Source organism: Syngnathus typhle, linkage group LG16, assembly GCF_033458585.1.
Source record: "Syngnathus typhle isolate RoL2023-S1 ecotype Sweden linkage group LG16, RoL_Styp_1.0, whole genome shotgun sequence".
NCBI classification, from domain to species: Eukaryota; Metazoa; Chordata; class Actinopteri; order Syngnathiformes; family Syngnathidae; genus Syngnathus; species Syngnathus typhle.
This window is the reverse complement of record NC_083753.1, coordinates 6,106,058-6,326,953: the sequence shown is the minus strand read 5'-3', so window position 1 is coordinate 6,326,953 and position 220,896 is coordinate 6,106,058. Positions and strand designations below refer to the sequence as shown.

General features: G+C 43.3%; 11 protein-coding genes across 24 annotated transcripts; 5 read left to right on the top strand and 6 right to left on the bottom strand.

The window, feature by feature from the left end:
• Positions 1-26,435: 26,435 nt before the first annotated feature.
• Positions 26,436-89,496, top strand: myt1lb (myelin transcription factor 1-like, b). The gene is made up of 22 exons (XM_061302110.1): positions 26,436-26,593; positions 45,513-45,622; positions 48,977-49,022; positions 50,313-50,346; positions 65,824-66,242; positions 68,117-69,298; positions 71,543-71,677; positions 73,847-73,937; positions 75,600-75,707; positions 76,402-76,628; positions 77,332-77,609; positions 80,225-80,470; positions 81,716-81,834; positions 82,631-82,699; positions 82,917-82,979; positions 83,066-83,149; positions 84,216-84,437; positions 84,725-84,819; positions 85,204-85,307; positions 85,408-85,551; positions 86,354-86,416; positions 87,052-89,496. The coding sequence occupies exons 3-22, from the start codon at positions 48,977-48,979 to the stop codon at positions 87,187-87,189; spliced, it is 3,867 nt and encodes a 1,288-aa protein (XP_061158094.1). The 5' UTR covers positions 26,436-26,593; positions 45,513-45,622; the 3' UTR covers positions 87,190-89,496.
• A 757-nt stretch (positions 89,497-90,253) lies between these two features.
• Positions 90,254-112,265, top strand: LOC133169227 (peroxidasin). Its single transcript, XM_061301224.1, has 23 exons — positions 90,254-90,496; positions 95,579-95,650; positions 95,730-95,801; positions 97,389-97,460; positions 98,855-98,926; positions 99,690-99,761; positions 100,204-100,373; positions 101,089-101,206; positions 101,307-101,476; positions 101,777-102,049; positions 102,133-102,408; positions 103,675-103,787; positions 104,066-104,222; positions 104,648-104,756; positions 105,826-105,983; positions 106,513-107,519; positions 107,592-108,088; positions 108,162-108,296; positions 108,391-108,599; positions 108,686-108,797; positions 108,883-109,015; positions 109,397-109,510; positions 110,400-112,265. The coding sequence occupies exons 1-23, from the start codon at positions 90,309-90,311 to the stop codon at positions 110,532-110,534; spliced, it is 4,434 nt and encodes a 1,477-aa protein (XP_061157208.1). The 5' UTR covers positions 90,254-90,308; the 3' UTR covers positions 110,535-112,265.
• Positions 112,266-115,790: 3,525 nt separating this feature from the next.
• On the bottom strand, positions 115,791-118,936 carry ccr6b (chemokine (C-C motif) receptor 6b). Its single transcript, XM_061300681.1, has 2 exons — positions 118,361-118,936; positions 115,791-117,224 (listed from the first exon to the last, which is right to left on the bottom strand). The coding sequence occupies exon 2, from the start codon at positions 117,213-117,215 to the stop codon at positions 116,136-116,138; it is 1,080 nt and encodes a 359-aa protein (XP_061156665.1). The 5' UTR covers positions 117,216-117,224; positions 118,361-118,936; the 3' UTR covers positions 115,791-116,135.
• Positions 118,937-119,026: 90 nt separating this feature from the next.
• crybg1a (crystallin beta-gamma domain containing 1a) lies at positions 119,027-138,194 on the top strand. Of its 3 annotated transcripts, none has more exons than XM_061300677.1 (23): positions 119,027-119,409; positions 124,439-124,580; positions 126,615-127,894; positions 128,604-129,541; positions 129,651-132,559; positions 132,715-132,753; positions 132,820-132,938; positions 133,098-133,275; positions 133,371-133,510; positions 133,642-133,768; positions 133,848-133,883; positions 133,978-134,141; positions 134,266-134,392; positions 134,472-134,617; positions 134,975-135,101; positions 135,186-135,212; positions 135,650-135,762; positions 136,045-136,177; positions 136,263-136,402; positions 136,514-136,637; positions 136,738-136,896; positions 137,084-137,246; positions 137,557-138,194. In XM_061300677.1, exons 1-23 carry the CDS (start codon positions 119,027-119,029, stop codon positions 137,643-137,645), a joined length of 7,803 nt encoding a protein of 2,600 aa, XP_061156661.1. In that variant the 3' UTR covers positions 137,646-138,194. The 3 variants fall into 3 exon arrangements, with proteins under 3 accessions (XP_061156661.1, XP_061156660.1, XP_061156662.1); XM_061300676.1 differs by having other exon boundaries at positions 128,601-129,541; XM_061300678.1 differs by lacking the exons at positions 119,027-119,409; positions 124,439-124,580 and adding an exon at positions 125,747-125,931 and having other exon boundaries at positions 128,601-129,541.
• A 186-nt stretch (positions 138,195-138,380) lies between these two features.
• On the bottom strand, positions 138,381-140,651 carry rtn4ip1 (reticulon 4 interacting protein 1). Its single transcript, XM_061300680.1, has 9 exons — positions 140,172-140,651; positions 139,864-140,015; positions 139,730-139,798; positions 139,547-139,671; positions 139,429-139,477; positions 139,217-139,353; positions 138,912-139,095; positions 138,698-138,790; positions 138,381-138,602 (listed from the first exon to the last, which is right to left on the bottom strand). The coding sequence occupies exons 1-9, from the start codon at positions 140,425-140,427 to the stop codon at positions 138,477-138,479; spliced, it is 1,191 nt and encodes a 396-aa protein (XP_061156664.1). The 5' UTR covers positions 140,428-140,651; the 3' UTR covers positions 138,381-138,476.
• A 31-nt stretch (positions 140,652-140,682) lies between these two features.
• On the top strand, positions 140,683-144,029 carry qrsl1 (glutaminyl-tRNA amidotransferase subunit QRSL1). The gene is made up of 11 exons (XM_061300679.1): positions 140,683-140,828; positions 141,106-141,265; positions 141,349-141,447; positions 141,531-141,627; positions 141,804-141,965; positions 142,039-142,214; positions 142,281-142,396; positions 142,559-142,751; positions 142,923-143,040; positions 143,110-143,315; positions 143,564-144,029. The coding sequence occupies exons 1-11, from the start codon at positions 140,805-140,807 to the stop codon at positions 143,809-143,811; spliced, it is 1,599 nt and encodes a 532-aa protein (XP_061156663.1). The 5' UTR covers positions 140,683-140,804; the 3' UTR covers positions 143,812-144,029.
• Positions 144,030-147,557: 3,528 nt separating this feature from the next.
• On the top strand, positions 147,558-153,892 carry iars2 (isoleucyl-tRNA synthetase 2, mitochondrial). 2 transcript variants are annotated; one of them, XM_061301070.1, is made up of 24 exons: positions 147,558-147,925; positions 148,000-148,122; positions 148,198-148,351; positions 148,415-148,563; positions 148,652-148,701; positions 148,834-148,943; positions 149,012-149,099; positions 149,163-149,278; positions 149,343-149,512; positions 149,603-149,693; positions 149,795-149,946; positions 150,014-150,174; positions 150,237-150,339; positions 150,410-150,503; positions 150,677-150,757; positions 151,079-151,187; positions 151,308-151,410; positions 151,499-151,621; positions 151,705-151,836; positions 152,121-152,227; positions 152,727-152,872; positions 152,936-153,126; positions 153,255-153,399; positions 153,466-153,892. In XM_061301070.1, the coding sequence occupies exons 1-24, from the start codon at positions 147,659-147,661 to the stop codon at positions 153,606-153,608; spliced, it is 3,108 nt and encodes a 1,035-aa protein (XP_061157054.1). In that variant the 5' UTR covers positions 147,558-147,658; the 3' UTR covers positions 153,609-153,892. The 2 variants fall into 2 exon arrangements, with proteins under 2 accessions (XP_061157054.1, XP_061157056.1); XM_061301072.1 differs by lacking the exon at positions 150,677-150,757.
• Positions 153,893-155,583: 1,691 nt separating this feature from the next.
• rab3gap2 (RAB3 GTPase activating protein subunit 2 (non-catalytic)) lies at positions 155,584-164,750 on the bottom strand. Its single transcript, XM_061301069.1, has 35 exons — positions 164,373-164,750; positions 164,144-164,235; positions 163,789-163,903; positions 163,478-163,559; positions 163,311-163,358; positions 163,164-163,239; positions 162,965-163,066; positions 162,662-162,761; positions 162,349-162,447; positions 162,121-162,269; positions 161,971-162,050; positions 161,706-161,804; positions 161,497-161,636; positions 161,213-161,408; positions 160,980-161,123; positions 160,714-160,796; positions 160,288-160,352; positions 160,069-160,159; positions 159,872-159,993; positions 159,591-159,804; positions 159,409-159,506; positions 159,227-159,335; positions 159,002-159,162; positions 158,759-158,933; positions 158,543-158,686; positions 158,362-158,468; positions 158,225-158,291; positions 158,063-158,133; positions 157,958-157,993; positions 157,802-157,876; positions 157,033-157,248; positions 156,878-156,967; positions 156,479-156,706; positions 156,233-156,397; positions 155,584-156,061 (listed from the first exon to the last, which is right to left on the bottom strand). The coding sequence occupies exons 1-35, from the start codon at positions 164,473-164,475 to the stop codon at positions 155,909-155,911; spliced, it is 4,095 nt and encodes a 1,364-aa protein (XP_061157053.1). The 5' UTR covers positions 164,476-164,750; the 3' UTR covers positions 155,584-155,908.
• A 1,909-nt stretch (positions 164,751-166,659) lies between these two features.
• kcnk5a (potassium channel, subfamily K, member 5a) lies at positions 166,660-174,682 on the bottom strand. Its single transcript, XM_061301844.1, has 5 exons — positions 174,202-174,682; positions 170,123-170,234; positions 169,849-170,015; positions 169,599-169,767; positions 166,660-169,209 (listed from the first exon to the last, which is right to left on the bottom strand). Exons 1-5 carry the CDS (start codon positions 174,385-174,387, stop codon positions 168,251-168,253), a joined length of 1,593 nt encoding a protein of 530 aa, XP_061157828.1. The 5' UTR covers positions 174,388-174,682; the 3' UTR covers positions 166,660-168,250.
• Positions 174,683-183,674: 8,992 nt separating this feature from the next.
• Positions 183,675-189,273, bottom strand: LOC133169066 (potassium channel subfamily K member 16-like). Of its 2 annotated transcripts, XM_061300933.1 has the most exons (10): positions 189,126-189,273; positions 188,865-189,035; positions 188,481-188,706; positions 187,851-187,965; positions 187,607-187,773; positions 187,352-187,520; positions 185,320-186,658; positions 183,955-184,072; positions 183,806-183,888; positions 183,675-183,735 (listed from the first exon to the last, which is right to left on the bottom strand). In XM_061300933.1, exons 2-7 carry the CDS (start codon positions 188,921-188,923, stop codon positions 186,450-186,452), a joined length of 945 nt encoding a protein of 314 aa, XP_061156917.1. In that variant the 5' UTR covers positions 188,924-189,035; positions 189,126-189,273; the 3' UTR covers positions 183,675-183,735; positions 183,806-183,888; positions 183,955-184,072; positions 185,320-186,449. The 2 variants fall into 2 exon arrangements, with proteins under 2 accessions (XP_061156917.1, XP_061156916.1); XM_061300932.1 differs by lacking the exons at positions 183,675-183,735; positions 183,806-183,888; positions 183,955-184,072 and having other exon boundaries at positions 185,220-186,658; positions 188,481-189,273.
• Positions 189,274-189,970: 697 nt separating this feature from the next.
• kif6 (kinesin family member 6) lies at positions 189,971-218,614 on the bottom strand. 10 transcript variants are annotated; one of them, XM_061300920.1, is made up of 24 exons: positions 218,390-218,614; positions 215,327-215,400; positions 214,756-214,823; positions 212,471-212,580; positions 211,613-211,687; positions 209,942-210,170; positions 209,453-209,562; positions 208,300-208,429; positions 206,705-206,911; positions 206,486-206,629; positions 206,299-206,385; positions 204,244-204,347; positions 203,696-203,801; positions 203,102-203,264; positions 201,693-201,851; positions 197,635-197,737; positions 197,443-197,498; positions 194,151-194,201; positions 193,972-194,059; positions 193,762-193,897; positions 193,165-193,247; positions 191,783-191,863; positions 190,888-190,999; positions 189,971-190,291 (listed from the first exon to the last, which is right to left on the bottom strand). In XM_061300920.1, exons 1-24 carry the CDS (start codon positions 218,422-218,424, stop codon positions 190,049-190,051), a joined length of 2,754 nt encoding a protein of 917 aa, XP_061156904.1. In that variant the 5' UTR covers positions 218,425-218,614; the 3' UTR covers positions 189,971-190,048. The 10 variants fall into 10 exon arrangements, with proteins under 10 accessions (XP_061156904.1, XP_061156903.1, XP_061156905.1 ...); XM_061300919.1 differs by lacking the exon at positions 218,390-218,614 and adding an exon at positions 216,002-216,118; XM_061300921.1 differs by lacking the exon at positions 218,390-218,614 and adding an exon at positions 216,002-216,118 and having other exon boundaries at positions 209,942-210,089.
• Between the last annotated feature and the right edge of the window lie 2,282 nt (positions 218,615-220,896).

The window sequence follows — 220,896 nt, the reverse complement described above, 5'->3', positions numbered from 1 at the left end:
AATCATCTTTTCTGCGGAATCACTTTAAAGTGTCGCTCGTTAACGGGACCAAACCGCAAAAAACATACTGTAATTCGGGTCACCATTTTTTTTCCTTGTAAACCGTCTCCAGTACATTCGAGCTGCACATTCTTTTGATACGAAATATTCCTTGCTGCCGCCACAATCATTTCGATGGAGCTATTCATTCTATCCATATCTCAGCAGTGACCTTGATATTGTCCATACTGTCAGGGTGTATAAGTAAAGACAAGAAGAAGCCATCATTGACTCTAAGGATAATTGGGTACAGTCGGGAAAACATTTCCAAAAGGGTTCTGGAGGTGGCGTCCTCACCGTGCAGCTTTTGCCATCATATGCAGCAACTCAAACGGATTAACCTTTCTTTCTCAGTGACAGCGAATCATTCTGGTTGCGTCTTTTCTTTGTCTCGCTCCATCGACTGTGTTGACTGTTTTTGTGCTCTGCCGCTTTTTTTTTCCTCCCTTGTGGAAATGTAAATCCTGCAGGCTTATTATTCCATATGGGAATGATACAACTGCCAATGTTCAGCTTCCCAGCTGTTGTCTATACAGGAAAGCAATGGGTTAACGCAGACGGCCACTGAACCCTATTGGATGCAGCCGCCATCTGCGCCAAGCATCCTAGATAGACACACAGCCTTTCCCTGAATATAAATGAGCATATCCGTCGAGAGCATCACGTCACGTCCACGAGTCACGACTTATAATGAGACGGATGCTAATGCCGACGACCAGCGTGCGTACGGGCCGGAGCTTGCCTGTAGGAGACAGTGTTGCACGTACGTAGGAATATGCCGCAATCGCTGTCGCAGTCACTGCGGGAAACTGCGGCAGGGTGAAGTAAGGTACGAACGGGATTTAATTGTTATACGCCAGCATGACAGACTGGCAGGCATGGAGAAATGTGGCCTTGACACACACATGCACAGAAAGGAGTGCACGCCACCTCCCTTGAGTCCCTCCAGCTATGACAGTGACTGTGGAACTGAGAAACTGAGAGAGTCTATTACCAAGACTGCAAACGGCCCTGAGGTACACATATGGGAGGAAGATAACACATTGAGGTGCCAGAGGAGTGTCGCGCACATTTTACGCCATGTGTATGATAACCGCTGTAACTCACAATGTGTGTATGCAAGTGTGTCAGCATACAGTAAAAAAGTAAAAATAGGATCCCCGCCTGCCTTCCTACTCCTATAGCTGCACATACTTTGCAAGGGAAGAACATCAAATTAAATTGGTGTTTGATTACTAGGAGAAGCTTGGTGCTTGCGGTATTGTAGCGTTAAGACATGATGCATTTTTTTTTGTCCGGGTCAATTTGTCTTATGAAATATTCTACTGGTTATGGTCATCCCTAATAATAATAAAATCAAATAAATAAAAAATTGGCAATAATTCACCTCAAACAAGCTTTTTGCAAGGAATCAAATCAAATAAAAGGTAAAAATATACCGTAATTTTCGGACTATAAGTCGCACCAGCCATAAAATGCCCAAAAAAGTGAAAAAAAAAACATATATATGTATATAAGTCGCTCCTGAGTATAAGTCGCCCCCCCACCCAAACTATGAGAAAAAAACGCGACTTATAGTCCGAAAATTACGGTACACAGTTTATGTAATCAGCAGGTTTTGTGTAACCCCTCTGACAGATGGGCACTCCTAGAGGCATATCTGATCCATCTAACAGATGTTTGAAGGAACACAAGAACAATCTGTAAACAAACATTGTCATCAATGCAAATCCCTTTTGGTCTTCATGTTGTCTAGTGCAATATTTCTTGGCCTAAAAATAATATAAATCCTAAAAGCACATATTGTCTTGCAACTCAATTCAATTGATCAGCTCACCTGCAAGCTTTTTGGTCTGCAAAACACATCTGTGCGTGTGTGTGATGCTATACAACAATATGACTCAGACGTACTACACACATAGGAAGTCGCTCCTTCTTTTTTGTACAGTGTGTCCTTGTGAATGCGGGAGTGGAAGAGTTGGCCATTTTCCATGGTGCACTTGAACACAGCGATGCACCCAAAGAGCGTGATTTTTTCAAATTACAAAATGCAAGTGGACTTTTATTCACACAGAAAAAAAAACATAACGTTATAAAACGATGAAAGTTTCCCAAGGTTCAATTTTGTAGGGCACGTTCAGCGTGTTTATGACGCATTTCGAATGTGACACTGGCTTGACAGAAAAGAAAAATATCTATTCGTGGATGATTGCTAGGGAGCCAAACAATACACAAAAACGTTTTTTCTAAGACATTAAAAGAAAATATTAAATTATTTTAACCAGAATACATAAGAGTGACAACAAAGCAAGCGGGATTGAAATATTTTGTCGTGTGCTTCTGGAATCCAAACCCAGTCCACGTTCAGAGGTTTGTTTTGAAAGCGTATAGCAGGTCGTAAAAAACACATGCACTGTGATTGATTAGCACATGAGAATGGCCATAATGTGCCTTAATCAACATTCTCTTTGCGTCCTTGGCCACTAATGTATCCAGCCAGCCCCACCCACTGTGGCTTCCACTTGATCATTTACACAGCCATTACACTTGATGACTTGCACGGCTCCCGGTAGCTCTAAACATGCTATGCATTCCACTTTCTGGCCTCCATGGCAGCCGCAGCAAATGAACTTAGCCAACAATTTGAGGATCAATCTCATCACTTAGCCAATTAGACAATAGGGAGACAGATGCCCATTAGCGTAAGAACCAATCGATAGCCGGAGCCATGGGTTGAGGCGGGCTGTCTGCTTCCACCGAGGTCGCCTAGGTTTTTCGGTGTACATCGCAAGACGGGAGAGCGGGCGGCGCTAGCGGGGCTTTTTGATAGACGCGCCCGACAGGAGGTCATGATGACAGCTTGGGAAATGTTGTAAACATGACAAAAAGAGCACAGGACATTGCGATCAATGGCAGAGAATGAAAGCGAGTCACCAGTTGAGTTGACTCTGACAGGCCTCCTTTTACACTTTGGACACTTTAAGTGCCGGATTAAGTTTGGGTTGTCAAATTAACTTGTTTGAAATGGCGTAATGATATGCCCTCAGCACACTCCATTGTCATTATCGTAATGTAACTAAAAATGGCGTGCAACCAGATTAGAGCGTTGACTTAACTGTCAAGTCTTTGGTGGAGATGTCCGATCGTTTTTTTTTGAAAGCTAGGATATTACGCTCGACGTGTCATTTCGAAGTACGATTGATAATGAATGACAGCTCATCCATCCAGAAAAGTATCAATGAATGTCATTTCTTCCTCTAATCTCCCCATTTTTACAGTGAAGTAAATGTGGCGAAAGTGACATCATGTAATTTTCAAGAATCATTGTGACCTTGCGACCGGGGGTTGTCCTGAAACAGCTCGACGCTGACAAGTCAAAAAAAAAAAAACATATCTAATGTGTTGAATACAAATGCCTTCCCAGACGGCAACAAGTACTTTGGTGCCAACCGGTCTCATCTCACGTCCAAGTTACCTGAGACAGGTTTCCAGTGTGCAGAGAAATGGAGACATGGATTTTGCATTGTATTTAGTAGGTCAATGTGACTGATTCTCCTCTTAAGGCAACAGACAGCGTTGTAAGGACTCAAGTCCAGTATTGATTGACCTGTTTAGGGATGCCAGCTCCGTGACGACAACAGTTAACAGCACTTGAAGCTGGAATTTCTGTCTAAAAGAGTGAGGCTCCTCCCCCATTTCAGCTGCAGAAGGGGAGACGCAGCCAAAGGAGGAAACTGTCTACATATCAGAGGCAGGCCGAGTCGGGACACGGCCCATAAGGAGCAACGTAAAGGCCCTCTAGTTATTACCCCTGCTCCCCGGGCCCATTTTATCTTCATCAATTCTTAAACTCATAAGACTCCCCGCCTCTCTCCTTTTCCAAATTGTCCCATCGATCAAGCAAGTCACCTCCTGCCTTTCTCCCGCTTTCCTTGACTCTTGTTCTGTGCTTTGTCTTTGCTTACTACAAAACAAGGCAGGCGGACAAGTGGGGAAAATTCTGCCAGGAATGTGAACGGGAATACCGAGCCGTGCCGTGCCGTGCCGCTCTACATCCGGTCGGGTCGGGTCGGTCCAATAGCGTTTTTGCTGAATTCCCCTTCACACTCTTCATCATTTTGGCTCCCTGCAATCCCCCGCCTCTTAGCCCCTCAACCTCTCTGTCTCTGTCTTGTCTTTCTTTTATGTCTCTGGGCTGCTCTTCTCTCTTTCTCCTTCCTTCCTTCCTTCCTTCCCTTTCCCTCCATCTCTGTAATTATGTGCAGAGACAAAGGCGTCTCGTTCTCCCTCCTCCCACTCAGAGCTGTCAGGCCTGGTGTAGGAGAGAGTTAATTTCACACCCGCTGCATGCTTTAATTAAAAAAGGGTGAGGCAGGGGAGGGGATGGGGGGGGGGGGGGGGCACGGGAAAACAAGGAGGATACATGCAGACATCATACAGAAAAGAAGAGTTAGTGGCAAAGTGCAGCGGTTGTGAAGATGTGCCTACAGGTATGTGCGTGGAGTTGTGTGCCAGGTGTGCGCTTTGCAATTTAAGCAGTGCGGGGGCGTCGGCGGCAACACGCGCAGAGTTGCCATCTCCGCTCTTCAGGTGGATGACGCACACACACGCGCCGCGCCGTCCCTCAACGGCAACACGAGGCTGGATTTACAGCCAGGGGATCTAATGAGGAATCAATGAGATCAAAATGCTTGTTCGGGGTACTCTTGCTCAAACATCGCCTTGGATATCATCTCCGTTGGCAGCTGGAGTGTGATTCACACGTATCTTTGTAAATAAACGCCATTGATTGCGCAACAGTCAGGCACGCACGCGACCACCTTCTCTCCTCGTACTTCGGCAGCACAACATCTGCATTAAGCTTTGATGATGCGGTTAATGCGAGACACCGTAAATTCAGGTCATTTATCATCCTGGTCACTCCATCTCAATGAGACATTCTCTATAACTCTGCAAGGTCAAACTTGGAGCCACTCTGATGGTCTGTCAACTAGGATGTTGGAGGTCTGAGTCTTTAGTTACTTCATAGTATTACTTGGAAAGGTATTAGTTGGTCATCACCAGTAGTTGCAGAAATCGATTATAGGTGTCAAATGCAAGGCCCGGGGGCCAGGTACGAGCCTCCACATCATTTGAAATGGCCCGCAAAGACAAATTTTGAATCGACTTTGCGTCATTACAAATCGTCTTCACTTCTAGATATTGTTTGCCGTTTTTATTCCCATTTGTCTTTTTAAAATATTTCACCACTTTTTACTGGTCTCCGATTCCAAAACTAGTTATTCGTCAGTTTGTTTTGTCGACGTTGACAATCATAATGGCCCTTCGAGGGAAACGACCATGTGGCCCGCGACGAAAAACAACTTTGACACCCCCGGTGTCGATATTTATCCCTGGTTGGATCCAAATCTCCATCCAACGTGCTGTGTCAAACGGTCAAGCCGATGCGCAGGCTATAAATAACCCAGCATCGGCTCACTCCCCTTTGGACCCGCTACCGAGTGAGTTATTTATGAGAACAGAATCAGAGGTGACGCACGGACTAGATTTGGGCTCCCCTTATTATTTCAACCAGGGATCCGACATCATCCCTCATTAATAAATGTGCCACTGCGGAAATGTGCGTGGCACACCAAAAACAGCTGCGCACGCCCACACCTTACCCATAATAGCACAAAGCAGACAGCCAGAGGATGTTAGAATAAGCTAAGGGAGAGCCGTGCTGATTCCAATTAGCAGTCTGTTGTTTCACACTGTGGGCGACGGAGCTTGTTATTCCAAGCATGGAGAGAGTCTGGAGTGCTCTGCTTCGCAGCTCCCCATCGTGCAATCAGCCTCTATGACTCTTTGCTAGTCACCAAGCACTGATTGCCATATTCATCCAGCGCTATCCTCCCTCTGTGTGGCGCTGCCGCGGTGCATTTGTCAAGAATGGAGAAACCTGTGGAACAAGGTGGAAAATGGCCCGCTGTTGTCATGCCATCGCTGGCATCTATAAGTAGCTCTGATGAAGCCAGCAGCGAGAGGTAAGATCAAGGCAAATAATCATCATTTGCCTGTGCAATCATAATTTCTACTAATGTAGAGTTATAAGCAGCAATTATATGCCTTGATTAAAACCTAGCAAATTACAATGGAGGATTCAATTACATGCCCGAGACAAAGACACTGTGTTTGGTACTCTTACTGTGCTGTGGACCAAGAGATTTACAGAAAGCTGCCTGATTGTGTGCTTGTCAGATAATTGTATTTGGGCGCCTCTGATTGTTTTTCCAGACGCAATCTTATTTAGTTTTTACAAAACCTGCAGCTGACTCAAAAGGCATTTCATCTTGTTTCCTTAATTCATAAGTGTGATATTTGTGAGTAAGGGATATGCCACTGAGCTTTCAAGTCATAATGACATCAGTCACAGTCAAATGATGAGCATGGCCATGGCCAGTACAGTTTACGTTTCGCCAAGATACCTAAAGGGTGCGCCAACTGTACGATTTAAAGTTTTTATGACATAAGCCACTCGCAAATGGAAATGCGTCCATCCAGTCTTCCATTTTCTACTATTTATTGGTTCGGTTGAACTACCGTAATTTTCAGACTATAAGTCGCACCGGAGTATAAGTCGCCCCCCCCCCACCCAAACTATGAAAAAAAAACGTGACTTATAGTCCGAAAATTACGGTAACTTTGAGACAAGCGTCCACCCATCCATCCAAATTCACAGCTGCTATTTTTCCTTTTTCAACATTAATTTATTTGTAGTCATGAAATGGAACTTGAATAGATTTGAGAATAACAGGATTGAATCAATCCTCGATTCTTCATATACAACAGCATTAACGCTAACTCATCAGAGAAACCAGATTGGAATTTCACAATGGATTCAAATGGCGTCATCTCTGCCTTGTCGAATCCCAAATGAGCCCGAGATCTCAACAAGAGCAATGAATGAGCGAGCAGGATGAAGAATGGCGGGAGGAAGCATAGACGGATAGAGGAGGTAAATCTACCCAGGGAAAATAGGAAAGACTCGGGGCAAAGACTGAAGAACAAATGGATTGACGCATGACGCCAGACAAGCGGACGGATGGACGATATGTTGATAGGACGGACAGGTGGTCGAGTGACCGCTAAGCAACAATGTAGTCATGGAAGAATACGCAAGGGGACAATTCAAGGTCCCCTGGGGCTATTTTCAGCTCTTTCACATGTACTTGGTTCCAACCACTATTGATTAGTTGACAAAAAAAATTGATTTGATCTATATTGAAAGGAAGCAAGTGTCTTTATGAGCAAATAAAACAGCGCTATGATTTCCCCCCTTTTCTAAACACATTACTGAGATACAATCACGGCACCGTTGTCTTGTCAACAAACCTTATTGCCAATGCTTCCTCCAATTTGAGATTTTATAAATTGAATTAGAAGTGATTGGAAGTAACCCCCGTGTAAGCATAATATCTCTCCGTTTTCATTGATGCATTTGGAGTTATGCTAAATTGATTTAAACTTTGCAGCGTTTCCTCTTGGTTGCCGCAATGCAAATCAATGCCTTAGATTGTCACAACAACTTTTAATTCATCTGCTTTTTGCTCTCCTCACTCCTTCACCGCCGTTGACGAGAATAGACGTCAAACATCATTTTGCCGTTGACGAGAACTGACGTCACTCTGTACTGAGCTGGCAGCGAATGAGTTAAGCGTCACTGTTGCGAAAGGAAGAGAATAAATGTACGCAGGAAAAAGATGATGCCTCAAGGCAAAGGGGAAAAGAGAGAGCAGTGGAGATGGAGGGGATGTCCACAGGCTTAATGCACCCGGAAGACTCTGGGACATTACTGATGCCGGTGGGTTAGTCCAAATCGCTCCCCTCTGGACCGCAGGGGCGTTGCACCCCCTGGAAGACCTAATGGCTCATTGAAAGGGGTCAAAGGCCAGGCGCTTTGCTTCATTTAGCAGCCGACTCATGATGGATGAATGGAGGGAGCAAGGGATGGCGAGGAGAATGGCGTCCTGCTGTGCGCGTAGGGAACAGGGTGCCACCAGGGGACCTCCTCTTGGTGATGTCAACGCTAGTGGCTGGTAATGGGAACAGACGCGGGTGGAGTCAAAAGCGAATAATGTGTTAAGTCCAAATTCCCCCGTGAATTCCGGCTTCACATAAGGCTCCATGTCGACGTCAATTACGGGATCAACTACTATTTGTCCATTTGTATTAGAAGGTGGATGGACATGACAGAAAAAACCTCGAATAATCAAGTTGTTCCTGCAACTGTGACTTAAGCTCAGGATCTTTATGGAGAAAGGTTGCTCTGTTAGCTTTGCCGTGCTGAATAAATGCGACGAAAAAATGCTCGTAAAGGAACTCCGAATAATAGCAAGGTGTACCTGATAAACTATCCAGTGGCCCGGACCACCCTGTACGAGAATTTGAGACTGAATTGCAAACCCAAATAATGAGGATGTTACTTTGCCAAGAAAAAGTCATTTGTGCATTTTTCAGATTTTGGGCTGAAAGAATGAAGAGAATTGTGCAGACACGGGTTAGTGAGAAAGTTCTCAGAGATGGAGAGAGATTCCGAGGCTGTGTGGGAGGAGGCAGCTATGCGAGCTCCTAGGAGAGACTTGGCGGGTGAAAGGTCATTATTGACTGAATGAATTTTTAAAGAGGGCCCTCGTCTGAGGGTGGAGGCGAGCAACTGTGTGTGTGTGTGTGTGTGTGTGCAAAGTCGTACGAGATTCTACCACATCTTTTTTGTCCTCATTCAGTTTGGTGCATGCATTGAAGAAAATGTTTCACAGGCTGCTTCATCCAAGTATGTTTTGACTCTACAACATTGTCAAAAGCTAAGGTTATCATAATTGTGTAACAGAAAAGAGCTTTTCTGACAAAAACCTTTTCGAAATTTTATCGACCTACACAAATGTTTTTAAGTTTGCACGCAAATGGCAGTAAAACCGAACCACCACTGATATTTTTGGAAATATCTCGGATGGAAATGGAATGAAAAGTTCTGTATTGCATAAGTTGACTCAACTTCAAATTTTGAAATTCTACGGACCCGGTTTTTCTACCCAGCATGTGTCGTACTATACTGAACTTGAAGAAATGGTCTCGATACAATATGAAATGTTTTTTTTTCCCCTTTCACCAGATCTTCTTTGTATTTTTTAATACCTCAAATGCACAAAATGACACAAATCAACACAATAACCACAAGGTTGTGTAATCAGGAATGGATTTAATTGTATGAATGTCTATTCATGGCGTATGTAATAGCTCAAGTCCAATAACATATTTCGAGCCTCCATGACCACTCCGCCTCTATAACTTCCATTTGCCCAAGAAACACTATATTGATTGCCCTTTTACAATCAATGGTGAGCTTGATTCCAGAAGAGCCTCTGAGAGGGGAAAGCCGGCAGAGGAAAAACAATACTCGGTCCTTCTCGTCTTTGCAGGCACTAGTAGTAAAAGAACTTAAATCCACCAACATGTTGGTCCTTGGATGTGGGGGTGCAAGACCGACCGAGAGTGTGGAGAACCCAGAAGCAAAGATATGTTTTTTTTATTTTTTCTGGGGGCGAAAGATGACGGGAACTTGGCAGTGTGTGGCTGCTGCGGTGTGATTGGAAATGTACTGTGTGGTCAGTGGCCGTGGCAAATAGCAGATGAAAGAGGGAGGAGGGTATTCAATCATACTAATGAGGGAGTTGAGGGAGGGGATAAAAGAGGATGCAGCTTTGGCAGTGGTGGGCAAACACCCATCTTTTCCAGACACCTCCTTCCAACCCCAATTTTTGTCTCTCTGCTCACGAGAGCAGCCACACTCATTAGCGCCAAAGACCGGGACAGAGCTGAAACAGCAGCTAAAAGCCCCCCTCCCCTCCTCCTCCCTCTCTTTGTTTCATTCTTTACTGGTATGCCCCCCCCCTCCCTCCTCTGTCGCTCTTTATCTCTCCTCCTTTGTCTGTCTCTAATGCTATCATTGGCAGCCAATTTAACCCTCTGCATTTTGCATTTACTCTCCCATTTGCTTATCTTTTATCTGTATCATCTTGTGTATTTATTTCCTTTCTTCAACTTCCATTCTCATCTTTTGAGCCCCCCCCCTTTCCTCTTCTCGTCACCTTGCATCCAGTCTTATTTCCTTGCATGCACAATCCTCCCCTGGATCCGTGCTGGTGTGGCAGAGGGATGATTTGGGGGATTAGGCCAGTGGCAGGGTTGTTGCTGTGTCAGTCTAACAGGCGGGGGATCTGGACCAGTGCTCAGTGCAAATCCCTTCTTCCATGCTTGTCTGCCTGGCCAACGCAGAAGGAGCTCCTTCTTTCTTCCATCTTGCATCTCGCTAAACCTTTTCCCCCCTTCTTCATGTTGTTACCTTCCTCTCTTTGCCACCTTGTGGCGTCATCACGTAGTATCTCAATATAATGGTGAAACAAATTCAAATAAATACAAATTGCAAATGAATCAAATTTAGCTTTGAAAAAAAATCACCAACAATAACAACTAATGCTAGAAAAATGAAAAAAAGAACAGAAAGTATTTATTTTTATTTATTTATTATTGTCCAAACTGCTGTCAAGAGTGTGAAGCTCTATGAAAATACTGTTAACACCATTTCTTTGAATATTAATAAAGGAATCAACCTTTTAAATGACTCCTTTCCTTTTTTTTCACGCACACTTTTGCCAGGAGTCACCCACTGACTTTTTATGAATAGTCGCCCATTGAAGATTTAGTCGAAAGCTATTTCCAAGAAAATCCGTTTCTACCTAGAACCTCAAATATAAACAACTTCTTGTATTACAGCCACTCGAATAACACATGGGCCTCGATGTTTGAAGACATCTGAGAGGTGTAAGTACGGCAGAGTCTGATTTTCATGCGGGCGCAAGGCTCGCTGAGAAGGTTTGCCAATTTGGAAGACACCAATCTGGCTCTTCTAATGCAGCGTTGGGAATGTCCTTGAAGGTAGCCTGCCGGCGTGGCCGTGTGATGGTCGAAATGTACACCTGCTCAGACCACGTCGAAATACAGGTGCAAGGTGGAGTGCTGGTCTAACGTGATTTGGGAGAATTTGCTCGGGGCACAGGCGGACCGATACCGAAGACATATTTCCATCTCCAGCGGTTGTTATCAAATCATTCTGTATACGCTCACATTGTCAGTCAAGCACAGATGGCTTTACAATGACAAGAAAAAAATCCAGAGAGGCATTTTAAAATAGGACACGGTAGCTATGGATACCCAGGCGCTCCCCCAACCCCTCTACAGGTGGATTTCCCCGGGTGTCCCAAGACTTTTGTCCATATATCGTATCTGTCCACAGCTCTGACTAAGGTCAAAGTAAAAACAATATGAGCTTGACATTTACTTTCCAAGCAGACGTGCAGCAAGAGTTCAAAGATTGCAGAGTGGTGTCAAACAGCCTTGAAAGATGATGTTGACTTTTCTCACACCAAACAGTGCAGACACACACACACGTGCACACACACACACATGAAATTAAGCTCTCTATTATATATTGATTCTATTTTATGTTTTGATTCATTTGTCTTTGCGGGCCACGTAAAATGATACGATGGGCCGGATCTGGCCCCCGGGCCTTGCGTTTGACACCAGTGGTCCAAGTGAAGACACCTGTGAAGTGGGCGTGTTTAAAAAGAGCCCTTAGATGCAGTGAGTGGTGTGTCAACAGAGCAGATGGCCCATTTTGTCTTTTGTTCTTTTTATTGTTATCCGCCAAGTTTGGTCCAATTGCAAAGGTTGCACACTAGAACCTGCTGTTGTATGAAACATGAAATCCATGTAGGGATATTAGAGCTCACATGCATGACAAAAAACATACACAATTGTTTGATCAGAGCAAATCCTGTGCTGCTCTGGCTTGGTGGCAACAGAAAGTGCTCGCCCTGCATAAATGTGCTCCGACGGAACACGGAAATGTTTAAAAGCCTACAGGCGGGAAGAAAAAGAGTGCTGACAGAACGAGAAAAACACCCTGATGGTTGCTTCACATTACCTTGGGCTCAAATGGATGCATGAGATCTGGAGGAAGCCTCAGGGAACGTGAGTATGATGTCACCACAGCCGATAATTAGCTCTGCTCAAGTGAATGTGTTTTTTTTTCCGTCTCTGTATTCTTGTAAAAGTGTGGACCCGACATATACGACATACTTATTGGCTAATCACGGAGGAAGTTGGAATCTACGGGTACATTCAGGAGGCAGAATGTGCTCTGCTTCATTTCGGCTAGCAATGGCGCTCTTTGTCCTGCATCGGCACCCCTATTTTTACTGAGTAGAACTGAATCGAGACACTTTCAGTTTTTGGACTTATACCGAAGGAGAAATTGTGATTACCGTATTTTCCGGACTATAAGGCGCACCGGACTATAAGGCACACCATTAATGCATCATGTCAGATTTTTAATCCAAATCAAATCATTCTCCATTTTATCTTTTTTATTTCAACTTCAGACGCAACAAATTACTTTATAATCATAAAATAATGATCCATAGTCTTTATGATTCATAGTCTTCAGCGGGCCACTTATGATTGATTTCATGACACAATGCTTTGGGCCAGTTTAGATTTAGGAATTTGGTCCATATATAAGGCGCACCGGACTATAAGGCGCACCGTCGGCTTTTGAGAAAATTTTAAGTTTTTAGGTACGCCTTATAGTCCGGAAAATACGCTACATATGTGTATTTATTTTCCATGATGATTATTAAGGGATGTACATAAAAGTTAGCTTTACCGTAACCCACTTTATTGGCCGTTGCATAACATTTTACCATTGAACAGCCACAGACGAGCTTTTACACACATGCAAATAAAAAGAAAAAAAAAAAAAAGTGCAAGGGAGCTGCACTCGGCGACGGTGCCGTCAAACAACCTATCTGTCAGTCGTTTAAAAAAAGGATCAGCCCTGTGGCTCTTTTCCCTTTTTTTCCATCGAATATTTTCACATCATGTAAATCTAATGTTCACTTGCATGCTTGAACATAAGCCTACACATATACATAATGTAAGAGGCCTGTTTACACGCTGCTACATACTGATGCGCTAGCACTTGATTATACAGTACGCTTTGGGCCAGAGCAAGGCTGTCGTTCCTGCCCATTGATCTTTAAAGGACCTTGTGCTCTCTGCATTCAAATAGCACCACGTGTTCATAGTGAATGCTAGTAAAGGTAAATGCCTAGATGTTTTGAAGAGGTTGTTTTGTCACATCTGATGATGTTTACCCATCCAAATAATTTTGTTCTTTCAAAGTTATTTTTATTTTGAGATGTTTTTATGCTCACATCATTTGAATATTTTCTGCTTGTTGACATTCGCAACTCCACCGCCTTCTAATTTCAGGCCCTATTTAAATTGTATCTTGCATGAATGAAAAAAATGATTGACAGGTCGTGTAGTCTGAAGATACTTATTTGAGAAATGGAATTGGGCTTTTGTAGGGTTGGAGCGTTACCTTAAAATATATGCATTATTATAAATTTCTAATGTTGCAAATGTATATAGAGACTGTAAATTGATTGCTCAAATGTGTGTATCACACATGTGTGTCTCTGGTAGGACCTGAATCCTCTTTCGCATTCTATTTGATGTTCTTTGTGTAGCATCCTGCAGGCTGTGTCAGATCACATGTGCAGGACTGGTGTGCGAGCACCACTTTTTCATACGTTTGGAGGGAATTGCTTGTGTAGAACTTCCACACATCAACCATCGGTGTGTGTGGTGTAACGGAAAATACAAAAAAGACAAATTAATCACAATGCCCACAATGATTACAACAGGAAAATAGTTCTGAGTTGAAAATATCTTTTTTTCTCATCATGTCATTGCCTGATGCAGACAGCCCTCCTGCAATGTGAACAGTTCACCGAGTATAAATTCATGCTACCGTCAATGACCATGTCCAGGTGTGAAGAGAGAATACACAATGAGTATAATTTCAATCATGAATGATTCATTTGTTCCGGAAATTAGGACTTCATTTTTGTGTGTGTGAAGATTAGGTTTAATTGGAATGCAAATACTATAGAGAAAAAATATCTTTGTGAGGTCAGATTAGTTTGAAGAAATCTGCAAATAATTCCACAAGTACAGTAGGTGAGACTAAGGTTACTGAACTAATAATCATTTTAAAAAATGACCGTTGTCTGTTAAAATGAACATTGTCCGTTTTCACTTTACTGTACTTTTAATAGGCTTTTATGTGCATGTTTGAATTGGCATCATTTTGTATACCAACCTCAAACCTTTTCATAGTCCTGTCAATTTTTTTTTCAGCACATATTTGAAATCAGTAATTGGTAAGTTTTGGCTCAGTGCTAGCTATGGCTAGAAGCATGGTACACTGCAGGCTGAAAAGCTTTGCCAAATGATGGCTCTGAGGACGCAATGACTGTGACCTTGGCTGAACTTGCGAGCGCTTGACTCCAGCTGGGCAACCATTAAAGAGCTCCGCAACAGACGCCGCCCACTGAGGAGAGCCAGGGGTCACAATCTATACATGCAGACGCACACATGCCTGTTGCCACACAGTAAGACAAACGGGTGGGCAGTATTTGCATTGCATTTTCAATCGTTTATATTTCGGAACTGATGCACTGCTCGCATATTAGGGAATTGAATATCCTCTCGTGCTTTTCGTTCTTCCATCGTGAGTTTTCATTTCTGCACTGGGTCCCTGAAATGCAAATTTGGTCAATTCACAATGACATTTTGTCAAACTACAGCCTTAGAATTTTACTGTACATGTCTCGCCACTCATTTGAGAACATTGGGGAAGACTTGAGGCTTATGGTGTTAATTGGTCGATAAAACGAGAGGCTGGCAAAAAGTCTCAAAACGGCGTTGCACTATCACATGGAAACAGCGGTTATCAACGTTGCTGCAGATAGCGACTGTGGTGGGCGGCTGGCTGGCTGGCTCGCTTGCTCCTTGTCCTGACAGGAAAAGAGGGAGGCTCATTTTGTCTGTCTGCAGCCGACCCACTGGGGCTCAACGCCGGCATGATGCAGACACCATCTCACAGCATGCCACCTCTCCCCCTCTCTGTCGAAGCTGCACATCTCCGACACCGCAACCATCATTAAAGTGTTCTGGCTGATCACACGCTTTAATTGGACCATACCACTGACCTGGGCAAAAAGTCTCCCCTCTTAGCTCAGCTGCAGAACAAAGTGAACGCACAAATAAACAAGAAATTGGAATAAAAAAAAAAAAATACTTACAATAAGGCACAGCTTAAGCATGCTCTGAAACAGCGTAAAATATATAGACATTCTAGTATCCCTTCTAAAAGCTCCAGTTGGTCCAGGCTATTAAATGAGTCCATCTTTTAAAGCGTATACAACCATTGTTTGGCATCCACATGTTCTCCAAAGTGGAATGTAATTTCTAGGCGGAGGTTGTGCGCATTTCAACATTCTCTACGTAGCACCAAGGGACCTCGGTGGGTCGTTTCACTTTCACGCTTTGCTGAAGAAAAAAAATGAAGACCATCTGACAACAGTTGCTGCAAGTCACCTTGGTGCTGCTTTTATCTAGAGTAGCATAAGCAGATGATTCAAGGTTGTTGCCACCACCAAAAGAAGCTCTTATGGGACAATCGGCTTCCTCTCATCCACTATGCTGATTTTTATTCCAAACATCAAGAAGCTGCTCGCTGATAATGAAACCTTCAGCATTTGGGCCGGCTGAAAAAGATGAATGGTAACAGAAATTGCTAGCAATGTCTCTTTTTTACATACAATTTCTAATTTTACTAATGACAAAGTTGATGGAAAATTTGTCACATATGTTATAATGTGTGCTTGCCAGGCAGGAATGAGGTATTTGGTGACCTGAGGAAAAAAAAAATCTTCACTTTGGACTCATCCACTACAACGTGAATTGAATCGTGTACTGCCAGAATACACAGCTAAGAGTATTTATATATACCGTATTTCCCGCCCTATAAGGCGCACCTAAAAACCTAAAATTTTCTCAAAAACCAACAGTGCGCCCTATAGTCCGGTGCGCCTTATATATAGACCAAATTCCTAAATTTAAACTGGCCCAAAGCATTGTGTCATGAAATCAATCATAAGTGGCCTGCTGAAGACTATGAATCATGACTCAAAAAGACTATGGATCATTATTTCATGATTATAAAGTAATTTGTTCCGTCTAAAGTTGAAATAAAAAAGATAAAAAGGAGAATGATTTGATTTGGATTAAAAATCTGACATGATGCATTAATGGTGCGCCTTATAGTCCGGTGCGCCTTACATAAGGATAAAGTTTTAAAATGGGCCATTCATTGAAGGTGCGCCTTATAGTCCGGTGCGCCTTATAGGCCGGAAAATACGGCATTAGTATATATTTTCCCTCCTGATAGGAAGAAAAGTTAGACTATACAAACGTCATAATGTAGATCTAAAAAAATGACTTCATGATGCAAGAAGTTATAGTGGAGCAAAAATTAAACAAATTCACCTGCTGGTTCGCTAACACCATGGGCCCTATTTCCGCAGACGGCCGACCGTGTGCTCGGCATAAAAAACGTTTCATTTAGGTGCTGAGGCAAGTCGACTTCACCGGTCTTTTTAACTGCTCATTATGTGGACCAGGTCAGAAATAGGAGCTGCTTCTGCTTCCTGATAAACTGTCTTTCCTTGCCCTTGGCTACAATGGTCCAAAAGCTTCACGCCACATATATACAGTCCAGTAGTATATCATCGCTCCCCCTGAATAAAAAAAATAAAAGACAAGCCCAATACGCTGAACTCTGACCTCAGCGAGCAGAATATGTGCCAACTGTTTGTGCCCATAGACATGCTTGCCTGTTTTTTTTTTGTGTGTGTCCCTGCAGCCGTCTGGCACGCCTACTAATGACCTGACCTCGCCTGTTGCCAAGAAACCCACTCAACTATGTTGTATATTCAGCACATATAATGGAGGCTTTGCGTTTTTGGCACAAACTCCATCGACATGGAGGCGAGTAAATCTCTTACTATTGCCGTATATTCATTATGAGCATGTATTTAAATCAAATAGTGCAGTGGTATTGGTCATCGTCCAGAAAAAGAAATATATATATATATCAAAGACTTTATATTCAATGCATAACTTGGTGTCTGAACCAGATTAGAAAATAAATCATTTTCTCAAGTCAAAATTCCAAATGGATCATATGTGCACAGTATTAGTATGGAAGTTTGTTGGGAAAATAATTTTGGTAAAAAAATCCATCAGAGAAAATCCAGTGGGGTTAAAAATGACACAATGTCCCAACTTTTTTGAAAGTGGGATTTGTAAAAATGTATTTCTAATAGGTTTCTATTTGTTACATCAACAAGTTGTTAGTAAAAGTGTTTCTGCTACCTTATTCGAGTTAGTCCCACTGAAAAGGTGTTTTGTCACGCCAGTATAACATGCAGCGGTGTTTTCTGAGGCTTACCTAAAGTTCACAGCTTGAAACTAAGTCTCAACAAGTTCCCTTTGATTTTTATCGAAGTAATGGATTGCCAAATGGATTGTGATTGCTTGTGTGTGTGTGATTTTTATTCCCTTCCCAACCAGCCAATCAGCGTGGTTCTTTCTTAGTTCTCCGTTTTTTTCTTTTGTAGTCAAGTGAATGAAGACAAACACTTCCAATAAACGTGCTCAGCCATGCATTCAGAGAGAGTTGTAGCCAAGTGTGAAATCTTACTGTAACCTTGAATAACCCAACATAGTTAATGCTCCCAACACTATGAAAAAAGAAAATGAGCCAAAATGTGGGGCTGTGTGACCTGGCTTCTGTCGGGCATTCTCATTACCCAAGATCACATTGGGTCAGACCATTTTAAAGCAAAAAAACTGAAAAGCCAAAATTCTCATTTAAGGAAAAAAAAAAAGGTGACTCTGCTCCGCTCCAAAAAAACAAGAACAGCTGACAACCTCCCTCATGATTCTATTCAATAAGCTCATTAAGAGCCTCCAGTGAATTTGTTTGTTTGGAACGCTGAGAGCTGCATACTGGGCTGTAGGTCCCCAGATTCGTCCTCCGTGCTGCCGGCCGGATATGTCCGACGTCATGCAGAGACGTAACCTCTACTGCAGCTGCAAAGACAAAAACTTGCCCTTCACTTTCTCCAAACTTTGCAGCAGCAAACACAGCGGTGGTGCCAACGCCCACCTCCCGACAACCTTCTGTCGCACAATATCACGGCGTCTTCAACAATTTCATTTACAGTCAAGGTTTGCAAATTTCAAATCGTGCAGATTCATTACCGCTTACACGTCGGTTGTGGTTCAGTGCTGGTATTTTAGCTTTTGCGATGGCTGGGATGAAGTTGGAGAGATTGAAGCACAGCCCCGAGGATCTGTTGAAGGTCTCTGTGAAGCCTGGCGCAAATTGGTCAGTGCAGATTTTTAGGCAAAAAGGGAGACACTCTATCTTGGCATATTAAACACACCGTCCTTCGCCTTCCGGGCCGCCTCCGTGAATCCATTGAGTGTTGCCACTTCTCCGATTAGCATCTCTGAAAAGCTCTGATTTGTTAAGTGATGAAAAAAAAAAAGATCTAAACTCCCTAGTGCTTAGCAAGTCTTGTGTACGGTGATGTTCGCGTTTATGAGACCTCTGGATTTAAATATGAATATAGTATGAATCCCACATAGTAGTATTTGTATTAAGGGCCCACACATTTTTATTTGCCGTACCCTCAGAGGTCAGTCTTGGTACTCCAACAAACGTCATTCCATAATTAATGTGCTGTTTTGGTCCCTTTATTTACATCATGCCCTATAACAGAAGTAAACCCTTTTTTTTTTCCTTTTCTTGCGTGTTAAGTCCTTCACATTCTAAAAATCGGTTACGAGGTTAATAATCGTGGCCCATTATAGCAGTTGGATTAGAAACGATTGCGGCGTAGTATCGCTTTCACAATTTTCTGAAGTGAGAAGCCCAATAGCTACTCATGTATATCTATCTACCTTGATAGCTGCACAGTGGGCAAAATCTACACCTCATCTTCACATGGCGACTCGGACCCCCTGCGAGTGCGACAGTGGAAGAAACGGCGGAACTCTGCAGGAGTTGAAAATAGGGCGGGGGGGAGCACAAGTGAGGAGAAAAAGAGGCTATGATTGCCAGCCAGCATGGAGCCTGTAATTAGCCTACTGCTTGCTGTACGTTGTCTTCACTCTCCCAGCCATTCACACCTTTCCGTCTTGCAAACCTGTGAAGGTTGATGGAAATTTGGAATCAACCGTTGGAATAATAACTTGTATTAAAATGATTTCAATAAATAAATAAAGGAGGTGTTGTCCTCCTCAATAGTTATGTTTTTAAAGTGGTGTCATAATTTTAACCACAAACTGATATATAACAAAGGATAACTTAATTGAATTCTCATAGGGAAACATTATCTGGATTAATAAACCTTTCAGGTTGCAAACTGGCTGACAAAATCAATTAGGCTCATAACTTGAGTTCCCACTTTAAATTGCTTTGGACAAATTAAAACAATAATAGAAATGCCTGACCCCCCCCCCCCCCCCCCCCCCATCCTAGCCCCACATTAACGTTAATGAGTTAACATTATTTTGCTGTAGGCTTCCAAGTGCGATGATCCTCCATAGCCCCTTTTTTAACATCTCAACAGATATTTCAGATTTGAGAAATCCTACAAGGTACACTTAAATATAATGTACGTGTTGTTTAATTCCTCCTGGACTTTGCGGCGTTCTAGAGATGACCAACACAGCACACCGCATAAATAAATAATAATGATATTTTGCTGATTTTGTTGAAAGAGGAGAATCAGGCTTACATTTTGTAGGTGATATGATTTTTATATATTTTTTAATCTTACAGTATGGCTCCCATGGCTTACCCACAATGTTTTGCAGCGGAGTGGAGTGTATGTGCCTATGTGTGTGTGTGTGTGTGGTCTCTCCTATCAAGCCATCCATTATTTACAAGTGGTTAAAATAGGACAGCCTGGGCTTCAAAGAGATCTGACTGAGAAACGCTGATATCTTCCTGGGTCTCCCACCTACTTTGGCTCCATCATCTCAACAGCCCATTCCTAATGTTCCCCAGCTCACTCCATTGTCCCAATTTTGATTCGTCCCTGTTAATTTTTTATTTTATTTTTTTTATCAGTACCACTGAATTTCCTGTTTCCTTCAATCTCAGCTACATATTGATCTGGTCAGTAAAACAATCCTGAATGTATTTTTTTTTTACCCCCTAAAATTTAATAACACATCATATGGAGACTAGATATAAACAGAATGACTTCATGGAAAAAATACCTTCTTATGTAGAACTTGTGTACACTGAGTCAAACGTTACCTAATCAAATAAATGTTAGCTTTACTATTTTCCTTTATTATTACCACCACCTAAGCGTATGCTTGTGATGCAAAAAAAAAAAAAAAGGGGATGACCCGGAACGTCCGCCCAGTGTGCATAGAAAATGAAGAATACGTAAGGGTTAACAGTCAGCCTTCCCCAATTTCTCCTTGCTCTTGTCATCCTTCCAGACTCACTCACTCACTCACTCACTCACTCTTTAAACTGCTCTACAGAGGAGTGTGTCCTCTCCTGCCGCCTTCTCTCCTCCCACTTGTTCACCACCCATTTCTATCTCTCTCTGGCCCCTCACTCATTTTTATGACTGTCACTGGAGCCTTCCTCGCACTCTCTTGCTACCTCTTCCTCTCCGTCTGTGTGTTTATGAGCAGTGCTATATTGAGAGCGTCTGGCAGGCAGACACGGAGGAAGAGAGAGAGAGAGTGGGGGGGGGCGAGTGCAGAGCGTGCAAGAGTGATGGAGAAACAATGACGGACTTGCCAAAGATACAGAGAAGGTGACATGATATCACATTTATTATACAACAATACACTATCTACTTGATCTTAAAATAGTAGCTTCTTAATGAAGTGAATAGTGGAGTGGATTGGACCAAGCAACATGGGCAGTACTTTGCCAGGCTGGAGTTGTTGCTAACAGAGTTATGTGCAGTGCCTGGACGACGTGTGACAAACACAAAGAGTTACCGTCTTCTCCGTCTGCACTTCCAGAGAGATAATACACACGCGTGCACACATATATCACTCCTGTCTGGCCCCATTTTTTTTTTATCCACCCGAGAAAGAACGCCAGAAGGCGTGACTGACGAGGTGCGCGGTGGCCCTTTGCTGCAACTATGGTGGAATATCCACTTCCGGAAATACATAGATGAAGAAAATGGTTGCCAATGGCTGTGCCTAAGACCGGATGAAAACATTGTGTGTGCCAATCCAGACTTTTCATGTAGCATTTATTTTTTTTCTTCTCCCTGCTATCACACATGGCTGGTATTTGTTTGACACAATTCCTTCTATTGAGCGTCTGGAGTACTTTTTAGTTTTTTGTTTGGTATTTCTATTTGAGTTTGTTTAGTCAGCTTTTCACGTATTGACCTTTTTTTTTTTTTTTTCTTGGATTACTACTTTACTATCGCTGTCATGACAGAAAAAGCAGACCCGAGACAAATAGTCATTCTGACTTGCACCTTGCGTTGCCGCTACACTTGTGCGCAAGTCAGCAACTCTGATGTTGAAATATTTGAAGTGCCCAACACTTGCCCAAAATGCCACAAGCTCTCGTGAAGAGTCAAGTGAACTTTGAGCGGTGACGCCACCCCACTTGGCCCGTCCCGTCCCGTCACGGAAGGGTTCGATTCACAGGACTGACAACCTTATTATGCGGCACACTTATTATTGATATTACGCCGCAGAGGCGCGGTTGCCATGGTCACAGAGCGAGAGACATTTAATTTTCTCTCCTCCATCATCATTATCTATGGGGCCATCTGTTGTGGAAAATGAATTCAGCCTCATTTGCATGACTGATAAGCACATTCTCATTCTTTATCTGTCCCACAGAAGGTCATATGCCATGGATTTCGGGGAGAGAGTGGAGGGGGCCCTGTGAAATGATGCAAGGTTTTACTTTTAGGAAGAAGGTGTACAGGATCGTCGGGGTGTTAATGCGCGTGTGCTTGCATAATCCATCGGCACGTCGGATGTTTATGCATGCCCTCTTGTTTATACTCATGCCATGCCTTTGTTCTCATTTGGATGCTTCTGAATTTGCATAAGCACCTTTGTGTGTGGGTGCCACTTTTGCATGCCGACCAATTTCATTTGGGGGGAGGCTGTGCATGTTTTTGTCATTATATCAAAATCGATTTTTTGGAAATATACACTTGATGTGGCTAATGCTATATAGAAATAGAATCCATTCAATATAAATGCAGCAAGCGAGAGTGAATGTTTGCCGCCTCTACTGATGCCCTTTGATTGACTGCCAAGCAGTCCGGGGTGCAATCTGCCTTTTGCCTGTCAGCCGGAGTTAGCTCCAGGTCTCTGCGACCCTGAGCAGGACAAGAACAATAGCATAATGAGAGCTGGATGAATATTTATATAGTCTTTACATAAAAGTGATCTAATCCACTGAATAACAATTGATAGAATGTTCTTAGAAATGACATGGGCCAATTCACTTGATCATCTTGGGGTAACAATATGGAGATCAATTTATTCTAATATTTATTGGCACTTTCTATTTGCAAAATATTTGCCACAACAATGTACATACCAGAAGATAAGAAGTATCCTCGCTACTTGTACTTGTTCTTCTTCTTCCCTGTGGCACCACGCTGCCCATCACGGGTCAGTCCGTGGACCGTTGCAGACTTGTGGCTTTGGGGTCGAAACTGGTGATTGTCGATAGAAACATCGTTAAGTGGGTGGTGTGCTGCGATATTTTCCGCTGGATTTTTGCTTCAGCCCACGCAGTGAGTCTATTGTTCACACTTATCTAAAGTTACTAGAGGCTAGTTGCTAACTTTGTTTGACATTTTGGAGTTGGTTGACACCATGCAGTTGCTCTCTAATTGCATTATTCTACATTCTGTCAGAATGTTTCAGAAATGGAGTTCAGACTTCCACCAACTTCTATCTACATCTTATACAGTGACTTGATGGCTAAAGATTAAGTGTGCAAGTTTTGGTGCAAGAAAAGTTTGTTTTGAAATAGTTTACAAGGTATACCAACTTTTTAAACGTGTTAGTAATCACCAAATTACTATAATGCTAAATAAAGTATTTGGAAGCAATTTAACCCACATATTTTTAATGCTAACACTGTATTTGTTATTGTTATTCATCAATTTTAGATTGGCAGTTTTATTAAAATACAATTCTTTTAAATCCTGAACAAGAAAAAAAACAGGTTACTCGAATCCAGTTCTTTAATTAAAATAGTTTAAAAGCTCAGTAAGCCGTCTCATTGCAGGTCCAGAATGCTAATTCCTCAATCCTGTCAATTCCTGATAAAACTTTGAGAGCGCACAGAAACGGAAGAGTTCGCATTGCAGCAACTGGTGAGACTGCATGCTCATTGAGATAAATAGCTTGTGGTGTTCTAATAAGGCTGACCTGCCATTGTACAATGGGTCACAGTGACCTATAATTCACAAATGAGGTTTTGGAATAATCAAAAAGAGCATGATCTCATCTTTCCACTGATATATCAACCGTTACGCTTTGCTATCGTGGAGTTAGCCGGGCTTCTGCAGCGCCCATTTGTAATCATTATGAACAGCAATCGACCAATCAGAGGGCAGTATTTACAAAACAATTGTTCCTATGCTAGTTTATGGTGATTATATTTATGCAGATCATTTTTTACAACGCTTCACAGTGTTTGTTTCACGACACTTTCGAGGAAATGAAATTGCTTTGAAGCTTGACCTACCCGAGCGATATTGCCCGGCATCTGGAAAGCTACCTGACTCATTTTGCTTGGGCGCCTCACAAATTTGTTAAGCGCTGTAATTGCAAGTTGTCTCTTCTTGACACTTGATGTCAAAAGGTTAAACGGTGATTACGTGTGCCATAAAGAGCTTTTTCTCGGTGGTGTTTAGATCACAGCACAGGTGAGTGCTTCTTTCCTGCCCGAGGTCCTCGCAACGGCACTATTCAATTGCGAGGGCGCTAATGTATTCATCCGATGAATGCGTACGTATGTGTGTGTTTGTCAATTTGCGTGCCGTTCTTTCCTGTCATATTTGTCATTCCACACTCGACCAAGTACACACACACATTGTATACACCCCCCCCCACACACACATGGAAGCAAATGATGATATGAGGTTAAAGCTTGTTATTCCTCCTCTGTCTTCCTCCCAACGCAGCAGCAATGCAGTTTCTCTTCCCTGAAGATTCAACTCTTCCCGCGCTCCCTTTTCTCCCAGCAGCTCGTCTCCCTCAATCCCAGTGAACAACAAGTCTTCACCTTCTCCCACGCTATTATCTCGAGTCCCACACTGCACTTTTTCCTCCTCCTTCCCTTCCCTGCCCTCTGCTGCAACTCGCTTTTTACTCTGCAACATCCACATCTCCAAACTCGGTAACATTTCTTTCCCTCCGTCCGTCCCCCCGCAACCATCTCGTCCTTCATTTTCTGTAGACTCTCGAAACAACATCGAGCGGTAGACGTACATGAACATTACAGTAAAAAGCCTTGACAAAATCGAATTCAAGCCAAAAATATTAAGGACTATTTTGATTGACGGAGCACTTGTGCCTTGACACAAATGACGGTGAACCCTGAGTTGGATGAAAGAATGAGATTCAGTAAACAAAAGAAAGTACCGTGTACTCAGATGGTGTCCCTAATGAAGAGTCCAAGGAGTATACGATAATGAATGAAATTGTGTCATGAGTGGACATTGCTCCACTTTTGTTTCTTGGTTTAACAATGAATGAATCATGCTGATTTGGCATTAACATAGCCAAATAAGAAGTGGAATTTACTAATACAGTATCGGATGCCCTAAGGGTGTCTGTGTGTCCCAACCCACCAGAGTAGTTATCATGTCTTCCTCAATAGCCTGGCAGCATTGTTGCAAATAGCTGTTTGTTTTCGAAAGAAAGGGAAAAAAACAGTGGTATGCCATTTTATTCATGTTGTCATGAGGAGGATTGAAATCATTTCCCCTTTCTTCTTATTGGCCATCTTACCCCGTTTTCTTGTGACTGATCAGTTTTAAAATCAAAACAGGTCAGCGATGTGACGTCATGCAAGGCGTCAATTTCAACTTGGACGCTTTTGCACACAACTGTATTTTTTTCCAGAAAATTCCAAATTCTATGAGCCTTGAGGTTGCGTATTTGTAAACGGCGCATCCCCAGACGACGACTGCATCTTTTACCTCCTATTTCACCTTGCCTATTCTTTATTCAACCCCTAAGAAGGATAAAGAAAGCTTGACGCCTGCATCTCTTTTATATACGGCATAAAAATAAGACCAGTATGCTTTAAGGACACACCGAAACGCGTCTCGGGATTAAATGCACTGCACATATTTCGCGTGAGGCCGCCTGCCCGCCCCCCCATCATCTCTCGTCTGCCGCTCTCGCCTTCCCTCGCTCCCTCCCTCCATCGCATCCCAGGGCCCGTGGGAAGAGCAGACTCTGGGAGCAGACAGTCTGCAGCCCTAAATATATGTATAAGAGGGAGAAGGGGAAGGGAGGGCACATTAGCAGGCAGAGGAGCAAGGGAGAGCGAATGAAGGGATGGAAGGAAGGAGGGAGGGAGGGAGCACATACTGAGTGGTGGAGGACATACATTGCACAGTGTACAGAGAGAGCTACAGAACAAGGAGGAGAGAGGAAAGCAAAGCAAAGAGGGAGCATTTGGGGTTTCAACTCACATCCCTCCTCCTCCTCCTCCGAGAAAACACATGCTCACACACACTCTCTCTCTCTGACACACACACATATGCATAGACACACACACACACACAGGCAGAATTGCTTTAGGGTATACCAGTCGGCTTTGGCAATCCTCCCCTTTGTTGTTTCAGCTATTGGTTAGTCTCGGCGGCAGCGTGGCGTGCGCCTCTATCGTTGGGGAGGGTGTTTTGTGTTTGTGGAGTCTAGCGGGCAGTGTATGGAAAGGATGCAGCTAACGGGAGCCGGCCGGGTAAGTCCGTTCCTTCCTTGCCTGTCTTTCTTCATGCTTGCTACTCTCCATCGCCTGTGAGCTGCACCAAGCTCTCATCTCTTGCTTCCTCAGCCTCTTTCTCAGTCTGCTTGACACCGTCTCCTCCCAACTGTGCTCTCTCCATCCCCGCTTCCTTGACTCTCTCTCTCTGGCTCCCCCCCCCCCCCCCCCCCCGCTCCCCCTCTCCAGGCTGTGCCTCATTGGTGTGTCCTGATTCCCTTTTTCCATTCGGCTCCGGGCCCATTGGTCGCCCGCCTCCCGACCATTATCTCCACTCGTCCAGCCCTCTGTCATCCTGTCTCCCTCCGCTCTGCCTTCTCCCATTCCCAGTCATCTCCAAAGTCGTAAAATAAAATGAGTTTGCGTGCAATGCGGGAGCAGAAGTTTGCACTGAGCGCATTAAATGAATCGGGGGAGAAGTAAAGGGAAGGCTGTCAGAAAGAAAGAAAGACAAGGAAGCACATTTTGGAGAAAAGTTGAACCAGAAGACTGCAGCTGGTAGGTAACTTGCACTTCTCATCAAGATAAGCAATATTTACATTTTGGACAGAAAAGCAACACATGCTCGGCCAATCGTTGTGTGTGGATAGTTGATCTTTCTCGCATGTTGACTTGAAAATGATCTGAATAATGCAATGCACATTTCAAAGTTTGTTTTCAAAGTTTTTTTTTTCCTTAAGTGAATAACTCCATGCAAATGCTCTGCGTTTGGGATCTTCTTTACAAATGACATTTTGCAGAATTAGTGTTGTTTTGGCGCTTTGATATTTTGCTTTAGTTGTCATCTGAGAGGATGCAAGGGTATGGTTGGATTTGTTTTGGACGCCTGCAAATATAACTCAAGACATATAGAAAAAAAGATCAACAAAGAGAGCTGCTTATATTTTCCCTACCTCACCCTGCAAATTGTTCCAATGCATGAACTATGATGAAGAGTTCATAGAAATGATATGTAAACCTATCAATATTAGCACAATAGTGCGCAATAATTAGTCAACAAATTAATTGGATGCCAAACAATATGTTTCATCCTCTTTCAAACAAAGAGGATGCTGTGAAATGATGTCCATTTTTCTTTGCACAGTCACCATGTGGGGACAGCTGACTTAGCATAAAGTGAAAGCATAGTCTTTGGGGTCTTTCTCCTCTGCTAATATCTTTGCTTGTTAAGGAGAGACTGGTGTTGTCGTGCGGCGGCCGGCGAATGTGTCGCACCACGACGGTGCCTGATGTGCTTTGCGGCGGGCGGGCGGGCGGACAGGAAGACAGGCCCCGCTGATTCAATTAGAGAGGGAAATCACGCTACCCTGCTTGTACTGAGAGCAACATTACACGGGGACCCCCAGCCAACCACTGCCCCTCAGCCCTTTCTCTCTCTTGCTCTCTTCTGCTCCCTTTCTCGCTGTCTCTCTTTCTCACTCACTCAACTGTCTGCTCAGAGCTGCAATATATATATATATCACTTCCCTTAAAGTTCCACTTTGGCTGTTGATATTTGAATCAAACATTTGTATCCAAACACTGTTTGGTGATGAGAGACAAGTTGAGTAGAAGAGTGACATTTTTTTTACTCCAGTCTCTGGATGGCGGAAAAAGTGAGTCCACTCCCTTCTACTGCAGCCTAATGAATTGCAAAAAGCCCTCGGGGATCTCCTGCACGCAAATAGCAGTGAATGCTAGTGGTTGGTAGTGGAGATATCTTAAAAAAAAAAAAAAAGGGTTTCAGTCTGTAGATTAACTTTTGTGTTTGAGACATTGAAAACGGACCATTTTGTTCAATACGTCAACTGGACTTTGTTCCGTTTGATTTTTAATGCTATCGTGGTATACTTGTAGACCTCCCGTGAATATTTGGCGTCCGTTTGGCCTCGAGCTTCTTGAGAAAGTTTGAGAAGATACCTGGGGAATCAACTTGCTCTTCCAGTCTTCTCAATGACGTGGTTAGGCAAGGGCAAAGCGGGGATTGATCCATCTGAGCAGACACAATGTCAATAGTGATGTCTGCTCAGTGTGAGATGTGGTCGCTCTCGTGTCCTTCACTGAAATCTCCCTGCAACGTTTGATATATAGCCGCCATCAATTAAGCCGCCTTCATCGTTGAACTCTATCTACTCTCATTCTTACCCCAAAAACAATATTAATTACCAATTGGAATGGATCAAATTTGAACATCAAACAATTACAAAAAAAAATTCAAATGTCACACAGCGAGAATTTTCCTTTCAAATATTCTCTCTGACGAAAGCCAAACAGTTCTACTTTCTTGACGTGGATTTGACATCACTGAAATGACAAAATCAAACATGCTGCCATCTACAAATTCCAAACTAGCTTGGCCTTTTTTGTGGTACGGTATTTGCTGTCTCAAAACCATTTCCCATTCATTGGAGAAAGAAAAAACGCCAATTGGGAATAAACTAAACTTGTGACATCGTCACTGGGAGTTGTGTGTGACTAATTTGCTTCGACCCCATTCACGATGGCGAGTGTTCACCAACAACGTTGACCAAAGTACCGAACACGTAACATCCAAACACACGTGTCATTACAATCAAAAAAAGAAATGATGAACACGTTTCCAGAGGAAGCGGACTGTCTTGTCGTCTTCGTGTTTAAGCGTCACCCATTTTGTCGCTTTACCTTGAATTGCAAAACCGCCTCGCTTCTGGTGAATGCGCATTTCTACAGGGAAGAGACAAAAGGGCTGGTATCGGGACGGATCCTAAATATTTAATGCGGGGATTATCATGGCATCTGCCTGTTATTTGCATCTAACGTCCGTCGCCAGACAGGAATTTTGATGTGGGTATCCCTCTTGAGATAGCACGGGAGTCCACCATGCACACACGCACGCACGGCCGTGACTCTCCTCGGGGAAAACATGATCTATCTCCTGGCGGGCAGGCCAATTAAAAACCAATCAGGCTGCATGAAGTGCGCTGGTAATGGGAAAGCCACAGTGGTGGAAGTGGGCCTGATAAATGGACACTTTCACCTTGTGGCATAACAGCCTCCCACCAGCATCCATCACCCTCAGGGACAAGGCTCTCCTACATGCCACTCGCTGCCACTGTGCAATATACTGTACGTACACTCGCTGACCACAACATCAGGGACAACAGCGAGATCCGATGCAAAAAAAAAAGAAAATTCATTCGGCAATATGTATGTTGTAGTGGTTTGACATCATACTGATTGTTTGACTTTTTAATAAGAGCCGCGGACAATGTTATTCAGTACAGCTGTACGTTAAGTGTACTGAAAAAAATGCACAAGGAAGAAAAGTGGAAAAAATATATATTGTGATGGTTATCTGCGCTTAGTATCGTGGCAAGTAACAGTTTCGATTAGCGGCTCAGTAGATGGCAGTGAACTTCCAGCGAAACGTAAGAGCTTGTCATTACAATGGAGAAGTCAAATATTTATAGAAGAATGATTTTTTTTAGTAACGAAAAGGAACCTCAAACTGCAGAAAACAATTTCTGAGATTATTGCAAAGTGTTGTCAACTGAACTGTACCATTTGCATTCTGGGGTGGGGGGGAACAAATCACTAAAATAGCAAAACCATAGACTCAATCCCTTGATATGCTTTCTGGATGTGTCGGGTTGTTTGTCGCAAACTTGTCACGTATACTATTTAAATACAAATGATACAAAAATACAAAACAGTGGTTGTATCTTTGCCCTCCAGTTGTAAAGGAAGGCCACAAACGATGTGTGTGAGGGGATTCATTCCATTTCAGAAGCTGCTGTGACCTACTTCACACAGCCAGGCAGCTGTAAATAAGGATTTTCATAACCTGCTTTAGCCTTTTCCCATCACAAACACAAACGGCATCTTGAAGATTGTTGTAAAGAGCACCCGAGTCGCCGTTTCGAGTGTCGCTATGATATCTTCAAAGCGCTGACCTCGGTCGGGACTGCGCGAGTTGTTTTCGGGCCATTCCATTTTGCTTTTTATTTATTCATTTATTTATTTATTTTATTCCAGAATGAAAAGAAGCATCGCGATTCAAGTCGTGTGTTCGTAAAAGAAGTTGCTCAATCAGGTGGTTCCATTTTTCTGGCACTGTTGTTCTCCTAAGATATTCTAGCAAGCCCAACCTGAATGTAAACAAATAAAAGATGAATAGCATCATACTATTATCTCCAAACGGACCCTTATGTCTGCCTATATCTCAGCTCAGCTAGTCAAGGGAACATGGACTGATAATGGCAAATGATGACTAAACAGGCATCCATTATTCACGAGAGGTCACAATCTCCTTATTTATGCTTGCTCCATCAATCGGATTTGTCACTTTTGATCTCTCGCTCCGTCATGTCTGCAATATTGGGTGAATATTACGATGTTTGATGGGTAATTGACGATGGCGTGCGACAGCGGTCAAGATGAATGTACGCTCGATGGGAGCAGTCGGGATGTTGTGCCGAAGGTGAGTCGGGCGAGACGAGAGATAAGTGGGGATCCAGTCGCCGGTTAGAGAAGGAAAATACAAATGATTATGAGCGCCCATGACCAACATCAATGTTCTCCATCCGAGTGGACATTCTCAGCCGTTGGATTTAGAATTATTTATAGAACTTTGGGATGGCCATAAAGTGTGTAGGTATCTATTTAGCCTCATTCAGTGCCATTTATAGACGTCAAAGATATGAACTGGGCAGGCAGTGAATAAGTTCATGTGATATCATCATGTTTGCATATAAATTGGAGTGGGGACAGCGAGGCATGGGAAGGAATAGAATCCCAAAACGTGTATCGACTAAAGAGGACATTGGAGTGTGCTGTATTTATTTCAGTCAGCACTCCGAGTGCTTATTGTGATAGACAATGGAATAAATGATTCTTATGATCACATTGTTATTGTCGCAGACGATTTGAATTACCGTATTATCCTCTCGGTCTTTCTGGGCTGTCGTGACATTTTCTGTGCAAAAATAGAGCTTGTGTGAATAAATGAAAATTGAAATAAAAGTAGTGGTTTGGTCAAGCATGTAAGGGTGTGTGTGTGTGTGTGTGTGACAGCGCTGGGAGGAGGCAGCCAGGCAGACATGATGTGCTCTGAGCCGCAGCGTCTCTGTGAGGGTGGCCTGACCTCTGCCTTCAGCTCCGCTTCACAGGACAGCAGCAAATGAGAGGTGTCATTGCATGACAGCAGCACAGTCCCTCTTAAGGACTGACGGCTCTTGCAACACACACACTCACACGCATGCGCCAGCGTGGAATCCAACGTGCAAATGGGTCGCCACGTATGGACACAAGCATGCAAGACGAGGGGAACGCTCGCCGCGATTGGCGCCGAGTCAGGGATACGATGGATGCGGAAATATTGACAGATATACTTTGGTTGAAGCTACTCTAGATGTGTATTTTGTCATCAAGTTTTGCTTGTCGGACATGGGTTGAAGGTAGAGGGCATCCATCTTGCGTTGCCATTGTTACTGAGAACTTCTGCTTTTTTTTTTTTTGCTGAAAAAATGTGATCCAAGTGCGAATTTCCAGTGAAAATGAGCATTATTATCCTTTTTGTTTTTTTTATAAATCTTATTCATCTGTACATAATGTCATGGCGAGTACGTCTCTGCTGTGACTCAAAGTAGAGCACAGCCACCTGCCACCTGGAGACCTCCTCCGACAAAACTACTGACAAGGCAACTTTGAGCCTTCATGTTCAGTCCCCTCCAAGACACAAACACTTCAACACAGGCCCATGCACGCATGCACGATTATCCTCATGTACCCTCTCCTTGCTTATCCTCCCTTTGCTCCCTCTGTCAAGCTCCTTTATCTCAGCCTGACTGTCTCCCAGAATCCTGTGCATCTCTTTATTTATTTTTTCTCTCCACCTCCCGACCCCCCCTTAGCCATTTTGCTCTTCTGCTGCCGCCATGCATCTTTATCGTTATATTATTTTCCCTAGCAGGATTTCCTCTGTCCTGCTCGATGATTAGCTCAAATGTCTGTTAGCGGTGGGTGGCGGTGGAAGTGTTCCCGTCGTTTCTCGCAGTTAACGAGTGGGGCCGGATGGCATATTTACCGATATCAGGACGGCTTGCTATTGCTCCTCATATCCTCGCCAATCCGGGATCATCAATTGCACCCCTCTTTCCCATGCATAATGAATCAGACCCACCAGACAAGCATGTGGTGAAGAAGGAATTGAAGGAGTGCTCAGAAGAGGATTCTCACCCCCTTTTTTATTGCCGAAATGTATTCAGGTCATTGCCAGGGCCTCGTTGAACACAACTTGTGCTGAGCTCCGGTGTTAGAACCCGTGTACTTAAGTCCTGAATTAAAGGCACTCCACATTTGAGCTCTTTAGTCTCAGCCCCGGCCGCCCCTCGCTTCCCCGACCAAGGTACTGGCCTGCTCGTGTAAGTGACCTAATTTTCCTGCTCGGCCCAGCATTTTCTGCTATGAGCTGTTCCAAAATAGAACGGCTACAGCAAAGCATGGCTTTTCTCATTTCCATCTTGCATAACAGGAACCAAACACCCCCTCCTCTCTCTCTCTCTCTCTCTCTCTCTCTCTCTCTCTCTCTCTCTCTCTCTCTCTCTCTCTCTCTCTCTCTCTCTCCCCCCTCTACCCATAGCCCAACCTTAGCTCAGAAGCAAAATGGCACATCCTCTCACAGGCTTAATATCTACCCCTTCCCTCACTGAGGAAGTTGTTGAATTTAATAAATTCATTTTCTTTCCACATCTCATCTTTATAGTAGCTCTTTTACAATGTATGCAGCGCTAGTTTAGTAAAATACTAAATCGGCCTTTCTCACAAGCATTACATTTTACAAATCTTGTAAGCCATTCCCAGTAAGATGATGAAAAAAAAAGACTTCTAAATGCCCTGTCACAATGTTTACTTAGCTGACACAACCATTTCTATCCCAGTACACCAACTTTACTGTTCCAAATCATGCATGAGTTAAGTCAACTTGACGTGACATCACAAGAACTGGACCAGATCCATTAGCCAGGACACAAGGACCAGATCCAGATGAATATTTTTCTTAACACAACTTTTGCTGTAACAGACATAGACGCTAACAATAAAACCAAAATAAGAGTTCAAGTCCGTACTCTACGAATTTCCCGTTGTTGCCTTGGCTGGAGATGGAGATAATAAGAAGTTGAGAGCATAATCATTATTTTATCCATGGCAGCAGTGCTTCTTAACGTGGACTGTAGGGCATCTCAACAAAGCTAATGTCGAGAAATGGAAACAGATGGAAGGCTTGATTATTTGATCTGCAAAGACCTCTTGGTGGGCTTTGTAGTAGCTGGACTAGACTGCTTAGAGGCAAGCAAGAGAGTGGCTTGGATTTATGCGCGTGTGTGTTAATGTGCAATGGTGTGGGTGGCTGTTGTGTGCCTGCCTGCCTGCCTGCCTGCCTGCCTGCATGCATGCGAGATCTCGCTGGCCCATCTGTTCGCATCTTTGAATGCATCGCACGTGCCTGCATGCTCACCTAATAATAATAATAATAAAATGATTGGTCACACACTTTTTAATACACACTAAGTGTACATACTACAGCATTGTTTGTATTTATTGCCTCAGCTCACACAAACCACCTTGCCCATAATAAGGATTCTTCCATTGATGATAAATCATATGCTTGAGTGTGCATCCCACATACATGACAGAACATTTGTTTGATGATCTCTCGTTATATACTAGCGGCAGTGTTTGTCGCTCCGCTGTATGCAAGGCCCGACAACAGACGTAAAACAAGGATTCACGTGTGCACTTTGACCAAACATGCAGCCTCTCAAATAATCCCTGTTTGCCAAACACAAACATACACGGTCATCCAATGGCGGTACATGCGATCCCCCCCTGTCATGCGTTAGGTTGGAGGACATGGCCGGCTGGTGTGTGCGTGACTGGTGGGCCACACCTGTCAAGAGTATTCCACAGGCTGGGTTCTGATTCTATCTGACATCCTGGCTGCTATGGGAGAACGCGCGTGTGCGTGTGCGTGTTCGTGACCATTTGAATGAGTCACTGTTATGCCTCCGCTGTTCTGCTCCCCCAGAGGACCCTGTCTGACTGGTAGTTTCATTTGTCGATGCGTCTTTGTCACGTGTGTTCGGCCTCTGTTAACAGCTGGCTTCATAGTTGCAGGAGGAAAAAAAAAAAAAAGTGTTTGTACCATGCCTGTGCAACCCAACCCAATCCATGATGCCCTCAAACTCTTTTTGCATTGTGCATTTTTTGGTTTTTCCACACGGCAACCTTCAGAGAAATACCCTGAGCCCAAATGATTCATTGTAGTGTTGAATTTTCTGCTTTAACCCCCCGCACATCACGTAGCCAATAGATCTAGCTCCCCGCTTGCTCTCAGACGTCATTCTTCAATTATGGCTGCCATCGTCCAAGTATTGTGAAGCAGTTGTACCCTCCAGTGATTTTCAGCAGCACATGCGCTTGGCTGAAATATTCAGCCGAGCTCCCAACATTACCTTGCATGTATAATTACCGGATATGCTGCCTGCTGCTGATAACTCTCCCAAACAATGTTTGAAGGGAGGAGGGGGCAATGAATCCCCAATGAAGTGTGAAGAAGACTGATTAAAATTGCCATGGTCAAAAGCCAGCACACCAATGTGTTCTGCTCTTGTGGGCCAGGGGAGATGTGAAGACGGGCTCTGCTGTGCTCTCTATGCTTTGGAAATGTTTATGTATTATTATTTTAGGCTGGTTTCTTTTTTTTATTACCTTCATTTATTATTCCATTCAGAGTCTGGCCGTGTCTGGCATTTTCAAACGCATTAGCAATGATCAAGAAAAGTAGTTTTCAGCGTTCGGTTTTGCAACTCACAGTTCAAAGTGCAGTCTAAGTGTGTGCATGGGAGCAGTTTGGATTCTTTTGGTATCTTTTGAGACAGGCGCAGCTAGAAAAGGGTGTTTGCGCCGTTGTGGGAGTGAGCATTTCCTTTCTGGTGACTGGTTAGCAAGGTTACAGACTCACTATAGATGTACGTCTGTATTTCTGTGTGTGTTTTTTGCAATACCTATAATAACATAATTTACCTTTTTTTTCAGTTCTTTCGTTCAGCATGCATCTACCGTAATTTTCGGACTATAAGTCGCACCAGAGTATAAGTCGCACCAGCCATAAAATGCCCCAAAAAAGTGGAAAAAAAACATATATATGTATATAAGTCGCCCCACCACCCAAACTATGAAAAGAAACGCGACTTATAGTCCGAAAATTACGGTAAATCTGGTCATTCCAGGTCATTTTCTTTAAAGGACATATCCCCTTACTTTCCCCACTATGGCCTTTCTGATCCAAATGTCTGCGCGTGTGTTTGTGTGTACGAAAGCCCAGGCGCCTGGGAGCCTATTTGCAGGCGGGACTGGATGGCGTGTGGGCGTCAAGCGCAGGGCACCTAATTACAGCAACGTCTCCCACAGCCTGCCTGCGTCTCCCTCAGCTCCCCCCATGTTTGGGCGCCTTTTTCCCCGGCAGAGTCGCATGATACGCACCCCTTATCTCTGAAGCTTTGGTCTCGGGAGGACCCCACCTTAGCACAAAGGAGCTCCACAACTGATTAGCCAGCTTAAATGAGATCCCCAGCTAGTCGGCGAGATGTTCATTCTCTTTGTTGACAGTTGTCGTTTAGCTTCTTAGCCTAATCCGTTGATTTCTATATGATATCTTCAAAAACATCTTTAGGGACCTCGTTTGGGCTCTGTGGGCAAGTACTTCACGGGCAATCTGGCCAATTGTGCATCCCTGGCCAAATAGCTTTTTCTATCATCTATTGATATACTGTGGATGTACAGTTCAATAATTGCTGGTTATTAGGGAGCTTTCTGGAAGAGGCTGTTTTCCTGCCCAAAAGGACAGCAGCAGCAGCAGCTTGCTTTCATCTCATTTCAGAGGATGAAAATGCAGAGAGACAATGTGGGGGGAATAAAATGGCTGCCTATAATGGAAATGAGTTCTTCATTTACTTGAGCATTTTCCAATAGTAGAATAGATACAGTGGTTACAATTGAGGACACTGCCTGATGCTTTTGCGCTGTCTACCCAATTAATGGCTGAGAAGTTGCAAAGCAAGAGACGGACTTTGTTGGAAGGAGAGGGGAAGAAACAAAGGCTGACACAGATAACATCCATCAGTGTGGCAGCAACATGGCCAGGTTTATCATTCTAAAAAGAGGGATACCCACACGCCCCTCCCATCTCCTCTTTCGCTTTTAGCATTCTCTTCCAAAAGCTGGGAACCAATAAGTGGGCCAACCCACATCAGGGATTTAGCTATCTGGCTGCAGAGGACTTTGAATGAATGTGCGCATAGCAAGACGCGTGCTTCATGTGGGAATGACTGTAAACACACGCAGAGGTGTCAGAGAGAAGAAAGATACCAAACCAGATAGATGGGCTTCCCTCTGAGCGCCACACCGTTTCATGGGAAATGTTTTAATACGATGTTACAAAGGGAACGCTATTTCGGCATTGCACGGAGAATAGAAATGCTGGAGATCTCATGCACCGTAGAAAAATCGACCAAACAATTGAGGTTAACGAACATCGTATTTCATTCGGCCTGGCCTGACTGTCTTGGATTGGAAAGGCCGGGAAAGAAAATTGTGCCTGAATTGTGTCACTTGAAAAATAAATGAAATAAATCCAGCGCGAAATATACTTCACTTTGAGCCCTCGTAATTATCACTTCTCTGTACGTGCTAAATGAACAGTGGCAAGTTGCTCTTTTCTTTATGGAGTTGTGTGACATGCTTTTTTTTCTCCCCTCCTTCACCTGCGGACAACAATACGAGGCAAAAGCCAAATCACACTAGCAACCAACGGCACACGATTTCAAAAACCTATGCGTAATTTCCATGACCAGTGCACCATGCATTCTTGTTCCTCCTCCATCTGTCTCTCGTTCCCTCTCTGCCTCTCCCCTATTCTTTTGTTCTAGGTCCATTAAAGTTGTCCTTGACGAGCAAGCGAGTGTATTGCAGCCTTTAGTTGAGAGGAGCCATTCAAAGCCTCCTTTGCGCGCCTGTTGGGGCAAGAATAGGGGCGGGCGGGCGGCCGGGCGGAGAGACGTCCAAATGGGATAGTGTCAAAATAGAAGAGAAAGCCTTTTTCAATTGAGCAAACACCTTCCACAAACCACATTGAGCTGTGAATGAGACGGGATTATAGTTAGAGGAGGATAATGTGGAAGTTCTGGGGCTCTGAGAATCTTGTTTGGACAGACAGTAAATAAAATACACCGTTTAACTAGGGGCTCGTTAGGTTAGTTGGTCAAATGTGAAAATGCCTATTGAACTTGGTTGAGGACCGACCGATCTAAACAGACCTTCAGGTGTGTTTCTTAGACCTTGGGTGTCAAGATCTGGCCAAATTTGGACCGCAGTGTCATTATAATTGGCCCGCAAAGACAAATTGTGCAATGTTTTCTTTTTGAAAATAGGGAGAGGAGTTCATGTTTGGACTTTTTTATAAAGCACCTTGACACAAAGCAAAAAAAACAAACAGATGGCACGCTAGCAGGTAAAGAGGCAGATATATAGGTGGGAAAGCAAACAGATGATGAATAGACAAGCGGCCAGTCGGGCAGATTGGCCGAGCGCCGGACAGCCTGGCTGCTTTCCGCCCGAGAAGCATGGGCCAGAAATTGTCGCTGGCAGGCGGACGTGCAGATGGACAGAGACGGAGACACGAAAGCAGAGGGATAATGGAGGAAGAGAGATAGACAGGCTGGCTGGACCAAAGACAGGAAAGCAGAGCTGCAGACATGCACCATTGCTAGCAGGACAGGCAGTTGGAGGAAGGAGACGCAGGGACAGCAAATGCCTTTGGCAGAGCGGGCGAGCCAGCTAGCCTGAAATAGAGATGCAGAGAGGGAGAGAGAGGATGAGGTCAGAGCACGCTTGGCTGGCTGATTGTTGATCTGTGTGGCATTGGGCTGGCAGAAGATTCTCCTCAGGGACAGAGCAGCTCCCTCTTTTGCTCCTCCTACAGCTGGACTGAAAGCTAAGCCTCGGAGGAGACTTTTCGTCCACATGCATGTAGCCATTGCTATCGAGTGATGGCCGGGGGTTTTGAAACGGGAACGTTTTTCCACTACCTTCAGTTATCACTGCAGTAAAATATGTCCATCACCCAATTTGGGGATCAAGCGGGCTCCGCTTGGAAACACAGAGCATTTTCATATCCTGAAACTTTCTTGCTTTCATTTAAAAAAAAAAAATCCTTTATCCAGTACCAATCATCTTATAATTGTGAAAATAAAACATATATGTGTGAAAGAAGAGAGAAAGAGAGCGAGAGAGACGGGTTGGGGGAGTTTTGCGTTTTGCTGCAGGCGGCAAAGCTGCTCCAAATGTCCATCTGCCGGCTTCACAATCCACCTGAGCCTGCTCACACATGTGCAGATTCATTCACTGAGACACACAAAACAACATGCACACATGCAGCTGCGCTCATGTTAACGTATATGCACCCACGTACACAACCAGGTCATGGCAAAAAAAAAAATTCTGTATAAATCGGTTTGGAGTCAAAATTTGTTTTTCATCATTTCATATACGATCAGTGTGTAAGAAGTAGCTTAATTGCAGAAACTCCTCGTATAAACCCCGCAACATATAGGCTTTCTAATTTGAGCTCCATTGAAGCTTTGGCATCCATTTGCATAAAAACATCCCACCTTTCCAGGAGCTGTCACCTCGCCGTGGCTGCAATATGCAGGGTGATCGCAACCTAACAAGTTTCTTGACAACCTTCCAAAAATGCACACATCCATATTTCACAACAGGTGTTAGGGACCGTACACTATGTGGGCTAGGCGAAGGAAACTCTACGCACAAACCAGACATTTGTATGAGCACACAATTGATTATCTTTGTCCAATGGAAAACCTCAAAGAAGCAATAACGATGTCTTTGGTGCAACAATATGAGGATGACAAAATGTCTTCAAGTGATTTTTATTTGTACTGCTTTGGTGTAGGGAAACACTTGCCCGAAATATAATAATGATACAATTTGTGATTGTTCGGCCTATAATCATGCACAAAAGCATGTCTGGCTTTTATGAGAATGATCATACGACTTGAAATGAATGACACAATTAGGTGTTCACTGGAATGTTGAGCAATAAAATCCTGCTGAAGACCACAGAACAGATGTACTCGACGTGTTTCCTGAACACTCAGCGAATACGTCAGCTGTAACCGATAATTCCTCAAAGCGTCGTGCTTGATGATGTGCAGAACAACGCTGAGGACAATTCAAATGTTTCAACATTTGTCATCGGGAGATATCTGATCATTTGTTGCCTATTCGTATGTCATCTATAACCGAGTATTGTATTTTTTAAATTCTTTTCTTAATCAGGACAACCGAGAATCTGCTCATTTGAAATCATCTCAAAAGGATAATGTGAATGACGGGGCGATTTCCTTCAATTGAAACGCACTCGTGACGCCCGATTCTTCCCACTCTTGAAATTTAGCAGTGAGTGAGGGGGCATTCTCTCACAATTCTATTATGCTGTTATTTTTGGTGCCACAGGAGACACTGACTGTGTAGAGACTCCTCAGTGACTAATGTGTTTGTGTGATCAACAGGGGTAGGCTGCCTCCACACACTTAGACACGCGTGTGTGTGTGGGTGTGTGGGGCTGGATTTGAGATGCAATTTGGAGGGTGTGCAATGTTTTCCTACCTTACCTTTAAATCGTGTGTGTGTGTCAGAGAAAAGAGAGATGGCATGTGTGTACAGTAGCTGGGTGTTCTCTCTCTCTCTCTCTCTCTCATCCTTTCTGGCTCTCCCCCCCTGCAGTGATCAGTGAGTGTTTTTCTGTGTGTGTGCCTGCATTTGTGTGTGCAACTCTGAATGTTAATGACTATGATGCTGAGCGTTTGCATGCCTCTGTGTTTCACTGCCTATCCAGCATTGAAAGTCGTGTGTGTGTGTTTGCTTGGCTCTGTTGTCATCCCTGGGTGAAGCCTCGGGACAAATGGGGTCATGTGACAGGCAAGCCTCCCTATCTATCTGCAGCCTGCATCATTGGTATTCTAGGTCGACGACACCGGCAGCAATGTGGGTGGGGGGGACAAGGAAGGGAAATATACGGCTGCCGCAAAACCAGCAGGCCTATAGTGTCGATTTATCCGGAAGATGTGATGATGTGCCTTTACCAAAACACATAAAAACATAAATTCATGGATTCAACCTTCTGCTCTATGATGCCGCACAATTCGGAATGGGAACAAATACCGCTTCTACCGGCCACATGGAGGATGTCGATATAGACAGCTGTAGATTTATAGCGTCATCTTGTCGTTAGCCGTAGCAACGTGAACGTTTCCATCATTGAAGACATTTTCTGAACGCGTATTCAGCTTCCTCGGGAGCGCGACTTTATTATTCGCAACCTCCCGCCGCCGCTTGTGAAGTCAACGAGAATGAGCGAGTAGAAAGAGATGAGAGGAAAAAGTCGAGTTTTGGGATGGGAGAAATCCAAGCAGAGGAGAACAATAGATCTCGGTGCATTTAGACGTGGGTGCTGTTACACCACACACACACTCAGACATGAATATCTACACAGTACGACATCAGTGAGGATATTCTTGGTCGACTGAGTCAGTGGCACCATGCGTGCTCCGGGTAGATATAGTGGGCTCCCTCGCTTATATACATTCTATCCGTCCGTCACACTGGGCAAAAAATGAGTCTGTGCTCCTATAGTCTCAATGCTCCGGTCCATGCATGAGAATCACAGGGTGTCTTTGAACATGCAGCTTCTGACAGGCTGCCAGCTGGCTAGTCAGTTTTACTCGTGACTGACTGGTCCTCTGCAAGCCTCAGGTAAAAAGATTCCAATGGTTTCTCACATTTTCATGTATTTCATAGATAGAATGAAAGGTAATATTCTGTTATTTAGTTCCATGGTTATGCTTGGAGTCATATTCAATTCCGTTTGACCAGGAGCCAGTGCAGGTTTCTCAGGAAAGGGGTGAAGGAGGTTCTGGTAATGATGTGGGCAGCTGAACTTTATTTATCAAATGTGGAGTGGACCAGAAAGGGGGATTAATATAATCGAGGTTGTTGATGAATGGGCTAAGATGGCCATGGAGTGCTCAACTGTTTTTTTTTTTTCAACCATGTCTGTACTCCTTTTTCGTTTATTTGGTCTTGATTAAAACGAGTGTTGGCCAACCCGAGTCCCCAAGAGCTTGCTTGAAGAAAGAAAAATAAATATGTGTGATCTTTAATACCAAATGATGTCCTGTGGCTTTTCCGAGTACAGGCTCTGTCAACTCACTGTACTGTTGCTGCTTGCTCTGATTCCTAAACACACTCACACACACACAGACACACATGCTTACTATGTTCGCTTTAGTCCGCTATCTTGGTTGGTGAAGCGAACGAAGGCTTCCCACTCTGATAATCAGCCCCTCATACACAAGCTGGTACATACTTTCACACAGCAGTGGGAAAGAGAATTGGGATGAGAGAGTGAGGGACAGACAGAGAGAGAGAGTAATTAAGAGCCTGGCTCTCCCTTGGAAATCAAAAAGAGTGGTCCTCTCTATCTCACTCCGTTTCTCCTCACACTGGTCTGATTGCCGTCTGGCTCTCTCTGCTCACCTGAGTATTCCGCCAGCCGCCGACTAACAATGCACGGCGCTGTCGATGACCCCGCTGTGCGTCATTTCTACCCCAAAATGTTAGGAGGCAAGACGAAGGGTCGGGCTTTCACTCCATTTATACTCAGCTGTGCATGTGTTTTTTTTTTAAAAGCCATTTTGCCACCACGCTTGAGTTTGCCCCTGTTGGCATTACAGATGAGTTTAAGCGTGTCAAGTGGCAGACAAGGACGTCATGTTTACGTGTCACGGCGGTTCAGTCCAGCAGGTCACTTGCTTTTGAATAAAAGAGCAGGTCAACATGTGGCTTTTACCTCGGTTCACTCTTTCTGATTGATAGGAGCAGCGAGGTCATAAAGCAGCAGTCCTTTTCAGCACCTGACGGCAAATTTCACCTTTGTCACGCAGCAGATACATTCGCTGGATTGGATGATTGAAAATATGCTTGTAGATCTCTTTGTCAGTTCATCGGAGGGCTGGCTTGAATTGAAGCTGGTAAAATGGAGACTTTGGAGAGGAATAAGAAAAAAAAGAAATGCTCGGCTATCCTCTCAATGAACCCGAGCTGGGCTATCTTTCCACCGCTTGAGCTCATTATTATAAAAATGTGTGGCCCAGAAAAAGAAAATCAAAGGAGTGAGAGGTGACATGAAACATTGTGAAGATATTCAAAGAAACAAGTTAAATGTCCTCACTTTGTCTTGGAAACGGTTCAATATCAATTCTCTTGGGGGTTTGTGGTGCATTTCCCATTTCAGGATTCTGATGTGCATTTGAACTCTGACTCATAGTCTGGTGCGACTTATCTATGATTTTTTCTTAATTTCTATGACATCTGTGCATATTCTCTTCTATATAAAAAACTTAGACCTAAGTTGATGTTAAGAAAATATTTTGAGGAAGTATTTGGAGAATTGATGCAGATTTATATAATTATAGGAGGCCAATTAGTGAAGATTTTGATTGAATAGATGAGTGCAAAAAAAAAAAAAAAGATTGATTGTTTTTCCTGTTGCATTATATGCTGTATCAGTATTTGTAGAGAAGGAAACACTTTTCATTTTGATATCGTCCCTGTAGTGGCAATTAACACTCAGAGAGGAGAGATCTCCCCAACAAAGGTAATTCATGAATCATAGTCATTGACCTTTCCTCTGGCCATCTCTTTTTTTTCTCGCTATTAGGAGAACACGTTTCATTCAGGTTTTATTGAATGCTTTGTCTTGAATCTCATTTGATGCTAGCAGTACAGTTATTAATTGAAACAGAGCAGTGCGAGGACAAAAAAATGCAAAGGTGCCTATCAAGAGAATTAGATGAACCTACCCAAATGATGTTGTTGGATTTGTACACGTTCCAAACACCAAAAGACATTTTTATCTGTCCTCTTCGATCCTTGTCCTGCACAACACTCAGCAGATCTTTGATATGCAACACAGAGATATGCCAGTCTGACCCAGTCTGACCCAGTCTGACCCTCAACTTGGCCAGAAATCCATCAAACACACGGAAGGGCTCTGAAAATTGTCAGTTTCATGTGGAACATGATGACATTCGGGCGAAGAAATCATTTCAAGTGCGTGTGTGTGTCTCTGTGTGAGAACACAGGATATAGAACACAGAGTGAGATTTCATCTCTCTGCCTGTATACATATCTTCTAGAATGTAGGTCAGGCAGCGACAGTCCCTATCAGAGCCTGGGAGACGAGCTTCGATTGTGCGTGTGCGCATGAATTAAGCATTCCTGTGTACCTCATTGTCCTCAAGTGTCGTATGTGCGTTTTATTTCAATAATGGGTAGGATTTCTGCGAGTTGGTGTGTCGGCGGTGTTTTAAACTCCTGTCATGTACAATATGTGTCACGGGAAATGTGACAGCAGTCATCACATCTCCCGACACGGAGCGCGGAAAACGTAGCCATTGTTGCGTTGCTTTGTGGATGACAGAGCAGCCAGTCTTCCCCGGCCGGCTATTTGTGGTGTGTTTCCTGGCTTTGATAGATAGAGGAGGCTAGAGAAGGTCAGACATGGTACTCCTTATTCTTCCAGGAACACTCATTGAGTTGCAAACGCTCACACTCTTGTACAATCCTGCTTTTTTTTTTTTTTTTGCAACAAAAGAAGAAGATGTGAATAGCTTTGAACATATGTGTTTGCAGCTGTCTGTACATCTGTGTGTTTGAAGGATTGTGTGTCTGTGTGTCTGTGTGTGTGTCTTCTCGGTGGGTGTGCCCCCATTGCAGTTGGAGGTCTATTATTCCCTTCTCCGTGCTGCACACATCGCTGTCCTTGGTGCTGAAACTCGCACACAGGAGCCACGAGGAGAATGCCTTGCGTCGATTCCACTAAGGGTGCAGCAGGTTGTGTTGCATTGTATCCATTCCTATTGTCTTTCTTTCAATCGCTCTGCTAGTGTCGAAAGCCCCCCCACGCATTTTTTATTTCACACATGCAGACCAAAACAACAGGGGAATGTGGGATGTGTCCTGATGAAGAGTCACAGAGCTGTGATTTGTCATCAGCCCCCACATGAAGACCTTCATCAGAGGACAGAGCCAACACTTACACCCTGATTATAATGACCAAGAGGCCAGGATGCCTGTGCCTTGTGAGGGAGGGAGGGAGAGCGACAGAGGGGAGGAGACGGCCACAGATGGAACAATTTGGACAAAAGTATCGGGACAGCAGCCTACAGAAATGTAGAATTTAGAGCTTGTTTGTGTTTTGTAATTAGAGCAGCTACTTTCAGCACCAAGGACAGCGATATGGGCAGTACTTTGTAATCATAACTGTTTCAAATCTTCTCTGGTGACTTTCTGCGTCAGAAAGAAAGATCTCGTGTATTGAAAGAGTGAATACTTGTACTGGTATCAGTTTGGAAAAAAAAAAAGGGGATGGAACATATCCGCTAACAATGTGATGCTTTTATCGAATGCTTGTCACAGGTGTTGCTTGCCCAAAATGGCAACAACAAATGTTTCTGCTTGTGCTTTTTGTGTGACAAAAAGCAAAAATGCGAGTCCCGCTTGTCCAAAGTAGAAGCCCACTTAACTGCCAACACTTTTTACATACTACACAATCGGCACTCTGCCCACTCACAGCTTGCCCACAGTTGTGTTTGTCCCACGGGAGCAATGATTGTTTTTCTTTGGAGCCGCTTTGAGATGTGTTGTGAATGACCGTGCGGGCGGGCGGGCGGCTGTGTGTGCGTGTGTGTGTTAAACGACCAGTCTGCAGCTTCCCAATGTGGCTGTAATTTGTTTGTTTGCGCAACATCTGCTTTCCCTCAATACATTCTTTCAATTAGCAGCGTCTGAGTCCACGAAACAGACATGCAGGCAGTGTTTGAACGACACCTCTATAGTTTTTTGTTTTTATCTACTACGTCTTCATTCCTGGTCGAATATTTGACCTTTTTAACAGAGAGCGACCTCTTTTCCTTTCCCTCTCTTCCCATTTGCTCTCCTTGTGTAACTCTGCGAAGGCTGCAGAGGAATCATGGAGGCAGGCACGGATCATTAGCTATATTTGTCCCCCACTTCCTGCGGAAGATGATAGATCTAGCTAATTACCCCACGTTGCCAAAGCCGATCGCACATGACAAGCGTTTGTCTCAGTGGTAAAAATCTGCATTGGCTCCGCCATGCGCCGCATAGCTGATGCTATATGATTATTCATGAGCTGAGTGAAAGGAGAGGAAGACGTTATCAGACGCCTCATGTGAATGTGATTGTTGTGAAAATGATTTTAATGATGGATCTTCTCCCTCTTTTTCCTTCAATGTAGAAAATGAGTCTGGAGGAGATGTGGTGAGCGCTTCCTCTCCGAGTGAACGCCAGTAGGTTACAGTGGAAGCAGAGGTCGGGAAGAAGTGTCACAACGCCAAACCATTGCAGGTAGAGTGCAAGCCCTCGGGTTCTCTAAAAGAAAAATCTATTGTCAAATTTCGTCCAAATATAACAAGGTTACATGCATTATGACGATCGGATCAAATTAAAGAATTTTAAAGAAGAGCTGAACTCATCGACTATCATACTAATGATATATGATCTGATTACTCGATTAAATAATCGATTCTAGAAATATTTAATAGTGACAGCCCGAAAGAAAATATCATTACAAATGATGACAAATTTTTATTATTTCTAATTAAAAAATGGTATGAATTATTTTTATTATAGTTATTTTGATATCATTTTCTTTTTTTAATCAGCAACTTATTCTCGCTAAGTACCCAGGAAATAGGTGCCATGTACCTTGTTCCTACGTCAAAACAAGGTCAATACCCAGGGCACTTTGTTGAACATTCGACACAATGGACGTCACACTCAAATTGTTTTTGTGCAACATCAGCGGTGGTCCACGTTCAAGGTTCCACAAGCAGTATTTTCCAGCTCGGATTGCGTCGTAAATTGGCACAAAAACAGATTTTCTATCATTACCAGCAAAGAGGTTGTTGCGCTGGTGTTCTGATCAGAGCGCTTCATGCTCAAAGCACATCAGTGGTACCCAGAAGGGCATATTTCTACACTGGTTATAAAGTCCACACCAAATTTGCGTCTCCATCTTTCTTGGTCGTTCACTCGCTCTGTCTCGTTCTCACTCGGTGCCCACTCAGACGTGGAAAGCTCGGCAGCCTTTCACGCTAATTCAGATGCACTTAGCATCGGGTTGGCACACGTTTGCTGTCACTAGATGATGCATGGCGCAGCTATTTGCAGAGAAATTTGATCATGCCGATGGAGGTTTGGTGGCTCTCTCGTGCTGCTTGGATGGAATACCAATATGTGTATTTTTTAATTTTTTTGCATGGATGTGCGCGTGTGTTTGTGAGAGGGCGGGATTGGTTGCCATGTGTGAAACATTCTCCCGAAACTTGAAGGTTAAACAAAGACAAAGTGATGATTGCGTGACATGTTTTGACAGATTTCTTTTCATCCGTCCCTGTTAACAAAATTCTAAGCACACACGGTCCTATCTTAAAGCCTGCGTAGCTTACCATGTTTCATTTACGGTGAGGTTATTAATCGTGTCCATCAGAAGTTTTTTTTATATTATGCTCACTTTCCCCCTTTTTAAAATTCCACATTCATTTTAGCCTGAATAGCTCACATATTTTTTTCTGTTTAAAATGCAGCCAACTTAATAAACGGTTGACAAATAGAAGGTTCTAATGTGAAGTGCTTTTGCAACTTTATAACTGCCTTTTATTCCGGGTGTAATTGGCACTTGAAATGATGGAAGGTGCTTCCTCCTTATTGTGAGTATGCGGATTGCGGACCAGCCTTTTTTTTTTTTCTTTCTTTAAATGATTTTTTCTAATTTAGTTCAGCGATTTATACTGCAGATGTTTTTGTGCGGCACAATGTCGTGAGGCGAAAAAGAAAATCATCCAGTGCATGCCTGCACTGTTTTGGCCACTTCACAGTTGGCCATAATTCCACCAACAACCTGCTGAATTTCAACCGAGGCAAAGGAGGGGAAAATTGTCCCAGCCCGCCCGTGGCTCATGTGTGTGCATTGCTCAGGCATCGCACAAATGCAGCCGCTGGGGCGTGGAACAGGCACGCATTTGATTGACAGGTGAAGGTCAGATTCGCCCACACAGTCCTGCAGGTGGAAGGCATGCTTTGTTTTTCTTGATTTTTCTTTTATATATTTGATTTACCGTCATTTTCGGACTATAAGTCGCACCGGAGTATAAGTCGCACCAGCCATAAAATGCCCAAAAAAGTGAAGTCGCTCCTGAGTATAAATCGCCCCCCCCCCACCCAAACGCGACTTATAATCCGAAAATTACGGTAATTGGTTTATTCCGGATAGAAACATAAAATAAACAAATGTCTCGTAATTCAACAGCACTTCTCGAAATGTTAAAAATGAAGGTGTATATAACTTCAATCAGTTTTGACTCATCCCCACCACATTTAATTAAAACAGATTCCTGGAGTTGGTCTTATCATGGTGTTAAATTCAATTAACACATTTTGTGAATTTATTAGGCTACACTGACTGCGCAATATGTATCTTCTAAATTTACCTTTCCTGTACACACTACTAGCTACACCTGCAAACTCTGAACGTATCCAAAAGAAACAGAAATAATAACATCTTTGGCTATTTCTTGTACCACTCCCATCACAGCAAAGTTTATTTAGAAAATGGACTGGCGGCCTTGCACGTAACCCATTTATTGTTTTGAAGTCAATTGAAAGTTATAATAGTGTATATAAACTTCTGCAAGGCCATAGAGCAGCAGCTCACCTGCTCTAAAGTGGAGCCAAGGACGCCTCTCGTCATTTTCAGACATGTAGCCTGCAAAATACGGAATAATTTGCTCGCTGGGCAGTTGCTCATCATTGTCCGTCATTTGTTCATCGACATATTTATGTTCTCATCCTCCCTCACAAAGACTTAAGGTCATTTCATCCCAGCGTAGCTGCTAATATTTACAAGATATCTCTGCCTTTCATCATTTTATTTCCCTCCCGTTGAAACATTTATGGGCATTCATAAAGAAACACGCCATTAAGACTGAAGGGCTCGACGGTGGCCTAAGTGTAGTATCAATAAATCAGCTTGAATAAAAAAAACAGACATCCAAACAGGATCACGGCCCCCTTATTGTCCAAACCCAGGCTGGAGGAATATTTAGGGGCATCTAAAAACGAAGAGGTCAAAGGTCATCAGGAACAAGTGATGTGGAGAGTCGTTCACACTGACGCCAATCTAATTTAAATATGGAATTGTAAGCTATACATTATAATGCTATGGATGGAATGAATGTAACAAATGAGTGATTGATAGATGTGCGGATAGATTGATGGATACAAGAAGCCCGATGCCGTAACAGAGGCAGGCGGACGGCGTGAAGCCGCCATCAAAGTGCCAAGCTTAACACCCAACCTTCACATCCCACGGCTCTTTGTGTGGAAAGCACTTGGCGCCGCTGCAGACGTTGGCGCTGATGTCACCGCGCATCTCATTATCTCAGCACGTTCAGCCGCGTGCGCACTACGAACACCTCCGTGAGTTCAGTCTTAACGTCACGTTGCGTAAATGCCGATGCCCGCTTTCCGCATTGTGATGCTGATTTTAAAATCATCGAAAAAAAAAAAACAAACCCAGAGAAAAGTGGACGTCATATGTTTGACAAGTATGAAATGGCGTTGTATCTAAATGATGGATAATTTAGTGATGCTGTCTGCAGCCAGCGCTTAACAGCTTGTTTGTGCCTTCCTTCTCCGCAGATGGAGGTGGATGCAGACGATAAGCGCCACCGCACACGCTCCAAAGGTATCCGCACTAATACACACAGCCATTCAGGGTGACCTTCACTCCCCCGACAGCCAAACACACTCGCACATATATATATCGTACACACCACTGCACATCTCACACAGTCACACTTCAGTTCCCCACGTCACCGCGTACCCTGTCTAGAACTTTTTGGTGTGTGTGTGCGTTTCTATGACAAATGAAATAGTGTATGGCACAATGTTATAATGACAGGACTAATTTGGTTTAGAATTTCTGCCCTTTGACTGTATGAGCGATCAAACATTCTCGACAGAACAAGAAATAAAGGACTGACCCTTGTCCTAACACTAAATGAATCAATCACTCAGTTGGTGGTGTGGTGGGCACATCCTAATCTCCGTTTGATGAAGCCATGGGTCGCCTCATCTTGTCAGTCAAAGATGGGAGAAATCGAAGAGAACATCAGCACGTCCAAAATGACGTTGTCCTAACAAGTCAAAAGTCAAAGTCAGCTTTATTGTCAATCTCTTCACATGTCAAGACACACAAAGAAACCCAAATGACGTTTTCTCTATCCCACGCTGACGAGACATATTACACGATAGACATACAAATAAACGACACAATATAAAAACAGGAAGGCACAAACAATAAATAATAAGAATGATGAATAAATAATAAATAAACAGATAAATAAACGATACGTTGCCCCATTAGATGATTACAATAAATGGGTTCTGTCGTACTACAAGGCCATGAAATGGCTGGCATACCTTGACAAACATGGATATTTTTCTGACTTTTTCTAATTGCGAGCACAGATTTGTAAAAATGGGCATTTTGACAAACAACAATTTGTGGTGAAAACAAATGAATCCGGTTTCTTTTTTTAAACAGTTTGATAACTGTTTCCATTTAAGTTGACAGATGTTATGGTCTGAGTTTTTAGAATTGAGTGCTCATAGAAGGCGCAGCTGCCCTCAAGCATAAAAAGGGGCTCATCATGATTCGCGAGACTTGTTTTGACTCTTTGGCAATTTGGCACTGCGCTCACTGCTGTGGTGGGCATTTCCTATTATTAGTCATATTATTATACTGTATATTTTTAAGATCAACCAAAAGCCATGTTCAAACTGCATTTAAAGGGACAACCTTTTTTTTTTTAGTTCACGCTACACCTGTTTGATGATTTATGTCATTGTTAAGTTACTGCGATAAAAAGTCCCATTGATAAAATATACAGCGGGTTTCTTTTTATGTTTGACACTAGAAGGCTATCCGACGTTTTCTTGTTTCTTCACTGACTTTTCTCTTTCACCCTCGCAGTGCCTGTGGATCCGGCATTAACACAGCTTTTCAGGTCAGTTGAATTTTAAAAGTATTCTCTTCTCCAAGACGACACACACACACACACACACACACACACACACACACACACACACACGCAGATAAAGCAAGCACAGACCTGCTCCAACAACATCAAACACAAAGCCAGTGTCAGTTTGTGAAACACTTGAAGGCATTTATGTACTTCATTGTTTCTCATCAATTATTTTAGCAGTAAACAATGCGTCTGTTTTGTATATCCTTCTGCCATGTCATTGCTACTTTGTCTTGCACCTTGGGCGTCACAAAAGGGACCAAAGCAAACTAACAAATATATACCATATGCAATATTTGGCTCTGGCTTTTCTCTGCTTTTAATCTTCTAAACTAGGCAACCTAAATTATTCCCTTTCGTCTCACGCGCTTGATAATGTTAAAAGTGATATCCAATTATCAGTTCATTATCCATGCGGTGTAACTCTTTTGAAGTGGGTGAGTTGAGTGAGTGAAATGTTGAATGTTTTGGCTTTATGTGGATCTTCAAGGTTTTCTTTGTCACCATAACTTACTTGAATTGTTACTTTCAAAAAGCGTCAAGGAGATACTGATTTTACCATGGCAACAGCTACCCATGGTTGATAACGCCAGCGCGCAACATGCGCTAACATTTCCTTTTTTTTTTCCTCTCTCACATTTTACCATACTTATTTTTTAGAAAATACTGCACTTATCCAGTCTAAGATAGAAATTAGATAATACATTTATTATTGTCTGGAATCACGAAGCGATTCTCCACAATTAGACTCCTACTCAGTCCTCGGTCTATTCAATTGAAATGTACATATCTAACCCTTAAAGGGCTTAGCTGAAGTCTTGTCACAGTTTATTTGCTCATGTTCCATAAAGTGTGGCATGTTCTCTCGGGAGAATGAGGCATGTAGCCCAAAGGATGCGTATGCTTCATTAATGGTCGTCACTCAGCCTGCAAATCCACACGAGTCTGGCTTGCCGCAGTTAGTCAAAGAGGGCCGAATTAGAATGCAGTATGTCTCGATGTGGCATGTATTCTCCGTCGTTACAAAGACTATTCTGCTAGCCAGCTCCAAAGCGTCTGCTTGGGTGTCCTCTACTTGTCTTTGGGAGTTACTATTTCCACCCCTACAATGTGTGAATTTCATTTGTCCTTGACTGTGTGTTAGGATGCTGCAGCAAAGATAAGGGCTTCCACCTATTTATATCAATAAATAATATTGCACCTGGATGATTACTGCTTTGTTGCCTTTAGCTGATATCTGTAGATAGCAGAGGTGTAGCCTCTCTGCTCTCTCCCCCAATCCTTCATTCCCTATATTTTCCAGCCTATGCCCAATTTAAGGCAGTGGCTTGTACCTCGCTCACGCTCCCGCTGCCTGCAGATAGTAATTAATCACGGGATCGATGCGAGGCCTATCTCCACGCCGGGGCGTCTATAATGTCGATAATGTGGCTCGATGGGCCCTCGCTCCAAACAGCTGATCGTTGCCAGGATGAATATGTTTGACTTTCCATAGAACATCCCGGGTTGGGTCACAGAGACTGCTTCTCCGAGACGGTGTTCATATTTTGCATAGGCAAACACAGACGAGGGAGTAAATTTGAACTGACTGCAGTGGTTTTCTTCTCGTAAGCAGACGAGATCTTGTGCGCGATCCTTGAAATGAAAATCATTGGTAAGATTTGCTAACAAAAGTTGTGTTATCAGAGGAAGTAGAACAGTAGATGAAAAGAAATAAACGAATGGCGTACATCATCACCTCGAATGTTATTATAGCTAATTATAATTGTTTTACGTCGTATGACAAATGCACATTCCTCATCACTCATTTGAACAACATTGTGTCTGTATTGCAGGATAGCCACTGCCAAAATACAAATAAATGAATAGATAAAAGTGTGAAAATGAAACAAATATATTTTGAAAAAATGAATCATTAATTAAGAAATAAACGTTTTTAATAATATTTTTTTATTAATGATTATTATTATTTCTTTTTAATTCATAAAAAATAAATTATTAATCAATAAAATTATACATATAAATAGAATGTTGCTCATTGAACATAAGCAGAATATGTTGTATGTGTACGCATGTAATATGTATGTCTATTGTATACATACATATGTAAGTTGTTTATAAGACTGCCCGTGGTAGTTGACAACAGGCAGCAGAGACTAGATGTGAAAGCATCAATTCTATTCAGAGCTCCAATTACATGCTTGAATCTCTTTTATGAAAGAAGCCAAAAAAAGAGATGGTTTCAGCAGAGACCCCATCTGAATAAACTCCATCGTGCCTTTTCAGCGTGCGTGCACAGAGAAGAAGGGGAGTGTGCCACCGATACGGCAGCGTGCAATCCCACCCACTTCTTGTGCATTTGCATATTTCCACTCTGCCATGCTAATCACATTTATTGCGGGATATGTGCATGAGCTCGGTCGAGAAAGACGCTCTTTATAACGGCTCTCGGAAGCTAATTCCACACGACCGCTGCTCCCCTAGCCACAAACCCTTCTTTGAAATTGTTTTTGCTTTGCCAATGCAATTCAAAAAAGAACCGTCTTACGTAACTAGAACAGCTTCTGCTAATTCTAGTGTTAATGCACGGGGAAGAAATCCCCTGATTTGGAACAGAGACTAAGATTTTGGAAGATATTTTTGTGTTGTCGGTCGTTGACTCTCTAAAAAGCACCGGGTCTATCGTCGTCTGCTTTGAAACAATATTTTGTTCATGCCAAAAAAAATCAACTAAACTACACTGTATATAACAAACAACCAAAACATGACCACTTGTGATTTCCAAGATATTTCATCTCCGAACTCATGAACGTTAGTTCTTCTTTTGAATTGGATGTCTGCAAGCCAGCATCTGTGTAGTGCCCATGGCATGGGTAACTTGCTCATGAGTGGTCCTGACTCCCTTTGTCGCTCAGTCCTGTTACGAGAGCAGCTTAGCTAAGCACGGAAGATACCAGCTCTTATTTTTCCTCTGTCAGATTTGTGCACGGCAAAGACACACACACTTGTCCTCAACCGCAAAGCATCCAGGGGAGGGGATGGGACACTCATGTAGACCTCAGTCGAGCTTTAATTGCCGGTGTCAGGGCTGAAACACGGTCGAACAGGAAATAATCAAGTTAATGAAACATTTTAATTATTCAACATCATTGTGGAATGTGATGAACGTGTCAGCGAAACCCAGATCTGCAAGGTGTCCCCACTAATACACACACGCTTACACACGCACGTTCCGGATAGCCTCTCTCTCTTTTTCTCCTTTGTTTGCCCATTGAGAACAGCTGCTTTGGCTCATCTGTATTACGCACAGGAGAGCGAGAGAGATCAGTCTGAGCTATAATTACTTGTACCGGTCCGCTCTGGTTGGCCGCTCAATGCCAGCCACCTCTGCCTTCATGCCCACTGCCCCCGAGCCCCTACGGCCACTCGCCGTGTCACTGGCGTATCGATCCGAGCAGGTGCAGCAGAAAACAAAAAGCCGAGGTCTTTCTTTGTATTCTCCCTTACCGCTTCGTCCAATGTGTATCATGATCAAACACGGACATGGCCGCTGATGCTGCACACCAGATAATTAAAGGAATGTCAAACAAATGCAATAATCGGCTCATTATACGCCCCCCAGTCCCCTTCAGTATTTGGCCTTCCTTCCTTCCTTCCTTCCTTGGTTGCTTCCTTGCTTGCTTGCTGCCTTCCCATTTCTGTCGGTTGAACTCTTAATTCCCCCTTCAGATGGCACAGTTGCCATTTGCATACTTATCAATGTGTTTGGACGTGCCGACAGAAACCGTAAGAAGGTGGGGGTCGTTAATATGTTAATTAGCCTCCTCCATTTTCTCCTGCTCAGTTTTAGTCGTGGGTGCATCAAGCCATATCCTCCACCAGCTTGCTCACTTTCCTTTATGCACTATAGAGACTAAAACCTTTTTTGGTATCGGAATGTTTTGTTCTTAAGGTTTTATTCTGTTCATGCAGTGTCCATGTGATTGATTTTCACATACCGTAATTTTCGGACTATAAGTCGCGGTTTTTTTTTCATAGTTTGGGTGGGGGGGCGACTTATACTCAGGAGCAACTTATATACATATATATGTTTTTTTTCACTTTTTTGGGCATTTTATGGCTGGTGCGATTTATACTCCGGTGCGACTTATAGTCCGGAAATTACGGTACGTATGGAATGATTGCAAATCATATGCCACTGGAGGGAAAATGACACTTTATCTCTGACTTATCTACTCATGGAACACAGTATAGCAGGTCATTCATGGTATCTGCCTGTTCTCACAGGGCTGACTTGGCATTACATTGCAGATGAGTGCCATCGATTGAACGGGCTCCTTTCAGCAAGCGGCCGTTGCTGACGTTAATTAGAAATGGCAAGAGATGTTAGAAGCAAAAATGTTGCTGCGCAACATCCAGGGAATTACTGTCCTTGACCAAAACTATATTTAGTTCTTCAAACTGCACTGAGGTACCTTGAAGTAAGTCAGGAAATTTCTTCTTCCCTCTCTGGTGTTGTCCTAGACTCCTTTGCACAGTATTTGAGGAGGATTCAAGTGATAAGGAAAATGATAAATACAAGAGATTAAATGTAGGTCAGACAAGGTGAGTAATCACCTGGTTCTTTGCAATAAGAAAAACCTCCCCAAATCCAACTAGCCCTTGCCACTGTATTTCCATTTTCATCCCAGCCCAACAAAGTGGGCGTTTAGCGCAGACTTAATAGTTACGCTTCCTTTGAAATGATTGACAGATTGTACCCAGGTGTCAAGGGGACATCCCCCTCCTGACTAAGGCGAAAATTAGAGAACAGCAGGCGCTAAATTACACATTTGCAAAGACCTCTGCCAAGAGGACAGGAAGCATGATGAATGAGAAAATGATGAGAACAGAGAGGCAGAGGGTGAGTCACATCAGAGCACGGAGACGATCGGAGGGACGGATCCGTAATACATCTGCTGACACACACGCACATGCACACGCCTGCAAAAATATAGATATTGACAAACACACCGAGAAAATTGCTCTGCGGTACAATTGGAGTGCAATGGAAAAGCTTCTTAAATGCCATTTCTGCAGTTGGGCTGCTACTTACACCACCGCCCTCACACACACACACACACTCATCTCAACTCACTCATGCTCTCAAAGCACTCAGACTGATATGAGAGCAACAAGCAACCAGTAGAGTGGTAGAGGTTTCCTGATCTCAGGCTATGTACGGCATAAGAGCTCAACAGCAGAGGGAGGAAGGCAAGATGAGTGACAGATGGCTTCTGTGTACCTAGAGTGAGACAAAATAGCTTAAGGACACCATCTTATGTGGATGGTAAAAAACAACAACATTTGGCTTTATATTGGATGCTCAAGGAAGCTTCAAATGAAAAGAGAACATTGACGCTACATAACGAATCTTTAAATGTAACCTTGATTATTTATCTGTATTAGGAGTTGCTTTTGTTTTCCTTGTTTATCTTTAAATTTATGCACTATATGTTGTGAATTGGCGGACAAAATCACTCGTGGCTACTTTCTAATGGTCCGCAGAGTGTTTGCCACTAAGCACGATGCACTGTAGGTACACTGCTATCTGGCTAAAGTGCTGCCGTCCTGGCTTGAAGAGCCCTTGACTGGAGCAGGGCCTTCAGAACAGGCTCTCCACCTGGAGGCAGAGAGGGTAAGAGAGACAGAGGGCAACACACACACACACGCACACACCTCCGAAGCTTTTGCACGCACACAGCCTGCTTCACATGTAGAACAGCATTCCCAGTTGAGTGCTTCTCTCCAAGCTGGCAATTTCAGAAGAGAGAGACTCAAGTATTCAGGGCATCAGGTGCTTTCGCCACGGGTGGTTGAGGGTCGAATGGCCAAATGGCTTCAGCGTAGGCTCCTGCAAGATCCCAAAACAGGAATAATGGCGAGGGGTTAAGGCAATAGTTGTTGTTATTGCGCGTGCATGTAAATGTGTTGTTTTGCCCGGTACAAGTTGCATTGTAGATTCCACAAGATGCTGCCATAAATGAATCATGAGTAAATCTGTGTGGCGTGAATAATAAATACAAGAGGAGGTTTTCAAAAGAACAAAAAAGCGTTGTTATTACTTGTTAATAAGACGCACGTGAGAATTGCTAACCAGAGCTCATTACCACAACACTTGCTGGAATGCATGTGAAACATATGCAGGTGTTGCTTTATCCGACATGACTATTTTTACCTGTGAAGGCTGTGGTTGCCTAGCAACATGTAATTACATCCCACACTCCACCCGTGAATGATTAGACGCAATGATGTATGGGTTAACACGGTCACCGTAGGATGCCTCAGCGCATGGCTAATTACTCCAGCATACATGTGTCATAGACCTGATACATGTGATGGCCCTGGCACGATGGCGCCCCGTAGCTGTGGGACAAGCGCGATAAAGGTGGACGCCGTGTGAGCACCGCGCTGTTCATCAACAGATAAGAGATGATGAAGTGAGTCAACTTTTGATTCATCGAGCCGCAGACGCCTTCAAGCTGTCTTGAGTACAATCCAAGCGACAGTTGGCTTGACTGAATTTTAAAGTCCCAATGATCGTCACACACACATCTGGGTGCGGTGAAATTTCTCCTCTGGATTTAATCCATCCCCGAGGGGAGCAGCAATGGCGCGCTCGGGAATCATTCGGTGATCTAACCAACGCTGAGTGGGGAGGAAATGGGTCCCATTTTTATAGTCTTTGATATGACCCGGTCGAGGTTTGAACCCACAACCTGCCAGTCTCAGGGCGGACACTCTACCACTAGGCCACTGGTATTTATTTATTCAATTTAAAGCGGTATGTTGTATATTTTGTTGGAAATGCAGCAGCAATTGTATTTTCTAGTTTGCTGTCAATTGGTTGAAAATGGTAAGAAAATAGTCGAGATTTAAAAAGATCACCCGCCGTGTCTTTGAATTTGAAACTGAGATGATCAGCATTCAAGGTGATTTCTTCAAATTCTTCATGATTTTTTTTCCCCCCCAATCTTTCTCAGTCCATTCATTCAGCCCTCAACACCTTGAAGTGGTTGTCTGCCATTTGAAAATATAATAGACAGCCATTCATCCTCACATTGATACCTAAGGACAATTTTGAGTCTTCAATTAACCTAATGTGCAGCTTTTTAGAATGTGGAAGGAATTTCTTTTTAGTCTAGAAATGTTGGCCTTCTAAAAGCATCATTCACATGCAGTGCAATATTTGTTTGGAGCCCATTTTGCATAAATGACTGAATAATCGCAGTGTGAATGCTGAGAGGTTGTTGAAGAAAGACCAGGCTACTTTGATAGCAGCCATAGATTCTCCACAGAGTCCAGGCATGCGGTTTCTTGGCCATTCAAGCACACTCTCCATTTAGCTTGTCAAAAGTGTTCCAATATTTTCCTGGTTCTGATAAAAAGCTGCGCTGGCCTTGGACTTTACAAACCTCCCGCAGATGACGTGGTACCCAAGCCATCATTGTAAATTTCAACTTGACTTTAAGCAACTTGAATTGTGTTTCCCTGGAAGTCGTTATTTTTTTTTTTTTTTACATGCCTGGACTTGTGCACTTTTATTTTGGTGTCTTCCCTCATCCAGACTTTTAAACGAAAGCTGGGCATGAACATGCAGACATCAAAGAGGTGTGATTCACCGACAGCTCGGGCTGGCTTCGAATCGTGGAAACTCGGATCTTTCATTAAACTTGGGTCGCTGGAATCCATGACGTCAATCTAACACGAGTTAAATTTGAAAATATTTGACGGCATTGGATGCTGAGTGTAGTCTGAAGCAGATCGAGTGAGCATCGTAAAAATGTCAGCTCGTGGTTGGCTAACAGCGCCTTTGATCAACTCATTCAAATGTTTTTTGTTCAATCACTCTATGTAAGTCTATTTTACTCCAACACATTCGTGTGACTGTGGCATATCTGTACTCAAATTAAAGGTGCTCCACGATCTTCTTAGTGTTTGATATTTTTTTTCCTGACGTCCAATTACCCCAAATTCTTGTGCATCTTTTTACGTAACACATTTTCCTTCCACTCAACAAATGCACGATTTTTAATCAGCAGTTGTGTTGTGTATTCAGGCATGTACATGTGTGTGTGCGCTGGTGCATGTAGTCAGGTGTTTTATGGTCACCACATCTTCAGCTGAGTAATTGCCTGTCTTCATGGGGACAGCGCAGACGCGAGCTAAAAGTCAAGTGTTCCCTTCCTGCCGTGGGCCTCATTTGGATTCCACATAGCTAGCTAGCCAGCCAGCCTTGGGCTTGTATTATTCATGGCTTGACAGATAGCTCTCACTAAAAGCATTGGAAGTGGGCCAAGTGGTGACGATGGGAGCGAGGGAGGGCCAGGCGTCGTTATACCTCACTTTCTGGCTCGGAGGAGAAGGATGGCTCGTTGCCATAGGAAGGATTATTTGAAAATAAAATGATAATAACATTAACATTTGGAACAAAAACAAGTACAGTCGATTCTGCGGTGGGAGCGAAGTATAAAAAGATGAAAAGTGGGCCGGGGTGGAAAAGAAAGTGAGTCTGAAAAGAATTTGAATCTTTTGGCTTATCTGCGGTTACAGGGGCTCCATTTAAAAAGCCTGCAAAATTTGGGCGAAGTCACGATTGCCGAATGACAAATTTGCAGCGTGTCGATTGCATCTTTTTTTTTATTTGTTCGTTGTGATCATAATGTGGCCAGTCTGTATTTGTCCAAGCAGCGATGTGGCTAAAATGGAGAAAAGTCACCAAGGCAGAGCAGAAAGCAGTGAATCCATTCCAAACAGAAGAGTGAAATGAGGGCAAGCATCCGCCCCCATCAAGCTCCCCTCTGTCTCCATGTGCACAACCAGATAAGGTCGCATTAATCAAAATGTGCCACTTCCTCTGCCAAAAACGCACGTCAATGCCATCAAGCTCCCTCTGTGTGGTATCTGTCACCCAAATGCAAATTTGCATATTTAATGAGAATGCTGCATCTGTGAAAAAATTGGATCTGTCACTTGTGTCATTACCTTGAGGTCCATCCGTCTTGTTTTCGATACTATTGTTGCAATGTCAACAATATGACCAAGCTGAGAAGTGACTGCATGTAATAAATATCATCGTTCATCAAAAAGGAGAACAGTGGCTGTATTTTCAATACCATGCTGTATTTTTGCATATAGGCCATAATATCATTTGGAAGCCATTCAAAATGAAAGCCACCTCATTATGCGTATTTTGACATGATTACCTTTCTGACACTATCTGGCGTGAGACAAACAGGTGGTGTTTGTGCTTACCCCCCATCCCATTCTATTTTTTTTTTCCAAACACCTCCCCGAGGAGATACATCAGAGGGAATAACAGATCATGTGCTGTGAGTGTGGAGCGTGCCAGGGGGATCCGGGCACATGAGTGTGGGAGGGAGGGAGGGGGCGGGCGGCTGCTTAGGGCATGCTCAAGGCTTCCCACATCCTGACCTGTGACCCCATGGACCTCCCAAAACCCTCAGCCCCAGACCTGTCCTCATGCTGCTGCCAACTAAATCGCATCAATGTCAAAGATCCTCTTTCGGGGAGTCGGAGCACATAATAAGTGGAGGACCGCAGAACGCACTCAAAATGCAATCTAGCCGAAAGTTAAATAGTCATTCTATAAGCCTACGTTAAATAATACAGGTCTTTTGGGAAAAGTGAAAGATACTGTAATAATCCTAAGAATAGAGGAAAAACACATTTTTTTTGCCCAGTCTCTTGATTCCATATTACATTATCTTAATTTATTCCGATATACGCTTCTCTCTCAGCTTGTACAAGTGACATTTGTTTAGATAAATGGATGAGGTGGAAGTCTTTCAAAAATGGCTTTTTCGGCTAGTCGCTAACTTGCTGCCTTGTGCCCGTGCGTGCTTGTGTGTGTGTGTGTGCATGTGTGTGTGTTTGAGTTGCATGATTGATTGAAGTCATTACAGTGGTAGAGAGACTCCTTACCTGGCTAATCCAGGAGTGAAGCTGCAGGATGACAGATAGCTGAATTACACGCCACACCAGTCGGCTGCCCGATGAGCTTTACTCATGCTCAAGAACTCTGAATCGACTCCCAAATGATGCCAAAGGACGCTGGGTGACTGATACGCACAAGTACTATACAAATATTTCACTGCGGTTCCATAGCTGCGCACTGTATTACTCTCCTTGAGCGTTGTTTATATTTGCTTACCGTTTTTTTTCATAGTTTGGGTGGGGGGCGACTTATACTCAGGAGCGACTTATATACATATATATGTTTTTTTTTCACTTTTCTGGGCATTTTATGGCTGGTGCGACTTATACTCCGGTGCGATTTATAGTCCAAAAATTACGGTAGTTCTTCTACTTAATAAAGAATCAGGTGGTCTTAATAAAATAGCTCTGACATTAAAAAAATATTTTTTTTTCAAAGCAGGACTCGCAATTGTGTGATCATTGTTAGTTTTCTTATTTGTCTGCCATATATCGGCAAATGTCAACAAGAAGGTCAATTCACGTTTTTATTCGTCCAGTTTTGTTAATTGGATTGCATTGGCTTGACATTAAACCGTTTCCCCGTCCTCCATATTATGTCATGCAATCTTTCGTCCTCCTGCAAAAATAAAACAATGCACCATTCCAGCAGCCCCCAAATCTATCTCATCCCCTCTTTAATGGCTTCTGCTTCATCCCCAGAAGGTTCTCCAGTTCGCCCATCCACTAAACTGCAGCGCCTTGATGGGAATAGTATCAGCAAGGTGCTCTAACAGCCTGTGTGGAGGCGTTTACCACCAAGTGTGATGTAGAAAAAGAAAGAAATAAATCGAACCGCCTGAGCTTTCTGGATGGTGCAGGGAAGGAAAAAAAAAATAAAATGAATGAAAGGTAGGAAGCTTGCCTGGATGAATTGAACGACTTCTGGAGTTGTTGCTTACTGCTGTACCTTCGCTCATGTTATGACTTAGAAGCTCAAAGTGGGCAGCCAGTAGGACTCTTACAGTGACATGGATAAAAAGACGTGTTTTCCTAAAGCGGCGACAGGGCTCATTAGCTGCAGGCTACAAATGTTGGAGATGTGCTATTGAATGAGAACAACAGGCTTATCGAGCCACTGAGCTGAGCAGCCCGCTGCCGCTGCTGCTGCTGCTGCTGGCTTTGGATTCTTCTCAGCTACGTGACGTTGTGTTGAACAAAAACATTGTAGTCAAGACATCTGAGTTGGTTTTCCAAACACAAGGAGACTGTCATTAAACATTACTGCTATTTTAAAGACCCGAGTGGGCATGTTGGGAGAGCTCTTCATTTATTGTGATGAGGGATTATTTGGAGAGCACACCTTCATATTTGACTACTTTTAGTAGGAGGTGCCGCTGTGTGCAGAAGAATGAGCGGCGGTGGCTGAGATGTGAGCTTGAGCCTGAGCCGCCAGAAAACGCCCCAAATTGCCGTCGTCTGCCATGCGCTGAGCCTCCTGCACCAAGACTCTCTTTTGTTCTCCGCTGCTTGCGGGAGAAGCCTGACAGCTCTGAAATGATCCGCTCGGCTCTCTCTCTCTCTCTAAGACACACATACAGTCGCACACTTGTGTTTGCAAAGCTTCCGATTTTTTATTTTTATTTTACACGTCATTTACCCTAAATATAAAATGGGCAACACATGACAGAAACATATGTGACTTCTAATGTGAAGGGAATGAGTCGGTGAAGTGACACACGTGCATAAACACATTTAGCAAATAAGTCCGATAAATATGGTCCTGTGTGTCAGGGCTTTTCTCATGTCTCCATATTGCAATTTCCTCGTTTCTCTGTTTACATGCGAATTAGCTTGACGTCGCTAGAGGATGCGGCATCAGCTAGAACATGGTCCATCCGCGGATCTACAGTGGCTGTCCTTGAGCAAGACACCGACACTTCTAAATAGCCCCTTGAGACTCAGACAGAAGTTGAAAGTATCCATGTCTTGCTCAAGGGCACTCCAGCCGTGGGTCTGGTAAGTTCTGCGGATGGACTGCCCGATCTAGGGCTGCCGTAAGGGTAAACAAAGACATGTTTGTCAAAATACGGCATGGAATAGCCAAAGTAATATAAATATGATATCCGTAATAGCTAATATTTATAAATGTACAGTATTGACATGAAAATGCTATGTAATTTATACTACAGCGTGAATTTGGGTGTGCGTGTGCTAATTGCAGAAAAGGACCATCTTTTGTCCCTTTATGCACCCAAATAGGACAAAAAAAAAAAAAAAGATTCTCTCGATCTATACTTGCTTGTTTGACTACATTTTTTGTAAGGGACTGGCTACCCTCACAGTCAGCCAGTAAGGATAGCCAATCCCTCATGGATTTCTGGAGGCTATCACCATGGAGACGGTGCTCCGCCACACGTGTCTATAGATCCTGCTGCTGGATGGAAGCCACAAGCAGAGGTGCTGCATCTCTGGTCGACGGAGAAACAACAATGAGCAGGGAGTGTGGAGCGGATAAGATTTGCCTGATATGTAGTGCACTGTGTATATATTCTTAAATGCGTATCTACAGGCTGTGCAGGGAAGGGAAGGGAGCAGCTGAGGTGATGCAGGGAGGAGAGAAATATGTTGGGTGACAGGAGAGGAGGATTATTGAGGAAAAATCTGCAGTGAGAAGGGGGAAGAGGCAGCCTCCTCCTTATGTCATGGAGACAAATAACATGCAACGCTAATGACTGGCTAAAGCTTTTGCCCCTGCTGAGAAGAGCGGCTAATATGACTGCTAATAAAGGTGGCGCGCAACGCTGTCGCATTCCGCCAGTCGCTCAGCTGTCACCTAAAATTAGCCAAACGGGAGCCCTCCGTCTCTTGCTTCTCCCCTCTCCTGTCTCACGTTAAGGCTCCACAAATGGGCTTTCCTCGCATCAAGTGTTATTTCTGCATGTAAGGGCCACTTTCTCAAAGTGTAATAGAATTTGTTCCATCCCAGAATGCTGAGGGTAGCCACTCCATAAAATATGGAGTGGCCTTTTTCACAATGGGAAGCCCGTTTCCTCTTTGATTGCTACCTCTCCTGCCTTTTGAGGATTTCCCAGGGGACGCCATTTTAAGGGAGAGAGGGACGTTTGCGATGAGTAATCAACAAGTGTTTTCATTCGACCAATCAAACTTTCCTAACGACATCTTGGAGCAGTAGAGAGCAAAATTATAATGCAGTAATTGGGCTCCCCAACCTGGATAAATAAATTGAATAAAACCAAATAGAATTTTCCTGGCAATTTGATCTTGCTTATGGATCGAAATGAAACGAACCCATTTTAACACCAAGTGGAGCGAGTGGGCTGATACGATGAGGAATGTCGCATCCAAGGTCACTCAGTGACAGTATCAGGGAACGTGCGATGGAGCTGTGGAGGCTTCCTGGTGTTTAGTCATCAATGAGATTCGGGAGCATTCGGGCAAATACTGGAGTCCTCTCCCGCTTCCAGAACAAGCTGACAGCTCAGGGACATAAGGACACCTGAGACCTAAGAGGCAACGCAGCGGGATTAAAAATCATTTACATACCGTTTTCCTCTGGTAGCTTCAAACACAACTGGATCATTTGAACTTTTGGAGTCCAATATGATGTTGTAGGTTGAATATTAAGGCGGTTTTTACTGCTTGTTCGGTTTTGATTGTGACCCCAAAGAGTGAAGAGCACTTGAATCATTTTAGATACAATAAAGAGCTGAGCAACATAATCTATTAGATGTGCAAATTGCAGCAGTACCGTCTTTTTTATTTATTTATTTTTTTATAGTAATTCAAGAGCAAAAATACACAAAGCTATGTGCCAATAAGGGTTGATGTTTTGATGCATGATCTTTTTATTTTTTTGATTATTATTTGTTTTTTGGGGGGGTGAAACATGTACGGGACATTCATCTTCCCCTTTCACCTTTTCTCCTCTCCTGACTTGGCAGCAGCTAACTTACTGGGACCTGCCCTTGATTTATCTGGTGGGTCCTGGAACGGAGGACTGGCATTTTAATGTGATTTTCAGGTGTTTGGCTGAAAACACTATTGATCACAGCACTCACAGTGCTGCAGCTTGCTCCTCACACACATGCACACTCACGCACACAAACACACTGGCCCACAGACCTTCATGCAGCCCTGGGGCAGAGGCCTGCCTGTCAGGCAGGGAATGAGTTTCCATGCGGGTTTGGATTAATGAAATAGGGCCCCTGGTTGCAGAAGGGGCCAGGGGGTCAGACCATTAAGGAATCCCTGGGCCGAGTGAGATTGAGCCTGCCAGGCAGTGTGGACGCTGACTGACTGATGGACATCCAAAAAAAAAGGATGGAACATGGCTGACAGGCAGATCCTTAAAAAGTTGAATCCATCAATTTAAACACAAGGCCTTAATGGGGCATTAAAATGTCTGACCGAAAAAAAGTTTTCAATGTGAACTCATGATAAGTGAGCTTTTATGGCTGTAAATATTGAATTTTGAAAACAAAGCCAGCTCTCCTAAGCCAAAGAAGCAACAGACACAAACTCCTCAAAATCTATTTATATAATCGCTATAATTCTCAAATTCAGTACACAAGCTTGTACCATTCACTCAGTTAAAGCATTTTTTTTTTTTTTTCCGTGTGTGTGTAAAAGTAGAGCCGGGCCAAGGGAAATATCCAGAGGTTGTGTGAGCGTTTGTAAAATAGCAGCCCAGGGATATTTCACAGCCGAGTGAACGTGCCCAAAACGTGTTTAGCTCCAAGCTTGGAAAGGGCTTTTATTTGATGGCCAAAACACTCAGGGCTCATCATAATTCTGACTGTGTGGGTTGCTTTTGTTCAAATGTGCTAGATTTGTGCACACAGCCACACACGTGCACACACACGCTCTTAGCCAAATGGGAAAACACACATGGTCAGGTATTTGTGTGAAGAAAGTTTCCCTGTGAGGTCGATAGCCTCAACAAATACAAAGGTGATTTCATTTGGATTTATATTCCTCCTCCACATAAAAAGGAGAACCGAGAGTAATGCGTTAAAATTGTTCACACTTTGGCAAGATTCGTTTAATCAGACTTGTTGTACTTTTTAATCGCATTTCCAGACAGTCACTTAGTGGTCTTTTGATGTGCTGAGTTCATGTCTGAGAGTGATTTTTTTTTTTTCCCCGCCTTTTGATTACCCCAATTTGGTTTGACCTGCAAAAAAGTGTTCAGTTCAAAACAAAAATACTAGATTTCAATTTGAATGCAATCATTGTTAATACATCATTCAACTACTGTAATATTTAATCATATTATCATAAAATAATTCATATAAACGAATTCATATTATTATGAAATAATAATTTCTTTTGCTGTCATAACTGCATGTGCACATCTTTGCGGAGACACAAAGCAACTCCCGACAGAGAAAGTGAACATTTCTGTCCAGGTGAGGCTAAGCGCTAATGGCGTCTCTCTCTCTTATCTCTCCCGTGCAGTGTGTACGGATGCCCCGTGGCCAAGAAGAGAAAGAGTCTAGACAGGCAAACCTTGGAGACCTCCCCCAAAAGAAGCACCTACCTAGACGACATGGACAACTCCACAATGGAGGAGTGCTACGAGACGGATGGAACAGAGGAGATGGACGACAGGGAGGAGGAAGAGGATGGTGCGCTAGAGGAAGAGGAGGAGGAGGGGGAGGTGGAGGAGGTTGAAGGCTATATGGACTACAATGAAGAGCAAATGGAGCATGAGGAAGGCGAGGTGGGGAGAGGAGAGGCTGAGGAAGAGGTAGATGTGGAGGAAGAGGAAGAGAGAGTGGAGGAGGAGGAGGAGGAGGAAGAGGAGGAGACAGTGGCGGTGGAGGAGTATGAAGAGGGGGAGGAGGAAGAGGAGGAGGAAGGGGAGCAAGGGCAAGGTGAGTAAATTGCAATTCACATCAGAAAACGGTGCTGGAATTTCATTATCATGATTTAAAAAAAAAGAAAAAAAAAAGTGGCTGTGTGCATCATCTGCATATTCATGCTCGTATTTCCATATTTGATGGGCTGTGTGAAGTATTTGGGGCTGGTCGACATGATGTTCAAACATTGTGTTTTGCATCCGAATGAGGAATGAGATCAGTAGCAACATTCTGGAAGAACAACTTGTCTGTGATCCAATATTCCTTTGAGATGTTTGTTTATATGATTCATCCATTCATTCACTGCCTGACTCTTTTTACTTACCGTTGATATATAAAAAAGCTTTTATGACACTCTATTGATGCAATAGCGACATTTTTAAAACCTTAACTTGTTTCCGCCCAAGATGAAGATGTTGAGTATTTCCGAAATCAGTTTAGGAAGTGACGACATGATTTGCGGGCCACATAAAATGATGCGGCGTGCCCGATCAAGCCCCCGGGCCTAATAAAACATGCGTTGGGAGGACACCATGAGTGTCTGGAAACTCCACGTGGAGACTCAAAGCCAGACTTCCTAACTGTGAAGCAAACATGCTAACCACAGCTCGCTTCGCTTTTGTAAGAACCGGACTCTAAAAGTAGATCGTTTTGTGACTGGTATTCTTCTAGCCCATATGTGGCCCCCTACCGACCCCCTAACTTCTTTGACGTGCCTACCACCAGATTTGGCAGGTTTCTCTCCAGCAGACTCTGCTTTGCACCCCCGCATGGCGATTGGACCTGACAGTGCCTTCAAGTCCAATTAAGAGTGAGGCTCTGAGGGGGAAGTGTGTTAACCCCGTTTGACGCTCCCTTCTACCCGCCCAAAGTGTTGACGTGGCGCCTGAGCAGCCGTGCTCTTATTTTCTTGCAGACATGTGAAAGCACCATCCCGGACCCATTCATTACGTCCCGCAGCCGAGCCAAGCCAAACCGGCTCCTCACCTTCCCACGTATTTTACCGGCAAATACTGAATCCGAGTCATTCGAGGCACTAAGCTCTGTAATCATAATATCATTTGCCTGATTAGAATTTAATGCCTTACAGCATTTTATTGGCAGTTCCTCCCCCCATAGAAGTGCAAAAGAAATCGCTCCATATGCATCAAGTATTATGCTCCACATGACAGCGGTTCCGGATTGTAGATTCCAATCACATAAAGGTAATAGAGGTGACATCCTGGAGCTTCTGCTGTGTTCCTCTGCGGCTTGTACATCTCTGTAGCTAATCCAAAGCCAATTCACGGCAGGCTAGCGTCCCGTTTCCTCCCTTAATCTGTTTCACTTGCACATTCCTTTTGTGTACTGTGATTGCTCCTCTAATTGCTTCCCTGTGCCACGTGTCATAGCATCGGAAATTCAACCGTACCAGTGCAGGAGGCTTCTGCTGCTAGACTAGGACTGTCAAAATACCAGCCTGGACATTTGTGACATTCCTTAGCAGTGAAGTAGCAGTAGTGGCCTTCTTCGAATGTTGTAGCTCTGTCTATAGAAGAACATTTGGTGCAAAACAAAATATTTGCAATTTTGCCCTCTAACAGAATTCTGACTTAAACTACATTTGTATCGTAATTGAACAGTAATGTCCAAATGTGACGTGGATTCAGTCAAAGCACTTATGATTGCGATTCAAAATTGAAGGCCAACCTAGCAGCTTGGCCGCATTTCCGAGGAACGTCTCTTCTCGGAATCTCATTTTCTGTACTGATTCGAAACTCAGAATACAAGCTGCCGGCAAGACTCTCAAAGTACATTATGAATGCAAGCAGATATCCAATTGAGAAAGCTGCTCCAACAAGATGATGTCTATGGAATTAATAAAATGTTTGTTCTTTGTTTCTAAACAGAGGAGGAGCCGATGAGAGGCGGTGAGGTCAACAGTGGAGGAGGAGGTGAAGGTGGCGGTGGCGGGAACGCCAAGTCGGGTCCCGCAATGGAGAAGGATGACAACAACAACGACGAGTACGAGAACTACGACGAGCTTGTGGCCAAATCGCTGCTCAACCTGGGCAAGATTGCGGAAGACGCCGCCAACCGGGCCATGACGGAGTCTGAGATGAACAGCAACTCCTCTCACAGTGCGGAAGAGGAAGAGGAGGAGGAGGAGGAAGAGGAGGAAGATGAAGAAGAGGAAGAGGAGGAGGAAGAAGAGGAGGAGGAGGAGGAAGAGGAGGAGGAAGAAGAAGAAGAAGAAGAGGAGGAGAACGAGGAAACCCCAACAGGCAATCACAACGATCTGAGTTTGGACGTTCATAGCGACGTGGTTCGAGAGACCGTGGACTCGCTCAAACTTCTGGCACAGGGACACGGTGCCGTGTTGTCGGACAATTTAGAAGGACAGGACTATGAGGGAGGCGTTGCTGGACACGGAGACTGTTCCCACAACGGCGTCGGTGTGCACGGCGGGGGGAACGGACTAAATAAGAGTACTGGGAACGGACCTTTTGAAAACAGCGACGAGGAAGTGTGTCTAAGCAGTCTGGAGTGCCTACGGAATCAATGCTTCGATCTCGCTCGCAAACTGAGCGAAACGAAACCCGCCGACCGCAACGGCTCGTTCCAGCAGAATCATTACCTATGCGGGGACATGAACCAGCAGCCCCAGCATCACGGCTACGGGGACTTCCAGCACAGCCAGGACGACAGACGAACGCTGGACAGAAACTATTCCGACATGGACAATCTGATGAAGCTGGAGGAGCAACTGAGCCCGCGATCCAAGGCCTTCGCCAGTTGCGCGCAGGGGGAACGTTTTCACCACCGGGACTTTGACGAAGACACGGCCTCCGTCACGTCGGACAGGTCCGAGGAAGTGTTTGACATGACCAAAGGGAACCTGTCGTTGTTGGAAAAGGCCATTGCGCTGGAGTCCCAACGTGCCAAGGCGCTGCGGGATAAGATGGAGGCGGAAGCAGCCAGGAGAGACGGCGTGAGGTACGGCCACGATGACCACGGCTCACGGCATGCCTATGCCATTGAGCGGAAAGGGCGACTCCCTGATGGAATGAAGAAGCTTTTCTACCATAAAGGTGAGTGCTGAACACAACCCTGCGCAAAATTATCCATCAAAATGTACAATAAGCAATTTCATATGGTGAGATACTATATGTCAAGAAAATAATAAGAATATCAAAATACAAAATACTTGTTGGTGTGATCAAATCTGTACAAAAAATAAATAATAACAATAATATGGACAGAACCTTCTGACTGTATCGTAGATGTGCTAATTAAAACAATACTGGGGAAATAAAAGCACATTTTGATACATCGCATCTTATTGAAGGCAGCTGTAGTCCTTACAACGTCTGGGTGACTTTCTTTCTTCATTGCAAGACTCAAATACAGTATCGTCTAGCTAGCGCCCACTGTTCTCTAGTGTCCATCCTTTTCTGCAGATAACCCAGATACATCCTGGCTTCCTCAGTATCACCTCAGGACAAGCCAATTTGAAAATTTGAATCTTGGTAGCAGCAGCAGCAGCAGCAGCAGGAGCAGCAGCAGCAACATCTTATGTTGTTAAAATAGGCCAGCATGGAAACATCAGAGGGTAGGCTTGTCAGGCATAAGTAATGGCAATCTGCACGGCCTGTTAGGGTCGTACATTCATCCCTGGGATGCAGCTTGGGGTAAAGCCTCCTATTTTTAAACCGACTTTTAAGGACTCGGGGAAGAGGACGTCTTTGCAGAGAATTAATTTCGACATTCCTTTACTATGCTTACACCCTACTGTTAGATTTTCAGCGGAGCCCACGGAAGGACAAACGGAACATGAGTTGCCGTTACGCTGGCTGTCTGCAGGCTGTTGCGAGAAAGTGCAAAACTCATCGCGGCTTGTTTGAATGCACTTCACTCCAAAGGATTTTCTCTCATCATATCTTTTTACTGCAGTAATATTCCGCCTTAATTAGGCGAAATGATTTCTCCCCACACAGGATATTTAGACAAGAGACGCAAATAAGAGCATGCTAATTCACAGCAGGCTGATATTAAACCTCAAATGCCACACAATTCTCAGCAGGTATATCTTGCAACCTAAATGCCACACAAATGTTAATTTGGAGACTCTTCCGCACATGACGGCGAAATAAAGAGCCTGATCATAATCTCCATAGCGGCCAGACGATAGTAGCAGACACTCGCTCGGCGGGGTTCCTCTGGGTGATTTATAAAACGCAACGTGCTGAAGAGATGGAGGCGGGGAGGAGGGGGGTCAGGGATGAAGGCGGTCCGGCAAAAAGATGCACCAGGTTACCCGGGGCTCCCCGAATGACCGATAAGGAACAACAGGCCCACTGACTGCACATTAATTATCCAGCCATTGTATGGTAATGGGGGCCATTTTCTATGCAAATCAATATCCCTTCCTCCGAAAAAGGGCTGGCAACCAAAAGTGGCATGCAGTTAACATTTTTATTTCTATTTTATTACAGCCAGGGCCTCAAAAGAAGCCGTTCCTAACGAGTCAAATGATCAAAATACTGTTTTATATCAAAGCCAGACAGAAGAGGAGGGAGGGGGAAAAAAAAAATGAATGACAACACGCAGCCGCCTCGACGCCGACATTTGATTTGGGTGAAAGTGTGGGTGTGCTCCATGTCACCTCTTCTTAACCCTACTCCTCACTTGATTCTCTTCTTCTTTGTTCTTATTTCGTAGCCTCTGGGGGTTTTGTGGGGTTGTCACTTAGTGCCTTGGGAGTTACAGAGTTGGAAACCTTTAATCAGCCGCGCCTGTAGCGCCTAATGAACATTGCAGTCTGTCATAGTGCTGCATTTTGGTAACACGAGCTCTGCAAAACAAGAAGTAAGAAAAGGAATCATGGATTTTTCGGTGCCATTTCTCATACACTCGCTTGTTGAATGCAAGACAATTGGAAGACTTGTTGCAGGTCACTGACCTTTCTGTTGTACATATGCAGTCCCCGTTTGGAATTGTGTTTTTGTCTTCATAGACGGCAAAGTAATAAATAGATCATTCAAATGATGGAATGGTGACATTTAATAATATATTCTTTCATTCAACTTCACTTATATATATTTATATGGATATTTGAAATGAAATGAATTATTGTAATACAAAGTGTTGACCCAAAAATGTTTTCTCCAATCACTGGCAAGGGTTGAATTTTTCATTATTTCAATGAATGTCCAAGGTTCATGCAAAATGAGAATTGAGCAAAGTTTGAAAATCAAATGTATTCATTTGACCTTTGGTTCTCTGCAACTTGAGCCACCTCCAATTGTTCTTCATGTGATCTTTCCTCGGCACAGATGCTTCGCGCGCCGACAAGAAAGAAAGTCGGTGCCCAACGCCGGGCTGCGACGGCACGGGTCACGTGACCGGCTTGTACCCTCACCATCGGAGCCTGTCGGGCTGTCCGCACAAAGACAGAGTGCCGCCAGAAAGTAAGCCATCTGCTCTCGTAGCGGCAGCGGCCAACCCGTGGCCTTGGATCTTCCATGTCACTCCGCATGCCTCCCTGTGATGACTGCTGAGTCGGACTCGCTGCGTGCGTGTTTGTGGATCTGTTTGATAGTGAAGGCCTGCAGCGCCACTTCTCCGGTGACCTTTTGCATGCAGCCATAGTTCTGTTCGCTGATTGCCTGCTTAGTGTGCCGTGGTGATGAGGTATGAAATGGGAAGTTGATCTGTTAAATGCAGAAATTGATGAGTGTTTTTGCACGAGGCTCACTTTCTACACACTGCTAATGTCCACTTGTGCGCTCACATTCATTGTTTGTCACAGCATGTATGATTGGCTGAAAGGTTTCATTACCTCCACCAAGATGTTGATGTTTGCGCAACCTAATAACCATAGGAGTGATTTGCGTGAAAAAAAAATCCGAGATAGCCGATCACAATGGAGATTTCAGCAGCAGAACTTCTGCATTGCATTATTGGTTCGTAGGCTCTTTTTAAAGGGTTATGAGACTGGACTCTCAATCAAATGAAATCGGCATATAGCCTGTATCGATAGTGGACAAATATGAATTAATATTCTTTTTTTTTTTAATCAATATTATTATTATTGCCTGCCCTGACCGCACGTCCCTGCTTACTTTTGTCTAAAATGTTTTGTTAACTTGGCTGATAGAGTTTTGTGAATAGATCAGATAAATGGTTTTAAAACAGTGCGGCCAAAACCTTTCTCACTATTTCACTCCACGAACGACAACACGGCTAAATGATTGATCAAATAATATACTCGCTAATATCGCGGTGGACGTGCCCTTGCCTTTGGTGCTCAAGGATGACACCCAGAGCGTGCAGTGCAAAAGGTGACCTGCTTCATCGGGCTGGTCTCTGCCTCGTCAGCCAATCGCTAACGTCCTGCCAATACGTGTTCAATAGTCTCACACAGACAGAGTCTTTGCTTGACTCGTTTAAAGGTGAAGACGACAACATGCCGCGCAAGTGACTACCTGCGGGGCAGACTCGGCGACAGGCTCTTCTTTTTTGCTGTTAATGCATTTGCTGTGCTGGATAGATTATGTTTTATTAATGCAGTGGTTTCATTTAATTGGGAAATCACACAGTGCAGCCAGACAGCTCCTTGGGAAATGTGAAAAATGACAATTAAATTATATCTCAAATTCATTCATTCCCTTCGCCATTTGCTCGTTTTTAGCTTTCTTTCTTCCTCTCCGGTATTGATTGTTACTTTCAAATGCGATTTGCACATGTAAGGCACAATCCGCAAACAGTTGGCATCCTTGTACGTATTCCTTCCCCCTTTTTTTCCCCGCCATCTCGCAATTTGATTAAGACTATTTTGCGCTGCTTCAATTTCCTGCCTCTTTGCAGAGGGCAGGACAAATGCGGCCTATGCATAATGTATTGGCTCGTGGCAAGTTGCGGCGGCAGGCTTCTTCCAATTACCTGCGCCCAACACCAATTAGTATGGAAGGCAAAGAGGATGATGAGGGGTGAAAGTTTAAGGGGGCCATAATGATGAAGCTGATGCCGATGGGGTTTGGCCCGGCACGCCACGGTGTCGCCGCGACCCTTCCCGCCGCCCCCGCCTGCAGTGCTCCGACAGCTCCTCTCCGACATCCATAGATCATTAATCTAATTGGCTGCTTGCCACGGGGCGTGAGACAGTTATGGACTGTTTTAATGGTAAACGGTATCGAGGACCGGGCTACCGACGCTAACGACGTGCCGGCGATCGCAAAGCGCGAATAACAGAGGGAAGGGATCGTCTATTGATTTCAAGACATGTGTTTTGCATGATTGTCGGTTGAATCTGCTTTCGGCATGGCCCCGATTCCCCCCCTCCTTCCATTTCTGCGTCTTGCTGAACCTAAATGGCTCCTTTTTATTCATGACTGTGCCCATTGCATGAATATTAATTGGAAAGGCTCGGATAAGTGGAAGCAATATGGTGGGAAACCTTGCCTGCCCTTTCAAACTTGCGTTCATTAAAATGAAGAAGAGGTCATTTGGGTTCACGCAGGCTCATTCCTTAATGATGTTTATAATGCCAAGCTCACACGCTAATCGAAGTCATGCGTGGTTTTCGAGGGGCTCCTAACCTTGCGTGTTTCTCACTCCTGTCTCCTGTCGCTATGAAGTTGTGGCTATGTATGAGAACGTTCTTAAGTGTCCTACGCCTGGCTGCACTGGACGCGGCCATGTCAATAGCAACAGAAACTCCCATAGGAGGTAAGTGACGGACGGCCTGCCCGGAAGAAACAGGCTCGATCCATCTCCCCTTTTTTTCTGTGGGATCTTATTTCAGTTGGTATGGACGTGCGTGAGATCTTCATTTGACTTTTTCCCCCTTCCATCCAATCATTATTTGGTGTGTTATTACGAACCTATTGTTGCCTTGATGGGGATCATTACCTCCATCGGCGATGTTTTGTTGTTTTCATTGTCTGCTGGTTTCTTCTTTCTCCAAATGTTTGTTTTTGTTTGCAACGTCATTTTCGATGCATCCACCTGGAATGTGATACACACAATGTTAAAGCACCCACGCAAAATGAACAATACCTGGAAGGAAAATTATTCAGATAAATATTAGAAAATAAATACATATATCATAAATATTATCAAATAAATAAATATTCACAGTATTCTCAAACATAAGAACAACAGAATGAAATATGGTGTGAATTTTATATCAATGCAACTGCAGAGTACACACACAAAAATACTGGATATTGCTCACATGTAAAAGATTAAAAAAAAAAAAATCTGATTTAGAGCCTGAGACTTGCAGCGTGAATCAAAGCTTAAGACTCAACTGAGCAGTACGGAAGGGTAGGAAGGCAGACGAGTGACTAAGACCCCAAAGTGTCAGGTCAAGCCAACCAGAGCCAGTGGAGCTAACAATCATACAGAATATGGCTAACGCGACATGGAGGCCGGGGTATACTTGCTAAATGCAGAGGGACAAAAACAAGCTCATCAGAACTATCAAAGCATCTTTCATCTGAACCAGCATTTTGAAATTGAACATAGCCACTGATTTGATTTTTTAACTGACTGCCATAAAAGCCTTCACTCTCTGAGGGCTTTAACTTCTTCCCCTCGATCATGATGCCATATTTCACATGAGACTGATTACAATGCATTGGCTCATACACGCTAAAGCATAAATCATTCAACAGTCCCCGGTAGGAAAAAGAAAAAAAAATCTATCAGGTGCAAGTTTGGAGGGGGAAACAAAAATAGCCGTGCCGTCAGATGGGTGGGTGGGGGGAGTCACCTACAGCAGATGCTCAGGGAGTCGGAGTATAGCAGCAGCTATTAGCACCTTTCTGCCACTCAGACGGGGTGACAGCAAAGGTGTAGACCTGGGAAGACCACAGTGCCCCCATACCGTGCTCACTGACACGGCGCGGGCGCCAAATAGGCACGTGCATCCGCACGAGCCCTAAACTTTCACTTTGGCTCCGAAGCCGTACACATTGGATGCGCAGACACGCATTTGTGACAGGTGCTCATGAGCACAGCTCCACATTGGCTTCGGGCCACTGTCAAAGTGCATTTGGTGAGGCCTGAAAATGGAGGTTAAGGATGGCAGCGGGTTTTTTGACACATTTGGTCAGTTAGTTGTCAGGACATTTGCATTCTATAGCAGCTACTATGTGAATATAAAAATGTGCTTGCAGTGGCAAAATGTATGAAGACAAATATCCCCAACAAGAAAGATACAAGCACCTCTAATTAATATTATTTCAGAGACTCAGCCACGCGAGAATGAGTTTGTCACACAAGCACATCAACAATTATCACCTTTTATATAACACACACACACATGTTGAGCTCAGAATTGAAAATTGTATGGTGCCAATGTGGACACAGTTTTTTGTATTTCAGTCTGTCTGGATGCCCCATCGCTGCAGCTGAGAAGCTGGCCAAGGCCCAGGAGAAACACCAGAGCTGTGACGGCTCCAAGCCCAACCAGGCTTCTGACAGAGTCTTAAGGTAGGACCGGACGACTCTCTTCTCTTATTTCTCATCAGGTGGTCTTCAAAGAGAGAAGCTGTCAGAACTTTTCACAGATAAAAAGATAACATGTTCTACCATTTGATGAATTGGCATGGATTGTTTGATACCTTCTGACTATGTTATTGAGGGAGCTCCATGTTTGTTCCATCATTTCTGTCACACGGAAATGTTTTGTTCCTTTTCCCCTTTGTGTTGCTTTTGTTTGTATGTTCTATCCTTTTGCAAATACTTTCAAAAGACTTACCATTGAAGACAAATCTCGTTCCCGTCGGTTGAATTTCTAATGGCGTTGCACAGGTCAGGACAGGACCAAGTCCTACAGATATTAAATGTCACAAATTATTTCACCTTCTATATTTAGATACGACTGAATAGATAAGAAGTTGCACTTCATGGATTGCGGCCACTCGTGTCCAATTCTGAAACCATTAACAACAATAGCAAATGTGATAAAAAGAAAGTTATTTTTTATTGGCAGTGCAGGTTAAGAAAGAGAATCTCCTTTCTCTTAAACAGCATCAGCCTCCATCTTCCAATCCTGGAGCATTGCCAAGAGTCTGCCCATGCTTTCCTTTGAGTCTGCCCACTCAAAGCCAAATTTCCTTCCCCTCCCTTGGGCCATTTTCAGCGGCTCGGTCCAATTTCCACCCCCTCGTCATTTATTTTCCAGGCCTATGTGCTTAGTCAAACAACTGGACTATCCTCAGTATGGTGACGAGAACAATGTTTCCACCAGTACACCTCGATCCAACCTGGCCAAGGAGCTGGAGAAGTACTCCAAGACCAGCTTTGACTACAGCGCCTTCGAGGGCACCAACAACCACCAAATGTACGGCAAACGGGCCATTGCACCCAAGGTTCACGGGCACAGGGATACCTCGCCCAAAGGATTTGACGGTAATCTTTCATAACAAAATGACCTCATCAGAGAAGGCCATCTCATGTGGTAGCCATTCAAAGCAGGCATTACAAGTCCATAGATAGCTGAAATTCATTTTTCTTGATTTGTTTTAACGGGTTAAAAAACTGTAAATCTGATTAAAAAAAAAAAAAAGCTAAACTGTTCCATGGAAAATGAAAATAAACGTGGATTGAAATGTATCCACTTTCCATCTTTTTAAAGACAAGAACTTTGAAGTCAGAGACATTTGGAAATGTGTGGTATTTCCACAGAGAACAGAAGTCTTTCTATCAAAGCCAGAAGAAAGCCAGGCGATAACCAGAATGCGTTGGGCTTCTTGTCATCCAAGGCCATATTAGCATTGTCGTGTGCAGATATCACATTTGTCTGCTTGATTTCGGTGACAACCTGGCAAAGCGGCTGTTTTCAATTTCGGGCTGTGAGCAAACAAAACTTGCTTGCTCTTGAGCATGAAATGTGCATAATCCAAACAAAAAGGAGGGAGGGAGGTTAAAATTATTTTGCAATAAACGTTTTCTTTTTAATGGTGTTAATCTGGTTGATAAATTAAAGTCATTTAAGTGCATTTACATTATTTGGTCAATACTCTCGCATTGTTTGACTCGTTGGTCCATTCGCAATATTCCTGTGCATTAGCATGACCAACACATTTTCTGGTTCCTACCATGTGTCCTGCAGCTAAGCGCTACTGCAAGAACTCCAGCTCAGCCAGCAGCACCACCAGCACTTACGCTCCAAGCAGCAGCAGCAGCAGTCTGAGCTGTGGAGGTGGAGGAGGGGGCGTCGGAGGCGGCGGCGGCAGCAGCGCCAGCAGCACCTGCAGCAAGAGCAGCTTCGACTACAGCCACGACATGGAGGCCGCGCACATGGCCGCCACGGCCATCCTCAACCTGTCCACGCGCTGCCGAGAGATGCCTCACGGAATGGGAGGAAAGCCGCAGGATCTGTGCTCGCAGGTAGGAGACCACAACATGACAGCAACGAAAAAATACATACATTCTTGGGAGGTTCTCAAGGTTGAAAATGTCCCCTCATATGATCCTGCAGCCTCATGCTCCATCTCCTGTAGCAGTCATAGATTATCTCCATGCTTTCTTCATTAGATAAATGCTGGCTGAGAAAGCCCACAAAGATAGGGAGGAGCATCCCCCCCCCCCCCCCGTGTTGGGGATCAGATAGGAGCAGGACCAAGCGTGGTTTGACATGGCATAAACCCAATGTGTCATTTCTGAGAAGATAAGGTGACGCTGTTTCCGTATTATCTGCGCCGAGATGCTGAGCGGGAAAATGGTGGCGGGCGGGAGAACGGAAGAGAGAGTGAGATTGAGAAAGAGAGAGAGAGAGAGAGAGCTAATACTCGCTCAATGGAGGTATCTTGTTTGGTTCTTATTTGGTTCTTTTGTGGCATTTTTCGAACTACCGCAGTGCAGAAGGGGAAAAAGTTCTACGGTGAAGTGTCACAGTCAAAACAAGGAAGGGAAGTGGAGGAGAAGCCAAAAGCCACATCTTTTCAAAGCAAAGTTGGCGGAAACAAACGCCTGAAGCAGTCAGGACTTCCTGTGGTCCTAAATCATTTCATTGTCTGTCCTATGTTGGGGGTGGGGGGGGGAGACAGGCAGGATGCTCCTGGGGCAGGATGGGAAGACAGGAGACTTCACACGGCCCTTTTTTCCCCCCCCCCTCCCCTCTTTCCTCATCCTCTTTCATCTCAGCACCTCGGGTCGTGCCCGACACTCGCTCTCTCTGACTATCTGTGCTCCTCACAAACGCTAATCTAGCCCTCATTATTATTTACAGCTCAGTCCATTTGACTTATAACTTGAAATGAATTGCCTTCATTTCAATGGATGCAGTGTTTGAATGTCATGAGAGAATTGATTTCACTTGTGGAGCTTGAGGGAAACCTTGTTGCTTTTTATTATTCTCCTTCAAAATACTGCTGCTGACCCGTCACATTTGCATCTATCAAGTATTGTAGTATTTCAAATGAGTTAGGTTGGAGTTAGTTTTGCTATTTAAAAAAGCATATTTATTGATTTTATTCAGATGTTAGGTGTCCTTCAATATATTTCGGATTTTAAAAAACATCTTTGCTTCTCTGTATACGTGTCGACAAGGTGATTGCTGCTGCACAAAATCGTGTGCGGACGAATTGGCTAAAGAGTTGAGATTATTACAAAAATACATTTAATTCTATCACAACTCGAGAAGAGCAGAGCGGTGCATGACTCATGGGACTGTTTGTAGACGCTCGGGGCGAGTGCTAACCATTGTTTGTACAGTACTTTTAAAAGTGCTGGGAAGTATTTGTGACAGTTGGCCAACATGCAGAAAGTTTCAAGCCCACGGCTTTAGAGAATCTTTATTTGTGTAACGAGAACTGCTACGGATCGCAAAGAGTTGAAATGAGCTTATTGGTCAAGCTTTTGCAGTCAAGCAGCAGCGCCATTGAATGCAGAGGGAGGAACCACGGCAAGGGTTCAATGAAAGAGAGATCCTCTCATGTTATCATGATTAGATTAGGCGGGGTTGAGTCATGTCATTGGATCTGTCGTACGTGATGCATTCACTGACTATGCCACTCAATCGGACATTCGAGATTTAATGTTGCATCAAGGATCGGGGTTCACAAACTAAAGGGGTGAGGTCGAGGCTCTCGGGTTCTTCCGCACCAAACTCCATTATTTGGACCTTGCGTGTTCGCTGAACAATAATATGTACCACGGAAAGTGTGAAGTAAATATTCTCACCCAATGCAATCAAGTGAGTGCGTCACAGAGGTTTGGACTTGTGACACCAGGAGACCTCGCCCCCCTTGGGACAGTGTCTGCTAGAATCAGCGTTATTATTTGTGAGAGGGAGGGGGTAAAGGGAAGTGGTGGAGGAGAAATGTGAATCAAGAGTCATGCAGATTAGATAGGACGCAACCGCAAGATTTTCTTATCTGCACAAGTGGAGCAAAATATTTCAAATATAGCTTGTTTTGGAAAAGATCATATAAAATATCTCTATTTTGGGGTTTGCAGCGCTCTAGTTGCAGCCTTTGCTGCTCATCACAGCTCTGGAAGCCCCTCACCCCCTCCACCACCTCCATCCCATGACGTCCACTCACATTAGAGTCACACGCGTGCAACACGCAGTCGTGCAAAGCGCCCCCCACTTGTGACTGAGCAGAACATGGGATGGATATTCCACTACATATACAGCAGGCTGGAAGGAAGGAAGGAAAGAAAGAGAGAGAAAAGAGATGCTGGCAGAGGGATGCGCTCGTCCTTGAGCGCTGATGACCTCGTCCACTTTTGGCTCATTGCAATATTTGTTATTTAGGACATTGAGATTGCTGATTTCAAAACGTATTTCTCGTTAAATCCGCTCATTGTTTTTCGGCACGGCATGTTTGACTGTTATTTAATCCCAAACTCTCTCTCTCTCTCTCTTTTCTCTTTCTATTTTCCCCTCCTGATGTCTCATTTTTCCCTTCAACCACTATCATTGGACTGAAAACATACGCACACACACATGCATCCGAAAACCCCATTCTCATTTGACCCCCTCCAACCACCGCATCCAGAGTCCCAGCCTGGATGTTGACGAGAACGGTACTTTGGACCTGAGTATGAGCAAGCGTCTATGCGGCGGCGGCGGCGGAGGCGGCGGCGGCGGCGACTCTGTGCTCACCCCGCTAGAACCCATGTCCCCCCAGAGGCAAGCTGCCCTTCTGGGCTCCCGCTGCTACGGCATGGGCGACGCTGCCGACTGTTGGGACCTGCCTGTAGACTACACCAAGATCAAACACATAGATGAGGACGAGAAAGAGGTAACATTTGGAAATATTTGAGTTTGCTGTGAAAGAATGACACAACCCTGATCCGCATACAAAGATTGGAATAGCGACAATGAAGACTAATGACACATACAGTCAATTCTAGCAGTGGGATTTAGACAGCACAGATTGATGACGCCGATGCTTCATTTCAAACACAGATTCCACATTGTCAAACATTTGCATTGCTCTTTGAAAATCGGCCCGATCTCATATTTGGTACGGCTCGGAAACATTTCCGAGGCAGTCCGAACAAATCTACAAGCGGATTGACACGAGTAGTAAAAATGCATTGACGTATCTCGTGTTTGTGTCATGTTCTCCGCATCATGCTACATTTTTTTTTCTCTTCGCATTTTTGCTCTTCTCTGAGATGAATTATGCAAAGTAGCACCTTGGGAGGGAGGCGGAATAGCTCATCTCATCAAAGAACTGCTGGAAATCAATGCACCACTGCTGGGTGCATCTGTCGATGTGCACAGGCGCCCCCATGTGCAGTCTCTCTCTCTCTCTCGCTCTCTCCCTCCCTCCCTATATGCTTTTGTTTTCCATGCGTCTGAGTCTATGTTTGAGCTAGCCTACTTTTTGGGCGTCATGTCTTCCTTTAAATTGGCGAGGCCTGCATGAGCCAGCCTCACCCGCTCGCAGTTTAGATATACCCGAATCCTTTGGGGCCATTTCTGCTTCTGTCTGTTCATAAGCCATACTGTACTTACACTGCGGGCATGGAACAGAGAAGAAAAAAAAAAAGATAGGAGAGGGAATCGTATCAACTGTCGTGGCCTGGTTGGTTGCACAGTGCATACACTGCAGACAAAGCCCGGCCCTTTTACGGGTGTAGGCAACGACACGGCAGTCCCATCTAGCGGCTGAATTATGCATTGCAAGAAGAAGCCTAGCCAACTCCCTCAATTGTTCTTAAGAATGGAAAAAAAAAATCAATACTGTATATCTGCAGTGAAGCTCACAAAGAAGATCCTATTTTGATAGCAAGGTTAGGCTCGACAGCCACATAGATCAACATCCACGTCGAGCTGCCGTCCGTCCATTTTCTAAACGGCGTGTCATCAATTAAGTCACGGTTGAGATGGAGCAGCGGACTTATCAGCCATCAATTGCAAGGCGCATCATGACCAACAACCACTCGCATCCAACGGAGCATTCAGTTGAACGCACTTTTTGGAATACCCAGATAACCTTTTGCTTGACATGATCTTTTGCTACTTTTGTGTCCAGCAGGATGACCTGGACCCCTTTCAGGATCTACTGGAGGACCGCTCCTACAGCACCGACGTAAACATGGCCAGTCCCAAGCCCAAGTATGCCCAGTGCAAGGAGAGTAAGAAGGACCTGCTAACGTAAGAGTCAGCCTACAATGACTTCTCCATTTTATGTAGGCACCTGGACACACCTGCATCCTCCATCAAAGATCCATTCAGTCATTATTTCCATTTCCATCCTCTTCTGTGTGTTTGCTATTTTATTTCAATGAGCATCATTTTATCCATGAGTCCCCCAATGAGTCCAAATATTTTTTAACTCAAGGGAATTACTAGCCTGGGTGAGCAAAGAGGCTTGGTTGTAGTTTTCTCTTTTTGAATCTTTCCATCTTACACAACATCTAAAATAGAAATAGAATCTATTAGAGGTGTGCAAAAATCAGCAACCTCCTTTCTGCAATTTTCCTCTCCTTCCCTTTGGCCTTATAAAACTATCTATTTTTTCGGTGACAGATGTCCAACACCGGGCTGTGACGGAAGTGGTCACTTGACGAGCAATTTCGCCTCACATGGAAGGTGTGACTTCCTTTTCTCCTGGTGGTCTCCTACTATTTGGTGTTTTCAGCTTACTGTCAATGGACATCAGGCCAATTAACAGCCTCAAATAATTTGTCTAATATTTACATTGAGTTAAGAAGGAAGAATACCAATAAACCCTCAAATAAAAGTACTTTTTTTACTCATTTTTTGGATCAAGTCGGTCGTTATTTTGAAAATATGCACACCAATATGAGAAACATTCCGAGCAGGTGTTCAGACCCCAACACGGCAACTCACAACACGTCCCCAACATACCATGACTGTTTTGCATTCTCAACTATTTGTTCACGTGACTACATTTGTTTTGTTGCTAACGTCAGGGTGTATTTCTCAGTCTCTCAGGTTGTCCACTGGCTGATAAAAGTATTCGGAGTATGCTGGCCAACAACGCGCAAGAGCTCAAGTAAGGCGTGAGATGACTTGTCTGATTTGCAAGGGACTAGATGAAAAGTAATGATAGGACGTACATTATCGTTATTAAATGGCTCATTAAAACCTTTTACGTGACTTTTTTTTTCAAAATGGTTTTAAATGGATTAACAAGAAATGAAAAGGGGTACGTTATTTTGAATAGTGTGACGATGCTCGACCCTGAGCCCTTTTTGTGTTTTCTGCCCCAGGTGCCCGACACCAGGGTGCGATGGTTCGGGACATATCACTGGCAACTACGCCTCTCACAGAAGGTACACAACATTTTTTTTTCTGCCAACTGACTGTATTCCAGTGTCAAATTTGTACTCGAGTACCATTTGCAACCTTTGACCTGCAGCCTCTCAGGGTGTCCACGGGCCAGGAAAAGTGGAATAAAGATCATCCACAGCAAAGAAAACAAAGAAGACCAAGAGCCAATCAGGTAGACACAACCCTTGAGAAATTGCTACTATATACATTTGGAGATGGTTGGCATTCAGCAAAGGTGAGCTTTCTGCAGTGTATGGTGTGCTCCTGCCTGCAGAAGCACCAGGAGAGAGGGGAGTGATGGGCAAGCAGGAAAAGATTGATTGGACGTTACCTAAATCCCTGGGTGCGCTTCTGCGGGCCTGGCTCCTGCAGCCAAATTGATTTCTCTTGTGGTGCAGAACACAAACAACACACTTGGGCTATTCTCAAGCTAAATGTTTGTTGCTGGCTTTTGTACCATATGTTTGACTGCTAGAATGATTGGCTGACTTTTAGGTTGGATATGTACTATATGGGTGGCATAGTATCAAAAAGGTGGCGGGATTGGTGCCCTAGTGGTTTAAGCATCTGCTTCACAGCTCCGAGGTTTGAATTGCAGCTTTTTGTTTTTGAGCTGTAGAAAACAAACTCTGGTTGGAATAAGCAGTGCAATAAAGGTACATGCAAATGAGATGACAATTATCCATGCAAAAAAAAAATCACCTTGTTTTTGTAGTCTTTTATTTTTGCATATCAAACATCAGCTGCAATGTGTGAGGCAATAAGCACAGTTTATAATTAGTCTCTGACTATCTTTGCACAAAAAGCTTCTCTGGAGACAAATATTTCAGATTGTAACAGACCTTTCAAGATATTAAAGTGTCGCATTAGAGTGTTAATCACCAAAATGCACATTAACGTCCTTGTTCAAAAGGTGATCCTTGTACCATTCAAATGAAAGTCTGAATGTTGTCTTGGGAGAGGCCCCCTGAGAAAAGAGGAAAAAAAACATCTAACAAAAAGGATCAAAAAGAATAGGACTACCATTACAGTCTGTATTCTTCCATTAAAATGACATGTGTAAAGACTTCATCATAATTAAGAATGATTTCATTTCAAGACATATGGTACTTGTAGTAGATCAATGTATTTGGAAAAAATGCAATCATTCTAAGGCAGTGATTCCCAACTATTGTGCAATACATTCATGAGAAATTAAAAAAATGTTTGTTGACAGTTTTGTTTGTCCGGCCCTCCAGGTGCCCTGTTCCTGGATGTGACGGTCAGGGTCATGTGACGGGAAAGTATGCATCCCACAGAAGTGCGTCAGGATGCCCCATAGCTGCCAAGAGACAAAAAGATGGCTACCTAAACGGCATCCAGTTCACGTGGAAGTCCGGCAAGACGGAGGGAATGTCCTGTCCCACGCCGGGCTGCGACGGCTCGGGACACGTCAGCGGTAGTTTCCTCACACACCGAAGGTATTTATTTTATTTTATTTTATTTTATTTTATTTTATTTTATTTTATTTTATTTTATTTTATTTTATTTTATTTTATTTTATTTTATTTTATTTTATTTTATTTTATTTTATTTTATTTTATTTTATTTTATTTTATTTTATTTTATTTTATTTTATTTTATTTTATTTTATTTTATTTTATTTACAAGCCAATAAAAACCGAGGCCCATTTTTTTGCATTTTAAATTTGGGTCAGCTTGCAATCTTTTCCGTGCGTTGCAGAATTTTTATTTCCTCTGTCCCCAGTTTGTCAGGCTGTCCGCGTGCCACCTCGGCGATGAGGAAAGCCCGGCTCTCTGGAGTGGACATGCTCACAATTAAGCAGCAGCGCAGCAACAACGGTACCGACAACTTCCATTCCCAAAATGTGTTGACTCGGCTTGCTTAAGAGCAGCTTATAAATATAGCCAGAAATCCTGCACGTAAATCTAACATTGATTAACTCGTGCTGACACTCAACTTTAGCCTTCACACATATTTAGATGCTCGTAAATGATAAGAGAAGATCATAATCCAAAATTGTCTGAGATTCTTTCTTCCCTTAATTGACTAAAATGCTCCACGTCAAATATTTCATAGCAGCGAAGACGCTGTGTCATAATGTCCTTCGTAATTCATCGGCGCCGACTTTTAATGTGTCATTTTAATGATCCCTATCAAATATGAAGCCTGCTGTAATATTTGAAACCTTTGCGGGGCCGTCCGTGCGTCCGGCTGTTCTGCAGGCTTGGATCACGACGAGGAGCTCAAACAACTGGATGAAGAGATCAAAGACATTAGTGACTCCAATTCACAAGTGGAAGCGGACATGATCAAACTCAGAACTCAGGTAACGCATTGAAGCGTTGGCATTTTTTTTTTTCCCACCTGACCGACTGGGATATGCAAGAAGTCATCTCCATAAGCCTTGTGGGCTTTTCCCTCCGCAGATCACCACTATGGAGTCCAACTTGAAGTCCATGGAAGAGGAAAACAAGGTGATTGAACAGCAAAATGACTCTCTGCTGCATGAGCTGGCCAACCTCAGCCAGTCACTGGTTAACACTTTAGCTAATGCCCAGCTCCCCCATATGGTAAGGGCCACAAGGAGCAGCAAGCCAGACAGTTGCGCTTATTAGTGCTTGCAGAGAGGCTTGACTTGATTGTGTGAATGTTTACAATGATCTATTTGTGTTGTTAATGTGTGCACTGAAAGAAAGGCTGTTGAAGCGACATAAAAAAAAAAAATCAAGTTTCACGAAATTAAAAATAAAATCAGATCAACAATTCATTTTATGTTTATTTTGCTGTACGATTTCCTTGTTTTTATTTCAAATGAAATCTATATTAGTGCTACGATGTCATCTGAAAAGTAGAATTCCTCTATTGCAAGACACAGAACATAAGTGAAGACTTTTTTTTTTATGAACATATTTTCAGCTCTAAAAATATACCTGAGGGAGATGGCTGAAAGCTCACAGCTTCAACGTGGGGTCATTTTGCAATTCAACTATGATGAAATGAATATTTACTCAAGTTAATTCCTCGCTTTGGTGTATTGACTCGGCGCCACGAGCTTTCGGCACGAGCTTTCGGCACTCACGTGCGACCGAATAGCATTCTGGAGTTTCTTTTCAGAGAAGGCACTCATGAAACATTCAACGCAGCTCCATGAGATGATCAGAAAGTCCACACTGAGATGTTAAGATGATAAACACTGTGACACCTCTTCAAAAAAGTCACTCTGCTACCAAAACAAATGTTTCAAACTAATTTGGAAAGAAGTTACCGTAGCTACACAAAAGAACTTTGATGCATTTTTATTACTAATGCATTAAATGTTGAGGGAACTGTTTGTTTTTACATAAAACCATGTAATGTTTCTTATTCCCACAGAAACCGCTGGCACACAAAGAACCTCTTCTTCGGACTAATAGCTGCTTACAGCTCCACCAGCAAGTGAGTCTTTATGATTCAATATGACATTTACAAGACATCCAATCCATTTGCAATATGTCGTGGGGTGAAACGTTTCATGATTTCATTCTTCTAGATATTTGCACTTCTTGTAGTTGCCCTTTTGCTCACATGTCCCTGGAATACTTTCACGATGGGGGCCTTCAGCCCAAACACCTTGGAGATAAACCAGAGTCCCTCGGACTGACGGAATAGGCCTCTCCTTGTGTGTTGGAATGTCACATTTGGAAACCTGCTGATAATTGCTACATGATTCAGCAATTTTATCCTGAGTATAAAAGAAGAAATTTAGAAATTAAATAAATAAATAAATTAATTAATAAATTAATAAATTTAGACAACTTAGAACATGGGTGTTGAACTCGAGGCCTGGGGGCCAGATACGGCCCACCACATCATTTTATGTTGTCCGCAAAGAGAGATTTAATTTGTCAAGACTAAAATTACAAATTGTCTTCACTTTTAAAAAATTAGAGAAATTGCTCCCAGTTTTTATGACGATTCTTTTTTTTTTTTTTGCTAGTTTTTACTTGTGATTTCAAAACTTCAGTCCACATTTATATTTGCATGTCAGGATGATTTTTTTTCTAACTGTTGTGTTGTCTTTGGACCTCCAGGAGCCCATTGAACAAAACTTTGACGCCTATGTCACTTCCTTAACGGACATGTACACAACCCAAGAGCAGTACCACAGTCCGGAAAACAAAGCCTTGTTGGACAACATCAAGCAGGCGGTCCAAGGGATCCAAGTGTAATCGTATACAAAAGGCGACCTCATGTTCACCCCCCTGCAAGATGTGGGCCAGCTCTCTCAATCCTCAAGAGGGCTGAAGGCTCCGTCTATTTGGTGCAGAGCATTTACATATAATGTACAGTGTTAAATATTGGGAATACTTCAAAAAGAAAAAACACACAGAGATGTATCATGCTTAGCAAGGGACAATTTCTTTTTTTTTTGTCTTGCTTCGAGGAAGAACACACAAGCAAAATAGTTTTTGAGGACATTTTGTACGTTTTCATATGAGCTGACGGTGTCATGTCGTGTTTCTAGCTGCTCACATATGCACATTTTTGTGTATACCATTGAACAGTAAGCTAACGGAAGCACGAGTTCTTTTTATTGCTTGACCGCAGAGCATTTTAGACGACAAAATAAAAGCGGAGCTGGACACTGATCGAAAAGGACGACAAAACACGTGAAGATGAAAACATTTGTTTTGCCTCAACGGGTGGTTTTAGAATTTTCTTTTTTTTTCTATGTCTTGCTTGTGGAGTGTTGAAGGGCAAGAGCTGGCTTGCAAATGACTTTATTTTTGACAATGCTTGACAAATGTGTTTTCTTTTTCTCAACAAAAAAAAAGGAATTCGTGTAGCTGAATTGGTGCTGTACATGAACCTGGATGGGGAAAACTGACCGGACGTATGTATGAATGTATGTATGAGCAGTTATATTGTAAACATCATTACACGGAAACCCGATGGTGGAAATCCCGTTATTTAGGAGACCAAATTAATTCCTAGGGGAACAGAATTGTGCAGTGCACGTGCATCTCATTCTAGAATCTCAATTGCAACTATAGAGACAGAGCTAGAGCTATCATTCACATCCTCCTATGGATCCAAATTTTGTTGCTAGAATCAAATAATACTTCAGCAATACAAAACGTAAATCATTTGTGTATCGTAGTGATGAGGTACAATCTACAAAGGGACAAAATATAGGCTATATGCAATTTCTTCTTTATAAACCAAGTGGCTCAACACTAATCTTTTTCATATATCTATGTAAAATAGTGATTTTTTTATATAAATCTTTTAATACAAAAAGTTTTTTAAAAGAACAAAGGAGGAATGGGATGGTTGCGTTCTCCGAGTTTGTTCCACTGTTTTCTGTCACATTTTGCACAGGGACACCTTCGTTTCCATGTTCTGATGTTCCTACAGAACTAAAAGCAGTACCCGAGAGACGAAAAGGAGGCTTTTGTAAAGAGTATTTATAGACAGCAGGACTTACAGGGTCACTGTCCCCACGTATGTGCCAGTAGACTATTTGCACTTGTCCTTGAAGATATTATCCTTAGATATGGCGACGTGCAATTTTCCAGGTGACCTCTTTGGCACACGATTGGAGCAACTAACAGCTTGGAGCCACTGTGTGGAATAAGTACCACGGAGAGAAAAAAAAAGGAAGAACAGGGAAGAGGATGACTATAACCATAGCAGCTGTACTGTAGGCTATTGTAAAAACATGTTCATTTTTGCGAAGTTTTAGGAAGATGACCACGTTATCCCCCAGCAGCACTTTATATCTAATCACTGTACAAAGGAATTAAGTAATCAATCAATTTTAAGGTTTAAAAAAAAAAAAAAAAAAAAAAGCAGACGATAACAAAGGCCCGGTGGAACGAGACCTTTCCATTCTGTCGTCATCAAAATTTGCCTTGTCCGGCCGGAGCCAATGGAGCTGATTGTCATCCAATGAACTTTGCCCTTCCACTTCCAAGACTCTCTCCTGCACATCATCCATGACTGCATTGGCCTTTTTCCACGGCATTGTGTCTGCAGCTTTTTGGACAATATAGTGATGCTTCAGTAGAGTAATTGTTAGTTCAACTTTTTGGGATGAATTGTCATTATCAGTCCAAATGGAACAAGGGATTATTAAAGCACAAACGGCTCATCAAGAACAAATCTGAAGAGTTATCTGTGACTATCTAAGGAAGGTTGCCACATGTTTAGAATGATGACTTTTCATTAAAAAGAATAATCATTGAGAAAAAAAAAAAAAAGATTGTGAGATCATCAGATTTTCTTACTTTATTTGCACCATTAAATTTTGAGATGGGTTTCAGTGACCATGAACAAAGACTGGATTTTGTATAAACTATCGTGCTCTCTGTGGAACTGAAGTTTGATTTATTTTTGTACGACACAGCATGGATTTGTTGACATTTTAATTTTGCTATAAATGTGTGAGATCACAAGTTGCTGTGATATTTCATTTATAAATGGTGAACTTTGTACAATCTTTGTCATGCTGGATGTGGACACATCTTACTCGAATAAAGAAAATGTGTTGCCAGAGGCCTGTAAATTGCCTCATGTTCTTTTTGGTTTCCTTCAAATCGAATTGAGGGAATACTGATAGTTCATTTTTTCTACTCTTTGATTCTCATTATTTCTTGAAGAAATTAAACGCGCGTGTTTGCGCTCGCGTGCGCGCGTCAGTACCTCAATTCGCCAGCAGGTGTCAGACAATGCAAAGGTTACAACGTGCCAATTGTTTGCAAATACTGAATCGCTGCAGAATATTTGAACCTCAGTTTGTCTGAATCAGTGCCCGTGACTCCAAGAAAGTGTAACAAAGGGCTATAAACATGTTTATTGAATATGTGGTGCAGTAAACACAATGGGAAGAGTAGCTACACAGATGTTTCCTGTGCTCCATTGAAATCAGAGCACTGTTGTGCATTTAAAAACATCCATCAAAACAGAAAATGCAAATGTGATTAGATTCTTGATCCTTAAATATGAACTCATAAGCATTCTGAGAACTACTTTTTTTATTAAAAAAAAAAAAATGTAGGTCTATATGGAATTTTGAAAGTTTCCGGAACAGCACAATGTTCAAACTACATGATCCTATTAAATATGCTTTTAAGAATGCAATTGTTTTTTGATAAATACACTTCATGCTGGAAGTATTTTTTTCAAGGGTGTGCAAAGTTAGAGAACTGAGCTAGAGATTGCAAAGAAACTGCAAAAGTGCTTGGCTGTCTCGTCCGGCGCGTGCACGCGTTTGCGCGTGCTCGGCTGCAACTTCTTGCGTGTGCATGCAGTGCAGTTGTCGGTGGTGTTGGGCTCACAGCTAGCAATGGCGCTGCAGGCTGCCCAGCTCCTCTGTGCGCGTCTCCTGCTCGCCACGGCTTGGCTTTTGCTCGCCAGCGGACCGCAGTCGGTTGTGTCTTGTCCGAGTCGCTGTTTATGTTTCCGAACCACTGTGCGATGTATGCATCTGAATCTGGAAACAGTACCAGCTGTCTCTCCGCAGACCACCATTCTGTAAGTAGCGCCCCGATCACTCCAGCAGAGATTGTGCATGCTAACGGAACCATTGGCCGGCCTGCCAAAGTTTGCAGGCTCGGTGGAAAGCTTTATTGTCTTTTTCCTGAGTGTGCAAAGGAACTTTGACTAAGCCATGATCTTCAAAGTGGTGCACTCGGAAGTTTTCAACACCTGCTTGAAAACCTTTGGCTGGAGGGGTTAATGGTCAGTTTTGGGGGTCAAGCAGCTGGTGAAGGGGCGCAATGTGGAGTGTGAAAGTCACTCAGTGGGGGTTCCGCTGTTTGAGCCTCAAAAGGCATGCTTCTGCAGGCTGCATGAATTTGAAAGCTGTGAAGACCCTTGTTTGAAGACCACTATGTCATGGAGATGTTATGGAGCAATTGTTTTTTGTTGTTGCATACTTTATGCTTGACAGAAGGAATACTGGACGCATTCATCGTGAATCATTTGTCAATCTCTCCCGCTTCCAAACTAAAGTACAAGGTTTAAATGGGAGATTGGTAACCAAGACACAAGAAGCATAAAGTCCAGCCACACAAGCCTGCACCTAAACTGAAAACCTTCAATATCATGAAACTACCCCTATGGGGTCCGTTAGTATAGATAACATCAGTTGAGGAATGTACCTGAAGCCTTTAGGCTGTGGAAAAGTCAAGTACTTCTCAGAGGTGATGTGACTGAGAGAAAGGCCTCAAACAGAACTGCTATCTTCTGCTAATGGCACATAATTGTAATTAGAATGCAAATCACTAAATGATCCCTTGTGTAATTTGAACTTCGATATTATCTGACATTGGTGCCGATTATTCTTTGCAAGGCAGAAATTACCGTATTTTCCGGACTATAAGGCGCACCTAAAAACCTAAAGTTTTCTCAAAAGCGGACAGTGCGCCTTATAGTCCGGTGCGCCTTATATTTGGACCAAATTCCTCAATTTAAACTGGCCCAAAGCATTGTGTCATGAAATCAATCATAAGTGGCCCGCTGAACACTATGAATCATGACTCAAAAAGACTATGGATCATTATTTTGTGATTATTAAGTAAACGGTTGCGTCTGAAGTTGAAGTAAAAAAAGATAAAATGGAGAATGATTTCATTTGGATTAAAAATCTGACATGATGCATTAATGGTGCGCCTTATAGTCCGGTGCGCCTTATATAAGGACAAAGTTTTAAAATGGGCCATTCATTGTAGGTGCGCCTTATAGTCCGGAAAATACGGTAACTCCTGCTGACCTCCTTTCTGACTGTGTACTTTTTGCCCAGCTGAATAGGTTCCCTTTTCACACTGGGGGCAAAAAAAAAAAGCCACCAATCAGGCCAACTCCTCAAAGACATTGCCGTCTTTGTGTGGAATTGGCACTGTGATCTAGTTGTCAATACACTGACCAACCTATTAATAGTAACACTCTGCCAGTAGGACAAAGAGCCATCTTAGTCGCATTGAACCAAAGCAGCCCACCGGGCAGAAAATGGCCTTGTGCTTTCAAATCTAGGCTGGCCACATGACTTGCCGTGCAGTCAATTCATGGTCCAGTCCTGACCTGACCTGACACACCCCGCACCTCCACCCACCCATCCACTTTACCACAGCAATGAGAGTATTGTTTAGGGGTTGGAGCAGGATGTCTAAATTTGTTGCAGGCTTGATAGAACACAAGCGCACGCTGTCATTTCCTGCATGCTTGCGAACTTTGAAGTCGCAGCCGCTCGTCAGCTCTCCTCCCGTCTGTCGTCAGGTCAGGACATGAATACCTGGCTGCAGGGGAAATAACAACCATGTACCATGGATTAAAAGATAGAGATCAAATATATAACTGTAAATAATTTACATCTTTAAACTTAATTTGATGTATTGTGCAGTGGTCTAAACTTAAAATCAAAACGCAGGACTATTGTCATGTCAGACTTGTGGAGCACACTTTCTGAGAACAACCCATACTGGTTGAATGCTGGGATTGTATTTGTATTTATTAATTAGGGGGGGGAAATAATTAATGGCATGATTAAGTAGTTGACATTTTAATCTTGTATTTAAATGCTCTTGCAAAAGAAAAAAAGAAAATCTTGGCACTATCGCATTCCGGCTTTGTTCCAAACACTTTGCTACAAGACATTTGGGGATGCTGATGTTTTTCCCCCAGAATTTCTTTCTGTCAGCCATGTGTTTTTCAGCTGTTTTCTCTTGGGACGGACTGGAGGCATGATGGTAAATTATATTTTTTTACAATAAGGACACAGCTGTATAGTTTCTCAAGGATTTAGAGAAGTAATATCTTCTGAGATTTCAATTGGATGTTTTACTGTTTGTACCCCTGCTGGACTGCTGGTAAGATTGCCTTCCAATTCAGTTTTTCAATATATATATATATATATATATTTTTTTTGCCTCATTAGTTGCATGTTAACCGAATTCGTATTGGATTTGCATTGGCTTGATGGTATCACATGGTATTGAAACTGCAAACGTCTGGTGACCTTCTCTGAACTTGATGTGAACGTGCATTCACACGGGTAATCATTTCATCCGGTCGTCTAGTGCTTTTCTGCTCCCTCTGCACTTTGTGACTGCGGTTAAAAGTTGCCATCTTTTTACACTGCTTTGGCCTGTCTCCTCCTCTTCCTGCCCGCTCTCCTTATCTCCTTATCCACGGGTGCATTCGAAAATCCACTCCAAGCACGTTCTGCTCCACTCCCAACGGCAACCTGTGTTGACGCGTCGCGAGACCTGTGACAATACGGAAAAGTCAAAGCTCTTGCTTGATGATGTAACCCAGTTCCGAAGCCATCAGAATAAGCTTGGCAAGAAAAATGAACAGTCACGACAATAGTTATCCTTTGCAGCCTAACCAACGGCCATGCATTTTTGAGATATGCTTATCAGTTCCATTCCATGAATTGCAATGGGAAATGTTGTCCAATGTTTCCAGAAGGGTGGATTGTCTCAAATTGACTGTTAAATGTCCCCTCTTTGGCCCCAAACAGTGGACTGCTCTGACATTGACACAGAGTCAGGGAGAGAAAGTGAAGGTCCATTGTTGGGGATTTGCTGCAGTCGGACCTTGTGAGGCACTCACTCATTCACTCACTCACTCACTCAGTCTCTGCAGTATTATGGAATGCAAAGCCAGAAATCCCCCAAGCTTTACTAATTTGCACAGTGAGATTGACCCCAAGATAGTTGTTGAAGGAACTCAACTGGCCCTTCCAGCAGCTAAGGGAATTAGACTGTTCGGGGGAATTGGATTCTGAAAATAATGCCAACGACCAATTTTAAAATGAATTTCACGTCATAATGAAGTAAGGAAATCGACATTATTTGTGAAACCAAAGCACTGTGAAAAATTGTAGTTCTCAATAAAATAGCTAAGATTAAAAAACTGCAGGAAACACTTTTGAATTTTATGACATTTCTATGGCGCATTGGATTTGGAAGGTCCAACGATCAAACGTTGCTTGTTGTGCTGTATGAACAAAATCTTTTGGTCTGCTTTCAATGAGAAGTCTGTGTTCTTGGTCTGTCTCTTCTTCTTCTTTTTTTTTTTATCCAGATGGATTCATTTTCTAACTCATTCGGGTTCAGTAGTTTTCTTCCATTCTCTTATGTTTAAGTATTAATGAGTCACAAAGTCTCCGACCCACACAGTCTGTGGCAAAGCGGACTTGGGCATGTGTGACAGAACTAAACTACTTTCTTGACCACAAACAGAAAAGCAGGAGAAGTTCACACATGGTGTTCAGATGAAGGATTGGGTACCATCCAGGTTTTTTCATTGTTTGGGTCTAGGCAAGTGCTTAAAAAAAAGCTTTTATAATGCTGCATATAGAGAAGCGCCATATAATATATGGTTGACATGTAACATTTAATTCAGTGACTTTAACTAAACATTAACTCGGGCAGTGGAACAGTGACGCCTTTATTTTTCCTGTTGGCTGGAAATTAACCCGTGCTTGTGTTTTTTAGTGCTGTCAAACGATGAAAGTATTTAATCACGATTAATCACATTTTTTACTCTTTAATTAAGCCAAAATGAGCCTTAATTACGCAATTAAAAAAATTAATGGCATTAAAATTGCATTTTTCCTTCATTATATTGTAATACTTTAATTGCTTCAGTTCCCTGTGATTATCCCAAAAAATGAAGAAAACAAATATTTCAAGCCTTCTATTCATCCAAAAAAAACGGTCACTCTTAAAACATGTCACGGACTCTTTTTTTGAGGAAGGAAGTTATGCATAAAACAGTGGGGGCGATGAACTTGATGGAACCACAAGGTATTTCAGGTATTTTAGATTTAACATATCTTGAACCACTGCTTCGAAATAAGCACGTATGTTAAATGTTGTTATGATTTGCTGCAACGTTTTTCTCAGCAGAATTGCCAGCTTCTAGTCTTCAAGACGTACGTTTAAATCAGCGCAGCTTGAAGCTGCATTGAGTTCCAGCATGCCTTTATGTATCCCTCCCTCAGAGCTGAAGACAGCTGTCTCAGCATGCCCGCAAAGTGCACTCTGCATCTTGGGGCCTGTCACCGTGTTTTCCTGATTCGCTTCACCCTGCAAGTGATCCCTGCTTTTTTCCACAGAGGACCATTGGCACCGCTTAAAACACCTTGGACAGACTGACATTTATAATATTCTCAAATCCGGCAGGAACAACGTGGTGGTTGTGGCTTTGCTTTAAAAAAAAAAGTGTTCTTAGCACAGGAAGTGGCAACCTTAGAAATTCCACTATAGTCAATTTAGGGGAGGGTCCAAAGGAAATAGGACACCCGCACCGGATACACATGCTCTGAATGAAAAAGTGAATGCGTGAAAAAAAGTCGGTCAATTCTGATTGAATCCTTATGTGGAGGAGCTGAGCTTGTACAAAGAGAGTGACCTACAAACTTAGCACTTCATTTTCTTATTGGGCCCATATTTATTATTTTTATTATTATAAATATCATACAGGCTAGTGCAAGTTTTTTTTTTTTTATATATATTCAAAAGAAGAATGAAAAAGACACAATTACAGTCACTTTTTTCTTGCAAATTTTGCCTAATCATTTCATTTATGTTTTCTTTTGCTCCGCAGGGACCTAAGATTCAACAAAATCAAGGATTTACAACCGGGATCGTTTAGTCGATTAAAGAATCTCAACACACTGTAAGTTTTGGTGTCTTTTAGTGTCCTTATTTAATATCACCAGAACTATGATGTCATGTCAAAATCCTTTTCTTTGCAGGCTCCTCAACAACAATCATATACGAAGAATACCCAGAGGAGCATTTGAAGATCTTGAAAACCTCAAATATCTGTAAGTTGTCTTAATGTCATTCTTTCATTTTTTTTTTGTTTTTGTTTGTTTTTGCATTTTTGCAAACAAAACTCTCCCTTAGCACTTTTCTTGCTGGCTTAAGGTAAAAATGAATTTTAGTGATAGGAATATTTTGCCAGTTGCTTTGGGTTTTGCACCACATTCAAGGACTTGAATTAATTGTGCTAGCTAAAGGAGGGACAAGGATGTGCTGTATTTATTTGTCCAATAATAATGATATACAAAGCCCAATTCCAATGAAGATAGGATGTCGAGTAAAATGTAAATAAAAACCAAATGACCTGCAAATCCCTTTCGAAAATGTAAATCAAATACACTCCAAGGAATGTTCATAAACCTGCCTGGTGTACAATTTGTGGGGTCTCCTTCTACTAGTCACACTCGTACCGCAAAGCCACAACGTTGTGGAATGTGGCTTGGCATTGTCGTACTGAAATAAGTAGGGACATCCTACATTGCTTGGACGGACGGACGGCGACATATGTTCCTCCTAGGCGTGTCCCCATCTGATATCGAATATCAACCAGAAAAAATGAAATACTCCACCTAATAAGATGGATCAGTAGATTTAAGTGGGTTGGGAGTTTCAAGGAAGTTTTCCGCAGCTCAATGACCTTCCAAACGTGTAAGTGCTTGTTTACATCCCTCACTTTTCTTACTTTTAATTAAATGCTGTGGTCTGATTTAATGACAGAGGTGGGTTCCTTTTAAAAGCAGACTTGCACCATTGTTCTGACCCTTGTGATTAGCCTCTAATGTTTCCTCAGAGTCGGTGTCCAGTTCATGCAACATTATCCTCGGTCCCGAACCGAAAGCTGATACGGCCGCCACGGACACGCTTTAGCTATGATGCAAGAATGCAGTGTTTATTTTTCCATGCACCACATCGCATGTGCCACAAAGGAGCCCCTTCCGTATCTAGCTGCGGGTGCGATGATGGAGAGTGCAAAATAGACGGGACATGAAAGACAGCTGCAAGCCGTCGCTTTACTCGTATCGCATTTCTTTTGGCGCGTAAAATAGAGGGAACGTTTACACGTTGAGAAGGAGGGGCGGGCGGGGGGCGTCTGTCTCAGAGCTGAAATAAAGCCAGAGGAATTTATGACGTTGAGAACAACTTTGTCAATTTTTTAAAGGGTGTTTTCTGAGTTTAAATAAATAATTGTGGAGCTAGACAATTCATCTTTTTTTTTCTCCCTTTTTTTTAATGTATCCAAATGTGGTTCCTTGTAATGTTTGTTGCGTGTACTTTTTTTTTTTTTTGCTGCATAAACACTATATAGTAGTGATTATTCATTGGAGTGTGTACACTATGTAATTGCGTTGCGGTCTACTGCTAAAGAGAGAACAAAGGGAGCAAGAAGTCGATAAGCAGCTGTTTGCTTGGTTTGCCCCGCAACGCACTTCCAAGTCCGTGAGCCGATTGAAAAGAGCCACCCTGGCTGAAGAATTCCAACCTAAACAAGTCTTTATTTTGTCTACCTCCTCTCTTAACCACCAGGCGGTATTTGGATGATGCGGATGTCTGAGTGTGATACTAATGTTACTGGTTGTCTTTCCTTCCAGCTATTTGTACAAGAATGAAATCCAATCAATTGACAGACAAGCATTTAAGGGCCTTGTCTCTCTTGAGCAACTGTAAGTGACCATCTTTTTCCGTCAGCTTTCGTTGTCCGTCGCATCTGCCGCCTACTTTCTCACCGTTGCCCTGGAAACAGCCGCTACCGACAAGTCATGAGGGATAGAAAGTTCCACATGGTTCTAACATGAGTTCTTTCGTGTCATGACTGCGTAGGCCTTTTGCAAGTGTCATGATAGCATTGCACATTTGCGCGCCACTATTCACCTTCCCTCCTCCACCGTGCATGCCGTGTGTGCACCCACCCTTGTGTGCCGCGCTGACCCCCTTTGACCCCCCCCCCTTTTTTGCATGACTCGCATGTCGTTTAGTCTGGACGCAGTTACAGCGCCCCAACCCCCCCACCCGTGCTTGCGGCGCCATGTTTGTGCTGCTCTTAGTGTCATCATAGCGGCGAGCTGGAGTGTTTCTTTTGCTACGCTTGCTTTCGCTGTTGTTTGCTGTCCACATGTCGGAAAATGCGAGACACAAAACACGTAGGCGTTGTTTTTAACTGCGCAAATAAAAAAAAAAAGGCTCATCAGTGGTTTGGTCATTTTAATCGACCCATTGTTTGTATTGTGATAAACAAATCGAAGCATCGTCTAGAATCAACGGGGATGATTCCCGCAATTTCCGAGCGAGACCGACTATACGTGACTTGGCTTAGCTGCATTAATGCAGACCAAATGGCTAATTGACTAAATCCCATTCCAACAGCAGGCTCGCCTCGCCGCCCAACAGATGCTTTGAATTGCGCAAGAATATGGAGTTTTATTAGCAACATAAATATGCCAATACCTAATCTCACATGATTCTTTTGGAAGAATGACTTGATTCAAAGGCACATTCCAACGTGACTCGCCAACATTGATTTCATTTGAGCGAAGCATCCCAAATGTGGGTCGAAATATTGACGAGAAATCGGAATGAAAAGGAGATCATGGCATTCACCATTGCAAATGTTACACTGCCTGTTCTAATAGTGGGATTGAATTGATCCATCCGGCTCCATTCTAAAAATGTGCCATTTAATGAAATCATTTGTATTATCGTTGTTTGTTGACGTCAAGGCCTGCTGTTGCTTGCTTTCTTGTTTAAGTTTGCATATTAATCTCCTGCTTTTTGTTTTGTTTTTACATCAGTTCGATTTGATCTTTTTTGTCGTTATTGTTAAGTACAGTTGAAGTATTTGTTTGGCTTTTAATGTCTTCACAGCACTTGATGTATTTGTCTATTTGCCACTTCTATAGCCATCCTCCATCATGTAAAGTGTTTATTACTGATAAAATATGCAAAGCCATCCAGTATTCCTTGCAGTATGAATTTATTATGAATTGTCAGCGATGAAAGAAATGACAGGAGAGCTCTTAACTTGGCAATAATGTACAATGCGTCATTTGTTCTTCTTCAGGTACCTCCACTTCAACCACATTGACTCACTGGAACCAGAATCATTCAGTCACCTACCAAAGCTTGAACGACTGTAAGTCCACTTTCGGCCGTTGACGTGGAACCTATTAATCATAACCTCTTATTATCTTTTTAGTCAGCAGATCAATAGTACAACTGCTGAATTCTGCAGGGTCCCAAAAGCCGGAAAACAATGTCTGATGAAAAGAAAAAAAGAATGCATATGACTGACTGTCAGAGAGGAGTCATGTCCATATTTAGTCAGCGCCAGTTTCATTTGTCTTGTCAGAGTAGTGAGATGATGCAAGTGTTCTTTCACTCTGCTGTATATTTGTTCAACAGCTGTCAGGAAATATTGCTCGGCCAATTATTTATCTGCTTCCAGAAATATTCTCTTTGGTACAATCAGCCTGGGAAAAACGAGAGTAGCGGAAGAGGAAGAGATTACGACATGCGATTTAAACTCCTGGATTGGATCGATGACTGGGAACACATCCTGGCTCCGTTATTGAAATGAACAAAACATAACTTGAAGCAGCACAATGTCCCATTTCTATGAAGGTGTATTGTCAGATGGAGACATTTGCTTAAATAGCGTTGAGCCCTTTTATGGGCTGCTTGCTGCCAGCTATATTCAAACTTTAGAACAGCGGTACCGTACAAAATGCGATGAAGTAATGAGGCGAGTAAAAAAAATTCCAAGTCAAGTAAATTGCGATGGAAAATCTCATAAATATCTTCAAAGATTATGAGTAATGTTTGGGGTATGCCGTGAGTGATCCCTCAGTCTCGAGCATTTATTTAGACTCATAAATTTGCTTGTGCCTCTCCCTCAGGTTTCTGCACAATAACAGAATCACACAGCTGGTCCCGGGAACCTTCTCAAATCTGCAGGCCATGAAACGACTGTAAGCGGAAAAGCTCCATGTCAACTTCTAAAACAGCTGTGTGGGAATGCATGTCCACCTTCCAAAGCGTGTCGCCCAGTGAGAAGCTGGCCGTGTTAATCAGTTACTCAGTTACAGTTACACGCCACCACTGTGGTCTTGCTGGGTTTTGTTTTTTTTTTGGGAGGGGCAAGATGATTTTCATCTAAAGGATCACAGCACGTTCTTGGCTATGTTTGGCTGACTTATTTGCAGAAGAGGAAAAAAAATGCAAAAAAAAGAACACCTTTGCCTTATCTGGGCTTTTCGCCATCTTGTCTCTGTATTGTAAAATTCAGAATTTTAAAAATGGCTATGAATCAATACGTCAGCATCATTTAGCTTGAAATGTTTTGGCTATTTATATTCAATTCTAGCCGGCTTTCCTGCAATGACTGCTAATTGAATGACGTTGTGTGTTAAGGCGACTGGATTCCAATTCGTTGAACTGCGACTGCGAGTTGCTGTGGCTGGCCGACCTTCTAAAACAGTACGCAGAGTCAGGAAATGCCCAAGCCGCCGCCACGTGCGACTACCCGAGCCGCCTGCAGGGAAGATCGGTGGCCACGCTCACGGCAGAGGAGCTCAGCTGCGGTATGGAGCAGGAGGAGGAAAATTACAATTTCGAGAATGCCATTGAAAAGCTGCAGGCAGCATTCACAATGAAAACAGGTCCAGATGAGAGATTGAAACCGAGATCTGCTTCTTGGCTTCCAGTTTTACTTTGGGGGGGGGGCAACAAATTAATAAGACATATAGAAATGAATAAGGATGGTGCAGCATTGAGTGGAATGTTGACATCAGGATTACAGCGCTCAAGCTAGACAGCCATACAAACAATAAACAGACTACAGTATATGGAGTGAATCCCCTCCGGGCTTCCTTCCTGCAGATGGCGGGCGGTTAATGCCCGCCGTCACTTGGTCTTACTCATGACCGCATGGAGTTAGACGCAGGTGCATCCCTTCTTTGTGTCTGGGTGAGTCAAGCAGCCAGCTGCTTTACGTTCAATTCTACCGAGAGTACCATTGGATTGCAATTCAGTTATCAATTGAGATTTAAAAAGTTGTTGAATATGTTTTTTTTTTTTTTTTTTTACTCCACCAGGCTCCTACAGTCTTGATTTCCAGGCTATAGTGATTTACGGAGTTGAGTTTGAATTCTGGCAAGACGACAAAATTACCCCCCACAAAAGAATGGCGTGCTCGCTCTAGAATCAAGCTGATTGATGATAGCTGTTGCGTCATGGAACATACAGTACATCTGTACAGACATGCCATAATACCGTCCATTGTAAAACTTTCTCCAGAAATACCCCGAATTACCTCAGAGCCTCAAGACGTAGATGTTACATCGGGGAACACGGTCTACTTCACCTGCCGGGCTGAGGGAAACCCCAAACCGCAGATCATCTGGCTCCGCAACAAGTAAGCTTTTCGAATGTGTGACACTAAATAGTGTGCAAGGCTGCTTCAATGAAAGTCCAGCCATGATTCGTGTTGTTCATCTCTTGTGTTCTGACAACAGCAATGCTCTTAACATGCGAGACGACAGTCGTCTGAACCTGCTGGAGGATGGGACACTCATGATCCAGGATACAAGAGAGACCGACCAGGGAGTCTACCAGTGCATGGCTAAAAATGTAGCCGGGGAGGTCAAGACCTCAGAGGTCACCTTGCGATATTTCGGAGCGCCTTGTAAGTGAAGTTCCATAATCCCTGGCTATGTTTTATCATGCATAGGATTTTTTTTAAGGAACTTTGGCTGCATTTTGCAAACCAGCAGGTCATTCCTCGGTTAATAGGTGGCCCTCTTATCATGTTATGCATTTCATCTCTTTGGGTTTGTAAACACCAGGGCCCTCCTCGCTGTCTACATTTTTTAATGGCTCACTACTATAATCACTGGCCAAGTATGGAGCCGTGATACAGATGTGTTCTCTATCAGCACCTGACGATGATCATTCCGATCAACTATTGGTTCCTTTCTGCCTGCAGCACGGCCAAGTTTCGTCATCCAGCCCCAAAACACTGAAGTGCTGGTGGGTGAGAGCGTGACTTTGGAATGCAGCGCCACGGGCCAGCCCCAGCCCCGAATCTCCTGGACCAAAGGAGATCAGACACCGCTGCCCAGTGACGCTCGCATCGACATCACCCCCTCCGGAGGGCTTTACATTCAGAATGTGGTCCAGGCCGACGGAGGGCAGTACACTTGTTTTGCCTCCAATAATGTTGATACCATTCACGCCACAGCTTATATTATTGTTCAAGGTAGGTTAACGATATTCCCCCACTGCTTCATGATTGGATATACGATGACATATTCATTCTTTGTCTTTCTCTTGGGCCTCCAGCAATCCCCCAGTTCACAGTCACGCCACAGGATCAGTCCGTCCTTGACGGCCACACCGTGGACTTCCCGTGCGAGGCTACGGGTTACCCCCAGCCCGTTATCGCCTGGACTCGCGGAGGCAGCCCGTTACCTCTGGACCGCCGACACTCGGTCCTGTCTTCCGGCACCCTTCGGATCACTCGGGTGGCGGCCCACGACGAGGGCCAGTACGAGTGCCAGGCGGTCAACCCAGTAGGGACTGTGCGCACCGCCGTGCAGCTCAACATCCAACAGAGAGGTGAGTTGACAGGGTTAGTGGAAAGTCCACGTAAGGCTCGGTCATAAATAAATGGCTTTAGTGTCAACACAGTGAAGCTGGCGCACTCTTCTGAGCTCATTCATGTTTCGTTTGTACGTGTAGGTTGGAAATGGTCACAAAGTATTTACACGCTGAAAGAAATGTTGCTGCTGTTTATCACGTGTAGCCTATGTTGCCATGTGTTGGTGGGATGTACCGACCGACCGACCGACCGGTGTTGAAATGGCAGCCTTGTTATTAAATAGGGAAGCATGTCAGACCATAACTCTTGAGATGACTCCATGTTTTTCCCTCTAGTAATGGCTGCTAACACGCCTCAAAGTATACGTTGTTGCGTAATGCTTCCACTCTTAAAATGACGCACAGGCCACAATCATGATGAATGTGATATGTAGACTGACAGGCCTCGTGCATTGTATTCTGGCGCTTAAGACGTGCCCGAGACTCTTTTAGGGGCATTTTGGAAATTGTTTACTATATTGATGATGGGACTTGGAGTGGACTGCTGTGAACAATGGGTTTTTCGAAAGTTCATCTCTGATTTATAGTAGACCGTTTAGGCGAGACCACAAAGTATTTGTGAGAGGTTAGCAGGATTTTCCCATGCCGTGTGTGTGTGTGTGTGTCAGATGTCTTAACACCTTGGCTTTCCAAGTGTCATCTCAGCTCCCAGACAATGAAAGCTAGTGACTCACTGTGTAGCAATGCTCAGCGGTTCATTTGTGTGCATGATAAAGACGTAGTTCAGGGACACCCAGTGTTTGATGATGGACTCCGAATGGAAAGCAGCTGCTTTCACCAACACGTCATATTCAAATTCACACTTGCTTTGCAACCATATGTGTCCATTTTTGTTACACTTTCAGTACACAACAATTTCAACCTCAATGTTTTGGCAGGGAAATAAAAAAAACACTTATGTTTGGCAAGCACAAAGGCAACAATGGGAGGGTTTTTTTTTTTTCAAGGAAGATTTTGTGCAAATTTCTGGAATTTTTGCATTATTATTGTGAAAACAATCACATTTTTGTCTATGATGTGTACTTATAAATACACACTTGGAAAACAAAGCATAATTCTTTTTCATGCTTTTTTCTTTTTTTGAAGTGTTACTGTTAAACAAGACAGTAGACTTTCTTGTCTGCAATGATTGTTCTCACTTTACCTGTCCTGTACTGTCACATAATCATTAACACGTGCGCATATGTGTGTGTGTGTGTGTGTGTGTATGTTCAACTCATTCAGTAACGCCTGTTTTCACAAATGCTCCAAGGGACGCAACGGTGGAGTCTGGCGAGGACGTCCAGATTCCCTGCAGTGCTCAGGGCCAGCCACAACCTGTCCTTACCTGGAACAAGGTTAGATGCTAAGACGACGTTTTTAGGAGTAGCCTTGACCTCCTTGAGCCTCAGGAGATGGAAAACCACCTTGAAGGATTTCTAGATTGGTTTGAATGCTGCATCAGTCGGCATTGGTCTTTTTTTTTTACATGATAGGTCACTTAGTTATTCCGTGATCAATAATCGTCAGCATTGTTTTGTTTTTTTACACAATAGTTCATTTTGCATCTTATGTAAATGACTGATGCAAGCTCCCAAGATCACGACCTCCCCAACTGCATCATCTTCTCTCTCAGGATGGTGTGCAGGTGACAGAGAGTGGTAAATTCCATATCAGCCCCGATGGCTATTTGGAGGTAAAAGACGTGGGCACCGCCGATGCTGGCCGCTACGAGTGCATAGCCCGCAATCCCATTGGCTATGAGGTCGCAAGCATGGTGCTAACTGTCACGGGTGAGAAGACACAGGTTCTATTCCCACTTTTACTATAACTTTAAAATATTGACTGTAGTGAATTCGTGAAGTTCATCCCCGCAATTCACATTGAAGCAGGATTTTTCTCCTGTCCGGCAGTGCTTGTCATGTTATTGTAGAGTCCACAGAGTGAAACGCCCAAGTTTGAGTCAGTGATATCAGATTGCTGTCAGCTCTTCTCATTCTGCTCCAATATCCATCCCTGCACTCTGTTTCTGTTTTTGTTGGCCACATCCACATTGCATCCTCGAGTTAATGATTTGGTTCATGTTGGCATCCGCTTACTGGAGAGCTGGAGAAGGTTGTAATATTCAAATAAAGTCATAATACTGAGGAACTTTTTTTTTCCCCCCTCCCCAGAGTTACTCTTAAAGCACTTCTTCTCACGTCTTGTTGTCTTGCAGTTCCGGAAGTAAGCAGGGAAGGCGACACCTTTGTGAGCACGTCCATTGAGCAGGCAATCCGAAATGTGGACAGTGCCATTGAGTCGACGAGGAGACGGCTGTTTGATGGGTAAGCTGTGAACGACTCGTGCAATATGTACCTTAGTGGCCATGCCGTTAGGTACACCAGCACATTTCATAAGAACAATTACATCACCAAGGGTTCCTGAAATGAATCTAGCGACATCTTTCAAATTTGTACCGGAATATTTTGGCTGGCCGTACCTTCCCGCAGACTTTTTTTAAGTGAATCATAATCAAGGTTACCAATGTTCTCATCCGGCCAGTTATTCGTTGCGGAGAAGATAAAGAAGAAGTGATCTTAGTCACTGTTGGCAGGTTCTGTGCACATTCTAAGTGTTTCCATCCTGTTTAAAAAATGCGGTAAGCAGTTGTGTTGATCTTGGCGTGCACAAACGGCACCGCACTCGGCTTAGCCGCGCATGCATGATGCAGTGAACATCAACAAACACATAAACAAAGAACAGAAATACACACAAGTCAAACCGCTAAGCCAAAAATCAGACGAGGGGATTTCCAGCCTCCGTTTTAAATGGCAATCAGAGGCTGCTGGTTGAACTAAAAAAGGCCTTTAAAACTGACTCACAAAGCTCTGTTGTAAAAAAAATATATATATAAAGATGAATTCATTCTAATCAAGGTAACTCAATAGCGCATTTTTGTTGAAGGCGTTACTCCGAGAAACTTCTCATACGCCCTTCATTTCAATCCGGTTTATTACGGTAGTTGTGAAGTATATGGTGTATATTTATTCCTGCATGACCAGGCATGAAGAAAAAAAATATCTATATACACTGAGGTGTGACTGACAAATGTGTGTTTGAGGACTCAGCACGCCAAATGAGGCATTCATGTTGGATTTGGATTCAGTCCATAATATGACATCACTGTGCTTACAGAGGCAAAGGCATTTTGTTTGCAAGGTTGAACAGGTACACGGACTCTGTTCACTCTGTCAAAGAGCTCGTGCAGATATTTAGTCACCTGAGTCAATCGACAATAAAGTGTTGCCCTTTTCTGCTTCCTCCTCTGTCTAAAGTCTGAACTTAATTATCCGAAAGACTCGCTTGCTTACTAAATTGTTTTTTTGTCCTTCCACCATCTCCCTATCCCTCTAGTCAGCCTCGTACCCCAGGGGAGCTACTTGCACTTTTCCGTTATCCACGTGACCCTTACACAGTGGAGCAGGCTCGCGCTGGCGAGATCTTCGAGCAGACTCTGCTTCTCATCCAGAACCACGTCAACCAGGGTCTCACGGTGGACACCAACGGCACCGGTGAGGCTGATTCAGTGGATAAATAAACGCTGGTGATTCTAAATCGATGCTACATATTTGATTCCTTCCTTCTATTTGACTGCTTATTCTGGTTCGGGTTACTTGGAAACAGCGGCTTAGCCCAGCTGACTTAAATTGACAGGCGGGTTACACCCTAATTTGCTCCTCTGCCAATGTCAGGACTGACACATATGGATTGACCATCATCAATACCCAAAGACAATCTGGAGTCTTCAGTTGGAATAAAATAGAAGGGAATAAAAAAACCATGGACTCAAATCAGGATTTAGAAAGCTCCCAAATATTTAGTGAAAAACGCAGCTCTTTCCTGAATCATTGCCCAGCACCACAAGGGTCACAACTTCAATATTGGCAGTTCCTCTTTCTAGAAGGTCCAACTGCAAGTTCATACACTCTTAAAAGCGCTTATCATGATACATGTCAGAATTTGAGTGGGTTACTTTTCTATAAATGCTAAGTACATAGATAAATAACACTATTTGCATTCCCTCTGTGTCCCGCCCGGCAGACTTTCGCTACAACGACCTGGTGTCCCCGCACTTTCTGGACGTGATCGCCAACCTTTCGGGCTGCACCGCCCACCGCCGCATCAACAACTGTTCCGACATCTGCTTCCACCAGAAGTACCGCACTCACGACGGCACTTGCAACAACCTGCAGCACTCCATGTGGGGGGCCTCGCTCACCCCGTTCCAACGCCTCCTCAAATCCGTCTACGACAACGGTTTTAATCTCCCGAGGGGAGCTACGGAGCAGGCGGGCAATAGCTACAGGTTGCCTCTGCCCAGATTTGTATCCACCGCTTTGATGGGGACCGAGACCATCACTCCGGACGATCGCTACACCCACATGCTGATGCAGTGGGGTCAGTTCCTGGATCACGACTTGGACTCCACCGTGGCGGCCCTCAGCCAGTCGCGCTTCTCTGACGGACAGCTGTGCACTCAGGTTTGCACCAACGACCCGCCCTGCTTCCCCATCCAATTCCCTCCCAACGATCCCCGGCAGCTGAGGAGCGGCGCCCGCTGCATGTTCTTTGTGCGCTCCAGCCCCGTGTGCGGCAGCGGGATGACGTCGCTGCTCATGAACAGCGTGTACCCGAGAGAGCAAATCAACCAGCTCACGGCGTACATCGACGCCTCAAACGTCTACGGTAGTTCGCGGCACGAGTCCGAGGAGATCCGCGACTTGGCCAGCCAACGGGGTTTGCTCCGGCAGGGGATCATCCAGCGTACCGGGAAGCCGCTGTTGCCTTTCGCCACGGGACCGCCCACCGAGTGCATGAGGAACGAGAATGAAAGTCCCATCCCCTGCTTTTTGGCCGGAGACCACCGTGCCAACGAACAGCTGGGCCTCACGGCCATGCACACGGTGTGGTTCAGGGAGCACAACCGCGTAGCCACAGAGTTACTCAGGCTAAACCCCCACTGGGATGGGGACACCATCTACCATGAAGCCAGGAAGATAGTGGGAGCCCAGATGCAACACATCACCTACAGTCACTGGTTGCCAAAGGTAACCATTCCTTCCTTCCGCCCAACGGGGGTAGCGGCGTTCCGGGCAAGCCTAACTCTTTGTGTTTTCTAGATCCTAGGCGAGGCAGGCATGAAGATGATGGGGCCGTACACAGGTTATGACCCCAATATTAACGCGGGCATCCTCAATGCTTTCGCCACTGCGGCATTCCGCTTCGGGCACACCCTCATTAACCCGATACTCTACAGGTTAGATGAGGACTTCCAGCCCATCCCCCAGGGTCACATCTCCCTGCATCGGGCCTTCTTCTCGCCCTTTCGCATCGTGAACGAGGGTGGCATTGACCCGCTGCTCCGCGGGCTCTATGGCGTGGCGGGTAAAATGCGGGTCCCCTCGCAGCTAGTCAATACAGAGCTGACCGAGAGATTGTTTTCCATGGCCCACGCTGTGGCCTTGGACCTGGCCGCCATGAACATACAGCGAGGAAGAGATCACGGCATACCGCCGTACAATGATTACAGGACCTATTGTAACCTGACCTCGGCTCAGACCTTTGACGACTTGAGGAACGAGATTAAGAACCCCGACGTCAGAGAGAAGCTGCAGAGGTGATTTGAGAGCCGTAAAACCCAAGATACTCTTTGGATTCATGTCACCCAAACCATATCTCTTGCGTGATAGGCTTTACGGTACGCCTCTGAACGTTGACCTGTTCCCCGCCCTGATGGCTGAAGATGTGGTTCCTGGCAGTAGGCTCGGACCCACCCTCATGTGTCTGCTGGCTTCTCAGTTCAAACGTCTGCGGGATGGAGACAGGTAACCACTTCATCCTGAACCGAGCCCTTCCGCTCGCTGGAAACGGGCCGTACGTTTAATATCCCTGAACCTGGCAAATATTCGTAATGTGCAGGTTCTGGTACGAAAACCCTGGAACCTTCACGCCTGCCCAACTGACTCAGCTGAAGCAGGCCTCCCTTTCCCGGGTGCTATGCGATAACGGCGATAACATCACGCGGGCGCAGTCGGACGTCTTCAGGGTGGCAGAGGTGCCGCACGGCTACGGCAGCTGCGACAACATCCCGCACATTGACTTGCGCATGTGGCAAGACTGCTGCGAAGGTAACGTTGCTTTTATTTGCAACGCAGAAAACCCATATCTGTCATTGTTGACACCAATTGAGCTTTGTTGTATTTCGCTTTGCCAGACTGCAGGACCAAAGGTCAGTTCAACGCGCTGTCCTACCACTTTAGAGGGCGCAGGTCGGCCGATCACAGTTACAAAGACGGCAGAGCTGCCGACGGCATCCAGGAAAACAGGTGACACACCGGCCATCGGAGAAAAGCAACCGTTTAGTTTCCGTGAGTGTCATTTGACCCTATTGTTTGCATTGATGATTTGCAGTCCCTTGGAAGAAGCCAGAACAGAACATGTCAATGTTACGGCGACCTCCAAAAAAAGCACTGATCCCCCAGCGAGTGAATTCCAAGACTTTGTCGCCGACATGCAGAAGACAATCACAAGCTTACGCAAACAGGTAAATTCCCAAGATTTGGACATTGGCAGGTTTTTTTTTTCTTCCGTACAGCGTTCTAGTCAGATTCAATCACCGAGTCTTTTGCCTTTTTGTCAGGCAAATGTGTTTTTCATCAGTTTTTCCGTAGGTGCGTTCCTTCCCTTTTCTTCCTTGCATTTTCTTTTAATTCAAGTCAGGTTTTTTTTTTTTGCGTTTCAAGCATCGCTGCCCCTGAACTATGCTGAAGGAATCCTGCTCCCTACGCATTTAAAAAGCACTCGGACAGGAAGTAACTCATAAATCAGGAACAACAGCATGAGACCAACTCAATAGAAAGTCCATTCTTTATGGTGCCGTTCGTCTCTGCCCATAGAAACGACAGCCTTTGATTTGTCTTTTCAGATTAGACGACTGGAAGCCCGCCTGAGCGAGACCGACTGCGTCGACGGTAACGGGCGTGAGCGGACAGATGGAGAGCGGTGGAAACAGGATTCGTGCACTCAATGCGAATGCAAAGTAGGTTCAACATATGGACAGGAAAGCACCAAATAATTTGCCTGCGCACGTATTTGCACCGAGATAGAAAGTGCATTCAAACAATTGTGTTGTTAATATTATTATCTTATATTATTATCATGATAATTATTGTATTTGGAAACACACGTTCATTACCGTATTTTCCGGCCTATAAGGCGCACCGGACTATAAGTCGCACCTTCAATGAATGGCCCATTTTAAAACTTTATCCTTATATAAGGCGCACCATTAATGCATCATGTCAGATTTTTAATCCAAATCAAATCATTCTCCATTTTATCTTTTTTATTTCAACTTCAGATGCAACTTGTTACTTTATAATCATAAAATAATGATCCATAGTCTTTTTGAGTCATGATTCATAGTCTTCAGCGGGCCACTTATGATTGATTTCATGACACAAGGCTTTGGGCCAGTTTAAATTTAGGAATTTGGTCCATATATAAGGCGCACCGGACTATAAGGCGCACTGTTGGTTTTTGAGAAAATTTTAGGTTTTTAGGTGCGCCTTATAGTCCGGAAAATACGGTACTAGCTTTTCTACAGTATGCTTTTAAATGCCGTAGTTTACATTTATGGTATTAGGCTTTTTTTTTTAAGATGTTCCCAGCAGCGTGTCGAAAACGGCTGACGCATTCACGACTTGTCGTTGCCCACTTCAACGACTCAACGGGGTCCTGAAATAATGTTCAATCACTGAATAAGGGTGGTAAAAAAAAAAAAAAAGGGCTGCGTCATAGTTGTTTGCTCGGTCTCCCTTTTGTTCTGCTGTCGGCTGGAAGTCCCAGTTGTAACCACGGGAAACTTTTCAATCCTCCCTAATCTAATAAAGTAAGCAGGCCCGTTGTTTCTGTGCTCCCTCCCGCAGGACACCAGAATCACCTGCTTTGTGGAGTCCTGTCCGCCGGCCCCGTGCAAACAGCCTGTCAAACTAAAAGGCGCCTGCTGCCCCATGTGCTTGGATGGAGCCAAGTGGCAAAAAGCAGACGGCAGCCACGAGTAATCCTCAGGACGTCCCTCCCGCTAATCACACTCGAGTGTCTGAAACACTCAGACTTCCACTGAGAGGAGGAGACTCTTGAAGGTGTCGGCGCCCGCCAGTGGCCTCGATACACCCCATAGCCTCATTGTTTTTTATTTTGTATTCTTTTTTTTTTTCTTCGTGTTTTGTTATTTTTGGATCGCTGCCTCCTCTGGGATGAAATGGATTCATGTCTGCTCCCGGAGGCCTCCGCTGTGCAACAATTTAGTTTGCCAAATCACAGGGCCTGCCGCCGCCGCCGCCACCAGCAGGAAAGGGAAGTAGGTTGAGGAGGCCGGCCAGTGTTTTCTCAGGTTAGAGATGCCGAAAACTGGTGCTATTGTATCCCTTATGAATGAATTAATCACTAAATACCTTTTGAAGTATTGCCATTTGTATGCAAAGCAGCCTACTATATCCACTTATCTGCCTATTTTCTATGCTAAAATCACAATTGAGATCAGTTTATGCAAGGTAAAAGAGGTTTTCTTTTCATGGAAGGTGCTTTCACGCCATGTTGTAACAATGGATGTTTCTTCTTTCTTTTTTTTTTTTAATCCAAACGAACATAATGTGAAGCCCTATGAAAATTGAACGGACAAAAAGAAAGCGAGAGAGATGTCTACTGATTTCTGCTCCTAAATGTCTCTGCCGGCCAACTGTTTCGTGGTGACGTCGCGACCGTCCCGTTAAACGTTAACATCTAGAATGTATGTAACTGTGAAACCACGTCGGAGTAGAGGTTTCATCTGTGGTGCTGTTTTATCTACTGCCACACTATTTGTCATCATCATTCACACAATTTGAAGGACTGCGATGATTACTGTTGACTTTTTTTTTTTTGCCCGCCTGCCATGGACCTGCAGCACTGGATTGCATGCGTTCTGTTGTCAAACGTGTCACAAATCTGCTTTTACTTACCCCCCCTTTGCGGGTCCTCTTTAGTACTGATACATTTGGAGAGATTTTCTGCACGTGTTTCATCGGCAAACTTTGCGTTACGTCATTTAGCCAAGCACGCTGCAGAGAGCGCCGGTTTCTTTAACCCGCTCACCCTCATTCCGTTGTAATGGAAGCCATATGAGAGGTAGGAAATAATGTGCTGAAACACACAATCAAAGCACATAGAATGTACATAAAAAAACAAATGCCATTCAATGCAGCGGCCGCTCACTTCATGTTTTCTTTCTTTGTCTTCCTGTTTTGCCGCCATGTTCCCCTCCATTGTTTTCTTTATGCCGTCACGTCCTGAGCAAGCATCTGTCACTAAACCGAAATAATACTGTCTGGAATGTTCCATTCAGGACGGGTTTTTACATTAAACTACGTGTTTACAGTTCTTCTCTTTCCCGCGTTAGCCTCTAGTCCAGTTTAATATGTTGCTCCAATGATTCCATCTCACTGGATTCATCTTGAATGCCCATGTCCTTAGCTCATTAATAGCAAAATGCAATTTGGCCCCACTTCCAATGTTGTGTCCCATAACATTGCGAGGTTACCTGGTAGGGGAGGGGGGGGGTCTTTACAGTAACCTGCCCCTTTTTCACCGCTTAAAATCATGCCCAAGTGTCAATGGAATGCACTGCTTTGCAAGACTGAACACGCCTTACCAACACTGTCCCATCCAAGTGGTCAATGTGGCTTTTAATGCCAAAGAATGGTTTGCACTGTAATGTATGCCTCTCAACAGTAATAAAAAAATTAAAAAAATCAGCCACATTTGTTTTAGATACGCATTGTTTGTTCTTTTGAGAACATGCAAGGCTGAAGATCATGTCATCGCGTTGATTCATCGAGTCTAAATCGTTAAGTCGTCGAGGTGTGGATTCAGAATGACACCCATGGAAAATGAGATCACAGGCTTGCTAGGGTGCGTGACCTTGTTCTACCCGTATGCCCTCCGCGTGTCTGATGAGATGATGAGATGATGGATGGTCTTTGTGGGGATTGTCCCCCCAGATGTGGATCTGGCATCAATTTTGAGCTCTCTGCAACAACACTCTTGTTGCTTCTTGCACAGAGGAGCAGTTAGTCGTCCTGCCGCTCCACCTCTCATTGCGTATTGGCCTGGCTCCCAAAACCCATACTAGTGAGATTACTAACCAGCCAGTACCGGATCCAAAAAGGAGTGTTGGGTGATCTAGATCAGGATGGTTTAAAATAGTGAATATTTTAGGAAGTTTCCTGTAAGCATTCACGTGATAGTTTTGGCACAGATTTCCCACCAAATGCTTTTCTTGAGCCCTTGGGTCAAAGGTCAGCGGTATTACCCTCTCAGCTTCTCCAGCTGCCACGAATGTTTTCGAAGAACGTTACATTCAATTGACTTCAACTTCAGCGCTCCCCAAAAATGGTCAACAGCTTCAATGCTGCAAGCTGACAGGACCATTTTGGCCCACGAGCGGTCAGAGATCCTGGAATGAAAACGAGCAGGAAATTAAGTTTCCAGTTAGTGCATAGATAAAAACCTCCATCTCTTTACTAAACAGGAAAAGACATTATCACCCCCGCAGTAAGGGACGTCACTTGCTCAGTATTATGTCTATTCTAAATGTGTATTGCTTTTCCTCTCGGTCCGTCCCTGAAGCAATCCGTCACAGTTGCAGGTGGTGTTTACAATAAAATCTCTCATTTGTTCATTGAACCGGAAGATGGACAGACTATTGGAGCAAAAAAAAATGTAGCAATTGGAGAAATGATCTTCTGGAGCCAAATCGGCCCACTATCACATTTGGGAATTTCATTTCAGCAACTTTTTTGTAATGACCTTAAGGAATGTCTTTCACCTTTGCAAGTGGAAAGTCATCCTGGTTTCCAGAGCAAAGAGGAGAATCTGTGTCCCTCAGAGGCAAAATGGCTTTTTTTTTTTCCTCCTGGGAAGTACAGCAGAGTGTGGGAGAGAAATGTGATGAAGGAAAGCTTCCAGTCCCTTGACAAACAAGCCCACACACTTTAGCATGTGATTACACAATTGCAGATGGAAAAGCATGCAGGATGTTGACTTAGCATCCCTGTTTAGGCGATTTGCTCTATTTGATTCAATTCTGTTTTTATTGATTTATTTTTTATTTCAACACAGGTACAACACAAGGCTTGGAGTCACAAGGGTTTTCTAGTCATCCATTAGCCAGCCTTCTAACACAATTAGCAAACACAATGGGTCATTAGAGCACTGGAGGGATGCTTGCTTGGAATGAGCCTTCCTCCACCTAGATTGCATTAGAAAGCAGATCATTGCAGCTAGAAGAGTCATTTAGTGTATTCCTAATGAGTTTATCTTATCCACATTGAAAAGAAAGAGTGATTTTATTTTTCAAAATGTCATCTTTACATTTGTGTGTTATCTGCTGTTGTCGTCGATTGCTTGTTTGTTTCACTGACTCAAATGATTTTTCAACAGATATCCGATTTTGACCGCGTCCTCTCTTGGCCTCTCACTCTGTATCAAAATACCAAACTTGTTTCCCAGCTCCATGAAATGCCATTGCCAAAACGGAGCGTAGCCTCCCAAGACGACAGATGAGAAGAGAAGAGGTTAGTATTTTCTTTTTACGTACATAAAGACAATCCTGGAAGGGAGCTGAGTAAAAATACACATTTACGCTACTGTACTGTTCTCCCAAATAAATGTTGCTGATAAGATGATGGACTGTGAAGGTTGGCTGAGAGCCTCACTTGCACTTTGGGTGAGTGGCAGATGGGAAGGCTCGTGCGTGACCTACCTACTTGTTACTTTGCTTGCATTCCTTGGTGCAGAGCAGCAGGGTACAGTCTGACCCAGCACGATAATCCTGAAACTGCCAGGAACCCTTATCAGTTCTGCTTTGGGCCTAAAATGAGCCAACTAATAGGAGGAGTGGAGTGGAGTGGAGGGCTGGGGGCGAGGAATGTGTTGCCATGCACAAGTAGAACCACTTTGACATGAAAAAGGATTACAAGGGAGCCACATGAGTTGCCTGAAAGGCCAGAATTCTTGCCAGCCAAGCAAAATTGCCTGGTGCTTTGAATACACGCCTAAATCGAAACATGTGTTTGTTAAATGAAATGACATTGGGGCTGCAACCATTTTTTTTTTTTTAACAAAAGTGGGGATATAGGTAAATCCAGCGGTGAGTTGTTCATTTGCATTCTGGCTATACGGGGTGTAATAACATCACCAAATCAAATTGTTGTGATTCATTTTTCGGGGAAAAAATAGTCAAAGAGGAAGATAGCAAAGACGTGCTGGATGCACTGGTCGTAATAGTAAGAAAACTCTTCTGGGCTTTTGCATGACACTCAACTGCCCCACCAAGAAGTATCAAGTTTGCTACCATTCTTTATCCTTTGTGTGTTTTGAGCAGTGCCGTATCAAATTAGGATGAAAAACAAAAATCCCATTTATTATTAAAAATCCTATTCGCCAAGGAACTGGCTGCATGAGATAAGGGCATCTCCTTAAAAAAGACTTAAGTGGCATTCTTTTGTAATTTCTTCCTTGAATCAAATCTGTTCTTTCATATCATCCAGTGAGAGCATGTTGAGGCCAAACTCTTGAGCATTGCTGACAAGGCAAAATGAATCAGACGGTACATAAGAGCGAGAAATATGACTTCATTAGAAGACACCAGATGTTGAGGTGAACACATCTGGCTAAAAAATGAGTGCATGTCCCCTCAAAGCAGAAGGTTCCAACAAGATCCCGTAGCTACCATCAAGAGTTACTTCATGTTACCGTAACAAAAGAGTTTTCTGGAATGAGGCCAAGGTTTAAACCTCCCAAAATCACTGCAGTGAACTATGCAAAAAGACGTCTAGTGGTGTAATTCCTCACCAGAGAGTGCAAAGACCTACCAACAGAGACCTTCAAACATTTGAAGACACACCCTGTGTCCTCCAGTTCATTCTTTGTTATTGGAATACTACTGTGCAATAAATGTCAACACATTCTAGACAGAGAGACAATACATTATGGGAGACTGTGAGCGGACACACAGCTGAATATATGCATACGTCGAAGAGCAGATAGATGGACAATGAAGACTGAATGGATAGAGGAGATAAATGTAATTTCATCTTTACCCTCTAATCATAAGGGAGTGGTATGTTAATCAAATTGACCCCAAAAGTCCAAAAGCTCACTGCCGCTATCTAGTGGAAATAAAATGTATTACTAATGCAGCTCAATTACTGATGATTCGTGAGTCTGTGGAGAATTTATGCATTTCAATAGGCAAATAAAATAAACTAAGATGCAAAAACATTTTCCCCCACCTTCTGCTCTTTAATCAGGTCTGATTTGAATTCGAATAAGGCAACAAATCAAAGCGATACATTTAGAAGTTATCCTCTCTTCATATCAACAATGGAGTCCAACAGCAGGAGTTTGAAAAGCATTTTAGCACTTAGAAAAATATATACTTCACTCATGCCCAAAACTACTGCGACATTCATTTAAAAAAAAAAAAACAGATTTCATTTGAGAACACACAATACAATACATTTAAAAGACAATATTCTCTTTTCTACTATGTCTGCGTAAGCTACTTGAACCGGATTTTCCCGAGCGAGCAATCCCAAGGAATAAATAAAGTTGAGTCAAAGTCAAACACTAAACGAGGAGAAGTTGTTTGAGCCATCCGAAGACTTGAAGCCCGAGGTGCAGACGTCAGACGTGCGGGCCGAGGACATGTACCTCTTACCAAAGCACCACAGGTCCATCAGTATTTGCTTAAAGTGGCTCCTAAATTTGGAGCCGATGAAGGCATAGAGGATGGGATTGACGCAGCAGTGGAGATAGGCCACACTTTTCGTAACAGCCAGAACCTGAAGACTGAGCCTTTCTCCCCGACAACTTCTCTGCTCAAACAGATCAAGCGTGTGGTTGAGCAGAGCCACGTTGTAGGGGAGGTGGCACACGATGAAGAACACAACCACGGCCAAGACCACGCGGATGGCTTTGTGCCTCTGGCTGCTTCGCGCTCGTATCAACGTGCACGTGATGCTGGAGTAGCACAGCACCATCACCACTAGGGGCAGCAGGAACCCAATGGCCATTTGAAGGCAGGGGATCAGCATTTTGATCAACTTGGCCGTCTCGTCGTTGCTGAAAGACAGTTCGCAGGTCACGTGCACGCTCTCGGCCCCCGGAGCGCTCTCCTCAAAGCGCTCGGTGTAGAGAAGGGTGGGCAGCGTTAAGGCGGCCGCGCAAAGCCACACGACGGTGCATATGATGCGGCTGTGGATGAGAGAACTCGAGCGGGCCCCGAAAGAGCGTCTGGCTTGGACGATGGCGATGTAACGGTCGCCGCTGATGCACGCCAGCAGCAGCATCCCGCCGTAAAGGTTAATGCAGTAGGCCGACCTCAGCACCTTGCAGACCGCCGTGCCCATCGCCCAGCTGTGCCGCTCGTTGTAAATGATAAAAGGCAGGGCCAGCACAAAGGTCAGGTCGGCCACCGCCACATTGGCCAGGTAGATGTCTGTCATTGTCTTGGTCCTCTTGTAGAATAAGTAAGTGGCCACCACGAGGACGTTCCCAACTAGGCCAAAGACACAGATGAGGGAGTGCATGGAGGTTTGGGTGATGACTTCAGCGGGATTTGGATCCAGGTTGCACGGCTCCGCATCTGTATAGTCATCAGTGCCGGGATAATAGTAATAGTCTGGAGCCACTGAAGACATGTTTTGGTTCTGGGGAAGAAAAACAAGTGGTGAGTGACATTTCAGCCAATGTCAGCAAAAGTTAAATATCACACGTACTCTGTGTGAAGGATAAAAGGCAGTGTTCTAGTTTGTCTCTTCCTCTGGTTGTGCATGACCCAATTTAAGCTTTTTTTTTGTCAGGTTAGGGTTTCATTTGATCTTTAAAGGTGATCTGATCCTTATCAGTGATGATCTTAGACAACAATCGAAGCTTATGCGTGTAAGTCACGCATCTAAAGATGAAACGAAACCAGGTCACCCAAAAACATCTATCCATCTATTTTCAAGATACCGTAATTTTCGGACTATAAGTCGCGGTTTTTTTTCATAGTTTGGGTGGGGGGGGGGGCGACTTATACTCAGGAGCGACTTATATACATATATGTTTTTTTTTCACTTTTTTGGGCATTTTATGGCTGGTGCGACTTATACTCCGGTGCTTTTTCTGTCAATCACCCAAAGAATCTTTTGCGCAGCATCAAACATCCATACATATAATAATGATGTATGTTTTTAAAGCAATCTAGCTTCTGAGAAACTTCTTTTTCATGTTTACTGTCTGACAGATGTTGAATAACATTTTGCAGAATTTAGCACCTTCTGTCAATAAGTGCTAGCTAGATTCCATATGAAAAAAACGAATTGAGAGCTTAAAAGAGGAATCTGCATTTTATTAGATGCCCTTTTGAAGAAGTGTTTCAAATACGACTGTGTATTGTCTCTGAGGATACTTTAATAACAGGAATTGCAACATTAGTTACTTATTCATTCATGCTCATTTAACCTTTTGAAAAGCCAATTTAACTAACATGCACACTGAATGGTTACAGCCAATATTATTAAAGATGTGTGGAAATCGACTTTTGCAAATTATTGCTGTTTATCGCTTGATCAAATGAAAATAATGCAAAATATTTAATCCCTAAGTATGTTTCACTGTATTCATTTTTATAAACGACAAGCACAATTAATAATTAGAATCAATGATGATTATTATTAATAATTAATAATAATAATAATAATGTCTCTAGACATTATAATACTTTTAAATTAAGTTTTCATTTATGAGCCTTCTATTTTTATGCAAACCAATACAAAATACTGACACGAAAGTCAAAACATACCCTCAGAAGAATGGTTCTCAGAGTCAAGGTTTCTGTGTCAAATGCTGGCGAAAAGTTCCACAATGTCTTGGCTGCTTATGAAAAAAGCTTTGAGCAGGGGGAGGTTATAGTCACAGATGTAAGCAGCAAAGTTTCAAAAAGAAAAAAGGAAGGAGACCAAAGGGGGGGCCTCCACTCAGGTTAACCGTTGATTTTATCTTCCTGCTTCCTGCTCATTTTCTGCAGATTTTTTTTCGGCACCTGCCTACAGAGATCCTCCTCCCCCCCCAAAAAGCAACATTCATTTGTGAAGAAAAGTTTGCAACAAATCACATTTCATGCGACTTTGGTTTCTCATTTTCCAAAAGGTGACCCTAATGTACTCCCTAATATGACCAGCAGATGGCGCTATCATTCCAACGAACTGAAAATAAGAGTTAATGATTTATTTCTGTGGCATGTTCTATTCTAGTTTTCCTCAATATTGAGGACAATAAACACGTATTCTGTCTTCTTCGCGAGTTTGATGCTTAAGCAACACCAGTCGTTTATTTTGATAATAAACCGGAATTGATCAAGCCAGCACGTGACTGATTACCTGGCAGGCAGGTAACCCGCCCCGCAGGTTCTCCCAGTCGTTCACGCCTCCAACTGACTCAAGTTGGTGCACTCACCTCCAAGTTTTGAATGCATTTGTGTTCTTTGACGTTTTTTTTCCAATTCAGCATGAGTAAGTCGAGCTCTTTAAAAGTGAAGAATTTGTTCAAAGTAAAGTCACCGGATAAAGAAGGCAAGGCTTCCAAGCAGTCGGGCTCCATCACAGATGGAGACACGTCGCAGACTTCACCGGCGAGCCCCGGAGACGCCGCCGCCGCCGCTGCAGCCGCCGCTGCAGCCGCCGCTGCAGCCGCACTGCCCGCTGATGGCGTTTTCATTTCCCCCAAGGAAAAAAAAGGAAAGCGGTCGTTGTCGTTGAGGTTTAAACGAAAGAAATCGAAGCAGAAAGAAGAGCGAGTTGTTGGCGACGATGACTTGTTCCCCAATGAACTGGACAGCTTCACCAGACACATGTAAGAATGAAAACCATGCAACTCAATGATGCACCTTCACATTTGATCAATGTTGACTTGTTGTGGAGGTAACCATAATTTATCTCACATGCTCTTGTGCAATTATGGAACTTTGGCTATTTTGCTGTAGAAATGACATAATGCAAAAACTCCAAGGTGAGTAGGTCCATGCAATGGCTGACATCACCTTATTGACCTACTTTCTGAACCATAAGCATGAATGCTGAAAAGGTAGAAAATGAATCTTGGGTAACGAGTTTTTTCTTTCCATATATAAGTCAAATATAAAGAAAGAAATTAAAGCCAGCCCACTGATTCTTCTTACGTCAACATGTAAAAGCAGCCTCGTGACAAACTGACATGCAAATATAAGCACCACCACTTGATGAAATGACATTAGGTAAATATATTTTTCCAGGGCAGGGCTCTCTTTCTTCCTGTTCTTTTGGGGTTCCTGCAGGTTTCTGGCTTCCTCCTACCTTTTCAAAGCATGCATGAAAAGTTCATTGTCCATCAGTGTCAATTCAAGTGTGCTTTGCCTCCACTTCTGTTGTCAATTAGGTTGACCTACAATAACACTTTGTAGAAGGCAGCAGCAGCATTAAAGAAACCCGTCATGCGGGTATGACGCCTCAATCATTAAATGCGGCACTTCAGCAAAATGTCAGACACAAAAGACAGTTGAGAACATCGCAAATTCATCACCACGTGACACACATGATTAGCTCTGCCGCTTGTTAACAACAGTCATTCCAGACGAAACAGTCAGACAAGATTTTAATTGCGTGACAAATATTAAGCTTTGTTGTTTTTAATCTTACTTTGTCTTGCATCTCTTAGTTTCAAAATATATCCCTCTGAGCCTGTACATTAATATATTGCATATATTATATAATAATATATTGAATATCTGCTTTCATTTATTCTTTTTGCATCATTATGTTGTCTTCCATTTTCAAATTTTTTTTTTTTTTTGCAAGATTTGATTTCATGGGATTCTTCTCAATCGTTATTGAAAACCATTAGATGTAAATATATAATCTTGCATTATGAGCACACCACAGAGATTTGACTGTGCTGGATCCAGGTCTCCACATTGCTCTTCTGTCTCGAATGTCATTTTGTCCTACAGGAGTGAGCATTTATTTGTGTGCCCACACCTGGCCCATTGAACTCTGTATTTAGCCAACCTTTGTTAACACCCATTTGCCTTTCAATAAGAAAGAACCAGCGTGATCTCATTATTATGCTGCTCGGCAAATGTGTGTTTGGTTCGCTTAAATTGAACTGTTGTTTTTCTAGCGCACTGGCACAGCTTGTTCTGGAAGGCGTGCGCGCAAGCATGTACACAGGAGCAAACCAAAACTGAAAGTCTTGTTTCTGATAAAGATGACCCCACAGTATCTAACCCAGATATTCCCTGCCAGATTGCGCAAAACGGATCACGCATTCAGTTTTGCATGCAATGGTGATGTGCAAAAAAATTCAGTAACTAACTCCCCTGCTTACGAATACAATGAAAAGCAAAGTTGAGAGCCATTTAAAGACAATTTTCCAAATCACCCCATTCTCCCGATTGTGTTTCTCAGGCATTTGTTTTTGGCGAACGCAAAGAAATGCATCAGCTGCTTGTCGCTGTTTTGATCACCGAATGTATTTTTTCAAAGTGACACGTGCGTGATGCAGTACAGAGTCCACTCACCAGATTGATTAAGCAATATTTGCCCGACTGCACACGTTTCTAGTCGTCACTCTATCACATAGGTGTCAAACCCGAGGCCCGGGGGCCAGATACGGCCCGCCACATCATTTTATGTGGCCCGCCAAGACAAATTGTGCAACAAACTTGTGTGTCAATACTAGAATTGCAAATTGTCTTCACTTTGAATAATATCTTTTGTTTTAAATATTTGACCAGCTTTTACTCGTCTGATTTGAAAACAAGTTATTTGTCAGTTTGTTTTGTAGCTTTTACTGTATATAATATGAGATGCTCATACATTTTTTTGGGTTGACAGTCATAATGGCCCTCCGAAAGAAGCTATGACTAAAAGGCGGCCCGCGAAAAAAATGAGTTTGACACCCTTGCTCTATCATATCAGTGTTAAAAATACAACAGTATAACCTTGGTGACAATTGTCCAGATTAAGCCTCTATAATGCAGCCTTATTGAAGAGCAAATGCTCTTCCTGAAGGTGTGCACAACATAGAGAACAGCAAAGCTCTTAGCCAAACATACCTCTGGGCTTGGAGTGCTTTTTGCACAGTCCAATTGGGATTAGGCCAGCACATTTTTAGTAGCAGAAGAAAGGTCTTCTTGTTCAAGAAATGTCCGAATATCAAAACAAATAATATCCCAACTGAGTTTGAATGTTATTCTTGCAGTTGGGGTTGTTTTTTTTTGCCTTCATAAGTACAATACAATAGAATCCACATCTTTATTTATACGGCGTTTCACTACAAGCTGTTGCCGTAACAAAGTTTAAAATAACATTATATGGTAGAATGCTTTTGGTTCACCTTCCACTCTCCTGTTGGTTATTAGTTCCAAGGGAAGTGGTTGCAGTCTGCAGAGCATTCGGGACACACCCAACATCTGGCAAACTGTCATTTTCCAAACACACGTTCTCATTCAAAACAAACATTGAGGCCTTGTGTTATCAGACATACGACTTGCTGCTGCATGGTTTTCTCTTATCAGAAGCAATTCAGGAAGTCGTAGAGAATAGTTTGCAATTAAACAGGTTTGCTCATGGTTTTATTCATGTGCTTTGTTTCTTCTCCATTGCTTCAATATATGGAGAGGACCTCTATTAAGTGGTAGACCTGTGTGTTTGTTCAGATTACTGCCTGTTTAGAATGGCAAGATGAGGAGCTGTTGACAGCTGTTTAGTGCTAACTTGTGTGCGTGCATGTACCTGTATGACCTATGCGCTGAGCAATTATATTTTAATTCTGATTTGAATTTTGGCTTATTATGATCTTAAAAACATTCCAATCAAAGAAAAGAGATTACCGTATTTTCCGGACTATAAGGCGCACCTAAAAACCTAAGATCTTCTCAAAAGCCGACAGTGCGCCTTATAGTCCAGTCCGCCTTATATATGGACTAAATTCCTAAATTCGAACTGGCCCGAAGCATTGTGTCATGAAATCAAGCATAAGTGGCCTGCTGAAGACTATGAATCATGAATCAAAAAGACTATGGATCATTATTTTGTGATTATAGCCATTTGTTGCATCTGAAGTTGAAATAAAAAAGATAAAATGGAGAATGATTTTATTTGGATTAAAAATATGACATGATGCATTAATGGTGCGCCTTATAGTCCGGTGCGCCTTGTATAAGGATTAAGTTTTGAAATGGGCCATTCATTGAAGGTGCGCCTTATAGTCCGGTGCGCCTTATAGTCCGGAAAATACGGTACTTTCTAAAAGGATCCCACAGTTATATTGTTGAATCCACAATTGTCTTATAATCTACAATAAAAAGAAAATATGGAGAGAAGAGATAGCAGCAGTAAAGAACTGCTACATTTATTTTGCCCTTCCATGCGTGCAATGTTTGCAGCATGAGGTCACACAGTACTTAGTGGGGGCCTAGAATACTTGCAGCTTTTCAACACTGACCTGGCCCCTATTTCTTTTGTTGTTGTTCAATTTGACCCTTTGTCCGATGGATTTTCCTGAAGTATTTACTTTGAAGTATTTTTGTGTGGCATTCTTTATCAGTTTTAGTTTTCATGTGAAGTGAAGTAACAAGCAGAGCCTTTGTCTGCTGTGCACTGACAAAGTTCCGACAAGTTGGGGCTGGTTTGTGCCAGAGAGCGAAATTTCACCTGAATTCATTGCTTTTAAATCAGTCAATCAATTCGACTCTAGTTCTAGTTATTGACTGACCAAACGTTTGATCACACAAGTCACACTTGGAAACTTGAGTGAATCCATCAGTGTCAAAGGTTATGTCATCGATGACCACTCCCCCTCAATTGATTCAAGACGTGCATCTCACTGACCCCACTGTGATCTTAATATAATAACGATAAATAACATTTGAGATCAGTCCGCTTCTTCAATGGTTGACCATCGTTGAGGTTAAATCATCTCAGGTTCTAGTTGACCTCCAAAAATGTTTTCTTTATGCACCTTGCTTTGTGCACTTGGTGCTCATGCTGAAACAAAAAGAGCCCACAATTAAGCAAAATATGCCATGACGTGAGGTGTGGTGTGCGGAGGTAAGTTCAGCCCTGGAGAAGAATGTAAATATGATACCGTATATCTCCACTTCTGCTATGGTGTGCAAAACAAGGCAGAAACCTGATTGACAAGTTTTTTTTTTGTCTTTTCATATTAAATGCTTGGTGATAGGAAACTCATCTTCAAGTCAGCTTTCAGTCCTGGCATTCTAAATGTTGGAGAGTCATAAAAGCCATATTTAATGGCTAATGTTCAGTGAAAAACAAACTGCTTGCGCCCTCTTGTGGAGGCAACAGATCATTGCTGACCCATCTAGTCTAAAAACTTCCAAGCTGACTATACTTAAAATGAATGTAAATTTAACAAATGATTATTTATCATTTTCATCTCGTACCACAATATTATTTTTGGATTAGGGTGTAATAGTTGTGTCCCTATATTGTGTTATCTCTAGCTGCAGATAAATGCTCCTCATGCCTCACACATGAGCCAGAATTTGCAAAGGCCCTCTAATTGCTCTCCCACGGTGGTCTTCTACTTTGAACTTGTGTGGCCTGTCATGTCTCATATTATATTTCTCCTCTGTCTTCTTTTGTACATTTCAACTTAGGCCAAATATTTTGATGCAACTTTAAATGTTCATGCACCTTGTCCTTGGAACACTCCTTTTGGACAGCGCCAAATATAGGAGCAAAGCCTGAGTGAAATCTTTTGTAAAGACCCACTGAACAGTGAGGGGGGAAAAAAAACCCCGAATGACCTCATATCCTCTTGACCCCCCTCCTTTGTCTCTCCCACCCCTCCTTTTCTGCTTCCCGCCTGACTTTACCAGGAGTTACGACCAGATGAGTGTTTCGACAGCGTGCTCATTCCAAACCGAATCCGAGTGGGACCTTCATTCTGACACCAAGTCCATGATCTACTTCAACATGACTCAGCAAGGAAATCCCTCTACACCACCCAAGTACTTCAAGGTCAGTGTTTAATTCATTCACACCAACTATGAACGGTGGTCTTGAATTGAAAAAAAATGTGCACATCCTATGCTCTCGGTTTGGTTTCTGAATTTGATATGAATGCATATTTCTAACTGCAGTCATCTGCATTTGAAGGGAATTTTCTGACTTCCTTTTCTGATAAAGCACTTGATAAGACGCGCTGCTCTTGTTGTCATTTGAAAGGCCGCCAATGTCGTAAAACCGGCAATAATCTGGAGACATCTTGATAAGTTCAACTGGAATTTTTCTTTGAGGTTAGAGTTCCTGGTTCAGAGTCATATCTGTCAGATTGATTGCAATTATTTGACACAATGTATTTTTGGGGTTATTTTGATTGTCATAGTTGAAGAGTCGTCACCCATTTCAGCCGGCAGAGAGCGCAAAATAACATGTCAGATCACCAAACTAGTACTGATGAGCATTATCCTTTGGGATGTCAGTGTCCCCCGGGCTCTTTTACTACCTGAACTTGACAAACCTGCTTGCCTACCATTTTCCCCATCTTTGCATTATGGTTATTTCTGTAGAACGCTCATTTTTCAAATTTCAAGGTGAACTTTGAGTTACAGTACTTTCACTCAGGCAGTGTTTGTGTTCTGTTTGTCTGTGTGAGACTTTAAGTGTGTGTTATAACGTGAGTGTGAGCATGCACATGTTTATGAATTAACTGTTAAAAGTTTTTTTTTTTATATATATACAAAGGGGACACCGCTGTGTTATTAAGACTCAAATACTGAACAGTGTTGAAGTTCATGTGTTACTCCACGGACTCAAGCTCGAACCGAGACTTCATACATAGGTGTCTGTCTTCCTTTATTCTGTTTAAACATGAACTGGAAATCCCAGCCAAGAGAAGAGTGGCTGTTTGTTTGTTCAAATAGTGGTAACATTTACACTATGGTTTTTATTGACCGTTTTTTTATTCCCAAAAGATTTGTGATACACACTTGCGCAAATGGTGCTTGAATTCACTGCATCAACTTTTATGTTATGGAACTAATGTCATAAATAACGTAGGCTCGAGAGAAAACAGCTCTCGTGATATCCCTTCAGGCTGAGGAAGGGTGGGGTTTCCCCTCTTTTCCCACACCCTTTCATTTTTACCGTATTGTAAAACTCTCGCCGCCGTTTTCAAAGCCTCAAATGTTACGGAGGCCGTCCGTGCCCTTCAGCGGAGCCACACGCCAGCGGTACTGTTTGTTGTCACTCGGCCGGCCGGCCGGGCCAGGACTAACAATATAGGAGAGATGATTCTAAAGGAGATTGTCGGTGCTGTTTGAATGTTTTTCACCCTAGTCTGCAAAGAACTCTTACAGCTAGTTAAATGGTATGTAACTTGGTTTTTTTTGCATTCTCATACTTATTGGGTTGTGAATAATAAGTCCAGTCATTGACAAAGGCTCGTGCCGCTCACATTTGAGTCCCGGCTGTTGCTGCTGACATTTTGTTTGAAATGAAAAGACGCTTCAAGTCTTGCACATTTTATGACGTAACAACTGAATGTCAGTTTGCTTTATGGAACTGCCCTATACTGATTGATATAAATAAAACAGAATCTTTATCTTTTCTAATGTGAAGACACCTCATATTGGATTTGGATCTTATTAAATTGGGATTGTTTCCTCCCTCAGTTGATAACGCTTGATCTTTTCATCTCGTTTCATATTTATATCCAGAGTTAATGATTCACCTTAGCTTGGCTGTTTATTCTCTTTGGATGTACTTGAAAGAAAACATGTCCAAAATAATAAAGTAAATCAATTCAAGTTAAATAGTAGTACTGCTAAATTGTTTACTGATATTGTAATATCATTTTGAATTCCATCCATGCAAAATTGTATATAATCTAGATTTTTTTTTTTTAATTAGCAGACTATTTAAATGTATAAACAGATTCATCTGAAGCGTTTACAACTTGATTGTTTTTCCTCTTCTTTTAAACAAGTTACATAGGGATCCAAGAGACAACATGCTTTTCTCACCACTTATCTCCTGTCTGTCTTTTGTTAGAATTCCGAGGAGAAAAAGGGCGTGTTGGGTCGTCTCAGTCACTTCTTCAAACCCAAGAAGAAGAGGAACCGAAGCAGCGAGACTTCCGACACTTCACTCAATGCATCTTCTCCCGGTTCCCCGACGTCCCCCATGTCTCCAGATTCATCTCCGCTGAAGCAGGAAGATGGCTCAAAGACTCCTACCCCCTCCCACAATGATTTCAGACTGACCTCCGAGAGCGAGGACACCCTCAGCCAAAGCTCCAGCCCCAGTGCCTCCAGTGTGGTTTGTCTATTGGCTGACGGGGAAGATGTTCCATTTTCAGACTCCAGCAGCAGCAGCGGCTGTAGCAGTGTGCGGGAGGTTCCTGTGTTCGGCACCTCCGACAGTCAAAGGAATTCGGGAAATGTCACCCCCACTGCATTCGACTTTGAAAGCCCCACTCTGCCGCTTTCTTCTGACTCCAATTCAGAGGTGGGATTTGCCGAGTCAGTGGTGGAGGAGGTGAGCAAAAGGCTGCGTATGAATTTGGAGGACATCCCTGCGGGTGATACCCCAACCAAGCTGCCAACGCTTCAAATTCCCTTTCCCAGTAACGTCGCACCTCCAAAATCACCTCACTTAACTTCCATAAGCTTGGCCACGTCAAAAGCATCGGTCAAAGTCGGCGAACACGTCCACAGCACGACCTTAACGGGAATAACATTGGGCTCAACTAACCTCGTCTCGACTCAGGAGGCTCCTCCAGATGACGGCAGGGAAAATTCACCACAACCGATTGCATCTCCTACTCACCTCTTCAAAGCCATATTAGTTGATACCTACCTGGGAGAGGAGGAGGAGAGAATTGGGAAGGAGGAGGTAACAGAAGATCGGGTGAAAGAAGAGGAGGAGGCTTCCACACCACTTTCGCCTCCCGTGCTAGCAATACCTGTCACAGTATTTCCAGAGCATGACTCCATGACTCCGGGGAGCCCAGGCGCCACAAGCAGCTTGCCAGAATTGTCTTCCTCCTCCTCCTCCTCCGCGCCAACTCCCGAGCATTTGCAAATTATTTTACGGCAGCCCGAGGAGCCTCGCACTGGCAGCGACTCAAAGAAACACCCCTTTAAGGAGAGACAAGGGTCAAAAGTATCTTGCGTGACACGCAAGACTGTGAATCTGCCTTCAAAGCCCAAGCACGCGGCCCGTGAAGCGCTCAGTAACCCAGAGGTAACTTCGGAAAGGAATAAGCCAGTGCCAGAGGAAGACGCCGACAATTGCCGTTTGAAGCCAGGACAGGAGCAGACAAACAACTTGTGAGTATTTTTTCACCGTTTCTGTTCGAAAGGCTCTTTGACAAAAGCAGGTGGCTTCATGCAACCTGAGCTTTGGATTTTCCTGCTCTATTGTACCAGGAGGGAACAACAGACAGCCACGGAGCCGCTGAAATATTTACGTTGCGAGAGTCGAATTAAACAGAGCGATGACATTTTGAAAACGGTTCAAGCGCAAGATGCGACGTCATTCATTTGGATTCACTTGTAAATCGTCATCGTTCCTGCGTAGCATTGTTTAGTCATTACAAAACTTGTTGGACAACACAACTACTGCACATTTGTGACGAATCTCCATGGATACTGAGCCAGCTATAAGATTGCAAGATTGCAAATGAAGTCAGTGTCAAAAATGAGTTTATCTTTTGACTTGCATAAATACACCATGGATCAACTTCCCAACAGCTTTATCTTAAAAGTTCATAAGTACGAGCGTATTATTTACAAAAGGACTCATTTCCCAAGTACTATTAATTACGCATTTGCAAGGGCATCGCCCATTCTAAGTAGTTCTAAAAATATCATACTCATTTTGGTTGGCACAATTCTGCATTGCAAAAATGAATGCAAAAAAAAAATGCACTGCAGCAATTAGAATGGAAACTGCATTATGAGGAATTGATTATCTTTGTGGGAACTCAGATGTTGTCCATATTTATGTATCTACTCATGTATTCTTTCTTTCCAGAAGTCTCCCAAAACATAAATCTAATGAAAACGGGAACGTAGACACGACGTCAATTACACCATCCGATGAAAATGAAGACCAAAACGCGTCGGAACTTTTAATCAACCACAATTCCGTCTCCGAGTCATTTGAAACGGAGGATAGCCCTACGACCCCTGACATGCACAGATCCAAACTACAACCTGGGCTATCCGGAATAAGAGGCAATGGGACGAAGCAAGCAACGGGCTCCAAAACGGTAGCAGCAGACAACCGGCGTACCGTTGAAAGCATAGCGCGGGCCTCGGCAACGGGAGGCCAGGCCAAAAATGTGGCAACAAAAGCCAAGGGCTCCACCGAGGACATTAAAGTTACACCGTCCGGTGATCGAAAGCAACAAAACAATGAAAAAACAACCACGCCGTCAAAAGACAAATCCAGCAGTAGTCCGACAAAGTCGAAAATCCCCAAAAGGCAAATATCAGATAGTGAGATCAAAACAACAGAAGCAGATGAATCTTCTGCTATTCCCAAACTACAGAAAACTCCCAAACTAGCTCACGAATCTGTCAAATCTGCAGTGGTGACTCCCAAAAGTGTCAGGAAACCAAGTTGGGAGGAAAAAAAGCCTAATATTTCTCCTACCAAAGCATCCTGCCGGCCATTGTCAAAGGACCATCATGATGTCACACAACATATCGACTCGGTAAATGGAGTGAAAGAGGATAGTCAGGAAGCACACGCTTCCTCAATACCAAAGAGCCGGCTGCCTGTTTCTCCTAAAAAGTTGGAAAGGGACCGACCTAAAATGAGTGACACTAACTCTAGAAAAATGACCTCCTCCCAAGGAGAGTCAGACAAACCCAAACAAGCCCAGAAGTGCCCAGACCAGCAAGAAGCACCAGCACATGTCGAAAGAGCTGCTACTGACACGCCTCCTCCTCCTGGAAGTCCCAAGAAAGGTAAAAAAATCTTTCCTCCAAAATGGCTTGACATGAAAAGTGGATTAATGTCGAAGCACGTCATGTTACGTGCTTTGCTGATTCCTGCTTGTGTTTTTGTGCCCAACAGGAGGCACGCTTTCCCTCAAACCATTAAGTGAGATCTTTAAAACAAGACAACGCCAAGAGGAAACCGACGTCTCCAACCAAGATAAAAAAGACTCAAAGATGACCAAACAAAAGACTCCATTAAAAAGTTCTCTTCCGCCATCTCCGAGCAAGCTCCCCACAAGAGGCCAAAGGAGCTCCCCCAACATTAAATCCAGGAGAAATCAACAAACCGATTCGGACACTTCCCATCCAAACAGTAATACCGAGACAGCCGGCAAACCTGCGGACACCGTCGATGCAGATCGTTTGAAAAACAGGAACGTTAAATCCACGTCTCAGCAGGAACAAGAGCACAGTGTGACACTCGCAAATCCTTCTTGCGCCAGCCAAACCAAAGAAAAAGCCAGAGGATCTGAAGAGGGCCTCGCTCGCCCGAAAGGAAACATTTCAAAGACTCCAATAGTCAAAGGAAATAGAACAGTGGTGACGGTCACGCTCCAAGACAAAGTTAAACCGCTAAAAGTTGAAATAGCCCAGGTAGCGCCGACCCAGTCGGTACCCAGTTCTGAGGTCAAAGAGCATCAAGACCTACAGAAAACCATATTGGAGCCGTCAACAAAAAAAAAATTTCAAGACGACAGCGCTGCACCGGAAGAGAAAACACAGACGGCAAAGGATGAAGAAGAATTTTCCGAATCAGCCCGGCCCACCAATGACGCAAAGCTGGAAAAGGGCCATTCAGAAGAAGATTTAGCACTGGTGCCTCACACTGCCCATGGTGACAACCTAACAGCCTCTCCCCACCTTCAGCACCCTCAAGAAAATGCAAACGTACCTCCAATTGAACGCGTTCCAAAAGAGCCTCATTCGGAGCTGAAAAGTCTTTCGGCAACACCTTCAACTTCTCTAAACACTGTTGAGGAAACCCAAAAAAGTCCGGAACAAATTACAATTCATCCATCTGCAATGACCAAAGATTCGGTCCAAACTGCTACGGGAGAGGAGAAACCTAAAGAGGAGCTTGGCAAGGAACCAACACAGTCAATAGACACAGAGAATGAAGAAGCACCCAAGAATGTTGAGCTAGACAAAGTGGCTCTTTCACAAAAGGAGGGACAAGAATCAAAGTCCAGTGAAAAGCTGAAGCACACAACAGCGATGGGCGACGACTGCATGGGGGAGCTCAAGGAAGAAATCAGCCGATCTCCTCAATCGACCCAGCTAACATCCCAAAATTTACTTCACAATTCAGAAGAAATAACTGCAGTCTGTGAAAGTACAACCGAGACGTTGGCTTCCCACCAAGCTGTTAATGATTCTTTGAAGGAATGTGCAGCTGAAGGATCTCCGGAGCCAATATCAGCAATGAAAGATCTGGAACCCAAAGTACTGCTCGCTCAGGATGGGGGAACCACAAGTGACAAAGGGGAGGAGCCAAGTGAAATCAAGACAATTGAAGATAGTGAAACAAATGCTTCATCACCAAAAGGTTTGGGGAATGAAAGTTCACCCAAGAGTCCCAACTCTGAAGTTGAAGACCAGAAACCTGTTGGAGTGCAATTAAAGAGTGCTGACAAACACGATGGAATAGCTGATACTGCAAATGATGAAAATGCACTTTCGGACAAATCGGCGACTCAAAAAGAAACAAATGATTCTCCCCTAAAAAGTTTGGAAGCAACAGCGCCTCCTGCCACAAATGAGAACGGAGTTGAGGATGTTAATGACGATGCAGAATCTAGCAAAGCAAAGAAGATAACAGCAGAACCTATAGAGAACACAGCCAAAGATCCCGAAATGCCTGCCGACTTGTCCACGAGCAAAATCGATGACCGTGAGATTGACGTAAAAGAAAATGCAAATTTGGACAAAATTATTGAAACAGTGTCTCAAGAAAAAAAAGAGTCCGAGCTCAGTCTGATTAAAGAAGACATGACCACTGGTGGTTTAAAACAATTATCCCAAGAAAAGAAAAAGACAACGCAAGAAGCTTCTCAACAGCCAATAAAAGCATTCCTTAAGGACATCTCCCCTCTTCCGCTGAAGGAGGAGTCGCCATCCAGCTGGTTGGACGTGGAACATCATCCCAAACCGAAAAAGGACAACAGACGGAAAGCGGGCGCCTCGGCCAGCGAAGACGATTTGGACCATTTCATCAGCAGCATTAAAGCAGGCGGCATCCCCTTCCCGGTTCCTCTAAAAAAGCACCCGGGGAAAAAATCCCCCTCTCCCCCTATGCCGGCCATCAAGGAAGATCATTTTGAGAAGACCTTTGATCCCGAAGAATTCCACATTGGCTTGAGAAAGAAAAGCAAAGCTTTGAAGGACCCATCCCCGGCCATGATGTTAAAAGAAAAAGCCGCTAGCCGGCGAGCGCGGGCCATGGAAAAGCACGAGCCGGTCCATAAAGACCAAATTGAATTACCTGATGAGGAAAAAGACAAAACCAACGTCAAAGTCGGGCTACAGGTTGAGCAGAACAATGGAGAGGGGCCCGGAAAGCTATCTTCCCGATTAGAAAGGATATCCATCCTCTCGAGCTTGCTGAGTTCCCCGCGTTCCACCAAGAGGAGCCAAGAGGAAACGGCAGCCGCCGACCAAAATAACAAACAACAGAAAAATGCGCCCTCACTTGGAAAACAGGAAAGAGTTGACGCCACTTTTCCTGAACATCAATCAGATAGCAAGGGTGCGACTCCCGAAGATGCACCCCGTGAATCGACTAGAAGCCCCGCCCCCTCTCCTCCGCCCTCGCTTTCGCAAACGAAACCGAGAGAAGAGTCAGATACTGACCGGGACTCCACCAGGGCACCCGAAAGCAAGTCGAATCCGGAACCACTTCGTACTATGGACGAGGCCTTAGCGCCTAAAGTCGATAAGGCTGAGCTACCTCCACCCACCAAATACATCCCGAAGAATCCTTCAAAGGTAGGCAGTGGATTATTTTAACGAGGTCATTTTCCTATTTTGTATCCGACACTTTAATATTGTGTTTTATACATGACAAACAACAAATCACATTTACATCATGTGTCTAATTTGACCAATGTGTAAATTGAATACATTTTGACATTTCCTTGCAGACACCTGTGGTCAAAGGGGTCCACAAAAGACCTGCAAAGGTACAAGTGATTTTTTTTTTTGGTGCACATTTCTCTTGATGAGTAACCCCTCGTGTCCCGCTCCAGCTTTTCATACAGCAACATGACAACTTGGAAGGTGAAGTCTACGAAGTGTGTGGTGACGTGGAGGATGCCACGCAGATGAAACTCTCTCCTGTCATCTTGGTGCGGGTCATCAGAGGATGGTAAGCAGGCTGCCCCCATATCCTATTTTATTTTTAGGTTATGTTTGAAAAGTTCCGTTTTAATTGGAACATTAAATATCTTGTCTTTGGAGTGTAATCAATTACATTTAGAATTTATAAATGATTTAGTTCCATTTTTTGCTGCTGTTTTCAATTTAGTTGGCTCCTGTACGAACACAAGGGCTTCCAGGGTCGTGTCATTGCCCTGGAGGAAGGTCACACAGATCACCTAGTGAACATTTGGGCCGACGAAGGCGCCCCGACGACTCTGGACGGCAAGGGTCAGCCTGTACCCGAGACGCCTTTGACCATCGGTTCTGTTCGACTGGCGGTAAACGTGAGTTGCTAACTTGAATCCGGCCATCCATTTTCCATCTCAAATGTGACTGGACTTTTGTCATTATTAATCAGCAAATATTGTATCCGTTACAGGATTATAGCCAACCCAGAATTGACTTGTTTACGGAGGTTAATGGTTTGGGAAGGGTGTCATCTTACTGCGATGACGCTCTTGAAATCGGCTCCTTTGGGATCCCCCAAGCCACTGGTTCCATCAAGGTCCATTCTGGAGTGTAAGTGGACGTTAACTGTTGCCTGATTGAAGATCTAACCTTGTGTCGTTTGCATGATCTAATTGCAACGAGTAAAACTAGTGATTAGGCGCCGGTAATAATAACTGCGTTGTCGACTTTGTCTCGTTCAGCTGGCTGGTGTACAGCGATCCTGGCTTCGGAGGTTTGGTAGGAGTGCTGGAAGTAGGCGAGTTTCCTCGTTCGCAGACGTGGGGATTCCCTCAGCCCTTTGTTGGCTCTCTCAGGCCTCTTCGAATTGTAAGCATCGACTCTGCATGGAATCGCTTTGTTCTTTTGTTTATTGGTGAATTCCGACAGCCTCTGCCTATTTTTACAGGGAGCGATAAGGGTGGAACATCCTGAAGAAGTCAAGGTTTGCATTCATTCTGCTCATTATGTTGGAAATCGTATCTACTCGGACTCATTCCAGTTCCAGGAAATGGATTTCCTTTTTTGGGCTTGTTCAGGCATTCGTGTTCGAGAAGGCCAATTTTGAAGGAGAGTGTTTAGAGGTGGATGGTGACTTGTACACGCTGCAGAGTGTGCAAGAGGGAGAAGCGGAACAAAGCAGCTCTGGTGGAACGAAGAATACCATCTCCACAGTGGGGTCCATCAGGATACTCGGTGGTCTGTGAGTATTTCAGTTCATCCATGCCAATAGGCTGGGATAAATGAGATTTATATTCCTGAGCCATAATAGAAAGGTCCAACTGTTGGGCTATGTCACATGATTTCTCTGCACTTTTGTCTGGTAGCTGGGTTGGCTATCAAGAAGAAGATTTTGAGGGTCAGCAATACATCCTGGAGGAAGGGGAATATCCTCACTGGAGCCATTGGGGCGGATCCGAGGATGGTCTACTATCCCTTCGGCCCATTAGGACGGTAAGCTTTATTTTCAGTGCCTTCATTGAATGTTCATAGACAGTATGAATGGATCATGAGAACTAATATTTTTGTGTAGGATTTCCTGTCCCCCCACATTAAATTGTTCAGTGAGCCCAACTTGGATGAGCGGGGGCTGAGTGTGGATCTAATGGGCCCCGTTGTCAACATGCAGGAAATCGGCCATGCCATAAAAACCCAATCCATCAACGTCCTGAGTGGGGTGTAAGTCAAACATGATATTTTGCTTTTTATTTTTCACGTGTAAATAGAAATGCTCCCCACGCACCGGCTAAGGGGACAAAACCGCCGCTGTAGACTTTCGGATCGACATTCAGAGGATTGAGATAGTAAAAACATTAAGGCGTAACATAAATTGTTTGAGATCTTGTCCTCTCATGCAGACGCTTGGAATTTAGGGTGTGTGCCAGTCTTCTTAGAAACGTAACTAAAGGTTTTGTCGCTTTTCAAACTTGACACACCTTGATGATGCAGACAAACAGCCCCTGAGGATACATGTCAAAATAAGATTTTTTTTTTTTTTTTTTATAAATTGTATTTTATTTTTCCTCTTGGTGTCAGCTGGGTGGCATTTGAGAATTCTGCATTCAGCGGCGAGCTTTACATCCTGGAGAGAGGCCTGTATTTGTGTCCAGAAGACTGGGGTGCCCAGAATTTCAAGATATCATCCATTCAACCAGTTTTCAATGTAAAAAATAATAATAATTTGAATCAACAAGTCACTTTCGTTGTATGAAACCCTCATTCACATTCTCAACATTTTAATTTACAGGAAACATTATTGGAATCTCAGTTCAAGGTATGTTATGTAACCATTTCCCCTCCTTTCTAGGAAATGAACAAAAGTATTACATTGTACAAAATGTTAGGGTGGGAATTTGTAGCCATTCATCCAGAAGGACGCTTGTGATGTCACAGGTCGCAAAAGTGGGTCAAGAGGGCGGAGCTATAACAATCTCTATTTCTGTGTGTATTTGGGCCAGAACAGATTCCGTGTGGAAAGCCAATTATCCCAAATGTCACGCTGACATGAAAAAATACAATTCATCTGACTAGTTTTTTGATGTGGTCTAATAGCGTTCTTTGTCCAGGGTCAAAAGAAGCAACCGTTTTGAACGATTGACAATTTAGTATTCAATTGACTGTTTTATGCATTTTCTTTTTGTAAAGTGGGAGGATACTGGAAGTTTCAGATCCCAAATGTGTGAAATCTAACTGTATAAAACCTCTATCCAGGTGAAGCTGTTCTCTGAACCCCATTTTAAGGGTCAACTGGTGGTTCTGGAGGACAGTGCAGAAGCTTTGGATGAGGACTTTGTGCCCAGGTCCTGTAAGGTGCTGGATGGCAGGTACGCAAGTCACAACCCAACAGATAATGATTACCGTAATTTTCGGACTATAAGTCGCGTTTTTTTTTCATAGTTTGGGGGGGGGGGGTGACTTATACTCAGGAGCGACTTATATACATATATATGTTTTTTTTCACTTTTTTGGGCATTTTACGGCTGGTGCGACTTATACTCCGGTGCGACTTATAGTCCGAAAATGACGGTACATCTTTGCGAGATATAATTAATGTAGGTCACGCAAACACAATGTGACAACTACATTTGAGTTTCTTTCACCCTCAGCTGGATTGCATACGAAGGCGGCAACTTCACCAACAACATGTACTTGCTGGAGGAAGGAGAATATGCCGACACTGAGTTGATGGGCTTCCCGTCCTCGGACGTGACCATCCGTTCCGTGCAAACTGTTGCCCATGTGAGTGCTTTGGTTTCTCGTGTTTGTGTGGCGGGTTGGTGTCATATTGCACGTGAGTCATAAAGCTCCCCGCTATTTTGTGCAGGAGTTGTCCCTACCCTCCCTCTTGCTATTCAGCAAGGTGGCTTGCGCAGGTCGCAGGGTGGTGCTGACCCGAGGGACTGTCAACTTGCACCGAGCAGGCTCGTTTCCTCGCGTACGCTCTCTGGTGGTAGAGGGAGGAAAGTACGTAGCGACTTATTTATTACTAACAAAGCGCTTCGTTGTTGAATGATTAATACGACAAAGACTTTTTCACATGGCGTTCATTTTTCTCACATTATTTGACCCTATTAGCTGGGTGTTGTACGAAGGCAGCAACTACCGCGGTCGGCAGCTCCTGCTTCAGCCGGGTCAATTGGTCGACTGGTGCAAGTTCAGCGGATGGAGGGGAATCGGATCGTTGCGGCCATTGCGGCAGGTACTGAGAGACCTTCAATGCCGAACGTCATCATCTGTCTTGCGCAATGTGACACTATTGTCCGGCTAACTAAGTTGATGTCGACGCGTTTCACCAACAGAAACAGATCGGTATCCGTTTGCGGAACAAGGAGACGGGATGTCTGATGTCACTGACGGGGGCGCTACAAGATGTCCACCTGATGAGGGTGAATGCCGTAGAAGACACTGGTGGCGATGAGCAACTCTGGTTCTATCGAGATGGTCAGCTTATCTGTAAGGTAAGCTTCTTAAATGCAGGAAATCACTATTTTGGGCTTTCTCTCTCGAGGAGGATGTCTTTTGTCGACACTAAGCAGATTGTTGTGGTTGTGCAACGAATGCTCGGAAGGATTGTTGAATGATCAGTTCGCAATATTTGCCATATCTCTCGATGGCCCCAAAAACGTATGCACCGTTCGCTCGCAGCTGGCCGAGGACTGCGGCCTGCAGACCGCAGGAGACATGGTGATGGCGGGCAGTCGGCTTTGCGTGTCTCCAGAGAGAGGAAAAGACAACCAGCTGTGGGACATAACCTCGGATGGTGTGGTGCGCTGCCACTTCCAACCTGGCCTGGTCCTTGAGGTCAAAGGTCAGAGTCCCCTGTTGAGATTTGCTGAAACTGCAATTAATGGAAATCGAAATAATAGTCATTTATATGGTAGGCAGTGTTTTGATATTCGTAACAGTCACGCAAAAGTTATTTTTTAATGATATTTTTTAATTTATTACCATTTATTTTAAGGGTTTAATTTCCTGGTGTATATTGTACTTGACTTATTCCAATGCAACAGCACCACCTGCTGGTAAATGTGTAGATCTGCCAGTGCCAAATTCCTTTGAGCTTTTTGAAATAACTTAATGACTAGTAACTTAACATAACACTCTGGTCTGTATCATAGGAGGTCGCCAGTACGACCAGAACCAAGTGATCCTCAACACGTTTGTGGAAGGAAAACCGAACCAAAGATGGACACTGGAGCTTTTGTGACTCTCCGGGCCATGTTGTGGCCCACCGACGTGGCTCTGCTCGTGGAGCACACAACCACTCAGTCCTGAGTGGTACTTTGCACAAACACTGCACTCTTGTAGCATTTGGACCCTTCTGGAGGAGGGTCACCATGTTCGGACAATGTTCTTTACAATTATGGCTAACTTAACACTTTTGTTCATATTTTTTGTATTATGTAAGCATAAGAAGTACGTTCTTATTTATCTAGCATTGTGTTGATATGTTGCATTGCTCGGAGCAAAACGTCAGTCCCATCTTCATGTGGTGGCTCTCCTGACTTTATGGTACGTAACGTCTTTACTCCATGGTTTCCTCATCTCATGTTGATGGACGCAATGAAGTCTAAACTCCAAAGATACATTTTATTTACTACATATTTTTCGTCACTGCTGTTGATAATATTGTAAAGCGTTGTTAAAGTTTTAACACTGAATGTGATTCATATTATTTGTAGATTAGATTCATTTTCAATCAGACAAATTTTGAATCAACTGTTGTAAATATGGAAACATAAAAGAGAAAATACCAGTTATGTTCCCGCGTATCATTTAATGGTATACTATGTCGCCATGACTGTAAAGAATTTGAATGTGAAGTTTAACCATGCATTTGTTAAAGATTAATGAGTTGGGCTCACTTTGCAGAACTATTTGAACTTTGGCTCCATTAAATGGAAATTCCTAGAGTGAGAAAAGCTAGTTTGCACAGGAAAAAAACGAATCTGATTGTTTAATTTAGGATGACAAAAATAACACATTTCTAAACACTCAATTTCAGCAGTCAAAGACATTTTTATTTTGTAATTTGCTGCTACGCATCATCTGTCCCCACGTTGATCTGGACCACTGTCTTTCCTCGGGCGTGACCCTTCTCCACTTTTGCAAAAGCCTGAGGAACCTGTGCAAAGCTGAAAGTTTCTTCTACAACCGCATGGACCTGCAAATGAAACCAGCCCAGGAAATGTGCATCTGTGGTTAGTTCAATGTGTGTGCATTTCTGTTCAGGTTTGAAAATGAGGACGCATCGCATACCTGCCCTGCATCTACCATCTCCCTGATTTCATCCAGTGCTGGACCACTCGGTGCAAAGAATCCCCAACGGTAGTGGACTCCCTTAACAAGGTGCTGCATGAGAACAGAGCAAACATATGAAAGGTCAAGTTAATTGTAGAGGTCTGTTCATAACACCGGTGAGATGGTGTATTGCACCCTCTTGTGGTCTAGTGTCAAATCGCTTTTTCCCTACCTTGAGGGCCTTACTGGCCACAGTGGCAGCCGTCTTCAGCATTCCATCAGCAATCCCCAGGGCGTCGGTGTTCTGGAGGAAGGGCGTCACTAGGGTGACGTACTTGGCGCCGCTCCATGGCTTGAGTAAATTCAGCGCCCACCTTTCTGTGCTGCCTCCAATGTTATCCAGGACCAGGTCAAACCTTCATGAGGAGGATGGTGGGAGGTATAAGTGACGTAAAGAAAATGGAAGATTTTAAGGCCATATTTCCCAGCTCTGTGGAGAGCACCATGTAGAAATGAAATGTGCACGCTTGTTCTCACTTGTCCAGGGCAGCCAGCGGCACTTCAACAGGTCCCGCCGCGTAGTCCACTACATGGTCCGCTCCGAGCTTCCTGACGAAACGCTCAGCATTCTGGGAGCATGTTACCGTCACATGGGCTCCCCACGCTTTCAGCATCTTGAACAATAACCAGAACATCAAGATGATTTGAGATGATATTACGAAACAGTACGTGAGACGTCACACATATACCTGGATGGCAAACGTTCCCACTCCCCCAGACCCTCCGATGATCAAAACACTGTGAAAAAGAAGAGCAAGAATGTGAGTGTGTATATATGTGCACATGCCTGCAAGCGTGCGCCCTCACCGTTTCTTGGCACAGTTGTCTTTAGTGAGCCCGCCAGTGTTGACGAGAGCCGACCAAGCCGTGGTTGCCACGTAAGGGATGGCTGCAGCCTCCGTGTGGCTCAGTGACTTTGGTTTGAGGGACACCTGAGAAGAAACATGCCAAGTCAAAATCTTTATTGCATCATTACGACGTGATTCGTACCTCATTGGCACTTAGCACAACAAACTCAGCCAAGCTTCCCTGCTTCCATGGTGGGATGGCAGCCCACACCTGATGAGGCATAATTTCAATTTTTATTGATTCGAAGGGCTGAATACATGACGCTATGTTTTTACCTCATCCCTTTCTTGGAAGTATTTCACATCAAGGCCACATTCCATGATAACCCCAGACACGTCCCTCCCCAGGGTGAGCGGGAACTCACTGCCCTTCTGATTTATGTTCAGAGGGTCTCTCTTGGTGGACATGGTTGCAGCACCATAGCCACCTAGCCGAATGCAAGACATCATTAGTGCACACACTATTAACAGTATTCCTCATTAAAGAGATCTGGTACAAATAGATCTTCAGTGATATGTTCTATGCACCACCACTACTCTAAAAACAGTATTTTGAGATTCAAGAGCAGAACGGTGTCACTCGCCTCTCATGCTGACGTCAATCGGGTTCAGTCCTGCAGCAAACACTTTGACTATAACCTCATTGGGATAGGTAATGACGGGGAAGCTGGCATTTTTGGTGAACCTCAGAACATCATTGCCTCCATACTTATCAATGACCCATGCGGGCATGACAGTCCTGGAGCTGCTGGAGGTCTTAAAAAATCTGGAAACTGATGTCCTTGAAATGTTACGGTGAAGGAACAATCTGCGGTCCACCACGCGTCTAATAGTTGCCATCTCTTGACAGTGAAATTATTAAAACATCAGACCAACGTTTCCATCTTTATAAGAAAATGGACATGCAAAGTCGTCATTCCGCTGACCTATTAAATTTTCTTTAAGTACTACCTCCTTTTTGTGAGCATTTTCTCCTTCTTAATTATTATATTAAAGAAATATATTCTGATGTCCTCTCGATACGACGCGCTTCTCTTGGAAAAAAAAACAACTTCCTGCAACAAGAAGGTTTAACCAATCAGAGCAGAGGTTGCTGTGTGTACAGGCCAATGAAACAAAGCGTTGTTACGACACGCCTTTCCAAACAAACATGGCAGCTCCCTGATACCGCACACTGTTGTGAAGGTTGACTATTAAATCCCCAGCGTATCGTCAATATGTTCAACCTCACTCTACGAGAGGTTAGTACAGCTTCATGTTTAAAAGTAGCTGTTTTTGTGTTTATATGAAACATGATAGAATATCCTGTCCAGCAACCAGGCTTGTGTGTAGGCTATGTTAAATATATCACAATACTTCCCATATCACCTGCTAAATACAGTTATATCTTATTTTAACCATACCAAATATACATAGAGGTATGTTCCCCATGTTTAAATTGGAACATTTCCAATTTCACGACTGAAATTTACACTCAAGCAGCACACATACCTCGAATGTACTTTTTCCATTTTCCAGGTTTCCATTGCATTCAGAGAGGGAAAGATTTCTCCATCTGAGCTGTGTCGAAAATGTTTGGAGCGCATCAAGCAAAACCGCCATCTAAATGCCTACATCACGGTGACAGAGGAATTGGCCTTGAAGCAGGCTCATGAAGCAGAGACCAGACTACTAAGAGGTAAAAAAAAAACAACATCTACATCTGGTGTAACATGTCTGTTCTGTTACATCACAACAATATTTTATGGGTTTTTTTTGTAGGGACCTCTAAAGGTCCTCTGGATGGAATCCCATTTGCAGTCAAAGACAACTTTTGCACAAGGAGCATTAAGACCACATGTGCTTCGAAGATGCTCAAAGGTAGTATGTGGAAATGTGCGCATTGTGTGTGCGTTTAATATTATTTCCAAGCATTGTTGATGAGCTGATGCTCCTTGTTGCAGACTACACTCCGCCGTACAATGCTACAGTAGTACAGAAGCTGTTTGACCAAGGAGCTGTTCTTCTTGGGAAGACCAACATGGATGAGTTTGCTATGGGGTAAAAGCATTGTTTTGTCGAGGAGAGTCAAGAAATTAACAATTAATCATTTCGAGTGTAAATGTGCTTGCTTTTTACTTTTAATGCTATTTTTATATTTCAAAAAATAAAATCCTGCCACAATCGAAGGAAATATTGGTCAATATTTGTCAGCCTTTTGCTTCTTTCTCTTCCAGTTCAGGCAGCACTGACGGTGCATTTGGACCAGTGAGGAACCCGTGGGGCTACGCTACCCCCTACTGTGAGCAGACAGGAGCGGTATCAGACTCTGACTGGGTCATTTCTGGAGGAAGTTCAGGGGGAAGCGCAGCAGCTGTGGCTTCACTGACCACTTACTTGTGAGGCGTCACATATTTCAGTCTGAAAATCTTGATGACGTGACTGAGGATAATATTGCAACATTGTTTTCAGCGCTTTAGGGTCGGATACAGGCGGTTCCACCCGTAACCCGGGCGCGCAGTGCGGGATCGTGGCTTTGAAGCCAACGTATGGACTGCTGTCGCGGCATGGCCTCATCCCCCTGATCAACTCTTGTGATGTTCCAGGCATTTTGACAAAAAGTGCCAGAGATGCAGCCATTGTTTTCGGTACTTTCTGCCTGGAAATGTTTTGCATTGTAAACACAAATGTTAACCAGATAATCTATCATTCAGATATTCTCCAAGGACTCGACACAAAAGACTCCACTACAGTTCCTGCTCCTGCATCGTCATCAGCAGAGCTGCCTGAAAACTTTGACGTCAAGAACCTCTGCGTCGGCATTCCAAAGGTTCATCCATTCTTGTTTTCGTAGGAGACTCATTGACTTGGAAATGAAACATTTACTATTGTAGTAACCTTAATGATGATTTGCCTTTGATTATATCGGGGCTTGTTGAGTATACCAGCAGTGTCCTAAAAGTAAGATTTGATGGTACCTTCTTACTATTAGGAGTTCTACACCCCTGGACTGTCGGAGGAGGTGGCCGCACAATGGAGTCGGGTCGCTGACATGTTTGAGAAATCAGGTGCACGTGTGAAGCGAGTGTCCCTCCCCCACAGCCAGTATTCCAACGCATGTTACTACGTCCTGTGCTGTGCTGAGGTGGCGTCCAACATGGCGCGTTTCGATGGCCTCCAGTATGGTAAGAAAGCGCTTTCTTTCTAACCACATCCCACGTTGGGGTTGCACAGGAAATCTGATTTCTGAGTTTCGAAACAAGGCGGGAAGTCCCCTGCAGCCTCAGATGGAAATACAATACAGAAGTTTGAAGATGTTGCTGATGATCATTTCGATATTTATATCCCACCATCAGGCCACCGTAGCGAAGTGGACAGTTCCACGGAAGCCATGTATGCCACCACACGACACGAGGGTTTCAATGACGTTGTGAGAGGCAGGATATTATCTGGGAACTACTTCCTGCTCAAGCAGTAAGGCAACTTCTGATGTTTCCAATGTATATCTCCAATTTTGTAACATTTTCCTCCTACTTTTTTCAGAAACTACGAGCACTACTTTGTGAAAGCCCAGAAGGTTCGTCGACTGATCGCGGACGATTTCAAGCGCGTGTTCGGCTCAGGTGTTGAGGTGCTGCTGACACCCACCACGCTCTCGGATGCCGCACGTTATGCCGACTTCACGCGAGAGGACAACCGAACACGCAGCGTGCAGGAGGATATCTTCACTGTTTCCGCCAACATAGCAGGTACAGACGCAGCGAGATAAATGCTGCATATTAACTCAAAAATGAAGGTTTTTGGATTTTTCTTTTGGCTCTCTTTGGTTATTTTACTTGCAAATATTTTGAATAATGCACCATTCCTGAGATGTTTACCTTCATGTCGGTTCTTCCTGCTTGTTATCACTCTCCAAATTAACCTGTAACTTCGCTTAAGATCCTAATCATCACCTTTCCATGAACTGTCCTTCAGCTCTGGTTTTTCCTCGCTCCAGGTCTCCCGGCTGTTTCTGTGCCAACTACCTTATCCAAAAGAGGCCTTCCCATTGGCTTACAGCTCATAGGCCCCGCCTTCCGAGACAAGAAGCTCCTTAGTGTTGCCCAGTGGATCGAACAAAGGGTTGGGTTTCCCTCCATCGGTGACTTTGAGGAATCCAACGGGCAGAGCTCCAGTTACAATATTAGCTTTGCAGGGGGGGGAGAGATGAACACCAAAGAAATCAGCAGAATCAACAACTCTTGAAAGTTCACCATTAGTTTCCTTTCTGTCGGACAAAGCGGCAACATACAACTTTATGGAATGCTGGTTTCAGGGTTTCAAGTGAAAATCATGTATTTGTTTTCTTCTCAATAATGATGAATACAGCAATTAGTACACTTTTAAAAGGAACTGACCCATTCCAAATGATTACAGTGACTTACTGCATCTTGACCAATGAAAGATAAAACATTTGAATTTAATGTGCACTTTCCTTTTCTGTGTTTCAGTTGCTCTTTGGGATTTTGGATGTGCCCTCTTCAGGTATACATATAAAGAGTTACTGTCAATGGAAAATCGTTGTGAATTTTTACTGTATTGATTACTAAGTTGCAAGACTTTAGTCGTTTGAATTAAGCCAGTTAAATACGAACTACTCTTTCGCCCATAGATAAGATTGTACAAATCCTCAAATCCCGGCTCACAGTTGCTACATTTAGCTTGTTGGTGAGGGTTTAGATTAATATACTGTATTTAAAGTCACTGTAGCAAATCTAGTTAAGACTGGATTGTTCTATTGTTTAAAGTAGTGTTGTCTTAGATCAGCATTTAAAAAAAGAGCTTCCTAAATGACAATTATTCACATGCATGCTGCATCAAAAGCAGGTCATGCAAACTTTATCTGGAGCAAACTAGCAGCAGAGGCACACGTACTGCACAGATGGCAGTCAAATGATAGGCCATGTTTTATGCAAATGTTTTTGCCGTCTTATCGTTTTGGGGGTACGTGGAATGTGATAACTGGCGCCAGCAAAGTTGACACCTACCATTGAAGTATCATGTCATGGAGGTATTCACTGACTTGCCAATAATGTTCATTAGTTAAAGAAATACAAATGGTGATAGCGTGCACACAAGAAGGAACTCAGAGAAGATGGTGATAAGATAGAAAGCCTTTGTTCCTCAAGTTCTGGGTACAGGATGTGGTGCGGCGAGGGCACGTGACGCACTCGAATTGCGTAGGGTGCAGAAATGTGGTCGATCTGATGCTCAAGCAACAAACTGCCGTATCACATCTGACCACCATCAACTTATCTTCACTCAATTACATGACTATTAAAATGACTATTTAGTATGGAGTGAGAGATTCAAGAATAAATCCCAAGGCATTCTCAGTCCCTGTTTGCGTTCCTCCCCCACCTGATCTCAGGTTTCTGTCAGTTTCAGGGGATGTATGGAGTGGCGGGAAAGGAAAGTAGCAAAGACCTTATAGTGGTCACACTCTGTTGGTCAACTAAAACAGAAGTCTTGTCTCCATCACCTGACCACACTCCGCCCGCATTCGAGAGTTGCAGGAATGCGAATGTTGCGCTCGTTTTAAAATATAAAAAAGACAGGGGAAGAAACTGTTTTGTGTAATGGTGGTCAGTGTAGCACCAGGAAGGAATGAGGGATGGGGCTGTTTTTCAGAAGATAAGATGGGCTTGGACAATGAAGCCATTGTCTCAAAAGTGAGGATTGGGAAGCAATTCCCACACAGAAACAAACGAAGGGGGAGTATAGAGAATTCCATGTGTCGTGCTTAGAACCAGCCTCTTTGATGGTCCAAGCAGCAGGTGAAGATTGGATTGGTCAGTATGACCCGCTGAAAGTCAATGATTAAGCTTCACAGCTTTCATTGTGTCGTATCATCCAGTAATTGTTAGGAGTTGCTTGTTTGACTTTGTCACTAAAGCAACCGCACAGGTCTTTTAATTTGTTTACCAAATCCTAGTTGCAAAAGACTAGGGTCAGGGTTTCACTGTAGGGTGTAAAACTAGAGTTAGGGTTTCATTCTAAGGTTAGAGCTTTAAACAGTAACAGGTGCAGTTTAAAATATTGACCATATGCACCCTCAAACATGAATTATCCCTCACTTTGGTCAAGTTAAAATGGGCCATGCCAAAAGGGGGCAGCTCAAGCTACTCAATTTCTTCTCCGTCTTATTAGCCCAGTTTCACTAAAGTAAGAGCTTTAACTTAGATCTTAGTACAGGACACATTTAATGATACCAGTTAAGCATCTTAAATACCAATTCAATTAGTTTCCAACTCTACAAACACAAGGGTTGTCTTACCGCAACTGCACTACCAACCCATCTTACCATTTTGGAGTACCCCAAAATCCAAGTGAACATCTAAAAGAAAATGTAGGCAAAGTCATTAAGTTGAATGTTTATTGAATTTACAAAAATGTTTAATGGCCTAAAAAGCACAATTTTTCAGAACTCCAAAGTTAGCTTTACTTTTCCCCCCAACTGGCATCCTCTTAAAAAAGGGGTGGGGGGGGGGGTGGGTAAACCATCACTGGACATTAAGACAAGGACATCAACGATTAGATAGCACACAGTGCGTTCCTTCCGGTGATAGTCCAGTCCATGCAAGACTCCCACAAATAATTTTACGTGACATGAAGCGCAGCAGCTGCACATTCAGAACATCAAACTCCAGGTGTCATCTTGGGAGAAGCCAAGTGGCAAGGCTGTTAAACTCTTCTTGGTGCCCAGTGAAGGAGCCACGAGCGCACATATCAGCACCACCGACTGTGCAGCAAAGGGGCCAAGGCCAGGGCCAGCGTGAGCAAGACGGGGGCGTTGATTCTGGAGGATGCATTCTTAGCAGTTGTGTTGATGGTGGTGGGGCTTGGCATCTTGGTTGGTGCAGCCAAAGTTGTGGAGTTAGTTGTATTCCCGGGCGCATCTGTGGAATTCTGGCCGTGGACCACCTGCGACACAGACCAAATTTAGTTTAGGCTAAATAAAGTCTTTTCATTTCAAGAAAATGAACATTGCAGTTTCTTTGCATGAGCTGATCTTTTTGTGCGGTCTCTGAGTCATCAGGCCCAGCCATTCTGACTCTTCTACCTACATCGTGGGGAAAATTAATGGATTTTTTTTTTTTAAGTTATTTTTGCTCCTACATTGTGCTAGGTATTATCTCTAAAATCAGCCAAAAAATGGGTTTGTTTGAGAAAAAAAAAAAAAAGACAGATTAAAACTACTAGGAGACTACGCCCTTGTTAATTACAAATAAAGGCAACCCTCTTCAGCTTGTTAGAAACAAGTGTCAAACTAGAAATTAAGAAAACATTTAGTTTTGAACTTACCTGAGTTGAAAGTGCAAGAACGATGAGGAGAACTCCAAAGAAGGCAACGCACAGCTTCATCTTGCTGGGGAGGTGTAAAGAATGTTCAGTGAGCAGACGTCAACGAAGGTAGACGACTAGTTGCAAGATGATTGAAAGTGAGGCTCGGCCCCTTTTTATACCCCACAAGACGTCACGCTGTGACGCGGTGCATTCAGGTGCTGTCGGAAGTCTTTTGCCGATTTTCATTTATTTCACTGAATGGATTTATATTTTCCATTGACTTTATTATAAAAAACGTTGATTACAATGGAATTTTACTTGAGTGACATACTCATCTGATTTTATTCTGGTACGTCATTTGTTTTGTGTGGCACTGCCCAACAAATAACATGCTTAATGAAATGTATAAATATATCAACATAGTATATACTGAATAGTCCTTTTAACACTTCTGTTGTGTACAGAACATCAACCTCACAATATTTTTTACTTTTTATTTATAACACTCCTGCTCTTTTAGTCCAAAGTGGTAAAAATGTAAAGCAGCTTGCAGACTGCAGCAAGTCATTTGCAATGGAAAGTTGCTAAATTGCGCTATCCTGTGGAGAGTTGTCAAACTGTTGCACTTCCGCGTATTTTTGACCGTATAGGTTTTCCGTAGTTGTCCTCCTTTTTATTTCTTCCGGACAAAACAACGCCACATGTGAAAGGTTATCTTTGTCATTCCATAGAGAAGTCGCAGACATTTTCCCCCAAAAGCATCCCCATGCTGCTGTGCCGTATCTCGGCAGTAAGCCGAACGCTAACGAGATGGGGACGGAGGTCACACCGAGGAAGTGGCCTCCTCCACCGATCCTTCTTGTGTAGCTCTAGCCGCTGTCATGGTGTTTCTGCAGGCGAAGGCAACGCTCAGTCTGCAGAGCAGGGCTCTGCCCAGGGACTCTACCGGGACACCGTGATCCTTCCCCGGACGGAGTTCCCAATGAAGCTGACGGGACAGAAGCTACTTGACAGAGAAGTCCAAATTCAGGAGGTACAAAGCTTCAGTTCTCAAAGCATCAAGATGTTTGATGACTTCCTTATTGACTGCGTGTGTTTTGTTTGCAGAAGTGTGGCTTTGCAAGTCTGTACACTTGGCAAAGCGAAAGGAAAGGCACAAAGAAGTTTTGCCTTCACGATGGACCCCCATACGCCAATGGAGACCCACATGTGGGACATGCGCTCAACAAGGTCCTAATTCAGTCATTTTTTCCATTGCTTATTGCGGTATTCCATAAATTGGAACTCTTCATTCCTTTGATTCAGATTCTGAAAGACATCCATAACCGGTTTGAGATGCTGAGGGGCCGACAGGTCCACTATGTCCCGGGTTGGGACTGTCATGGTCTTCCTATTGAGCTGAAGGCTCTGGGCGAGCTGGGTGCTGTGGATCTCAGCCCTCTGCAGATCAGGCGTCAAGGTAGGAAAGAAATGTGGTCTCCTAAACCTGCCTGGGTGTTGGACCTGCTTCACTTCTATGCAGCTCGTCAGTTTGCAAACGGGGCCATCGAGCGTCAGAAGGCGGCTTTCCAGCGCTGGGGGGTGATGGCCGACTGGGCCCAATGCTACTACACCTATGATGGTACCTATGAAGCCGCTCAGCTGAAAGTCTTCCAGGAGATGCACAGCAAGGTAGGCCATTAAAAAAAAAAAACGGATAAAAACATCCACATTTGGTGACATTTCCTTCATTCAAGTTTTTCTCTGCGTTGTCCCTTAGGGGTTCATCTACCAAGATTACAAGCCTGTATTTTGGTCTCCTTCATCAAGGTATGAAGATATTTATACAATGGCCATTGCTCCTGTACTTTCCGCAACAGCAAATCTCCCCATTTGCACTCAGTTTTTCCTTTTTGAACGCCTTTGTTTCTTGATCCGATCATTTCCTACTTGTGCTGATAGAACCGCCTTAGCCGAGGCAGAACTGGAGTACAACCCTGAGCATCTCAGCAAAACCATCTACGCCACATTCCCGCTGGTCACGCTGCCGCCTAAGATAGCATCGAAAACAGGTATTGCCAAAAAAAAAAAAAAAAATCTATCGGGACGATTATTTTCTAATGTCAGTGAATTTTTGCAGGTCAGGGTGATGTTTCTGTATTGGTGTGGACTACACAGCCTTGGACTATTCCTGCTAACCAGGCAGTCTGCTACATGCCAAATGCCCAGTAAGAAGTATAGTGTTAAAATTTGCATATGTTTCCGTAATTGAGGGTTACGTGTATTTACAGGTACTCCGTGGTGAGGAGAAAAGACAACTCCCAATTGCTCTTAATGGCCACTGAGCGTTCTGTCACTCTGGCAGGAGTGTTGGGAACAGAACTGGAGAGTGTCGCCACTCTCACCGGTAACTTCACACACTTTTGTCAGAAAATAAAGAAAGAAATGAATACCTGGCATCCCGCGAATAGGATCGGAACTCGAGGGTGGGATCTGCAAGCATCCCACTCTTCCCGACAAGGAAGTACCGCTCCTGCCCGCTAATCATGTGACAATGGCGAAAGGAACTGGATTGGTCCACACAGCACCGGCTCACGGCATGGACGATTACAGCGTGGCTTCTCACTTTCAACTCCCCGTGGTACGTCTTATCTCAGTGAGGCTACCTCACCTCAACGAGAACGATCGAAGGTGCTCGGCGTGGAGTCGACCTGTTCTGCTTCTATTTAAGGAGTGTATGGTCGATGAGGACGGCAAGTTCACAGAGCTGGCGGGACCGGAGCTTCAGCATTTATCTGTGTTTAAAGAAGGCAATGAAAAAGGTACGAAGCAATGTGACCCAAAAATGGTAGCGTTCCAATTTTTTGTCTGGGATTTGTTTTCCCATCACGCTCATGTACGTTGCCGCCTCTTCCTCCGTTAGTGATCAACATGCTGAAGGATTGCGGGGCTTTGGCAAAAGAAGAGGATTTTCTTCATAGTTACCCGTACGACTGGAGGACCAAGAAACCTGTTCTTATCCGGCCCAGCAAACAATGGTTTATTAACACGGGCTCACTCAAGGACAAGGCCAAGGTGAAGATTTGCGAACGGCCTTCACTCTGTGTAGCATGTAAGCAATGGCCGCCATGTTTGTGTCTAGGACGCGCTGCAAAAAGTTCGCGTTTCACCAGAGTCGGCACGGAACAGCCTCGTGAGCACGCTGGACAAACGCACTTACTGGTGCATCTCACGGCAGCGAAGCTGGGGAGTCCCCATCCCCGTCTTCTACCACAAAGACACTGGCGAGGCGCTCATCAACAAGTAATACTGACATCATCGTCATCATCACGAAGAAGAAAAAGATTGACTTTCTGCCCGTGCAGGCACACGGTGTCCCACATTGCCGGACTCTTCAAGACAAAGGGCAGCGACTGTTGGTGGGAGCTTCCCATGGACACTTTACTGCCAGCAAATGTGCTCAAGAAGGTACGTGTGTCCAAGTACACGACGGGCAATTCATTCGTTCACCGTTTCCCCCCTTTTATATCACCATCAGAGTAAAGCAGGACCAGTGAGCGACTTTGTCCGTGGAGAGGACGTGCTTGACATCTGGTTTGACAGCGGAGCATCATGGGCCGCTGTCCTGGAAGGTAAAAAAAAAAAGGCGTTCACTTTTAGGACGCACAGCTTCGATGATTTCTCCACAGCCTAAGAGATGGTGGGATGGTTAGGCCCGCCAGAGACTTCTTCGAACATTTGTATCCAACCATTTAAGAAGTCCAGTTGCCATTAAAGTATTCCACTGTCGGGTTGTGATTTCCAGACGAGCTGGAGTTTGAGTCTGAAGAGCCTGAGTCTCGTCTCAGCTGGCTCCCGGCGCCACTGCGCAAGCCGCTGGTCGCAGGTTGTTGGAGCAATTTGGCCAGCCCTTTGTTGACCTTTGACTCTTCTTCAAATGCTCGTCCTTCCTTACTTGGGCTTTGGTTGCAGATCCACCCTCCTTTGCATGCAGGACTTCTCCTGCTTTGTCCATCTTTGGCAAAGTTCAGTCTGGTCGAGGATGAGACAGACTGACATTTTTCTAGTTGCCTCCGACCTGGCACCCTTTTGCATTCTTCGCTAACGGCCGTCGCCCTCTATTTATTTCCACGCTCTGCGGACAAGAACTAACAAAACGTTACCCTGCTCTATTGCTAGCATGACAGTGGACTTCTTTTTCCTAAAGAGACAGACAGCCGAGCAGACGCGTACGTGGAAGGGAAGGACCAGATCGGAGGCTGGTTTCTCTCGTCGCTGCTCACCAGCGTCGCCGTCAGGAACAAGGCACCTTACAAGTGAGTTTTTTCCTGAATTTTTTTTCATCAACTGCAGAAACTATTCAGAATTACTATTCTGCTATTGATGGAAAAAATCCCCAATGTCCATGTGTCTATTGTTGACGTGTGTGCGGGCAGATCACTGGTGGTCCACGGGTTTGCAGTCAACGAGAAGGGAGAGAAAATGTCCAAGTCCCTTGGGAATGTCGTGGATCCGGATGCAGTCATCAATGGCAGGAAGGTCAAAAGAAAAGTCTCATCTCATTTTTGAACATTTGGTCTGATCTTCGAAGAGCCACACCGTTTTGTGTTCCTTGACAATTTCCCAGGACGGCAGCATCCCAGCATACGGGGCGGACGTGCTGCGATGGTGGGTGGCAGAGTCAAACATATTTTCCGAAGTTCAGATCGGACCTTCGGCCCTAACCTCAGCCCGAGACAACATCAATAAGGTAGTGGTGCCACTTTAGCCTTCCCCAATTTTGGTCCTGATTGCATCGTTCTCAATTTGTTCACTTTCCTTTGTCTCTGGCAGGTCCGAAACACTTTGCGGTTCCTGCTGGGCAACCTGCACGGCTTTGACCCGCGGGTTCAGGCTGTGGAAGCCAAAGAGATGATGTACGTCGACCAGTACATGTTACACCTGCTGCGCGAGTACAGCATGAAGGTAACACGTAACTAAAGCTGACACAATCAATTCTCATTTGCGTCCAGGCAGTGTCAAGAGATTAAAGCTATTGGACTTGAATATCTTCAGATTAGAATCAGGTCAGAGGTCAGCCCAGGCCAACTCTAAAGCCTTACGTAACATTTAACTCTGGTCAGCTGCTCTATGCAGGCTATTTGTTTTTCCTAGGAAATCACAATGAGCTCTTTTTTAGAAGAGGCCCACAAGTTGCACTTCCTTAGCGTTGCTCTGCGCCCTCCTGCTTGACATTCAAACTTTTAAAGGTGACAGATGCTTACAATGAGTTTGACGCTGGCCGAGTCATACGCCTCCTCCAAGCCTTCATCGCCAGAGACCTCTCCAGCTTTTATTTCAGCATTATCAAAGACAGGTAATGTCCGAACACACAGATACGGCCCGCAAAGACAAACTGTGCATCAAATTTGTGTGTCATGACTAGTATTGCAAATTGTCTTCACTTTTAATAATCTCTTTTAATAATAATTTTTTTTTTTTTAGATATTTGTCAGATTTGAAAACGAGTTACCGTAATTTTCGGACTATAAGTCGCACCAGAGTATAAGTCGCACCAGCCATAAAATGCCCAAAAAAGTGAGAAAAACCATATATATGTGTATAAGTCGCCCCCCCCCCCCAAACTATGAAAAAAAAACGCGATTTATAGTCCCAAAATTACGGTATTTGTCAGTTTGTTTTGTAGCTTTTACTGTATATAATATGAGGTGCTCATACATTTATTTGTCATAATGGCCCTCCGAAAGAAGCTCTGACTACAATGCGGCCCGTGAAAAAAAAAAAGACTTTGACATCCCTGTCCTAACATAACCACCTTTCACAACTACATGCAACTGAACTCGTTCTTTTACTAGGTTGTACTGCGATCCGGAAGACTCGCTAGGCCGAAGATCGTGTCAGACGGCCTTAGAGGAGATTTTGGACGGGGTGATGAGATCCATCGCCCCCATCTTGCCTCATTTGGCTGAAGACGTATACACTCATGCACCAGGACATGAGGGTGAGTAAAACGCACTGCAAACCGTTTGGCTCAGCCAAAATGTCTTTGCTGGATTTTGTGCAGAAGAGGAAACGCTATTCCGGAGCGGCTGGATCAAATCCAGTTCTGTGTGGAAGCAACCTGGACTGGAGGAGGCGGTGGAAGGGGCCTGCGCCATCAGGGACTCCTTTTTGTCTTCTATTCCGGGCAAAAATGCGGCCCAGTATGACCTCACCATTGCCATTGAGCCCGGGCTACTGTTTGAACTTATGGAGGTAACAAAACAACAAGGTCATCACAAATAAATAACACACACACACCGTATATGAACAGTATGTGTTGTGTTGTGTTGTGTGTATGAATGTATGTATACATACAACATGATCTGGGCTTCATCTTTCAGTCTCTCCAAGAAGATCCCTCATCTACGTCCTCGCAACTTGTAGAACTCATGATGGCGGCTCGGGTCAACCTGAGCAGCGCCTTGCCTCGTGACCTACCTTCCGACACCCCCGTTAACCGCGGCACCTTCCTCATCAATTTGGAAGGTGAGACGTCACACCGCAAGCCTAGTCGAAAAGCAGTTACGGATTGTTCCGTGTGCATGTGATCAGGTGGTGTTATTCGAGAGGAGGGCAGCTACAGTATAGCGGCCGTGCCCACCTGCGCCGATCGATGCCCGCGATGCCGACGCTACACGGCGGAGTCGCCAGATTGCCTGTGCCCACGCTGTCAGACTGTTCTCGCCAAAGCTTAGGAATGGATCATCGCCATGGAAACTTGCTGCTTACGTCCTTACGCTAAGCAATGGGTCACACAAAGGGCTTCCCAAAGACTTTACAACTTCATGATGTTGAGGATGTTTACTGTATTTATATTAGAATGGAGTGCACTGAAGTTGAGTCTAGCAAGGAGGCCAGTCAAAGGGTGTTTTACTTTTGTGTATATATCAAGAAGGAGTTGTCGACAGAAGCGTCACTATGTGATTATGACAGCAGGACATGACGCATCTACCTTTTGTGTAATAAATCATGTAAATCATCGCGGATTTTTTTTTTTCAACCTTTTATTCAAACATCAACACATTTGGTATAATAACACCATCAATTACAATCCAACAAATACAAAATTAAAACAGCAATGTCGGCATAACGTGTGTCGGCTGGTGTAGCAGCAACGCTGTCTGTCACTCACGCGTTAATCCAGTGCTTCTCAATTATTTTCTGTTACGCCCCCCCCTAGCAAGAAGAAAACTATTCGCGCCCCCCCTCCCCACCGTGACTATCCTAACTTGTCTTGTAAGTTGTAAAATGTTGCACTGTCGCAAACGTGACAGAAGTAACAATGAGAGCGCCACTGCACCCTGCTGTAGTAAACGCGCAATTACACTTTATTCTAGTACTGCCAAAAAAAAGCCTGTTCCCCAGGGTCACACGCGCCCCCCCCCAGGAGATGGCGACAGCGTGGCATCTGAAGACCATGGATTGTTTGTTCTGCTATAGCCTAGGTGACTGATTCACAATTTGGTTTTGTCTGATAATAGATATTAAATAAAGAAAACCAACTGGCTAATTGATTTGTTTTAATTGAGAGAAAAAAAAACATCAGCAAAAGCATTTCACTAACTGACCAGGAGATGGCGACAGCGCGGCATCTGAAGACCATGGATCGTTCTGCTATGCCGGTTTAAAAAAAAAAAAAAACACGTAATTAGCTAGGGGTCAAAGGTCAAAGTTTACGGTTCAAAGTTCACCCAGGGGTCAAAGGTCGGTTCAAAGTTCACGGGGTCATGTGCACATTTTCGATTTTTAACTAGAGTTGAAAGTTCAGGTTTCAAAGGTCACCCAGGGGTCACCACGGGGTCACCGCGGGGTCACCGCGGGGTCACGCGGGGTCACCGCGGGGTCACGCGGGGTCACCGCGGGTTCAAAGTTCAGGGTTCACTTTTTTTTTTTTTTTTTTTTTTTTTTTAGGTTAACCTTTATTTAACCCAGTGCTTCTCAATTATTTTCTGTTACGCCCCCCCCTAGCAAGAAGAAAACTATTCGCACCCCCCCTCCCCACCGTGACTATCCTAACTTGTCTTGTAAGTCGTAAAATGTTGCACTGTCGCAAACGTGACAGAAGTAACAATGAGAGCGCCACTGCCCCCTGCTGTAGTAAACGCGCAATTACACTTTATTCTAGTACTGCCAAAAAAAAAGCCTGTTCCCCAGGGTCACACGCGCCCCCCAAGGAATATTGTTTTCCAAGTGACCCTCGTTAAGCGCACCTGCGTGAAAACTTTTAGCCATTTTCACGTCCCGCAGGAGCTAAAACGTTTCTCGCAGGTGCACTTAACGAGCGAATCAAACAGACACTCCATTAGGTACACCGCCATTTTCAAGTGTACCTAATAACAGGCCACTTCATTAGGGAAATATAATGGTCAAAGGTCACAGGTGTCAAGCTCTAGTCCTCGGGGCCGCGTTCCAATATGTTCTTGCTCGGTAAGATTTTGGTTCGATCCCAGGTGTGAGCATATACCTAAATGTGCTTTTAGAATTAGAACCTCGCTTTGTATGCGTACGCGTATGCAAAGTATTTAAGTGTAAATACATAAGGTGGCCCCGCCCTCAAGTTGTCGGAGCAAAAAAATGGATCACGCCCACTACCTAGGGGGCGGGGCGAAGACAGTAGGGTTTAAAGCTAGGGTTAGTGTCTGAGTGACGTCACATATCAACCAGCCATGATTTGATTCTAAAGATTCAATTCACTTAAAAGAACTGCAATGCACATCAGTAATACACAAACAATGAAACGAGCTTCTTTCTCTTCATAATAACAGACTTGATTAAAGATGAGGATCACCAACTCAAGTATCATATACATCATTTGTTACATACAAAAATATGGGACATTAAAACAAATAGTTAAGCTCTATTAACATCATTCAACATTTGATATCATGAACCAAAAAGGAAAATAAAGACAATATGACCCCTGTTTACTGAACTTTGTTTACTTGAGGAGCTCATAAGGTGTCCTTTGTCTATTTAACGGTCAATATTGGGTGAGTCAGTCTTCCGCCGTAAGGACGTCCACGGCTTCTAATAGGTGCAGTGCCAGGCTGTACTGGCCATGGTTCTCGGGAAGCATCTCGATCACGCGGCCCACCAGCCTGCTGGTCTGATGGAGGGGCACCAGGGGGCGCCGCAGCTCACTGGGGTCCTGCAAACACATGATAAAGAGAATACACTGCACGATACTATAGTAATCTATTTTTAAACATTGTCGGGTGAGGGCACCCCGCATTTTCTGTGGAAAACACTTCATGATGATATCTTTGCTTCGGATCCCCGACTACCTAAAGATCCTAAAAGAAAGTGGTTGAGTCCTCACCATAGCTTTGAGCCATGTGCACAGAGTGGGAGGCAGGCGGGCTAGTAGCTCCATAGCAGGCTGTGTTTGGTTCTGACTGCGCAGCAGCGAGTAGCTCAGCCTTTGTCCTGTGATCATCAGGAGCTGAGAGCCCAGCACGTCCTTGTCTTCCACCTCTAACATCACCTAAGAGGCACAACAGTGCGTCCAGTCGAGATGTGGGCCCGTTATCTGCTCATGAATAAATGTGCCGGTGCTCCAACTGACCTCTTCCCCGTGCGAGTCCAGGCCTTGGTTGTAGAGCTGGCAAACTAGGTGTCGTCGCAGGTGGTCGGGGGAGACCTGCAGCAGCCTGCCCAGCTCCAGACAAAGCGAGGGCCACCACTCGGCCCGGGGCCCGCCGCTCGAGGGTGGCGTCCGGGACCCTGCGCTCGCGTCGGCCACGGACGCATCGTCGATGGACTGCACCCAGGCAGTTAGCACCCGTAGAAGGAACTGACGCATATAGGAGGGTGAACAGAACTGTGACTACCGTACGCAAGACAATAACAACGCAGCATTAGTTTTCTTCGTTTTCTTCTTGAGTATTTCATGTGTGTAAGATTTTTATTTCTTAAAGGTCACAATAAGTAATAGATGAGACAGAAAAGAGGAAAGAAGTCTCACCTCCTGCCGTGATAGGACCAGTGCTGGGTCCATATCTCCACTTGGCATTAGCTGAATGGTGGTCAGGTCTCGAAAGAAAGCATTCTTACCCTGGAAGAATGATTCAAATGATTTGTCAGGTAACGGAAGGAAAATGGAGGACCCTCTCTCCTCACCTTGCTGTCAAACAGGCTGAGAGGTTTGACCTTGAGGCTGAAAGTCAAGGCGGCATGTAGCAAGGAGGCGAGCAGACAGTGGTGCTGCACCAGGGGATAGTGGACACCTTTCTGCTCCATGGCAAGTTCAGCTATGGAGGCCGGGCCTTCGGCACCACACCAAACCTCCTCCAACGAAAGCTCCGGAGGAGGAACCTCAGCTACGGCGGAGTCCGCCTGGAGAGGAGCAGGGTAGGCAAAGAAAAATGATGATGATTATTATTTTTTTTAATACATGCAGGTGCAAACATCAAAAAAGTGTTTATTCTATTCTGAAATGAAGCTGTAACATATAATGTGGAAAAAAGGAAGTGCTGTGAATTTCAGCCACAATAGTCCATTTATCAACAAAGGCCTGCCTTAGTCACCAGTCAATAGCAGTCTCACGTGCACAAACAACAATTCACTCTTTCATTCCCAACGTCGATGAGTGGGAACTGAACACGTGCTGCCTTCACAAAAGTCAGCCAGGTGAGTCATTAAATCAGAGACTAAGTCTTGATACATATATTTGCTGTATGGACGATTTAGAGTCTTCCATGAACATAACATGCACATTTTTGGAATGTATATAAAAAGCACAAATGGAGCTGATCATTTACAACTCATGCTTTCGGCAGATTGCTACGAGCCACTGGCCACTCTTCATGCCGTGCTGTGGACTCTTCTGACTTACAAAGTAGTTGACAAAAGACAATGGGCACTGATTCTTAACCAAGAGTCCAGTCACCTCCATGAGGACCTGCAGCAGCTGGACGCAGCATCCCAAAAAGGAGGTCAAAGCTTTGTCTCCCATTCCTACATCCTTCAAATCAAACAAAAGAAAAGCCATCACAAGCCATCTTTTACAAAAGTGACTGAATGAAAATCTTTTAAAGATACGTACCCGTCGGCAAAGGCGATCTTTGGGCGCTTTGCCCACCTGGAGATGACGAGATAAATCATGTTGGTCTGGAAAATATCTGGTTGTCATTGTGAGGGTGCAGCTTACCTTCTCGATGAGGAAGGCTGCTGCGGAGAAACGTTTGACGAGAAAGGTACTCCACATCATTGTGCAAATACCTGTGGGAAAGATTTGATCAAGAAATGAGCTGATCACACTGCTTGTAATTAAACTCATGGCATTGTTCAGGAATATGTTAGAAAAGCCCACCTAGTTGGATATGCGGACTGGAAACCAGCTTCAGATGTTCCATGGCCCGGCACAAGTGGACACCCTCCTAGAGGAGAAACAATATCAGCAATGATGCATTGGAAAGAAAAATCCCAATGATGTTGTGTGATTCTAACCTCTGGATCTTTGTTCCACTGCACCACATACTCCCAGCAGCAATGAGCAAAGAGCAAGTTTGGCGAGAGGGAGTGAGGAAAGTGTTTGCGCAGTGCCACCAGCAGCCCTGCGGGAGCATGCCGAGAAGATTGTAAATAAAGGTCCAGCGTGTTACGACAGCCTGATTCGATTTCACTTGACCTGCTGTTCCATCTGCGTTCTCTTGACTTTCTTTCACATCTTCTCCTACATCTTCATCCTCTGGCTTCTGAAGGATTTCGTTTAGTTGCTCGGGAGCCAGGTTATGTCTGAACACCCACTTGGAGACATTGTCAGTGATGCCACCTTTGGAGAGAATAATTAGGTTTCAGGCTCGTGAATTATGTCGAAAAAAAAAATCCTCATCGGGACTTGAACCTGAGCCTCCCTCCAGGAGTGTTTTGATGGAACACAGCAACGCAGGGCCTCCTGCTGATCCAACACTCGGCGGCGCTAAGAGTAGCGTCTGCAGCACCAGTACATCCTCCAGCTGACGAACACACACCACCCATTGCTCCAGCTCCAAAGACACTGCTTCCCACTCGGACTGTAACTGTATTCAAGCGACACTTGCGATTTTAATACGTTGTAAATAGTCTTTGCTGTGTGTGTGTTTTGTACCTTGCTGTCCGCCCTGCTGGTGATGCTAGCCTTAGCGGCACGATGAGCGACAAAAGCAGCCAGCAGAGCGGCTGCGGAGTTGTGCGTTTGTGCCAACGTGTTACGGCACTGCTGCCACCAAGGTGAGACAGACTGGGGGTCCCATGACTCTTCGATGGAACCTGAACAGAAGAGGCAAAATGGAAGGTTGGGAAAGAAAATCACACGCCGGAAAATCATACATACCTTCCATGTTGCTAAGCAGAACCAGAAGCGCGTGAAGATTTCTCAGACATTCTGTCGGGGTTTGGAGCACATCCTTTTCCCGTTGCAACCAGACATTCAACAACAGAGACTTAAACAAGACAAAGGGATAAGATGATTCAAAATGGTTACTTTTAAAAAGATATTTTCCGCTCTCATCTTACTAGTAGCTGCTGTGGACTGATGCCAGCCCGTTGCAATTTGTCACAGATTTGATGTATCGAGCTTTTACCACATAGACAAGCCCAGAAGATGAAGCTCCCTGCACGGAATGCGGAATTTCATGTTAGAAACTCTATTGGGGTTATTCGCACAATATGAATAATAAAGTGACAACTGTGCGTACCTAGCTGCTTCCATTCTGCTTCGGAACACTGGATAAGCTTCAAGTGGCCATCGTCTGTGCATTCAATCTGCGATAGGAAGGCTTGGGCAGTCAGAGGTGCGTCGGGTGCGTCTTGAACAAAACAAACGCTGGGCCTGGAGTTGAACTTGGCGTAGCGTTGCAAGGTGGGAGTCACACGTGCCAAATCACTCTCAATTCCACCGAGGGAGTCCAGCTGTTGGGAGGCGGAATCATTATTTCATTCTGAATCATGACATTGGGTTCAAAAACTTTTAGGTTACAGGTTCATCATGCTGCTCGGTGTCGGCAGAAGAGTTCATGTGCTGGATGTCGGTGTAAAGCTGAAGCAGTTTGAGCTGGGAGGAGCACAGCTGCATTAACGCTGGATCCACTTCTTCGCCGGCTTGTTTGAGAGATACAGATTTAGACATGATGAATGCTCAAGTCAAAACGCTCTCTTCCAGACATGCCGCTCCACCTTGCTGCTGCAGAGTGCTGAGTAAGGCGCGCGTGATGTTTGTGAGACATGAAACAGGAATGTTCTTGTTGGACAGCAAAGACTCTAAAGCCTGCAAAGCAGGAAAAGAAGGAGCACAAATCATACTTGGAAATGTGTGATTTGGATTGTCACCATGTGATCTCATTTATATAGCTGTGTGCAGGCAGACATGCAATATTAAAGTATGAATGTATGTACCTGTTTTTGAACGGAGGAATGTTTGATATCCAGCAACAGGCTTTTGGTCTCACTCTCCAAAATATCTTGAAAGAGAAGAAAACTCCTTCAATTGAATGTCTGCGATTCTACGAAGTCTAACCAAAAACTGAGGCTCACTTGACCAACGTGAGGAAAATAATGATTTGATGCCCTGCTGATTTTCCCACATCTGTTGGCACTTTTTAAATTTCGTTGTACGTGTTACAATGACAAATAAAGATCTATCTGTCTATCTAAAAATCAATGAACATCTTCTATGAGAGGATTATTTTTAATAGAGAGACAGAAGATAAAACAAAAAAAAATCACATGTAAATAAAAATGCCTTCAAAATGTCAACAGGGGCCAAATAATCCTTTTTATATTTGTTCTATAAACTGCAAACAGAGGTCAGTAATCTCTCACCAGGCTCCATTTCTCCGCTCTTGAGTATTGTTGTCAGTTTCTTTAACAAATGCATATCTTTGGCTCCTTCACTCTTCTTGTCACTGCAATGAACACAATTCATTCCAACTAGCAACGATCAAAACAATAAAACGTGCAGTGAGGGGGAATTGGTGTCCAAAGAGTTAGTGATGCCAGGATCTGCCATACATTGTAACTTGCAATGTATATATGCTTTATATATTATTTTCAGTGTGCGCACATGCGTGCTAGCTTAGTGAACCAACCCGAGGGCCAGGTGGAAGGGAACATTGACAGTCCTCAGGGCTTCTGTGACGGGATCCAGCAAACACACTTGATGGGTGTGGATCTTCCAACCCTGACTGGTTACACTGTTCACCCCTAACAGACGGTAACCGGCGTACAGCAGCCTGGAGGTGAGCAAACACGGAGAGCCTAAGAAATCCAGACTTCTATCACATACTGACTGTTTGACATACAACAGCAGTTTTCTGTCTACCTGCAGTGTTTGCCCACAGTAAATGCGCCCACTCGAGGTCCGTACTGCATGGCCCATACCTCCAGGATTCCCCTGCGGGGGGCGTAAATAACCAGAAATAGTGCATGGCGTCTGGGGAGCGACGTTGAGAGGGAACCTTCCCGACTGACTTGCTCCTCTGGAACATGCAGCCAACCCAATTGGGCATCTCTATAACCTTTCAGGAAATGAAATGACTCAACAATGGTACTCGTTTCGTGGTGCAGTTTTCGGCCTGGTTCTTCTCCCCGCTGCTTTCGCCTTACCTTTCCACATGCGAATTGCAATCCCTCTGTTTAGGTCCAGCAGAGTGACTCGACCAAAGTCGTCCGTCGCTCCGGCTAGCGTGTTGCAAGGTGATAGGCAAATGGACTCGCCATGGCGGCGAGAGTCTGGGAGACCAAATCTGAACGAGAGAAAGGAGGATGAAAACCGAATGCCAAATCTCAAGGGATCAATGTATTATGGGAGGCACCTGATCCCCAGTGGTGTTGCAGGTTCAACCTTGGGCTTGTGTTTCTGGACAGTCTCATCTTCATTCTTGTTCTTGTTCTTGTTCCATCCTAGCCAACCACTGAAAGAGGAGCAAAGGGACGAGACAAAAGCATTGTCAACCATCGATATTGTGTCCAAGCGTGTATACAGACGTAACAAAAATTGAGCTGGGATCACAAGTTCTGCTAGACATTCCCATTTTTGCCAATTAAGCTGTTATGTTTTTTTTATAGATGCATCCACACCTGGCAGCACTGAATAGGGCTGATGTAAGTTTACTGGCCACAGCGAGAGCCACATGAGAAAGAAGAGGCTGGGTGCTTCCCTGGGAACACAAAGTGTTCAATATTAAATGGCTGGCCTGTCAATATTTTTCCACAAGTGCGGTGGCTCACCTCGACCGCATAGTAAAAGCCAACGTAGGGGCCGCTTCCTACTGTGACGTACTGGCTCATGGCTGGAGGGCTGCCTTTGATTGAAGCATTGAACCCCCCCAAAATAGAGGCATTCTTCATCTGATCAAACACATTGAGTGTCATGACACCTACCAGACAGAAAGAAGGAGACATCCGTGGAATGAGGACATTTGCTGAGTGTTTGCAAGCATTTGTTGATCCACTTACCCACACTGCAGTGGTCTACATTACTGTCCATATCCTGGAGACCCCATTTCTTATAAGCCAGGGGAGGAGGTTGAATTGCATCACTACCAGCAGCTGCCGCTAGAGGTGTATAAAGGAAAGAGGGATGATGTGATGAGAACGCTTTAAAGAATGACAATATTGTCAGAACCCATGAAACAATGATTCCATTATCCAATTTCTCCTTAGCTTGGAGACATCGTGATCCACTTTAAAAGCATTGGTCAATGGGAGGGACGTATACAGTAAATGGGTGCGCAGAACATTCGGAAAACAAACAAACACGTGGCGCTACCTCTTGCCACCTGGTTCCTGCAAGCACGCAGTGACTGGAAGAGGCTGAAACCATCGATGGTGACCAGTGCAGCAGGGTAGAGGATGCTTAACTCTTCATGCTGAGATGGAAAAAGTCACTATTAGGGCTAGAGAATCTTAGGATAAACAGTGGCTCGAAATAATGGATCAACTATCAAAATAGCTTTTGATTCATTTGACAATTGTTGATTAATTGTTGCACCTCTTTGTTACAACTCTCACGAGTGGAATTGCAGAAGAAGATGAATACGATAAAAACAAAAGAGTTTCACACATCTCCTACCTGCTCAGTTACACCGGGATGGCGAGGGATCTCGTAGGTGCGACACTTTAGCCTTAAAACTTGGTCCTCGTGAAGCAGTTGAGCCAGGAGCAAAACCCCGTTCTAATGAAAAGCATTAACATTAAACACGTCGTGGCTAATAATGAAAATTCACGACGCAGCAAGCGATATGGAGGTGATGGATTTCAAACGACTCTACCTCTGTGTAGAAGCGGACGTAGCCAGAAGTGAAACCCACAACCACACATGTCCAATCCGGTCTCCCGGTAGAACTCCTACAAATGACAGCCACCTAATGTTACATTTACTCGTATTACAAATCTTACGGGGGGGAACAAAAACATACCTTTTCTGGCTTGCCAGTGGTATACAGATGGTGCTGCTCACACGCTCTCTGTGGACAGGAATACTTGTAACTAATCCCATAATAAATACAACTGTTTCATGAAGCAAAATTGAAGTTTCGTTTCCCATGACTACTTTTTAGCAAAAATGAGAATAATCTGATCTCACCCTTCTTCAGTGCTGAGTACTCCACTCCAAGACACAGCCAGGGTCATCTCTTCTCTGCCACCATCATCTGTTCGCCACTTGGCTGTGAAAATCAGCCAAAGATAATGCCCCGATTTAGCAAGAAATGATTTACGTACCATCAACATTTTCTTTGGGGATTTTCCGCAAAGAGTTGTTACGCATCGACTGTGCACTCACACGTGGCAACGTGTTTTGCGTAACTAAATGGATCAATACTACCTTTGTCTTTTGTGATATGCGGCGATTAAACGTGATTTTGACTTTTATAGGGGCATGTGTGGACATCTGACCTGAGAGAAAAACAGCCTTTTGTTCATGAGCCACCACAAGCAGATCTGAGCAGGGAGACAGGGAAACCACACAGTCCTGCAGCCACCGTGCACTTAACTCTGTGCTTTCCTCCACCTAAAGGTTCGCAGAAAAACATCACGAATAACAACGTGGCCTTCATCTGAACAGCGAATATTTCTCACTTCCTCCATCCTTTTTTTATAGGGCTTGAATATATTACAGAGTTTGACACCTGCACTGTGGTTTAATGGACTGAATCAATCAATCAAAAACAACAACCATTAACTTTTGCAAATGGATTAATATGCAGGTACAGGGGAGGAAAAAAAAAGATTATGAAAGAAAACCACAAACCAATGTGGACGATGTAGCTTCTTGCTCTTTGTTGATGCCACTTTCCCAGGCTGTTTCCCAGTCATCCGTGTCCCACGATAGATCACTTTGAGCTGGGGAGGAGGAAGGCAAACAGCTCATTTCAGAGAAACTCGTACCATCTGTTATTAAGTATACTTGTGTGTGCAACACTTCATCCCAGATCCGAAAATGATTTAGTCTGTTTGTCAATGATGATGATGTCGATTACCTGTTTGATTCTTCTCCACTGGCTGACTCTGACCGTGGAACAAATAGTCTCTCACTGTCTTGAGCTCTTGGAGACGACAAAACTCCAACAAACAGCAGGACATGTCGTCTCCGTCCTACCTGGACCCAATTTGACAGAAATATTTCCAGTTAGCCTGATGTGGGGGGCTAAAGTCTTCTTGGAGAAGAGCAACGCAGTCTAGGATTGCGCTTAAACTCCCCGCTGTCGTGTTGACACCCTTCACACGATATCGCTTTCTTTTATTAGCGTAAGAAAAATATTTGCATATATAGCCATTAAACACTAAGACGCGTCTACTATGTTGTTTACGTCAACACATTAGCACCTAGCATAACATTAGTTTGTTTCCGGGTTACGATCAGGTCAACCTTTTCAAAGTAAAAGCTATTCGGACATGAAAATAAGATAGGATAATTGTTTCCACAATTTAATGGTTATATATTAAAAATAAATAAATAAAATACATGAAATTAGACCTAAAAAAAAAACGTCACCAAGACAATTTGTAAAACATACTAAAAACAGTACTTAAATAAACAGTATTCTTCCACCCCAAAAAACAATTGTTCATAAAAAAGCACATTTGTAACTCAAGGTTCCACTATTGTTATTTTTTATTATGTCATGACTGTAACCCTGCAACGTGTACTTACAGGGTCAAAGGTCAAGAGAACCTTTCCCTCCTGTGAATGCAACAATCAACATAAGCATCTGCTGGTCTCATTGTTCAAAACTGTCTTTCTTTCCCATCCTTTGGTCCATTTAAAAAGCAGCATGCGTGTTACCAGGGTACTTCCTACATCTTCACTAACAAATACACGAAGGCCCGCATCCGAAATGCGCAGAGTACAGTGCGTGCACATATAAATAAACACATACAAATTCTCCTCTTGGGGGTGACCAAAAGTTTCCGGCCCGGAAAGCCAGACACAGAAACTCAGGAAATAATTGGGTGTCAGAGAGGTCCTTGGGCCGGTTTCAGTCCCATTTCCCCATCCTGGTCCGTTAGGTACAGAGCTGTTGTTAGGTCTGCTGATTTATAAGCCGCAGAAACAAATCTCCATCTGGTTCCCCTTCTTCCCTTGTTGACGAGCAAGTGAACTGGCATCACTGTGTCCCTGGATAAACGTGGCTTGTATTTAATCGAAGGACCTCTTCAGCGTCTGAGCTTGAAGAACTTGGAGGTTTGTTGTGCAGGGCAGATATAGACGAACAAGCATTCATCCTCACAATCACACCTACGGAGTGCTCGATCGATCTACCATGCATGTGTTAGGAATGTGGAAGGAAACTGGAGCAAGCATTGGGAGAACTTACCAACTCCACACAGGAAAGCCGGAGCCGGAATCAAACAACAGCAACAACAATAATAATAAAAGAAGTATTTGGCACCAAAGAAATTTGTTACCTGTTATGTGTTCAACTCTGCGTAGACAAAACATTTTATATATTGTAATATCCGGAAACTGCACTGACGTGTTATGTAACCATCGGAAAGGACTTTGCAGGAGTAATCTCTTCACAGGTACACTCTACTCCTGTGAAACACAAACTTTGGAGAAAATACCGTTGTGTGAAAACCCGAGTCTGGTTTCAGGACTCCTTGTGTAATGCATGTGCAGAAAGTCTTCCTCTGAGGGCGCTATAATAGGTTCAGAATTCCAAAACTCTTGAAGTATTGTTGCGTTCTTTGTGAGGAGCTGTGCTGAGCTTTAAATGGGACCCATCCATCTATATTTTTGACAGCAGTTATTCTGAGTGAGGTCATAGGTGAACTGGAGCTGACTCCAGCACACATCTGCAGTTTAACCTGATATGTATGTTTTGGGAAAAACACAAACCTCTCAACGGTAAAGCAGAATTGCAGCCACGGTACCTCATATTGAACCAAAAATAAAATGATGTGTTACCTTTACCTATGATTTCTGGCCTGTGTGACACCATTCAACATATCTGTGCAGAATTTCAATAGCTTATCACACCAAGGGTCCATTTTCCAGCATTTTCTTTAGTCAACTGAGGTCACAAAGATTTTTTATTAATTGTTTCAGATTGTTCAAAATTACCCGACAAAAATCTGAATAAAGCTCAACATACAAGCTGTAAAATAAATTAGACAGAAAAGAGTCTAATAATGTCAACAATTTCTGGAACAAATAGGCAACTGACTAAAATTTGATTTAATACTCAGCACGTCATCTCAGCATACACAAAAAAATCCACTAATCTGTTTTCCAAATTGGCCAAACAAAGAAGAAGACAGCCATTTTTCAGTGAATATTTATTTTTATTTGAAATATACAGTTGTTTTTTAAATTCAAACAGCCTACAAACAATAATTTAAAACATCATAAAAAAAAAGTCAATTTACACAAACACTGGAGTTTTTACACAACGGAGCGACATTAAGACACAAATGCAGGACAATAGGTTGAACCACTTGCAAGTAAATTATCTTCGGATAATAAGTACCAGGACGGCGCACCAATGTATCCGCTATAAAAATGACAATGGTAGAAATGTACACAAAATGCGACCAAATACCAAAGAAGAAATGTCTAAAAAGACCCAGTGTGGAATATACACCGATTTCAGCATTATTCTTCATTTCCCCTGCTTTGCAGAGGATTTATTTAAGGCAGTCTAAAAGGCAGGAGGTGTTCCATGCGCACAAAAACAATGGATTCCCAAAGATTTACAATCTTAAAAGAACTCGGATTTCCAAATTCACAATAGCCTTGTTTGACACTGCAATTGTTGCCATCTTCCCATGAGAAGTAACACTAACCTTCTTGTGCTGAAATGCATGTGCAAATAGCAGGAAGTGAACCAAAAAAAAAAAAAAAGACTTTTTTTTTGCCACACGTACACACGCACACGTACGTCATGAGAGTATGGATCTGCGGAGCGTTAACCTAGCTGGCCGTCATTTGCGCTACTACAGTCATCTGTGTCAGTGCGAGCCCCCAAAAGCAAACAAGTAGCAAGGCCACGTCCTCGGCTGAGGTGTTTGTGGCTGCCGATGGCCTTTCAGACAATATTGACTTGACAAACACAATGAAGCGGAATACTTTCACTCCTACTTTTCCGTCACAAAGGGCCACTTCATTCATCATTTACATACAGCGGCAATATTTATCTGCTCAAGTTTTTGTGTTTTTACTTTTTTACAGTACCTCCCTATCGCTTATTGATGGACCCTTCTCAAAGTCTTTTCCATGCAGTCAAAACCATATACAATCTCAGACAGCTACTTCATCAAGGATTTTGGAAAAAGAAACAACAACAAAAAAAAAAGGGAAAGCGTTTGGCTCAGGTCAAGGGAAAAAAAAAACAACAACAAAAAAACATCTGCACTGCAATGGACTTTGGCCTGTGCTCATTTTGATGGAATGGTGCGAGTGACGCAAACACTCACGGAGCTCCAGACGACGACCATGCCCAGCATTTCAAATATATTTTAAACACCAATATGGCGTATGCGACTTCTTAATATGTTGAAACATATCGATAATTTATTCGATGTCCAAGAAATGCACTTCAGGAAAAACAGTCGATTTGGAAACACAATACTTGATGAATCTTTTTCTAAATCTCCACAAAAGACTGCAAGAGGTGATGAAGTCTCAAGTCAATACTCATTTAGGCTGTTTATGTCCCAAATGATAGGGATTTGAATTCATGATAAAAAAAAAAAAGAAAGAACATTCAAATGAAGGAAAAGAACATTCATTTGGTTTGGAAAGTGATCATTTTCCAAAGCCAAGAGTGCAATGGGATTGTTTGAGTTCACATTAGAAATGTTTCAACGGCATCAGCGTTCACAACAGAGGCAGTGTTGACTGCGTGCACCGCAACTAAGGTTCTGTATTGTCTTCTTTTGCATATTCCTCAACAAGAGTCTCGTAAGAGCGGCCGTGTTCGAAAACATCGCTGGCAAAAACCGAGCCGTCCGACTCGGAACTTTGCTCCTCCTTGGAGACGGTTTCAATGTTTTCATCGCATGTTGTGATCGAAAGTTTCGCTTTGGAATCATCCTCCCCCTCCTCCTCCTCCTCCTCTAGATTATTGCCAAGAAAGTTTTCCTCATCAATGAAAGTAATGTTTGCATTTTGGAATGTAAGAGATTGGTATTCTTTAGAAGCCCAAGTCCTTCGAGTCGTTCTCCCACAATGTCCTCCACCTCCGCCATCCTGATCCACATCTTTGTCAAGCTGGTTTTCAAATACCTGAACCTGGTCGAGTTCAACATCCCTATCGCCATGTTCCTCTGTTAGCAGCAAACCATTATCAGAGCCCAGGAGGTAGTTTTTGGACTTGGAAAAGGCAACCGTGACACGATCACTGAAGCTATATCTTCTTTTCTGCCGTGGCGAACGGTCCAAGCAGAGAATGGTGTGGCCGTTAAAGGTGGTGCTATCGTTGCAGCTTTTGGAGCGAGCCGTGTCTTTGGCTTTGGCTTTTGCCTTGTTGATGGCGTTCCCCGCGCTGGAGTCCAGTCGCTTTTCATTTTTCGTGCCAATCTGCTTGATCAGGTCGTTGTAGCCTTCCTGCTTTTTGGACAGGAATCTGAAGATGTTGACGTCATTGGGGGTGGGCGGCGGACGAGGCGCGGCTTTGTGAGATGCTTTATAGTGCCGCAGCTCGTCCAGGGATAGTTTGCGTAACTTGCGTCGTTTCTTTAGCGCTTTGTGAGCCTCGATCACCATTCGCACTTTCCAGTTGAAGAATAAAGAGAGCCAAGCCAAGCCCAGGTAAATCCAAACCTCGACAAAGTAGCGGTATAAAGTGGGATAGTTTTTGGTAGGGTCCACACCTGAAAGGACGTTAAAAAAAAAAAGGGTTAAACCACGTCAAGGTATTGTGAAAAGAAAACGAAAAATGGAATAAAACTAATGCAATAAAAGCCCAACGTCTCAGCGTGATTGAATGTTTTGAAATGTTGAAACTGACTTGTCTGTTTGAATAAAAGACGATTGTGATGAATGGATAATAATAGAGCAATTACACCCTTCCGCTTGTCATGGTGAGAACAAAGTAATCAAACAAAAGTCACAAAGCAGTACAAATAAGCCATGATCAAGAGTCCCGACTTTGAAAACCTCGTTAATTATCTATTCAAAATATTAAATCATCATTAGAATGGACTCAGCAATATCAATTTCCCGATTAATAACAAATAAAGCATTTTCCCCGCAAACATACCTGCTACCAAGTCACCAAATCCGATCGTAGTTAAGGTGACAAACGAGAAGTACAAGCCTTCAACATAGGTCCAACCCTCCTGGGACATGAAGACAAAAGGTGGAAGGACTAAATGAATCAGCAACCCCCAGAGAAGAAAAATAGCTGTGCAGGTAAATTGAGACTTTCGCTGAAATAGAAACAACAAAACATCAAATGGAGGGAGATCTTTTGCATTGTTATCATCATAATAGAGCAAATATCAAGTTACCAGTGAAAGTCCTTTCTTGGTGAGAAAATGACCAATGTGCTTGGCTCGTCCGCCAAAGAACTTCCCAAGCTCGCTGATCCAAGTAAGACACAAAGGCACACCAAAGAGCCCATAGAAGATGCAAAACATACGTCCCACTACTGTTTTGGGAGCAATGTTTCCATAGCCTTCCAAAAAAAAAAAAAAAGAAAAAGAGTTTTAGGAAATTCCTCAAACCACTGAACAGAACTTGGAGAACATTTTGTTCCGACGAATGAGAAGTAAAAGTGCTTACCTATAGTCGTTATGACTGTGGCAGCAAAAATGACAGCATTTGGCCAGTTCCAGTTGTTGAACGTCTTGTTGCCAGTTATCGTGACTCCTTGGCCGGCAGCATCGGAAACTATCTGGAGACAAACATGACAAAAAGTATGGGAGATAAATACAGTTTGTCTGCACAAATCATGGAAAGTGTCTTTAAAAAAAAAAAAAAAAAAGACAATCATCCATTTTGTTAGACTTGTATTTTGTGTGTGAGGCTGAAAGCTTCACCGCATACATCCTGTAGAAAAAGCTGATGTTTGAGTCACTAGAGATAAGATGAACTCTTTTGATGGCTTCAAATAATCTTTCCACTGCGTACAAAGGAGAGTGCACGGTGCAGCTTATCAGCTTTCAAATCTCAAGTTGTGCAGAAAGTGCACAAAAAACTCTTACGTAACTTTGAGATTTTTTTTTCTTTCTTCAAATTTTGACCATCCTGGAACCCAGAACGTGTTGAGTAAGATCCGCTCAACACAGCATATGCAACGGTTCTGAGCCATGAACAAGTCGTGCTGGAACAACCCGACCTTGCTCTGTGTGATTTTTTTTTCACAATTGAATATTTGCCAACTAAGCATAGTTTGAAGACATCCCTCACCTTCTTTCAGTGGGAAGGGCATTGAACGTATTCGTTTCATCTGCCAGATAAAAAAAAATGCTGAGTTTTAAGAAAGCGCTGATTCGCAGGAATACAATGGGGGCAGAGTAGCACCGCCTTTCTAATATGGAAGACAGAGGTCAACAAATTCATAATATTGTATAGAACACATCTCTAAGTTCAGCGACCTTGATCGTCTTAATCAAAAACAAAAAAGGGTACCCGATAATAGACAACCTTGCCTCCCTTGGCACAATTCTCTTGGCTCAAATCATTGAAATTCACGAGTTATTAATCAAACGGTAAAGGTATGTATTCACATATTGTTTAAAATTGTGTGTAAACATACACAGAGATACAAATTTCCCATAATTAAGGAAGGGAAATAACTGCTCTTATTTCTGGTAAGCCATCCGTGTCACGAGGGCGGGCGACATCAAAACATAAAACAAAGCTCTACATTGATAAACAAAATAGATAAATGTGGCTTGTCATAGTAGTATCCAACAATGAGTATTTCACTTTGAAAAGGAGGTTTATTGTGCCCTGGCTCAAATGACAAAGAAAGGATTCCTTGATACTACTAAAGAAGTGAAAGCATCCCCAAATTGCAGGCTTTAAATCTCTGATGCTGCAATTGTGATAAGCAAAGAACTGTGAAAACCGCAAAACCATCTGTTATCTAGCAGCTGGCAAGCACTCCATTCCGAAGTATTTTTCCACTTCTGGGTACGAGCGTGACGCAGCCAAGGAGCAACAGCTGCCTGTAGGCAAGATGAATGAAGTCACAAACTCATGCTCGCTCGTATTATTCTGGATTCATTTCAACTTTGGGGTTTGCAGACATCATAAAGGACAATCTGTGTTCAAGGGCCTTCAAAATAAAAATAGGAGATCTTGTCTCAATCCAACATTTGCTGCTGAACAGACATGGGAATATTATTTCACATTTTGCTTTGTTTCGACATTATAAAGGAAGAACACACCCGCACATAAACACATTTGCAAGTGGCTGCTTTAAAGTTCCTTGTAAAATTTCACGAGACCACAAGACTTGTCAAACTAACACAACATGCACAGTCGTTGTTCTTACTTGTTGTGGACAGCAAGTAAAAAAATGACAGGGGGTCTTTTAATAGTCTTCCAATTTAGGTAGAACCTGCATTTGTACAGTTTACTATCAATATTTACATCAAATATTTGAAAATTCAGATTATGCTTATGCTGCGTGACGAAATAAACTTTCGACTGGTTCACTGCACGCCATTTGTAATCTCAAAAAGGCGTTTTTCGGGGCCAACGTCGGAAGGCCTTCTTGCCGTCATTTGTCATGCAGCAGTTGGTGAAGTGACACATGAGAGTTTGCAGTATTTTTAGAGTGCTGTGGCTTATTTGGCGTGAAGTAGGCTCACGATTTGACCAAATGGAACCCGTTAACAGAAATGAACTGAATAAAATGTCTGTTTCCAAAAGAAGAGAGACACATGACAGAAAATCTAGGTCGGGATCAAAAATTCACTCGGAAACTACTAATGTGTGAAAAAAGAAAGAATGTGACCGAAAGTCACACTTTGCTATTTCAAGGCACATAGTAGCTTCATCGGCACCGTAGGCACATGACACAGTTCAATCTCGTGCAGAAAACAGGACGCTATTTCATTCACTGTCAAACTTTTCATCTTGGCCATGGCCATCTAACCCTAACCATGCATGTGCCACTGGACTGTACAAGCACTTTTAAAGTCAGGTTAAAAAGTGGTTTAAAAAGTGCAGATTGCATCATCGTAAATGATTCATGAAGGCTCGGTGGGGGAGTCTCGATCACTGCATGCATCCTAAACATGTTCCCTTTTCTTGGCGAATACTCTTCATTTCATTTCAATATGAACTGCCCATTATGTTGGTCAAGTATCTCCTCTATGGGGCCATTATGTTGTGGAATTCATGCATGACGTGAATGGACACTGGCCCCATTGTAGATCTCTTGTCATTGTTCAGAAGACACTGCTTTTGGGGTTTGCAGTTCTTTTTACCCCAAAACCCCCCCAACTATTTTATTCACTGAATCATTAAAACGAAGGAAATATGTGCAAATCATGTTTGAATTCAAAGTTCTTGAAGCTGCACCCTGAACCCGATTGCTCACAATTCACGCATGTAGCGGGACGCTTGCATAATGATCATTTATTTGCAAAAGGAAGATAACCGACACCACCCTCGCTTTGCTGAACTTTTATGACAGTTTCTCGAGTGTCTACATCGATGTGACCATAAAAACGAACCACTCGAAGGGACGTGACGTTAATGGTAAACTTGGAGTTTATAAAAGAGAGGGCTAACTTTCTTAAGAAGTGGTCGTATTGATGAGATCCCACCTGTCTTTGCAACAAGTATGTGTCAGTGGAAGAAACTAATTTTCATGTCTGGAGTTGTACTGGAAACACGCAAAAAAAAGATTGTACTTTTTTTCCCCACAGCAGCTTTAAATTACACTTCCAGAATCTTTATGTGCTTTATGTTCCCATACATTTGAGGCCTTTGCAGGGATTACTCAAGTCCAATGAATGGGGGGAGGCTCATGGGTATACCCTTTTCAGTACCCCAAAACACAAAAAACAAAGAAAAAAAGGGGGGGATGGGTAAGGTAATAAATCTCCCAAATACTGATGTCGGCCCATATGGGGGACATGTTGAGGCATGCTTTCAGTCTGTCTCAAAACTGCAAAGAAACGAGTGTAAAAAAAATAAAAATAAATAAATAAAAACAAAACAAAACTGAAAAGGGATCAACTAAAAAAAAAAAAAAAAAAACTGAAAAGGAAAACCAATTTGTTGTGGTTCAGGAAAAAGCACCCACACCTTGGAGAAAGGGGGGGGGGAAAAAAAATCAAGGCAGTGAGCCGGATTATGAGAAAAACACCTGTGGAAGAGGAATGCTACATTTCTAATGCTTTTATTGGAGGGAGGGAGGGAGAGGGTGAACCCACAGGTCACTGGTTTAATAGCCGAGCACTTCTGACATTGGCAACTTTGGACATTGCAATAGAACACCATGTTACACAAGGTTAACTTCCTTCATGCACCCGCGAAAACGCTGACCCGTGCATATATGCTTACAATGTACAAAGTGCACATAGTGACTATCAAGTTTGTAAATGCCCAACATAAAACAAGTATTAGGTTGGCATAGACACAAGCAACACGTCACAGATAACAGGAATACAAATAAACAGTTGCCCTTTCTTTTTTTTTTCCCCCACACACATTATGATACACACCCACACACATGCATATACTATATAAACATATAGAGTATTTTGGTATGTGTGAATGCAAACCCTCGGGCTGCAAAATGAAGCCTTGCAGTCACAGAAGCAATGACAGGATGGATCCACAAGATGAACTGAACACTCCATTCATGTCTTACGCGTCAGCTAAATTATTATTCATACCTGCAATATTCTCTCCAAGTCATCTTTCGTCAGACAAGGGAACTCCTTCAGTAAATTCTCCTTCTGCCGTCTGTAGTGCTTTGCGGCCAGCTTCCAATTGGGCTCTTCCAGAACTTGAAAAATAGCTGCCCCAATGGACAGGTAGAAAATAATTGCAGAAGTCAACAATGGGCCCTTATCCACCATACTGGTGTGGAGTGACTTAAAGTGGGGGATGAAAGTAGGGAGGGAGGGGGAGCTTGACAGCAGCGCGAGGAAGAGTGCAGCTCAAGCAGTCATGGTCGGAGAATGTTGGAGCTTTCTTGGTCCACGCAAGCTTGATGGAAAGTCGACGCGCGCCACACTTGACAGCGTTTGTCCTCGCGCATAGCCCAAGAGGCAAACATGGGTGGTCGGTCAAATATTGTCTCCAGCAGATCAAGTGCAGACACTCTGCTATTGTTTCCACGTGCAGACGGAGAAATAGGGTGAAGTCGCAGTAGGAGTGGAGGACTTCATAAGATCCGCCCAGAAAGAGAGGAGGGAGAAGGCTGGAGAGCGTCCGCGAGGAGGGGTGGGGGGTGTCGACTTTTGCTTTCGCGTTTTGCCCTTTTTTTCCTCTCTCTTTTTTTTTTTGCCTACACAGGTGCGCGTCCCTCGGTGAGGAGACGCGCAAGAAAGTCATGCGTCAGAAAGTCATGCGTCATTTTAGTCTGAACAGAGGTGGATTAAAGTACCGTATTTTCCGGCCTATAAATCGCACCGGACTATAAGGTGCACCTTCAATGAATGGCCCATTTTAAAACTTTATCCTTATATAAGGCGCTCCGGACTATAAGGCGCACCATTAATGCATCATGTCAGATTTTTAATCCAAATCAAATCATTCTCCATTTTATCTTTTTTATTTCAACTTCAGACGGAACAAATTACTTTATAATCATAAAATAATGATCCATAGTCTTTTTGAGTCATGATTCATAGTCTTCAGCGGGCCACTTATGATTGATTTCATGACACAATGCTTTGGGCCAGTTTAAATTGAGGGATTTAGTCCATATATAAGGCGCACCGGACTATAAGGCGCACTCTTGGTTTTTGAGAACATTTTAGGTTTTTAGGTGCGCCTTATAGGGCGGAAAATACGGTACTCAAATGATTGAAGTAAAAGTGCAAATACTTGTGCTTAAAAAGGGGGTGGGTGTGACTAAAATGCAGTTGTACACGAAAAGAAAAAAAAAATGCATGACTTGCTGCAGGGACAGTCTAAGTCGATTTTATGTAAAAAAAAAAAAAAAAAAGAAGTTCTACTACTGTGATCAAACAAAATGATTGTGCACATCCCGACACGAGGCCACCTCATGCTCTAAAAATATGAAATCAATCATTCCAATACTTGAACTATTTCAGCTTGGCCGCAAGGAGAACAATAATTGCTTGGGCATGAACAATCATACGGTGGACTCTGACTGTTTATGTCTGGCGGTTATAATAAATGACTCGCCAGAGGAACGAAAACATTGATTACACGTCAGTTAAACGTTGAACTGCCACGCACTAGGAATCCTGCTGTGCCCACGCCCGTCTCATCCAATCTTGATAGAGTGCTTTCGATATTTTTTGGCAAGCAGGCATTGCTATGAGTCCGACTCTGGCCCACTCTGGTACGGTGTTCCACAAGGTTCAGTTTTGGGCCCTCTATTGTTTTCATTGTATCTGTTGCGCATGGGTTCCATCTTCTTTTTAAAGTGCTCTATAAAAAACCCTAACTGAGTTGGAAACACTTTGCAGTAATCGAAGGTGATGTGACTAAAAACTATAACGATAACCACAGTACTGTATTTGCCGTGTGTACTGTAAGATTTTATTTCATTTGCTTAAGATCGGAAAACAGTCAGCAAAGTGTGCACGAATGTATTATCTTGCACAAAAAGTTCATAGGAAGGCAGTTTTGCACGTAACTTGAGTTGACTATCCTTCTAAATAGCCTCCGGAACTATGTTCCTTTGTTTCAACTCTGTTCATTGCAGTACGCAATCCAGGAAACCACAACCTGCATTTTTCTTCATTAACAAAGGTTTGCAATAATATTTCACACATTCAAGGTTGCATTTGTGTTTTTACGATTGTACCTTTGGTGGTACCCGGAGAGCTTCCCGAATATGTAAATAACAGAGCTCATAACACCGAGGCAGTTTCAGCAATGGAACTGTCAAATGTAAACTGCTCTTTAGGTCAAAGTTAGAACCGCATGATCATTACTAGGCTAAGCTTTCAACATAAGCTTGTGGTAAAACTGTGTCTCTGTGGGAATTCCCGGCATGCAAGACAGGCAGACATTGCATCATGATCTCTCCTGTTTGATTTTCCTGAGGCAAACCTCCCCCCGAAACTCTTTTTTTTTATTCATTTGCGTGTAGACATGTTCTACGTTCAGAGGACAACTGACTTAGAAACTTTTGATATTCTTTGGGAAAACTACACCTCAGTTCTGCTGAATAAAGCTCCTTTCTGATATAACAGGTTTGAATTATAGGTTGCATTTGTGGTTTTGCTGTCGGTTTGGAGCGGTGTCCCAAAGAATAGATCCGTGCAAGACTGTAGTTTAGTTGTATTCACATTGGACTGGATTGTTTCATTAAAATAGTTCTCGTGGTTTATCTCCGACAGCGGGTGTGTACAAACACGTGAACCGACATGTATGACAACAAAGTGTTCTCTCTTAATAATTAAGAATGTAAACGGGAGGTTGTTATCAGCCCTGCGATAGACAATTTGGAAACAACCTGACGCCTCAAAAATAGCAAAAAATTGGTTTGCCCCCCATCCTCCGAAAACAAACAGAATTGGGAATCGTTAGAAACAAGTAACTCGGATCAGAATCAAATTCAAAGTTGTTGAGGTACGTCAACAATTCATCTCGTCCCGTTCCAAAACGGTAGTTAAAGTATCCTTGCATGCTCCCATCATAAGACCAAGGATTGTCTTGCATGTGACACAGAGCTAAGTTAATTTGCAATAATTGAGAATGTAAGGTCTGTTCCCATTTGGGGCTTTTTTGATGACATCTGATTGATGCATTTGGTTTGGGCCCCTGGGGCAGTCAGCATGAGCAGTGCAATCATGCCAACTATCAAAGTAGCCAACTTAAGTGCTTTTGAAATCAATGAGGTGGGGGACTTCCAGAGTCAACCAACATCGGACAACACACCATTCATGAGTTCGCTTGGTGACAAAAAGTCGAGATATTAGATCGTATTTATGAAACACTGCTTTATTTACAGTATGTGCAAAATAAATACACAATCAATTTCGGTCCTTGAGTATTTTTCTTCATTTTGTAGCGTTAAATGTTACTTGAAAGTTGTAACTTTAAACAGTACACTTGCTGACAAATTATTGTAAACTTTAAATAAACAAATTTGTACAGAGGGGGCATAATGAGACATGTCATGCAACCAGTTGTACCAGTACAGCTAATGAATGGGTGGTGGTTTTATTACTCTCAATTTGCATATGTAGCTCCCCATTATTTAAATGTCAAGAGTGTGTGTTTCCTGTTTTGTTTAGTACTGTCATTCCATTGATTGAGTTATTTTTAACCTCTGTGTGTGAACCATGTGAAAAGACAGAGGAACCCCTTCCTCTACCTATTGTTTTTTTGTTGTTGTATTGTATTCTTTTTTCCTTTACGCTAAGGAAACCTGCAATCTGTTAAATGGCTTTTGTTGTGATGTTTCGATGTCACCAGAAGCTAAGCAGGCTGATGGGTCCCCTGACTGGGGCCGGCGGGTGGGAGGTTCTCTTCCCGTCTTCGACGGCGGCCGCTCGAATTTAACTTACTAACATTTTCACTTCATCGGAGCTCACTGTAAACTCAAGTCACTGCTCAGAGGTCAAGGGAAAAAAACAACAACAATAAATCTGAATCTTGTTTGTGTGACTTATGAGTAAACCAAAAGTGAGTTCTTCACTTCAAGGCTAAAGGTTGTAATAAAACATTAACTTTGGGAGGAAATTCCAACAGATTTACTACAAAACCAAGTTAAAAGTTAGCCTACAACAATGTGCATTCGAAAGAACCTGCATTCATTTTTTTTTCTTCAGGCAACGGACCAAGTAACTCATTTCGACCACTTAGACCTAAGCCAGTTCACAGAACACACTTCATCATATTACTCAGACATGGATGCAATTTAGTTTTTTTTTTTTCCTCAGCTTTTACTACAAATTTTTAAATCTCCAAGTATGTTCACCATTTTGCAACATGAATCTTTCATCTGACAGCATTCACTGGTTTCATTTGATAGCTTTGCCCTTTACCACGAGCATGTGATCTTTCATTCTGAGGAGCACGTCCTGCAGGGCTTGTGAACTAACGGTCATGTAATTTTTTTCTTTCTTTCTTTCTTTCTTTTTTTTTTTTTTTAAATGTAAGTAGGTACGCCCTACAAAAACCAACAACAATTGGTCTGCAGGTTAAAAGGAGGTCACGGGAACCAATTCTGCTTGTGCCTATTACCTTTTTGTGAATATTACATAAGAACCTGCACGATGATGTGAGGTCATTTCACGAGCCGCAGTGCATGATTCTTGTGCGTGTCACACAAACTGCTTGTTTGTTTTACTTTGAAAATGACAATACGGTTTTGTTCCGTCGATGTTTGTAGTAGCAGCTTGTCGATTCATTGCCCATTCAGATGCAGTAAAATGTAGTCGTTTTGTTTTCATTTCATTTTAGTTTAATTGCACGTACTGTCTTGGAAAGGATTTTTTTTTTTTTTACATCATTCTGAATGTCAGTTCAAAATGTGGGCAACTAAAGTCAGAAGCCTTTTCCCCACAATTGTTTTTTCATCTGTGTTTTATAATTGGAATTTTAACCAATCAGTCATCTATTCTACTCTCAAGTGACTGACCTATAAACATACTCACATTTCACTCAATAAAAAACAGATATGGACAGACTAAACACACAGTCGACATGTCTACACACCAAACGCCCCTGAAGTGACACTAAATACTTGTCGGCGCCTAGATAATCTTCAGACGTCGTTCCACAGATACGTATTTTGGAATTTATGGTTGTTGCCCAACTGGACAAGTCAAGGTCACTTTAGGTTTTGCAACTTCAGAGACAGTATTGCAATTTGCACGTGGGGATGCAGCTTTTTTCTCTCCCTAAATGGAAAGGTCAAATTGCCAGAACAAACCACTGCCTGACAAACTGCATGACAGCCGAGAGCAGAAGCTGCACCACACTGGATAAAACTGGATTTCAGTGTGCTCCGAAAACACTACAGACATTGTTGACCTACATCTACGATCATTAGAATGCACTTATTGTATGTCTGTGTGTGTGTGTGTGTGTGGTGAGAGGATGGGTGGATGGATGGATGGATGGATGGATGGATGGATGGATGGATGGATGGACGGATGGACGGACGGATGGACGGACGGATGGACGGATGGACGGATGGATGGACGGACCCACGGATGGACGAGTGGACAGACGGACTACATGAGAAAACAAATATCTGCTACGTCCAACCAGTCAACATGTTTTGCGGTCTTGGAGAAAGCGTTTGAGCATGGGAGTGATCTGTGAATTGCTTTTGGGTACTCCCGTTTCCTCCCCCATTCCAAAAACATGCATAGTAGGCTGACCGACCACCCCAAATTGTCCGTAGGAGTGATTGCGAGTGTGAACGAACGCTTGTTTGTCTACGTGCGCGTCGGTCATTTTGACACTCCAGCCAGACAAGCGTCTTCGAATAATTAGCACACGTGAAATGCCTGATGCTGTAATTACGGCAATTAAGTCTGAAAATCTTCAGATTGTTGCTTGTGAAATCATTTCTCATGCTATTATTATTCCAGTTTTATATTCTGGTGCCATTTGCACAATCAAATAGTTGTGCCATACCTCAAGCACAACAAGGACAATGACAATGATCAGAGTACATCCACATCCAAAACTCAGAAAAAAATCAAATAAGGAATATTAACAAGCTGATTTATGAACAACCCAATTAATGTTATGTTATGTCACCATCCCGTAATATTGTGCAAGCATTCGTTCGGAGGCACCGCCATGTCATTTTTGACACGAGTTGCGTCACGAGCACATACTGTAAAGCTATGTTAATAGGTCGTGGCCATTTCCCATATTCCTGTTAAATCCACTTACGGAAGTACGACACATATTTGTACCCGTCGTTCAGTTCAGCAGTAAGACGTACAGTGCCTTGTCCCTAACGCCGTGGCTTTGACCTCTCCGTGTGCACACCCGCACACGTGTGTGTGCTATGTCAGAGGTGACCTGGAAGTGTTGTGCAAATGATTTCATTACGACCTTTGTGCTACTGTTTGGCCAATGTCCTTTTCTTGCACTTACGTCCGTTTGGGTATGTTTTGTACATAACAGTCGCACGCTGACGTTAACATAAACACAGATGGGCAGAGGGAGGAGCAGCCCCACGACAAACACGCTAGTCAACGGATGACTCAGCGTGCGCGCGTCAGTGTTTAAAAAGCCTCATTAGAACATCTAAACTTACTTGCAGGAAACGGGAAAACAAGTATCGGAAGTTCACTGCGAGACTAAACCAATTGGGCGCCAGACCTTGAAACGAGATTCAGCAGCCGTGCTTACACGGTATTTGCAGAATTCAAGGAGAAATGCTTATTTGTAAATGCTACGCAACATCAAGATGAGGAAAAGAAGATTAGAAGCACAAAAAAGTATGCGTTGCTTTAGATTCTAAGGGTCAAACGCTGGCTGAGGAACGTTTAGTTCATCGCACGTTATGTTTACAGGAAACAAGAAAGGATCTGTTTGACCTCCGTTTTGATTTTTCACACTACTCTGGCCGATAAAAGGCTTTTTCTTCAATCTAGCCCACAGCCGTCACGCTCCTCTGTGGATGCACGCCTTTGTGCTATCACACGTGCCACTCTGCCAGCTCAGCAGTGGCCTGATTGAACTCATCAGCTGATGGAGGTAAAAAAAAAAACAGGTTGGACAAGAGTGAGTCAGTGGAGGTTAAGAGCACTCATTCTGCACCATTTGGTGTATCGCATTGCAGGAAACGAGAGTGAGGTGGCAAATAATGTACAAAAATGTTTTGCTGTCTTATTGGTTGACAGAGGGCCAATGATTGTGCCTGGAAAGGGACACGCTTAGGGCAAACAGATTAGTCTGCAAATATGAAAGAGGGGGGGGGGGGAAAGTAGATTCAAGAATTGAGCTCAATGTGTCGCTGTTTGTCTCTCCAATGGCTTCCATGGAAGTTGGTGTTGCCCTTGAGGTATTTACTGTAACTCAAGGAAGGAAGAACCAGCCTGGTAACCTACTAACTGTCACCTGCAGTGCATTCAAATTTTAATCAGTGACAGACTCATTCCTTTTTCGGTTTCGTTTTTAACAAGCAGGACTGAAAAAGAAAAAGTGAAAGTGCAACCTATCTCCAAACCCTGACCTCACATTCACCGCTTTGGAATGCTTGAAATACACGTTGAAGCAATAGGTATACCTTGGCTGGAGTAAGGTTCGCTTCATCATCTGTTTTGGGGAACCTATGAAGGCAGGTGGAATCAAATCAATAGAACCATGAAAGTTGCTGACTTACCTCAAGGGTAGAAAAGGTTGGACTTTCCAGTGCAGCGTGCTCCTCTGTTCTACACAAAATAGTTTCATTCAGCGTTTACGGAAACATAAAAGCAAAAAACAAGCCCTCAATGGAAGCTTTTAAGACTTCAAATGACCTTGCTCCTCAGGACTGACACGTGAATGCTGAGGACCCCAAGCACGTTGGTTAATATAGTTGCAAACCAGCTTTGATATGAAACTATGAGACTGTTGCTGCATGTGAATGTTGAGATGCTGCCACAGACTCATAGTAGACAATGGATGGACACATTGCAGCGTACATCTAGTCATGAGTCACTTTAGGAAAATATTCATCTTTTCCCAAACTTTCCATCCCTTTTGCATCGTTGAAACTTTGCATCAGCAGTCCAGCTTCTGCCAGAATATTTCGAGTAGATTCCAGCCAGCCCTTGCTTTCCTTCTCCCTAATGAGTAGTTTGCAGCCACTGTGCTTTTGGCCATGAAATATTATTCTAACAATAGACAGTGAAACCTCAACTCCACCTCGGCCCTCCAGAATTTATGTCATTAACGTTCCATATAGTCGAATAATCTACCTACCGCTTATTTCCCGTGTAACGTGATGAACATTTTTATGGATTCTTTGTAAACTAAGTTAGGTCTCAGTCGACAGGGCCTATCACTCGTGACTGAAATGTGGAAATGAAAAGCACCATTCCCATCACGCATAATGAGTCTTCACTGAACCATGGCAAAACATGCATGTTTGGGTTTTTTTTTCCTTGTGCAATGGTTGCAACCCGGTCACTTTCACTCCCCATAGCCTCCCATAACCAAGCAAAGGAGGGGAGACACAGAACTTTTCTGTCCTCCTCCACTGTTTGGAATTTTGCACACATTATTCTCTCCCTCTTGCACGACTCTATATTTGTGGCCTTTGGCATCTTGTCATTTTCCATTCTGTCGCTCCTTCTGCCCGCCATCTGCCTTTAACATTGCTCCTCCTCGCCGACTTTCGATGAGATAAACAAAACGATGAGAGAGTTTGTACATTGAAAGGCCCACCGTGACCTTTATGAGCATCCAGTAAGTAGAGTACAGCTCATCTTTTATTTCCCCCATGTGGGAAAAGTACACTTACTATTTCAATACAGAAAAGTGAGCGGTGTGTTGAATGTGGATTTTAATGCAGCCGAGTGAAAAAGTGCTTTTGCAATACAATTGCAAAAGGGAAAAGCAATAAAGCTGACGCTCCAGTTTCGCTTCCCTTAGGCGCTGTTTGTATGATACCACCACTTAGTGGAGAGAGAACTTATTACAGCACGGAAAAAGATCTGGATCCAGGGCCTCACTGATGTCGAAATCTATGCAACATATCGAAACGATAAGGTTAAATTAGTGAAATATTTTCATAAATTCACTTACATCATGTCCATATGAATAAGTAAGTCCATTTGCTTGGTACTTTACTGAGTTGAAGGCGTCGGCTTGACCTCATCTTCCTTCCCCTTCCGGCTGTGTGTCGTGCTTCTCCCGTTCCTCCTGCTTGCAACCCCCCCACCGCAGTTTGACATACCTGTTGAACCTCTCCAGGATGTCAATGCAGTGGTTAATGACAAACGCCAACCAGGCCAGGCCGAAGAATATCCAGGAGGCCATGAGGACGTTAAACCACTCGGGGTACACTTTGTCCGGGTTACTATCTGCAAAGAAAGAAACATCCGGTTTTAAAGATGGCGGCAATAAAACCTGACGAGCAATGACTGAGATGTACCAGCCACAAAGTCTCCAAATCCAATGGTGCTCAGGGTGACGAAGCAGTAGTAGATGGCCCGTGAGTAGGTCCAACCTTCATGAAGCTGGAATACCAGCATGGGAACAATGAAGAAGAGGACGGCTCCGGACAGGTAGGACACCGAGTGGACGAAGAAGCGCGAACACCTCTGAGAGGAAAAAAAAAAAAAGAGGAGGTGAGGCGTCAACAACGGGATCATGAAAGAGCTCCTCACCCACCACATTGAGGGGGATGCCAAAAAGGGCGAAGAACACGCAGAAGATCTGACCACTGGTGGATCTGGGACTCATGTTTCCGTAACCTGCAAATAATAAACATATGAAGGTTGCAGAAGATCCCAATTTTTTTTTTGGTTGCCACAACTGACCTATTGTTGTGACCACAGTGGCGGCAAAAACAGCGGAGCTTTTGAATTTCCAAAATCCATCTGCGGTGCTGTTGCTTTTCCAACTCAGGCCCACTTTGGATGCGTCTTGAATAACCTGCTGTTTGACAACAACAGCGGAAAAAACAAAATGCCTGCAGACACAGCATTTTCTTGACGTGCATGTTAGGCTCAAGATACTTCTCTGAACTTTGTGACTTACATAACACACATTGTCAATGTGTGAATTATCATCAGGACGAGCTTCTGATTTATAACTTTAACAATGACGCAATACAACCTCCTCTACGCTTTTGAAAACAGTAGCTTAGTGTGCTGCAAACGATTTTGTTCCGGGGGGGCTTTGACTTTTGTAGGCCTATTTAGCTTCCGGACAACTTTCTGATAACAGCAGCCGACTTTTTACTTGCGCATGAACAATGTAGCCACAGTGATGCGTGAGTCTTTAAGTGTCTCAAGAAAAACTCTTTTTTGGGGGTGAATTTAACCTCTTGCTAGACAAGTTTCCCCAAATAAGATGCTGATTCCCCAAATGATAGGAAGTGAATATTAAAGTGTCACTATGAAAGATGTCTTTAACTTGGCAACTTAGTCTTAGTTTGGCCACGACTGTGAAGGAAAACTGAGAATTGAGAGTAAAACCGTGACACGCAGTTATTCTAGCTGTCGTCGTCACCAAAGCAAAATTTCCTTTGGCGAGGATGTGCGCTAAATAAAACGCACGGATGTGGTGCGCGTTTGGAAGTGAATGATGGTTCAAATGTGGCCCAAGGGCCCAACTGTGAACAGGACACGGTCAGAGCTTTTGGGCCTTTTTAGTGTCACATGCTGTAAATAATAACCGAGCAGCAATCGCGAGAAATTGCGATAATGACACGGCCATTGCAAATGAGTATGATGCCGCGTTAAAATTAAACTCTTTCACAGGCTCACTGGAGCGCATTAAATAAAGCAGCTGTAGAATCAGAGCAAAAAAAAAAAATGTTTTGCATAGCTACAGCCTAAGAGAACATCTGCTGAAGTATTTTAACAGGAGACATGCAGTCTGAAAGCAAATTGTATAAACAGTTATAAAAAAAAAAAAAAAAAGCGGTCAGATGGAAATCAGGTGGTCATGGTCCCCCATTTAAAGCCACGTGGTGATAAACTAGTCTCACCGAGTAGGATCCTTCAAGTATTTGCAGGCGTTACTAGCCTAGTCTTCTTATTCGGAATGATTCCAGCAGTTCTCACATGACTTTCAACAACTTGTCTATTTTAGTTGATTCTATGTGCGCTCATTCAACGATTCCCTCCACCGTCTATCGGGTATTCCCCGAACTGTGCCCCATTAGCCATGTTCCTTACCTGAACCACCTCCTCAAGACCGCCTCGGTCCAGACATGGGTAGGTCAACAGCAGCTTCTGTTTGTTTATCAATAAAAGACCGATGTCCGTCTCCCCGAGATGGCCCTCCAACTTCCAAAATAGCACCTCTCCACGTAGAAGACATAAACCATCCCCACACCCGGGCCAAATTGAACATTTCTTTTATTCCCATCTGGGTTCCCTGGGCATGAAACTCCAGATAGCCTGTGGACAACAAGGCATGACTTGCCTGCATAAATGTAAAGTCAAATCAAACTCCGCCCGTGCTACAATCACAACAGAGTTCTGTCATGCAAATTTGGAGCAAGACACAGGCCTGACCAAAGTCAACACCAGACCACAAAGTGAGCCTAGCGTCCATTTTATGACCAAACTCTAAAAGAAGACAGCTCAAAGGCACTTTTTTTCCCCGGGGCCACTTGTGCATGTAATGTGCTCTCAGGCTACCTCACATCCTGATTAATGTGTTTGCTTTAGATAGCCCAAACACGCTCTATTCAGCGGAGTTTTCCGTCAGCACACAAACACAGATGTTGACTCATGTTAATGCATATACACAGTGGATATACAAAGTCGACGCTGTTCAAACGGCAGGCTTTTGAGCCATAAAAAAAAAAGAAGATTGAGATCAATCATTCGGAATTTGAGCCGCTCCATTAATGCGACATATAGTAACCTGTACAGGTCAATTGAGGGGAAAATGTCATCTTTTCCGCTTGATTGGATGGATCAAACTTGTAAGAATTTATTTTTTCAAGTCTTTCGAGTTCCTACAATAAACAGTACATACAGGAAGAATGGAACGTAAACACTTTCAGTCTATCAGAATAATGACACCATTCAATTCCAAACCTCCTTCGGCTCAAATGTTTGTCGTGTGGGATGACTCCGTATGGCTTATTGAGGTAGACTTGTGAAAGAGAAGCAAAAATGGATGCAAAGAGAAAAACGTACAATGTCGAAAGTGGAGAATGATTTTCGGTGGCGACAGCAGCAATGCATGCTACGTAAAAAGTATGGAATGTAAAATGAATGATCAAACAAAACACGTATTTCAAATCCACGACATTACATTTGAAGATTCCGACCTAGCTCGACCCGACATGTTATCAAATCTTTGAGGCGTCTTCCAGTTTGTTGGATGACACATTGTCCTCCTCTTGTTGTTTCTTAAAGCTTGGATGAGTCAAGCTGATCACATGAGCCATTATTCTTGATCCCATGCTGAGGATAAGAGCCAGCCAGGCCAAGGCAAAGATGATCCATATGCCCGCCAGGCTACGGTACAGAGAGATGTACTCCTTGCCTGGATCGGTCCCTGTACGAGTAGACATACTTTCATTGAAGAGTTCCTGGTACTCACTAACTCCAAATCAAATAAGGAAAGCCATGAGTTTGGCCATTTTATGCTTGCTTATCTTGATGGCACACTGGCTTTTAATAACAACACGAGTGTCTATGTGTGTCATCGGCATGGCAACTGTCAACAGTACAAAATATGTCAAATGTAATATTCATCGTAGTTGGAGTAGTCTATAGTACTAGTAATAATGTCTTTAGTTTGAGACTCAAACTGCCTACTTTGTGTAGACAGCAAGAACCCTGGAGACGGCATTAGCACGTTTTATTTTTTGCTGCGATTTATAATCCAATCAGATCTGATTTACCGTAATTTTCCGACTATAAGTCACACCGGAGTATAAATTGCACCAGCCATAAAATGCCCCAAAAAGTGAAAAAAAAAACATATATATGTATATAAGTCCCTCCTGAGTATAAGTCGCCCCCCCACCCAAACTATGAAAAAAGCCGCGACTTATAGTCCGAAAATTACGGTAGTTCACACTGGATTTCAAGAACACAGAGTAAGCTCGATTAAGATTTTACGAGAAGGTCCGGTGAGATTTGAACAACAACGGATGAGAACGGTGAGTGTCTTTTGGAAAACCTTCCCCGTAGCTCGAGATGTTTTATGCAAACATTTCATGCTTCTTTTGCACTTTCTACTCACCCACAACATAATCTCCAAAGCCAATGGTGCTGAGGGTAATGAAAGCAAAGTAAAAGCCTTCACCAAATGTCCAGCCTTCCACGTAACTGAACAGCAGGGGAGGAATGACCAGGAACAGCAGACTACCAGTGATGAAGAAGGAGCTCACTGCCAAGGCCTCAACAGTTTGCTACGGAGGTGCACAGCAAAGCCATCCTTGAATATTTCACCATCAGACATGACACTCCAGGATGTCCTATTTTTCATTTTTCTTACCTTGTGTGGAACTACAGACACCATGCCTTTCTCCAGATGGCCCAAGTGAATGGTGAGACATTTTCCCAGCTGTTTGAGGAAGGCCAAGTTGAGCGGGATGCCGCACAGCGCATAAAAAACACAGAACACCTGACCGGACACGGTGCTGGGAGACAGGTTGCCATAACCTGTCAATCAAGGGAGGAATTGTCATTCAGCACAGGTCGGACGGAGATCAAACCATTCTCCAGCGAGGATCTCTCACCTATAGTTGTGACCACAGTGCCGGCAAAAAAGAAGGCACTGCTGAAATCCCAATTACTGGGGTTAGTCGAATTGCCAGAGGGATTCACGCCCCTCTCCCAGGCTTCTAAAATCACCTGTGAATCAATTCACACATTTTTTTGTTTTAATCAGAAGAAGAAATTGCAGTTTCCTTATAAATTCCATGTCAAGATGAAGGATTATAATGAGTTAAATGAACTGATTCATATTTATGGCATCATATTAATAAATGTTTGTGCTTGCGCCTTGCTCAAATACACCAAAATGGTATTAAACCACCTTGCTCTGAAAAATAAATGGAAGGTATCAATCAGATTTCCAAAATCAATTTAGTTCTACAAACAAGTACAAGACAAACACAGTAAAAGCCTGACAAGATTGATCGATTGTTATTTTATTAGGTCGGCCAGTCAACCGCTAAGTATTTTATGAGCCTGTACTTCACCCTTTAATGATATTGATGTTTTGCTTTTTCTACCATTGCAAATTGACTCAACGATTAAAACAGACAAGCTGTTGACAGTCTTACAGCTCCACCAAGCTGTCTGTTTCCCATCACACTTTTGCTCCGCGGCAGATCAACAAGACAGTTAGAAAATACAAGCCAAACCTGAACAAACTTCTCCAAAGCCGGTCCGTCCAGGCAGGTGTAATTTGCCAAGAAATTCAACTTCTCCAGTTGGAAGTGGTTCCGATTGTTGCTCTCGGCCTCTCGTTCCAGAATCTGGAAAATGATGGCTCCAAACAGCAAGTAGGTGAGATGGGCCAGAGCCAAAAGTACCGTCCAGCTCACTTTGACACGCACCAGCTGAATCCTCGCCATCGAAACGTTTCCCCTAAGCCGCAATGGACGCGCAGGCTGCTGATGGGATTGAGACTTAAAAACATGAAAGGCCTTACGTAGACGGCAAAGATCAGCAGCATCTTTGGACATATCCCACGGAGAGTGCTGCCATGATTGTAAAAAGCAAAACAAAAAGTATATTCTTCGTACCTGTCCTTCAGTAAAGCTGCATCTCGTGACCAGTGGATTGCCCTCCAAAGCTGGAGCATCCCTACTCACTGCTCCTCCTCTGATTGGCCAGAAAAGCCCAGTATCTGCTCGGACATGATTTATGTGTCGCTCGGGCGATGACTAAACACCTCTTCTCCATTAGGGCGACATCTGGACACACACACACACACAGACAACCGTTTCAACCGTTTCTACTAATAAGGAAGCATCTTGGCTGTAGAACAAAAGTTAATATTTCACCTGACTGCTGCTAGAGCGGGGCGCTGGAAGGACACAGACAAGTCGAGTGGAAAGCCAGACATCATATAAATCCGCCGCAAATGATTTAACACCCTAGTGGAAATTGTCAAAATAATACAGACTGCCAGCTTGACACGTGTCAAAGGGGAGTCATTTGAAATATCATTAAGTCTGAAAGCTTCAGTTTTTTTTGCTAACCAGATGCCTGCATGACGCTTTTACCAGATTGAGAAGGCCTTTGTGTTTATGGATGAATGGGGGGGGGGGGGGGGGATATTTTGGACTGAGCAAGCCATAATGCGATGAGTTGAAAGATGCTTCAAGATGGATTTCTTTAAAATGCATCAAACAAATCAGCTATGAATAAATGCGAGTCTTTAGTTGAAAAAACACACGTCACGACTGGAAGAAGACTCGGTCTTTCTCGGAGGCAACTCTGACACCCGGATGCAAATTGTGCAGCCGCTTCATCTGTCAAACAAATCAATGCAAAGGCATCCAAACAAAGTGCTCCCACTTGGTTGTTCTCTGTTTGGGGGTGAGGGGACGGTCTTGCCTTGATTTTGATGAGCCGCAGATGCTGACAGAGGCAATGAATCAGTCAGGAGCTTTCAGGCAACCGGATGGGATGAATCTGCGGGATGGACTTTGCATTCATGGAGTCAAGTCAAAGGATAAATAGCACAAGCGGGTCTAGTTCATACCTGTCAGTCGGCTCAGAGAACTTTTATGCCGACTACTATGAAGGAGGCAGTCCAACTGTTTGTTAAACACCCTGTCACATTGGTTACGATGATTATTTATACAAGATTCACAAAAGACCTAACAAGAGTTTTAACTTGGCAAGGATTTTAAAAAAAGACTTTAATACTTGGCAGCTACTTATATTTACAGCTACATATTGACACTCAAGATGTTACAAGTCATGACGTACTCAAGTCAGCTGGCTTCCTCTTGTTGTCTCCCCTCTCATATCTTAAAACAACATTTGCTCCTATCAAATGGATGACGAGGGCTTTTATTTCTATTCTGCCGCTGCTCATTAAGTGTGCTGGTCGTGACACGGGCAAGATGAGTGTAGTGATGCGTCCCTTTATTCCTTTATGACAATTTGACGTCTCATGGGGTTTCCTTCCAAACGACTTGAGGTCAGTTCTGAAGAGAGCCTGGAAAACACAAGTCACATATCGTACCTCTTTTTAGGGAAAGTGTTGTTCAACCCATTTGGAAACCGGATCCTTCATCTCATTTGCTTCTGATGGATAAAAACCAATACCATGGTGATAAAATAACCCCAGAAATGAAGTTGCTGTCAAAGCACAATCACCATGACCACAAGCATGCAAATGAGCCTTTTGTCACCCCCAAAAAATAGACAGTGGAAGGACGTGGGAACATCTCCTGGAAAAACCATGACAATAAAAAAACAATTTTTATGCTCAATCGGTCAAGTTGAAGGATTTACTAAAATGACACAAAAGATAACAGGAAGATGCACAAATCGTATGATTTTTAGACCCATAATGCGGCACTGGCAGGAAAAAAAAAATATTCAGCTCATTTGTGGTCTCTAATCAGGCAGGAGATATGTGCCGGAACAGTCCCGACAACAGGCTCGGTCGGGAAAAGACTCATTCCTGCTTCCTCTAGAGGGCAGTATTGATTGTTAATTAATATTCAAATCATTGATCATTTCCTCGTAGCGGGCACATCAATGTGGTTGGGAATCAACACGACCTCAGTGCGTTTGTGTATGACCTGCCCTGTTGAGGAGGTTTTGCCGGGCTCTGATGAAGGCCAGGATGTCTGCATCCGTTTGCTTGTCTCCAGTCCGGGGGATAGAAGATGGGGCGAGAGAAGACTTGGAAAGGGCCCTGGAACGCAAAGGCAAAGCTTAATGTGGCTGAACAATATCTGTATTTGTTTATTAATTAATCTACAACTCTTCAAGATCAAGTATGTATCATGTATCTGCACTGTGCAGCCATAACTATCTTTTATTCAATAAAAACATTGCGGCATACATTCAGTCAGCTATAACTTTCCAAATGCGTATGATTATATTAAGGGGCAAGATTTTAAAAGCCTTTCGCTCAATTTAGTTCTTGCCTCCATCCATCCATCCATTTTCTTTCCCGCTGATCCTCATTATGGTTGGGGGTTGTTCTTTTTCCAAAAGTTAGAAATATTATATGTGATGGAATTTCTATAGAAAACAAATCTTGGAGGCAATGGAATATTGCTTTAGAGGCTAAAAGAGGGCTTACCTCCAACATTTGTGGCATGTTACACCTGGGTGTTACTATGGTTGCGTGAATAAATGTCAGATTAAACACAGCAAAGTGGCTCTGCAGCCGTAGTTTCTCCTGATTGCCACTTTAAATGGGTCTGCATAATGAACGCATCCTTGAGCTTGCATTGTGAAGCAACTGCTGTGACGCTTTAAATGCACCGTCAAAATGGAATCAGATGACCTTCTGACCTTTCCTTTGCTGAATCTATAGAGTGGGATTGATTACTGCTGTGTGAATGTTTGTCTGTCTCTGTGGTTTTCGGGTGACAGATTAAAGGGTGTCATCTGTCCTCGTAAAAGGAAACATAGAACTGGAATATGATTTTAGAAATATTTTGCAAGAATTTAAGAAGGAATAGTTTACTTCCACTCTGGTGACGAACTGAAGTCCGCCGCTGGTTCCTCTTGCAGCGTATTGGAGCATGCTGGCTTGGGAATGAGGGTTCTAAAATGGAAAGACATTTGAAAATTCCATTCAAAAGACAAATTAGTGAGGACAAGATGGTTTGACGCTTCCAACATGTAAATACTAGCTGGATACTGAACTAAATAGCACTGTTGTATATTAAAACAAACATGAAATATTGAATACTAATAACTGAAAGATTTTGAAAGGAGAATTAAAAAAATGAGAGCGACGAATATGGTTGTTATTATAGACTGGAAGGATGCTAATTATTACAACAAAGCATTGTTGTCAGTATCAGCCTACCCCCTGTTTTTTTTTTCTCTCATCAAAAGCCAATTAATATCCCATGTTGAAAATATGCAGAGCTTGAAAAGATGCTTTGCGTGACTGCAAACATACACACATGGGCAAAATTGTTGCTCTGCTAATCACCCCCACAGATATAAAATATGCAGAATAAATGAATAAAATATTAAACTTAACCAATAATAGATGCTTTTCAAGTGTGGTATTTAAAAAAAAAAAAAAAAACATAGGCTCGTTGGCACCCTCGACGTTCATTCCACAACCTTTTGAGGCAATCAAGATTTTTGTAACTGTCACTTCTCAACAGGTTGTGTCAGGTTTGAAGACTTCTTTCTCCTCCACGGTCTGTTTCTGCTCTTTTCACAGATGTTGAATAGAATTTAAATCAACGCACATTTCTTCCTAGGAGACCTTGATGGTCTTGAGATTTCATTGTGCCCTGTACATCTCGTGCCAGATGCAGCAAAGTCGTCCCAGAACATAACACAACCGTTTCCATGTTTCACAGGAGGGGTATTGTTCTTTTCTTGGTATGCTTCATTTTTGTGTGAGTTGATGCGCCTTGCCAAAATGTCCCAGTTTTCTCATCTGTCAATAGGAAATTTTAAGTGCCCTTAGAGGCCACGATTGATGTGCATAAATGTGTAAAAGCTTTGTGGCTTGTCATCATGCCGCTTGGCAAATTCTGCTCTCGCTTTTTACTTTTTACTTTTGCTAGTGATTTTTGTGACCACTGTGTTTTTAAATTTAAAAATGTTCCATTCATCCATCCAACTTATCTCCGGGGATCATTGGGACAAAAACCAAACATGAGAAAGTGACAGCTCATGGAGGGTCATTGAAGGCAAGGTGTAAAATGCATCAAAGGCAATTTAAAGTCACTTTTGATAGCGGAACCCAGAATAAAAAGACCATATGACAGCTTATCGTATTTTCTGCACGACAAATAAAAACGGACCTGGGACGCCGCTATAAAAGCTGCTATAGAAGATCATAAACATGGATTTAAGAGATGAACGAAAGAAACTCACTCAAAGTCCGGAGTGCCAGGTGAGGATGAGGGCGAGGCTCCATGCAGGATTTTTGTGTGACCTCTGGCTTCATCTTTCGACTCCTGTAGATCATGTCACATGTCACGGAGAGAATTTATGAGCGGAAACGTCACTGGCTTTGATGACTATTTCAAATTCACATCCATAAACAAGGTGTTTTTCAATCTCTATTATTCACTGTGAATTCTTACAATCACACGACTTTCAAGCCTGATATCAGAAACAGACAGCCGAATGAATAAAAGCATTTTTTTTTTCTTCATATTAATTCAACATAAATCCTACAGTGAACGCATAATCATTCTGGAATACTTTTCTGTGAAAAATGATGAATAACCAAGGACCCTTCTTGTATGATGTTGAACAGTGGTTGTAAGGGTCACACTGGTGCAATAAAGGCCTCCAAAGTCAGGGACATGTGCATATCAACTTACATGCACTTAAATGTCCTCAGAGGCCACGATTGATGTTTTAGAAAAAAACACATTTAAGGCCCTCTGGAGTAGTTTTGAGATTTAACCATTATGTTTACGTGGTCTTTCCAGATGGGTAGAGAAGAGCGATGAGCTCAGTCACCTGCACATTGGAAGCTTCCTCGTTCCACCACTTCTGGAAGTCCTTGTGGAGTTTGACCTTGGCCCTCTCCAACAACAGTTGCAGGTGTTCCATCTCTGTTCTCAATGCTTTCAAGCGGCAAGCTGTGCTCTTGTAACTGATGGAAGATAGGAGTAGTACAACATATGTTGCATTAGCGCCACTAATGGAGTTAAGTTGAATGCAGCTCACATCTTTTTTTCTTGCTCAATGTGTTCCCGCAGGTTTTCCTCTACTGGGTCCACCTCCGCACCAACGTCTTTGTGATTTCCAATCACACCTAGTGCGGAAAGAAAAATGTCAGCATTGAAGATCTGATGCATCTGAAGATATGCGAAACATTCTTCTGGGTTGATGCGGAACCAACATACCGTAAGCGGCTCTCTGTCTTCGACGCACCTCCAACCCCTTCTTGAATTCATCTGACAAAGTGAGATGGGCAAAAAAATGTCATTTTTCATTTGGAATCTATAGAATCCTAAACGACATGAAATCCTTTCGCGACAAAATACATATTCATTGTTCTGTCATGCTAATCCACAGCAGGAAAAGGTAGCCGATTGCTTTTCCTACTTGCTGTTGCCATTCCATCAAAAATGATTCTCCAGACGCAGCACCAGAGACTGCTGCGGTTTTGTCCATTCGCTTGACCACAATTTGCAGGTCTGCTTTATAGATGTCGACCATGCCTGTCCAGAGACAAGCTGCATTCGTGCGTGCACCTACAGTAGGCTACATGATGAGGATTACCAGGCTGCTTTTATGCAAGACTCATTTATTCTGAGAGGTGAGCCCAGGGTTATGTCTGCTTTTTTGTAACGCTCTGCTTCCAGATGCCAAAGCCACCAAGACACTGACCAAAGGTGCCATCACTCCAAGCTGTCATATGGGTGTGTTTCCATGTCGAGTGTCAAAATAAACAAGAAGGAAGATATCCAGAAGATAAAAAAAAAATCTCATTGGAAAAAATGATGTATGGACATGCTTACAATGGTGCTGCGACCACAGCCTTCCGATTTGTGTATGGAAGCAATGAGAAGTGAATTCACGACTGAGCCAAGACTCACCGCTGCTTTGAATGAACCGTCTCAAACGTGAAAACATTCACCGCTGATAGGATCAATGGCCAAATTCCCATGAAATGAGAGGAACCAAAGAGCTTCTGAAAGTGACGCGGGAAAAAAAATATTCTTCTGCATATCTTTGTCGTTTTGACGACAAAGGGAAGATGTGAGCGAGAGGGCAAGCATCATCCAAAAGCCTATTTAGATAATTGCCTCACTTGTGGGACCAACACAGATGGCCAAGTCATCTTTTCGTCATACTCTGTGCCAATAATTAAAAGCTTGAATTCCTCGAATGAAAAGATTCGATTTCATACGCGAGTGACGTCTCGGAGCCGCAACTGTTGAGTAAATGTTAACCGACTGAACTCAATCATGATTAGCAACACCGGGGTATAAACAATATCAAGCGGAAAGGAAGCAATTTCAGCTTCAGATGAAATGAAATGGACAGTATATCAGATAGCGAGACAAGTAAATGACCCAGGCAATTATGTGTAGGAGTGAAAGCTTTTTAAGGTATTGGATGGCAGGATCTTCTGCGGTGAGTTTCTATTACAATCCCCCAAGTCTCGGACATGTAGACTGCGCATTTGTTAAGCGATCCCGCAGCCAGTTGAAGTGCAACTTGTTGGGGGTGTGAGTTTGATCGGGGCTACCTTTAAACTATCCAGCAGGATGGAAACCACGTGCTGGCCAAATTCGTTCTTTCGGGCATCCCACCTTTTTCCTTTTCTTTCTATGAGTCACATGTTACACCTTTAGTGGTACCAGCAGTGGTTAACTTTGTATTACAGTTGTAAAAGTTTACATTGAGATGTGTGGGAAAAACACATCCGGGATTTTTCCAGTTACAATAATAATTATAAAATCTGTACAGTTAATAGAGGTTTTATGATTATAAATTGTCCCTATTTTTTTCCATTTATGTCATGGGGGAAAAACTTTTCCAAACACAGACAAATGAACAATTAACCGCTCTGACTACATCGGCGGCTATGCAAATGATTAACTCCAGCTCATACATTGCGGAAAGTAAAAGGATCCAGTTAGGCTATGGTGGGATTTAAAAAGTCAAAGTTACAGTCAGTCAACTCAAAGTCAGTTCATAAATCAGGAAATGAAATGACGCCAAGAGATGCGAGGACAACCAAGACACGACAATTTGTGACATATCAGAAATCAAAGATTCATTTCCTCCATTGTACATGCATCCCCAAAGCCCCATGCTATTTCCTCACAAGTCATGTTGTGGATGGAAAACAACAATTTCCAGTTTAATGATTTGTCAGTTGCTTGTTAAATATGATAAATGTTATCCGGTTTCTGTGTGTGTTGATTTAAGTGCATTTAAAAAAAACATCAATAGCCTGTTATAGGTTGTAATTTCAAATCCTCAACCCAGATATTTAAACCATCAAATGTTAAGTGTTTAAAATGAATGAATTGCTCTTTCCACAGCATTGGGCACACAATCTGTGCTTTCATTGGACTGATGTGTAAGCAGGTGATAATGGCTCCATGAGCAGTGCTCATGTTGGATCTAATGAAAAGTAGATACAAAGAACCTATATGCTTTCCATATTTCTACCCTTAAAGCAAAGGAGAATGAAATACAAAGTAGCATATGCTGGACATAGGAATGTGATGCATCAATATTATCCTTCACGTCTGCTGCCGAAATGAAGAGTTCCTGTCCGTATCCTGCTGCCATGCATACTGTTCAATATGTGCACCAAGGATGGTTCAAAATAAATATATGTCTGAGCGCTTTTTTGGACCCAAGGCCTCAGAGCATACGCTCCTTTGCCGAGTCTCCATTCCACAAGCGGACAAAGTGGCCAAGAATAATCCTGTAAACCAAGGAAATGTTTGGACAAAAGTCTGCAGAGGCTGCTGTTCCTTGCTTTGATTTGGAGCCCAATGCTGAAAGCATCCAACAGACAAAGCAGTAAAAAAAAGCTTCTATCTATATTGTGCTCCTTCTACGCTCGACGTCAACCGAGAGACAAATATTGCATTTATTTTCCAAGCGGAGCTTCCAAGATGGCAGGCAAGTACGCGGAGCTTAATATTACAGCACCACTTTCCAGCCAGAAGAGGCAACCACCGTCCACTAAAAACACTCCTCATCCAAAAGGAATGCAGCTCCATGTGTCTAATAATGCAGTAATATTGAACAGAAACGCACTCGTTTGTTGCCCAAAATCAAATCAACGTTTACACCTTCGAATGCAGATACATTTGTAAGGGGGGGAAAAGTTGAAAAAAAAACGTAAACATCTGAGAGGAACGCAAACATTTTTTCACAGCATTGTGTGCATGCTCAAACTTGGCAAATGTGAACCGTATGAAGGCCTACACCGGTGACATGCCAATTGTATGTTTTCCATTTTAGTGGGATGTCTGGCGGCTGGACATGCCGCAGTTTTTGGGAGACGCACCAATAAGTAATAAAAGTGGCTTGCTGTATTTACTGCTCTACATGCGACTGTTTTTTTTTTCCAAGAGGATACTGCAGCTTATAATATTTCAATTGATAATGCACAGCAGATCGCATCTGTTTCTATTTTTGTCATTTCTTAAAAGAAACACTTACTGATTTTTTCTTTGGCCTCATGAAGTTGCTCCCCAAGTTTTTTGGCTTCTGCTGACCTGTTTTAAATAATAAGGGCGTTAACTATTTTCTAATCATTCAATTTCATGAGCATACACAATCTCAGTAAGCTTAAACTGCTTGAACAAGCAGTCTTCAATTTTCTATTCATGAATATGAAATCTATGACCCTACCTTTGTTTGAGCAGACTCTTGTTGTCTTCAATGACGTGATGGTCCTCACGGTCAGCGAGAAAGCTCTCAAAGGCCTCCTGCTTTCCAATGGAGAGCTGCGGTCCTGCTCATAAAACACAAATACTTCAGCTGTTAGCTTTCTATACTTCTGAAATCAATGAGTCGACGTCTCAGCAGCATCTGAGTCCATTCACTTCCACAGGTATGGGTGTCTGGCTGCCAGATGTGCAGCCTTGTCGACCTCCCACTTGTCAAGGAAGGACTTGGTGTCTTCCAGTAAACAGAGACACACAAACTGTTCACAGCAAACATTCATTTGGAACACATCAGCAGTATAGGAAAGAAACTCCCCGCACCACAATTTACCACATGCAAAGAAAGGACGGAACTTCCCAGCGGTAGTTGCTCCTAATACACTTTAACAAGCATTTTTATTGAAGTTGTAAACATCCGCTTACACGGGTTTACGCTCGTAATGGAAAGAACGTTGAGAATATGACATCGAATTGGCAAGATACTAAAAATCATGAATACAAAAGGAGGTGGAAGAAAGTGAAACGCTTCCGTAGGTTAGGTTCAAGAATTTTTTTTTTTATAATCATTGTTATATAGCAATATATTTTCTCCTCGATTTGGCATCAAATATTCAGCGAGGGGCAGACAAAATGATTTAAAAAAATGATGCAAACGATGCAATGACATCATTGGCAGTTGAATTTGGATGAATTCCATGCATCATTTTGCAACAAAGCAGACACGGAGGACAGTTACTCACGCGGGATAAGGACAGTGGGGAATTGGCTGGTTATTTTCCCAAAGTCCTGATTGAAAGCAGCAGGGATCTCGCAAGCATGCGTTGCCCCAGCCAACCTCAACAGTTGGGCTTCTTAAGGGAAATGCAATTCCTTCGACTTAAGGCGCAACATTCCGGGCCTATTTTCAATATGACATCTTTTATGTTCTACCAACATCATTTGCGGGATAATGAGATCACATGGATAACTTCACAAATTCTTTTCCATGCCCCCCCCCCCCCCCCCCCCCCCGAGTCGTGAGACTGTCGCAGAGGAATGTGTTAGGATGACAGCTTTTCTTTTTTCATCATGTGAAGTATAATGATGCATTTGCCTCAGTACATGACATGGGCTTCTTTTGGAATCTTCTGACAGGTAGACTGCCACGAAAGCCTCAACCTAATTCAAAGATGGCGTGCTGCGCGGAGAAGGTCTGCTAGACGCATCAGCATCTCATTACACACGAGCGGAGTTTATAGTAAGATGTAAGTCTTGACGTCTCAAGTCTCCTGTCAGTCCTAATAAGCCTAAAACAAGTCATCACCGCTCTGAATTATTACAGGAACACCTTGTAATTTCATTAGCTCAAAAAACAATCTTAAGTACACTGAAAAACAACAACATTTTTTGCGAGAGACGGAAATAAATCAACCTGAAAGGAAACTCACGTAGGAGTTCAGACTGCAACGTGCAGAGAACACATTGGAACTGTGCTTCTGACAACATCAACATTTAGTAGTAAGTGCAGATCTCTTCCAGTGTGGTCATCAAAAAGAAAAATCAACTCCCTATGGAGCATGTTTTATGTGTTGGCAAAGTTTGGGAGCTGACATAGAAGGATGTGCAGTGGAAAGAGCGGAGCAAATTATAGCAGCCATGCTTTCCACGCAAAGGTCATCATTACGTTTACGCTTTTTCAACATCTGTTAAGATGGCTATCACAATGGAGGCTTTTGAATGCAGACTCAAATATAATCATCCAATGATTAGTGGCTAAGTCTCAAAATCTTTTTTTTTTCAGGCAGGTGATGAATGTCCGTTTTGGCACATGAATGAGCGTCGGCAATTTTTCCCGTGTTTGTATGAGGCGCACTTTGTTTCATTGTCCGTTTCCCCACCTACACATTTTTCACGATAGAGTTTATCGCTAAATATGAAAAGATACGAGTACAAAAATATTATCCAAAGCCTCTACCTCCGATTTTATTGAGTGGCCTTCGCCAAAACTAACTTGATGCAAAATTTGTTCACAGGGTCACTTATTATCCTTGGAGTGCAAAAGACTCTTTTCAATGCATTGTGTGCCAGAGACTGACAGGAGTGACCCGAGTCCTCTGATTTGATTATGGAGCAACTGGATCATTTACATGGACTTTAATGTCAGTCATGCGCGGCTCATGTGGAGTAGGTCTATTTATGCAAGTGGACCATGACTGGATGGAGACATTTTCTGATTTAGTCCAGAATATGATCACTGGAGTAGCCTACATGTAAAAGCATGGGTCGTAAACAAAATATACAAAAAAAAGGCCTTATATCAAATGACTGCCTTTTAATGTTATTACAGTATTTGCTTTAAATGAAAGATTTGGCATGGACATTATGCGTAAAACCTCATTGCGGCCGAGAGAGAGCCGAGCGCTGTGTATGATTTAGTAGTTGAAGAGCAGCACATGCTTCACTTTTATGTTTGGTGCAATGCAAAAAAAAAAAAAAGACGAGCCAGACCAGGTAAAATTGTGCTCCATGGTATCATTCAAAAAGACGACTGCAAATTGAGCATAATCTTCCATTTACCAGACTGATTGATTTGCACCCCTTCATCTGTCTGGACTGGATTCAAATGCGTGTTTATTTTTCTAATAAGCTCCTTTTTCAGAGACACTGTTAACAATTAGCCCTCCACTGGCCCTTTTTACCACACTGGGCAGAGATATACAAAAATGAGAGGAAGTGCGGTTAAGGCAGACAGCAGCACAGCCTCAATTTGATGAGTTGCTGGCTCAAAATCCACTGGCCGGTGGCTAGGACTGAACTAGTTATGAAGGCTCTGGTTCATCGTCATCTACTTGGACAAAAGCAGGCAGGAAAATTCAAATAAATGCAGCTGCCCCAGCTAAGTAGCGCGTCTCAATGCTTAAATGGCCTGACTAACATCTGCATTCAACGTAAGGTTAAAAGTCCGCTGACTCGGCCGCAAGAAATTCTGCAGTCTTCATCACGTCAGCACGCCAGTGGTATGTTTTTTTTTTTCTTTCCTATTTAGATTAGGATCTAAAGCTCCAGAAAGGATGTGGCAGTGCGATGACGTTTTACTTTCAGAATACAAATACACATGTGGGAACAATCTGACAGATTATGGGATGACTGCGTAGCAAATTTCTATTCAAAATATTTACCTATACGATTACTGAAAAGAATAATTCGACATATTTATCTTGTACGTTTAAGATGCTATGATCATAGAGGTCCTGGAGCTATATTTAGCAGAGGATCAAATTCAAAGTGGAAATTCTGGTATTTTGCCACGAGATGCGAGATTCATTTCTTCCATGCAGTCAACTAAAAAATATTTGTGTTTCAAATCATCTTCGGATAGTAAAATGAATGGAAATGGCAATAATCTGTTCCATCTTCCCCTCCAAATACTTGTGTTTGTATTTGACAAAAGGATGAGTGGATAGATGGATGGATGGATTAAAAGAGGGATGCCAGGTTGTCAAGGATTTTTGATGCTTGTAAGAAAATGTAAACCGGCACGCTAAAGCTCCTCTTGGGCTCCCACATTCCATAGGAAGGAAATCACCTGACTGCTGTGTCTGCATCTAATCCATCGCAAATTCTCTGTCTCGTCCAGCAAGAAAAACTAGATGTCAGCTGTACAGGAGACAACATCTGCAAAACATTTACCCAACTCCCAAACTTCTTTGTTAGCGGGATCCGTGTGTCTCATTCTCACTACTAAACAGCAGCGAGAAGTCACAATGAAGTGGTGAGAACGTGAGGTGATGATGTTTTCATGATGTTCGATTACTTTTGCCAGGATAAGGAGAACCGTTGAAGCATATTTACTCCACAAGAAAACTTGGACCTGACTGACCCACAACTATTTTGACTGATTAAAAACACCCAATCGACTTTTGAACAATCCTGCTAACTGATGACATGACGAAAGGACAAACGTGGAAAATGTTCACGACGGTCCTTCGTCTTGTCCGTGTCTTGAAATACACACAAGTGGAAAAAGAAAGTAACCTTAAGTACCTCTTGTCGTGTACTGTACAGGCCCAGTTGAGGCGGGGTCACCGTTCCCCGGCTTGGCATCGCTCTTGGCCGTGTTCTGTACATCGCAAATCCTGGCGAGCTGCATCGTGGCATCGTTGGCCCTTTTTTTGTCCTTCTTCAAAATCTTGACCAGGACACCTAGAGGCACTGAATTAAGGAACAAACATGTCTTTTGTTTGTGAAGACCGAGACGAAATATTCATAGCTCATGTGAATCATACTTTAGATGTTGTACCTGAAGGCCAGCAGATACGCTTGAGCGTACTTCTAGAGAGACATTTCCATGAGGTGAGCAGAAAATGACAACAAAGCACATTAGCTTCCTCACGGCACGCACAATAGTAGGCTTTTAATAATGGCAGATTGCTGACATGTGCTCCCTGTCAGACATTACAGACTCGGGGAGATGTCATGGTCTGGGAAGAATCAGTGAAGAGAAGGGGAGCCAGAGAGGCTGCGGGGACTTTGCCAAGATTCCACAAAATCTTCTCTCCTGATGAGATTGTATGCGTTTGTCTACCGGAGTCCAAGTGTCAAAATGGCCGGGCGGGTGCACTTGCGTGAGTATGACATAGACATTGGCTGGCTACCCGAGAAGTCTGGAACAAGAGAACTGCCACACGCTTTATTCGGCTCCCCTATACAAGTACTGCGGCTTCCCGGGTTTGAGATCCTTGAATCCCTTCTTACCCCATTGTACTCACATTTGTACTTTTGAGGAGTGAAGCACATTCCCAAATAACACATTTGTATGTTCCTCATGCACGCTCATGTTCATGACATAAGCAGATGTCTAGCTGTGGACAGACAACACCGCAAAACCGTGATGGTCAGCAGAACATTTGGGATGTTCAATAACACCGCAACGGCACAACCTTTACATTGCTGTGAGCCAATAAAAGGGATTAGTTGGAACAACAGCATCCATTACAGTCTTTCATTAAACTGGCTACGCATTCATTTTGAAGATGCCAAGTTTTGAACACACTACAAATTTGTTACACCCGTGGCGTATCCTGATTGGTGTCCCTTTTTTCCATCACGAAGATGTCTGGCATCTGATATCTTCATTTATGCTAAGCACGACCATAAACTTGAAGCAACTGGGAAAAAAGATTTCTTTGTGGGGCTCCACATTGGATCCTCAAAAGCCATTCAGTACAAATATTGTGGTCACACACACACAGCTTGTGCTGTTCATTCAATCTCTCGGCTCCATCTTTCTTGTCATTGGTTATGCAGACGTCGCAGGAAATATAGATCATGCCCTTGCTCCAATATTACTGGAGCACATGATAACTTTGCAAGCTCTTTTTATCCTTGTCAATGAGAACCACTTGCATTGTGGGATGAATATTTTAAAAGGAGGACATATTCGAAAAGGATACTGATTTCATGATCACGCTGCTGCAGCAATTCCTTTAGTTTGTTAACGTCCTCTGTCGTCTGGTGCTGGTGAATATCTTTTTCCTCTGGTGTGGCTGCCGCCGCTGCTGTCTCCTGTATATCATGGTTACAGCACTTTCCGCTTCTATTGCCAAGAATCATTGTCTGACCCCACCAATAACAAAAAAAGAAAACACATTTATGAGACTTTATGCAAAGGAGGAGAAACATTAGGGTTCAGCAATTCAGCTCTGTCTTTATGATGATGATGACTGACACTTCACAGGTGTCAAACTCAAGGCGCGGCTTCAGATCTGGCCCATCACATCATTTTACGCGGCCCGCAAAGACAATTTATGGGTGTCAACTTAACGTTTCTTGTTAAAATACCAAAACTGTAAATTTTCTTCCCTTTTAATGACAGTGAGATATTGCAATGATTTTTTTGGGACTGTTGGGATAGGAAAAGCTAAGGTGCAATTTGTAGTGTAACTCTGATATAGACATGTAGGAGTGTTATAAAACACAGAAAAATCATTTCCCATATTTTTTGTAGGAACACATCTGGACAAAAATGGCCATTGTTAATCTATTACCTTAAGCAGACGAAAGCAGTGATGGATTTTTCTCATGTCTGGTCCCAAAGTCATTGTCACGCCCGGATCAGGATCATCTAAAAAGGCCTTGACCGACTCTTCCAACCTAAATCACACAGACAAGAAATGTGAAACCACTGCACTTTCAAGTTGGACAACCAATCCCATTCAGCACCAGCTCAAAAGTGCAAATTTATATTTAAAAAGTGGTTCTAGTCTTTAAAGTGGGGTCTGTTCAAAGACTACTATTTATTTAAATCCGCGCTCCAGCTACACAGGGCCAGTCAGTTGATAAACTATCTCTGGATGATAATCCAAACATTGCTTTCTCAAGTTTCCCAAGCAGCACCCGGAAAGACTAGGAGGCGACTTTCCAGCTTTCTGAACAAGTCCTTAGTTTTCACGCAAAGTATTACAGGCCATAAAAAAACAACCATAAAACATACATAAACATATATCATTAGTGCTGAGTGGTTATTATAATTTTTTTATATGGACTAGAATTAGAGTGACTCCGTTCAGATTTACAAATAAGCAACAACACACACTTGTTCATCTCCTCGACCGTTAGCTGGTCATCTCTCTCTTCTCCCGTCAGCATGGTCAGCTCCTCCTTCAGACACTCAACTTCCTGCTTCAGGCGTGCAATCAACTAGAATTTGCAGAAAAAAACAAGAGGTTAACACGCGTGTACGCAACATGTAAAACGAGGCCGACGGGATGCACTTTTTGATAGATGACACCAAACTCCAGTTCACACGGAAAATCCAGGTCATGTCACCGTTGCCGAGTGATGAGACAATCTTGTGGTTTAGAAGGCTAATGCATTTTTAGGAACATTTAAGTGATTCCAGACAACTGGATACGGCGACAAGAAAATGAAAGAGGCCAAACATACTGTAAGTAAACCTTCTGTTGCACATTAGCTCCCAAGGGATGAATTGCCAAATTCTCCTTTTCCTTTGCTTTGTTCCCATAATATGTGAACGTTTAGTTTATAAAACAACTCTTAAAATGCATAAAAGAATATTCATCTGTAATCTATTTCATTTTTTTAAATATCATAGCTGACATTGCGGTCCGAAGCTGTCCCTTTATTTGGACCCTGCGGTCTGATGTAAGACTCCCAGCTGCATCCTCAACAACTGACCACCAGTGGTCGGACAGCACAATCAGCATAGTTTATTTCAGCGGGCAGAGCCCACACTGGTACCGCAACTCCATGGCGGAATTTCAAATCCTCGGAAAAAGAACTAAGAATATGCGTGACTGATGATGTCAGCATAGCCAGGTTAGTGCAGCGTTGCTATATGCAGAATTTATGATGCGCAAATTAATTCATGCTCTTATTTTGTCATGTCAAAAACTCAATAAATTTAATAAGCAGCAAAAATAGCCATGACTTAAATAGACCCAAATTGTTTTTGCAAACAATTCCGCGCACACACACACATAGTAAAGTGTAAGCACTCCTGCCTAACTACAGGTTCCATCTTAAGTTCAACTATTACGTAGTTTGCCACACACAAACATGCTGCAATTAGGGGGCCCGCCTTTATAAAGGAAACAGAGGCATGTTTTCCCACAACATCCAAACACGAGCTTTTGACAACAAAATGATAGGATATGGATATTTTCGACCAATGCAGGGGGGCACAATACAATAAAAATACAAATACAACCCAAAATGTTACGCAATAGAGACGTTCATACATTTCTCGCAAACGCTGTGCAGCATTTAAAGCCATGCGCTAATCATAGATGCGTTTTCTCATAGATGATACGGTGTTGAAAATTGCAGGAGGGGCTTTAGGTGAGTCGTTACGTCTTAAAATGAATGATTTTGAACCTTTCAGCGCTTTTATCACGACACGGTTTAACTCAAGATAGTCTAAGTATGGCTTTGAGTCTTTGGAGGCCATCATTTCAACATTGAGGTCACGGCTTTAGGAAGAAACTAGACGGAATTGACGTTTTTAAATTTAGGGTTGGGACAACGCTTAGCGCTCTTGAGGAAACCATATTGTCTGGAATATTTTTTACTGTATATTTTACCATGTGAGATGAACCCAACACTGAAACACAATTGGCATTGATCCATCAATTCCATTGAGAATCTCGGTCAGGGTTTGAGATTAATTTCCTATATCTATCAGATATGACTATTTATGAGAAGTTGCGTCTAGAAACAATATAAACTTAATACTCCTCAGCTGCATGCTTTCTCAAGATATGAAGTGCTGTCACGAGAGAATTGAAGGCATGTAAAGCAGACATGGAGAGAATGCAAATGTAATCTGCAAAGAGCTGAAATATAGCAAGAGGAGCAGGCGTTGATGTGATGAAGAGCAAAAAAAAAAAAAGGGATTATTTTAGAGCAACTCACTGACATTGGAAAAAAGCGGTTTTGGATTGCTAAAGAGGACATTTAAACACATGGTAGGTTACGCTTCGTTCCATTTTGAAGCTAAAACAGTAACGGCGACTCATTTGCTGATCAAATTAGGGCTTGGAAGCCGAGTGAAAGGCAGATGTGGTGTAAGGGTGTCTGAGTTATAGTATTTATGACTCGTGAGGTATTGAAGAGTATGCAGCTGTCTCACCAAGGCAGGATCGAGTTCTTCATTCAACATTGCCTCATTCTTGATGATAGCCACGCGCTGGGCAAAGCGACACGTCGAGATCGACTCCTGCGGTTGTCGTAAGATAAATTGGAAAGAAACGTCAAATATGATATTTTGTTCACAATCTGGACAGATATCAAAAAACATGACTTTGGTAGTGTCTTACGTATAGGTTCCTTTGGTCCACTGCCAGAGTAGCAATCATAGTGGTCTTGCAGTTCCCTCCAAGGCTATCCCTCAGCACCGAGGTCAGCATCGAGTTCCTGTATGGAATATGGCAGCGATTCCTCTCTGACAGGGCAATGATCACCTGAAGAAAAGCAAAGTGGAAAAGACGCAGAATGAAGGATGGTAGCAGCTCATTCATTGGTTGATTGGAAACTACCTGTTCTAAGTAATGGAGGGAGAGGTTGATGTATTTGGCTTCGGTGAGCAACTGGCCATTTAGGCCGGTCTTGCTGACGCGATCCGACCCGGCCAGGTCGACCAGGTGGAGCTTGGAGCGCCGGAGAGTGGCAGAGCCTGGCTCGCGCCGACACAAGTGCACGGTAAAAATGCAGTGGGACCGTGTAGAGGCCTGGTTCGTGGGGGTCTAAAGATCGGAAAAGAAAGGGCAGTTAGTATGAATCGACAACAGTATTAGGCCTGGAAACCAACAAGAAAAATATGTAACATTTAGTTTCCATCTGTGTTTCATTCAAACAACGAATGGGTTTCTTTTCATCCTTCTTTTTCTTGCTTCCACTGATTAAAACCTACGTACGTTGCAGCATGTGGAAACAATGAGCAGTAAACAGATGGTGGTAGCTTTGCAAAAGCCGAGGTGGATTTTCAGATGCTCACCAGTCGAGCAGAAGTTACAGTGGGTTGTGACACGGAAGAGATTAAAAATAGAAGGTGATTCATTCTGCGCAAACAAGCTGTATCAACAAAAACAAGATGTGAAACACTTGCATGGTGCTTCATGAGAAAAAAAAAGATGGAGCCAGGCAGCAATGTCTTTGATATGTGCTTAATTTAAAATATCATGCATTCATTATGAAATTGTCCTCCGACTCTGGACTCTCTTTATGCATGCCACAGTTTGGGTCCAATGACTTACTGGCCGTCGTGTGTGACATGAGACATTAAGGAAAAAAACAGACGAGTGGAAATATTTTCTGATTAGGTCAAAAGAAAGGTGAGAAGTAGTGAAGCGGAATTTGGTTTCCAATAAAACAGTAGTGGGGATTGTCATAAATGAATGAGCTCATACTTTGCTGAGTGTGTGTCCATATGGCAAGAATTGAAAGAAGATCTTTTTGGTTGGAACTGCCTTGTATAGGGAGCAAAAGACTCCCGGGATAGATTTGGCAGCAACAAATCCACAATGTGGATGCTGTTTGCTCGCTTCAGGCGAACAGTGAAAGCTTCTTGTCAATAGGTCCTAGTGAGAGTGAGTTCACAAAAGGTTCCGAGTGGGTGGCTGGCTGGCTGGGTGCCGGGGGCTCGCCAATAACAAACATCAAGCTGCTTGATCGACACACTTCACGTCAAAACACAGTTTTGGATTTCATTGCCGAAATCCCAGTGCAACGTCCTGGAGGTGAATCGAAGTCAAATGTTTTGCTCCACTTTCTTCTTAGTGTCCTATTTGTGAACATATCGTGTTTTTGTGCTCACCAATGGTCATCTTACTACAAATGGCTCTTGTTTTTGTTCTGAATGTGAAGATGTTGATTCAGCTGCTGTTCAGTTGAGGGGCTGAGCTATTCAAGAGGGTCGCAGGGCCATGGCCCACCCCAAGGTCGAAAAAGATTTTCAGCATCTTAGCCTTGACAGAGCTGCACAAACAATGCATTATGCAACAGCATAAACCATATGACTGCTTGGCCGATTGATTTGATTGTGTTTAGGTCACAGAAAATTAAAAGTGGCCCTTGCAAATTTCGATTTTTCTATGAGAAAAAAATCTCCGGGATCGGCCACACCCCCTCTTACTTCTGCAATCATTCGATTGGTGTCGCCCAAGAACAACAGATTGAGAGCCTCCTCTTCATTGGCAGACTGCTGCAAGGACAGGTTCCTGAGATGGATGTTCTGCTCAGTATCTTCCATGATCATGACTTTTCTGGGAATAGAAAAATGAAGAAAACATTTGATTAAAATAAAACACATACCATGAGAGACAAGTGCAAACTAGCATAGCCAAGACGGTGCCCGTAAGTAACGTAGGCATCTTTGTCTGTCTGGTGATAGCGGAATGCCGCCGAGAAGGACAAGAAGAGTCCACGAGACACAGGAAGTGGACGTGAAAGGCGGATCAACGGTGCCACAGCTTCTCCTTGAATCAGCAAGTGCAGCCACACAGCATGGTTAAGGTCGGGCACTGTCTATTTCCGGAAGACTATGATTTGTGGGCTATCTAAACCTTGAGCAGAATCATCTGCAAAATTGAGAAATTGCCTCAAAAGGAAATGCCACCAGGACAAACACCAAAGTGATTGGCTAAAATAAAAAAAGAGAAGAACAGAAGAAAGACATGGCTCAAAGAATTCATCATGATAATTCCCTGGCCTAGACTATGGCGAGTGGCAATAACAAGTTCTGAAAAAATACAACCAGAACATTTCTTCACATTCTCCCCTTCAGTGCAAAATCTATCACCAATTTGACCGCATTAATTGCGATTGACTCGTCCTGTTGGCAGTCCGTATCGGCCTGGCAAATCCTCTAGTCTCCATATTTACCACACTAAATCGATTCCAGCCAGCCAAATAGCGGTGGAGGAATAAGGCCCAGTTACACTCACACGTTTCAAATGATGATGGAATGATTGGTGATTTGTCTTTTTACTGTTAAAATAGACCTGCTAGCCTAACCACTAGTTTTGCTGGGTGATTGTCAGACTAGACAGTTGAATCCAGTTAAGCCTGTGTGTGGGAGTAGCTAAAATCAGATACAAACAAAAATAAGGACAAATGGCTTTTTGGCATCCATTAAATAATTTAACTATAGCGAGCATTAAAAATAAAGGAAAGAGCAAAATTGCTCTGTTCATGTCCATTGTTCGATTTATCGTTCTAATTGACTTACTTTGGCACAAGATTTCAGTCTAACTTTATGTCTGTAATCAAAAAGGTAGTATACTGACGGTAGGTCCTCCAGTCGAGATGCTTCATGTCTGGAATCCAGGAGGTCATAACCCATTTCATTGTAAATCTCCAGGTAGGATACGTGGGTGCTATACATGGTACTGCTGTCCTGCGGGTTGGAAAGCAAATATTTAAAGCTGATTCAAGTGGCATTGACATTTCTGCATTGGACACTGGAGTGTCATCTAATGCTGAAATCATTTTCAAGGGCGCTGAGAAAAGAAAAAAAAAAAAAGACCGGTACCAACCTGACCTTTGACCTCGCCTACATCTTGGATCTGGCATCTTTTGAAATGAATCATGCTCTCCCTTTCACACTGAAAGTCTAGAGAAGACCATTTAAAAATGTCTTGTAACTGATCTACACTGAGCTCTGCCCTATAATAAGGACAACTTTTGTCCAACTTTGTTGACATCTGAACATAAACACGATGGTGTGAAAGGAAAGACCGAAAGAGTCACAGTTGAGGGATTCAAAACGGAACTACCTGAGTGAAACACTCATACAGGTACGAAAGCGTGCGGGGAATAATGCCACGATCACTATAGCGCTCTGCTCCTCCCGTGATGGTGAAGGTCTTCCCACTGCCCGTTTGACCGTAGGCAAAGATGGTGCCGTTGTAGCCGGACAATACACTGCAGCAGAAATAGGTCAGGTGGCTTTTGGAATTGGCAACACAAACGAGGTATTCAACACTGAAGTCCAAACGACTGCACCTGAAGAGCAAAATCAAAAGAAATGATATGTGACAATATAAATCCCCAAGAAAAGATGGATGCGCTTGAGTGGAGAGACGTTAGGGCGACGGTGAAGGAAAAATGTCTTCAAGTGTGAGTGAAAGAAAACCCACCCAACTGGTACATTTTGGTTTGGCTGGGAATAGGGCCAATGGAAACCAATAGTATTTCGGTGCAATTGAGGGAAATGAAAAATCGAAAGCAGCATGTGAGTGGCCTCCACGTTACAAAATGTGTAGATATATAACACCGGAGCTTCTACCACTGCTTATTCCTCGGCTTTCCTAGACATTGGCTACGCTCTAGAGAGAAAATGCTCAAGTCATTTTCGGGTAGAAGGTAGCTGCCAAAGCTACACTGGCTCTTCCTCTCATAAAACTATTAATGATGGTTGCTTTTAGGAACCAGTGCCGGGCTTGAAATGACCAGTTTGGGTAATACCACACAGCCATCCTTAAGGACAAGCCGAGGGTCACGGATTGAGTCATGGTAAGGGCGGAAACGTGTAACGGTTTATTTTTGAAAAAATCGGATTGTTCAAGTTGATGACTTGAAAATGATGCAAAGAATATTAAACACTTCTGCACCGTCATATGGAGTCTTCACAGATGAAGGGATGTTGAGGCTAAATGAATGTTTGTGAAGGAGGAGGAGGAGGAGGAATCACCTTTTTACATGACAACACAGGCAATCCCACCTAAACTCCCTCTGCTGGCTGTTTTCCCAACTGGAGAGCAAGTTGCAAATTTGGCAAGCGCTGACTAACCGCTGGACCAAAGTGACGTTTGGGCGGAAAGGTTGTTAGGGAGCGAAACATTTAACTGCTGCTACTCCAAGCAATTTGGTGGGATTTCCTTTAATATTAGCAGAGGCAATAATAAACTTCAGAACAATCTGGAAAGCAAAGCGTACCCGCAGTTTCCATCTGGCATCTGACCTCCGCGCCACCTAGAATGGGATAGTCTTTAACTTGAACCACTTTTCTACTTCACAATAATCCCTAAAAAGGCTGAAGATTTGCTTTGGGAATTGTGAGGGCTGGAGAGCAATGAAAAATTTGCAGAAAATACACATATTATACCACTAAAAATACACAACAAAAGAGGTTGTTGTTTTTTTTACACATTTCAAAACTCACATTGTAAAGAGTTGAGAGTGTCCCTCTACGCTGTTGGCTTGTAAAAGTTCTGACACTCACAATGGCGGAACTTTCCATCCTGCCTGCCAACTGAGTCCACTTAGCGGTTTAAGTATGTCAAGTAGACCAAAAATCAGGCACCCCTCATTTGCATCTTAAAACACTTGCGTTGGGCTGATTTCCTGTTAGCAGTCAAGTGACTGGACTTCATCTTGGATGAGCTCTGATAGCTGCAGGATTATATTAAGTAATATTCCAAATAAAAATGGCTTCATCACTTTACCTGTCTGCTACTGGTTTTGCGATGTGTTCAAAAATCTCTTCTTGTTTGCTTGCTTGATCAAACACTTTTTGGAACCTGGACAACAGAATGACATTTGCAATTTTTTTTTAATTACTCCATAAATACCAACAACATGTGCATCCAGAGTTTCGTCTTTTATTTTCCCAAATGGATTAAGAAGTCATTACGTTTTCGAAAGAAGTCTGAAATCTTGTTTCAGGCCACAAAATAAGATGAGCGGGATGCGAGTGGAATCCATCCGCCCAGGAGCGCTGTTAAATGTGGAAATGGTATTTATACAAGGGCATAAGGGAACCTCCGCAAGCTATTCTAGGAGTTTGCGGTGTGCAAAGACTCGCCGTGTCCACTACTGTCTGAGTCCCTAACTGTGAATTTAGGGCTTGGAAGCGTGGCGTGAGGCCTGCCCAGACCGGAGGGGATATAAGGCTGCAGCCTTCACCACCAGATGTTCTGCTTCAGCAATGACAGAGCTGCTCAACGGCAACCTGGGGAAGAACAATTTTAACTTTTCAACTCTTTATTTTGGCACTGTCTTGCTGTCTGCTATTTACTCAGCCCACCCATGATTGATGTTTCATTGTCTTGAAGTTAGCCATTTCTAGAGTGACATCCAGAAGTATTGGGACAAGTGCCATGATATACAACAACATAGGAGGGAAAAAAAAAACTCCACAGTGCAGATAATGACACTGACTTTTTTTGAAGGCACAGAAAATGCTGACACTACAAAGCTGAGTTCATAATATCACCCATATCAATATTCAAGAGATTAAGTAGATAAATCATTGCATTGATTAAGGTTGGTCAGCCAGAAATATATTTCTAAAAGGCACGTACCTGAAGTTGAAGCACTCTCGCTTGTTGTTAACAAAGCCATCGGCCATGTCCTTGGGCACCACGAATTCCAGAGCGCCACTTGTCGACTGCTCATTGTTGACAGAGTACACCTGAAGGAGCTGAGTTAATCAATTTCCAAGAAAACACATCTTTTTTTCTTTTAATAAAACATTTGACATGTAAATGATGCTGCTTCTGATTGGTGATTTTTTTGTTTGTTTTCATTCTAGTCTTGGAAAAAACACAGCTTTGGCAATCATGGAAACACATTGTATGAGATTGCCATGTCCATCCCACAAACAAGAAATCATTCAGCTCCAAACATGCATGCTTGGTTAATTGAATAATCTAAATAGTCCATTTGTGAGCGGGATTGTTACGTGCCCTGCAATTGGCAGACAAACAAACCAGGATGAACCCTGGGGCTTTGCACGTCAATTGACGCAGGCTCCAGCTAGCCACAACCCTAATAAAGACAAATTCGATTGGAATATGATCTAATCTATTGATATGAGTGACGCATATCATAATCAATTGTCAATCTGGTGAAAGTGCCATGAAGTCCACCCTAAAATGCAACTATCTGTTTATCGCACTGCAAATTTAGATTCTTGTGGTGAGGTCAATGTCCGGCCCAAAAAAGAAAAGCTGAAATTTAAGACACACGATGTGGAAAGCTATAGAAATAAAACAACTTTCATTGTTGTGTAGTGAGCGCAGTGTAGAAACTCGCTTACTCAGGCCAAAATCATGCCTGGGAGGATACAAGAAAAAGTGTTGAACATTAAACCAACAGACTGGATTCAGGCAGTAGATGGCATTTAAAGTGAGGTCAGCTGGGTCAAGTTGAACAATCCCACTCTTTGGTTTTGATCTTCAACATATGTGCTGGCATATGTTTTTTTTTTTACACACTAATGGAATTATAAACCCATCGGGGTTTGGGCAGGGAAAAGGATACAACGTTAATGATTAGATTGTTTTCACTGACATGCATGTTTTGTTCTTTCTCATAGACATGTGCAGACTGTCAAAAAGCCGCAATGATGTGGCTGTGGTCATTTCATTGTGCTCAATATTGTCCGTGCAAGCTAAATGGCCACAAAAACCATCTGTGTCATTTGATTATTCCTGCCATTAGTTGCTCAGACAAACTGCATTTAGGAGGACTTTTCTTTCTCTCTATGGTGACTTTGTCAATCCAATAGAAGCTGAAATGATCTAATAACAGCTACCGTAATTTTCGGACTACAAGTCGCGGGTTTATTTCATAGTTTGGGTGGTGGGGGGTCGACTTATACTCAGGAGCGACTTATATACAGATATATGTTTTTTTTTTTCACTTTTTTGGGCATTTTATGGCTCCGGTGCGACTTATAGTCCGAAAATGACGGTAAATACAAATGACTGCTTACTGCTGTTTGTGTGAGCAGGTTGTGCAAACTGCTTGCATTTTCATGCTCTCCACTAATTATCCAACAGGTTTGCTGCACTGCCTTGTTTTTACTATCAATCTTGCACAACATCTTGCAAAAGGGGAACAAAAGATCAACTTCTGCACATAAAGATCTTTGCACACTTATTGAGACCATTTTTTTTACACACGCCACAAACATAGTGAAGTTTTAAATTCATACTTGCGTTTGCACGCACATTCAAAGCAAGTTTCATGTGCAAAGTGATGATACGTGTCAACTTACCGCCGCATTTTTCTTGGTGGGTTTTATACGAGCATATATCTGAATCGTCTGTTTTACCATTTTCTTTCGAATTGTTTACTTTCCGCTTTTGTATGCTGGCTGCAGAGCTTGCTAGCCACACTTGGCAGGATGCTCTTGTGTGTTTTACTTGGTTGCATAGTAACCAAACAGAGATCGTCTATGTAAGGATGATCTCTCGGAGAAAGGAAAAACAAGCACAACACTTGCGTGGAGGCAAAGCCTGGCCGTCAATCACAGCACACTTTAGAGGTCGATTATGTGTGCGTGCCTCCAATGAATCATTCAAGTTATCATCCATCAAAGTTATCTTTTGCTATGGTAGTAAATATTCTAATAATATTGTCAAAAAACCTTACCGTTGGACAGTTATCACAGTCTACAAATAATAATAATAATAATAATAATAATAATAATAATAATTTAATTTAAATATTTATATTTATATTTATATTTATATTTATATTTATATTTATATTTATATTTATATTTATATTTATATTTATATTTATTTACAGAATAAAGGAGCATATGCATGCGTTTGTTGGCTGGTAGTGATGGCTTTACCCGTCCGTCTCCAATTTCAGCGTAGGCGTGTGATGCTGTGTCTTCTGTTTCACCTGAGCCCTGGATGTCTGCCAAAATATAACCAAGCGGGGAGGCCTTCTTCTCAGTTCACCAGGCAGTGAATCAGGAAGCATGTGCGGTTTCTCGTTGGCGCCACCACAGTCCTTGGTTTTCCAACAATATTGCACGTTTTTGTGGCCATGCATTGTTTTTGATTACTCATGATGACACATTTAGATGCATCGCAAAGGTTTGTGGACCTCTTCGTCATGCAAACCACCCTCAAATTCATAACACAATCATAAATGACAGAAAAAAGTCAATTTGGTCGACATACAGATGATATCAAAGCCGCCTAAATAGTGGCCACAAAGGGATAAATATTGCTGAGAGGACTGTGTGGATAACCGATTGGAAAGAATGCGTTTGACAATAGGGGTACGTGTAGCCCTGCATTCCTTCGTACTCGACTTTTGTTTTTGGGGATATTTTGTATTATGCAAGAGACAATGGCTCTATGACGAGACAGTGCAGTCTTTCAGTTGACTATTGCTGACATGTTGGTGCTCACCTGCAGAAGAGCCGCTGGCTGGCTGGTTGGCTGGACAAGAGACATGCTCCCGGAATCCTGAGCTCGCGAAACGACTGGAAAGAGGCAATTTGTTTTAGTACCACTACAAACCGTATATAAACACAAAAGCAGTGTTGACGCTTCTTATTCAGAACGTCTACAATGTGATTCAAAGTGTTTGTTATTTTGTGACAAACATGAAAACTCAACCAGCAAGTCTGAGAAAGAAAAAAAAAAAAAGAGTCCCTGCCAGAGCTCCCACAACTGCGTACGTTGTTTTTGAAGTTCAGGCAAAACTGGCAGCGCCTTGAAGTCAAAGGCACGATTGTAAATTAGCACACATATAATATAAGTTTAAAAAAAAGAGATTATGTAAAACATTTTTTTGGGTTCCATTTTAAATGGCATGACAGGTTGAATATTTCTTGTACTATCCAATGATAAAGTTAAAGTACGCACAGGATTGCTCCAAAAGCAAAGTCCTGCAGTTTTTTTTTTTTATGCTATAACATGTGATTAAATGTTCAATCAAAGCAATCTTTGTGTTGTCGGGCAAAATGCTCCTTTCTCAAAAAGTGACAGTGACTTGAAAAGCGGGAGTGACCACATCCACTTTCTTTAAAGCAATTATACAGCATAGTTAGACATGCACGAGAAAAAGCAGTAAACACAAACCATGAGTTGGGCTGGGCTGGGCTTGTTGGGGAACTGTCAACTCTTATTCGAAATATCATCTGAAATAGCTGACTGAGGTTTCACCCCAGAGGACAAAGAAAGTTGCAGACAGGCAAGTTTCGAAGGTGTGGCAACACGTTTCAAATCTGCATTAACTTGAACTATTCACCTAAAGATGACGTAGCCTCCTGAACATTTTAGAATGTCTGAGAACTATTTGGATGTAATTGCAATCACAAGTTGGGAGAAATCAATTAAAAAAATAAAACACGTGGAACACTCAAGTGGTTTTCCGTGTCATTGAAGCTCTGTGTGATTGCATTATATTTATAGCCGCATATGAGTGTGGGCGAATTTTGACACCCCGCCGAGCAACAAACATCAGACCCCCTTCTGCTTAATCAATCCCTCATGAAGGCATCTTATTGTTCTTTCCAAACAGGGCGGTTTGAGTTTGAGAGGGCCAATATTACAGAGAAGAGAAGGATGCTGCCACTCGGGTGACTTGCTATTTGCGGTCGTGTGTGTACGTGTGTGTGTGTATGTATCTCAGTGTGTTGTTCCATCTTTGGCTGTGGGTGGCCACAGAGGGTTCGCTCTGCAATGCTCTTTGACCGACCGAGAAGCATGATCACAAAGGAGATCCTGCTGCTATGGCACCATGTTGTTTTCACTCATTGCATACTTGGACATGAAACATAAAAGCATGTTGATGGACATGTTGACACAATAATTCTCAACCCTTGCAGAACATCCAAACAGATTTGGTTTTCCGCTGTCATTATTAACATGAATTAAGGCCGCGGTGTCTGATTTGAGTTTGCAGTGGGATGCAGTCGTCAACCAAATACATATATACCGTAAATTCCGGACTATAAGCCGCCACTTTTTTCAAAATTTTGAACCCTGCGTCTTATAGTTAGGTGCGGCTAATATAAGGATTTTTTTCGTGATTTTTGGGATGACTTGATCACTTTTATACACTGCGGTATCTTGAAGAAAAAAACAACAACAAAAATACTATTTTGAAACACTACTATGGCTGCTGCTTATTCTGGCTGTGTTGCTTGTGACTATTATGAGCTTTAGTAGGAATGCACGCTAGGTGACCTGCGTCAAAGGGCTCTAAACCCTTCGTCACAGGCAGTGTTTAGAAAGACATGTTAAAGTATGTTATTAAAACTTTAAAAAGGCTTTCTGTGAACGGTCTTTCCTTGTAAAAAGACGCGTGTGCACGTGCGGCTTATAGTCCGGTGCGGCTTATATAAGAAAAAAACTAAAATAACCCCCAATTTTAGCTGGTGCGGTTTATAATCCGGTGTGCCTTATAGTCCGGAATTTACGGTATATATATTTTTTTATACACATTTCGTTTGTGTCGAAATGTTTCATTTGTGCACTTTTTTTTCAATGATAATGCAATAAAGTAGGTCCTAATTGCATTCCATGTGTTGCACCTCACTGTAGACTCTAGCGGCAGAGTCCGAGGGGGCTATTTAAGGCTGCCCTCCTCCACTGCGCACAGTTGTGGTCAGTACTTGTGACCAAGGGGATTCTTTCGGACTTCGGTTGCGGCTTCTGCCCTCTGTTTTTCTTGCTAGGCCAGGGCATATCAAAGTTCAGTCTGCATTCCTCAAATACTGTAGCCTATATGACTTTTTTAAGGCTCAAAAGTCAAAGGTGAGTATGAGGATAAAGCAGCATAGAGGCATGGGATGGCTTTTGTTTCAATTTGTTATTCTGCTGAAATGTTTTCGTTACTAGAAGAACAGAAAAGCCAGGGAAAAAAATAAATGTGGTTTTCAATATTTAGTTTTTCGCTCAACTCTGTCTAGAGGCAAAATATGATGCAATTTTGAGGTTGGCAGGAATCAACACCCGCACTTTGTCTCAGTTGTCTGGTCGTGCGATCTCGTAAACTTTTTTTTTTTGCTTTGGAGCGTCTTCTGGCGCTAACAAGACTCACTCTGTCTTTTATTTCGCTTTGTGAGCGACTGTTCATTTATTGTATGGCTTCCTTTGAATACTCGAGGGAAATACAAATCATCAAAGTACGTGCATGACTATTCCTGGCATCTACGGCGGATCCATTCTGCGCAGAAATCTGACACATACACTCCAGCTCATCTTATTTGATGCGTATTTTTAGCGGGAGAAGATTTTCTAGGTCATCATTGCGTAATGCGGATTCTGTCAAAACTGGCTCGGCGAGTGTCTTATTTCAAAACGACGCAACACAATGAGAGCAAGTAAAGTACAACTAAGTTTTCTAAGGTCTATTTTTCCTGAAAAAAAAAAAAAAAGGTTGCACATGCAAAGTAATGGATATGAAATGAGAGACAGGGTTGAAAGAGGACATGAGAAATATTTGCAGCTGGAAGCCCTTACCGGACGTGCCGATAATAAATCCACTTTTGCCACATTTTCCGTCACAAAACGACCAAATGCCGGCAACTGACGTGAGCCAGGTCCAGGTGATGGTTCAGCACACAAAGTCTTACATAAGAAGTGAGGAACTGCCTGGAAGGAATTTGAGGTAGGCCCTTGTAATCCCTGCTGTTTTAGACGATTGTTGGGTCCAAATTCCTCGTTACAGTCATTCTAAAAAAAAATGTGCTTGTGTGCTGGTCTTGCTTGCCATGAAGCAAAGTATGTCAGTGATCAACAAAAAGATGAAAATGAGTGGAAACCACCAAGGGACCCAGACTCAATAGCAACAACACAAGCCGAGCTACCGGATTAGTGGATTGTGATAGGCGAGCGCCCAAATATTGATCCGTTCCAATGTGTCACAATGAATTAGGCCACAGCGAAGTGATGGCGGATGGCGTGCGTGCAGAACTTGTTGTTCAGCCATACCATCTAAAGTTCTTCTCGGGTTGGAGCGGGAAACCCTCAATCTGATTGTTTTGGTCCAATCATGATGTATGATGAGTTTAAAAAAAAGAAAAACATTTTGGCTAAGATGCAGTGGTTTCCTTATATCGTTTTAAATGACATCATCATTTTTTGGATTGCCAAATTGAAGAATTCCGACCTCAGCGTATCATCCCATCTAGTAAAAGGAAGCGCCAGAAGGAGATCAAATCTAATTGAGCTCCTATTGTTTCGGGGTCAACGCTAACGTGGATGTTTTGAATCCGACGAATTGACCTTGACTTTTTCTCCCTTCACTTCAAACGACATGAAAGAGAGGCTCCACAGAGCAGAATAAATGGCAGAGCAGATGACTTGGGACAAAACTAGCAGAGCATGCAGTTCCACGGACAAAAGCGGGCCTCTGTGTTGTGTCAAAGAGCACAGCCGGGTCAGCTGTTCCCAGAATGTCGGGTGAGGAGAAACAAGACGCTTTAAATAACAGGAAACAATTCAACTGGGGCTCTACAAGACAAGCACAAGTGAGTAACGTCTGGGCAGGAATTTGGGATTGTGTGGCAGAGGATGACTCCTGACACTGGAAGCAAATGTGGAAAAAAAAAACAATAATTCACTCGAGTGCTTTAATACAATTTAAGGATAAAAAGAGTCACTCGTGAGAAAGCAAAGAGCCAAGGAAACAGAACCCCAACAAACATGCAAAGTTGATTACACTTATTTAATATCACAGTGCGGCTGTAATATACACCGTCTGGCTCAATGTGAGTGAAATGAGGACGAGTCGTGAAAAATGTTTGATAATATTTCTTTGTTTAGGATATGGCAGGTTTTCAACTCAAGCAGGAAGTGTACCTAATGAAGTGACCTGTGAGTGCACAGTATATGTTGAGTGGTAAAACTCACAGCAGAGATTAATGTCATTGATATTTTGGATATGTATCCTCCAGACATGCCAAAATAAATACAGGCTTAGTCATTGACTTCCCAGCATTTAAAGCCACAAGCTAGCAAATGACCAAAACTATAAATCAGCAATTAATAAATCGAGTTAATATTGCAAAGGTAATTATAGACCTAGGGTAGTGATCATAATTTCAGAACCATAATTACAGCATATGCTGCACAAAAATGCCTTGTAAAATCGATTGGTGCCTGTTAAATTCACACTTTTTTTTAAGAACACAGCAATCTGGCTTTATATGAGGCATCATCGGATCATAATTGCCGAATGACTCATAGCAGAAAAACTCACCGCAGCAAATGGAGGATTTAAATAGCTATATTTGTTGGCTGATGCGCTGCAACGTGGCATCTTAGCATGCCTACAGAATATCAAAATACCCCGCAAAAAATTTGAATCATGCTCTTTAATACACCCATATGCACACTGCTATATTACATCATGTGCATTTAAAAAAAAATATGAATCACATGCACTCATTATTATGACATCACTCATAAAATCTCAATTAGTGCCTACTCAAATAGTATTCTTCTCTTTTTTTTTATGTCATATTGTTTCATGTCCAACCTTGTCAATTCAAGGCACTTCTTCATAAAACCTGGATCCCGTCTAATAGCTGCAACTAACTAAAGACTGAGTGAAAACATAATCCAATCCCGTGGTTCCATTCCTCACTAGCTCCTCTAAGGTCAGTGCGAAGCTGGAGTGACGTTAAGGCCCGGACCGATTTCTCCCATGACTGACTTGAGTGGAAAAGCACTTAATTCATGATGGTGTCACTCTGAGGACACGGCTCACACTGACATGGAGCTTTCATTGAATAATATAATGTCACTTACGTCTGTTTCAAACAATAGCAAAGTCAACAAGAGCCTCATTTACACAAAGATATGGGAAGAATTCTGGAAATCAAATCCAAGCTGCTCTGGATGACCTCCACCTGATTTGACTCAATTAAGAGGATTAATACTTCCTTTTTCTTGGTTTCCCCCCAAGTTTAATATGAGTGGCCTTCACTGGAAAATGTCATCTAGCCAATGACAGGCCAAGCCAC

Excerpts from the sequence above, each read along its gene's own strand:
- LOC133169227 (XM_061301224.1), top strand. The coding sequence starts at position 90,309 with ATGGCGCTGCAGGCTGCCCAGCTCCTCTGTGCGCGTCTCCTGCTCGCC. Across the intron at positions 104,757-105,825 it reads AGGAGACGGCTGTTTGATGG|TCAGCCTCGTACCCCAGGGG; the intron begins GTAAGCTGTGAA and ends CTATCCCTCTAG. Across the intron at positions 108,297-108,390 it reads CGTCTGCGGGATGGAGACAG|GTTCTGGTACGAAAACCCTG; the intron begins GTAACCACTTCA and ends CGTAATGTGCAG.
- qrsl1 (XM_061300679.1), top strand. The coding sequence starts at position 140,805 with ATGTTCAACCTCACTCTACGAGAG. Across the intron at positions 140,829-141,105 it reads TCAACCTCACTCTACGAGAG|GTTTCCATTGCATTCAGAGA; the intron begins GTTAGTACAGCT and ends TCCATTTTCCAG. Across the intron at positions 142,215-142,280 it reads AGATGCAGCCATTGTTTTCG|ATATTCTCCAAGGACTCGAC; the intron begins GTACTTTCTGCC and ends TCTATCATTCAG.
- myt1lb (XM_061302110.1), top strand. The coding sequence starts at position 48,977 with ATGGAGGTGGATGCAGACGATAAGCGCCACCGCACACGCTCCAAAG. Across the intron at positions 85,308-85,407 it reads TGATCAAACTCAGAACTCAG|ATCACCACTATGGAGTCCAA; the intron begins GTAACGCATTGA and ends TTCCCTCCGCAG. Across the intron at positions 86,417-87,051 it reads GCTTACAGCTCCACCAGCAA|GAGCCCATTGAACAAAACTT; the intron begins GTGAGTCTTTAT and ends TTGGACCTCCAG.
- rab3gap2 (XM_061301069.1), bottom strand. The coding sequence starts at position 164,475 with ATGTCCTGCTGTTTGTTGGAGTTTTGTCGTCTCCAAGAGCTCAAGACA. Across the intron at positions 157,994-158,062 it reads CAGCCTTCCTCATCGAGAAG|GTGGGCAAAGCGCCCAAAGA; the intron begins GTAAGCTGCACC and ends CGTCATCTCCAG. Across the intron at positions 156,062-156,232 it reads GCACATGGCTCAAAGCTATG|GACCCCAGTGAGCTGCGGCG; the intron begins GTGAGGACTCAA and ends ATGTGTTTGCAG.
- ccr6b (XM_061300681.1), bottom strand. The coding sequence starts at position 117,215 with ATGTCTTCAGTGGCTCCAGACTATTACTATTATCCCGGCACTGATGAC.
- crybg1a (XM_061300676.1), top strand. The coding sequence starts at position 119,027 with ATGCATTTGTGTTCTTTGACGTTTTTTTTCCAATTCAGCATGAGTAAG. Across the intron at positions 133,769-133,847 it reads CTCTCAGGCCTCTTCGAATT|GGAGCGATAAGGGTGGAACA; the intron begins GTAAGCATCGAC and ends CTATTTTTACAG. Across the intron at positions 135,763-136,044 it reads TGTAAGGTGCTGGATGGCAG|CTGGATTGCATACGAAGGCG; the intron begins GTACGCAAGTCA and ends TTTCACCCTCAG.
- iars2 (XM_061301070.1), top strand. The coding sequence starts at position 147,659 with ATGCTGCTGTGCCGTATCTCGGCAGTAAGCCGAACGCTAACGAGATGG. Across the intron at positions 150,758-151,078 it reads GCGCAAGCCGCTGGTCGCAG|AGACAGACAGCCGAGCAGAC; the intron begins GTTGTTGGAGCA and ends TTTTTCCTAAAG. Across the intron at positions 151,188-151,307 it reads AGGAACAAGGCACCTTACAA|ATCACTGGTGGTCCACGGGT; the intron begins GTGAGTTTTTTC and ends GTGTGCGGGCAG.
- kif6 (XM_061300919.1), bottom strand. The coding sequence starts at position 216,060 with ATGATATTTCGAATAAGAGTTGACAGTTCCCCAACAAGCCCAGCCCAG. Across the intron at positions 212,581-214,755 it reads CTGAAATTGGAGACGGACGG|GTGTACTCTGTCAACAATGA; the intron begins GTAAAGCCATCA and ends CAGCTCCTTCAG. Across the intron at positions 210,171-211,612 it reads GCAAAACCAGTAGCAGACAG|GTGCAGTCGTTTGGACTTCA; the intron begins GTAAAGTGATGA and ends TTTGCTCTTCAG.
- LOC133169066 (XM_061300932.1), bottom strand. The coding sequence starts at position 188,804 with ATGTCCAAAGATGCTGCTGATCTTTGCCGTCTACGTAAGGCCTTTCAT. Across the intron at positions 187,966-188,480 it reads CTTTGGAGAAGTTTGTTCAG|GTGATTTTAGAAGCCTGGGA; the intron begins GTTTGGCTTGTA and ends ATTGATTCACAG. Across the intron at positions 186,659-187,351 it reads CTTTGGAGATTATGTTGTGG|GGACCGATCCAGGCAAGGAG; the intron begins GTGAGTAGAAAG and ends CTACTCGTACAG.
- rtn4ip1 (XM_061300680.1), bottom strand. The coding sequence starts at position 140,427 with ATGGCAACTATTAGACGCGTGGTGGACCGCAGATTGTTCCTTCACCGT. Across the intron at positions 140,016-140,171 it reads GATTGACGTCAGCATGAGAG|GTGGCTATGGTGCTGCAACC; the intron begins GCGAGTGACACC and ends GCATTCGGCTAG. Across the intron at positions 139,478-139,546 it reads GACAACTGTGCCAAGAAACG|TGTTTTGATCATCGGAGGGT; the intron begins GTGAGGGCGCAC and ends TCTTTTTCACAG.
- kcnk5a (XM_061301844.1), bottom strand. The coding sequence starts at position 174,387 with ATGGTGGATAAGGGCCCATTGTTGACTTCTGCAATTATTTTCTACCTG. Across the intron at positions 170,016-170,122 it reads CACAGTCATAACGACTATAG|GCTATGGAAACATTGCTCCC; the intron begins GTAAGCACTTTT and ends TTTTTTTGGAAG. Across the intron at positions 169,768-169,848 it reads CCAAGAAAGGACTTTCACTG|CGAAAGTCTCAATTTACCTG; the intron begins GTAACTTGATAT and ends TTTCTATTTCAG.